The sequence below is a fragment of the Nilaparvata lugens genome, chromosome 2, assembly GCF_014356525.2.
Source record: "Nilaparvata lugens isolate BPH chromosome 2, ASM1435652v1, whole genome shotgun sequence".
Taxonomy (NCBI): Eukaryota; Metazoa; Arthropoda; class Insecta; order Hemiptera; family Delphacidae; genus Nilaparvata; species Nilaparvata lugens.
In genome coordinates this window covers 38614081-38886477 of record NC_052505.1, presented here as the reverse complement: position 1 = coordinate 38886477, position 272397 = coordinate 38614081, and the positions used below count along the sequence as shown (strand labels likewise).

At 34.5% G+C, this 272397-nt stretch overlaps 5 protein-coding genes across 13 annotated transcripts; 4 read left to right on the top strand and 1 right to left on the bottom strand.

Annotated features, from left to right (window-relative positions):
- Positions 1–10953: 10953 nt before the first annotated feature.
- On the top strand, positions 10954–44459 carry LOC120349875. 3 transcript variants are annotated; one of them, XM_039421195.1, is made up of 7 exons: positions 10954–11165; positions 11868–12084; positions 14348–14473; positions 15075–15437; positions 15951–16073; positions 18145–18283; positions 44435–44459. In XM_039421195.1, exons 2-7 carry the CDS (start codon positions 11946–11948, stop codon positions 44442–44444), a joined length of 900 nt encoding a protein of 299 aa, XP_039277129.1. In that variant the 5' UTR covers positions 10954–11165; positions 11868–11945; the 3' UTR covers positions 44445–44459. The 3 variants fall into 3 exon arrangements, with proteins under 3 accessions (XP_039277129.1, XP_039277128.1, XP_039277127.1); XM_039421194.1 differs by lacking the exon at positions 44435–44459 and adding an exon at positions 20103–20498 and having other exon boundaries at positions 15954–16073; XM_039421193.1 differs by lacking the exon at positions 44435–44459 and adding an exon at positions 20103–20498.
- Positions 44460–65943: 21484 nt separating this feature from the next.
- LOC111053919 lies at positions 65944–136231 on the top strand. The gene is made up of 9 exons (XM_039421192.1): positions 65944–66229; positions 112564–112842; positions 121693–121995; positions 122865–123049; positions 123836–124007; positions 126480–126826; positions 130136–130456; positions 132135–132409; positions 134755–136231. The coding sequence occupies exons 2-8, from the start codon at positions 112594–112596 to the stop codon at positions 132391–132393; spliced, it is 1836 nt and encodes a 611-aa protein (XP_039277126.1). The 5' UTR covers positions 65944–66229; positions 112564–112593; the 3' UTR covers positions 132394–132409; positions 134755–136231.
- A 1185-nt stretch (positions 136232–137416) lies between these two features.
- Positions 137417–143853, top strand: LOC111053920 (stromal cell-derived factor 2). The gene is made up of 5 exons (XM_022340860.2): positions 137417–137923; positions 138542–138740; positions 139807–139934; positions 140264–140363; positions 143066–143853. The coding sequence occupies exons 1-5, from the start codon at positions 137845–137847 to the stop codon at positions 143238–143240; spliced, it is 681 nt and encodes a 226-aa protein (XP_022196552.2). The 5' UTR covers positions 137417–137844; the 3' UTR covers positions 143241–143853.
- A 5405-nt stretch (positions 143854–149258) lies between these two features.
- LOC111053921 (E3 ubiquitin-protein ligase RNF123) lies at positions 149259–225147 on the top strand. Of its 2 annotated transcripts, none has more exons than XM_039421190.1 (24): positions 149259–149684; positions 159933–160038; positions 164123–164234; positions 165503–165617; positions 175645–175740; positions 176008–176152; positions 177539–177782; positions 180197–180439; positions 186015–186196; positions 187222–187382; positions 188080–188216; positions 193779–194076; positions 195860–196006; positions 197239–197456; positions 198155–198274; positions 199313–199559; positions 212722–212884; positions 214189–214379; positions 215242–215384; positions 216702–216899; positions 218175–218334; positions 219079–219276; positions 220577–220754; positions 222208–225147. In XM_039421190.1, the coding sequence occupies exons 1-24, from the start codon at positions 149609–149611 to the stop codon at positions 222362–222364; spliced, it is 4035 nt and encodes a 1344-aa protein (XP_039277124.1). In that variant the 5' UTR covers positions 149259–149608; the 3' UTR covers positions 222365–225147. The 2 variants fall into 2 exon arrangements, with proteins under 2 accessions (XP_039277124.1, XP_022196553.1); XM_022340861.2 differs by having other exon boundaries at positions 149278–149684; positions 193782–194076.
- A 903-nt stretch (positions 225148–226050) lies between these two features.
- Positions 226051–272177, bottom strand: LOC111053922. Of its 6 annotated transcripts, none has more exons than XM_039421198.1 (4): positions 272008–272177; positions 249630–249953; positions 246028–246156; positions 226051–228457 (listed from the first exon to the last, which is right to left on the bottom strand). In XM_039421198.1, exons 1-4 carry the CDS (start codon positions 272099–272101, stop codon positions 228267–228269), a joined length of 738 nt encoding a protein of 245 aa, XP_039277132.1. In that variant the 5' UTR covers positions 272102–272177; the 3' UTR covers positions 226051–228266. The 6 variants fall into 6 exon arrangements, with proteins under 6 accessions (XP_039277132.1, XP_022196554.1, XP_022196556.1 ...); XM_022340862.2 differs by having other exon boundaries at positions 249726–249953; positions 272008–272176; XM_022340864.2 differs by having other exon boundaries at positions 249765–249953; positions 272008–272175.
- Between the last annotated feature and the right edge of the window lie 220 nt (positions 272178–272397).

The following is a 272397-nucleotide window of genomic DNA, read 5'->3' as shown; positions in this document are numbered from 1 at the left end:
CATCAAAAATACATTGTTTCGAGAAAATTGAAAATCTGCCAAAATTATTATTTTAAACTGCATTTAAAATTACCGTAAAAGGTCTATATATCGTTAACCGTGCATTGTAGACGATTTTTGCAAGAGACAAAAAGTGCTGGAAATTCTCTTCTAAATCCAAATCAGTCATCAAAAATACATTGTTTTGAGAAAATTCAAAATTTCCCAAAATTATTATATTTAACACCATTTTATATTACCGCAAAAGTTCTATATAATTATAGTTAACCGTGCATTGTAGACGATTTTTGCAAGAGTCAAAAAGTGCTGGAAATACACTTCTACATCCGAATCAGTCATCAAAAATACATTGTTTCGTGGAAATTGAAAATCTACCAAAATTATTCAGTTTTTAACTGCATTTAAAATTACCGTAAAAGGTCTATATATCGTTAACGCTGCGTTGTAGACGATTTTTGCAAGATACAAAAATTGTTCGAAATTCAATTCTGCACCTGAATTATTTCACAGAAAGCCTAAAGCGAGACTTTTCTGGAAATTAAAAAAAATGTACATCAAATTTATTGGCATGAAACATTTTTTTATCTTGATAACGATGGGTTGCAGACGATTTTTGCAATAGATAGAAAGGGGTTAAAATTCGAATTTACAACCGAACTGTTGGTCAGATAGCCTAAATTGAGAGCTGAAAAAATGTTTGATTTTCACTTTCAACATTTCCACTTTTTATTCACGTGAAAAATACGTGAGTTTCTCATTGTGTGTTGTCATGGGTAATATCATCCTGAGAGCTCAGATATTTATATTCTTATTGATATCGATGAAGATTTTATATAATCAATAGAAGTTCATTGACTGTATTAATTTACCATTATGTCTATTTGTTTGTATTTACTTCTAATGATATCCATTTTTACATTTATTGATATCACTAAACGTTCAGTGATATTAATAGATTTTCCTTGACTGTATTTACCATTATTTCTATTGATATTCATGAGCATCTATTGATATCCATGAGCATCTATTGATATCAATAGAGTTTTTCTATCCATTTCTATGGATCTCTTCCACTAGGGTAGCCTGTTCAAATTATGAAAGAATCAATTTCATCATATTCGGCTTTATTGTACCATACTTGAATTTTGAAAGTTTTTTTTTCAATTCTTGTATCACTATAAATCCAAATTAGGTGTTGAGTTGGTTAATTTTGTTACTAATCATATTAATAACTTTATTACTGGAATTATTTGATTAATATCGAATTGAGTAAGTTGAAAATATTATTCTCATTCCATATTTATATTCTGAAAGGCTTCTGGATCAAATAATATAAAGATAGCAAGCAGGATGACAAAACCAACCGGATGAGATAAGCCTTCAGACACTCTCAATTGCGAATTATGATAAAAATACCACATACCCTACTAATTGAATACTCTATTTTTTATTGTCATTCTTCCATAACAATAGATATTATAGATATTATTATAACCCATTCTTGAAGCGCAAATTCAGTTATTAACACACTCTATTGTAAAAGAAAGTTCAAACTTGTCAACAGAAACTCTACTGTAATTGGTCAACAGACCCCTTCTTCACCCCTTTTTCCTCTTCTTTACCAATCCCAATCACATTTCCTATTTTTTATAGTGCATGGGTGACCAGAGTCGGAAGGGTCTTACACCTCAAATCCATAGGGATCAGTTGTTTTATTCCATTAATCATTATGATCATTCTGTTTTTGAATGTAGAATCACTTGCTTTTTCCCCAATGACTGTTGTATTTTGTGTTGTGTAAAAAAAATGTATATTGAAATATGATATTGCAGTAGGCTATTGAATTTATAAAAATTATTTTTTCAATATATGTGGATAAATTATATTATTTATTGTTGGAATATGCCAAGTCTTAAGCTGTACTACAGTTATTCAAAGTAGGCCTATACCTGTTTGAATACAGGTATATTAAGAAACATTTCAAAAATATTATCCAAAGTTCAAAAATGATTTAAATAATAATTTTTCAACAAAAATCAAATGAAATCTTGGTTATTTTGATTTGTTGAATGTCTGGGTGTGTGATTTATTGTATTGATCGTGCTTATACTGACACAGTTAATTGTATAGTACAGTGTATTGCATATAATATTGCTAGAGTTAACAAAACTATGATGTTTTTGCGTGTTACAGCCTACTTAATATTTTGTATTAGGTCTATTTATTATTTTGGAAAATATACAATGCAAAGAATAAATCATCCAAACAAAGCATTACTGGAAGTATTTATCACTAAATCATCAGTTCAAATAACAGTAACCTGATAATTGAATAAACATAATAATCATTTGTTCAATAAGAAAATATAAACAAGAACATAATAATATAGCCTAAGGCAAAACTACTTATAGTACTTTTTCAACCCAATTTTCATATATCTTCAATATACTGAAGTTTTTGAGTAGAAGGAATCAATAAAGAACTGCCTTGAGAATATTAGTGTGGTTTGAATTAGCCGGGTATAGAGTACTACTATATTCTAGCTAATCAATGATATTCTATTATAATAAGGAGTATCATATTCTTGAGGAAATTGCCATAGGCCTACTTTAAGGCTGTTATTAGATGTTTTCTTGTAGTAACAGATTATAGCATTTGACTATGGTGATATAATATTATTTTATTCAACTCTCTTGTCCACAACTGTAATAAACTGAGCTGTTGACATTCAGTACACACTCACAATCACGTTAGAATCAATAACATATAATTATGTGGTTATCTGTGGATTGGAAAAACGAAAATCATTTCAAAGTTTAGATGTAGAAGTAGGATATGACTCGATTTTAATCTCAAACTGGAATCTAAATCAAAAAGATGATTATACTTTATTTAATTTTAGATAGATTGATTTGAAATTCCTGGATTTGGTTGATGATATAAACAGGGATGTTCATGATTTTTTTAGAATTTTTCTTTGTCATCTACCATCTCAACAGCCAAAAAACAAAATTTTAGTACTGGCTCCAAACTACCATGAATTTATAAGAAATGTATTGGTTCAAACTGCCGTATATATCTCTTATACGGTAAACGATTCTAGAGATATATACAGACTTTCAAAGCCACCAAATTCTGGCTTCAAACGGCCGTGGCTCCAAACGGCCGTTTGAACAGATCTATATATATATATATATATATATATATATATATATATATATATATTACAAAAACCATATCCATAGACTTTGGAAGCGGCATGCTATCTTTTCAATCTTTTGAAACATCATTTATTGTCTAAGGTTGGTGAAAGAGGTTGCTGCAAGTTGCCTTCAAGTCAACTCCAGTTCTTAATCAATTGATGAACTCCTCCAAGGACCCCATAGCATATCAGGAATAAAGTGGTGTATACAAACTGAACTGTGCTAAATGTAATGCCTGTTACTTGGGCCAGACTGGTAGATCCTTCAACACAAGAATTGCAGAGCATACCACAGCCTGGAAAACGGGTAATATTAATTCAAATTTTGCAGACCATCCATTAGAGAATGGACACAGTTTTGACCCAAAAAACAATACCGACATACTGCTCTTTTGTCCTAAAAGCAGGCTATTGAATATTTTAGAAACAGTAGAAATTCAAAAAATAGAAAAAGACAGTTCAATAACAAGCCTTAATAATCATATTAACATATTCCCCTGTAATATAAGTAGGTTGGTTCAAGACCATCTAGAATAAACCAAACCAAATCTAAACATGTTGAAAAAAAATTAGTTTATTGAACATTTAAGGAAAAAAATTTAGACTAGGTTGTTAACCCAATTTCAGTAGTTTTCTAGGATTCTTGATAAGTATTTCCAACAGTGATGATGATATTTCACAATTTCTTCATTTTATTACAAATTCCCACTTTGTAATCTTTTTAACTTAGATAACCTATTTTACTGCCTTACACCTATTTATTTTATTATAATTTTTTTCATATGAAATATTCATGTAATTTCAAATAATTTGTTGGAATTAAGAAAATTAGAATTAACAATCAATTACAATGATCAAGTGGCTCTTGCTTTTCTTTTTGTTAGTTTTATAATAAGTAAAAAGTTTTTCATAAAAAGTAGGCCGAAATCATATAATTTCTAATAATTTTGTTAGAATTAAGAATATAAATTAGAATTAAAATTAAAATCATAAATTAAATATAGGAATGATAATTAGTCAGAATGATTAAGTAGCTCTTGCTTTTGTTTTTGTTAAGTTGGAATCTTTCTACTTCCTGTAACTTTACTGTAACTTACAGCTGATGATGTGTGAGCACACACGAAAGCATGCTCCTGTAAAATATTAATTTTCAATTTTTATTCAATTAAAGTGGATTTTTGACAACGTTCCAAGTCTATTCAATTTTCAAATTGGTGAAAGAAGTTTTCTGCATTCCATAACAACAATCTGCAGACTGATGTCTCGGGTATTAGAACCAAAAGGCCTAGCTTTATAGAACTATAAATACTCATTCAGTATTACAATGCCTTGCTTCCATGAAACAAGTCAAATGTTTCCCGTTAGGTACTTCTGGAAAGCCCAGTCAATTTGTCATCAGTGGTGTCCTTAGGTAGAACTACCCTGCTCATAGACTATGTTCACTGAAGCGTAAAACCAAAGTTAACCAAATGCTTCTATTTCTAAAAATTCTAGTGCCAGGTATAAAGTACTGCACTTTGGCGGCAGGAAATATTTAACATGTGTTTTCCATATTGTACCCTTCCTGGAAAAAATAGATTTTTGTTCAGTATTGTTTGCCTCCCCTCTACGAGGATACTTTACCTGTGCGTTTGTGTTGCAAGTTCAATAGTTGACAAAACACAAAACACATCGACATGAAATTGGTCAAGGAAATCGTAATGCTCCGCAATACTACATTATACCATATTGACGATGGATTTTTCTATCAGATGACCTCCAGCGACCAAACACGTATCTATTTAAAATGTAATGTACACGAGTGTGCAAGTCGCGCCTCAATGCCACTTTGTATGGCAAATAGAACTTTTGATAGTTTTCATATCACTATTAATCATAATCATCTTCCCAACCCAACGTTTGTTGGTGTTAAGCCGCGTTTACACCAAATGCTGTCAGCAAATGTTGGCCAGCTTTTGTTGGCAGCATTGCTATCAACAAATGCTGGCAGCAAATGTTGGCGAATTCCCTAGACTGATCAACATGTGTTGACAACATTTTAGCGCTTTGGTGCGTAGTTGCATTCGACATTCGGAGATGTCAACACTCGAGCAACTTGCGGCGGTAGCAGCAGCGTGCGTCATCATAGGTAAAAAGAAAAGACCAAAGAGATATTGGGTAAGGCCTTCCCTTAGGGCCAGATCTGTGTATAGTGGAAGTGACTTACTTTCAGATTTAAATCAGGACGATATTAATCCATTGTCAAGAGAGTTGAGGTGTGACGCCAGCGTTAAAAACTTCCTGACGATAACAAGTAACAACTTTGAAAACCTTCTCACAGCTATTGGACCTAAAATTGCGAGACAAGACACCAATTACAGGCTAGCAATTCCTGCACGAGAAAGACTTGCAGTGACCTTGAGATACTTGGCCAGTGGCCAGACTCTTACTCTAGTCTCAGTTACCTGTTTAAAGTGTCAAAATCTACAATTTCTGGAATAATACCTGAAGTTTGTGCAGCTTTGATTGATGAGTTGAAGGATAATATAAAGGTAAGTGAATACTTGTATATAACCAAGTTTCCCATGATTGCCTTCCTCCATATCCAAAAATCAAATACATATGTGATTGGTTATATTATGCTGTTAGTAGGCTAATAATAGTTGTTTGGGAAATTGGTTGGTTTAAAGAAACCAGTGAATATTTCACTCAAAGTTCAATGACATACATAAATAATACATATCAAATCAAAACAGCTTTATTTCCATAGAAATTTAGTTACTATTTGATGATAAACCGATAGATTGAATAATTTTATCACAATAAGCATCATTGTACTCGTCATGTTGAGGAGCCCACTGAGCAGAATTGGGACTTGCAGTGTTGATTGATGAATGGATTTCATTAGATGTTGATGTATTGTATGACTGAATGTAGGAAGATGCACTGGTTGATCTTGATGGCTCTGGACCCATCGGTAACTGATTAAGTTCCATTTCGAACAAAATGGTATTAATCCTGTGTTTTGTAAGTGCTTGGTCCCGAGAGTTTTCAATTTTTTGTAATTGACACGCAACGTTTTTCCAAAGATATCAAACTCATCTTCAATTCCTGGCTGATCTAACTGGCTAGACACTTTTTTCATTACTTGATAAGCTTCATCCACCATTGAAGCTTTCCTCTTCTTTGTCAATTTTTGAGGAGGATCCATTCCTGTTTTAGGTTTGTTGTCGGCAGTTGTGATTGATGTGTCATTGCCCTCCTCTGCAATGTCCTCCTAAAAATAAAACCACATTAGGTTAGGTTAGGTTACATTACAGTTGACATTACCTTGAGAGAGTAGGTAAAAATCACTAGTTTTAAAACTTTTGCTGAAATAAACGTTTATTTTTTATAAGATTATGGTATATTGGCACTTATATCTCGACTGTATGGATCACTGACCCCTTTAAAATACATTTCATTTTGCAGTTGCCAAATACTAAAGAAGAATGCCTACATCATGCCAAAGAGTACAACTCGCAATGGAATTTTCCGCATTGCATTGGAAGCATGGATGGGAAACATGTGATGCTACAGGCACCCATCAACACATCAAGTGAATATTTCAATTACAAAGGTTATTTCAGCATTGTCCTCCTGGCTGTTGTTGATGCAAATTATTGCTTTACTTACGTCTCTGCTGGTTGCCAAGGACAGTTATCTGATGGTGGAGTGTTTGACAATAGTACCTTAAAACAACACCTTCAAAATAAGACTTTGAATCTTCCCGACCCAAGTTTCCTTCCAGGAAGGGAGTACTTACCGGTACCCTACTTTTTCCTGGCTGACGATGTCTTTCCTTCTAAAATTAACATCATGAAGGCGTTTCCTGGATTGCATGATAAGGCAAGTGTAAAACGTGTCTTCAACTATTGCCACTGCAGGGGCCATAGAGTAGTGGAAAATGTATTTGGAATAATGAGTGTGGTTTTCTGTGTGTTGAGGAAACCAATGTTATTGGAACCAGAGCGGGCAGACACAGTTGTTTTAGCCTGCTGTCACCTGCATAACTTTTTGCGAAGAAGTATGTCATCAGCTTCAATGTATACACCTCCCGGAGCTTTTGATGTCGAGGACCTAGCTACAGGATCATTAGTGCCAGGACAATGGAGAGTTGATGGAATGCCTAGAGAAACTCTACTTCGTTTAAAGAAGATTCCAAAAAAACCTTCCCAGCTGGCCAAACAAATACGTGATGAAATCAGTGTTTACTTTCAAAGTGAAGAGGGTTCAGTGCCATGGCAAAACAACTACTAGGCCTAATATACAAATGTACATAAGGACGTTTGCACATATTATAACGTATAGTTGAATTAACAACAATAACAAAGTAACAATTAAAGTAGTGTTAATTACATTATATATTTTGTAACAAATTTTAGACCGTTGTGTTTATGTTTAACTTTTTTAACCTATAAAAATGACATTAAAATATGTGACAATTTGATAAAATAATCTTAAGTTGTTAACTACTTGCTTGCACTGTTTCATCGGCAGCCTCTTTGTCATCAGTGGCAATCCCAGCTTCTTTAATCTTCCGTGCAGTAGTTTTATCCTTTAAAAACAGCATTGCTTTAAAATAACATCACTTGCTTTTATACTCGTCTGCCCCCAAACCACTCTTCTTTTTCTTAAGTTCTCTTTGAAACTGTGCCAACAATGTTTTCACTTTTGCCTGTACTTCCGAATCACTGGTTTTTATCTCCCGCGAAATGTCATTCCAGGCATAGTTCTTTAGGTTTTTATTTTTATAATCAGGGTCCATTGGATTCCAAAGAACTGGTTGCTCTCGATATAGGTCAATCAATTGTATGACTGTTTCACGCGACCAATCAATTTCACTCTCAATGCTGTCGCTGTTCATATTGAGTTGAGAAACACGGACACCAAACAACACAGACGTACTACCATCAACAGTCGCAACTAGAGTACTGACGCTGTCGGAACGACATGGCGGCCAACCACGTGCGCTAAGGTAAGTGTTGCCAACATTGTTGACGGTCGCTTAGTCCCGTCAACATTGCTGCCAGCATATGTTGGACAACATTCTTTGATCTTTACCTACTGCTGGTGGGTAAATGCTGCCAACACTTTTCGGTGCTGACAGCATTGTTGGCAGCAAATGTTGACGGAATTAAAAGTACGATTTTTGTAAATGTTGTCAGCTTTTGCTGGCAGCAATGTTGTCAGCTCCGGTGTAAACGCGGCTTTACCGTGTTGAGGGAGTGCATATTGCAACGTTGTTCCAGGGAAACAACAGAGCCACGACACATCTTTGATGAAGAGTGTGCCAAGTAAGTACCCACATCATCATTATTTTCAAGTTCAAGTACGTATATGGAGTATTATATGAAATCTAACCGCCTGTAATATACACTTATCATTAACATTCATAATAATCTCTATCAGAAGTTAAGTAATTCTTATTGTCCCAGTGAAATACGTTCCCTTAAAGTCTCTATTCCCTTCATATCTATTCTTCGATGAATATCACAAGGAATCATATTAATAAAAATCTAGTGCTTGATTTGATGTAATTCTTTTGATGTGATGTGAGCTTTCGAGAAATAATTTGTAATTGTTAAAATTAATCTAGTCTGATTAATCACAGTTAAAGTTCTAATTTAAATGAGTAGATATAGTTAACATAACAGCGCAGAGTGACTGGGTGGAAATCAAATAGATGATTAGATATAAGAGCAAAGAAAAATCAAATAAACAGAAGAGCAAGAAAGCATTGAATGCAAGAGGACCCAAGCCTGGCGACGATGCCAACAATATTCTATAATTAGATTATACAGTGCCAGTTGATCATCCACCGAATTATTTCAAGAATCAAGAATGTCACAAACAAAATAATTGAATTGATAGAACTTTTTTCCTCTTTTGATGTGAGGAATCACCCCCTGGCTTATGGACACCTTTTTTCAGAACACTCTGTATATTATAATACAGATTATATTATATTTAATTTTTATTACAGATTAAAATACAAATAGGCTACCGTACTAAAATATTTTATCTATGGATAAGAGTTACAGACCAGCATTTCCTCGATTGAATAACTTGCTTTATTCTTCAACCATCTTTTTATTGCTCTCTTAAAACTATCAAAATCTCCGTACTTCCAGTGATAACCTGTTGAAAATTTTCACTCCTATAATAGCAGTACACTTTTTGTGTTTTGGTAAGCCTAGCACGCCCCAGATCAATCTAAACTACCTGTCCGTGTGTTATGCTCATGAATGCTTCCCCTCAAATTGAAAAGATTAAAGCTTTGCTTTACAAATATTAAACAATTCATAATGTAAATACATGGAAGTGGCAATATACCATTGTCTAAGAATGAAAGGCTTACAGGACTCCCTCATGCCCAGATTAAAGATAGCACGCAAAGCTCTTTTTTGACACAGAAACACCTATTTTGCGCCACTAGAATTTACCCATAGCAATGTACCACTATACCATTTGTATAGCAGTTGTTTTAACGTTGACTAATTTGCTATGGCAATTTTTTTTTTGTTCGAAGTGTAAAATTTTTAAATAGAAGCTACCATAGTGAGGTCCACTTTATAAAGGCAGTGGAGAAAGATAGGAGAACAACAGTAACAATAACAAGAAGGAGAATAACAATAAGGTTGGGCAGACGCTATGAATTGGAGGACTTGGGTGTCATTAATCATCAGGGACAGTGATGGAGGAAGGCTACAAGCGATAAATGGGTAGTGTCATGTTTATACTCGCGATACGATACATTGATGTATCAGTACCTACCACCTCCCATAAAAAGGAACCAATAGTTGAGCAAAGATCGAACAGATTTTAGCTTCGAACAGTTCAAATTCATCTTCATTATAATCTATATATAATATAATTATATTGAAAATTTACGATCACAAAGTTCTATCAATCATGTGCATTTCTAAAAGTGAATGAGTAACACTACTGCAAATATGTAAGTATAAAGTATCTCAGAGATATCAAGAAGATTTAAGATCAACTTCACATCTGAATCAATCTACAAGCAATTAAAAATTTACAATCGGTATAGTTGGTATAGAAAAGCGAAATGTCATAACAGATTCCATCAACAGAGCTCAAAATCTATTTTAAACTTCAGGCGCTTAAATTCCAAAAAAACTAATACTGAAATATTGGAGAAAAATTCCTGAGATTTTTTATCATTTTGATAAATTGATAATACCCAAATTGAATGTTTTTACTATCACCAGTAATAATACCGAATTATTTAACAGTTTGTAAATATTGTTCATTGGATACAATATTCTGATATGAGGTAGGTACTGATTCAATCATCATCAATATCGTATTGCGAGTATACACATACGCTTGTGGCCTGCCTCTGTCACTGTCCCTGATGATTAATGACATCCAAGTCCTCCCATTCTTCTTCTCCTTTATCTTCTTCTTCCTTCTTCTCTATCTTGACCTTCCCATTCGCCTCTGTTATGGATATGTACGAAAATATTGTTCGAATAGATAGGGAAGACAGATGTTTGTCACGAAAAGTGAAAGAGCCTTCTCAACTACTTCACCTTGTATGTATTTAAAATGCTATCAAATACATATTCTTTAAATGCATATTCATTTTTGAGCATAGGCCTATACACTTAAATATACATGTTGCAAATATAAAAACAAATATTGGGTACTTGCACGTAGCATATACTATTAGAACTAACTACCGTTCTACTATTTCTCAAGGTGCATATGCTTTTTTTAGGCTTTTCCAGTTTTCTTTGTGGTGATGGAAAAGAAGAACCTTGAGGCATATAAATCACCTCTGTCATTCATAAAAAACAAAATACCGGAACTCTGTCCCGAGGTGATCATAAGTGACTTCGAGAAGGCACTACAACAGGCATTACGAGAAGCATTTCCTCGAATCAATATTGTAGGCTGTTGGTTCCACTCAGCTAATGTAGGTAGAAAGAAGCAACAAATACAATATATAAATCATTTACTGTATTGAATATTCGGAGAAAATAGAATTTATCCAAATACCAATTCGCTCTGACTTGAGAAATATACGAGAAAGAGCGGAATTTTTGTCAAAATAGCGGGGTGAATGTGCACGTTCTATTGATTCATCAATATTTCTTAAAATAACAAATTTATTTTCCGAAATGAATATAAATGTTCTTCAATGTCAAGATGATCGGGCCAGCAAACATAAAATTTTGGATATGGGAGAAACCTCTTTTCTAAGAGTTAAGTGGAGGTGACAGCGAGAAAGTTGTTCAGAAATAATTGAAATTATTATACCAAGTGTAAAAATTCAAAAGTGACTGTTTGAAGACTCCCAAATCGTTTGAGTTCAAAAATGTAGGTAGCGCGTAGAAATTAACCCGATTTCGATTGATTTTGTAACCTTGACTAATCAAGACTAAAATACATTACTGTATCTATGAACTTAGTTACACTGTACACAACCCTTTGTAATAAAACACGTTTCCGACCTATATGACATTTTCAAAATTTTATTATTTGCCATTTTCAAATAATTGCTATTACTTCGAATATTCACAAACTGACAAAATTTTCGTGTACGGTACGTAGCTTAAATCTTAAATCATCAGATTATCATTATTATTTGTGTACGTTAATTTATTGACCTTTTCAGTCAATTAGGAAGAAAGCGAGGAACCTTGGATTGGCGCGAGTGATGAACACTGAAGCCCATGCCTGAAAAGTGGTGAAGATGGCAATGGCGTTGCCATTATTACCACAATATAACATTATTCAAGGGATACAAGACATAGCTACATATGCAAATGAAAAAGGTTTGTCGGCTACTGTCGCACCATTTCTGCAATACGTGCAGCGGACGTGGGTTGAAGGTAAACTATCTCGTCTATTATATTTTTACTACATTATCCCAGGCCGCACAAATGTGCGACATTGTTCAGATTTTTTAAAATAAATTCCAAACGTAGATTTTCTACATACTGAACGATAGCATGAACAAATTGAATTGCCGATCACTGTAATGTTTTTTTACTTTCCTTGCCCTACTACCATAGGTAAGGAAAGTATTGCTTTCCAAAAAAAATTAAGGTACCCCAATTTCAAGTTTTCTATACGTTTCAAGGTCCCCTGAGTCCAAAAACATGATTTTTGGGTATTGGTCTGTGTGTGTGTATGTGTGTGTGTGTGTATGTGTGTATGTCTGTGAACACGATAACTCCATTCCTAATTAACCGATTGACTTGAAATTTTAAACTTTAGGTCCTTATACCATGAGGACCCGACAATAAGAAATTCAAAAAAATTCAATTCAAGATGGCGGAAAAAATGGCGGATAATTACTAAAAAACCATGTTTTTCACGTTTTTCTCGAAAATGGCTCTAACGATTTTCTTCAAATTTATACCATGGATAGCTATTTATAAGCCCTATCAACTGAAATGAGTCTCATTTCAGGGAAAATTTCAGGAGCTCCGTAATATTATTGAGAAAAATGGAGGATAATGACTAAAAAACCATGTTTTTCACGGTTTTCTCGAAAACGGCTCCAACGATTTTCTTCAAATTCATACCATAGATAGCTATTCATAAGCCCTATCAACTGGCATGAGTCTCATTTCTGGGAAAATTTCAGGAGCTCCGTAATATTCTTGAGAAAAATGGCGGATAATGACTAAAAAACCATGTTTTTCACGGTTTTCTCGAAAACGGCTCTAACGATTTTCTTCAAATTCATACCATGGATAGCTATTCATAAGCCCTATCAACTGACATGAGTCTCATTTCTGGGAAAATTTCAGGAGCTCCGTAATATTCTTGAGAAAAATGACAGTTACTAAAAAACCATGTTTTTCACATTTTTCTCGAAAATGGCTCTAACGATTTTCTTCAAATTTATACCATGGATAGCTATTATAAGCCCTATCAACTGGCATGAGTCTCATTTCTGGGAAAATTTCAGGAGCTCCGTAATATTCTTGAGAAAAATGGCGGATAATTACTAAAAAGCCATGTTTTTCACGGTTTTCTCGAAAACGGCTCTAACGATTTTCTTCAAATTTATACCATGGATAGCTATTTATAAGCCCTATCAACTGAAATGAGTCTCATTTCTGGGAAAATTTCAGGAGCTCCGTAATATTATTGAGAAAAATGGAGGATAATGACTAAAAAACCATGTTTTTCACGGTTTTCTCGAAAACGGCTCCAACGATTTTCTTCAAATTTATACCATAGATAGCTATTCATAAGCCCTATCAACTGGCATGAGTCTCATTTCTGGGAAAATTTCAGGAGCTCCGTAATATTCTTGAGAAAAATGGCGGATAATTACTAAAAAGCCATGTTTTTCACGATTTTCTCAAAAACGGCTCTAACGATTTTTTTCAAATCCATACCCTGTATAGTTATTTATTAGCTCTATCAACTGACATGAGTCTTTTTCCTGGGGTACTAATGGGGATCCACCCAATCCTTGAGAAATGGACTTTGTAACCTCCTTCTCGTGCATGAGGTAGGTAGGAACACGGTTTTCACTTTTTCTTCTTCCATATACCGTGGGTTGGTAGAGCAGTTTATAAAAAGAACACAGTCATAGTCAAGATATTTCATCTGTAGAACAGCTGTTTTGACGAATTTCAAAAAAAAAAACATCGAATTTCACAATATTTACATGAAGGAAAAAGTACTCTGAAAACAATTGTATATACACATATACAGTAGTCTGATCGTAGTTGCAAATATGTTACCGTCAATCGTCATTATGTTATTCCCCTGAATTATTCTCGTTTGATAATGAGGCTTAGGTTTATTTAGCGAACTATATTGGAAATTTTAAGGTAGGGTTATAAAAAGGGCACTTTGTTCCGTGGATGTTTTTTTTTCAAGAGAAATATATGATCAAAATAAGGGGAAAGGTTTTTAAGCGAAAATAGATTCTACCTCTTCTTCTCCTTCTCTTCACTTTATTCTCCTTCTTGTTCTTCTTCTTCCTCCTTTTCTTCTTTTTTTTCTTCTTCTTCTCTTTGTTCTCCCCCTTCTTTAGGCAATGTCTTGGTGTCGTGGTCAGTATGGATCTGAACTACCAATACAATGGTCTAAATAAATTATCAAATTATTTATTTACGTATATTACAGGAGGTGGAGCACAGCATCTGTCAGTTTTTGGTCAAAAAAGGAGGACAAATAATGACCAAGAATCTTTCCACTACCGCATGCTTCAAAAAATAAGGAGGGTGCATCCCAATGTTTGGTGTTTTACCGGTGAGTGAAGTAATACCAACAATATATTTACAGGAAGGAATGAGTGGATTATTGTCCCTTGAATCTAAGAAGATTCAAGTCATCGGGTAAGACCGATGCTCAATATCTTCTCAATATTTAAAAACGATATTTAGCATAATATTCTTTTTCATTTATTCATTTATACAATATTCTTCTTCTTCTATATGCCGGCTCCGCGACGGAGATTGGCGATCATCAATGCAATTTGGATTCTATTGACTGCAGCTCGGAACAGAGATGTTGAGGCAATGTTGAACCACTCTCTCAGGTTACTTATACAATAAGCACATTATAAAAATGACAATCATATTATAATGACAATATAAAAATTCACACCGAAGAAGAAAGAAGTCTCATTTCAAGAAATGTGATTGTACGAACGAGTGGTATCCTTTCAATGGTCGGCGCGTTGTCAGTTTGTCGCTGAGTAAAAAAAAAATTATCGTACTTACTTGTATGTAGATTTAGTGATTTTTTAATTATAAAGATAACGCAATTATGCGACCTTAGTGTGGTGTCTGTGAGGTTAGGGAACGAGTTCATTGTTTGTAATAGAAGTTTTTGATGTTCATGTTTTCAGATGGTTTGAGGAAAATGGAGCATGCGGCTGTGCAAGAGTACGAGACGTACATGAGTGGAGCTGCTCCACCTCAGTCTAGGCCCAGTGCGTACCTAGCACAAGACCGAAGAATTATTTCAGCCTCCAACCAGTTGTTGGCGGGAGACATTGTTGTCTCGGAATTCCTCCATCTTGTGTGTCACACCATTGGCAATGTGTACGATCCACAAAGTGGATTCTTAGGCCTATCTGATGATGAACAAGATGATGATGAGGTTGCTCCACCACCACCTCCTCCAGCAAATCCCTTGATGGCTCCAGTGCTAGTCGAAGGTGACGAGGTTGCCGCGGGTGAGAGGGGCGACCAACAAGATCCTGCGCCAGGTCAGTTCAGATACTATGTATTAGTAGGTTACACATTAGGCCCATAAAACGTAAAATTTCAAGTTTCTTATAACTTCCTTATATCAATGCTTACCTAAATTTTTAAAAAAATTGGAGAAATTGAAGTTCATAATGTACTGCAGTCTTCGTTTAACAATTTTCAACTGTTGAATCTGTCGCTGTTATCTGGGAGTAGGGACAGCAGTGCACTTGCGCTTCTGGTATTATGGGAGGGGGGATTATATTTCACATAATTATTGCCATATATACTATATAACTTTTCTTTTAATCAGCCCTAGAATTGATTTTTGTTGATACTTTTGTTAAGATTCAATGAATCTAAAGTTTATTTATTAGGGTTATAGTAATAACAAAATATGGTATTCTTCCAAATAGGTCTATTTGAACCAATATAATCGTAATAATATGTTTTATCATGCCTTTTTCAAGTTTACTATTTCTCCTAATACTGTAACTCATAAAAAAGTAATGATTCCTGAAATTGACAACCAGCAGCAAGAGGTCGGAGACGTCAACGTGGAAGAGGACGAGGACGAGATGAAGGACGAGGCCGTGGTCGTGGCCGTGTCCGTGGACGTCAACGTGGTGGACACCAACCTCTCGCCGGAAATGAAGGTATGACAGTAAACAATAAGTTGCAGAGCTCAGCTACTCATAGCTTTTTCCATAGCTTTTTTCACCTCGAGAAAATTCATTGAACGAGCGTAGCAAGCTCTTAGTTTTGACCAACGATCTATATATACTAAGTATATATAGTATATATATGTATATATATATATATATATATATATATAGTATATATATATATATAATATATATATATATATAATATATATATATATATATAGTGAAGACGTGTTTCTGATATCTGCGAGAGCAGTTGCTAAATTCCCTCTTTTGCGAATAAATTCACAAAAATTTAAGGCCGTCCGGCTCGCAAAATTGCTGGGTTCAAACCTCAGCTCTAGCTCAGTGGTAGAAACATGAATTTTCCCAATACAATTAATCACCATAGGGTTCAATGACCGGTGATTATTAATTCTTACCGCTGCTTCTATGAAGTTCTTGAAGAATACCAATGAGGAAATCAAAAGAACAGTTGATGACTGATTATCAGTAACCATGTACACAATAAAGAATAATAAAGACCAACTATAGTTTTTCTAGTTGATCCTTAAAACGCTTGTCATGAATACAGGTGTTCACCAATTTATTCTTCTAAAATTCCTTAGAACTTACAACGCCAGTTCTTGAAGCTCTCTGGAACCTTTTATGATATAACTGGAACCTTATTAATATAATTATCAATATACTTTTTCTGGCAGACTAATGTGACTATCATCAAAGGATGATAAGTACTGAATGCTCTTAACAAGATTAATATTAATTGATTCAATAATTTCATATGCTGCTGAATATTTTTTGGTACCAAGACAGCTCAAACTGTATATCACGAGATGAATTAGGATAAAATAAATTTCTATGATTTGTATGCTGACATAAAACACAAAATATATTCCCATAAAACAGTGTATATAAAATTTTTAGTGTATTGATTCAAATAACTATCGATTTATTCTAGATCGATTGATTCATTTAAAAGTGTAAACAAATAATTCTAACCTCAATGTACATGCAAACTTTTATTTTTTATAATCCGCCAATAATAAGTAAGCCGCTTTATAATTTTTAATTCTGCCAATGGATTCTCAGTTGTTGAATCACAGTTATACATGTTTTCTTATCATTTTAGATAATACAATTACTCTTTATCGCTAACAATATTCGATTTAAGTTGATTGATCCTTTGACTAGGTCTAACTTTCTTTTCCATTTTATAATTCTATTAAAATTCACTGGTTTACTCCAAGTATTCTGTGGTGCTAAAATACCACGTGACAATATATATATATACTTAGTATATATAGATCGTTGGTTTTGACACGAGGCTCAACGTGTTGTCCATTTGTATTGAAAAGTTTTCACAATAACTTCTCCAATCATTAAGATTCAGTCTTTCCAAAATTCAATCCAAGCTCATAATTTGTAAGAAGAGATTATAATATATTTATAGTTCATACAGAAATGTTCTATCTAATCACAGTGCATTGAGAGTAATGCAAAAGTTTTTCTCACAAAGGCCCGGTTGCACAAAAGCCAGTTAAAGTTTAATCCTGATTAATCTCACGAGAACCAAATCAGAGAAGACCATTTCAAAAAGACGGCTTCTCTGGTTGGTTCTCCTGGAATTAATCAGGATTAAAATTTAACCGGGTTTTGTGCAACCGGCACTAAGTACTTGATTGAGTGGTTGCTCAGAAGCTTAAAAGCTGAGTCATAATTTTGTCTCTGTCCCACACCCATGCACTCACTCACTCACTTCCATCATCAACAGACGACCGAATTAACATCTGTTTTTCCAATCTGTTAATAATTATCCTTTAAATGTCCTTTAGCGAGTTTTCAAAGGGATGAGACCTAGTACAATCGAACTTTTATATTATAAACCTACAATGTCCCGAGTCTCGTGGAAATCTTTAGAGCCGTTTTCGAGATCTGGTGACATACAAACATAAATATGAACTTATTATCATAAAAATATAGACAGAAATTGCTCGTTTAATAGTATAGGATTTCTTGTAACCTATGGAAAGGGTCAATAAAAATTGAAATCGTATATTTTCAGATCCTGCACAGGCACACAGCTATTGTAATGTGTGTCTCACACACAATAACGATATGATGGTCGCTTTGCCATGTGGACACATCTCCGTATGTTCCATGTGCCTCCCACAGTTGGTGCCACACGTGGATGAAGGAGTAAGGTGCGTGTCGTGTAGGACACCCGTAACAGGTGGATTCCATCGTGTATTCTTTTAACATTGTATTGTAAATATTTTTTCCTACAGTTGAATGGAAAAGAGGCTTTTGTACACTAATTACAGTAAGCAAAATAGGTCATCCCAAACCAGATCTTCTTTCCGCACGTTACGATCTACTGGCGGAAAGAAAAATTAGAACATAGCCGACTTTATTAAGACTACTAGAGGTAGTCGTGGCCGTGGCACTCTAGTTTGTACTAGAATATTCAGGTTATGTATGATAGTAGGAATAAGACCTTTAAACGACACTGTCCATAAAATTGTGTAAGTTGAATCCGTTTTATTTTTGTAGAATCGAAATTGTAATTACATTAGAATAAAATTATCATTCTGATAATGTGATAATAGTTGGTAAAATTAATAGTAGTGTGATAATAGTAGTTAAAATTATCATTCTGATAATGTAATAATAGTTGGTAGATGATGTGAGTAAGTAACTGTGTCTAATTCCTCACATTTATGAGAAGTTATCAGAGTTGCATTTTGTTCACATGTTCTATCATGACTTCAGGAAAATTTGAACCCTTTGCATTCTTATATTCAGTAAAGCTGGATATGGCACCTGTCACTGCAGCTCTGAATATAAAAGACGGGTACCTGCCCACCCTTTCTTGTGCACAGCTGTGTAAAAGAATTAATTTAATCGACTCTACAGCCTGCAAATTTTAGCAGTACTTTACAAAATGTACCAAACTCCTATATTCAGGATACAAATATTTGAATGTTGTGTTCATTCTACGAATGTTCTCTCGTACAAAGCTCACTTTAACTTCATCTCATTCTTTATAATCTTCTATTTCATGCTCTTTGAGCCAATACAATAGAAAAATATCATATTTCATTAAATACCTTATAAATGAGCTCATATCAAATTATTAATAGAATTAAAAACTCAAATTTCAAATTATTGAGAAAAAAACAGAGCACACAATTTTTTAACATAGTAGAATCTTCGAATAATGCTCACGATATGCAAGAATAGAAGCATTCTACATTCGAGTAGCCTACTTAAGCTATTAGCAGTAGATTTGATTTTTATTTGTAAAATATAATACTGTACATAAAATTTTTTGTCTTGGATTGGAAGTTTTCAAGTAAATACTCTATTAAGTTAATTTATTAATTTTCACTTTTCGAAGGGAAAAGTGTAAATTTTAAGTGATAGCTTCCTATAATAGTGTCTGGTTAACCATGTTTCCCCTTACTTTGTACTACATACGGCGAGGTGGAACAATCCTTGGGTCTCCCCGCCCTTCAAAGCCATAAGCTAATAATAATAATAATAAAATTGAAATGTGTACTTATATTTTTTGTGTAATCAATTCCCATGATAATCGATCTTTATTATTCATCATCTTACTTATAATTAATCTTTCTTTTAATATTTCACTAGTATTATTAGGCCAGTAGGCCTACACACATGATTTTTCTTTGGGTACTAATTTATTCTTGACAACTAAAATATCTCTATGATAGATGGCTGTATATTTCCTAATTAGTTAAGAAGAATAAAACTTGTATTTATTATTTCTCAGTTTATCCCTCTATGAAAAACAATCAATATAGTCGATTTGACCACTTGACAAGTAAATCACTGATCGAAACTTTGAAACCTATATTCTGTCTTTTTGAAAAGCTTTCTATTCCATTCAAATTTGGAAAATCAGTGAATACTATAGAGTAAATATTATAATAAGTAAGTAGAATTGATCCCGTCAACCATGTCCTATTGTAGCCTATTTACAACTAATTTTCTTTGCAGATGTGGTTGTGGTTTAAGATTTGCATCTGTGGAGAGAAAAATTATTTTATTTTGTTTAATTATTGAGAGAAAAAAACAATATTGAACAACAAGGTACAATGGATTAATGTTACAAGCCTCCATAAGTGTAGGGGAATGTCAGCTAGCCTTCAACTAGCTTCAAGCTTGCTTAACCCAACTGTCCAGTTGGAAGTGCATTTGGTAGTGCTTATTTTGGGACTGCATTTGGTAAGTGCATTACATAATGATGTTTCATGTTTCAAATTCATGAACCAGTTACATGCATAGATAGATAGATAGATTGAATAGCATTCACTGCCCACCTGAATCAGGGGGATCTGGAACTTGTCAAAAATCTAAATGGTCGAACAAAAAAGACACAGCCCACAGTAACAAATACACAACACACAAGGAAAGAAAACATTATACCATTCATGTGAAGTAATGTTGAATAATATTTATTTATTATTTATTTATTTATTTATTTATACATTAATAGATACAATCATCCTCAACTAAGAATGATTGGGAAAGGAACAACAGGCTTAAAGCCCAAAACTGTTCCTTTCCCAAATTTAGATAGAAATTGTCCAAAAATAGGTTATGTTTACACTACACGTTTTTTGTCCAATTTTGAGTCCAAAATATTTATAAACTAGGAATTTAGAATTTAGGAAAGTTGAAAACCAAATTAAATAATAATACTTCAATTAGTATAATAATATATACCTTTGAGTAAAAAGCACTTTTAGAGAAATCTATCTTTAAAACTTTCGATGAGATCTAAAGTTGCGTTCATTCATACTCTTCATGAAATCAGGTAAAATATTATATAATTGGATGCCAGAGCTTCTGATGCATATTTTTCCATTTTCATCGAAAAAACACACTGGCGTCTGCCGAACGTGACTTTATCACAATGCAGCACCTTGCATTTTCCTTTGATGTCTCTCAATACAATTTGTTGAACTATTCAGTTGGAAAAATAACTAGTAGTTCTGTGAACAGTAGACCTCGCGCAGTTAAAAACCACAGCCTCCATCAGGGTAAATTATGTGCTGTTATGACGTGTCGGCGAAATATCGATGTCTAAGCCACTAATGGCTGTTTGAAATGTATCGTCAATAATCATTGATATTAAGTATAATTATTATAATTAGAATGCTGATAATTTGTTGTAAAAAACTACTATCTGCCATTTATAAAAATACTTGTTCCTATGAAACTTGTCTCTGTGACACTAATATCGTTCAAAAACACTACTTGTCTCTGTGAGAACTTGTCTCTGTGATACGGACCCGAGGCAGCTTAGAAACCATTTTCTTGCAATAGGGACAGCAGAAACGTTTGTCCCATCTACGTTTTGTATCACCCGCTGTGGACGATACGGTTATTTCACCTGTCTCCTGCCACGGGCGTCTGACACATACTCCTCACTGTTTAATTGGAGATGAGGCATTTGCCTTGAAAAATAACCTTATGAAACCTTTCACTCACAGACTAGAAAATCAAGATCAAAGGAAAAGGAATTTCCATTATAGACTGTGCAGAGCACGAGGTGTTGTGGAGAATACTTTTGGTATTCTGGCTCAAAAATGGAGGCTTTACAACAGACCTTTGGAGGTCAAGGTTGAAAAGGCAAAAATTATTGTTATGGCTTCGTGTGTGCTACACAACTTTCTGCGAACAAAGAACTCTGACAAGGAATACTTCAGCCGTTTTGAAGATCACGATGTAGATTTACACGATGTAGTGTACACTACACTCACATAGACGCACTTCAAACGGACAGTAAATGACAAGGCTTAAAAGAGAGTTACTTCTCCTAATCAGACTTCTATTCATAAAAATAGATCAGTTTTTGACAAGATTTCTATATTACATCAAAATGTTCAACACCTACCATCACGATTGGAAATGTTGAAAATAAATTTACAGGAGTTGGAGCCAGAGATACTAGCTATTTCAGAGCATAAAATGTCAAGTGCTGAAACAGAAATACTAAATCTACCAAACTATCTGATAAGTTCACAATTTCCTAGACTTAACAGTACTGGGGGTGGGGTCATGATTCTAGTGCACAATAATTTTTTTCGAAATGTAAACGTGTAAATCTACCTGCTATTCAGTCAATAACGACTGAAAAAGAGTTTGAATGTTGTTTAACTGAGTTTTCACTTGTTAATTTTAATTCTGTCCTGGCTTGCTTATATAGAACACCTCAGCATTGTTATTTAGATCCATTCTTAGAAAAGTTAGAAATACTTCTTGAAATTCTATGTAAAAAATATAAAAAAGTTATCGTTGCAGGCGACATAAATATCAATGTTCTGGAGAAAAATAACACATATAATAAGTTCATGAATGTACTGAAAATGCATAATATGATTTATAAAGTCAATTTCCCTACAAGAATTACTACCACATCTGAAACAGCGATAGATAACTTTATTACCAACATAGCTGATGATAGTTTAAAGATATCGGGTATAATCACTCATATCTCGGACCACGATGCGCAGCTGCTCGAGATCCGAGGTATGAGTGTGATCCGCGATAAGCCAATCAGGAAAATTTTGTCGTAGATTTGATGACTGCGACTTAGAAGTGTTCTATAGAGAGTTAGCTCATTTAAATTGGATGGAGGTTTATCAATCACCAGTGGATGAAAAGTACAATGTCTTTATCTCGACTTTTTCACATTATTTTAATATTAATTTTCCAAAAATCCTGAGAACTATGAAAGAAACTGATAGTAGGAACGGGATGAGTCCAGAGGTCACTAATAAAAAAAGAGAACTATTAGAGTTAGAGAATTTACATAGACAAACAAAAAGAGAAGAGTTAAAGATTCAAATAAAAAATAATAAGCTCTTAAATTTATGATTGTAAAGAATAAACAAAAATACTTTGATGGGAAAATTTCTAATTCTAAAAATAAGAATAAAGTAACTTGGAAAATTATAAATGCTGAGTTGGGTAAGAATAGGAAGAACAACTCAAATCTAAGTGTAATAAGCGATGGTATACACTCTATGAATCCTAGTACTGTGAGCAATATATTTAACGATTTTTTTGTTTCGGCTGTTGATAGGTTTGTTAAACCAGATATTCCCAATGGTTCTAGACCTGTAACTGTACAAAATCCACGTTGTTGTCAATATCCATTGAGGTTTAGATTCGAACCTATTACTGTGTGTCAATTACATAAAATAGTGATGTCATTTGAGAACAAACACTCTTCTGGGTCAGATGATATCTCAATAACAGTAGTGAAACGAGTTTTACGAGCTATAATCAAGCCATTAACACACATTATAAATTCATCCCTTATAGCAGGTCAATTTTCTGATAACTGAAGATAGCTAAAGTTTTTCCAATATTTAAAAAATGTGACATCAAAGATCCAGGTTGCTACAGACCAATAGCGTTGTTATCAGTTTTCTCAAAACTCATTGAACGTGTGGTATATATTCAATTAATGAAATACCTAGAAGCAAACCATTTATTGGATAAAGAACAGCATGGTTTCCGCTCAAAAAAGTCAACAATTACAGCAATGGTGGATTTCATAGATACCATAATTAATACAATAGATAAAGGTGAGAGAATTATTGGCATATTTTTAGATATGACACGTGCATTTGATAGTGTGTCTCATAATGTTCTTTTGCGTGCATTAGAGGAATTGGGAGTACATGATAAGGAGAGGAAGTGGTTCTCATCTTATTTGATTGACAGACAGCAATTTGTTGAAATAGAGCATACTGAGGAGAAAAATAATCATAGTTACAAATACAGTTATCGCTCTAACCTAAGAAGTTTAAAGTATGGTGTCCCTCAAGGGTCCATTTTGGGTCCCTTACTATTCCTATGTTACATCAAGGGTCTGCCTGATGTGGTTCGAGCACATGCCTCTGTGTGTCTATGCAGATGATGCTAACATCATATTTTCAGGAAAATCGATTGAGGATGTAGAACTCTCATCTGCTGTAGGCCTGTCCTCTATTAATGAATACCTGAATAGCCGAAATCTCTTGCTGAACTCGTAAGTCTATTGTAGTCCCCTTTTCAACAAGGAAGAACAGGAGTGAATTGTGCCCAAGCGTTGCTATGAATAACACCCTTTTAGATTGTAAAGATCAAACTAAATTTCTTGGTCTGTCAATAGATAGCAACCTTTCGTGGGATAATCATGTTGCCAATGTTGTGAAAAAATATCCCCAAGTCTATATGCATTGCGTCAAATGTCCAGTTTATGTAGTATACAAATATTAAAATCAATATACCACTCAGTAGTACATGCACATCTATCATAATTATGGTTTCTGCATATATGGTAGTACAAGTAAAAGTAACCTTGATAAAATTCTAAAACAGCAAAAACGAGCAATAAGAATTATGCTGAACCTCAATAGAACTGATTCTGTAAAATTAGCTTTCTCAGACCTGGAAATTTTAACAATATATGGACAATACATATATGATGTTATAGTCTTTTTCAAAAAATTTGGTGACACAAACTTGAGAAATAACACTCACGGTTATAATACAAGGTTTGGTCGTATAACAGAGAGGCACAGATTAGATCTTTTTACGAAAAAAACCATATACAGAGGTAAGAAGTGTTTTGTAAAGTTGCCAAGCAGTCTCCAAATATTAGAAGATCCAACAATGTTTGCAAAGTATCTAAGGGAATATCTGGTAAAATTGTCGCTATATTCGTTTCAAGAGTTTAACATTAATTTTTGACGAAACGTTTTTGTCTATACTAGGCTAGCCTAGTTATTTATATATATTTAATCTATTGACACTGTTCGAATGTATTTCTTACATATGATGAATAAAGACTATTTCTATTCTATTCTATTCTATTTGGTACCACAAACGAGAGGAGGAGCTTTTTCACAATTCAGTGCAGATTTCAAGAGAAGTTCTCGGTATGCAATGACATAGCCACCTCTAATACAGAGGTGTTAGAGGTGGCTATGGCAATGATCGTACGTGAGAGATTTGTAGATTTTTTCAATAGTACCCCTGACTAATTATTGAATATAATTTTTGTTGAAAAAATTCATTCAAACAAATAAATCATAAATACAAATTAAACTATTATACTATGATACAGCTGCTTGGTATTGGTAACTTATTCTATATAGCTTAATAACCCATACCTTACTAACCTGTAGCTCATACGGTACTAACCCAATGTTCATAAAAAATAATTTGTGTAATTAAAAGTAAAATGTTCAACTTGATCTGGAAATGAATTAAATGTTGAGAATTTAATTTATATGTGGATATTATTAATACTGGATCTGTAATTGTTACCACGGTAGATTGTCTGGTAGGCTAAATGTAAGCCTGCTGTATGGAATGTAGCTTTGTATCTGTACCATACGTTTACCAAAACAAACTGTTAACTTTGTATTTATTATTTGTCGCTATTCAATATATCAATAGGGTAGAAAAGATGCTGAAGTGCATCCCGTTTCCCGTATAATAAAAATAAAGTTTGTAACGTTATTTTTTTCAGTATCGTGTTGCACTGCTTGGCTGCAGTCGGTAGAGCAAGATTTGTTGGTACTGGATAATTTATATAAAGCTCGGGAACGTATTATTTCCAAATATTTGATAATCAATGCTGTATATCGCTGCTTCATCCAACTTATTCGGTGAAGAATATAGTTGGTTGGTAATCTTAATAATATTTCAATATTGGTAACTAAATAGATTAAAGCGAGATTGGTCATGCATGGAGATAGGATAATAAATGAAGGGTACACCATTCAAATAATGACACAAATATATTACAAAAAAATATATAAACGAATAAATAAAAATATAGAGCAACAAGTATAAAAATAAATAAAGAACAAATATATATATATATATCGAAAATATCACAGATAGCTCACTTATTGACTTTGCTTTTAGCACGAAATATTACCATGTGCTTCTTAAATCAGCAATCATATGCATTTAAATTATGCAGCTCAGTTATCGACTTGCTGTTGCTTGTCGAATAAAATCTTATATATCTTCTTTCCAAATTAATATAAATAACTAATTATAAATTTTAAATCCCAAAATATATTAATATGTATCTCTCAGGGCTAAAGGTTCAGCCTCTGGTGGAAATTAGATAAATCAATTTATCCAATGAACATGAGCTTCATTTACATCTTTATAATTTACCAATAAAAAGAATGATCGAGTGAGCATATTAATTATAACATCCAAATTTAATAAATATTTTATCTGTGCATATTTAAACATGTCAATCTGATATATCGTTCTTAATAGAAATCCCTTTACGTTTAAAGACTTGCGCAAGTTTGATATTAATTTCAATATTTGAATAACCTTTCGTCGAGCTAGCTTTATGAATCTTGATTTATTCAAAGCACTGAGGGCGCCCTTGATATTCTTTTTAACTATATAACTCACATGTCAAATTTCACAAAGTATGGTGATGATCCGGATTCATTCAATGTCTTAGGCTTTTCTGGTGGGCTGATGTTGTCTTCTCCAATGGAATAATAAAGTAATCTATATGACTCATGACTTAATACGACCTCACTGAGTCTTATGAAATTAATTATTGAATTCAAACTTAAACTTTTCAAATGTACAATTATCAAAAAAGGGATTTGTGCTCTGTAAAATTGGTGGCTGTTCCCGGTGACCTCTGGCAAGCAAGTGGGCTCTCATCTCCCCTATTATTTGCACGATCATACTTCCATAATTCAAATTTGCATATTATTTAAATATCCAACTACTACGCAATTACATAATCAAAATAGTCTGTTTCAATCTGCTAGGTTATTGTATAAATATTACACATTATATTTTCTAATTATTCAAATTGCATCTGTTACATGAACTGAGTAGTGTATAACTTACAAATTCTTATAATTTATATAATAAAGTATTTTTTTTTTTTTGAATTTACTAGCTTTTACCGCCAGTCAGTTACTGTATTTTGATTGGCTTATTCCAAAATTACCATGTATCCATGCACCGAGTAGAATATACTACACTTCCTTAATATTTTTATTTATTTTACATATTTTGTACATGCTCGTTTGATACAATAAATATTTTTGTGTTCTTTAAATTGTTTTTCCTTTCACATTAACATGCCATGTGGTTACCAAATCCTGAGATCACATTTTAAGCGAATGCTATTTGTATACAACTAAATTTGCCACAGGTGTCTGGCTAAATTTCAATTTATATGGCTTGACTGATTATTAAGGCTGCCGACCAGTAAGTATCATAGAGCCTAACCTCAAAAATTCATTATTTTATATAATTAAATAAATAGCAATAATATTCTTCTTTCTATTTGGCTGTTCAAAACTGTAGCCTGGATACCCGTTATTATCTAATCTCTAGTTTGTTGATATCGCACCCGGCGATAACAAAGCAGCTGTATAAGTTATGCTTCAATGTGCTGAGAGCTACTCTGAACGCCCAACTAGCCTATTCAAATCAACTGAAACTTACCTGAAGTGTTGACAGCATTTCCAATATCACTCTATATCTTCTCTTTCTTCCTTATATTTTTATAATCTGTATGTCTCAGATCATATAATATGGGTTGAGTATAAATAATTTTTAACAATTCTTCAATGTTTTTCATTTTCCTTGTGGTCGTAAAATGGCTGATTGTCTGTTGTTTACAAGTACAAGGCAGACCAGGCCCGGCCCCAGGGGTGGGCGGTCTGGGCAGCAGGTTTTGGGGCGGTAAATTTAAAGGAACGGAAAATTTTAAAACACAATAAATAATGAATTCATAATATCGAATGTGAATGGTAAAAGTATATAAGAAGCTTTTCAACCTCAAGCTAATGAAGACTTTTCTAAGATCAACAATGTCCCAGGAACGTCTGAGTGGTCTAGCAAACATAACATAGTTCAGTCCCCAGATCTTGTAGAATTGGTGAAGGAATTTCCCCATGTAAAGGTCAGACGAGTTCTACTTAATTAAATAGGTGTGTTAAACAAACTTATAGAAATTGTAGCTCTGCTAACAGTGCTTAGCAAGTTAAGTAGGCCTAATACTATGTTGCAGTCTACGTCACAGGGGAATTTCGCATGAAGAATTTAGTTCTGAACCTCTCTCATGTATCCAAATAAAATATTAAAAAATCAGAACTACATAACCATAAATTTTAAGTACATCCCCTTTTTCATGTCTATATTGACTGGACTTTACTGTTACCCAATATTTATATTTGTTTAAATGTCAATAAATATTGTTAGATATAATTTTTTAGAGTTTACTGAGATTCTGTGGACGTGATGTGAATGGCGCAATCGCATCACAGCGGAGACACAATAGTAATGCTGGTTACACACTAGGCGGTTTCTGCTCTGGCGAAACTGTCGTCGCCGCCTCGAAAAAGAGTCGAGCTTACACATTCAGTGGCAGAAATACCACCAAACATTGAGTGGCAAAATCACCGCCACGTATGATCAGTAGCCAAAATAATTCTTGTAGTTCTTAATCGCAGATGTGTTGTGACTTCTCTGTTTCATGAGTGTTTAGTAAATTGTATTCTGCACATTTTTTGAAAGTATATTATTAAGTGTTTAACTCAAAATGGAAAGGCAATAACTTTTACCACTTTTGTTGTACCGTCGAAGGAAAAGAAGATGGCAGAGAAATCGCCTTGTGTGGATTCATTGAAATGAACGTTTTTATCAAATCGACAGCGATATACAACATATTACAGTTTTTTCCTTGTCATCCAGAGTTTCAACCCCCCCCCCCTAATCTCCAGACACACTTCCTTCCACGCATTCCTTGTTGCATCTTGATCCTTAAATATGTCGAGGGTTTTGTCCCACAAAACTGGCCTCTGTTCTACAAATGATATTAACAACTCATTGTCTATTAACTTACTCTTTTTCTCACACTTGTTAACCACAAACACATAAAACAATAAATAGATGTTATAAACAACTCACAAACTTTACATCAAGACACAAATTGAAAGGCTGATTTTCAAAGACCTCTGACTTGGAGCAACTGGGAAAGATGACTGATCAGCGGCGACGGTAGACAACCGCCAAATGTGTTAACACCCATTTGGTCACGTATGCCACTGCGTAGACAAGAGCGGCAAAAAAACCGCCAGCCACAGTGGCAGTGGACGGCAGCACAGCTGCAGCCAACGGTAATATAGCCGCACGGCGTTTCTGCCGCCCGGTGTGTAAGCTTCCATTCAAGTCCATAGACTACTGCTTGAACGGCGGCGGCGACGGCGAAATTACTGCCCTGGCAGAAACCGCCCAATGTGTAACCGGCGTTAGGCGATCGCTCAAGGAAGGGGTAGAACCCGGGATTAGCAATTAAAGATGGGATACTTGCGGGGGGGTGCGGCGGTTGCTGATCTCGCCCAAGGCGGCAAAGTCCCTAGGGCCATGCCTGAGGCAGATGAAACTAGTGTAGTTCCAGAACTCGCCACAAAATTCGCAACACAAAAAAGCGCTGCAAATGCTGCATGTAGCAAAAGCTGCGAATTATTCACAAGAAAATATTTCGCAACGCATTGGTTTGTGCCGGCTGGAATGGGGAGGAGTTTAGTGTGGAGGTTGGGGTTCATCAGGGTTCAGCCCTGAGCCCACTCCTCTTCAATCTTGTTATGGACAAGAATTTCACTAAGGAAATTCAGCATCCAGCACCTTGGGACATTCTGTATGCGGATGACATTGTTCTCATAAGAAAGATGCCAGAAGAATTGCAACAGTCTCTTGATTTGTGGCGTGCCAGCCTGGAAGCAGCTGGCCTAAGAATTAGCAGAGAGAAGACGGTCTGTATGCACTGCAGCTTTGGAGACAATGATGCACAGGCGCACATACACTTGCAAGGTACTCCACTCCCAGTAGTTAGTCAATGCAAATATTTAGGCTCCATAATCAGCCATGATGGAAGCATAGATGCTGACATCTCAAGCCGTATAAACACTGGATGGATAAAATGCAGAGAGCTAATGGGGGTACTTTGCGACAAAAGAATGCCTGTGCCCATCAAGGGAAAAGTGTATAAAGCTGTAGTGCGACCATCAATGCTATATGGTAGTGAGTGTTAGCCCCTGAAAAAACAGCAGGAAGAGAAACTCCATTCTGCTGAAATGAAAATGCTGAGATGGGCAGGGGGTGTGACTGGACTGGACCATATTGGAAACACGCATGTTTGGGGCAGTTTCCGGGTGGCACCGGTCTATGAGAAGATAATGGAAGGAAGATTACGCTGATATGGACATGTAAATAGACATTCACCCAATCATATGACAAGGAAAGTACTTGATATGGAGACACAGCCGAGGGGCAGAGGCAGACCCCGTCTCACATGGCTAGGTTTAGTTCATAAAAATATGAAGCAGTTGGACCTGACAAATCAGATGACCCAGGATCGTTCGAACTGACTTAGATCGAGGAGAGCCGACCCCAAATAATGGGAAAAAGGCAAGGAGGAAGAAGAAGCATTGGTTTGTGCCAGCACATACACTGCAATGGTAATAAATTTCTGCACGGCAAGTTCTGCGAATTGAATTCACACTGCAACAAAACTTTCGCATTGGTGTGCGCCTGGTATTAGAGGGGAAAGGAGCAATGAAAAAAGTCTACAAAAACAGGAACATTTATCCTAACATTAGTGTCCTTCCCATAAATTTTCAAGTCAATCTGAAAGCAATTTAAAAAACTATTGACTTTTTCGGATGTTATGTCTTCATACTATCAAAGTACAATAGTTTCTGTGTAACCTACATAGATATGTTAAACACAATCTGGACTACTCATTTCATTGTTGTCGAAAATTGATTATTCAATGATATTTTCGGATTTCTGGAAGCAGGATTGAACATTTTACTTTTAATTACACCAATTATTTTATTATGAATATTGGGTTAGTACCGTATGAGCTATAGGTTAGTAAGGTATGGGTTATTAAGCTATATAGAATAAATTACCAATATACCAAGCAGCTGTATCATAGTATAATAGTTTAATTTGTATTTATAATTTATTTGTTCGAATGAAATTTTCTCAACAAAAATTATATTCGAATTCAGAGCACAACTTGTTGCTCATTGCTAACGATACAGTGATTTTTAGAGGATGTCTGTATGCCATAGACGGGATTTCCAATTTTCCACTATCTGGAATGTTACCACTCAAATTTAAAGCGGCGTCTATAACAGTGGGAAAATGAGCGGGGTTGCATAGCTCTGTTAATAGTTATTTGTATATCTAGAGTGAAAAGTACGACTTTTTCTCCCTGTGGGAAAAAGTTTGAAGCCCAAGGCGAAGCCGAGGGCAGCAATTTTCCTGAGGGAGAAAAAGTATTTTCCTACAGTTATGTTGAAAAGTGGCCATTGCTGCACTGATCACAGAACGCAAAGAATCACTTTTCCGCTCTAGTGCGGGAAAAATTTTTCTGCACTCCAGATTTGCAACATGGCAACGCAAAATACTTAGTAGGTTATATGGAGCAACAGTGCAGCAAAATCAAAATGAAGTTGGTAACAGTGACTGGGCTGCTATAGTGAGCAGAGGTGCAACAAAGCACAACGCGCAAATTATTAATTATATATTATAACCAAGGACAAAATTTTTATTCAATTTGACAATAAATTAAGGTTTTTATCAATAATAAAATTACACAGAAAAACATTTGATGGATTTCAGGCAATTTTACCCATAATTACCCACTTTTCATATTCAATGGTAACTGTAGGAAAAACTTAATGTGAAATACGTGCGCAAAGTTCCTCTGCTGCACTCAAGAAACCATTCCGCCCAAGCCGTAGGCGAGCAAATAGCCGTAGCCATAAACGTTTCTTTTCGGTGCAGCAAACTGTCACTTTGCGCACTAGTTGCACAAATAACTATTTTCGCTCGTGATGTACACAACATTTTTCCTCCATCTACATTTTTCTATACAAACTGCAAATAAAATCATTCTAATAACTTATGTATTGGTGACAATGATTCCTAACAACATAACCTAAATCTAAAACCTAAACACCGGTTGTCTGATTGGCACTGCCGATTGCGCTATCTATCAGCAAAAGTTGAAACAATTATATCAGCTGAGCAGCTACCAAAAATGGCTGACTCCAGATCACGCGGTTCAGATTTGAATTGCAGATCAAAAATATTTGTTGGCTGGTATTTTGAATAGAATAAAATATTTTAAAAATTGTATAAATTTTTATCGTCTACTAATATTAAGAATATAATAATTATCATACAAACATATATTTCATGAGTTAATCAAATTTCTGGTTGTGGTATTGAATTCAGTTTACTCAATGACAGACACCTCTATTATGCTTTCTCATCTGAGCTTAGACCTTCTAACCTATTACAATGTAAGTTTCAAAATAGAAATGCTCCCCATGTTATTTAAATGGAGTCACTTTTACTCCCTAGGGAGTTTTTCTGTTTTTTAGTACCAAGAGCAAAAAAGTGACACTTTAGTATTAGGTTTCAGGGAGTAAAGTAAGTACTTTAGACAGTGGGTGGAGGAAAATTTTTTTTTGTCATACTCAATTTCAGCTGTTTTCCATTCATTAAATCAAGCCGGTAAACAGCTGTTTGCAGAACAAGAAAACATGTGATTTTCATTACAGCATACTATACTGTAAAGAGATCATATGTTCTCTTTACAGTTGAGTACGTGAGGACTCAGAGTCCTAATAACATCTGAGTAATTAATATACTAACTCAAATAATTAAAGAACTCATTTAAGGAGTTTCAAGTTATAAGAACTCATCTCAAATGTTATAATTTAGGCCTTTATTATTTTATTTAGCTCGAAGGGTCTGTCTGTTATGAACTAGGTGCTACAGGCTAGGTCATGTGTATAGAATGCAGTAGCTCGAGCAGCAGCAGGTAGCCTAATAGTTTCTGTTTCTCAGCAATATTATTCTTTCTCAGATATCTATGACAAAAAATATTGTATGTAACTTGTATGGTAACATATTTACCACATTCTTATGATAATTCTACCCTCAACTACGTTTTGGGCAGAAACAATCATACTTATGCAGTACTGTAAATGATCGTTACCGGACTTGTTATGTACAGTACTATTACTTCTGGATTTTTTTACTGCAACCACTAAATTAGTTGAGTCTCTAATCTTTGATCCAGTATAATTCCAATGAATTCTCTCCCTTCTACTGTTGTGGAACTCACTCCCAATTCACATGATCAGGAAATCCTGAGTAGCAAGTCGGTGAGTTTTGCCGTGCTTCCAATTTCTCCTAAATCGGTTGGATAGCTATTTTTCACCTATTAACCTAAGGAAAGTTATTGGCTCCAACGTAATAGATTCTTGATAAACTATGAATGGATCTATCGCCTATGAATGAGAAATCCAGTTTTCAGAGCAAAACAACTTATAATCTTCAGAAGAATTTTGGCAATATACTACACAAATCCACAAAGAACAATACTTTACACACTTGAGCATCTAAAATCATTACGAGCTAAATACTTATCCACTTATGTAGTTGAAAAAACAATGGCTATAGGCTTGTATACACAAGAAATAATTATAGACAAAAATAGAACACTATAAACTGTTCAAAACTCAATTTAAAACATTAAAAATTCACTTAAACAGAAAAATATTCAGAGAGCACAAAATTAGAACACACAGCCAGCCATCATTTTTAGAGAAGAAGGAAGCCTCCTAGCAAAAAGCAAAAGACACCTCAAACCAGTGACGACTTCACGGACATGTCACCAAAAAATTATAAATTACAAGTTTAGAATTCACATTTTACATTTGTTCTCAATAAAAATTTATTTTGAAACTGTTATTTTAAATTTATATATCCTCTCTATTTAAATAATCCATTTATCTGTTAATTCTGTCAACTCAGCCTCGGTGACACCATGGAACATGCAACACAATCATTTACGATAAATTCTCAGTCAAAAAGTTGTCCGTATATCGATTTCTCTGATATTTACTATAAAGTTTTATAGATCTCGAATTGAAGATTCGATTCCAATCTAGAAAAAATGTAATATTACAGTTTCATCGTGATTCATATGCTGTAGCACTTCATCCTTCAGCTCCCGACTTTTTCCTCGAATTTCTTAAATCAGCGATATTTGGGAGTGAGTGTTCTTTCACAAGGTGACTACTCGCTGTTACAGTTGAATTCTTCATTCATTTCTGGAATGAGTTACATTTTTTCAAATGAATAGACAATCGGTCTCTTCTGTACCACCCCTTGCAGTATTTACACTCTATTGTATTCTTTTCTGAAGGACAATATTGTTGTTATGTCTATTTTTTACCAAAATTATCCCTTAATCAATACCTTCATTTTCTTTTATCAACTTTTCAATATAGATGGCATTCGCTTTTTCACGAAGCACATCCATAATTTTCTCCTTCATCGGTCCTCTTAGTCTGCCATCTTTCTCTCATTAATTGCTAGGATAGCTTTCCCTTCATCAGTATCTGCATGATGCCTTTCGATGTGTACTGAATATTCACTGACTAGTTTCTCCCAAAAAAACAATAGTTTTGTTTTTTCCCTGGATGCTTGGCAATATTCTTTGCATTATCAGGGACTTCTGCTGGTGGCTGCAATAACAATTGAAACATCATTGTTTAGTAACAGGAAGCATTGTTATGGGTAAAATCACAATAAAGTTCAAGGGGCTCATGAAAAAACTTCACTACAAAAAAAAAGAGAATAATGAAAAGATAAATGCATATTGTAATGACTCTTAGACTGACTGTAGTAGTGATACATTATGTGTATACAGAGTGTTCCAGTATCATCACAGTGTTCTTTGAACAAACAGAAAATGTCATTGGCAAAATGCCAAGTTTTTCTGTTATCAGCCATTTTATATTTTTCATGATTTTCCATCATATCTCGATAATGGATGAATATTTATTATGAAATTTGGTACACTTAAGTAAACAATAAAATGGCCAATAACAGGAAAACTATTGAGAATTTGGCATTTTTTCAATGAACTTTTCCGTTTGTTACAGCTTGAAGAACACCGTGATGATACTGGAATCAGTTCTTTCTGAAACACCTTGTGCATACATTTATAATGTACTAGCAGGGTACCCGTGCTTCACTACGGGAATTAAAAGATCAGATTATTTTTGTAAAATATATTTATAACCTAAATTCTACCAAAGTCGTTATAATCGTTTTTGAGATCCATCATACAAACAAAAATTGCTTGCTGAATTTCATAACTTAATATAGTCTCGTCACTGTCATAGAATTCTGTATCCGAAAAGGTGCTCTCCCTAGATGAAAATGTTATTATATATAGGACCGTTTCAAGTTTCATTCAAATACATTTTTATAATACTCAGTTATCCAAAAATAATTGTTGTCAGTAAGTGTGATGATTAGTTGCGTTGCTATCACCTCACTTTGAACAACTCATCCAACACTGTTGAAATATACATCCAACTGCGTATTTTGAAAAGCAATCAGATTAGCAATGCCTTATGGTGTCACCCAGTTGCTCTTATGTACTCAACTTGACATCATTTTTATTGAATCATGCAATGTTTTCAAATTAAATTGCTAAAAATTGTATAATCACAGATATTAATTTTCTTTCTTCCTCTCTTTAGTTTTCAACAAATGAAGGAAATTTCTGTTTCAATCACCTGCCACTTGGATGATCAATGGGTCTCAACTTATCTCAAAGATGAGACTCAGCTCAAATTTTTGTATCACGGACCTACTATTTGCTAGGAACATCTTATTATTTGCCCTCTATCATCAATAAATGAAGAAATTAGGCCACAGCTTGGCATGAAAATTATTGAGTCCAATCATTTGAATGATCAATTGATGTGTTGGAAGTGCTCTGTGAAATAGTAGACTAATTGCAGCGAATTTTGTAGAATATTGGGCTGGGCTTAAGAGTCGACCTCGACTTTATCCATTGGCAATTAATATTTCCCCATTGACAGTTATCAAATTAGCAGTGATCATGTTATTTTTGCTTTTGCTTGATGCAATTGAAAATTGAATTCCAAATCAAGTTTATTTGAAATTTGTTAGCTCTGGTATACATGCGTCCCTTTGGAGCAGAACTATCCTAAGTCCAAATTTTCCATTTTTTGACTTATGGATGGAATTGATCATATCTAGGTTTATCTTCATGGTGCAGAAGTATTGTAAGTCCAATGTTTCCCATTCACCTTCTATTTCATCAGTACAGTTATAGCTTAAGTCCACATTAGCATTTTCTATCAGAGCAGAACTATCTTATGTCAAAAAAGATTGTTCTGCACTGAACTTCTATGTGACCTATGTGTGCCTATGTATCTGATGTCCAAGATGGGTTAGTTCTGCACTCAACGAAAGTTGATTTTGGTGGCAATGATATCACATTGGCGGCATTGGCGAACTGCAGAATCTTACTTCCGACTATAAACAATGTTTAAAAGCAGAGCAGAGAAAATAGTGAAATTGTTGGAGCTTGGAAAAGATGGTTAGTAAATATTTCTATAAGTTTACAATGTTGAATTTGAGTGTATTATAATAGTTACCGTAGGCAAATTGCAAAGTGTCTTGGATTATCAGATATCATAATTTTCAAAACATGTGTGATTTTTGAGGTTAGGTTAGAATTGATGCATTTTCTATTGATTTATTTATTAGAGAATACCTAGTTTTTACTCTCAATTTTGAAACATTTTTTTACATTGCATAGTTTACTGTGATTGTACACTTCAGTAAAATTTATTCATGTGTATTCTTGCTTTCAATCTTTTAGGCTAATTGGAAACAAGAATTAAGAGATTAAGAGCCTAGATAAAAATAATATTCACCATAAAAATAAACACTCAAAACTCTCCTGGCTAAACAGGTTGTGTTCTTTAATTAGAATACCAGATATTGGAATGATTTGATCCCCAAGTAACTTGAGTTATACATCTTCTTCCAATAGGAGTTTTACAATTTTTTTGACAAAGTAGGTAGCTCAGCTTTCTTACATTCAATTTGTTATTATCATTGTCATACTAATATTAATTTATTCTTATCAATATGTATTCCTCCTTTGGTTCTAGGAGATTCTGAAACACTTGAAAAAAATTCAGATAAAAATGAAATGATGATGAGTGGTGCCATGCTACCAATTTATCCTAAATAGGTTGAATAGCATTTCTCACTTATTAACCTAAAGGAAGTTATCGGCTCCAAAATGGTAGATTCTTGATAAATTATGAATGGATCTATTGCTTATGAATAAGAAATCCAGTTATCAGAGCAAACCAACTTATAATTTTCATAAGAATTTTGGCAATATACAACACAAATCTACAGAACAATACCTTACAACACTTAAAACATATAGCATCATTATAAGCTGAAATACTTATCCATTTATATAGTTGAAAACAATGGCTATAGGCTTGTAGACACACAAATCAAATTATACAAAATTAGAACACCACAAAACTGCTCAAAACTCAAATTAAAACATTATAAATTTCAATTAAACAGAAAAATATTCAGAGAGCACAAAATTAGAACACCATAGCCAGCCATCATTTTTTAGAGAAGGGCTACCAAGTACAGAGCAAAGCCACACCTCAAACCAGTGACGACGTTATGAACACGTCATCGATATTAAATTCCAAAAAATTATAAATTACAAGTTTAGAATTTACATTTTACATTTGTTCTCAATAAAACTTTATTTCGAAACTGTTATTTTAAATTTATATATCCTCTATATTTATAATGATCTGTTAATTCTGTTAACTCTGTTTTGGTGATACCATGGAATGTGCAACACAATTATTTATGATAAATTCTCAGTTAAAAGTTGTCCGCATATCGATTACTCTGATATTTACTATCAAGTTTTATAGATCTCGAATTGAATATTTGATTTTAATCGAGAAAAAATGTAATATTACAAATACCCCCTCTTGACATAAAAAATTCTACTGTTTGAGAATTTAAAGAAAAAAAATTACATTAAAACAAATGGAAATTGTTGAAATTAAATTCGAGAACAGTAACAATTTTTTCTATAAAAACATTACATGTCATCCTATAATTTTGAAAATTATTATAAAAATTCATCAATAGCATTTGTTATACATTTCCAAACAATATTTCAAAGTATAGAATATCAAAATTACTTTTGATTTAGCTTTATAATTTAAGGAAAATATCTCAACAGAAAGTTTAATATATATAAAGAATAGTTTTTGAAATTGCACATAAATTTAATAGATAGAAAAATTCAATTTTTATTGCATGAAAATTTAGTATGTTGAACAAAAACAATTTTTTTTAATGAATTGATGAATTGTTACATTTAATTCTCACATAAAATTTCAATAAATCAAAAAATGTTCATTTCTTTCACTATTGACGCGGTTGATTTTATCAATGCAAATTTTGGAAAACAGTCCATTAAGGCACTCAGTATGAATTTCAGTTAAGTGTGACTCCAGTGTGATGACATCAGTGTTGGGCTGATCCGAATACTCATAGTGTTGGTCTGATACTTGTAGTCGACTGATGCATACCAAACTCGATACAGGTGACATCTCAGTTAGCATTGCCTCATGCTTGTAGTAGACGGCTGCATACCAAACTCAATACAGGTGACATCTCAGTTAGCATTGCCTCATGCTTGTAGTAGACGGCTGCATACCAAACTCAATACAGAGTCACGTAAATTTTGTATCATATAATTATACAATGTACATCTCAGGCTTGAAATGACAATGTAATTTGTTTTTTGGAAAAGAGATAGACGCTGCATACAGGATTAACTTAGGTGAGGATTAATTTAGGTAAGGTTTGGTTTTTTGATATTTTCAGCTTTCAAGGTTTAGAGTTCTGCATACAGGAATAATTTAGGAGAGGATTTTTTTTTAATCAATTTCTTTCATGATACTGTGACTGTTATTCTGAATTCAATGTTGCGAACGTGAACATGGATGGCAATTACCTCCAGGTAATGTGGTAGTGTTGAAGTTTGAGTTACATGGTCAGCAATAGGCGTTGGCATTGTCATTGGCATATGCATCAACATTGGTGCAGGCATTGGCATCGGCATTGGCTTCGACATTGCCGCAGACATTGGTGTAGACATCAGTGTACATATCGGCGTAGTTATTGGTGTAGATATTGGCGTAGATATTCAATTAATGAGTCACACTAGTTCGAAAATCACCCAAATGTTCTTAACACTCTTCATGGCATTCACTTGTTGTTGATTTCGAGATTCACATGATAATTATTTTGATGTTAATGTCCATGCTGTACCTGTTATTTTAAAATGCTTATAAACTAAAAAGAAAATTTTGATTAGGCTACCAATACAATCTAATACACATGAAAATTATTTCCAAGTATATAATCAATATAAAAAATGAAATTTATTGTTAACATCTTATTATACAGTCAGCAATACATAAATTGTGAAATTTCCTCAAACTCTATAGAGATATCAATTACAAAATTTCAATAAAAAATAAATTCATTTCCATTTATTCATTTCCATTTATTCATTGTTCAAATAACAAAATTTAATCCATTCTTCAAAATAAAGAACATAAACAAATACATGTTACATAAATTTCATAACACTCTGTATCATTATCAAAATTGTAAAAAACATCAGATCATCACAACAAAAATAATTTCAATACATATTTCAATAATTTCAGACAATTGGTCTTCTATTCACAATCATTTCATAATATATCTGCATTTCATTATCATTTATTATAACATTTCAATTATAGCATTTCACATTTATGATTTATCATTCAGGGTTTCAAATTATTTATGTAGACAAATTTATAAATTTTCATTTCAATTTTTTGTTCAAATATTGTATAAAAAGCAAAATATTCAATATTATTAATCATCGTTTACCGGATACTATAGTTTATTTCGACTTTTCAATGTTCTAAACACAAACTACATTTCATGACAAAACTTTACTATCAATCATTAAACAAGAAATCATTCAAAACATCAATAATATTTTGCTTCAAAGGCAATTAATATTCATAAGTAATCATCTGCATCTATGGCAATCAACATAAGTAATCAACACAAAAAATATTATCTCATTACTGCCTCTCTAAGTCATAACCTCTGTTATTCCTTCTTTAGGCAATAATGGGTTTCCATCTCAAAAAACAATCATACCAGCAAAATTCTAATCAACAAACCCCACTAAAAATTCTACATACACTCCAGCATCCATTTCAAACGATAATCAATCATATCAAAATTTATAGAACAAACAGTTTTTTTAAAATTTAGAAAAATACATCAATAACAAAAACGTTATTGAAATTTTTACCTTTAACTCATTTCAATTAATAATATGACAAGACGTTTTTATTTAATGAAAACATTATTCAAGTTAACTTTCATTTATATTGAACATCTCATATATATGGCGACACAATTCATTAATGGGTACTTTCAAATTTTGAAGTTTTATTATCATAACAAAAGAATTTATACATAAGATTAAATTTCAGCATGTTCTAAATTGAACCATTTATTTTTTAAATAACTTCAGAATTTGAAGACTGTATAATAAGTACAAACATTTCAAGATTACAATACAAAGACGATCAAGATGGATAATGGGTAAATAAGTTCCCTAAAAAATACAAATAAGAGAAAAAGAAAATTGGGTAAATAAATTTCCTAAATAATACAAGGAAGAGAAAGATTAATTAGAGCCTATCCTACATGTCAGTACTGAACTTTCATAAGAAAGTATATTCAATAAAAATATACTACTATGGAATTTTGTAGATTCCAAGTATGACTCTAATTTGTTATAACTGTGAGCTATCACTCCCACAAAAACAACTGGTGAAGGAAAAAATATTTTGACTATTGTGACTGGGTGGAGAGTTCCTAGATGTCTGTAAGGCAATGTGATAGCAGACTCTAGTATTGGACCACAAAAACAAAAGTATGCAAAAGTTTTTACAAACATTTGATGTTGCAGTCTTAAGGTTTTTTATATCGCAAACAAGTAGGTCAGATAATCGAGTCCAGCCATATGTGGTTCACGCCCACACCTCTAAAAGAATCACACCTACTTGTCTACCAAAAATCCAAAGTATTGGACAGCAAAAAAAAAAATATAAAATGCAAAATGGGTTAAAAGCCCAGAAGAAAACTAACCTAATTACATATGGCTTATGGCACGATATGCAATGAAAGATGAGAAAATGGGATATAAATTGCTCTGAAAAACCTAGTTACCTAATATGATACCTGACAAGAAATAGACATACCGTAATTAAAATATGTAATACATGATGAAAAAATATACCACAAGCACGCAATTATTTACACTACAATAGATAGATTTTAGAAAAGTTAAGTTTTATCAACAATTTAAAGATTAGGAAAATAAGCTACTATTTTAACTTCCAAAATTATTTCAGAAAAAATACAAATTTAAATGACTATGGACAAGATTGGTTAAGATATGCATCATAGAAGAAATTTACTGAACATTACACAAAGACAGGAAAGAATTGAAATTTGAAACAATTAAGGGCCAAGAAAAATAGGCGACAGGAAAGAAAAAAGACACAATTATGGACTCTTATCATACACTGCATAGCGATTATGCTATTCTGAATCCCGGCATAACACAGGATTCCTAATCATTGTGTGCTTTCTGATGGTATTTCTTCATCATATATTGATTGACTCTCATAATTTTACCTGTACTTATCTCTTCAAGTTTGAAACACCCTTTATTGAGATCATCTCTTACTATGTAAGGTCCATGATATTTAGGACACAGCTTGGCAGAAAACTTCTTCAGCTTGCTCGACAAAATGTAATTTCGAATTACAACTAGATCATCAACCTTGAATTTCTTAGCAATGTTAAAATGAGAAATATAATACTCAGTAAGATTCTTAGATAAGTTTGGCTTATATTTTTACAATCTCAAATCATTTCTAGCAGATGACTGAATGTCGTCTGACCACATTCTAGCAATGAATTTCTCTTTAAATTCTTCAAAGTTATTTACATGAAAACGGATGAAAATCCACCAATCACGATGAGCAAAATTTGAATTAAAATTGTTTTTCAAAATATCTTTAATTTTGATCCAGTTTGTGATTTCATTTCTCTCAAGATACTCGGTCAAGTTTACTAAGAAATGCATTGGATTCTTTTTGTCAATTTGCATTTGGAATTCAAACCTATCGAAATTACTATTGTTACCAGTATGATTACACATCGGTTTTGTTGACATGTTAATTTTATTTATGTTTTTCCTAACCTCAGTTATAGCAGCTGTATTTTCTTGACAATCTATTTTCAAAGAGGATAATACCTTGATTTCCTTGTCTACTTTTTCGTTTAATTCTACAACCTCTTTTTCAACATGCTTAGTACTTTCATTATTTTCTACATTGATAGCATTTTGTGTCATATTTTGTTGCTCAACTATGATCTTATTTTTATTTACTCTTTCATTAACCTCATTGACCCCATCAGAAACTTGAATGATTTTGTTTTGCATTGATTTCCCTACATCTAACATTGATATTGCAAGATCATTAGTTTTCTGCTGTAGATGACCTATTTCTTTGTGATTTTTACTTAATGTATCATTTATCTCTTTAATTTTCAGCTTTGTATTAACCTGCTCTAGTCTTATGCTAGCAAATTCTTGCTTCATATCATCAAACCTAGCACTTTGATCTTGTTTCAAATTATCAATCTTAGCATTTTGCTCATCAAAACTAGCATTTAGCTCATCAAACCTTTGTGTTAAGAACGCTATAAGATTTAGATCATTTTTAGCTCCTACCATACTTGTTTCATTTGATATTTCTACTACTTCCTCATGAATTGTTACATTTGAAACGTTTTCACTTACAGCTACACTATCGTTTGAGTCATTGTTTAAGGTTAGGTCTAAATCTTGAGATTCTTCATCTAAGTTTTGAATGTTTTCACTGAATAAAACTTCATTATTTTTATTGTTCTCCATCTTGCTACTGCGTAAAAAATATTTACTCATTAGAACCTGAACTTTCTCGAACCGATTTTCCACTCAGCAGCATCTCCCATTCACAATCTATCAAGATATCTATCCTACCAATAATTTTTTATAACCAGGGATATATTTTGTAGTTTGAGTCCCACACCATAGGGCGTACCATTTGCCGTGCTACCAATTTATCCTAAATAGGTTGAATAGCATTTTTCACCTATTAACCTAAAGGAAGTTATCGGCTCCAAAATGGTAGATTCTTGATAAATTATGAATGGATCTATTGCTTATGAATAAGAAATCCAGTTATCAGAGCAAACCAACTTATAATTTCCATAAGAATTTTGGCAATATACAACACAAATCTACAGAACAATACCTTACAACACTTAAAACATATAGCATCATTATAAGCTAAAATACTTATCCATTTATATAGTTGAAAACAATGGCTATAGGCTTGTAGACACACAAATCAAATTATACAAAATTAGAACACCACAAAACTGCTCAAAACTCAAATTAAAACATTATAAATTTCAATTAAACAGAAAAATATTCAGAGAGCACAAAATTAGAACACCATAGCCAGCCATCATTTTTTAGAGAAGGGCTACCAAGTACAGAGCAAAGCCACACCTCAAACCAGTGATGACGTTATGAACACGTCATCGATATTAAATTCCAAAAAATTATAAATTACAAGTTTAGAATTTACATTTTACATTTGTTCTCAATAAAACTTTATTTCGAAACTGTTATTTTAAATTTATATATCCTCTATATTTATAATGATCTGTTAATTCTGTTAACTCTGTTTCGGTGATACCATGGAATGTGCAACACAACTATTTATGATAAATTCTCAATTAAAAGTTGTCTGCATATCGATTACTCTGATATTTACTATCAAGTTTTTTATAGATCTCGAATTGAAGATTCGATTTTAATCGAGAAAAAATGTAATATTACAGTGGAAACCGCCAAGAAATTGAAGGTACCGGTATATACATCTTACTTTCATAAATATATCAAGTTTTGAATAGGTACTGTAAAAATTGAAATATATTGTTTGATGTGTGAATAATTCCACCATTTTTTTAGAACTTGTTGTCTTATAAGACCCATCAAACATAGATTTTTCTATTTTAAATACAGTACAGTGTATTATATAAGAAGTATTAAAATACTATCTAATTGAAATTACTTGCTTTTTTAATTTTATTATTACTCTATTACTCGCTTGGATTAAGTTTGTTTTTTCTTCCAGGTATCCATGAATCAAATGGCAATATGAATATTATTACTGCACAGATGCAGATGATAATAGACTCAACGAAATAGTTATGGGTGAACTCTGTCAAGAAATTAGAGGTAAATATTCTATACTAATATACTACTATATATCTTGAATTTCTGTATAGTTTATTTAGTGTGTAATATTACATTTTTCTCACATTGGAATCGAATCTTCAATTCGAGATCTATGGAACTTTATAGTAAATGTCAGAGTTATCAATAGACGGACAAACTTTTTGACGGAGAATTTATTATCGTAAATGTTTGTTGCATTGTTCCATGGTGTCACCGAGGCAGGGTTAACAAATTACTAGATAAATAGTTTATTTAAATAGAATATATATATAAATTTAAAATAACAGTTTCAAAATAAAGTTTTATTGAGAACAGATGTAGAATGTGAATTCTAAACTTGTAAGTTATAATATTTTGGTGACGTGTCTGTAATGTTGGAGGCGTTGGCTTCGTGACTTGCAACTTAGGTTTTTTCCTGTTCAGCCTCTCTAGAAAAATGGCTGGCTACAAGTGTTGTTGTAGAGTTTTGCTCTAAATCATTTTCATTTATTAATGTTTTAAATTGAGTTTTATACAAGTTTATTGTGTACTAGTTTGTTATTGAATAGCTGTTTGTATTTTCAAGCCAATAGCCACTGTGTTTCAACTGTAAACTAGATAAGTATTTTAGTTCGTAATAACTCTGAAATAATTGGGCTTAAGATATATTTTCTTTGTGTATTTGTATAAATTCATCTGAAGATTATAAGTTAATTTGCTCTGAAAACTGGATTTCTCATTCATAGGCAATAGATCCATTCACAGTTTATCAAGAATCTATTTCATTGGAGCCGACAACTATCCTTAGGTTGATAGGTGTTAAATGCTATTCCAACCGTTTAAGGAAAAATTGGTAGCACGGCAAATGTTACCCCTGTGGTGGGACCGAATTACAAAATAAATATGTCCCAAATGGTACACCATGAAATCCCTGGTTATAGAAATTATTAGTAGATAGATATCTTGATAGGTTATGAATGGTTTGTTGCTGAGTGGGAAGTCGGTTCAAGAGAGATCAAGTTTTAATGAATCAGTGCATATTACAAAATGGCAAACATTAAAAATGATCTGAATCTTATAGCATTCTTAACACAAAAGTTTGATGAGCAAAATGCTAAATTTGATAAGCAAAATGCTAAGTTAGACCAAATGTTTAAAAATCAAAATGCTAGGTTTGATGATATGAAGCAAGAATGTACTAGCATTAGACTAGAGCAGGTTAGTATAAACCTTCTATTGAAAAATGCACATGAAACATTGAAAGATAGTCATGAAGATGAAAACAAATTGAAGCATGATAATAGTAGTGTTAAGTTACAAGATCAACTCATTCAAGTTTCTGACAATGTAGGCCCAGTTACTGTTGTTGAAAAAGTCAACCCTAATGAGACAGTAGAATTGAGTAAAGAAGTAAGTAGGGAGTTGTCTTCACTGAAAGTCAACTATCATGAAAGTAATATTGCTACATTGAAGGTTAGGAAAACTATGAACATAGTGAATGATTACATGAGACAGGTTTCTGTGGAGGTTAGGAATAATGTGAACAAAATGAATGTTGCTTTGAGTCAAGTTGATGAGTTCAACTTTCAACTGAAAATTGAAAAGGTGTATGCTATGCATTCTCAAGTGAACATGACGAACTTTTGTAGGCAAAACTGCTTGGTTGAAACTAATGAACCCATGAATAAAATCATGCTATTGAAGAAAACAAAACGCAAAGTCTCCATTGATGTGTTAGTATTCAAAGGTAGTTTCAAGTTGCTTACTTACAAGATGATGACAATGAATCACATGATGAAAGGGTATTCCCCAACACACAATGATTAGGAATCCTGTGTTATGCCGGGATTCAGAATAGCATAATCGCTACACAGTGTATGGTAAGAGTCCATAATTGTGTCTTTTTTCTTTCCTGTAGCCTATTTTTCTTGGCCCTTAATCTTTTCAAATTTCGATTCTTTCCTGTCTTTGTGTAATGTTCAGTAAAATTTCTTCTATGAAGCATATCTTAACCAATCTTGTCCATAGTCATTTAAATTTGTATTTTTCTGAAATAATTTTGGAAGTTAAAATAGTAGCTTATTTTCCTAATCTTTAAATTGTTGATAAAACTTAACTTTTCCAAAATCTATCCATTGTTGTGTAAAGAATTGTGTGTTTGTGATATATTTTTTCATCATGTATCACTCATGTGAAGTGTATCAATTTTGTGTGTTGTTTTAGGGAATTTATTTACCCAGTTTTCTTTTTCTCTTGTTTGTATTTTTTAGGGAACTTATTTACCCATTATTCATCTTGATCATCTTTGTATTATAATCTTGAAATGTTTGTACTTATTATACAGTCTTTAAATTTTAAATTAGTTTAAAAAATAAATGGTTCAATTTAAAACGTTTTGTTATATTATTAATTGAAATAAGTTTTTGTGATTGATATCTTTTTCAAAATTTTAAAATTTGTTTATTCTATAAATTTTGATATGATTGATTATCGTTTGAAATGGATGCTGGAGTGAATGTAGAATTTTTAGTGGGGTTTGTTGATTAGAATTTTGCTGGTATGTGATTGTTTTTTGAGATGGAAACCCATTATTGCCTAAAGAAGGAATAACAGAGGTTATGACTTAGAGAGGCAGTAATGAGATAATATTTTTTGTGTTGATTACTTATGTTGATTGCCATAGATGCAAAAATAATTATTAATAATGTTGATTGCCATAGATGCAAAATGATGATTAATTATGAATATTGTTTGCCTTTGAAGCAAAATATTATTGATGTTTTGAATGGTTTCTTGTTTAATGATTGATAGTAAAGTTTTGTCATGAAATGTAGTTTGTGTTTAGAACATTGAAGAGTCGAAATAAACTATAGTATCCAACAAACGATGATTAACAATATTAAATAATTTGCTTTTTATACAATTTTTGAAAACAAAATTAAAACTAAATAATTTCGAAACCCTGAATGATAAATCATAAATGTGAAATGAACTTGCTATAAATGAAATGTTATACTAAATGATAATGAAATGCAGATATATTATGAAATGATTGTGAATAGAAGACCAATTGTCTGAAATTATTGAAATATGTATTGAAATTAATTTTTGTTGTGATGATCTGATGTTTGTTTTTTACAATTTTGATAATGATACAGGGTGTTATGAAATTCTATTTCTATTTTGAAGAATGGATTAAATGTTGATATTTGAACAGTGAATAGATGAAAATGAATTTTTTTTAATTTATCATTGATATGTCCATATTTCACAATTTATGTATTGCTGACTGTATAATAAGATGTTAACAAATTTCAATTTCATAAATATTTAAAAATAATTTTCATGTGTATTAGATTGTATTGATAGCCTAATCAAGTTTTTCTTCTTAGTTTATAAGCATTTTAAGATAACAGGTACAGCACAGACATTAACATTGAAATAGTTATCATGTGAATCTCGAAATCAGCAACAAGTGAACGCCATGAAGAGTGTTGAGAACATTTGGGTGATTTTCGAACTAGTGTGACATAACTACGCCAATATCTACGCCAAAATCTATGCTGCGGCCTACACTAATAACTACGCCAATATCAACACCAATAACTATGCCTAAATCTACGCTGCAGCCTACACCAATAACTACGCCAATGTCAACACCAATATCAACACCAATAACTACGCCAAAATCTACGCCGATGCCTGCGCCGAAGCCAATATCTGCGCCAATGCTGATGCCAAAATCTGTGCCAATGCTGATGCCTACACTAATACCTACAACAATATCAACACTAAAAACTACGCCAAAATGCCAAAATCTACGCCGATGCCTGTGCTGATATCAATGCCTGCGCCAATGCCAATAGCTACGTCAATGCCTGCGCCAATGCCAAAATCTGCGCAATGCTGCACCAATGCCAATAGCTACGCCAATGCCTGCGCCATTGCTGATGCCAACACCAAAATCAACGCCGATGCCTGTGCTGATGTCAATGCCTGCGCCAATGCCAATAGCTACGCCAATGCCTGCGCCAATGCCAATAGCTACGCCAATGCCAAAATCTGCGCCAATGCTAATGCCAATGCCTGCGCCAATGCCAATGCCTGTGCCAAAGCCAATATCAACGCCGATGCCAAAGCCGACACCAAAGCATACGCCAATAGCAATGCCAATGCTTATTGCTGACCTTGTATCTCAAACTTCAACACTACTGCATTACCTGGAGGTAATTGTCATCCATGTTCACATTCGCAACTTTGAATTCTGAAGAACAGTCACAGTATCATGAAAGAATTGATTCAAAAAATCCTCTCCTAAATTATTCCTGTATGCAGAACTCTAAACCTTGAAAGCTGAAAATATCAAAAAACCAAACCTTACCTAAATTAATCCTCACCTAAATTAATCCAGTATGCAGCGTCTATCTCTTTTCCAAAAAACGAATTACATTGTCATTTCAAGCCTGAAATGTACATTGTATAATTACAAATATGATACAAAATTTATGTGACTCTGTATTGAATTTGGAATGTAGCCGTCTACTACAAGCATGAAGCAATGCTAACTAAGATGTCACCTGTATCGAGTTTGGAATGCAGCCGTCTACTACAAACATGAAGCAATGCTAACTGAGATGTCACCTGTATCGAGTTTGGAATGCAGCCGTCTACTACAAACATGAAGCAATGCTAACTGAGATGTCACCTGTATCGAGTTTGATATGCATCAGTCGACTACAAGTATCAGCCAAACACTACGTGCATCCAGATCAGCCCAACACTTAACGTCATCACATTGGAGTCACACTTAACTGAAAATCATACTGAGTGCCTTAACGGACTGTTTTCCAAAATGTGCATCAATAAAATCAACCGCGTCAATAGTGAAAGAAATGAACATTTTTTGATTTATTGAAATTTTATGTGAAAATTAAATGTAACAATTCATCAATTCATTTAAAAAAAAAAAAAAAAAATAATAATAATAATAAATTTTTCATTCAACATACTAAATTTTTTTATGCAATAAAAATTAAATTTTCTATCTATTAAATTTATGTGCAATTTCAAAAAACTATCTTTACATATTAAACTTTCTGTTGAGATATTTTCCTTTAAATTATAAAACTAAATCAAAAGTAATATTGATATTCTATATTTTGAGATATTGTTTGGAAACATATAACAAATGCTATTGATGAATTTTTATAATAATTTTCAATTATAGGGTGACATGTATTGTTTTTCTAGAAAAAATTGTTACTGTTCTCGAATTTAAATTTCAACAATTTTCATTAGGGTCAATGTAAATTTTTTCTTTAAATTTTCAAACAGTAAAATTTTTTTATGTCAAGAGGGGGGTATTTGTAATATTACATTTTTCTCACATTGGAATCGAATCTTCAATTCGAGATCTATGGAACTTTATAGTAAATGTCAGAGTTATCAATAGACGGACAAACTTTTTGACGGAGAATTTATTATCGTAAATGTTTGTTGCATTGTTCCATGGTGTCACCGAGGCAGGGTTAACAAATTACTAGATAAATAGTTTATTTAAATAGAATATATATATAAATTTAAAATAACAGTTTCAAAATAAAGTTTTATTGAGAACAGATGTAGAATGTGAATTCTAAACTTGTAAGTTATAATATTTTGGTGACGTGTCTGTAATGTTGGAGGCGTTGGCTTCGTGACTTGCAACTTAGGTTTTTTCCTGTTCAGCCTCTCTAGAAAAATGGCTGGCTACAAGTGTTGTTGTGGAGTTTTGCTCTAAATCATTTTCATTTATTAATGTTTTAAATTGAGTTTTATACAAGTTTATTGTGTACTAGTTTGTTATTAATAGCTGTTTGTATTTTCAAGCCAATAGCCACTGTGTTTCAACTGTAAACTAGATAAGTATTTTAGTTCGTAATAACTCTGAAATAATTAGGCTTAAGATATATTTTCTTTGTGTATTTGTATAAATTCATCTGAAGATTATAAGTTAATTTGCTCTGAAAACTGGATTTCTCATTCATAGGCAATAGATCCATTCACAGTTTATCAAGAATCTATTTCATTGGAGCCGACAACTATCCTTAGGTTGATAGGTGTTAAATGCTATTCCAACCGTTTAAGGAAAAATTGGTAGCACGGCAAGTGAATCGTTATTTTCTGATAAGAAACTTATTATTCTAATTTCTTATGTTAATTTTACATTCAAATAATATTTTTCCATTCCGTATGTTAGCAGGAATGTTGTATGTTCATATTGTAATGAAGTTTTCTATGTATTAATTACTGTTTTTTTGTTGATAGAAACTCCTAATTCTATGAGTACATACTCTATTATTTATTGATTACAATATTTAAGTGTTAGCTTATATAATTATATATACTTTTATATATCCTTCAATCATATCCTGTGATGGTATTTCGAATTTTTAAATTGGCCAATCAGTAGTTTCAAAATAATATTTTTTTAACAGATGATATGGAAGGAGTGGAGCCTGTTATTCTTCTTGAAAAAGACCCAATTCTCGTGGATTCAGCCATTGTTGCAGAGGACATACTTAGTGCAAGTAAGTATTAAACTCGTCATTACTATTTTGCATATCATGGCATGCAGTGGATTATGATCAAATAATTTGATTAATGAATTTATTTTATTCACAAATGCTACATTGATGATTTAGACTCCCAAATTACTCAAAGATGCATAGGCAGGATGTGGAGAGGACAACGTTTGCTGTAAACTTACAAGGATATTAAATTTATTCAAGTATGATCAACATACATTTTCTATGTTAATTTCACATTCCTAAGGTCTTCTAATCTATTTGTTTGTTTACTGCCTGGGACGAATCTCTAAAAACAGACCCTAATATAGAGTAAAACAGCTCTCGAACATTACCAATGTAGCCTATTGTTGCCAAGTAATACTCATCAGTCTGTTGAGGACACCAATTTTCTTCATGCTATGGTATTTCGAATTTTAAAGTGGTGGATCAGTGGTTCAAAAAATATATTTTTGTTTACAGATATGGAAGAAGTGGAATCTAATATTCCTCATGAAAGTCTTCACGAAAAGGACCCAGTTCTCGTGAATATTTCAGACATTGTTGCAGAGGACGTACTTAGTGCAAGTAAGTATTAAAACTCCTCATTAGTATCTCAATTATAGTGTGTAGTGGATCACTTTTGATTATAATTTGATGTATAAATACATGTCTATACAAAAATGAGTTAGATTCTCCAATTCCTCTAAGATGCAGATGCAGAAAGTCGAGAGCACAAGGTCTGCTGGAAACTTACAAGCGTTTTAAATTTATTTGAGTATAATTTACATATTGAATGAAAAAGACTAAGAAATTGTCAAAAAACCACTGATTTATTGATAATTAGAAACATTAATTAACATACATTTTGTATGTTAATTTCACATTCCTGAGATCTTTTAAGCTATCTGTTTGTTCACTGTCTTGGACGAATCTGCAAAAACAGACCCTTATTATATATTGTTGCCAATGAGTTCACAAGTTGACACTCATTAGTTGAGGACACCAATGTTATTCATGCAACGGTATTTTTAATTTTAAAGTGGTCAGTCAGTGGTTTGGAAAATATCCTTTTGTTTACAGATATGGGAAGAGTGGAACCTGATATTTCCCATGACAGTCTTCATGAGAAATACCCAACTCTCGAGGATAATCAAGCTATTTTTGCAGAGAACATGAATGATACAAGTTAGTATTGAAACCCATTTGTTGTATATACCATAGTATTTGTAGGAAAACTTGAAAAAAAATCTATCAATCATGATTTACAAGATCATCAGAAGCATAATACTCATCAATTATTTCTACAGTTAATGAATTTCAGTTATGAAATAGAGAGAGAGAGAGAGAGAGAGAGAGAGAGAGAAGTAGTTACATTATTATTAAGATCTCTCTGAACCTGAAAGAAGGTTTTTGAAGTAGTATGAAGTTTCTAAACCTGAAATAAGAATACTGTTACATTGCATTTGAGCACTATGTCATTGAAGATTGCTTTACAGAGAGAATTATCTTGTGAGGTAACCTAATGAAAACCATTAATCGTTTTCAACGAATTTCCTTTATTTATGTTACAGATTTCACTGATCTTGAACAAATAATACAAGCCTCCTGAGTGAAGGGACTTCCACAGACATTGAGAATCAAAACTGTATCAAGGGTAGGAAGAGATTTCGATCAGAATCTACTTGGCAAAGAAATGTAATTAAAATCAAGAGAAATAGAGGAGAAGAATACATCAATTGGAGAGGGAAGACAGTTTCTAAACGAAGTATGAAAGATCCATGCTCTACTTGTAGAAACAAGTGTACCAGCAAGTTCTCAGAGGAAGAGAGATTGCAAATATTCAATTCATTTTGGGCTCTTGGTAATATAAATCGGCAAAGAGATTTTCTAATACACAATATTAGACAAAAACGTACACAGAGGTCAAGAATAAGAGGACAATGTATGACAAAAAGCATGATGCAATGCAAGACATTACAAATTTGAGTGATGAAGAAGGAAGTCTGGAAAACGAATGTAGTTCCTCTCAGAGAGTATGCGCCAATTTCTATTTCTTTGAGCTCCATGGAAAAAGTGAAAAAGTTTTTCAAACTTTTTTTCTAAATACACTATCAATTTCTGTGCAGATGGTAAAAACTGCGTTTTCCAAAATATCAAAAACAATAAATGCGGTGGAAGATGACAAAAGGGGAAAGGTGCAATGTATTTCAAGACTGGCCAATTGTGTTATGCAATCAGTGAAAGAACACATCAATAAATTCCCAAAAGTTGAGAGTCACTACTGCCGTCAAAAATCTTCTCGTGAATACCTATCAGCAGATTTGAATATTGTCAAAATGTATGAATTGTACAAGGAATACTGCAAAGAAAACAATATAAGCTCTGTTGCAAAGTTAGGTTGGCACCAAGTTGAAGATTGAAATGCATTTATCGCGGAAAAATTGATTGGGCACTGCTACTTCAATCAGAGCTATTCCTGGGAATATTATATTACTAGCCGTCAGTATCCATGTATAGATACATATTCAACAAATGTTTTAATTTTAGCTTCCACAAACCGAAGAAGGACACTTGTGATTTGTGTGAGAATTACAAAAATTGTTCCGATGAAGAAAAGACATGCTTGCAAGATACTATTGATTGTCATTTGAGAAACAAAACTCTATCCAGAGAAAAGAAAGAGTTGGCTAAGAAAAGATGTATTGAAGACAAATGCTTCTGTGCTGGAGTTTTCGACCTGCGACAAGTTTTGTTGTGTCCTCAACTGCAAGTGTCGCAAGTTTATTATAGAAGAAAACTTTGCACATACAACTTGACAATGTACGACTTACATGAAAAAACTGGACACTGCTACATGTGGAATGAGTCAAATGGTAATAGAGGCTCAAATGAGATTTGCTCTTGTGTGAAACTTTTCATTGAAACGAAAATCAAAGAAGGAAAAAATGAATCCTGTTTCTTCTCTGATAATTGTGGAGGACAAAATTTAAATAGAAATATGTTCACCATGTACCTACAGTTGGCTATAAAGTACAAAATAAAAATCTCGCATTGCTTTCTTACTAGTGAAGGGTCACACTCAAAATGAAGGTGATAGCATTCATAGTGCCATTGAAAGAGCATCGAGAAATGTACCAATTTATGTGCCTAGTCAATGGTATCTCATGGCTAGAACATCCTGCAGAAAAAATCCGTACAAAGTGACAGAAATGGGAGATTTTTTTGATTTTGCTAAGCTGAGGAGTGAATGTTGCAATAATATGAACGTAGATGAAGATGGCAAAACAGTAAAATGGCAAAAGGTGAGAATGGTCATGGTTAAACATTCATCACCTTCATTTATTTATGTGAAATATGATTACAATCAAGAAGTTCATGATTAGAAGGGATTGTTCTACTTGTAATATATTATATAATTCTACTTACAATTATTCTATAATTACCGTTCATTTAAATCCTTATCTAATATTGCATTTTTATTTTTTTATAATTGTATTTCCAATCTATATAAATAAAAAAGATTACAAATGACAAGTGTACTACAGTATTTAATTTGTTATGAAAATTTTCCCAGTTTGAGCAGATAAGTGTGAAAAAATTTACTTACTTTCCTACATCCTGTTATTATTATTATTATTTCCTATTCTATCTATAGGGTGAAAAAGGTGTTTCACACTAACATTGTATAAAATTTTTGTATTGGTATAAAAAATTTTGTCCTGGAAATGTTTGGTTCAAAATTGCTTTCTTATGCTTATTATTGAGGATTGTTTGAATAATTAAAGTCAAAACATAGTAGCCTACAAAACGAATTAATTAAACATAGTTTTTACATTTACTAAAATCATCTAGAAGCTCGAAAACCTTCCTCATAATTGATGGGCTATGATTGCAGAGTATCAAATTAGAGCAAATTTTGTAGATGATAATAAAATCCATGAACTGTGTATAATTTTCAAAGATATTGTGAAGAAATCAGTGCAGAACTATCACATGTCCGAGTTAGGATACTTCTGCACTGAGTATTCAGTTTTATTCTAAGCAACAACTATTCTATGTGGAGATAAGATAGTTCTGCACTCATAGTTCCAGTACAAAAAAAGGCCAAGTCCAGAAAAATGTCAAATTAATAAAAAAAATGTCAAATAACCACTCAAATTATTAGAAAAGAGTGCAGTTTTTGTTTAAAAACAAATTAATCAAACATAGTTAAATGATTAATTCATTAATAAGAAGGAGAAAACTTTGAACCTTTCTACTGTTGAAGTAAGAATTTGGACTTGTGATAGTTCTGCTCCAAAGGGCATGGATCTCTTGCTTATTCTGGAATTTCTGGCATAGCCTATCACTTAAGCTGGTTTTCTCCAAAGTTATTAACAAAATGTTAACAACTTAATCCTAATAGATTCTATCCCCAACAGCACAATGGGCTTGCTGGGAACTCGTTCCAAGTCCATTTGCCCAAGTCCCGAAGCTTGTTTTAAACTCAGGGACACAAGTCTATAGGCTTGGTTTCGACTTGGTTTAGAGACCGAAGTTGGCACTTGTTTGACTTGTTCCAAGTTTGGCTCCCCAAGCCTAACCCAAGTCCCAACACCAAACCCACCGTTAACTCATGTGCACAAGCCCACTCTAGGCTCACTCTGATAGGTTTGTTTTCGACTTGGTTTAGAGACCGAACACAAACCCACCGTGAACTCATGTGCACAAGCCCACTCTAGGCTCACTCTGATAGACTCACTCTGAACTTGCTATGATCCAAGGTTTTTGGTTTAGCCCTCAACAATTTTCAAATTATAGGCCTATTATCTCTTGTAAAAGAGTGAAACCAAGCATTATTTGTTGGTGACTATAATGAATTTGTCTTTGTTGTTAAATAATTTAATTCAAGAGTTGAACTATAATGTTTATACAAATCAATTGCTATCATGATCAGATGATAATAATAATTTATTCATTAGTATTAATATTAATAAAAAAAATAGTTGAACACTTTAATTAAATTTATTCAACTACAAAGACAAATTCATTAGTCATCAACAAAAATTATGCTTGTATTCACCTTTTCTCACAAGAGATAAGAAATAAAAAATATATATAATTTATAATAAAAACACTTCACTCACATGGGCTACTTTTAACAAATTAATAAAAACAATACAAAAATCTTGTAGTACCCTTTATTTTTTAAAAACTTTAAAATAGGTCAACACTACAAAATTTTTATATTGTTTTTAATAATTTATAATATATAAAATCAAAAGCATTTTTTCTGTTTTTGCCAATAATGATTAAAAAACATCAAAGTGACTTATACTGAATTAATTATGCCTAAAACCCTCTCATACATGTAAAAAGCTCCAGCAGACTAGATTTAAATAAGTTACAGCAGTTCTTGTGTGAAAGACGGACAAGTGTGTTGTACACCGTTACCAACCAACAAATAGAAGGACAGAAATTCAGATAAAGCTTTGATTCAGATTCTTTGACCTATAAAACATGAATATAACCAAAATATTCATTATTCTAAGCAACAAACAGCCAAAACTCTAATTTAATTACCGTATTATATATTAAATACTGTATAGAAGCTGTTTCATATAATTTATTTTCCATTCATATTTCAGCCCACCTTGTTATATGAAAGAATTCATGTTTTCATTATAAATACTGAAAGATAGATTTACAAGATTAAAATAAAGACTAAATATTATCATTTTTGAGTGATAAGCAATATGACCTAATTTATATAGATTACAAATTATCTGTCAGGTTAAGAAAACAAGACGTTCACATTTCAAGATGATTTTATTTATTAACTGACAGGTCGCTCAAATTACAGTTTTGTAGATACAGTTTTCAAAGCACAAAAACGAATATTGAACAAGGACAATCGTTTCCCAACTAGTGAATTGTTGATTGAAAACAAAGTCCTTAGTGACAGACAATTGTATGCTCTAGTCTTACTCATTTATACAAGGAAAAATACAAATTTCACTATCTTAATAGCTCATAATCATGACTGGTATAAGAAACCTAAATTTTCATAATATAGCCTACCTAGAATGAATACCGTACAGCGTTTGGACAGAGATTGGTGGAATATTTAGGTCCAAGAATACACAACAGAATTCCGTAGCAGGCCAAAGAAGAAGGGAACATAAATAAATTTAAGCAAATGATGAGGAATTGGTTGCATGAAATTGGGATATATCGCAGCGAGGAGCTAATATAGTTGGTAGTAGGCCTATATAAGAAAAATACTGTATATCAATGATAATATTAGTAACATTATAGTAGTTGGTATTAACAAGTAATGTTAATACAATACAAGCAAAGGCTTCTCTAGTGATGAATATCCTTCTGATTCTTCATTTTTGTCATTTTCGTTTGGAAACTCGCCCACTTCAGAGCATCTGTAAAAATACGTACAATATATGCATAAGACTATGGAAATTATGAACATTATAAAGTAACATATCAAATGAAAATGTTATACTTCATAACCATGTTTAGAGAAGGCTCAAGGTACAGTGATTATATTAAGAGTGTTAATATATCGATTTGTCGTCATTCCTACTTATCTAAATTGTAATAAATGGATGGATGATTTCATTGGTATGAGAGATTTATTGGTGGAATGCAGCGATCTCGAATTGGTGGTTGTAGGCGATTTTAACGGTAGGGTTGGCAACAGGCAGATTATACCAGAGGAAATCCTATCTGACTCACCTGGTATCCTATGCTGTGATAGGACTTCGAAAGATGCAGTTATAAATGCATGTGGAAAGGAATTGTTGTCGCTGTTTGACGATTTTGGTCTTGTGCTACTGAATGGTCGGACGAGGAAGGATGCTGGCGGCGAAATGACGTATATGGGGGCACAAGGCTCCTCAGTCATAGACTTGTGCGCAGTCTCTCTCAACGTTCTGCCTGTCGTCGCTTCGTTTGAGGTGATTCCTGAAATTTTCTCCGACCATCTACCAACAGTCACAGAAATCTATTTGCCAGGATGTACAAGAACAACTTCAGACAGCTGTCCAATACCGATTCGTAGAAAGTTGCAGTGGAGGCCGGGAAATGAGCGAAAGTATCGCAATGAGCTTAGTTTTAAAGTGAGGAGACGACAGAATTGGATCGACCCGAAGGATGATCTTAGATATTTGCTAGCCTTGATTCATGAATTTGCGCCTACAGATCTATTAAGTACCTACTAAGATAGAGAATAAAGAGCCGTGGTACGAGTCTTTTGCTCTCTTGAAAGCTTTTCGTAAAATCAAGTCTGAGACTATTAGAAGCAGATACTTAGAAACTAATAAAGCTTTTAAACAGTTATGTTTAAGAAAAAAGAAAACGTATTGGTTGGCATTAACGGAGAAGTTTAAAACAGTTAAAGATTCAAGCGAGTTTTGGAAACTGGTGAGATGTTTTGAAAAATGGAGCTTCAGAGTTGGAAATGATATCTCACTGGAGGACTGGGTACATCACTTTGATAAACTATTAAACCCAGTTCTAACTGCAAATAGAATACTGTATGCTGAACCGTACATCTTGGATGAAATTCTGGACATGCCAATTGTTTTGCAGGACCTGAATAAGGTGCTTGCTAAAGCCAAAGAAAATAAAGCGCCTGGTGAGGACAGAATAACAAACGAGTTTTTCAAAAATGCTCCCACAGTCTTTTTGGAGAAATTAACAGACGTTTTCAACCGTTTTTTCGACTCTTCTGACTTCCCTGGTTGCTTCAAGGAATCAATTATCTATCCTATTCACAAAAAAGGAGACAGCAATGAGCCAGCGAACTTTCGAGGAATATCATTCTGCAATGCAGTGTATAAACTGTTTACTGGAACCTTGCTTGACAGGCTGGAGAAATGGATGACACAACACCAAGTCTTACGCGAATTCCAGGCGGGCTTCAGGAAGTCTTATTCCACCATAGACAACATATTCAATATCATGAGTATTGTCAACATCAAACTATGTGGTCGTGGAAATAAAGTATATGCCTTCTTCGTCGACTTCTCAGCTGCTTTCGACAGGATAGACAGGCAGGTGCTGTTTTACAAATTGTCAGTACTAGGAGTATCCTACAAGATGCTAAATGCACTTCGAAATCTGTATGATTCGTCAACAGCTAGAGTTTGGGGGCATCAGGGGCTGTCGGGAAGATTTGAAACACGAACCGGCGTAAAGCAAGGCTGCCTGATGAGTCCCTTGCTGTTTTCTTTATTCGTGAATGATTTGGAGGATTGGCTGGATGGAGGGGTCAATGTTGGGGGTGTCTACATAAAGCTGTTGGCGTATGCGGACGATATAGTTCTCCTGGAATCGGACAGACTCTCTTTGAGAAGGATGATAGCTGACTTGGAGAGATACTGCAACAGTTGGAACCTACAGGTTAATCTCGACAAGTCAAAGATTGTGATCTTCAGGAAAGGAGGAAAAATAAGCAGAAATGAGGTTTGGCTGTACAACAATGAGCCAATTGAAGTGGTGAACAGCTACAAGTATCTTGGAGTGACATTGACGTCCAGATTGTCATTGACAGAACACTTCAGGGAGAGGTCGTCGGCAGCAAAAATCTCATTGAATATTTTCAATGGTCTGTTTTCACAGAAAAACATTCCCTTCAAATCGAAGCTAGGAGTATTTGAAGCAATGGCGCGTTCTACAGTGTGCTATGGCGCTCAAATATGGGGAGGAAAGATGGTTGAGGAAGTTGGAAAGGTTCAACGTCTTTTCCTTAAGAAGGTTTTCAATCTACCTATGTGGGCGCCAAACTACTGCCTCTTACTCGAGACTGCACTGCTCCCACTCTTTGTCTATACATTAAGGCTCCACTTCAAGTATATGAAGAGATGCATGAATCTGCCTGATAACAGGTATCCACATATTCTGCTCAAGGAAACTATGGAGAGGAAAGTGTTTGTGTACAGAGACTGGATGGATATGGAAACGGCTTATGGGGTCTCAGCAACGGAATTCCTTGCAGGTGATGTTGAGGCTCTTGTTATCAGAGTCACTGAGGGACTGAGAGAGGGACTCAGAGGCAGACTTCAGAGAAATCAGTGATACTCCCTGTATCCAGAACTGACGCAATTCACAAACTATGTGTATGAACCAGTGGACTTCACATTGATTAAGTGGTTCATGAAGTCAAGGACCGAGCTCATTCGTCTCAACAAATATTCCCACAGGCAGGATGTAAGGATCTGTTCTCTATGCAACATGAAGGAGGAAGAGGATGTAGTCCACTTCATAGCCAGGTGCCCGGTGCTTGCAGAGTTCAGAAAGCGATACTTCGGAAAGACTTTGCTTGCTGTAGAGGAGCTGAAGACGTACCTGAATGGTGACAACTGGATGCTGATAGGACAATACTGCAGAGATGCTTGGGCGTACAGATATTTCTTGATTCAAGAATTCAATTTTTAATCCATACACACAAGATGTACTATTACCCTCTCTTCCTCTGTAAAATAGTATTTTCCATTTTTATTTTTTGTATATATTGTCTATTTTTAAAATAAATAAATAATATTAAAATTCATATATAAAAAGCTTGCCAACACCTCCTGACGGCACTCAGCCAAGGAGAAAATGCTGACAATAAAAATGTATTAACATTTACTTGATTATTTTCTAAAATGTAATGAAATTTCGTTCAATAAAAGCCTTTATTTATTTATCTATTTATTTATTATTTATTAAGAGTGACTATCTCTATACAGTCACTGTAGTCCAGTCAATATGGACATAAAAAAGGGGGTGTACTTCTAACTTTTGACACAATGATCAGATTTCATTGTAGGTAGCCTACTACACTTCATTCTTCTTGGCTCGTCAAGGCGGTCCAGAATCATGCATCATAAGCTAAATTCGGTTGAAAAATAGAAAATATATACTGAGTGTACTTAAGCCCGCCATATTCCAATACACAAAAAATTGCCAATTTCTATATTCAAAGCTGCATATCTTGTGAAATACTTCTGATCAAATTTCTAAATCTAGTGTAAAATATTTATAGTGTTATATATTTATAGAAATTCATCCATCTAGTGTAATATACTTGTTGGTTATTAGTTTTACTAATATTTCATAATGATGGTAAGTTAAATGATTAATATTGAAGTATTCAATCAATTTTTGAAAAGGATTTTTGAACAGGTCACCTATTATTTAAATTCAATTTCAAAAATTGTGTAACAATAAATTGATTCTAATCACATTCAATACATACCGATTATATTTTGTCCACTATAAGGTCGAGATCCCTTTACCTATGAATTCTTTCTGCAAGTAACTTTCAAATGTAAGTGGAAGTGTTTAGAACTATTGTTTACAGGGAAACAAAGCTCAAGAAAACTGCAACTGAAGGCGGTCACACACCGCTTGTGCGTGCGTGTGAGGGTCTGTCAACGTACTCAGTTTAACAACGCCATTTTTCAGTGGTTTGCAAACCAAAAATTCCTTCACTAGATTTAAAAATCGTATGGATGTGTACATTTTTAAGAAAAAATGAATTTCAACAGAACTCATAAAAACAAATTCATGTTGCGAGATAATTTCCAAAATATTAATCCAAAACGCCAGGAAAAATCATAATAGTTTCCCACTCAATAGATGAATATAAACGTTTTCTCAAGAAATATTAATTTTCCACCTTGCAACTTGAATAGAGAATTAGTAGACCTTCAAAATGAGATATTGACTGGAACGTTTGGATGAATATCAACCGAGTTATATGGAATCCCAATTAACATTACGCTTATGGGGATAGTAATTCGACATTGTCCCCTTCCTGCCGAGCCTTAAGTAGACAATCTTGCAATGGGAGAACCAAGAGCGCGAGTGATGAAGTGACTTTCCTGCGAGTACAAAAATATATAACTCCATATAAAGTGATTATACTCCCTACAAAATCACTTCTAGGGACATGCGCAGCAGAGAAGGCATACAGAGGTAGGGATACAACGGCGGTGATCTTGACGTTCTGAAGCGGCCAGCATTATCCAATTTCTAGTGAGTGTTGAGTATTCAAGCGCTCATGTTAAACTTATGGAGTTTCCTCTCTGAAAGCTTTCAGTCGACTGACTCCAATCGACAAATTGACAACTGCGCTTCTACCTATGACTCTATCCATCACAGTAATTGGCTGATCTCCCTCCATTTCTCTGCACTGCATATTCCTCCAAGTCAGAAGTTATTTTGTACGTAGTATAGGCCTATCGTACTCTGTAATTTTCAAACGTTTGAAACTCTACTGGCTGCTAAGGATAGAGGATAGCGAGAAGGTAGTAGAGTGTTGAAATAATAATACTGTACCATATTCAAATGTGTCAGAACATAGGCCTAGTAGTGATGCAGCGAAGGTAGGGTAGAGTAGAAGCAAGTAGTAGAAACATACAGACATTTGAATACCTACAGCAAATATTTCCAAAACTCTGCTACACTTTTAACTTCACTGCTTCACTATGATTTCTGTATTGACCCTATGAATAGTGAGGTCCACGTTATAGGGACAGTGAAGGAAGATACGAGAACATTTTGCCGATGTTCTGCCTTATCACTGCCTTCTATAGAGGATAGCTGATACGTACCGATATCCGATATATCTGATGTATTATGAGTGTATGTGCGTCTGTGTACACGATATCTCATCTCCCAATTAACGGAATGACTTGAAATTTGGAACGTATGGTCTTTACAATATAAGGATCCGACACGAACAATTTCGATCAAATGCGATTCAAGATGACGGCTAAAATGGCGAAAGTTTCGTCAAAAACAGGGTTTTTCGCGATTTTCTCGAGAACGGCTCCAACGATTTTGATTAAAGTTATACCTGAAATAGTCATCGATAAGTTCTATCAACTGCCACAAGTCCCATATCTGTAAAAATTTCAGGAGCTCCGCCCCATCAATGCAAAGTTTGATTTTAGATTCTCAATTATCAGACTTCAGATACAATTTAAACAAAAAAAAGATTGAGCATGAGAATCTCTACAATTAATGTTCAGTAACATTTTCACCTAAAATTAAAAATAAGCTCGAAATTCGAGAAAATGTGATTATCCAATTGCAAACTGTTGGCAACTGTTGATTCTATTAAATGATTCACTATGAAGAGATAGCAGACCTCGTGTGTCTCCAGCGTTATTGCCCTGTCACCAGCTGGCTCAAATCTTTGAATAGTAGACTTGAGATGCGCGGGAACACTAGCGTCAGTGATCAATTTCCATAACGGCAAGGAAAGTTGTGTGAGTGCGCCACACCAGATTTTTACAGGTCAATTTCGTTGAACAACAAAATTGACTCACTCCTTCATCCTTTTTCAGAAAACATTGAAAGTGCATAAGAAAAAAATCATTTTGTTTTATCATTTATCAGTCAGCTGAAATTATTTGCATGCTATTTCTGCAATTTTTCCATTCATTTAGAGAAGCTGATGCTTTTATTTGACAGTTGTCACACAGACTTTCTGTCAGACGGACAGACTTTATGTACCGTACCGACACATGATTTCAACTGAATAATACACAACATTAATTCATAAGTTCTATATTAACTCGCTTCCGTCTGTCGGAACGTCTGACATCGTTTTACACTTGATTATTCAATGTAGGCCTATAGGTACCGTACTCATTCATTTCATTTTTGTATAATTTATTAGTATCTTTTTCAAATGTTGAGATCTTTGAAACGGTTTGAAATATCGATGTTCGTGTTTCGCCATTGATTTTCCTTTGTAATTCTGTATAGAAATTATGTATCACATGACCACCTTCACATTTGAAAAAATGAAGTTGGATTCAAAATGAGGCTGGATTCGAAATGAAATTGGATCAATATGATGGACGAAAGTTTTTTTTCAATTGGAATAGGATTCCCATGGAACCTACTACTATAATTTCCATAATAATTCTCACCAACTCTGTATAATTACAAGTTGTGGATCTCAGAGATCAATACAACAGTTCATGAGCGAGTTCCTCAACCCTGGGGGTCTCTAGTATATTTTATTAGTCATTAACTATATTTCTACAATATTAAAAAACGACCTGGCAACGTTACAGAGCTAGAAAAGGATAGCGCTATCTGCTTTGTTGGTTGATGAAAAAGGATAGCAACACCAATGCTCATTAAATATTGCCATTGTAACGTGGACATTACTATGATTATGATTTATAATCACAATATCTCAATGATGTGAGCTTGTGATACAGCTGTTTCGTTGCCACGGTTAGGCTTCATCGCAGTCCACAAGTCACAAAGTGTATCTAAATGCAGTGAGACCAATCGTATCAAAGGAGTATCCTGTTCGCAACTGTCGAAGGCTGCAGCCAGAAGTGAGCAGCAGATCAGCAGAAGAGCGAAGGAAGAGCCAAGAGTGGCGTGCAACGGTGCAAGTCAACTGTTCTGTCAGTTTTCGGGTTGGTGTCGCTCTGTTGCTGTAGCCGACGCTGTCGTGCAGTGTAGGTCGCGTTTTTGTTTTCGTTTGTTCGAAAACATAAAAACGGACATTTTAATAATAATTGATTCCGTATTGGAGAACAACAGAGCGCAAAGTCAACGGTTGGCGTGCTGTCTGCTTCTTCTCCAAACAGGAGCAATAACTTCACCTGGATACCTTCTCGAAAGGTGAGTGCTTTCTGTTGTTTCCGAGTCTGATTGCGACGTTGCCGAGTTGAGATCACCTTGTTCTCGCTGCTCGCTCCAGCTCCAAAGTTCAAACTTCTCAATCTCATCCACATTGCAATTACGGGGCAAGATCACATTAATTTGTATTGTGGTGTTCCGCATTTTGAAATTTGGATAATCCAGTCATCCAGAAAAGTAGGCTATTATTGGTTTGCCTTCTGCCCACTAATCCCCAAATTATTGTTATTCAGTCTACTGAATATCTAGAAACCTTGGTAATCTTGAATTTCATTGAAGTCGAATTTTTGCTTTGTGAAAAATTACCAATGAATTCCTAGGTATCATGAGACAAAAATGTATTTTGTATTGAAGGGAAGGCTAAGTTAACTAACTTTATAATACAGTACCTATGATAAGTTTTGCCTACCCAGTTTTTATGTCTAGAACCGCCACTGAACGTCTGACATCGTTTTACACTTGATTATTGAATATTCAATGTAGGCCTATAGGTACCGTACTCATTCATTTCATTTTTGTATAATTTATTAGTACCTTTTTCAAATGTTGAGATCTTTGAAACGGTTTGAAATATCGATGTTCGTGTTTCGTAATTGATTTTCCTTTGTAATTCTGTATAGAAATTATGTATCACATGACCACCTTCACATTTGAAAAAATGAAGTTGGATTCAAAATGAAGCTAGATTCAAAATGAAATTGGATCAATATGATGGACGAAAGTTTTTTTTCAATTGGAATAGGATTCCCATGGAACCTACTACTATAATATCATACTATAATTTCCATAATAATTCTCACCAACTCTGTATAATTACAAGTTGTGGATCTCAGAGATCAATACAACAGTTCATGAGCGAGTTCCTCAACCCTGGGGGTCTCTAGTATATTTTATTAGTCATTAACTATATTTCTACAATATTAAAAAACGACCTGGCAACGTTACAGAGCTAGAAAAGGATAGCGCTATCTGCTTTGTTGGTTGATGAAAAAGGATAGCAACACCAATGCTCATTAAATATTGCCATTGTAACGTGGACATCACTATGATTTATAATCACAATATCTCAATGATGTGAGTTTGTGATACAGCTGTTTCGTTGCCACGGTTTGGCTCATCGCAGTCCACAAGTCACAAAGTGTATCTAAATGCAGTGAGACCAATCGTATCAAAGGAGTATCCTGTTCGCAACTGTCGAAGGCTGCAGCCAGAAGTGAGCAGCAGATCAGCAGAAGAGCGAAGGAAGAGCCAAGAGTGGCGTGCAACGGTGCAAGTCAACTGTTCTGTCAGTTTTCGGGTTGGTGTCGCTCTGTTGCTGTAGCCGACGCTGTCGTGCAGTGTAGGTCGCGTTTTTGTTTTCGTTTGTTCGAAAACATAAAAACGGACATTTTAATAATAATTGATTCCGTATTGGAGAACAACAGAGCGCAAAGTCAACGGTTGGCGTGCTGTCTGCTTCTTCTCCAAACAGGAGCAATAACTTCACCTGGATACCTTCTCGAAAGGTGAGTGCTTTCTGTTGTTTCCGAGTCGGATTGCGACGTTGCCGAGTTGAGATCACCTTGTTCTCGCTGCTCGCTCCAGCTCCAAAGTTCAAACTTCTCAATCTAATCCACATTGCGATTACGGGGCAAGATCACATTAATTTGTATTGTGGTGTTCCGCATTTTGAAATTTGGATAATCCAGTCATCCAGAAAAGTAGGCTATTATTGGTTTGCCTTCTGCCCACTAATCCCCAAATTATTGTTATTCAGTCTACTGAATATCTAGAAACCTTGGTAATCTTGAATTTTATTGAAGTCGAATTTTTGCTTTGTGAAAAATTACCAATGAATTCCTAGGTATCATGAGACAAAAATGTATTTTGTATTGAAGGGAAGGCCTAAGTTAACTAACTTTATAATACAGTACCTAAAATAATTTCAGAATCGCCTAATTCTTGATCGTTTTTCATACCAGAAACTTTTCTTATCTTGTTCTTGTTGCCTTAAAAATAATATATCCCAATCAAGGTAGATTTTAGAACCTCAGTAGGTGAACCTATTGGAAAAACAACTGGTTTGTATAAATTTTAGTAATGAAGGCCCAATCAATATGTTGTCATGGGGGCAGATTTGATAGATAGGGACTATATACACTAGAAATATCGAGAAGATTAGAATGATTCGATTCAGACGGGCTTTGGAGTCGAGTAAATCACATATTTTGCAAGGGGCTACGGAGTTGCTCAGTTGCTGGACAAGCTCTTTCATTGGACATGTGACTAATTTCAAAATTATTTGTTGGCTGTAAAAGTAGCGTAACCTTTAACTTGATTCATCCCTCAAAAAAATATTGAGTTGTGAGCCTGGTAAAGCAAGGATCATCTATGATGATTACTTGGTCATAATTGGAATTAGTTCCAAAAAAATTTGGAGGGGGTAAAGTTGAGATGACTGACGTACTTCTACCCTTTTTCGTGGGGTGTGGGGTCTCCTTTATTTTGGGCGGGATTTGGGTTGCGCTTGGTCACTCCTGGTTGTGATCGAAAAAATAAATCACAGACATCACTGAGGAAAACACAATTTATTTGTTGAAGAATGCTTTCATTTTTTTACAGTTTTGCTTTGATTTTCTTGCTCAACGTTTTATTAGTTCTCAGTTTGCCACTCAAGCAAGAAAACAAAGTTAAAGAAAACATATTCATACACTATGTCGTACTACTATAGCTATGGGTTATAGTGGATTTGTCAGGTAGTTAGGGTTCTATTTCACTGTATCGGCTGGATGCTGGTTCTCAGATTTCATTTCATCATCTCTCATTCATTCATTGAATCATCTCAAATGAAAACGTTTGTGCGGCATTATCATTCATCCCCTCATTATCACCTGGGCTTGAAATACTCGTGAAGAGTTGCATTTGAAAAATAAATAAATAAATGAAGCTTTGGTCGGAAAAATAAAAAGCATAAAGTGCTCGCAGTGTTCTTGAATTAGTATACAAAAAATGTGTACCGTATACACTATAGTTTGCTGACTATTAAAAGAGTACCTATTTGGTTGTAAATAAGGTGCTGTAGTTTTGAAGCAGGAGTACTAGAAGAGTACTGCAGTATAGGTAATATCTGTGTTGATCTTAGTTTGGAGGAGAAGTAAAATAAAGTGTAATGTCACTGTGAATTGTTTTTCAATCAGTATGCACAAGAAGTGTTTATAATGTTGTATCGTAGTTGGTGTTGGTAGAACAATGGTGGAATGTACTATACTGGCAACGCCCATGATAGTCATTGCCAAGACTTTAGACTTGAGACTGAAGCCGTGGGCGCACAAAGAAAGTACGCGCTTGCGCACGCATGCTCTTGACATCCGGTGACGTTGACGGTGAAACCACTGCCACCGTGGTTGTCATTGTCAACGCAACGCACTGGCACTGTCCCTTTCATTATGCATACGGCATACTGCGTACCATCCTCCCAAATAATACACTCATTTGAATAACTTTCTTCCAAAGCGAAAAATTACCAATGAATTCCTAGGTATCATGAGACAAAAATGTATTTTGTATTGAAGGGAAGGCCTAAGTTAACTAACTTTATAATACAGTACCTAAAATAATTTCAGAATCGCCTAATTCTTGATCGTTTTTCATACCAGAAACTTTTCTTATCTTGTTCTTGTTGCCTTAAAAATAATATATCCCAATCAAGGTAGATTTTAGAACCTCAGTAGGTAATGAAGTGAACCTATTGGAAAAACAACTGGTTTGTATAAATTTTAGTAATGAAGGCCCAATCAATATGTTGTCATGGGGGCAGATTTGATAGATAGGGACTATATACACTAGAAATATCGAGAAGATTAGAATGATTCGATTCAGACGGGCTTTGGAGTCGAGTAAATCACATATTTTGCAAGGGGCTACGGAGTTGCTCAGTTGCTGGACAAGCTCTTTCATTGGACATGTGACTAATTTCAAAATTATTTGTTGGCTGTAAAAGTAGCGTAACCTTTAACTTGATTCATCCCTCAAAAAAATTTTGAGCTGTGAGCCTGGTAAAGCAAGGATCATCTATGATGATTACTTGGTCATAATTGGAATTAGTTCCAAAAAAATTTGGAGGGGGTAAAGTTGAGATGACTGACGTACTTCTACCCTTTTTCGTGGGGTGTGGGGTCTCCTTTATTTTGGGCGGGATTTGGGTTGCGCTTGGTCACTCCTGGTTGTGATCGAAAAAATAAATCACAGACGTCACTGAGGAAAACACAATTTATTTGTTGAAGAATGCTTTCATTTTTTTACAGTTTTGCTTTGATTTTCTTGCTCAACGTTTTATTAGTTCTCAGTTTGCCACTCAAGCAAGAAAACAAAGTTAAAGAAAACATATTCATACACTATGTCTTACTACTATAGCTATGGGTTATAGTGGATTTGTCAGGTAGTTGGGGTTCTATTTCACTCTTTTGTATCGGCTGGATGCTGGTTCTCAGATTTCATTTCATCATCTCTCATTCATTCATTGAATCATCTCAAATGAAAACGTTTGTGCGGCATTATCATTCATCCCCTCATCATCACCTGGGCTTGAAATACTCGTGAAGAGTTGCATTTGAAAAATAAATAAATAAATGAAGCTTTGGTCGGAAACATAAAAAGCATAAAGTGCTCGCAGTGTTCTTGAATTAGTATACAAGAAATGTGTACCGTATACACTATAGTTTGCGGACTATTAAAAGAGTACCTAGTTGGTTGTAAATAAGGTGCTGTAGTTTTGAAGCAGGAGTACTAGAAGAGTACTGCAGTATAGGTAATATCTGTGTTGATCTTAGTTTGGAGGAGAAGTAAAATAAAGTGTAATGTCACTGTGAATTGTTTTTCAATCAGTATGCACAAGAAGTGTTTATAATGTTGTATCGTAGTTGGTGTTGGTAGAACAATGGTGGAATGTACTATACTGGCAACGCCCATGATAGTCATTGCCAAGACTTTAGACTTGAGACTGAAGCCGTGGGCGCACAAAGAAAGTACGCGCTTGCGCACGCATGCTCTTGACATCCGGTGACGTTGACGGTGAAACCACTGCCACCGTGGTTGTCATTGTCAACGCAACGCACTGGCACTGTCCCTTTCATTATGCATACGGCATACTGCGTACCATCCTCCCAAATAATACACTCATTTGAATAACTTTCTTCCAAAGCACATTCAACTTGAACTAGCCGATAGTTCCTCTGTCCATATCCATATGGATGACAATAGAGAATAGAAGTAGGATATAATTGAGAGAAAAATGTTGAAGAGAATATGATACTGAGGAAGAATGAGTGAATGATAGAAGAAACTTAAAAGTAGTATAGGCCTACTTAGAGGTAGTGGTACATATAATATTGACAAATAGGGGAACAAGAGAGAATATGATGATAGCTGGAAAATAACATTTTGCTGATTCTTCTGTCCACATGGATGATAATAGAGAAGAGAAGTGAGATACATATAATTGATCGAGCGAAGTGAGGTCTAAGATTCAATTCGACGGTTCCGCATTGATCTTTATGTTTGTATGTATATTTTATGTTTGTTCTGAATTTACGGCGCCATGCGGCAATAGATTTTCATGAACTTTGACAGGTATGCTCCTTTTTGAATTGTGCATCGACGTATTTATAAGGTTTTTTACATGTTTGCATTTTTAGGATAATAAGGAAGGAAAGAAATTTCCTCCATTATCCAATATTAATGTGAAAAAACTATAGAATTATACATGATTGATTAGCAGTTGATTGGATTATTAACTATTACATGCAATGACGCATGCAATTGATAACTCCAAGTAGCATAGTATTTTCTCTCGACATTTCTTTACTTTCAACTCAGGCTGTCCAGTTGACAGTATGTCTTGTAGGAAATTAGCTTTTGGTGATATTTGTTTACAGATATCCATGATTAGTAATGCTGATATGATACTATTGTACATATATGTTTAGTATTGCTGATTCTTCAACCGAATCAGTCATTGGCCGATATCTCCCCGAAACGACACGACAGGTCAGAATTTAATCTGATGGACAGTATAAGAGGAGGTTGTGGTTTATAATTGCGTGAGGACTGAGGAGTGAGATTTAGTCCGATTACAATGAAAAATGAGAAAAGTTGAAGAAAAAGAAGGAAAAATGAAAAGTTGAAAAAAAGCAGCACTTTAGTACATGATGACTGCGGAAGAAAAAAAAATTGGAGAAGATCCAGAGACTTTGAAAAGAACTAAAGTGAGAATGAAGAGTTCAGATGGAAGAAGAATAGACATTTTTCTTGTTCATTCAAGGACGTTTCCCAATCAGTATGGGAGGAGAATAACATAACTCCTGGAAACTGCTTTCAAATGTGAACTTATTCGAATGAAACATCATCAAAAAGAATATCATTCTTAGCCTTACTCATTTCCATGTTGGCTATTTTTGATTTGGTGTATTTTCTCTTGAATAACTCTAAATACTTGATCAAGTATTACTGGTCTGGATAGACTGATTAGACTAATATTCCTTCAATAATTGATTATTTTTAAAACAAAAGATTCATTATTGTTCTGAGCTTGCCTTATCAAAATCAATTCTATCTATAATATGGCTAACCACATTTTCATCTACAGTCGTGGAGTGTAAAGTGAAATTTTCCATCATTGGCCTTAGTTCGGAGCTTCGCCTTTGCTTTCGACGGTGGAAAGTCTTTTGTTGTAGTGATAGCGACCAGCGACAGTGAAACAGTGATTGTGACTCCGAAGACGAAAAACACGACAAAATGACAATGTTGACAGTGTCTACCGCTTGCGCCTGCCACACCAAGCTTCGTTACGTAAAATGATAGAGTTACGCTTTATAAAATCAGTGTCGTTGTTTGGCCGACGCTAATCTCTTGAATATACTTTATATACCTTGAATATACTTTATATACCTATATAGGTGCAGTATATCAATCTCTATAACTATATTATTTGTGTCTCTGCCGACTGAGGCTTATCCATCTACATTGTTAGCCGCATTCAGTTTCTTCCAATATCCAATCTAGCTGCCTTGCTTGTCCAATATCAGTGCGGGATCAATCTTTCCGTTGCACAAGCCCCGTTCACCACGTACTCTTGTAGATTAACACTTACATAAATGTAGGGCAACAATGCAATTGATGTCAGCCCATGTTTGTAGTACAAAATAATGTTTCTGATTACATACATTCAGATAAAATGTTCTCGTAGTATTCTTTCTAATAAAAATATTAGAGTATAGAGGTGGAAGAAATGGTCGAATAGGAGAGCTTAGAATAGACATATAGTCTATACTGTGAAGGCAAATCTTTCAAATCTATCGGTCAATGTTGTATAAGTAACAAAATTAATGCATTTTTGATTTAAGATCTTCTGCTGTAATGTTTGAAGCTTAGGCGATTATCAACAGGATTTAAATAAACATGACGAATATAAGGTCTAGAATGAAAAATAGAGGTGTAGACTTTCGAGCGAATCAATTAGTGTTTTTAGTGAACATAATTAAATATTGTTTTACCTGATTTACAAGAGTCTGTTATCTATACGTATTCTTGCTGTTGTAATTATTAAAAGCATAAAACCAGCAAAAACTTGAGTTACTAGTAATTTACTATGTGATCTAGTACAAGTTATGGAGAATCTTATGAAGGATATAATTTACATCAATTTGAGATTCTGAGGGTCATATACACCAGTAACGCTTAACCACGTTTACTTGTAAATAAGATTGCATTTATAATGTCTTTCATACGGGGTTTGAACGAACACCTGACATTTCTCCGCTTAAACCGAGTATCTGCATAAGAGCCTGGGAGTAGCCTTCACAATGATTCTATAGCCTTCAATCATGGTTATTACTTTTGAAGTTTTCTCAATTCCACTGTAATTGAATTTATGAAGCTTCATGTTGGATTTCTAAAGCGTTTTTAGTGCAGTTAAATTCAACTTATCCATGTCTCTCTCTCTCTCTCTTCTTGAGAGGGTTGAATGTAGGGGCCGGCTGCGCCCTAACTCCGCCCTCCTAGGATAAAAAATAAAGGCAGCGATTCTATTCTATTCTTCCGTTTTCATCCTTTAGCAAGACTAAATGGTTAAGCTAGTGAACATTGTTGTCTAGTTATTAGTAGAAGCTGATCTGTGTTTATATTGTAACAAACAGAAGAGCAAATGACGTGACGTTGATAAGTTTGTGATTCGAATAATATATGACTGATGATAACTTATGCAGAGATCAAGGGCACAGTTAAGGTAGGCGTACAAAGATCGTCATCGGACAGACGGCACGCATAGGACGGACCGTACAATTAGATGTGATGTATTGTTCTCAATTGGAGTGCGCATACCTATCCGCATCGTATAGGTAGGCTATGCGCACTCCAATTGAAAACAATGCATCAAATCTATTCGTCCGATGCGTGCCGTCCGTGCACCTACCTTTAAAGTCTAAGTTTCATGAACATTTTTTATCAATTGAACTTCGAGGAAGTAAGAAGAAGCATGAGGTGGATCATTAGAATTTATCGAGGAGAAACCCCATAAGATTGAGAAAATCAGGATTTGAAAAGGGAAGATCACAAGAATAATAATAATAATAATAATAATAATAATTCGTTTATTTCACTGCATTTTTACAATAATTGGTAATACAAATACATACATTAAACATAATGGTTGAACATTACAATTGGTAATACAAATACATACCTTAAGCATAATAATTGAACATAGATAATAATATTAAGCATGTAACAGAAAAAACCACAGTGCATCCCTCTTTAGGCTAAACCTGCGATGAGGGATGTCTCGCTCTCTAGTTGAGTCAACTTAATTATAATACAATAACAATTTTGAGGTATCAAACAATAAAGTAAATTTTATACAATAATCAGTGTGCTTTTCACAAGATGGGATTACGAATCTTTAACAATAAATTACATTTGAATGAAGACAGCAAAAAAATGTAAATAATATTACACCTCTATTAAACGTTTTTCTTCATAGAAGCGATTAAGTCTATTCTTAAACAAATTGTAACTGGGTGCATCTGATATATCTGATTGCAGTTTATTGAAAAGTCGTGGTCCCTTAGCAAAAGCATGTAAGGAGGCCACTCTACTTCTTGTGAAGGGTTCTTTTAATTTATTAGCAAGATTTCGACGAGTGGAATATACATGTTCATCCATAACTGGAAACTCTGAACGTCTTAAATACACAAACTTCAAAAGATTTATTTCAAATAGGGTATCAACACTAAAAACGCCAAATTCTCTATACAATACTTCGGTTGGATATCTTATGGGTCTCTTTAAACATATTTTTATTATTCTTTTATAAAGAATTATGAGAGGTTGCAAAATTGAACTCCCACAACTTCCCCATGATACAATACCATAGCAGATAATTGACTGTATCAGTGCCAAGAATACCATTCTTAATTGATAGATAGGAAGGACATTCCTTAATTGAACGAATTTATAAATTAATTTTCTAAGTTTTGAACAGATGTATGAAATGTGCGAGCTCCACCGTAAATGTACATCCAATACTACACCTAAATATTTTATTTCATTTTCTTTCTCTAATGTAGGACATCCACAGCTGTTGTATGGACTGGCACAATTTATATTATGTGATACTAGTTTACAGTCAGTATTATCTGGAGGCAATCCAGAGGACGACAATGAAAAGGGAAGAAATCTAGTTTTTTGAATGAATTCAACTTGAGGCAAATCAGGATTTAACATTCAATGAGAAAACATACTAATGGACTAGTCGTATTCGCTACAATTTTTCATTGTTTCATATTCATTAGCTTCGAAACCTTTCCTCGCAAACGTATGGGCACTCACGCATAGACCTTATCAAGCCCTTATATGCATAGACCTTATATGCATGTTTTGAATCACAGTGATCTGATATTGATAACATTTTTTTTACTTTGTGCAGTTCAATGTCAATGACTTGGTTAATTGTCCAGTCAGTGAACTTGTCCCTAGTTGGATAAGAATTGCAAACTCAAGTCCATCAAACACAAACACCGACCCGGCATTAGGTCCGCGCCCAAGCATGCGGGTGCGTGCACTGCACTGACAGGTGAAGAACACTTCCTGCCGGAAGTTTACCGTATGTCACCGTTACGCTACTTGTGCATTGCACCTCCATAGGTTACTTACCGTACTGTAGCACAGCTCTAGAGTCGATGGTCCCCAAAAGTACATTTATACTTACAATTTTGCATGATACTGTACCCAAATGATTGAATATAGGGAAAGCTGTACTTCTCAATTAGTTCTTTCTGAAGCTTACAAAAATAGTAAAATGAGTTGTAGAAGTGAATGAAGTAGAGAGAATACAAATTTCTTTGAAACAGCCAAAGACGTGTCTTACAATCTTTATACTCTGAACCTGAACATGGGGCGCCACGCCACTTCTGTGTTGATCAGGCCTTGGATTTTTTCGAATGAATTTTCTTCAGTGAACTGCGAACTTGTCAAATGCTTTGGTTTAGATTGAAATTGGATTGATTAGTATTACTATGAACTAAACTCTTCAATTTCCAGTCTGGTAAAGGCCTCCAATTCAATGCATTAACACCTCACGAAGAATATGCTTCAGCATACAAAAATAGAATCTATATTGAATCTTGTAGTATTCCCTTTGACGTTTCTGAAAACATTATGAACTTACCATCATGAAAAATATGGTCTGCTTATTGTTCAATTATAGACCTATTGTTACAGGTGGGTTCCAAACCATCGAACAAATGATAACGGATAAGCACACTTGTTTCCTCTAAACAAGAAGCAAGTTCTTTTTCAATCAAACCTGGATAAAACTATTGTACTGTTGTCATTTTGAGCTCCGTCTGCAATAATTTATAATGAATTACTGCAAGCCGTAAAAAGACGTCGATTATTTATTTGCAATGCAGATTTTGTTGAAGATGACGACAGTATTGATTATTGATTGTAGCATCGATTAGTGGTTGAATTTAACCGACGTCTGTTTAGTTCAGCCGATGTCCAATGACAAAGTAACGAGCACATAAACTCAGTTATAATCTGGGTGGGCGTCATTTTTCGACTGAAAAGGCAAAAGCCGATCGCAATTGGTGTACAAGCAGCAAAACGAATCTGGCTGATGTTTACGCTTACTGTGCCAGAGCACGCAATTCCAGTGTCACTCAGGCCCTTTCTCCTACCCTCTGCATCAAAACTTCCTTCTCAAGCCAAACGACAAATACCTTTTCCTGAATCTACCCATTAAACTTCCAGAATAGCTTTCATAATCAAAACACACACTCACCCTAAATGGCACGGAATTCGCGTTCCGTCGTCCATTGCGAGGCTCTGTTTAATTCCATTATCTCTTTTTATCATGATTGCTCAACATTGAACAATATTTTCACCTATTTATGATCAAGACCATTTATTAGACGGATTTAGTGAGGTCAAATTCACTTTACCCGCAGGATCAATTTGAATCACTGAAATTCATTCAATTTGATGAAACAGGTCAGTCTGAATATATATTAATGTTTACTTCTCACCTTATTGTTGATGTGAAAATCATTTTGAACTAATCCTTCTATAGATTTTGTACAGCACGCAATGTGGGCCTTAAATGTAGTCTCTATCATTAACAAGCCTTGTCTTTATCTTCATCTTTAAGCCTTATTTTTATCATTAACAAGCCTTGGTTGTTAATGATAATTATTGTTATTAATCCATTATTTGATTTTTCCATAATTCTCATATAATTTTTATTCGATTTAATGTAATTTTTGTTCACCCTTGATAATAATTAGATCTCTCATATTCCTCATATTTTGACTTGGAAAAATAATTATTTTAATGATACATTGCAATAAACTTTTCTCTATATCCATCTTCTTCATCTATCGACTTTCCTGATCAAATACAGTTGACAATAAGTTGAGAACCATAATCCATAATGATGATTGAATAATATTTAAAGATTTGATAAAGTGATAAAGTATGGAACCTTGTTAGAAGTTGGCAATCTTGTTGAAACTTGTGAATCTTGAAACTCAGGTAACCAATTTTATGAAGCTGCCCAAAAACTATCAAACAGGTATTCTTGAAATGTATTCATCGTCTTATGTTATGCAGAATCAAAAAATGTTATGACATGAGTGATAATTCATCAACATTGCTATAGGTTTAAAATTGTGCAAGAAACTAGATACTCGATCTCCAGACACCAGAATCGAGCATTCTACTCCATCTGTTGCATATTTTTAATTCAAGATGATCGTAAATGTGTGCAAGCTCGCAATTACAAAATATCATCCTTTTTGATGTACTGTATTCGATTCATCTATAGTATAAGAGAGATTTATAATAGGGTTGTGTTTGTTCGTTTGTTCGCATCAAAACATGTCAACTTGTGGATTGCATACCGGGAAAGCGGGAATGATTTAGATCTCCAAATTTTGTACATAGATTCTAAAAATATCAATCTCGTGCATCTCGAAGCAGGACCTCCTATATACTACCGGACCTGAGCCTAGAAAAAAAATTGCCGCCGTATGTGGTGGTCTCATAGAAATTCCTACTGAGAAAAAATCACTAATCAGCTGTTAGAGAGCGTCTTAGTTTGTCGAAATCTCAGTTCCTCTAGTTCCCGTTTAAAATATCAATGCCGGCCACCACAAACGGCGGCCATTTTTTTGTAGGCGCAGGTCCGGTATATAGGAAGTCCTGCTCGAAGCCCAAATTTCAATTAATGTTCAAATTTCATTCATGGGACATGAATACATACCATAAATGTTAAATAGCCTCTAATAGCATCATTAAAATTACCTCTGATATAATAATTTAGAGAGACTATCTCTTCGAAACAGATGGTTGAAATTGGTAACTAAATTAATAACCAGTCCAATTTTGTCAGGTTGACATCAAGTTGAAGGAGGTTTCTAAACAAGATTTGAGTTCTGTAACTTTATTATTTTAGTACCAAGTTGAAGGACTTATCTATACTATAATAAAGGAAAAATTTGACTTATAAACGTACGGAATAGGAAAATTATGTTCGACACATCATCACGTCTAAACTACTGGACTGATTAACTTGAAGTTTTTCATATAGATTCTTATTTTACCAAGGTTATAGCTAGGCCTATTTCAAACACTTCAAGATTCCACTCGGTCAATTTTTCACTTTGTTAAGCTTTAAAATAGACCCTTGCGGAGCATGGGTTACCTGCTAGTCATTCCATATTTGCAAGATTTATTGACAAATTGAAAGTACTCTGATAATAATCCAACTTCAAATAATAAGCTTCCTCCATTTGCATTATCAGTGCAATGTGCAATTGGAAGGTGTTGTTAGGTCTTGAAATACTATGTTGTAGATGTAGGTGATAGAAAATTGTGAAGTCTATCTATATTCTTCTCGTTGATTTTTTGAAATGCTATCCACAAGTATAATGTGCAATTACCCATAAAATCTGCTGCTTTCATATCTGTTTGCAATCGAATTCAAGTTAATTTTATTTCGGGAAACTAAATTAAATGCGAGATGATTCTCAATCATAATTGAATATAGTTTCTAACTATTCGAAAACGCAGCCTTGGGTGTTTCATTACTTACAACCTAACCCTTCACCTTCAAACTACTCTGTCTTTGAACTTGCCAAGCAAAGATTAGTTCGTGATTTTTTAAACAAATTAATTCACATATTTCGGATCTCAGGAAAAACTTCCACATTCTCTTATCTAGATGTCTTTCAGGACTTGATGGCCATGATAATTGTTTTTAGACAATACAATTCCGCAGAATAATCTGAGCCAGCTGAGCATGACAGAAAGACATTTTTATGAAGCATAAATTACCAGTAGTAACTTGCTGCACTGTATTCAACAGGTAAGGGCGACGCGATTAACTGGTACCAGTTTAAAAAGAATTCAGCGTATGAATTGCATGTCGAATGAATTCTCCACAATATTACGAGTGAAAATACTAAACATTTCTTGACATGTAATTTTCGCATAATAGTGTTGTGTGCTAAAGATTTTGTTTTATTGTACTGCCTTTACTAGGCAAAACTTGGAAAAGCACATGCAGTGGAAACTATAAACTGTGACTCAAGAAACATTTGTGTGCATCATAAGATAAAAAAAGAAGAAAGGAAAGGCTACTTTGTAAAGAGTCCTGCAGATGTCTCCGTGCATAATAATATACCTACGCCGTTTGCCTTGTCCTGGAGCTGGAGAGAATTGTATATTGTATGCTAATTGCGTTTGGCTTAAAGGTCACTCCCAGACAAAAATTAATATGTGATGTAATATGTAATTTAGACAACAACTAACAACCAACAATTCGTCGATCAGCGAATCAGCTGTCCTTCCGCCACTTTTATTACTCAAAGACAGTGATATATGAGACATACAAGAGAATTCATTAACATTGACAAAAGTGTATTACCTTTTTCCTTCAACATAGTTAAATTATAATGTACAATAATTGATCATATTGATGAACAAGGTCTTTTCGGAAACCTTTGAAACATAACAAACAGAACAGTGGTAACATTTCACACGTGACGATTTCATTCAAATTACCACTGCAGCCTACTTAGGAACCGGTTCATTCTTTACACTTATATCTTGCACACTCTACTGTTTAGCTTTGCTAACCTATTGATTAATAGTTATATCATCAACAGTAATCATCAACTATTACAACACAGAGTCGTGCTTATGACAATTTTTCCTCTTCTGATCATGAAATGGAGTAGCAAATATTTCTGTAATATGAACCTAGAAATAAAATTTTGAGCTTATACCCATGAGTCTAGCCAATCTATGCTGTTAGGAAATGGTTCGATACATTTACACATTTCACCATTGAGAGAAATGCTTGATACTTAACCAATCATATGCAGAGATAGAGTGAACCATTCATTAAGTAGAGATTTTTTGTCCCATTTCAATCATACGTGTTCATATTAATCATCATAGCAGGACTGTTGATTGAAAAATAGATATGAATTGATTTGAATACAACAGCTCCCAAGACACTTTGCATGAATGATTATTGGAGTTTTTCTTTGGAGTTCAAAATGGGGAAATTTCCCACGGAAAACTGATCCGTCTTGATCCTTATTCTCAATGTAAAGAATACTGTTCTTATTCAACCCATAGATAAACTACTGTGGATTGGTTTATTGCGTTTCGGAAAAGGTTAGCAATTCCCACATACATTAAACATTTTGTTCTGGCCCATCACTTTGCGACTGAGATAAAAGCATCCAATATTACAATCCCATCTCCACTCACCACCCGCCTTCTATTGGTTACTTTTTGATTTTTCGGTCTGAGTTTCCTGATTGTTTGCAGTTATGATGCTGTGAACTATGTGTTTTTCGAAAATAAAGTGAGTCGATTGACTTTCAATTGCAGCCAATATGCATGATTCGTTATGAACAACGAACGGTCGGCGAAAGATTGCAGGGATGGTTGTAGGTATGGCGAGCGAAGGACGGGGTTGTGGGTCGTGGGAAATGAAGGTGCTTTTGAGCGATTACTGTTTACGGTTAGGCCAGACCGACAGACGTTCAGGATCAGGATGGTGGAGGAGTCAGGAGTCAACTCGTTTGCACGCACGCGCATGATCGTCGCACTCGAGAAAAGCCGGTATGTAAATGTGGACTGGGGCTAGTGGTTATTATAGAGGCTAGTATATCTATATAATTGTGGCCATAGTATGGCTCCATCCAGAGGATGGATATAAGCTCCTCTTCCGAGAAGGTGAGCAAGGTCATTGACCTCTGCTTTGCTTGTATTCAGCTGCTGATATGACAGTGGAGCGTCTGTGCAGGCGCTGGTTAGGCACCACTCTAAGCTCTGCTGTATCCATGATTGGTTCCTTTTGCTTTACTACACCATTAATCAAGAATATAGTTTTTTCATAGTCTTCATCATCTCGAATACAACAGTGCTAGTATCCAGTCTACAAAAAGCAAAATTAAAAACACGAGAGACTGGAACTATTCCCTTCAATTTCCGGCTATTTTGTATCATTGGAACCTATTTGTATCATTGACACTATTTTTCTCCTCATAATTCCCATCTCCCACATGATCAGCCAGCTGAATTACTCATGTATCGTAATCAACCCGCTCCTGCATTATTAATGGAAACCAGCTACTCTTGTCACTTTGGATTTTCATGTGCTTTAGGATATTGGACACATCAATTATATTATCAGTTCCAAAACTTGTGGAAGCATTGATTGCTCGCTTGATTCCTCCCTATAATGGGTTAAATTGAAGAGGGGGCTTTTATTACCTCAATTTCGCCCAAATCACTTCCATTGTAAAGTGTAAATAAAAGTAATTATCTATCTATCTATTTATAAAGCTCTCTTATCTTGAAGTCGCTTATCTGAAGCTGGTAAATGTCTGTCTACTGTATAGTAAGATGTTCCTCGAGCAGATCAGTGACTTCCCTACATCTGTTCAACAATGGTGAACATAATAATTGTTTACAGTATTTGAGAGATTTCTTGTACAACAATGATTGGAGTTTTGTAGATTAGACACTTGATGTAAACATGCACGTGCGTGAGACCTTGTGCCGGATGTTGCGTTGCGCATTGCTTGTTGCGCATAGTGATCTCCAGTTCATAATGGCAGTATTCCTTACAGCTAATATTGATGTTTCCCCATTCAACGAATGCTGACAGTGTGGAATGAATATCGCTATTGAAATATAGCAGAGCGTTATAGTGGGATCCACTTCTAACTGTCAGCATTCCTTGGATATGATGCCAATGCTTCCATATTCAGCCAATGCTGAATGTTTCAGTTTGCTCAGTTGCTCAGTTTCAGGTGAATATCACTATAGTAAAGCGTTAAATATAGTTGGCATTCGAATTGTTGCATAGTTGGCAGTAGCAGACTTGAGTGGCGTATTGCGTTGGCGTCGTCGACCTAGAATCCAGAAACGTCGGCCAAGGCCAGGAGGCGTCGCCTCTTTAAACAGTTGGCGTTTCCAGCTCAGCTCCAGCGTCTTGGCTGACTGCTGACTGCTGAAATGCGCTCACCTTAGGCCTCGCCGAGTGCAACATCGCAAATTCTGTCGATTGCTGTTCAAGCGAAAGTTCAGCTGCGCCTACGGCCGTTCTCACTGCAAACTTCGAAGTCAATTTATAGATCCTGGTTGTTATTTGCTGCACTGTTTGTGCCACCGTTGGAGTAATTATGACAGACAGTAGCACTTTTAATCGGGATTTAGATCCAATTTAGCATTGTCATTAGATTATTTGCGGTTTGGAATTTGTTGGGTGTTGTGGTATGAGGAGTTCTTAAAAAGTTTGGCGAGCCGACTTGGCAGCGAATTCCATACGTGCATAAAAATTGTCTGTCACCCTATAATTATTCCAGAAAGCTAAAGGGAATAAATGGTAATTAAATATTCCATGGAAATCTGCCTTGTAGGGCCATCCCTAGTATGAGAAATATTATAAAAATGTCCAAATTCGCTCTATTCTCTATATAAGTAATGATTTGATGATTTATGTACAGTAGTATTACAAAATATAGTGGTGGATCTCATTTTTGAATAAGATCAGAACAGTATTAAAAAAAAAATCAATCCATAGTAGTGATTGACACTGTCATGACAGAATAAAAACTCCACTATTTGAATATTCCTATGATTTACACCTCGTAAAGTCTACGATAAAAATACTACATATTCTATACCCACTGTGCTTCATTTCTGATAGACTAAGATTAATTAGTATTTTTCTATTGGTTTGAACATATATTGCTTCTCTCACGAATTATAGAAGCTGTATAATGCCTCTCCAGAGAATGATTAGTTCATGTACTGTGTCAGTAATGTTAAGATTCGATTATTAAAAAATATATATATATATATTATGATAAATCACCTCCCCTGATAGTAGAATCCGATTATAATATTAAGGTTCTCTAGGGTCACGCATTGCTCGGATACATGCGTATTAAGCTACTATTCACCTGTTGAGGGGCATAATCGTCCTTTCCAAGGAGATAATAGCCTTTAAACTATTCGGACAAATACCGTCATGAAAGTCAGCGGGGTCAAAACTATTAGAAGCACTCACACACCGGCTTTCAGCATCTCTAAAAAAGGAGAGATAATATTTTCAGATAATAAGGATTAGAACTTGATGGCCATCTACAGCCGTGTATGGTCGTGCTCACCACTGAAGTTGGAGATAAACATTATTCGAAGATCAATGTTAAGGTCTGTGGTCTGCTTCCGGAATTCGATAAGCCAGGAATGTTTATGAATATTTCAAGACCCTTGGAATTTTCGAGTTCAGATTGAATCATTGTTACATCAGTTGATTCGTCCTAGAAAATAATGAATAATAATCCCTCACGAGTGTTCATTGGCCCTGAGCATCTGGAAATAATCTTCGAAATTGGTGTTTTATAATAATAATAATGGAGATTGTATGATTGCATTCATTGGAAGATACTGAATTGACTGCACTGGAAATCGAAAATGATGCTTCATTTCGGAAATGAAGCATCGGAAATCAACATTCATGAAAACAAACATTTCAAGAATAACCAAGATGTATGGAAAGTAATGGAAATTAATGATTGAAGTTGTTTGATGTTGATCGCTGTTTATATTGAAATTCGCATCTCGCATTGCCTCTTGAATTTGGCAGCGTTTTGTAATGAGTGTGCTTGTTTTCTAATATTTGAAACAGTATTTTCATGCTGAATGGTGTTTTGGAGGCGACTGCTTTACAATGAGCCAGTCAGCTTATGCATCATCATTCCTGAATGTGATCATTCATTCATTGATCCAATCAATATCTATACTCAGATAAATGAGACCTGTTATTTAAAGTTTATCGATAACTTTTTCTACTAGCTAACATTAAATGTAAACTAGCTAGCTTTTATTGAATGTAACTAGCTCCCTACAAGCTTATATAAAATGTTATCAGGATTAGATCCAAACCACGCATTCACGTGATTTTTATTTGCGATAATTACGTGTTGGTATTCATGTAGTCTCATCAGATATGGTCAAATCTTCCGAGTGACCTCGGAATAATAATAAATATTATTGACACTGGTTAACTTTTAAAGTGAAAGTGAAATCTTAACCTTATTCTTTTTTGAAACTTTTATTTGTAAAAATTTGGGAAAAGACAGTTTTGGGCTATGCCTGTTGTCTTCTCCTAATCATATTATAATTATGATCTGTAATTGCCAATGAAATAAATAAATAAATGAATAAATAATATACAATATTTTTGATCCTCATGCAATCATGATTTTTGACATCAATTTCAATGGATTTGACTCAAATCACCACTCTTCATCTTTCTGTAGCCTGGAATTTATGAAGAAATATAAAAATTGTAAATAACTGATGGTTTCTTGTGATTTGGAACATCATATTGATGATGTATGAATATTATTGTGTCTTATATTGTATCGAGAAGGCTGTGGCCTTTCGGTTCGTGTGAAGACGTTGCCGTAGAAAAGTGATAATTCGGTAGTGGCACTGGCACAGTGCAGAGTGGAGCCAGAGTCGCCAAGGCCGATCGCGGTTGAGGATATTTGACCGCAGGCTGGCCATTATTGCCATCAACCCTGTTATCGTACTCTTCTAGCGAAACGAATCTCTCAAAGAGTGAACCTTCCGACCATGACGGTGTGGATAATTGACGCGCAATCTTATTCCTTATTATTATTTGTTTCAGTCAGTTTTTCTTCTTTTTGTATGACTTTTTTAAAGACTAGACCTTGTGTGTTTGAATTCAAATAGTAGACTCAATTCTAAGGTTTCATGGCTACTCTATTCTCTCTTATCCAGACACCGTGACTTCATTTACAATGAGGAATTTCATTTGAAAATTCTAGATGGGTGAAAAGTCATTAGGGTACTAGCTCTTTTAAGTTTTTTTATAGTCACCGTAAAGATTCACTTAAGGAAAATAAAATAATAATATTCGTATGGATTTTATTGGTGGGGTGTTCCTGACGGAAGTTTCACCACACCTCACCTGGATATATCACTTGAGCCGTCAATGGGTCTTACGACTGTCGTACTTCAGCTGGGACGGACATTTCAACGTGTCCATCCGATAACACGGGAGTGACCTGTGAAAAATATAATGGAGACAATCAAGACAAACATATGAATACTATCTTATTATATTACTATCGATGTAATATTATTATTGAAAGATGCAGATGATCGTATTTGCAAAAGCTCAATAAATTCATGCTGAAGTTCACTCTTCAATAAATTTAAGGAGATCAGGAGTAAAATATGTAGGATTAATACGAAACTTCTGTACTTCAATACATATCCAGTTATGCTTCATAATCATAAAACAAAATATTTGTGTATGAATAAAAATATAGGGATGAATTACACAGGTTTGTTCAACCAAATTGATAAAAAGCTAATATTCATCTGTTGATCCTTGCTTATAAAGGCAGTCTGAATGAATGAAGATTAATTTACCGTCTTTTGAGAGTGATGTTTAGAGCTTTTTCAGTGATATATCATTGATATAAATCAATATCGACTCCAATCAGACACTATGCTGAAGAGAGTGCAATGTGATATAATAATATAATCCTTATTGTGTTGTGTCGTCTGTCAAAACTTTTTCCATTCTGTATCAGACACACTGATTGAAATTTATTATGTAATCAGCATCAACCACACCCAATCAAGGCTTAATAATTCTCATTCAAAGACTTCGATTCGATACCGTTTTTAAATTGTCTAGAACTGCACATATGTAGATGAAGTAAGTTTGGAAAAGAAACATTTCCAATGTCGATAGTCCACAAACTTCTATTATTAATATTATCAAACAAACGTCACAAAATTCTTTACTCACCATACAATAAACTCCTTATAATGAACTCCTTATACAGTATAGAAGGAGTACTCCCTTTGTGCAGTATACAGTATACAGTAATACAGTATAATCCTATTAATCACTACAGTATATTTATTAATCACTATGGTATCAAACATAAGCTTATATTGAAGTTGAAAGTAAAATTAACCAGTAGAACCTCACGTTTGAATAATCCAGCCCTATATTAAAACATTTGTATAATTCAAATCACAGCCAACTGCTGAATCATCGACAACTCATTTCAGGTAAATACATGAATAGTTTCTCCTTAAGACAACGGATAAACCTTTGGCTGAGATCCAGATGACTGTTGCACGTCATTAGTTTCCGTTTGCCTGCAAAGTCGCAGTTATCCAAAGAGGAAGTAAGGAGTATTGGAATTCGAGTGTGATTTATTAGCGATTCCAGATAACTGTGGCTACTTCTGAGCAGGAAGAAACCGCCGAAAATCTTGAACTCTACTGGCTTACTTTGCTACTTATATGACTGAGCTTTATCTTGAGGCGCCCTGGTGAGATCATCATAATTCATAGTGACTGGTCATGAAAGATTTATGACGGGGTGATCTGTTTGTAATCAGCTGAGGTTGTGAAACGATATGCTAGTGTAAAGCACGTGTAGACGATTTTCCGTGTGCGACAATTGCCCAACCGAACGGGGAAGTAGATGCTCAAGATAAAGAAAAGCCAATTGAGCTCGGCCTGTGAAGGCTATTTGACTGAAGATTACTGTACCGTCCTTGTGAGAGTGAATCTGTGAGTTGTTGATCAATAGTCTGTTGTTTCTCCGCATCCAAACAATGACCGAGCTCATTTCATGATCCTCGTAGTCTTGCCCCGACTTGCCCCCTTCTTGCTCCTCCAGCCCCCCCCCCCACATTATTGCCAGCATCATTAGGCTTGCCCACGCTGAGGCCATTGTGCAACAGTAGTTTCTTGGTCGTGGACAAAATGCTTCATTGTCTTGCATTTTTTGCACACACACTGTGTACTGTATAGATGTACGCCGGAGACGTTTTCAAATTGCACTCTTCCCCATTGAGCAATGCTTAATTTCAATTTGCTCTAGAGCAATTGGTGAGTGAGAGTGATTATTCAAACACGAATCAACGCAACAAGAGATTCCAGACCCTGTGAATTCATAAATTCATTTACCCTTTGAAGAACTCAAAGGCTTGAAGCCAGCATATTCTTGATGAATTAGTTGCGCAAGGACTAGGATATATTGACTGAACAGTACTGTTTTGAATCAAACACATTTCAACTACTTATTACAGAATTAAGTTCATTTCAATGAGTAGTCAAGCAATTCAATTCAACCTGAACTATTTATCTTGACTTCCACAGCTTTCAATATCACTGCTGACTATATCAGCGGCATTTCCAGCGAGCAGTTTTCCAGAACTCTCAAGTTTTACAGATCCTCTTTCCGACTTTCAAATTAGCATAAAATTTAAATATCCTAATCCTCCGCCATTATTCAAATAGATCTTACAAAAAATGCCAAAATATTGCTTAGATTGATGATTAATAATTTCTTTGCATTCGAGCCACATTGATAACATAGATTACACAAATTTTTACACAAAATCTAGTACATTTATATAAATATATATAAATATTTTTGATTGGCCTACAGTTGCCGCCTATTAACTGCCGTTTTACTATTGGTGCATGCAAATTTTATTCGGTATTCATGCGCCTGGTAACTCTTATTTCCTGAATACATTAAATTATTTTTATTTGTTTTTTATTTATGCTCTTTGCATGCTAGTTAATATTCTATACATTAATATTAATTCCATGCTACCTAATAATTAGCCACGTGGACGGGTGTTTTTTCACATTGCACACCATCTGATTGCAATAAAGCTCTGCCAAGGGGTTTTGGTCAGATTCTACGTTCTTCGGTTTGATCGATCTCTAGGTCACCGATCCGTGAATACATGTACATAACCTCAATCTTTAAATATTTTATATAATAATCTATTTATGAGCAATAAACTTCCTTCAAATCATTTTTAGTTCTTGTACCATTTAGCCAGAACAAGCTGATGCTATCTAATCTTGTATTATATCTGCTTGGCGATATTAGCCAATTACTTTATTTTTAGACCTATTACTATTTCTGTTAGGGCTTTTCATCTACCCAGATTTAATATTTACACGCGCCCCTGGGTTTGAATTCAAAATATTTGAGAATCACAATGTTTTTAATGAAAACCACCCTTCAATACATTGATATACACTATACTTTATTTATAAATTATACTCTCCTACTTCTATCACAGATCGCAGACATATTTGCTGCATCTCCTTTATACCTTTATCAAATACAATAACAAATTCTCCTCCTCAACACACATAAAAATATCATAAATATAAACTTCTAAACGCACTCCTCCTGACACATTTACAACACAGTAATTTTTAAATTCGCCGCTTGCAGGGCCGCCAACTTAACTACACACATTTCATAATTCTCATAAATGATTCCTTTTAGACAATAATTTCGATTCATAAACTTCTGGGCTTATATCTTATAGTATTTCTTAGGTCTTAATATAAATAATTTTCTATACATCAGGTACAATACTTTTCTTTTGCTAATGGCTTTTTGGTTTTTTGGTAGCTTGTATTCACTTTAACTCTTTTCAGGTAACAAACGTGGCATAATTAAAAGTAATAAATATAAAACATATAAATAAATATCGACATTATAAATATAATAACTAACAATAATAAATAACTCTTTGGTACAGTACTTCTTTTTATAAACATATGTTCAACAGACATTACATTCGTTTGATTTGGGTGGCTTTGGCCAGCTGGTCACTGGTTCTACAGAATTTGCTGTCGAGTTTCATAACTATTAACCTAACTGCTCAATTTTTTCTCTTAAAAAGGTAATTAACAAATTTTAATTTTATTATCCCCGCTTGTGTCCTTTTTTATCTGATGTATATAATTTAATTACATATTTAAAAATTGTTCTTTTCCTTATTGCAGGCTTCTAACGGTTGGAAGGAATTAAAACATTGGATTGTTGCCACGCGGTCCTATACCAAGATTAAATTTATTAAGGAAGGTCAGTAATCGGTTTGATAATAATGTTTTCCTTGATTTCTTATCATATTTATTTCAAATTTTGATGATATTTCATGTAGAATTGTTGTGATTTACTTGCATTCTGTTTGTAGTTGTTGCTGTAGGCCGTTCGGTTATCTGCTGTCTGGTTGTTTGTTGAGGCTGTCCTAATTGATAATTATTTTCATCATAAATTTGAAGCCCTTGTATCTGGTATATCCTTTTAATCCATTCTTTTTCCAATCATCTTGTAATCTTAATGCATCCTGCTTTTCATGCTCATTTAATATTCTTGATTTCAGTTTGTCATAAATCGTTATGCCCGCAACAATAAACATTTTTATAATATTAAATTTCCAACCATCAATAATAGATTCATTTAACAACAACAATACAATATTTTTCGTTCTATCCACAACACAGTCGTTTATTAATATCACAGCCATCATAACAAATATTAAACACCATAACAAAACATTTCATCTTTTCAATAGTATAATATCTCATCATATCATATCCAGGTACTTCCATTTTATTAATATAATTTTTTAATTCTTCTAATCTTGTTAGCCACTTTCCATTCTTCATTAGTCTCAATAAGTAGTCCACTCCATTATTTTCCCGGCATGAATCCATAGTTGCTTTGTTACCAGTTCCATTTTTGTTCCATTTCTTTGGCCCATTTTTCCGGTCACATCGCTGATTTGCCCTCTTGAAGCGAATGTGCCGCGGATGCATGCCGTCGGTCCGCTCCTGTCCTCCTCGGTGTCGGTCCGGTGTTCTCCTTTGCCTCTTGAAGCGTGCATGCGGCCGGTATGCGCGCGCGCGGTTCCTCCGTTTCTTTCGCTTCTTCCGCCTCCGGGCCTTGCGATGCATGCTCTTTCGGTCATGTAGTCCATCCTCCTCGTCCTGATGCCGGTCGGGTGTCCTCGGGCGCCTCCGTCTCCGGGCCTTGCGATGGTCGCTCCTCTTATCCGGTAGTCCGTCCTCCCTGGTGTCATCCTCTTGGTCCTCTATCCTGGGTTCCTTGGGGTGCCTTGGTGGGGTCGAATGATGCACGGGTGCGGTGGCGGTCTCTTGATGCGCGAGTGTGACTTTCAAAGCGGGTAGTATGGTGGCGGTCTCTTGATGGGCGGGCTGCTCTACCTGCGGTGATGGATCGTCGGCGGGGAATATAAGGCTCAAGAGGGGTTGATGTTTTCGGGTTGTTTTAATTGCATGTTGGGCGACGGTTTTTGGTGGTGATTTATCTTGTATTAACATCTGTTTTTCTAATATTTTCGGTTCTTCTAATAATGTTTTCGGTAAATCATTTCTAAAGGTGGTGTATGATGTTGAAATTTCTTGATTTTCGTTGTTTGTTTCATTGGAGCTTGTAGGTGTTATATCGGGGGTATCATATAGTCCTGGTTTATTAGCTGTAGCTTTCTGTGTATCTGGTGGCGGGTTGTTGGGTGTTGGGTTCTGTGTTTTTTGGTGATTTGATCTGGACGCTTGCTCTAATGTGTAGTTTGTACTTATTTGATGAGGTGGCGGTTTGTAATTTTTGTCGTAATTATTCTGAGTGTTATCATTATTTGTGTTAAATCGATCACGGCCATAATAATACTTTCTTTCATAGTTTTGCTGTGGATAATGGTTTGTTTGACGATTCTGAAAACTTCTATTATTCCAGCTGTTATTTTGATTATGATTATAGCGGCGTTTAGATTGAGGGGTAGATCGTGAGCAATCATATGGTACTGATTCATAATTTTGGCTGTTATACTGATTACTTTTTGAGTTATGCTGATTCTGTGTGTATCTCTGGTCTGAACGGTGGTTTGATATTGCCATTGCAGACTGTATGCCATATAAATGATTTATCAGCTGCTTACAATCAGTAATGGGTTGTGTGGCGAGTGCCATTCTAACTTGATACGGTAGCTTCTTTAAAATAATACTTGCTAATGCCGATTCATTAATGGGCTCGCTCAATTGAGAATTTTTAAACTGTAGGGCAGTGACGAAAGTGGTACATGCACCGTCTAAGTTAGGGTTGAAATCGCATGATATAATGTCCGCTAGCACGTCCAACTGTTTACTTCTGCTCCAATACTGTTCCAGGAAGACAGCGACAAACTCATCCAATGATGTAAATTCATGGGCTCTACTCCGAAAGAAAATCAGGGGTTCGCCAATCAATAAATTAGTCAAACGAAGACGCCAAAAATTCCAAGAGGTAGGTGCAAGAGTTTGTACTAATTTTATCTGATCAATGAATGGTTGAGGTTGCAAATGGCGATCAGTATTATCAAATTTTCCTAGTCCTTGTAATATACTATGTACGTTGAGGTTGTCTGTTTGAATCCCTTGAGGTCGTTGTTGAATATGATTTTCTAATGCTGTTATTTTTTCCTGTGTTATCTGCCATTGACTATTATGTGTAATTTTATTTGCGTTTATTTCTTGATTTAATTGAGTCAGAGTGGATTTTTGAATTAGTAGAGTTCCGTTTAAAGCTTTACAGGTTTCTGTGTTTTGATTTATATCAGAATTTGGGTGAGCTATTTCATGAATTTGCGAAGTGTTTTGTGCTGGTAGGTTATCTATTCTTTCGTTTAACTCACAAGTGACAGTATCTATTTTTGCTGTTAAATCGGTTGTAATTAGTTCTTGATTTTCAGCGGTAGATGCTGATATTGTGTCCGCAGTTTGCTTACCCGTTCTTACCGATGTATCCTTCAATGATTCCCGCATTTCCTTCATTTCCGCCTTCAAGTCCTTCATTGCCCTGGTCATTGTTTTTTCTAAACTATTAGAAAATGACTTGATCATCCCCTCTACTATAACCCTTCTTATTGCTTCTTGGGAGACATTTAACGGTTTATTACTGTTCACAGGATTCTTGGCGGTGATTGAAGAGATCTGGGCGTTGGACTCCATCGCGCCCCCCTCAGCGTCGATCTCCGCTACTATCGCCGTCTGCAGTGTGTCTGCTACCTTACTTTGCGTGGACGAAAAGAGACTCATATTTTAAAAATGGATTAAGTGTCAAGTGTTTGTTAAAAAAGTGAAAGTTTTGGCCAACAAGGCATTAATAAGGACACAAATGAGGATAGGCCTATGGACATTACAAGCCAGGTAACCTATTTATTACTTAAGCTCTTAAAATATAATAATACTATTCATTGATTTCTGACTAGCAGTTTAGGCCTATAAAATATAATAGCTCTCTCTATAAAATATATTTTCTTTTTTACAATAACAATAATAAAAAATTTTCTTTAAAACATATAATTTCTCTTTATTTAAAGCTATTGATTCCCCAAAAAGTAATACAAATTTTACTTCACCAGTTTTCCTCAATACTCGTATAAGTTATCTATAATTTTCAATATGGTTATTGACCTAATTTCAAATAATTATTCAATGAGCTTGGCTCTCATCATCAGCCCCACGTTTGGGCGCCATGTCTTTCTGTCACGTTATTCTTTATATAAAAATAACGATTAGCCTCCTGCTTGGCATCAGTCGGTAAAGCATGAGATTTAATATAATTAGGTCGTGGTTTTCTAATAGTATTCAGTCTTAAAAAATCTTGATAGGCCTAGATATGGGCTTCTCCAATAAACTCTTGTAATTCAATAAATAATAAATATATATAAAAATGATACTTATACTATAGAGATGAGGAATATAAAATAAATTGCACACCATGAAAATTTCACACATATATTACACAAATAATGCAAAGATCAATCGAGGCAAAAATATATATAGAGCGATAAAAAATATAATATAAAAAATAGAACAATATTTGAAATCAATAAAAATATCACAGGCTAAACTTTATATTCTAGATTTGTGGCACGAATCATTACCATGTGCCTTTATCTTGAAATCGTATGCATTCTTTTGCATGTAGCTGTGACATGTACTTGCTAATACTTGTCGGCTTGGATAATTCAATCAAAAATATGTGCTTTAAGATCAGCTTGATAAATTAGCCACTAATAATCCAAATATATATATATATTAAAATCTCTAGTATTTAGTAGATTTCTTTGTATCGAATATATATTTTTATCTCAGGGTGCAAGATTCGGCACCTGACGGAAATAGGTAGAGCCGTTCATCTAGTGAATTAGAACTATGATAAATTATCGCAAATTGTATTGCAAAAAATTAAATATTGTATGCATACGTTTGATAGCCTAGATTTCGTACTTCTTTGATTAAATAGAAATTTCTAAAATATTGATCTATATTTTTCTTTCAATTAAATACCTTTAATACTAATTTTTTACTTGCGCAAGTATTACTCTTATTAATTTCTTAATTTATAATAACCCTTTCGGCGAGCTAGCTTTAATCATCAGATTATTTCGAAGCACTAGGGCGCCCATCACTAAATTCAAATTTAATCACTCACGTGTCGAAAACCTTCTTGTAAGCCGCCGATGTCGATCCAACTCCATGCGGTCCGGGAATATGGTAGCCGGAATCGTCTCCTCCAAGGGGTTATAAATTTAATTAAAAAATGAAAAATGACTTCTGCTTCACAATAGCATCACGAAGTCTTTTAAGAAATTAAATAATTTACTTTAACTTTAAATTTTTACAAAATTATTAATAAGGTACTTCGCTCTAAAATATTTGGGGTCCTCTTATGGTGGCATTTGGCTGGCGAGTGCTGGTTCTTCCTTCTCAAGTTTTACAGATCCTCTTTCCGACTTTCAAATTAGCATAAAATTTAAATATCCTAATCCTCCGCCATTAAATTCAAATAGATCTTACAAAAAATGCCAAAATATTGCTTAGATTATATGATTAATAATTTCTTTGCATTCGAGCCACATTGATAACATAGATTACACAAATTTTTACACAAAATCTAGTACATTTATATAAATATATATAAATATTTTTGAATTGGCCTACAGTTGCCGCCTATTAACTGCCGTTTTACTATTGGTGCATGCAAATTTTATTCGGTATTCATGCGCCTGGTAACTCTTATTTCCTGAATACATTAAATTATTTTTGTTTGGTTTTTTATTTATGCTCTTTGCATGCTAGTTAATATTCTATACATTAATATTAATTCCATGCTACCTAATAATTAGCCACGTGGACGGGTGTTTTTTCATGTTGCACACCATCTGATTGCAATAAAGCTCTGCCAAGGGGTTTTGGTCAGATTCTACGTTCTTCGGTTTGATCGATCTCTAGGTCACCGATCCGTGAATACATGTACATAACCTCAATCTTTAAATATTTTATATAATAATCTATTTATGAGCAATAAACTTCCTTCAAATCATTTTTAGGTTCTTGTACCATTTAGCCAGAACAAGCTGATGCTATCTAATCTTGTTTATTATCTGCTTGGCGACATTAGCCAATTACTCCATTTTTAGACCTATTACTATTTCTGTTAGGGCTTTTCATCTACCCAGATTTAAATATGTTACATTTAATACATATCCAGTTATGCTTCATAATCATAAAACAAAATATTTGTGTATGAATAAAAATATAGGGATGAATTACACAGGTTTGTTCAACCAAATTGATAAAAAGCTAATATTCATCTGTTGATCCTTGCTTATAAAGGCAGTCTGAATGAATGAAGATTAATTTACCGTCTTTTGAGAGTGATGTTTAGAGCTTTTTCAGTGATATATCATTGATATAAATCAATATCGACTCCAATCAGACACTATGCTGAAGAGAGTGCAATGTGATATAATAATATAATCCTTATTGTGTTGTGTCGTCTGTCAAAACTTTTTCCATTCTGTATCAGACACACTGATTGAAATTTATTATGTAATCAGCATCAACCACACCCAATCAAGGCTTAATAATTCTCATTCAAAGACTTCGATTCGATACCGTTTTTAAATTGTCTAGAACTGCACATATGTAGATGAAGTAAGTTTGGAAAAGAAACATTTCCAATGTCGATAGTCTACAAACTTCTATTATTAATATTATCAACCAAACGTCACAAAATTCTTTACTCCCCATACAATAAATTCCTTATAATGAACTCCTTATACAGTATAGAAGGAGTACTCCCTTTGTGCAGTATACAGTATACAGTAATACAGTAGAATCCTTGTATACTCCCTATATTCCCTGTTAAATAAACTCCTCGTTTATTAATCACTATGGTATCAAACATAAGCTTATATTGAAGTTGAAAGTAAAATTAACCAGTAGAACCTCCCTCACGTTTGAATAATCCAGCCCTATATTAAAACATTTGTATAATTCAAATCACAGCCAACTGCTGAATCATCGACAACTCATTTCAGGTAAATACATGAATAGTTTCTCCTTAAGACAACGGATAAACTTTGGCTGAGATCCAGATGACTGTTGCACGTCATTAGTTTCCGTTTGCCTGCAAAGTCGCAGTTATCCAAAGAGGAAGTAAGGAGTATTGGAATTCGAGTGTGATTTATTAGCGATTCTAGATAACTGTGGCTACTTCTGAGCAGGAAGAAACCGCCGAAAATCTTGAACTCTACTGGCTTACTTTGCTACTTATATGACTGAGCTTTATCTTGAGGCGCCCTGGTGAGATCATCATAATTCATAGTGACTGGTCATGAAAGATTTATGACGGGGTGATCTGTTTGTAATCAGCTGAGGTTGTGAAACAATATGCTAGTGTAAAGCACGTGTAGACGATTTTCCGTGTGCGACAATTGCCCAACCGAACGGGGAAGTAGATGCTCAAGATAAAGAAAAGCCAATTGAGCTCGGCCTGTGAAGGCTATTTGACTGAAGATTACTGTACCGTCCTTGTGAGAGTGAATCTGTGAGTTGTTGATCAATAGTCTGTTGTTTCTCCGCATCCAAACAATGACCGAGCTCATTTCATGATCCTCGTAGTCTTGCCCCGACTTGCCCCCTTCTTGCTGCTCCACCCCCCCCCCACATTATTGCCAGCATCATTAGGCTTGCCCACGCTGAGGCCATTGTGCAACAGTAGAGTTTCTTGGTCGTGGACAAAATGCTTCATTGTCTTGCATTTTTTGCACACACACTGTGTACTGTATAGATGTACGCCGGAGACGTTTTCAAATTGCACTCTTCCCCATTGAGCAATGCTTAATTTCAATTTGCTCTAGAGCAATTTGATGAGTGAGAGTGATTATTCAAACACGAATCAACGCAACAAGAGATTCCAGACCCTGTGAATTCATAAATTCATTTACCCTTTGAAGAACTCAAAGGCTTGAAGCCAGCATATTCTTAATGTATTAGTTGCGCAAGGACTAGGATATATTGACTGAACAGTATTGTTTTGAATCAAACACATTTCAACTACTTATTACAGAATTAAGTTCATTTCAATGAGTAGTCAAGCAATTCAATTCAACCTGAACTATTTATCTTGACTTCCACAGCTTTCAATATCACTGCTGACTATATCAGCGGCATTTCCAGCGAGCAGTTTTCCAGAACTCGCAAGTTTTCAGTAGTTCTATTTAGTGATTATTTCATACTTTTTTTTCGCAATGGATTTCAACATTAGGCCTATTATGGAAATTGGTGATCATGGGCAATATTCTAGAAAGGTTTTCTAAAAGGAGATAATTATGCCAAGAATAAGATGTTTTTCTACTTTTGTACCATAAGACAAACTGTACCAGAATAATATGATGATCCAGCAAATCTAACCTTGCATCTCCAACGATAGTTTGGTCCTATGGCCACGAGAGAAAGAGGCACTGATCGAATAATTGGATTGACTATTGAAAGTAGGTCGATGACTCTTCTTCCTTCACCCTCTAAACTCTAAACGATTCCAGTCTTCTGCATAAATTCAACGAAAATTACAAGCGAGTGTGTGCTTGTGTGTGTAGGTGGGAGGTGATAGCACAGCTGCACTCCAAAACCAGTTTCGATTCGACCTCTTTCATTTCCTCTACTTCTTCCTAATCCGGTGCTCTGCTGACTTGATATCAACTTCTCTTGTTCATCGGCTTTTCTACCGATCATCTGAACTCTCAGAGAAAATTAAAATAAAATTATTTTCATTTTCAAACTAGTAAATTTCTCAATAGTGAGTTTGTTGGTGATTCCCCAACTGGTGATTAATACATTTTATAAAAATAAAACTTTTTCATTCGACCTCAGGATCAAGGCTGGTAGTGATGATATTCATCGTCACGAATAATCTTTTCCTATTACTCATAATATCTGAGAAGCTAGATGATTCCAACTTTTTTACGCATGAGTAGTATGAGTATTCGGTGTATTAATTTCCATACTATTTTGTTGATCGATTTGTCAATTATTCATTGAGATGAGTCATTAAAAGATATGTTGTAGTTGTTGGATTAATTTTTTATAACTGAAAATTATGATTATTCTTGCTATTAATATTATCGTATTATTTCATGCATCAATTTATCATTTGCCTATTCAGATGAGTCAATAAAATTAAAGTAGGCCCAAGTTGACTTCACTGATACATTCCAATGAAACGATGTATTGTGGTTTTATTGATTTGTGATTTTAATGATCATTGATCAAGAATATTTTTACGAATACCTCACTTATCATAGAAGTTGTTTTATAGTAGAAGTCTTTCTGACGCTGACTCTCAGTAGTTTCAATTACTTCTTAATAAGTAACTACGGTCACAACATTATTCAGCAGACCTCCGGATGTAAAAAATCCTACTAATATTTTACATCCAGTACCTGACCGACAAAAAATAACATTCTATTTCACTTATTTTCTCAAAGGTAAAAGGCGTTTATCTATCATGAGAATCACACAATCACTGTCCAATACCAGGCAAGGAAATTTGTTAATAATAAAGAAATTTTGTTCAAACAAGTATTAGATTTTGTTGCATACAAGGTGGGTGAAAAGTCCGAGAACGGCTTAATATCTCATACACAAGGGTTATTTGACTCAAATTGACAATTCTACTTTACTATGACTTCAAAAATCTGGTCCGCCATCTTGGATCCGCCATATTGAATAATACTTTTCACTATTCATTTTTTCTTGAAATTTTGTATCGAAACCATGTATCGCATGACAACCTTCTCATTTAAAAAAATGAAGTTGCATTCAATATGGCGGATCTAAGATGGCGGACCAGATTTTTGAAGTATTTTATCCGCACTATCAAAAGTACTTGAAAGACTTGTGAATGCACAAGTTACTGAGTTCCTTGAGCAGAAAAAGAAGCTTCATAACTTTCAGTCTGGTTTTCGTAAATCTCATTCAACAGAAACTGCTCTTCTACGTGTCACTTATGATATTAGGTTTGCAATGGATCAAAGAAAATGTGCAATATTGACTCTTATTGACTTTTCTAAAGCATTTGATACTGTTGATCACAAAGTTCTTCTGAAAAATTAGCTATTCTAGGTTTTTGTCATCAATCTATAGTTTGGTTTAATTCATATCTCACAGATAGGAAACAATGTGTCTCTCTTGGAGAGGAGAACAGGTCGAATTGGTTGAATGTTTCACATGGTGTTCCTCAAGGTTCAATTTTAGGCCCTTTTCTTTTTACTCTGTATGCAAATGACCTCCCCTCTTCTATAAAATTTTCCAGTTTCCATACATATGCAGATGACCTACAAATTTATGCAAGTTGTCCCATCACTAAACTAAATGAAACCGTGCAAAAAGTGGATCAAGACATAAGTTCGATAGTGGAATGGACAAGACGAAACGGCCTCAGACTCAACCCAACAAAACACAACCCATAATTATTGGTTACTCACAATACTCACAAAACAGTAATTTAGTAAACAATATCGAATTCAACTCGATACATAAAATAACGGTTGATGGTAATGTGATTCCCCACTGCAACTCAGTTAAAAACCTGGGCATCATTATGGATAAAACCTCGACTGGTCAGAACAAGTCAATAAAACCTGTAAAAAGGTTTTCTCAGCAATGCATTCACTTGAAAAATTACAAGATGCCCTTCCTAGAAGTATACGATTACTACTGGTCCAATCTCTTATTTTTCCACATTTCATGTACTTTAACTCCGTCCTCAATGACATGCAAATTACACTCAATGATAAAATGCAGCGCTGCCAAAATTATTGTCTACGTTTTGTTTACTCTCTTGAACGCCATGAACATATCACCCCAGCACACATTGCTAGTTCTACCCTGAAGCTTTCCGATCAGAGACGTTTCAGAATAATCAAACTTGTTAGAGATACTTTGAAATATGGCAATCCCAACTAATTCAAAAATGAATTCAAATTTGTTTCCGATGGTAGGAGGATAGACGCCTCCCATACTAGAACTGGTGCAAATACTCTCAGGATACCTAATCATCGAACCACTATCTATTTCAAATCGTTCCTTGTCAGTGAATGGAATAAACTTCCCAACTCTATTAGATACATTGAGAACCGAGCGGGCTTCATACTGTTTTTTGAAAAGTATCTTATAGAGAAAATGACTGAGTCTGTCCAACCCTAGAGTACTGCATGACAAATATTTTAATCTCCCTTCCTTTCCATTCTTCATTCCATTCATTCATCCATTTTCCACATCCTATCTCCATTCCACATAATACATATTCATCTTCCCATCTCCAGATTCTCTATTCTTCAGTATTGTATATTGTCTATATTACTCAATCAATTTCTAAAATTTTAATTTAAATCCCACTCTATAACGTTTGTTCCATTTATCTAATTTTAATTATCAATGCAATATTGTATTCACTATTACTTACTCTAATTTCATTCATTCATTCATCCCTTAATTCTAAGATTCAAATCAACTAGTTTTCAACTTATTAAGTAGAGTTTCTTATTTGAACATTACTTGTTATGGGAGTTATAATTCCCAACAGCTCTAATTCATCACAACCCGGTCGTGTGTTAATGGGAAGGATATTTTATGTCCTTCTCAGAGAATCGACAACTATTTGTTGAAACACCGCCGATTTATGAAGTTACATCACATTATTATATTATCGTTATTTTATTCTCATTGATCAATTATTTGTAATTTGTAAATTTTTTTGAATAACTAGCATTATCGCCATCTAATGTAAATTAGTGTATAAGCCAGTAATTATTGTAACATACATAAATAAAGAAATCTAATCTAATTATATAGAATTGGAGTATTTCATTATTCCATTCATGAAGCAGAGAACACTTTTCACAAGGAGGAGAGCAGAGTCACGACGTCATGATAAAATGACGTCATGGATACTTATATCGATATTCAAGTTGCTTAGAATCGATAGTTTGTTGATTAACATCCATACCACAGTATACATATTATATTCTGTGACTATACTTGATCATTGTTGATTGGCAGTTGCATGTTGCAAGAGTTGGTTTTGTTTATGTTATGGTGCTGAAAGTGGATTAATAATAATGCGTTATGTAAATTGTAAATTAATTTTAAACGACGTTGTTGTTAAATTGAGAGACCATGCATGAAGTGGCAACTGGTTCGAAATATTCATTTATTTATTTATTCACATACAAATACAATCCAGGTAGAAACAACAGACATTCGTCAAAACTGCTCTAAACCTCTATTAGGAATTCACAGTCTAGAGGTTATGTAAAAATTATATTTTTCTCGTGAGATTAATCACGATTAAAATGTAACCGGCTGTTGTGCAACCGGGCCTTAAGTAGTGAGTTACTTTAAAAGAACAAAGATTAAAAGCTTCAAATCTTGTTTTTTTAAATGATATGTCAGTCTTGTACAAGACTAAAAGATCGCTACGGTAGTGACTTTACTATTAAAGATAAGTTACTTTAAATGATCATATGATTTTAAGCTCTTTAATATTAATATCAGAAATTCATAACAGTCGCTCTGCCAACTAGGCTACTAAACCACGGAGTACATACATTCTGTATTCTGTCTCTGTGACTAAACTATCGATTCCAATCTAAGCTATGGATATGGATATCGATATATGTATCCATGACGTCATACTTATCATGACGGCGAGACTCTGCTCTCCTCCTTGTGAAAAAGTGCTCACCTCATGAAGCTATCGTGCTGTGTGACGTCAACACGGAACTTATTCGCTAGTCCAATCAGATGAGAGTTGAAATTTGCTACTACGACGGCGCATTAATTTGAAATGACTGTGGGTATTTTTTCATTATCTCATTATTTGTTGGAGTTTGGTTTTGAAACGTCAAAATATGTAAATATGTAAACGGTGCATTAATTTGTGCGTAAATTTCAACAGTCGACGACGACAAGCATTGTTGACATTCATATTGTCCAAATTTCAAGTATGCAAAAACAGCTTATCAAATAACTCTCCATTATTTGTATTCATTATTAAATAATTGAACATTTGTAATAATATCAACATATTGCCATTCAAAAGTATGAAAAAATTATAAGCTCAACCCTATTCAAACATAATCTTTTAGGTTATGTAGACAAATTGAAATCTACCCAATCTGAGATTCTCTCCCTTTCGTGGTCGACGACGGGCATTTACGCACAAACGAAAACCCAGCTTTATACGGAAAAATATGCCGTGACTGCGTGACACTACTTATGTAACTCAAATGTATGAATGTATGTTGATACGGCGATTGAGTTTGTTGAGTATGCTGGAATACTGTTGCTTCTGCCGCTCTGCCCTGGCCCAGATCTGCTCTATCAGACCCACCCATTTATTTTAATCGATGGTATTCCCTAATCGCTTAGCATAAACTGGATATGTATAAAAGCTAAAATACTCGTTGATGTTTGGATTGTGCAGTCGTGTTTGTCCATTCTGCTCCATGCAATACGATTACAATGGTTATGATTTCTCATTTTTGCTACAGATTCTGAATACGAGTGCTATATAGAGAAATTCTATTGGTTCTATATGGAGTGAATGCAATTTTCGCCCATAATAACCTCAGTCAGACCATGTTCTTCAGCCCAATATGCCATCTTGATAAGGTAGGTATTCTGTACACCGCTGACGAATTACTGTACATTACATATATGAGAAGTTCAAAGCAGAGAGCTTCTATTGTTGTCAATGCTCCAGGTCGTAATGGGATTTCTTTGTGGTTCGATGACTTCTGAAGTAGCCACATCTATTTCTTCCACCTCACGTCTTGTACAATTGACCAACGGCTTTTAAACTGTCGGTCATAGACTCCAGTGAAAAAATGAATCCTTCCAATTTTTCAGGAGCCAGATAAATGGAGATGGCCTCTACTCTATGTAAATGTCAGGTTATCTGTTGTAGCGACGATAATTCGAATGATTTCGTTTGTATTGTAGTGTTTCGGGATCATTCACGTTTGGACATTGAACTTTTAACTTTTAGGTGAGTCATTTAACTTGAAAGTGAGTTACCGAGCCAGACATAAAAATACTTTACTAACGTTCAGAGCTCACTTTGTTAACATCTTCACCCTTTTTGTAATTTTAAACTCGACTAACTTCTTTAGTTTGGAATTTTGTTGAATTTGGAGAAAGTTCTCTCAACAAATGACTTCTTGTGTTGAATAAATTTGTCAAAAAACTTGTCATCGCAAGTTATCCATGATTTTCATTGCTAACACAAGAAAATTCTCAGGTTGATTTACATTTAAACCGGTATCATATCCTTTTGAATGTCTAAATTTTCCTTCCAGTTTTTCTTTGCAAGTTCTATAATCTTTCAAGAACATCATCTATTTATCATTATTATTAATAATGATGTCTTCCAGTTAGTTAAAGCTCTGGCGTTTCTGTTTGTCAAAAAAGAAGAATCATGCTTTCATAAATTTATCCGCTCAATTGACGTATAGAAGGAAATGAGAAAAATCTCCTTTGTTCAAGTTTATTGAGTAATATTGATGACAACCTATTAGGATTAGTCACTTCTGCTAGCTATCTGAACCGGAAAAACCTCTTCTTGTGATTTAGTAATAAAACAAATTAACAATTATCTCATTTTTCTTGATAGACTTAAGTAGGTCAAACTGATTTCCAGTTTCTACTTTCCATAATATATAAGTAGAATGTCATTAATTTTGCTATTGTTATTATGTTATCGAAGTATTCTGAATCCAAACCCCTAGGTCTAGATCATCAACAATCTTTCTCAAATATTTCTTCTCTTTTTTAATCTTTTTCTCAGGACCCCCTATTCATCCTATCGTTTTATCTTTGAGTTTTATTTTATGAGAAACATACTATTTCCATTCCCGAACAAACTACTTCAAAAAGTAGGATATGTGTTAACTAATAACACTTATACAGAACATTATTCTGTATAAATGTATTGTAATATTGTATATATATGTAATGTAATAATGTTATGTCATTTCTCTTGTAATAGTTTTATTGATGTTTATTGACCTCTTGTTATATTTATTGCCGTTTCCTATTGCATTGTATATTGCCTTAATGGAATAAAAGTATTCTTATTCTTGTATTCGAAGAATCATTCACAATAAATTCCTTGAAAGTTCTCGATTTTCAATTGTTATAAGATCCTTGATTTCTGAGTTTGTCTTGAAAAAACAATGCTTGTAGTTTATGAAATTTTATTTATACTACAATTGAATAATATCTATTTCATAGTATTTCGCCATCATGCATAGAAAATTGAGGTTTTTCAATGCATTCATTTTCTTTCTCATTTCAATTCATTGCATAAAATTGAATGATGTAGCCTACACTTACATTATATAATTAATAATTTGCAATATTCCACTACAAATTTGTTAACTCATCTAGAACTCAACTGAAAGATCCGAATTTCTCGTGATAACCGCTTGTAAAGCTAGCAACTTGTGGCTGAGCAACATCCAACATGTCAAAACTGTGGCACAATTGCTGGTATGAGCTGTTGGAGCCTGCAGCCGGGGGCGAAAGGGTTGTGAGACAAATTGAAGGAGCGTAGATAATTTATTGTGAGGCCAGTGTGACGAAACTACAGACTACAGCATTCAGTCTGCCAGCTGCTCCAATAGAAGGCGAGCGAACACACCCGTATTGTCTGCAACACAACTCAACTCAGTCGCTTTTCTTTCTTGCTTTATCTCGGGAATATCATTATGTACAGTACATTTACTGTCTCACTCATGCACATACTCCAGCAACCAAGGCCCACTCCCACTACCAGTCAACTATAAAATCGGTTGCTCTAGCCGTGGACAGGAGTTTGACTGCTGCCTGTCCTCCTGCTGTCAGACCAATGCTATGGCAACATTTTTGTAATCGATGTTGTGGGACATGAGACAACATCGGTGCCAGCCTAAAATCTCATTGTTAGCTCGTGCTTGCAGAGGGTGGATAGAGGATTGAAAGCTACTGACGCACAAAATTAGGTACTAGACAGACTGGAAAGATTACTGTTTACTAACTTTGACTGGAGCTAACAGAAAAAAATAGTATTATGACAAGAGAGCTATTTGTTCGAGAAAAATATTTTGGTAAAATCCTCTTAATATACATTAACCCAAAATTATTTAGTCGAATTATACATTTGGCTGCAGTGGCGTATATAGAATTTTTTTTGGGGGGGGGGCAAGGTTAATGTTAGGTTAAGTGATTTTAAGTAACCCCATGATACTTAATATCAGTTTTGCTGCTCATATTCAGAGGGTAATTTGCGCTGAACGCCCTTCTACTTTACTGTCAGGCCATCAAAAAATCAGTTTACTGTACATTTTTCTGTAATTTATGTACTGATTTTTCTTCATATTCATTATTTCGTCCCCTGAGCCCTCCTTTATATACGCCCCTGATTCGGCTGAACATCGTTGTATATACACCAAAACCAAAATTATTGTTCCAAATTTATTCTTGAAGGGTACCGCAGAGATTCAGAAAGGAAAGAGAACTTGGAGATGGAAAATGTGATCCTTATAGCTTCTGATTTTTTTGTATCAGAGTTGAACTGTCCATAGTGCATTGAAACGGAAAATTCCGAGATGTACTAAAAATACATTACATTCATGAAGGAATCTCCTAACAATGAATTCTATAAATATTCTGGCAGCTCTTATCATAATCACTTGGATTCAATTATTTCCCGGGGTGCCCAAGTGCAGCTTTGGAGTTGCAAAAATTAGTTCAATTGCAATGTAGACGATTTATAATGTCCACCCGTCTAGTAGATAGAATATTTAGTTTTTCTTGTCAATGAAATTCCACGACATCACGACATTCCGACGCGATGTTATCACCAATGATTTCATTACTCGATCACACTAACATTTTCTAAGCTCCGGAATGGGATTATGAATACAATTTCATTTGTGAAGTTTAATTGATTTGAATAAGAATGTAGGGGTTTTATTCGAGATGAGAAGATCCCAAATAGATTATACCACGAAGATTAATGAAACTGTTCTATTAAGTAGAATGAATTATTGAGAAGTTTGATAGCTGATTCACTAAGCAAAAACGTTGCCAGGCTCATCACAGCAAGGGCATTTCCGTTCGAGAATATAAATATGTTGCTGGAATAATGCGTCCCTTCTTGGAAGTGAGTATGGGGAAAAAACTTTTACCGGTCGTTTATATGCTGAGCGATTTCTTACAACATGTTAACATGTGAAACCTATCTTCAACTCTCGCTCCAACTTTTATGCCACTCAGCCTACATGTTACTAGTCGGTAGACGGATGTAGTAATATTAGATATTGTAGTAATATTGATGTAATATTCAACAAAAAGCTGCATTATCCACATAAGATGAAAGAGATAAATTATCAGAAAAAGTTCTATTATCAAGCCAGTAACGATCTCTTCCAGTCTTAAAATTTTCAAAATAGCTATTCTCAGAAATCGTAGGTAGTTTTCTATTATAGAAATATCTGTGGAAACTTTTCTTATCATGAGTAAAATCTTCCACTAGGTATATCTACTGTATCGAAATTCTACACAAGTTATCTTTTATTATTCTACTATAAAATTGGAATAGTTAAACCTTGTAACTCAAATTTGATGATTCATATGAAAATGGTACCTCAGGTGTTTCGTGGTTTTCAATAGATAATTATGCAATTCGTGATTTACATTTCGCTCGGAATGTGATCAACAACAATTCAAAAACTCAACTTTATATTTTTCAATGTTATATTACAGCTGTTCCTCCTACCTCCTTCAGTATACTTGTACATACCTCCTGTCAAATTTCCACTTCCTTCGAAGCCAGTGTTAGCTTGTGGTACTCTGGTTGCATTGCTCTTTATAACCACCTTCATGTCGACGTCACAAATTATGACAAATAATTATTGGTGTAATGCGAAGGCATTGGTGGTGGGGGGCTGTCAGTGAGCAGAGGTCATGGATTCAAAGCTGTAGCACTCGTAAAGCGGCTCGAGAACGTGGTTTCAATGTGAGCCAGGTAGTTATTATTTTTGAGTGCATGGTCGATCGACGAGCAGATTTGATCGGTTGCTGCTGCAGCAAGCATTCGAAACTGCTGCACAATAGACGACGAGACGTAAGCCATAAACGCCAAACCACGTGACGACGCTATTAAAGCGTGGAGCAGCGCTTGACCGTAGATGAGGAGAGCATAGAGAGGCTGTCCTCAGCACCGTCTGCACTCCGGAGATGCGTCTCCCTTGAGATGCGAGGCCGTAGACTAGAGGTAGAGGACATTCACCCCGGTCTAGTCTAGTCTTCAGCTTCGGGCTTCGGGCGGCCAGTCCTCTCCTGCCCTCCAACTCCCTTTTATCCTTGTAGGCGAACCCTTTCCTCCCGCCGTTCCAGATTCCACACATGATTCGAATTCAATGCACCCTGACTCATACCTTTGCTCAGCTAATTTGCTGCTATCTAAACTATTTGAATTGCATTGGTTACTTTCGGTGTCTCTTATCTGTAGGCTTTCATTTTCCTACTCTTTTTCCTTCATCGAACTACTTTCTATTTTTTCGATGAATATGATGTCCAAATGGGCTCTAGGCTTGTGCGTGGGTGATGAGAGTTACATGGACCCACATTACTTGTGGTCTCCGTTCTGTCTCATGAGTGTACAAAATGATATCTTGAAAATTATTTTTAACAATATTAGGCTAATAACAATTATGAAATATCTTTTTCAGTCCACTTTCACTATATTTTTTCTGTTCTCTCATTTAACTCGATCTATAATATTGATATAAATTAGTAATAACTTATTATCTTGCTGATTACAATAATATTATTGGCTTGTGTAGTCGTTTTAATTTATGTGTGCAAATCATAGTCTCCAAAATTAGTTTATGATTGTGAAATGAAAATAATAAATGATTACCATTTCTTGGTATAGTAAATAAACAATCAAATAAAATTATGAATATCCATAGTCTATAACACTTGTTGAATGAAAGATTGTATGTAAAAATCATGATCGATTCAACTTGAAGATGCCACAATCACTCACAGTACGTTTATTTTCATTGAAAATACTCAAAAAACGTTTTCCTTGTTGTGAAGGGAGTGTATTCCTTCTTGTGAATCAGCATATAACTGCGGGAGAATATATGCAATAAATTGAGCCATATGATTGGTAGTTGACTCAAATACAATGGATGAAAGTGAGCCATTGGATGAGACATGATACGCCCATCCATAGTGGGTGGTATTATCTTTCAAAAAAGTTGAATAATATGTAACTTCGAGAGAAAACAAATAATTTTGTTTTTATCTTGACCAATTATCAAACTTAGAATCTTAGAACATCGACTAAGATAATAATTATAATAACAATTATTCTTCTGTTAGAATTATCCAGTCGAGTTATCATTTTATGAAAAGTATGTTGAGCTATCTTTATAGTTTGTCCTGGAAAACTGGTCTATGGACAGATAATGAAACAGTGGCACAGCGGAAGACCTGATAACCGTTGTCGAATGCATTAGTCTCACTTTTTTATCATTTTCCGATTTATCGGCAGTTTTCTGCAAAAAAACTACAAAATCTGTTCCGTCCTTCACGGAATTTGTACTTGTCAGATTCCAAGCCAACACTCTCTGCTCTCTCACACTCACTTGCACTAGTAGAGTGTTATTTTCATTACCTTTTAGAATTTTCTCTTAATATTCCACTTGAAACTTGTTTCTAACACATTAAGATAATGACGATATTTTCTACTATCAAGTATTTGATAGTAGCACATTTTTGTGCTTCAGAGGTCAAGATTTTGTCAGTATCTGAACAACAGCTGTAGTTGAATCCTTCAGACAGACAACAGACAGACAAAAGTTTCTTTATTTCAAAAAAATAATAATCTAACAAAATAAAACATGCTGTGCTCATTCATTGTAATACAAAAAAAAAAACTTAATAACCATTGTGTTACAACATCATCCTAGTACCTAAATTACCGTATATAAGTAAAAATAAAATTTATATAAAGTAAAGTGTCTAAAATAAAATGAAAGTATTGATTAAAATTTCAAATTTAAGTCTATAAATCTTAATGTGGCTTAGGTTTCAAGGAAAACGATGAGAAACATATATTTAAGGAAATGAGCACAATGAATAATATGGAAATGGTCTGCATAGGCTAGATGCCTGTGCGCAGACCACAGTTACTAAAACATGTTCCAAACTCTTTAATTCCCCAGTTCCATTCACAATAATGTGAATCAATGTACCATCTAATTCTAAATAACTGATTCCTGAATGAATCACTCTATCAAGCTGAGAATCGCAATAATGAAATTGAGGACTATTAAAAATATCGTATTTTATAACGATTATAAAATATCACCGTATTCCTGCTTGAAGCGTGTGAGAAATTTGGAAGTTTCCTTCCAGAAAAGGTAGTTTTTGTAAGTGGTTTTTCATTAAGTTTATAGCCCAAATTACAATGAGAAATATTTGAAAATCAATCTTCTTCAGGTTTACAACACTCTTGAAGTTTAATAAATCAGTACTTGTAACACTTTGTATTTTGCTGTAAGGTATTTCTCCATAATCAAAACTAATTACATTACCATTTCATTTTTATCCTCATTGAAACAACCATGCTTCAAATATAAATTATTAAATATAAATTATTTAATCAAGCATTCGATTTACCAACTCCCACCAAAACAGTTTTATTCTCAAATTTGCTGTAACTTAGGTTCTTTTCTTCAATTTACACTCACTTTCTGTTACAAGATCCATTCAAGTCGAATCCGTCTTTTCTGATTGTAATTTGTATCCTAAAAAAGTACTTTTTAGTTACCTTGGAACTCATCTTTCAGTATCCTATAATTATTAGGCCTAACTAGCATCAATTATATCGTCATTATTGGATCCGGGTGGTGTGAGCTACGTAGGTCACGATCTCATGTTTTCACGATTTTCATCTGCTATCAAGTAATGTAGTGTCTTCGAATTGATCTATATCACATTGATAAATCTATTGCAAAGGTTTGATTCATTTCGTACTCTCTACTATGTTGAAATTTTCTCTTTGGTAATGGTTTCATCGTCTCATCGGTTTGTGTTCATGAATACCATGTATTTTTTTCTTGATACATGATGATATATTTTTTTTTTGTTTAATTTTCAATTGATTGTCAATGAATTTATCAGTACCTTATTATAGAGGAAGCATCATATTGAGAGACGAGCTCCAAGATAGCATGATGATTCAAGAAATGGGTACAAAAACCCATTTATCTATATATATAAAAGCGAAATGGCACTCACTCACTGACTGACTGACTGATTCACTCACTCACTCACTCACTCACTCACTCATTCACTCACTCGCAGAACTAAAAATCTACCGGACCAAAAACGTTCAAATTTGGTAGGTATGTTCAGTTGGCCCTTTAGAGGCGCACTAAGAAATCTTTTGGCAATATTTTAACTCTAAGGGTTGTTTTTAAGGGTTTAAAGTTCGTCTTTTAGCATGTATATTCTTCTTCTCCCAATCTCTTATTATAATTGAAATTTCCATATCATATGTTACTATAGAACTATAATCTAGATAGAGTACCTCTTCGAAACAGTTGTTAACTGGCAACTAAATTAATAATTTTGTCAGGTTGGCACCAAGTGAAGATTTAAATGCATTTATCGCGGAAAAATTGATTGGCACTGCTACTTCAATCCTGGGAATATTATATTACTAGCCGTCAGGCTCGCTTCGCTCGCCATATCCGTTTAGCCAGACGTTTAGTCTGGACCCCCGACTGGATTGTCTTAACATATGATAAAAATGCTCAAATGAAAAATGCAGGCGAGCGAAGCGAACCTGCTGATTTCATTCCTGGACGATCCAGTCGAGGGTCCAGGGGGCGGAGACCCCTGGCTAGACGGATATGGCGAGCGAAGCGAGCCTGACGGCTAGTCAAATATAAGTGAAGTAGTATTCGTGTTATTTGTAACCCTTTCATGGTTATGGTAGACATTGATGTTATGATTTGAATATACCACACATTATTACTGCAGTACCGGAAGGTAAACTCCATGTTCTGTCATGTCCATGTTCAGTCACAGTACAGCACCATAACTTCGCCTCTCCAATTGATTTGAACCAAAATTCAATGTTGTAGCCCATCGAAATATTCCTATAAGTACACATAGATATTTTTCGAAAATACCTTTTCGTCAGTATTCTGTCAATTTTGATGGATTATCGTGAAGTTGATGATTAAATCCATTCTTTGAATGTTAAAAAATAGAATAAATGTTCAAATACTCTATGAATAATTGGCCCATAATGTTTGAACATCTAATGTTTGGAAAGGATCTCTCAATAATCAATTAATGAAGATTTCTTATTGTTTTGTTTGCTGCGTGTTGCGTGTGACATCAGCTGAGTTGTGCTGGAGCGCTTGATTTAGTCGCTTCACTCCGAAATGCGTGTCAATCTTCGATTGATCTATAAAATCGACGCGAGTTCCGCCTTCAGGCTTCCGCGATCGCGTCACTTTCTGCCTGCGACGACCAGGAAGTGGAAAAGCTCTCCCTGGTTCATTAATGAGAAAACTTCCTTATCTAGATGACAAAGACATCGTTGACAAAGAAACAATGTATCATCAGAAGGTGGACTCTGTTTCGGGTACAATGTACAAGCTCATGAATAAAAAAATCCGTTTATGAAATTGTTATGGAATGGAAAACGTGTATAAATGGTTCACATAATTCTATTTCTTATAGATAAGAATTCTAATTCTTATAGAAATGGTTCACATAATTCTATAAGAAAAAATTATCATACAGAGGAAATCTTTTGTGATACTCCGATGATTGAACTCGAAATTCAAAACTCATATTACAAAACTATTTCGGAAGCAATTTGAACCTGTATTTTGATTCCTTCTTCTATAATAAATTTAATTGAATGTCCTTAATTTGTCATCAACTAACTTAATCCAGAAACCGAAAGTTGTAATCTATTTTGAAAAATGTTGTGGCATAGCTGATTTGGCAATCCTTACCTTAAAGCGAATGAAAATCGATTAAGCTATTGCAAGCAAGCAAGGAAGATTGCAGGCAATATTGTAGGTAGACCAAGTTTCCATGTTTGAGAATATAAACAATAATAATTTTTCGAATTCTTAGTTTCATTACACAAGTGTTCTTATTTTATGGAAAATAACAAATTCAAATTTTCACTCGCAAGGTTTTTAGTGCAATTTCTACGATGAAATTGATTAAAAAATAGTGAAAAATGAGTCACAAAAATCGAATACATTTTATCTATTCACGTGATAAATTTTCTTGAAATTTTCCACATTGGACGAAAGCTGTTATCCTATAATTATATTCAAGCTGTTATCATATTAGCTGTTAACTGCTAAAGCTGTTATCATATTATATTCTCAATAATGTACCAGTACCTCATTCACTTTCATAACCAGCCCATCACGAACGAACAACTCATCACCACAACCTCCTCTATTACCATGTTACAATGAATAGAGGTGAGAACGATTTGTTTTATTTTGTGTCGGTCATGAGTATGATGAGTATGTATGAATAGGAGGGGGCTGTTAACGGTGATGGGATCGCCCTTCTCAACAGCAACCATCGAGAGGGGGGTGCAATGGCCAAGTGCCGGTCAATGCCCGCCCCCCCTCTGGCTGCCGATGCACCTCCACAATGGCCCAAGCCATTGCCTGTCTCAAGTCCTCTTATTTCAATAGACTCGACAGCCGAGTATGTGCATCTCAACAATAAAACGTCATCACATGCATGGAATGTGGCCGAAGCCAGCAATTCTAGCCTATAGCACTCTCATGAAGGGTCATATTACCAGCGAGTACACTACATTGTGAATAAAAGTCAAGAAATTATAGGCACTGTCATGGGCGGATTTGAGTTGTGGTTTTTGAGCAGTGGAGGATTTAGTGGTGGGTCTGCAAAGTACTAAAACGTATGATACACACAAAAAGCACTACACAAGAGAAAAATCACCTACATAAACAGATTCTTGGAAATGGATAAGAAGAATGCACATAAATTTCTAACGAGAGATTTGTTCACGATGTTTTTGGATGAGAGAGCTTCGACATTAATTACAGTATTTTCATAGACCAACAGGCAAAATTACAGGATAGAATAAGAATTGTTACCATAGTAGGATAGAATTACTGGATACGATATTCATCTCAATAAACAAAGACTTATTTCATAAATTGTGTAAAATTTCATTCCAGGATTGAGAAAATAGGCATTGGTATTGTGTATCAAGCTTTTGGAAATTTTTTACTGGTGTCATTTTGCAACGTTTTTCGATTTGGATATTATCAAGTTTTCAAATCAAATTAATTTTCAAGAAAAACGTTTTTATCATATTTACTTTTTGAGATATACTTTCTCTTCGTTACTCTTTCTTGCAATTACATGATTTTAAATTGAGGCATCCATGAATTGAATGTTTCAGATGTGACATGAGTTGCATGAGGCTGCTTGAATGGTGACAGACGCACAGATAGTGGCGGCTGCGGCGCGCTGGAGCGACGACACGCTGGACGCCAAGGAGCTGGCGCAGAGTGGCACTGCGCATGCGCGCCTGCAGCTGCCCGCCCTGGTGAAGGTGGCCAAGGGACAGTACTCTGCCCTCGGTCTTCCCTCCCTCTCCTGTCCCGGCTTGGCGCAGCTGGCGTTGGTCGTCAGCGCCGGACGACAACGCACACTGCTTGCGCAGGCTGTTAAGCTCAAGGTTAGTTAAATAAACTTTATCTTTATTAGATAATTACAGAGTGTTTCAATCATTCTTTTATGCCATAAGTACGAGGGTCATTTTTTTCAACCTCCGATTGACCATAAAAAAGACAAATTTATAAAAAAGAATAAATAACTCACTGAAAGTTACTTACACCGATGATTATTCTTCAACATGATTGCCGTGGAGGTTGAGGCATTTGTCATAGCAGTGGAACCAAAACCCTCTTCATAAAATGCTGCAGCCAGATGAGTTTAGGTGAGCTTTCACGTTGTTTTGGTGCTCTTCGTTAGTTTGGAAGCTCTGCCCTCAAAGTCATGTCTTGAGTTTGGCTGAAAAGTAGGTAGCTAAGTTACTATATAGTGGTCAATTCAGGTTCGTATGGTGAGTGATCGAAATTATATCACATTTGATTTGCTGGAGTCCGGAATTTCAACTGACGTCTTTGATTTCCAACATCATTCACGCCTAATACCATCACTCATGAAGTTTCCTTCATGAACTTGGATAGTTCTATGTTGGATTTATGCTGAACTATTGCCTATTGCTTGCAAAAACAAATAATGCTACGCAACTTACAATCGGCGGCAGACTCAAGTGAGGCGGCCATGTTTCAGGGTCTATAACTTGACAATTGACGATCTGGCCACACCGATCACAGGTCATTTGGTGAGGATGTTCAGCCCTGAAAAAAATCACCCCCCAACTGCTTACTTGTGTCTTATGATATGAAGTCGGACGTTAAAAAAATTACTCTCATACTTTGATGTCGTCAGGTGCATATGAAAAAATATTACAAAACTATAATACATTTATTGAATGAACTTCTATTAAAAAATCTTAAAGAAAACAATAATTAAAAGTAACTACATAGGTATGACAGATACTGTATTACACATCACAGAAATAACAATGAATCACACATACTGATAGAGTAGCCTGAGACAAATCAAATAACCTTTATCCACTTGATTTTACAATTTTATGAAACAAACATAAATAAAAATATTAAGTGCACTCCTAATTAGGCTTGGCCTGCTTAGAGGAATGGCTCGTCTTTTACTAGTTAACAAAAACAAAAAAAAACATGATATTTTATAAAAAATACAATTCAGCTGCTTCCAGATAGGTACTAATTTAGTGCTATTCACATGAATCCTATAACCTTATGCTATTAAGTGAAACACGCAGTATTATACTTCTTCCAACAAAACAGGAATAAATTGTCAATAACAATGCTCAATCAATAGAACAAGAATAGAGTTGTAGATATTTCAGCGAAAAACAAAACAAGATAGATCATAAAGACAATAAACATGAAATATAAACAAAAGAAAGATAATTCACAAAGACAATAAAATAGTCTCAACCTTCTACAGAATATAGCTAAAGAGACTCTCTTGAAATGTTAAAAGGCAAATACAATATCATTGTTGAAAAATGCTGGTCCACTTAAAATAGTTATTTGTACATCTAGAGTGAAAGGTAGTACTGTTTTTCCTCCCTGAGGGAAAAGTTTGAAACCAGAGGCGAAGCCGAGGGCAACAATTTTCCTGAGGGAGAAAATAGTATTTCTCCACTAGACAGCATTTAACTTTTTCTTAAAATAGATTCAAGAATATATCTAGTATTTGGGTATATTTGATATCATAATTAGACTGCCAGAATTCTGTTTTCTTCAAACAATAACCTACATGAAAATCCAGATTATCTCCTGCACATATTCTCAACACCCTCCGTTTGCGCACGAAAAACTGGTGCTTAGTGGCTTGATTACTCCCCATAGCAATGTATGCTTAGGACATCAGTGATTCATAGTACCCATGGTAGGCCAAAATCATCGTTCCCCTAATCAGCAATCTGCTGAGCCTCGACATTGCATGAACTGCTTAATTACAAATTCCAATGCCTGGAATCTGAATCGCGAATTCAATAAAATTTGACTGGCTTACATTGCTGACCTTCAACTCATAAGCATTACACAATCTAGAGATTTCAGTAACCTGATTGTGAAGCATAATTGTTTTAATCATTATTAAGACTCCATAATTTGATCAAAGCAAGCTCATTCATGATGAACTAGAGTTGTTCCCCTTTTCTTGATGATCATAATCGTAATTCACATTGCTTAGGCTTTATTGCGAATCTCCTCCACTTGTTGAATAAGGAGAGTTAAGAGTGTAAGAGAAGGCTCACTGCACCCTAAATTTGCCATCCTAGGCATATTCAATCCAATTCAGTGATGACATTGAAATATATGCAGTTTGATTTGAATTCATAGCAAAAATATACCAGTAAACACACATGCTACGCACTGTGCTCAATCCCAGGAAAAAAGAAGGAAAACTATTGGCGAAGTACGGTATAATCTTATTAACGGCATTGCTAGTCCCGGCGAGGCTAAGTGATTACAGCCCACGCTTATTATAAAGTGAGATTCACTTCAAACGTTCAGCATTGGCTGAATAGGAAGCATTGATGTTAATGTTAAGGTTTAAAGTGAATCTCACTATATTGGTAATCTGTCATGTTGCCACTCTCGACGCTGAAGGCTTGTGATCTGTGCGGACATGCAGTGGAGATGCAGATCAAGACCACCCACGGCATTCACAGTTTCCTTCATCAGTTGGCACCAACTAATAGGAATTAATGTAGTGCATGTATGTGCATAACATAAATCTTCCACAGTCTTTCTTATGGATCGTGTAGGTTATTAAAGGTATCTAAAAATATACTTCTGATTAGAGCTGAAATGAAACTGTCTGTAGTGCCAAGAAATGGAAAGGTCATCCCAAGTGATTGAATTCAGTAGTTTCCTCGAGACAAAGCATGTTGGGATTGAACCAAATTGATTGTTTTGATAGATGTTATTTGAAGGATAGAGGCCATTGATGAAGTAGTGTTCATGATAGTTAACCATATTAGACCAGTTGGGTTTTTCAAAAAAAAAATTCAATTCAAACGCTTGCTTCATTAAATGATATATTGACACACAATTTGTAGCGTTGATTGAGTCAACAATGTAGCATTCATTCTATTCATTTATTTGCATGTCACATTGACTGGGAAAAATACTGCTGGTTCAACACGAAACCTGAATTATGACTAAATATTGTAATATCGCAAAATACGGCTTTTTAGAAATCCAACACAGCAGGTTCCGAGTCTTAATGTAGGTTAGATTCATTTAGACTTATTTTCAATTATTATTATTTATTTATTTGAATTTATTCATGTAAGATTACTAAAAGAGAAACAAATTTCCAATTTACATTAGCTCACAGTAACTAACTATTCAAAAACAAATTTAATTATTTGAAATTCAATATAACCACACTGTAAAAGAGAAACCAATTTCCAATTCACATTAGCTTACAGTAGCCAACTATTCAAAAACAAATTAAATTATTTGAAATTCGATATAACCACACTGTAGAATAGAAAATGAAACATATTGTTGGGTAGAAGAGGGTCGAGACTCCAGCTCATGCCTCCTTCTGTGCCAATGTGATTCAAGAACTCTTCAAAAATATAAAATATGATAATGAATTCATACTTGAATTAATTTAACTTTTTCCTTGAAACAACATATAGCCTAAGTAACCGCTCACTTCTTAAAATACTTATTTTATGTCTCCCCTTGGTGTTCTCCATTATTTACTTCTCTTTTTTTCAATTCGTTTATTTCCACTTGGCATACAATACATGAACATATTTATATTTGATATTCAACAAAATAAGAATCACATTTTTACAAAAACAGTAGAAAGAACATATTGATTGAGTGGAATTCCCCCAGTAAAACTATGCGTCTGAGATTGGGGGACAGTTCCTGCAAGCAGTATTATTCAATAAGTAGTTATAATTATGGTATTATATTTACTATAAATTACAATATGTGTAATTAAAATTACACAACTAAGATTCAGATAACAGTAGGTGAATTATAAGTGATAACATAATATAGTGTTGGGTGTAGCTTGATATCTAGAGTGGGAGAGCAAGAGGACCCAAAAACCGGAGGTAATTTATTGTTTTATAAACCTCTATTATGTTTTGAAACTCTAAATACTTGAACGTAAGGTATGAGTGTATAAATGAATTTAGCATTTCGAAATATTAATGTATAAAGTTATTCCCCAATGCATTTACTCTTCCTAGGTGTAAGGTGAGTGAATTAGCCTCTCAGCTCCAATCCAGCCTATGCTGAAGAGCCATTTCATCAACGAGCTTTTAAAAATCACATTGCTGCTGCTCTCGGCCTCCCTCACATTATCTGGAACATTCCTGTATAAAATCTGAGCTACATAGTATGGTGATTTGAGTTCAGTTCCGTGTATCAATCTAGGTATATAATATCCATGGTTGTTCCTATGTCGTGTTTGATAATTATGTTCGATATTGGTGAATAGATCTGCTTTATGTTTCCTAATATAACTGAGTAATGTTTTGATGTATAGTTGTCTGATGTTGAGCACAGGGAAGTCCGAGAACAGCAGCGCTGTGGGGTATCTTGATTCCTTTTTCAAAATTGTTTTTAAAATTGTTCTCTTGGTGACAGCAAGAGGTTCAAGACCTGCAGATGACACTCCCCCCCAAACAATAATGCCATACTCCAATACTGACTGCATAGGCATGATAGATCCTCCTGCACAGTCTGATATTCAGCACATGGCTCAATTGGGAAAACCCATACAACAATCTTCTCAGTCTCTGTTTTAAACACTGAATATGAGGAACCCAACTCAGACGATAATCAAACATGACCCCAAGATACTTATACTGGTCCACTCTATTAATAGATCCACAAGTGCAGGTTGATGATCCTATATTTCTACAGGAGTGCATCTTGATTTGCCTTGAGCCTGGGTCTGGTTGATTCCTGGTCACAAAGGGCATATATTTGTTTTTGCTCAAGTTTACTGATAGACTATTTTGGTCAAACCAATTTTTAATTTTTGATAGGTCAGAACAGGCATTCTCATAGGCTTCTTCCCACTCTCTACCTGCTGAAATAACAATTGTATCATCAGCAAATAGGAGTACTTTGCTTCTTGTGTTCAGTTGGGAAATGTTGTTAATGTAAATCAGGAACAATATTGGGCCCAGGGTGCTGCCCTGAATGACAACGTATTCAACACTATCCCTCTCACTAAATTCCCCTCCAATCTGCACAAATTGTAAACGCTTGTCAAAGTAACTAATGAACCAATGGAGTGCAGAGTTTTTAATTCCCACAGCTTCAAGTTTTTTCAATAGCTTTCCCCTATCGACCGAATCAAATGCTTTAGCCAAGTCAAGGAAAGAAATAATTACTCTATTTTTCGATTTTATTGATTCTATTACGTATCTAGTTACCTCAAAAAGGGCATCATTAGTATTTTTGGATTTTTGAAAGCCATATTGGTTCTTTGCTAGAATATCATTACTTGTCAAGTATTCCATCAATTGTACTTTGACACACTTCTCAATAATTTTTGAAACAGAGGCTAAAAGGGAAATCGGTCTGTAATTTGTGAGTTCGTTTTTGGGGCCGGATTTGTGGATTGGTTCTTGTTCGTCATACGAAACTGCAGGAAGGAGCAGCGCTCCTGGAGTATATGACACGTCAAATTCTTCTAATCTAATATTTCTAATATAATTCATACACACAAATAACAGTCAAAATAACTCATACCTTCTTACAAATTACACATAACATAGGCATACATGAAGCATAATTCATCACTCAAGGAAGTCAAATGGTTTGTATGGACATAATTTAATAAGAAATATTCTCTATGTGTTGTTTTGAATCCCTTCAAGTCTCAAATACTAATGTGTGAGTCGTAAGTGCATAGAATATTTTCATTCCCATAAAAAATGGGCCACTCTCCAGCAGGCGAAGTCTATGAGGTGGGTATAAAAATCCTCTAAGCCTTGTATTATGGGGATGATTCACCTGGTTCTCTTCTTTTCCTGAAAACGAAGCTTGCTACATCAAATAATATATAAATGCTTGAGTCTTCAGCAACTCCTTTTCTCTGAAGTAAGGCATGCAAGACCGCCTTGTATTAATTTTATAGAATACTAGCCGTCAGGCTCGCTTCGCTCGCCATATCCGTCTCGCCAGGGGGCTCCGCCCCCTGGACCCCCGACTGGATCGTCCAAGAATGAGATCAGCAGGCTCGTTTCGCTCGCCTGGAAGATCCAGTCGGGGGTCCAGACTAAACGTCTGGCTAAACTGATATGGCGAGCGAAGCGAGCCTGACGGCTACTAATATAATATTCCCAGGAATAGCTCTGATTAAAGTAGCAGTGCCCAATCAATTTTTCCGCGATAAATGCATTTCAATCTTCAACTTGGTGCCAACCTAACAAAGTCAACTCAACTTAATGCCAACCTGACAAAATTATTAATTTACCAGTTAACAACTGTTTCGAAGAGGTACTCTCTCTAGATTATAGTTCTATATTAACATATGATATGGACATTTTTCAATTATAATTAAGAGAATAAGAAGAATATACATGCTAAAAGACGAACTTTAAACCCTTAAAAACCACCTTTAGAGTTAAAATATTGCAAAAAGATTTCTTAGTGCGCCTCTAAAGGGCCAACCGAACATACCTACCAAATTTGAACGTTTTTGGTCCAGTAGATTTTTAGTTCTGCGAGTGAGTGAGTGAGTGATATATATATATATATAAGTATATATATATATATATATAAGAAGATCACCACAGCTTTTTTCTGAATGATGAATAATTCTCCTTTATTCCCAATAGTCATTATTGTGTGTGAAATAAAATTACTAACAATATAAGTGATATTGAGCTATTATAGTATTTTTATTATTTGTGACACGTGGAAGCAGAAAATGACACGTCATGATTAAAAATGATTCTTGAAGTAGGCCTATAATACATAAAAATTAAAAATCAAAGCACCCTTCTCAATATAATATGTATATATATATTTTTTTTCACATGTTTCGGTTCAATAACCATTTTCAAGTAAAAATAAAAACAGAGCCTTATTCATTTGGAAATGGGTTTTTGAAGCCGAAACATGTTATGAAAAATAAAAATATTGACAAGGGTAATTTGATTTTTAATTTTTATATAAATACAAGCAGTCCATAACAAGAAAGTAAACATTGAAGATATTGAAGTTCTGTGTAAATATATTTATTTATTTATTGATGTTTTTTTCAGTTATCGTAAATTATATGATAGTTTGACACCTTGTGAGACAGGACTCCCACAATAGATGACTCCCATATTGAACTGTATTTTTATCATAAGTGAAATTAATATGCGTTGAACTGTTCTTTTTACTTTCCTTGCCCTATTACCATAGGTAAGGAAAGTATTGCTGTCCGAAAAAATAAAGGTACCCCAATTTCTAAATTTCTATAAGTTTCAAGGTCCCCTGAGTCCAAAAAAGTGGTTTTTGGGTATTGGTCTATCTAGTGTGTATATTCGTGTATGTGCGTCTGTGTACACGATATCTCATCTCCCACTTAACGGAATGACTTGTAATTTGGAACGTAAGGTCCTTACAATATAAGGATCTGACACGAAAAATTTCGATCAAATGCGATTCAAGATGGCGGCTAAAATGACGAAAATGTTGTCAAAAATAGGGTTTTTCGTGATTTTCTCGAAAACGGCTCCAACGATTTTGATTAAAGCTATACCTAGAATAGTCATACACGATATCTCATCTCCCAATTAACGGAATGACTTGAAATTTGGAACGTAAGGTCCAACGATTTTGATCAAATTCATAACTGAAATAGTCATCGATAAGCTCTATCAACTGCCACATGTCCCATATCTGTAAAAATTTCAGGAGCTCCGCCCCATTTATGCAAAGTTTTGATTTTAGATTCACTATTATCAGGCTTCAGATACAATTTGAACAAAAACTTTCGAGTGGAAAAGATTTAGCATGAGAATCTCTACAATTGATGTCTAGTAACATTTTCACCTAGAATTAAAAATAAGCTCGAATTTCGAGAAATAATGATTATCCAATTGCAAACTGTTGGCAACTGTTGATTCTATTAAATGATACACTATGAAGAGATAGCAGACCTCGTGTGTCTCCAGCGTTATTGCCCTGTCACCAGCTGGCTCAAATCTTTGAATAGTAGATTTGAGATGTGCGGGAACACTAGCGTCAGGTGATCAATTTTCATAACGGCAAGGAAAGTTGTGTGAGTGCGCCACACCAGATTTTTTATACGAGTGAAACCATAGCCACCTCTAAGACAAGGCCCTGGCCTACGATATTGCAACGTCGCAGTGTAGGCCTAATTTGATACATAATTGGTGAAAAAGATCAGCTGAAATTTTTTAAAATCTTTTTCATCAATCATGTATCAGATTCTAGGCCTACACTGCGACGTTGCAATATCTTAGGCCAGGGGCTGTATTAGAGGTGGCTATGGTTTCACCATAATCATTTTTAATTCAAAAATAATGTAAATTAATGAGAATGAAAATAATTACGATTTTTGAATTTGAATTTACAATAACATCATCACAATGATAGGGAGAGGTTAAATAAGGTAACCTTGCTATTCAGTTCCTTGCTAACCTTGTTGTGCTATTCCTCTCCCAAATTTAGATATGGTCAGGCTAGTCCGAAATAGGTTAGGTGTTATAGGTCTTCACTTCACAAAAAATTCAGACCTAAAATATTTTCTCAAAGCAGATTTTCAAAATTAGATGCTTCAAAACCAAATATAGAAGAAATACTACACAATATTATCACTGAAATAGGAAAAAATAACGTAAACTGCTGAAAAAAAAATTAAAGAAGGACCGAAAATACATTGAACTAAATATTTTTGACAGGAGGGAAGACGAGTGTCGTCAGCGGGGGCCCGAGTGCTGATCCCCGAGTCGTACGGCGGCTACTTCGAGCTACTGAGCGAGGAAGGCCGAGCGGCCCGCTGTCTGGAGAGTGTTGCCGAACTGGCGAGGAGACGACCCGCCCACGGCTGCTTATTGCGCCAGCCGCTGCGAGCGTTAGCTGTCACTTCGCTCGCCAACCACCGCCAGCTCACGCCCAACGCCACCATCGTTCCTGCGCCCGGCTTGGAGGCTGCCTCGCCGCGGACGCTCGCCGCCGGAGAGACGCTGTATCCCTGCGATGAGGTACCAGATACAAAGATTAGATCATAATATTGTCTATTCTGTACGATGATACATAAATAAATAAATGTCTATTTCCAAAAAAAAACTAAAACTTATACATCAATATTAGTACAAAAAATATTAGATAGTTTAGAATTACATACATTGGTTATAGTTTCAGAAATTTCTTATAATGTGCCTTCTACAGGTTCAGTGTTTTCTGTGTGGAATTTGACATACTTATGGCGTACCATGTTCTAAATTAGGTTTTGTTTGTTTGTTTTTTTGTGTGCGGACGCTATTTGTATACACATACCGGTGTATATACAGACTTGGGAAATGAAGTATGGATGATTTGCATGGAGCACTTACACACTTAATTTCAAACGAAACTCTCTTTGTATTCTAGTTTGTACCTTTAATGTTGCTATTCCGATTATCAGATAGGAGAACATTGTAATAAAATTGATTATGGAGGCCACAAGTACCTTATCTTTTCAAATGATGAGAGAGTGCTGGCTGGCGTGGTGGGGAATTAGGTATGGGAATTTCTCTCTCAGGCTGGCCTGAGATGGCTCTCTCTTGGCCGAGCCGAGCGGATTTGTGCAGTCGGCTTGACGCCCAAATCGAGCGTTTTCGGCAAAGCGGATTCTGCCTTCTTTCAGTTTAGTTCGATCTTCCCACGTAGTGAGCTCTCACTACAAGGCTAGAAAACCTACTGAGTGGATCGGCTTCAGTTCGAACGCAGGCAGATTCCGCTCGGCCGATCCGCCTCCGGCCGATTCCGCTCAGCTCCGCCCGGCCGGGCCCAGCTTTGTTGTGAAATGGGCCCTACCCTAAAGCATAGACTACTTACTCACTTTGTAAGCTGTATTGCTTTGCAATCGCAGGTGCAACCAGAGGGCGCCAAGGGCCGCTACCTGCGCTGCACTGACTCGAAGGGCGAAACCGTACTGCTGGGCCTCGAGCAGCGCGGCCGCTTCAGCGTGTTGGCGCGCGAGGACAGCGTCAGTGGCGTGCATACGGCGCGCAACCTGCTCAGCAAGCGGCTGCCGCTCACCGTCCGCCTTGTCAGGTAGGCCTACCTACACTAAATCTAGTGCACTAAATCTAAATATCTTGTATCCTAGGTACTTTGGTATAAACGGTCTCACGAGAGTTTCTTCTTTTAGAGTAACTGTGGTTCCTGTCGTTGGAAATCGACTTTATTGTATGTGACTTAAGTACACAAATTTTGGTAGATAGTGTGTAACTTACTATACATAGTCATTTTTCCAATCGATATACAGAGTTGGTGAAAAGTATGGAAACAGCTCAATATTTCTGTTACAAGGATAATTTGACAATATGTTTCATTGGGGATCCTATTTGTATAAAAAACGCCTTTTCTGTTGCTTAAAAATTCTGGTTCGCTTAAAGAGAAGGTGGTCATGTGATCCTATGTCCATCCTCGGTGAATTTAGAATCTTAATGAACAATTTCAAGTTAATCAGCTCTGTAGTTCAGACATGATGATCCGTCATTGGTGTATTTCCTATCCTGTACATGTTTGCGACGATTCTTTTCTTTATTATTGATATAGATGTAGATTATAACCCCCTTCCAGAACTTGAGCTCAGGCTTTCCTGGATGGGGCCTCTTCATCATCATGTTTGATTATTTTATTTATTGTATTGTATTTTATTTGTATGTACATTTTTGAATACGAAAATTGTTTTCATTTGGCGACATCAGCTAAACCTTGGTATGAGTGCCGGTGATGCACTTATTGTGTTCATAAGTTGTAATTTGAGAATATTCAAGTGCGTGTTCTGATATGCTGTGTTGAATTCCAATTAATTAATTTGAATTTGACTGTTAGTGGCTCGCCGCCGCTGCAGCACAAGAGCGACGCACGCAGCCCGGCTGCTGAGCTGCGCCTGCTGAGCGCATTCGACGGGCAAATGCTGTTTGCGCTGCCACTCAACACAAAGGACAGCGCCACCTCTTCATCGCTCATCGCACTCCCCGTCGCCGCGCCGCTCAAGCTGCTCGTATGTCCACCATCTCACTACATACATAGATTATTATATACATATATGAATAAATATATTATTATATATATATCCCATATGACAAGGTGACCAGATGACACTATGAATCCGCTTCTCACATGATCGGGGGATCTCGAACTTGTCAAAGAAATCCAAATGACCCAAATAGTAATTTGTCCGAAGGCTGGCCACTAACGGTAAAACATGCATGCACATACACACTCAATTTACAATGTTGCGTCATCACAGCTGTCATCAGCGAGAGGTTCCTAATCTATATAAATAAAAATCTGGTGTGGTGCACTCACACAACTTTCCTTGCCGTTATGAAAATTGATCACCTGACGCTAGTGTTCCCGCGCATCTCACGTCTACTATTCAAAGATTTGAGCCAGCTGGAGACAGGTCAATAACGCTGGAGACACACGAGGTCTGCTATCTCTTCATAGTGAATCATTTAATAGAATCAACAGTTGCCAACAGTTTGCAATTGGATAATCACATTTTCTCGAATTTCAAGCTTATTTTTAATTTTAGGTGAAAATGTTACAAAACATTAATATTGTAGAGATTCTCTTGCTCAATCTTTTCCACTCAAATTTTTTTGTTTAAATTGTATCTGAAGCCTGATAATAATTGAGAATCTAAAATCGAACTTTGCATAAATGGGGCGGAGCTCCTGAAATTTTTACATATATGGGACATGTGGCAGTTGATAGAGCTTATCGATGACTATTTCAGTTATGAATTTGATCAAAATCGTTGAACCTTACGTTCCAAATTTCAAGTCATTCCGTTAATTGGGAGATGAGATATCGTGTACACAGACGCACATACACTCATACACACACACATACAGACCAATATCCAAAAACCACTTTTTTGGACTCAGGGGACCTTGAAACGTATAGAAATTTAGAAATTGGGGTAACTTCATTTTTTCGGAAAGCAATACTTTCCTTACCTATGGTAATAGGGCAAGGAAAGTAAAAATCGAGCCTCAAATTTTGACGTTCAATAACTTTTTATGTGTACACCGAATTTGATGATTTTTTTTAGTTGTGTTCGTTATGTTCAGGACCAGGTTTATGGCCTATCAAATTTATAATTCGACTTCAGGACTTTTTCCTACGGTCTTTCAAATTTTACATGTAATCCTTATGGGTGAAGATTTGTGAGCTGGCCACACACAGAGATAAAAATCAGTTGTTATAATCATTCCGTCATCCAACAGCCGTCCATAAATTGTAGACAAGAGTGTGTGCTGCTCCATAATCGCCTATGTATTTTATTCTAACCCCCCGACTAAAAAAAAGACTGTTCTGTGTGTAACCAACCAGCAGTGTGGCCTCAGGTTAAAGACATTGCTTTGCTTCGAATAATTGTGCTGTCTTCGGTCTTTAGAATTAATTGTTTTTTAGTAAATCATTTATTTTGGAGTTGGATAATTATCTATATATAAATGAAATCCAACAAAATCCCCCGAAGCCAGTTTCTTATTCAAATATCAGTTACTCATTCAGTAACATTTATATTAGTTACAGTTATTACATATTTTAGTTATTAGTCACATATTATATTCAGTTACTCATTCAGACTTATTATTAATCGATCTTTTTTAATACTCCACCGAGAATGGTGATAGTCCTATTTTCAATCCTTCAAGATCTCAGTAAGTCAAGTTTTTATTTGGACCCTTGCGGAGCACGAGTTACCTGCAAGTTTTTAATAAAAGTTGGTATTTGAAGTAATTACTAAAAAGAGTAATCAATTCTGTACCATTGATTTCTATCGAAACCCTCGATTCTCCAATTATAATTCAGACATCAGGGTTCATCGTCACTCACCAATTATTTGAAAAGTTTGTGAAGCAATTAATTTCCCACCTATTTTCCAAGGTCACGCATTAGATTTTTCATAAGAGTTTTAAAATCCCTGCATGTTTTGAGTAAATGAAAGGAGTGAAGGGGGGAGCACATGTGATTTATGCAAAAAGATAGCAAAGCTTAAACTACACGTCGATTAATGATATGTGTGATCAATTAATTTGTCAGTTATGATTTTATTGTACACGCACATGGAAGAGTATGCTGAACTGATTATTTGGTCAATAAAAAATAATAGGATGGTCTGGATTTGAGGATTGTTAGTATGGGTTATGGATTTTGAGGTGTGCATCCAGCTAAAGTTTGTCATGAGATGCATCAACTATTTGGCGGTACGAAGTTCGCCGGGCCAGCTAGTATAAAATAAACATCCAATAGCAATTAATAGACAGGACTCACCACTAACAATAATATCAAACCGAAAATGTATTATATGAGCGTATTATTTCTTTGCATTGGTCAATTTTTACCTGGATAGTTTATATTGTCTTTGAATAAATGAATTTTGACGTTTTTGGTATCATTTTCACGGTAAGCCTTGATAAACGGTAATAATGACCAAAACCATTGTTCTTGTAATTTTCAGCGAGCCCGCAACGATGAACAGCTGCGTGGCATGCGCGAGTTCCAGCGGCTGGCGGAGCGCGCCACGCGCCTCGCGCAGGAGGTGCGCGACCGGGCACACGTACTCGACGGCAAGCTCAGTGAGCCCAAGCAGCGACGCAACGTGGCAGCACCGCATGACGTCATCGGTGCTGACGAGCCCAAGCAGCGGCGCAACGTGGCAGCACCGCATGACGTCATCAGTGTTGACGAGAACCGAGTGCCCTGCCCCATTGATGACTATGACGAGATCGACCAGATCTACGACTACGTGCGCGGATTCGCCCCTCTGCCCAAGAGTGTGCGCGCTAATTACTGTGATCCCTCCAGGTAACTAACTAGTCAATGTTTATTCATGCAGAATTAAGAATGGGAATACTTTTATTTTCCAGACTATTGTCAGAGGGATAATAATGTGCAATAATTGAGCACTACACTATTGGATACCAATCTAAGTAATTGCTAACTATAATCATAATTCAAATTCAATTTATTTGACATTTTATAAAATAATGCAAATATTTTTTCTACAGTGCATCGTTAAGCTATGAATATAAAACAATATTAAACAAAGATTACGATCATGGAATGGAAAGTGTACTTAATTCATAGTTAATAAGTGGAAAATGCAAATTTATTGATTTATTGGTAATAAATTTCAACCAAATTTACCAAGTCAATTTAACCAACATAAATTCACTGTCCATAATACACCATAATAATTATTATAACTTATTAACTATTTTGGTGATGGCTACTCGTATTTATTAGAAAACTAAAAAATCAAAGTAACCTTTTTAGAAACTATATTTTATTATTCACTTGAAAATGGTATTAATATGTCGAAACATATCGTGAGTAATAAAATAAAGTTTTAAAAAAGAATTTCATTTTTCAATTTTTACATGAATACGAGTAGACTTCACCAAAATATTTAATAAGTTACATGGAGTACTTTGGTTTTACAAACTTACTATACGTCCAAATACTTGAATTGCTTATAGTATCAAGTTCATTGAATTGAACATTAAAGAATGAACATTCTACATCAATTAATCAAATGAAAAAAGGGTTCTAAAAATAATTGGGAATAGAAACACAAAGAGTTTTATAGATAGAGTTTAATATTCTAGAGTTTTTAATAGGTAGTGCTTATTGAATGTAATTTCGTTTTTGATTTACAGTAGTTTAATTTAGTTTGGTTATCTGAATTCAAAATTTTATTTTTGTAAGTTTTTGCACTGAAAATTGGACAAGTGAAAGATACCATAGAAAAAAGAAAGCATAAACGCTATTGTTTCTCTATGAAGATACATAGCCTAACCTAAATTTTTGACTGTCATCTCTTTAATTTGAAAGAAACAACAACACAAGGATTGCCTTAGTATTTCATAAATACATGAAGTGGAGGACTGGGTATTCAAAAAGTATGTACTTTGAGTTTAAAACTCTGATGATCTCGAATATCCCCAGTGTGTGTGTTCTAATGTGTATCTTCAAAGCAGTAATCCGTGTTGTTTCATAGCTGCAGTCGGCACAGCTGTAGAGCTTGGTCTCTTTGCCAGCCACAGTTGGCTCAGTGCAATGTTTCAATTCACATATTGATTACATAGCTAACAGAGCCAATCAACAGATGGGTTTCATTTTGAGAACATGCTCGCCCTTCACTGATGTGGTACCTCTGCTACTCTTATAAAAATCAATTGTGAGGAGTCTATTAGAGTATGCATGCGAAGTATGGAATCCTTATCATAATGAACAGATTCACCTTCTAGAACGCTTGCAAAACAAATTTTTGAGATGTATGTATTATAAAAAGCACAGGGTTCCTTGGAGTGATCCGTGGTCTAGTGGATAGAGTGCTTGCATAGCAGCATAGAGATCCCGGGTTCGAACCCCTCTCATTACCAAAAGTTTTTTAACCAGATCACTCCCGTGTTATCGGATGGGCACGTTAAACTGTCGGTCCCGGCTGAAGTATGACAGTCGTAAGGCCCATTGACGGCTTAAATTATATATTCAGGCGGTGGAACATTCCCGAAAGGGAACTCCCCACCAACAAAAGCCATACGAATTTATTTTATTTTTTAGCACAGGGTTTTCTGTCCCTTCGATTACCCAACCAACTTCCTCAGAAGTATGTTCAATATTAAATCACTGAAAGTAAGACGTGATGTTAAATTACTTGTTTTTCTGTACAATCTGTTAAATAATAAAATTGATTCTTCCTACCTGCTTTCTAAAATTAACATATATATAAATACCATTGCTCGACATGTTCTGGTTCTCCCCTTCCAAATTCCGAAGGATTTCATATGATTTAGTCTTGTAGTATGTGGTCCATCATTTCGTGATTTGCGCTTGCATTTCTTTTATTCAATTATCCTCATAAAGGATTGTGGTAGTACATTACACAGACACTTTTCTTCCTCTTGTCTATATACCAGTAATGATTATAGTTTACTGAGGTATGTGTGCATTTTTTCTTATTGAATTCAGTTAATGTATTTTTATAATTCTATATACGACTGTATATTTCTCCTATTTTTCGTCTCATTTCATTCTCATAATTTTATAATTACCTATTTTTATAATTTATTTCTCATATTTTCTATCTTCTTTTTATTGAAAATTGTATTATGTTGGAAATTATTGTATAGTGTGGAGGAGGCAAAATGGGTTTTTTACCTGTTGTCTCCATGAATAAATAAATAAATACTATCAGTGCTAATATATTTACAATTGGTTTTTTATCTTCGGAATTCTTGTATCATTTTTGTATTCTGTTTTTCTCTATCGTTTTCTTGTCGTACAATGTCTTCTCAATTTATATTTGATAAATACATTTGAGCTTCAGAGCTCAAGCTTTTCTGGAAGGGCCTCTTGTAGTTCACTTTTTGACTATTGTACGAAAACATTATTACTCTATAATAATAAATATTATTTCGAATACCAGTATCCAATTAAAGCTACATAAATATAAGTAAGGACTTTTGCTACTGCAAAAATTGAACAAAGAACTAAATAGCAGTAGGAAATTTGAAGAATTAATAAAATGTTTATGTTGTAATTGTATTGGATGAAGTTATTTTTATCTTCATTACATTGAGGAATAGGTACCATTTGTAGAGTCAACCAGTGATGTTTTGCCCATAACTACCATTCAAATTCCCACCTTTACAAAATACCTGACTTTCACAGCTATTCAGACACAATTTCTTGAAAACGTTCCACGAAAAGAACCCAATCGTTGAAGGTGCCTTAGCTTATTAAACATTAAGTTATTATCACCTTATATACAGTTGTTACATTGGAATAATAAGTGCCGGTTTTACAAAAGCCTGTTAAATCTTAACAGTAGTTATTTTCACGAGAACCAATCTGAGAAGCCTTATTTCCAAAATAGTCTTCAATAACAAGTTCTCGTGAAATTAATACCGGCTTGAAATATATAAAGTTAAATAAATATTTAACCGGCGTTTGTGCAACTGGACTTAAGAGTCATAGTTTGAAGAAATTGAAAAATGAAATAAGATGTGCTTATATTGTAATTGTATTGGATGAAGTTATTTTTATCTTCATTACATTCAGGTAGACACCATTTGTTATATAATGATTGTGACGGGTTCTGTTGAGCAGAAGTGCGGACTGTTCGGAGCGGCGCAGTAAAGAGGCGCCGGACCCGCCGCCAATCGACACGATACCGGGCAAAGGCGGCAGTCACGGGGCGGCAGTCGCAGCCGCCGCCTCCAAGGCCGAGAAGCGGACTCGCAAACAGCATCATACGCCAGCAACCACCGGCCGCCAGATACCGCCTCCAGCCACCCCTGTCGCCACCCCCGCACCCACCTCCCTCTACGTCAAGAACGGCGGCAGTTCACAACGCGCGCGCATTCTCAGACAAAAGAGCTCCTCGCCGTTGAAAGAGACTAAGCTCGGATCTCCTCTATTCAACATACGGTAATTGACAAATTGTGTGTTTGTTTTTAAAATTTAAAATTTCAACTTCTTTAGTTATCTTGAAGAGCCCATATTATCAATTCACTTCCGTAGAGTTGTGTCTAAGCAAGATGACTATGTCATCATCTTGTTGAGGGAGGGTCGAAAAAGTGGAAAAATCCTACCTGGTGTTCCAGTAGCTTATTGCTGAACTGATTGTTTAGTGCAAAGTTTATCGCTGTTGGTTTATTTCTTACATCGACTCATAGTTTCAGAGTGTGGTATAATAATGGTTAAAATCTTTGCAATTCAAATTAAAATTATATTATCAATGAACTTGCAATTCAATCAATCAATAATTTTATTCAAATCAATATTTGAACCGAATATTTATTATAGACTACCTAAATTCTAATAGTTTTATAATTTCGTTACCAGCTCCATTTTGTTTATGTGTTGAATGAGGTTTCTTGTTTTTTTGTCATTGTACTACCTATTGGATTTTTGTTACTTTTAATTTCTTTATTTATATAATTTAATTTCCTGTATGAACTCACAGCCAGCGCACAAGTTTACTTTGATGGCTGTGCCAAGTATGTGTAAAAATGTATTTCATCTCATTATTTATATTGTACATTGGCAAATAAATATTCTTATTCTTATTCTTATATAAAAAAAAACAATACAATAAAATACAAATTTCTAATACAAAAACAAAAACAGGTTTCTTAGTGAATTGTTCATATTTAGCCTGGCCATATTTGTAATGTAAACACTTTTAAAATGAATCAAGTAAGTTACAATACAAGTAAGTTACAATACATTCTGGTTCATACACGAATCTACAATAAATTACAGTACAACAGCCAATTATGCAACAAATTTCACATATGAAAACTTATTAATTACAATGAAGATTGAATGCAACATTAGAATATTGATAATATAGTATTGTAATATAACTACATAAATCAGCGGTGTTTCAACAATGAATAAATGATAATTTCAATGAATAAATATACACCCCACTATATATTATATGTGTTGGGGTATAAGTAATTAGTTGCTTATTGCGTGTAATAATTACTATTTACAAACTTCATTCACTGATCACTTCAATCATTTGGATATGTTCCGTATCATATCTAGAAAAATTACTAATTAAATTCATATTTATACTATTATACTGTATAATAATCAATCATTCATGCTTGAAAGTTTACACTGAAGGTGTCATTTTCAGTGATTGGTGAGTAGAAAGATTTAAACTGTTGTTCAAAAAGATTTAGACTTGCACTTCCTATAAAATTTACACTAGACAGAGAAACGACAGAGAACACACATAATTCGCACCTTCAGTATGAATTATCACCTTACTTTGCAGAAATTACATAACACTTCTATGTCTAGTGTAAATTTTATGAAATTAGAAAGTTTTGCTTCAAGGTACCGTTCTCCTCTTCAAATAAAATTAAATTATTGAAAACTGTTCTTGATAAACTCGTCAGACTCTTCATCGAAAGACACTTCTTGATAATCCTCAAACCTCGTAATAATGGTTATGAAAATACTGTATATTGAACAATGAAACGTTTGAAAGAGTACCATCTCATTTCAGTTGATACAAAGATTTTCCATATTTTGTATTTAGCAGGAAAATAGTGGTTCGATAGTGAAAAAAATGTGTGTTTTTCTACAGGTACAAGTCATTAAGCAACCTTCAACAACAACAGCAGGCGGCAGCGATGCAGGCGCATGCGCAGATGGTGCACGGACAAATGGAGACTGACATAGGTGGCGGGGGAGGGGGTACCCTGGACTCGAGCCACTCTGGCGGCGAGAAGCTGGTGCCTGAGAAGAGGTTCCGGCGCCTCAGTCGGCCACGCTCGCTCACCAACCTCGTCTGGGGACATACGCATGCGCATGAACGCAAGCGAATCGGCACACTCTACCTTTAACTAAGGATAGGCCTAGGTTGGTCAAGTTCTACTCCTCAATATCAATTCATTCCACAATAAACCATTGGAATGATGAAATCACAAATTTGTGAGACAATGAAAAACTGGTGAGGTGTACTGTAGATAAGGAGAAAACACCTCACCGTCAATGGTTTCCCAAGCAGATACCTAGTGGATGAAAATATGTTTTTCTTTTCTCAGGCGTTCAGGGTGATGCACACATGAACACTAAGCTTGTGAGCGATGAGACGGATGATGATGATGAAGATAGATGATTGTAAGAAACGTGTGTAGAACATGGATAAAAGTGGGGGAGAGGAAATAGTTATATAAATGAAATGATAAACGAGTAATGATAGAGATACTCGGATGGAGATAGGATCGTGAGATAGGTACCGTCTCTACCGTATTATTTTTATTCATTTATAGTTTGCGTTGAAATCTCACTTCTTAACATATCAATAATGAAGAAATAGTTCCTATCATCACTTCTATCTTAAGTTAGCAGATATCACATTTTAATCAACAATCCTTTTTGTCGGAACTTTGAGACTTCAAATTGTTTCATGTACCCCTCAGTAAATAACACCAAAAGTCACTATCCTTGAAGTAGGTGTGTTTACTACCTTGGAACTAAAAACTTGAAATGTGACTTATATAAAGCTGCATACAGACATGCGCCACGAACACGCGCCGTCCATGTTTCATCAGCTGATGCTATGCTCAATATACATGTATCTGTACAGATAAAGTAAGATACAGATAGAATAATTATAGCACAAGCTAATAAAAGTGGAAGGCGCGTTGCGCATAAGTCTGTACGCAGCTCAATACTCTCAAAACGAATAGTTCTTTTCCTTAGAGAGAGTCCATCATCTACCATGCTGCACACAGGCAGCCAGTGTAACAGAATTAATATTAATTCAATACAATTCTGAGTACGAGTCACCACTGATTCTGTACATCGTATCAAAACGTCCAATGAGATTTCTCTACACACTGCTTGAATCTCATTCCAAAGAATGTCTAGGTTACGTGGTTTACGTTTGTACACCTCATCTTTTACTGTGCCCCACAAGAAGAAATCCAGTGGTGTAAGGTCTGGAGAGCGTGCTGGAAACTCGATTGGCCCCCTGCGTCCTATCCACTGGCCTGGCAAATTTTGATCCAGGTAAGCTCGTACGTCCCTGTGATAGTTCGGCGAAAAAAAACCATCTTGTTGAAAATAAAAATCATCATTACCGTATAATGCACGAATGGCAGGAAATATGGAATCAGCAAGCATTGTTAGGTAATTAATACCAGTTACAGTGCCTTCAAATCGAAAAGGTCCAATGAGTCCCCTTGAAGACAAACCGCACCACACATTTACACCAGGCAAATTTACAGCTTTTTCAATTGTAATGTGAGGATTTTCTTCACCCCAGTAAACACAATTGTGCCTATTGACAGTTCCATTAAGTTTGAATTGGGCTTCATCCGACCAAATGATGCTACCCATAAATCCTGGTTCACGTATCACCATCTCCTGAATCCATTCACAAAATTGCAACCTTCGATCTGGATCGTCGTCATTTAGCTGTTGCACCAGCCTTGGAATGTAAACACAATACTTGCCTCTCTTCAGAATGCGTAGCACGCTGCTAGCACTTACATCACTTTCACGTGCCCCTTGCCTTGAAGATTTGTTAGGAGACCGTTGAAACAGTTCCAAGACTGCCGTTGATGACTCATCACTTGTAGCTGTTCGAGGCCGACCTGAATGACCTTTATGCACATCACACACTGTTCCATGAACTTCGAATTTGTCTCGTATGCGTGTAATTGTTAATCTTGAAGGTGGTTCTGTATCATACTCCCTTCTCCACTGTCTTTGAACTTCATTTACATTCTCAAACTTCCAGTACCACTTAATAACATGCTTACGTTCTTCAAAACTCAAACGTACGTCCGCCATGTTGATATTACAAATTCCAACTAACAATATAACATAGAGGGACGATTATGCTGCCACCTGGCGAAGAAATATAACATTAGCCTTGTAGAGCGGTAAAACTACGATTGTTTAAAGTGTGTATACATTTTTTTGAAGCACCCGGTATTATATATATATAATTGTGTGCGTCACATTAGATTGTCTTCAGTGTTAATCCTGACAACTCTTTCAAATCATGTTGTCTAATTTACTTGAATCTTATAATCTTGTGCAATTCAATTTATGTATTGTTCGCGATAGTTTGTCACAATAAACTCCGAAATCTTGTGAACGTTTTTGGAATGTAACTATTTAATTTTGTTTGTTATGGTTATTTTTGTGAATAGATGTTATTACTAATATGGAAGTGTTGTGTTTGTTGGCAGGGCTCGATGTAGTGTTGCTCGGTAGTCGTGCCACAGTCCACCCTGACCTGGCCACTTCCAGTTACCACTGCTCCTTTGCCGATCGGCATTTTCCATCCACGTCTTAAATCATTCAATATCTTTGGTCCAAACAACAGCGCAAAAACATATCATTTCAAGCAATAATTACTAAATGAAAACCCTTTTCTTACTAAACGTTTATATTATCAACAATTCAAACCAATCATGCACAATTCAAATCAATACTTAGAATAAAATTTCACAAATCTCAATTTGATAAAGAAATGCTATTTTTATATTGGAATTAGCTGATCATGATCTACTTAAAATCATTGTAACGTGTGTTCTTGTCTTGATTGACCAATAATATTTGTTATCAAGAAAAATCTCAGGGTATACTCTTGTGCGTCTTGCTTGAAGTTGAGTTCTGGAATTGTGTGGCTTCACTCACAATTGAATGCTTAGCTACTCATATTGAAGAGGGAAGTAGTAATTATTTTTGGAAGGTTGTGCCTAATAATGTAGCTGAGTATAGCCTAAGTTATACTAATTAACAATTTAGGAAACATTGAAATCAAGAAAATAATATTATTATTTATTTATTTTTATTACTTGATTTCTCATTTATATTTCAATAGAAACTATTAATTGTTCAGATGATAAAATGGAACAAATATACATTTTGTCTGTTGTCTCTTCATTGTAGTTATTGTAAACGTTAGTGAGTAATGTTAGTGAATACCTTCAGTTTTCTTTTTAAGGAAGGACCACACTAACTATTCTTTTAAAAGAAAAGAATTTTCAAGCGTCAAAAACTATTTTGTTTTTAAATTTTTGAACTAAATATTTATATAAAACGCTCTTTCAAAAGACTAATGTTGGGTGCGTTTGTTTCATTGGCAAAATGACAAACAAAATAAATTCAATACAAAAAGGACCTTAGGAAAATTATTGTTTAGTATAATTCAAATCCATTTGATATCTTCTGTGTTGAAGCTTTCTTCTCTTGTTCAATATGAATCGACACATTCATTCGATTGGCGTACAAGTATGAGATGGAAAATATCAATAATTAGTCTACAAATAATAAACTATTTTATATAATAAGTTAGTATCTCTTCTGAATAATATGTTTTTCGATGATCGACTCTGTAGTGCATAATTCTATTTATGTTCATTAATTAGGGTTTCTTTGATATTTGAGTTTATTTCTGAAAATTTAATTGAACTTGAATAAAGTGTAGAACGGTCTGCGTCTATCAAACTCAGATGAAATTCTCAATGCTCAATGAGAATATTATTGTGATTGTAATTGTCATTTGAGCTAGAAAGATTTGTAATAATAGAAAGCCATAATTTAAGTAGTGATTTTTTTGATTCGCCATATTATATAGAATTTAATAATATATTCATTGTAATCATTTTGTCAATGTAGCAATATATGAATATTGAAGAATTACATGTACCTATTCGATACGATTGTGTTTTGTTTTATTTCTAAACAATTTTTCCCATGATTAGAATAAATTGAATTCCACGATTTCATCAATACTGTATCCTAGGTCCTGCAAATAAAATTTTCTTCTGTACTGCTGCCAGCAAAAGAAATTTTGAGTGTTGGCCGTGAGTCGCAGAATACCAATCTCATATAATTAATTTTAAGTAATATTCTTTTCTCAAGATTCTGGAACTTATCATTTTATAGCAACGTAGAAAGTGAAATTTCCAAATCTTACAAAGAACTCGTCACAACTTAACTCTTCCATGTCCTCAGCTGAAACTGAATACCAATAAACCTCTCGTGATTGATCCACTTGCAGTAACTATATAACCAGTATTTAATTATATAGGTATATAGGTACTGTAGATCCACTGTATAAGAAGCTTGGACAACATAATTATTGAATAAACGGAAGAGCTCTTTTAAAAACTGTTAATTTGAGTCGTAATTTAGAAAATATCATCAAGCTTTCTCAGATCTTTAACTGAACCTCTTGCATTTCTGTGTTATTTTTATTCCAATGAATTATTCATTTGAATATTTTTATGATGAATAAAATGATTATTATCATACATTTATAATCAACCATACCTGTACTCTGATGATATATATAATGCTTTTCATTTTCAAGCCTTTGCCATGTTGCTTCCTTGATAAATCGTCAAAAGGTAAGAAAGTAAAGTATCCGCTTTGTTGAATGATAGACAAGAATAGCAATACCATTGCTAATAAACCACTGCCATTATAATGTGAACCTCACTACCTCACCTATATAGTTACCGGTAGCCTACCTTGGATTGATTGGATATTGGAGAAGCTCCAGGTATAAAAGTGAAAAAAATGTATTTACTTTTGAAGTATGGTGGTATAACCACCTATCATCATAGATAAATGGTGTTTCATAAAATTATTGAAGTTATAAATAATATAAAAGCGTAAGGTAGCCTACTCAGTAGGGGCACAAAAATATTGAAGTTCAAGGAAATGTTGAGACATAAAAAGACACAAGTACAAAATTCATTACAAGTTAGTATTCCACAGACTTACAAGACATCAATAATATTGTGTTTGATAATTATAGCTCAATACAATTTACATTATTTTGCATAACAAAATATTACGTTTGAAAAGTCCTGCCTGTTATTAAAGTTACAAGTGTCGCTATTGCTATTGGTGGAAAATTGCCGGTAGCGGATAACAGGTTCAGTAACGACTCAGTTCTCACAAGTTCTTCCTCTTCTGTGTAGTGAATAAGCAAAAGATAAGGTAGATGACTCATCCCAAATTTCAAACATCAAAATTAAGAAAGTTTCAATCATGTTAGTTTATAGGAGAGTCAAACGTTATAATATTAGTTCTATTCTGAGTTTTGAACCTTTTTTCTAATTTCAAACAATGGTAGGTACTGTATTTTTTCTCCTCACCTGGAGCTGCTACTAATAGCGTAACAGTGATTTGTAACTGTTTACAGTAATCAGTGACATCTCGTGATGCGAGATTCCGATCCGAGCCGACTGACAAGTGACAACACAAATTTATTATAGCCTTGTTTACCAAATTTTGTATAAACGTTTTCTCCAGCCTGAAAAATGGCTAAATTTTCTAGTCTTGACTACATAATCTTTATATCCGTATCTATTTTTACAATACAACATCATTCAGTTCAAGGTAATTTCTTAAATATTATACACTCAACTTTTTGTTGACATTTTTAGGTTATGTACCACTACAAAAATTTTGTTTTGCATTTTTACAATACATTTACATATTGTAAACCTTATTATGACTATTTTGTTTTTGTAGATATAAAAATTTAAAAACTAGTTATTCTAATTTGATGTAAGTAAATTAAGTTCTTGGATTCACGTAGAAATGAACAGCATTGTAATTAGATTTCTATAACATGCAATTATGAGTTTTCATGTACTATTTAGGCTATTATATTACTTTTTTATTTTTTGCTTTCGATTTACGTTTCTATGATTCATCCCCTGTCTGCGTGTCAGATATTCATTGGATGTTACTATAAGTTATTGAATGGAATAAGTTTATGTTACGGTAATTCTTTTATATCTTATTGATTTTATTTATTGCTAATTTCAATGATCTTCTGCAGCAAACTTCAAAACTTGAGTCCTCAACTGCAGTAGCTTGGTTCGAGACACTGATCTTCTGTTATTGTAATAAATTTACATGCCCTATTGTTGCGCAACATAGTATAGGCCTAATAGAAAAAAATACTGTTGAATCATTATCCACCTATGATAGTATAACGTTTTTGTTTAGCTGGCGTGTCAGATCGAACTGTGACGTGTGGTTCCCTAATAAAGCTGATGAACGGTCATCAGGGGGTCAGACTGCACTCACATGATGTGAAATATGGCACAGGGAGCGGTCAGCAGTCGGTCACTGGCTCCCAGGATGTCGATGATCTCAACTCCCATTGGATCGTCAAAGCTGAAACTGGTGCTTTCTGTCATAGAGGGTAAGTAATTATTTTCTTAGTGCATTTTATTTTATACAGCTTTTTAACGTAAATCAACTTGTCATTCGATTTTGATTTAGTTAAAGATAGATTTATGATTTATCATAAAATGATAGATAGGCATTGATACTTACTTGATACTTGAGATTCTCCCACTGGAAGCACATCAGCGCCATGGTCGTCAATATATTAAATATATATACAAATTTTGTATCCCTCATATTGCTTTATGTCGTCGATGGAGTGAGGTCCTTTTTCTCAAAGACCATACTAGGTTTCATCTATAGTTTTCATTCATGTTATTTCGGTATACATATCTGATCGTATTTTTTATTGTTGATTCTTGTTATTATTATATATCTTGCATCTTGAATTTTAAGATATACATTTTATTAAGAGAATATATTTTTTCATGATTCAATAATACATTTTACTTTTGAGATGAATATTTTGGTAGTTGAAAAATATTTTCCTACAAAGTCTGCCAACGGTTTGGCTGGCTTTAAAACGCAAACCTCACTGAAGCTTCAGATACCGTACCGTAAGTGCCTGGCTCCGTTTTCAGATGACTATTGCTCACATGATTTGAGATTCATGCACCTGCTCTTCTCATTGGACGGTTGACCACTTCAACAGCCGACTCCGGCGACTCCCCTTAATATCATTCATGAGTTTGAAAACTTTGATCCAGGATGCTAATTGTATTTTTTGATCAGATCATAAGTTCTGTTGATTAGCCTATATGCAAAGTATAAATTACTCAATAGTACTCTCCTTAACATTAAATCTAACATTATGTAATTAAGTGTTCCATAAGTGTTATTGTAATGATTGACTAATTAATTACTGAATGATTATAATTTACTCTCATTAATTTCGAGTCAATGAAAGAACCTTATTTGTTAACCTAGTCAAAAAATTGGAAGAAGAATTGGGGTACATAATTAAACAGAAAAAACTATGAGAAATGGAAATATTCACTATTGATGCTAACAGCTTTTGTAATCATATGTAGCCTATATTATGTGATTCTTGTCAATAATGTTCTTTTTCTTTTCTTTTTCAGAAACCCAATAAAATGCGGTAGTACAATACGCCTCCAGCATTTAGCCACGTCGAAAAATCTTCACTCACACCATTTCCATGCTCCTTTGACGAGACAGTATCAAGAAATCTCTGCTTATGGCAATTCAGGCGAGTTTTTCTTGTTATATTTGACTGATTGGAACATTATATAGTTAGATGTTTTCGTTAAGCAATCGTTAATATTCTAAAACAAATTTCTCTATAATCTGTCAGCATTCTCACCAATAGTAATAAATGCTTTACATTTAAACAATGCTGACAGTTTGTAGTGATTGTTGCAATAGTTGTAGAGAACCCAAAATAGAAGTTTTGTGATTATGAGTTGATGACTATCATATTATTTATTATTATATATTTATATATCATTTATTTTCTTAAATAATACCTTCCAATTAATAATTTCTCTACTAATATATTATTTATCATTTTTTTGACAGGTGAAGGAGATACGGGTGATCATTGGATAGTGATGTGCGAGCGCGACAATTACTGGCAGAGGGACCACGATGTCATGTTCAAGCATGTTGATACCGGAGTGTAAGCCAATTTTCATTTTAAATAAAAAATAATAACTTTACCCAATACAAAGTAGATCTGTAGATCATCATCAACTCTAGTTTGCTGCTTACTCATCCTAGTCTTGAAAAACTAAACTCAAGTCCTTGGGTTTTTTATTGACATTGAATTTAATACTGGAAAAAATAGAGATTTAACATCAAGCTACCCTTTTTATACTTAATAAAATAATATATTTTTAGTAATAATTGTTTTATGTAACTTAATAAAAATATATAAAGGACATCTTAGTGATGCTATTGTAACCGCCCCAGATGGGGTAGAAGAGAGATCTCTAAATACTAAAGGGCGAGTCATGGGACTAGTTAAAACACAAACTTTTGCTTTCTATTCAACTTGTAAATTTTATTGACGGAACTATACAATTTTGATAACAGAGAATCTGTAACATTTCATTGCACATTCTAAAATTATGAAAACTGTATAAGATTTTGCTAACTGGCTACGAATATCAACTGTTCAGGAAGGTAGCGTGGACTTGGCTCATTTTACTATTACATTATAATTGGGGACTCGGTCAATATGGGTTATAAACATGAGCTAGAAAATACGATGGCACTATCTTTCAAACTATTAATCCCATCACGACTGAAACTTTGCACTACACTACGATTTTGATTTGTTTTTACTGGCATTCCTAATAAACAATTAAATATACATTTACAATTCAAAATAATTAAAAAACTCCACGTCATCGGACGAATCAAACATTCTGCAAAGTTTTTACACTTATGTTTCACCACATGTAACACGATCAATTTGGGCCTTTGAGGCCCGAGGCTACCTCTAAATTTTGATTTGATTCCAACCGATTCGCGGCTTGTTTGGAACTGATTTCTTTTCAAAGCCTTTCAGTATTTCATTTACTACAAATTCAATCGCCATCACTGTGGAATGCTTTGGTCTAAACCCATATTGATGGCAATACAATAAACCCTTACATGTAAAATACTCATAAAGCTGAATCAATACACACATTTCAATGATTTTGCTTACAATAGGAACTATGGCAATGGGTCTATAGCACTCTGGTTTTCTGTGGTCCCCCTTTTTAAAAACAGGGATTATCTTTGTCAATTTCAGAGCGTCTGGGAAAACCCCAGTTACAAAAATCAGGTTTATTAAATGAGTAAGAGGAAGCAGTATTGCATCAATAATGTGCTTGATAACATAATTAGATAGATCATACACATTTTATCATACATATTACCATAGGTAAGGAAAGTATTGCTTTCCGAAAAAAATTAAAGTACCCCAATTTCCAAATTTCTATACGTTTCAAGGTCCCCTGAGTCCAAAAAGTGGTTTTTGGGTATTGGTCTGTATGTGTGTGTGTGTGTGTGTGTGTGTGTGTGTGTGTGTGTGTGTGTGTGTATGTGACGCGTGCGCGTCTGTGTACACGATATCTCATCTCCCAATTAACGGAATGACTTGAAATTTGGAACTTAAGGTCATTACTCTATAAGGATCCGACACGAACTATCTCGATAAAATAAATGCAATTCAAGATGGCGCCTAAAATGGCGAAAATGTTGTTAAAAACAGGGTTTTTCGCGATTTTCTCAAAAACGGCTCCAACGATTTTTATCAAATTTATACCTAAAAAAGTTATTGATAAGCTCTATCAACAGCCACAAATCCCATATCTGTAAAAATTTCAGAAGCTCTGCCCCATCTATGCAAAGTTTAATTTTATATTCTCAATTATCAGGCTTCAGATACAATTTAAACGAAAAAATTCAAGTGGAGAAGATTGAGCATGAAAATCAACAATTAATGTTCAGTAATTTTTGATTTTTTAAAAATTAAAAAATTATACAGTAATAATAATAAAAATTGTTCAGTAATTTTTACCTAAAATTGAAAATAAGCTCAAAGTTCGAGAAAATAAGATTATTCAATTATAAACTGTTGGCAACTGTTAATTCTATTAAATGATTCACTATGAAGAGATAGCAGACTTCGTGTGTCTGCAGCGTTATTGTCCTGTCACCAGCTGGCTTCGATCCTTGAATAGTAGACTTGAGATGCGCGTGAACACTATCGTCAGTTGATCAATTTTCATAATGTCAAGGAAAGCTGCGTGAGTGCGTCACACCAGACTTTTTCTTATAGGCTTTCAATGTTATTTTTTATATCCTGAGAAAGGACGAAGGAGTCGGTAAATTGTGTTGTATAACGAACTTTATCTGTAAAAAGGGTCGAAGAGTATGTGTTCAATATTTGAAGCTGTTTGATCAAGTCTTTCAAAAGTTATTATCGAACATACACACGGACGGACTTTGGCCTTGAGTCAAAAGTACGAGCTTGCTAGCGCTCGTTCAAATATACAGATTATACATTGTATAATATTGTATATATATCATTTTTTTATCTGTGAAATAACATCAGAGTACCCTTTTTTGAAAAGTTTTTAATATAAAATAACATTAAAAACACAAATTAAAACTATATTATTATTTATTATTAAAACTATATTATATTACTGTTATTTTATATTGTAAACTTTTCAAAAAAGGGTACCATGATGTTATTTTATAAATAAAAAAATAAGTAGCCTTGAATACATACATTACAACACATACATTTTAAGATGTATATATTTAATCTATTACAAAAGTATGATTTATTTATTAGGATTTGATGGTTTGTGTTTGTTGCAGGTACTTGGCGGTAACGGGTCAAACATATGGTAGGCCGATTATTGGACAAAATGAGATAGTTGGAGTGGAGTCCCCTCACGGTAGAGAAACGCAATGGGCGGCCAAGGAAGGCGTGTACTTCCATACCAGCGACTTCGATCCAAAGAAGCACTTGCATGCACACACCGAGCTGTGAGAATTACCGAGACTCTACATTGTTTCATGTCAGATGAATGTGATACATAGTTTTGTAAGGAACGCCGTCGTATGGATTGCTCAGTGTTTCGGAATTGAAGATGATGTTTACTTTAAACATTTCTTGAAACATTCAGATATGGAACTTTATTCGAAAATGCCGGCATTGTTATTCTTTAAACTCATATGTAAGAAGCCGCATCTACTGAAAAGCAGGTTCTTCAAAATGTTTTGAACACGTATCTCTGTGTTGTTTAGGATGTGGAATTTTGACATTGAGGTCATTTGCAATAAATATCACTGAGTGGCTGATAATCATAGTGTTTCAATGAAATAATGTATGCTCTAATGTTTTACAGCACATTGCATTATTGTATTGCATTATCTAGGTTTTCATTATATACCTTTATCGTAACTTTTCCTGTGTTTATTAAATGACCATCCCACATTTAGTTTACATTGACCTCTAAGCTAATAGACTATTATAAATAGTTTACTTTCAGTGAAATAACTAGTGAAGAATTCAAAGCAAAATTCCAATCATATAAGTCGTTTAAGATTGGTATTAAAACTGGAGATAAGAGCAAAATCATTAAATCTGAGTTTTGGCCCAATGGTGTTCCGGTTAGTGAATTTCTGTTCTATAAAAGAACCCATTCCAACTCAGTTTTTTTTAGGCAGGAAGAGAAAGTGATCTGTGGCTATCTTAGCTACCCACTCTATCTTAGGCTACTCCAAATATTCAAATACACTGACAATTAAAACCAAAGATGAGCTGAAAATCTGGTTTTTGAATTTACAATGTCTAGTTAGCATCATTGAACCTCTGTTTAGAAGAGGTTATCTCAGACTTGCTATGCATTTGTGAGAATTGGTTGAAATTTGATGAAGTTGAGTATTACCAAAATATTGGAAATTTGACTATGGTGAGTGTCTACTATAGAAACTCATTGTTTTCTGGTGGTACCGCAGGTTGGAAGCTAAACCAATTGACCTATACATTTTTCGTACTGACTATTATTGAATCGTTAGAAGTCTTATATCAACAGAGCTCAGAGTTGTCTTGTTGCCGATATAAGCTGTTTTTAGTTTCCTTGCCCTATTACCATAGGTAAGAAATGTATTGCTTTCCGAAAAAAATTAAGGTACTCCAATTTTTAAATTTCTATACGTTTCAAGGTCCCCTGAGTCCAAAAAAGTGGTTGTTGGGTATTGGTCTCTCTAGTGTGTGTGTGTGTGTGTATGTGTATATATGTCTGTGTACACGATATCTTATATCCCAATTAACGGAATAACTTGAAATTTGGAACTTGAGGTCCTTACAATATAAGGATCCGACACGAACAATTTCGATCAAATGCGATTCAAGATGGCGGCTAAAATAGAGAAAATGTTGTCAAAAACTGGGTTTTTCGTGATTTTCTCAAAAACGGCTCCAACGATTTTGATTAAATTTATACCTAAAATAGTCATTGATAAGCTCCATAAACTGTCACAAGTCCCATATCTGTAAAAATTTCGGGAGCTCCGCCCCATCTATGCAAAGTTTGATTTTAGATTCCCAATTATCAGGCTTCAGATACAATAAAAAAATATCAGGCTTCAGATACAATACAAAAAATTTTGTGTGGAAAAGATTGAGCATGAAAATCTTTACAATTAATGTTCAGTAAAATTTTCACCTAAAATTGAAAATAAGATCAAAATTCGAGAAAATGTGAATATCCAATTGCAAACTGTTGGCATCTGTTGATTCTATTAAATGATTCAATATGAAGAGATAGCAGACCTCGTATCTCTCCAGCGTTATTTTCCTGTCACCAGCTGGCTAAGATCTTTGTTTATAAGTAGACTTGAGATGCGAGTGAACACTAGCGTCAGGTGATCAATTTTCATAACGGCAAGGAAAGTTGTGTGAGTGCGCCACAACAGATTTTTTTATATAAGTTGGAGAAATGTCGTAGCTTTATTAGCCAGTTCCAGTGATGTATAATAATGTGTTGAGATTATAATATCCACCTAGAAGAATATAGTGTCAATCGCTTTTAGCATTTTTTTGAAATCCTTAGGGATTTTTATTGGCAGTCGAGCTACAACACAGAGAGATGCCTGTCTTGATACAATTGCTACTACCTTGGACTCATGAGACTACAGCACAGATGTGGTGGATACTGTTGTAACCATCCATTATGCTCTTGTTTTCTGGCCTGTGTAAAATCAGTGAAGGATGTCCCAGATTGGCTGACAAAATAGAATTTTACTCATAGGAAAATTGATGATCCAACATTCCAATTTTTGCTGGAGCATTGCAAAGACTCAATTTGATTTATCCAGGCAGCAATGAACCTGAGGTGACATTTGGTCAGTTTTTCAACAAATTTATCCGTTTTTATGCTTTTTTCCCATCAAGATCGAGACCTCTATGTATTGAGGGAAGAACATTACGGTTTGCTGATCGACACTACTTCAGTTGTTCAGGATAAAAATTCTCAATTGGCTATTCGATATCAGGTCAGCCCAAGTAGCTGGATTAGAGTGACATTCTGTGTGTGAACGAGGCCTAGACACAAAATGTTCCATTCACCTAGAAGAGTTGTCCACCTTCCTTTGGTGAGCCCAAAGTTAAGCTTCTTGGATTCATGGTAGATTCCTCTCTGTCATGGAATCATCATATTTTTATGGTTTGTGATCGACTCTCCAATGTCACCTACCTAATGCAAAAGTTAAGAAACATTGTTGACCGAGCGAAGTGAGAGCTAAGATTCAAGTCGACGGTTTTACATTTCTCTTTATGTTAAAATGTTCATATGTTGCGCATTTATGGCGAAACGCAGCAATAGATTTTCATGAAATTTGACAGGTATGTTCCTTTTTAAATTACGCGTCGACTTATATACAAGGTTTTTGGAAATTTTGAATTTCAAGGATAATATAAAAGGAAAAGGAGCCTCCTTTATACGCCAATATTAGAGTAAAAATCAGACTATAGAATTATTCATCATAAATCAGCTGTCGAGTGGATTATAAATAGCATGCCATGACGCATGCAATTCAATACCTGAATGTAACTTGGTAAAAATCAGCTGCTGTGTGGACTATTAATTGCCTCATTGAATATAGTTTTTATGCACTATTAAATGAACTATTGATTACATGCAATAACGCATGCAATTAATAACTAAAATAACATAGTATTGTCTCTGGACCTTTCTCTGGTAGAAAGATTTACCAAGTACGACCAATTCGGTTGCGGGAAATATTAACGATAAAAAAGTTTAAACGAAGTTTGAAATTATTTCTAAAGGAGGAATGCTTTTATAGTCTGAAGGACTATTTTGATTACTGTAATAGAGTCAAAGACAAATAGTAATTATATACTAGATATAAATATAATGAAAAATTAATGGTGTCTCGCTTTTGCTAGCACTTTGACTTGTCTGACGCCGTTGAGGCCAACCAGACGTAATATATATATATATATATATATCTATCAGGCTATCTATCTATCTATCTATCTCTGATTTGAACTCGGGCTGTCCTGTTGCCTGTATGTCTTGAAGGAGATTAGCTTTTGATGTTTACATTTTTGATACACCAACCCCAACAGCCATTAGCCGTTTTCTCACCGATATCTCGCCGACACGACATACAGACAGGATTTACTCTGATGGACAGTATAAGAGGAGGCTGTGGTTTATAACTGCGTGAGGTCTACTGTTCACAGAACTACTATGGTTACTGCATAATAATGCCCTCTTCCATAGTCATATCAATTATGGAATAATTGTAATGTACTTAGGCGTCATGCAAGCAGTTGATTATTCTTTAAAAAAAGTTGTGCGCATTATGATATCTTATCCACCCCCGGGAACATTGCCTGCCGCTTTTTCACAAGATTGGGGATGCTTACTGTCTTCAGCCAATACTTATTCAGCACCCTGATGCTTTTGAAGGATCGGATTCATACACTGCAAGCTAGAAGCCAATTTCATGATCACAAAACCAGGAGGCAAGATGACATCTATGTACCATACTCAAGACTGACCAAATCACACCGCTACCCCATCCGCACACAGAAAATATTCAATAGACTTTCTTAATATATTCGTTAATTAGAAGAAATCATTCAAAAAAGTGATGCAAGATGAACTGCTTAGCCACCCTCACTACTCATCGGGTGAGGAGGAGATCACAAGTTTCGTCCAACTACTTGACATGCCATCTTTAATAAGCGTAATCTGTGTGGACTTGGGTGTTTTCAACTTTTCTTTGACGAAATCCATTCAGTGCAAGCTGGCCATGAATTAATAAACAATTGAATATTGATTATTTTGTATGACAGCGCTTAAGAGAACCATATGCAGTCTGCCTATGAATCAAGTGAAAGAAGGGCAAGCAAGATCTAGAATTGCTTGTCTAGACGTAGAGAAAATACGAGTATAAGAGGCATATTGACTATTTACGGGCGTCTTAGGCGTGCTGAATTTTTCAGTTCGCTAACAGGATGTCTTTTATGTGGTAACTAGGCTAAATGAGCGAAATTCACTCTCCCCTCAAGAAACTATGCATAATGAAGACGCGCTTATAGTTGGGGTCGTAAAAAAAGCGCTTTTAATATTGTTGAAAGCTCCTTCCATTTGGGTTCTAAGAAACAACCAGTTTCGGATGCTTGAAAATGAACTTGAAAATGGAGTAAGCATCTAAAACTGGTTGTTTATTATTCTGTTATTATTGTAAACGGAAGGGAGTTTCTCCTCTTCTGTAATATTTGCTATAGTAAACTTCTATTTGAATCCTAGATTGGTTGGCAGCTTTTAGTGGATTCATTCATTCAAATGCAGATCCACCTCCTATTCTAGCAACTATATTAACTACAAGCCATGAACTTCAATGAAAAAATGCTTTTAAAATTCAACCCAAGTTTATTGAACTCTAAAACAAACGAATTAATTAAAGTCATGTCATATCTTAAACAACGTTTATTTAGGACACAATTGTAAATTAAATTCTTAATTTCTACTCTTGAGAACTTGTCAACTTACTGCAACTAAATTCGGGCCTCGGTCATTCTATGTAACTAAATTTTGAGTTACAATAGTTCCCGAGATATTCCCTCTTGAAGGTGTGTAATTGTTAAAATAACAGGTCTTTATTCAATGTTTTGCTCTTTCAGGGCTTAAAACTCTCCAACAATGCATTGTAAAAATGATTACTCATCGTAGGTTTGTACAGCATTAAATTCACTTTGAAATAATGTATTATTTCACTATTCCAAGTTCTCCTTTCATTGTTATAGCAGCTTCAATGTAGGGGGTAGAATTTTCATAAAAACAAACAAATAAATCTGGCATTTCAACTTAAATCTTCAACCTGTTATCTCCATTATTAATTCCCTAATTCTAACCGCACTTCGTGTATAGCTATATAAATTTTTAATTTTCTCTGTGCTAAAATTTGACAATAGTAGGTACCATTATTGGTCTTCGACATTGGCTACATTTTGAATATATTTGTAAGTACGGTACCTATATTGCCTCCTTGCGTCTGCATACATAAGTGTGACACTGTTTCGTCTTCTCGCAAATTACAGATTGGACACAATTTAGTGCAGTCTATCAAAATACCTTTATTGTTAACAAAAAATAAATACATCGAAAGTGTGGAAGCTAAACGTAATTGAGTTACACATCTGACCCAGGTACTATACAGACTGTTTGAACCAGAAGTTGCTCGCCTAGAGTTAAGTCAGGGTTCAACGTTCTATATGCCGGGCATGAGACCGATTCTAATAATGACAATTATTATTAGATCAAATTCAATGGGATTAATTGAGTGACAGCTGTGTACAGTCAGTGGCAAAATGGAGAGACTTGGCAACGTTTTTCTCTCATCTTTCTTCTCTGCTATTATAACGTGGACCTCACTATTATAAAATAATATCGATAATTGATCGCGAATGCGCATGTGCATAAATTCCTAGAGTGAGAAAGTTTAGCAGACGAATTGCCAAGAACTACTCACCATCAGCTGATTATTTCATCTGTCTGGCTACTGTTTGTTGGTTTTGGTTGGTCTCTCTCTACTTGTCTTTTAATGATGTTAACTCTTGTTTAAATTGATAAAATTTAAAGAGTAAAATAATTTATAAACTTTACTAGTTAAGATTTGAATGATGTACTTGTTCAACATTTTACCTACATAGTCTTTTAAACCCGGCTCAGTGACAGACAAGAGTTTTCTAAAATCCTTTCATTCTCCTTGGTTAAAATAGTCTGCTTATGTCAAATTTAAAATATTTTGATTTCTGAAATAGGCCTACCTGTATTTAAGAAATTTTGTTTTTATAAGTTATTTTAGGGTTATGATATAATGGAAAATGCTGAGAGCGTTAAAGATCAAGAAAGAAGAGCTTTTGATGTTGCATTTGAAACCGATTTTATAAAAAGTAAGTATATTCTACCTACTGCCAAATTAATTTTCTACAGCTAAAATGTTTCAAAATAAACCTTTGGAACATCAACTAGTTTGTACTTAGAACTATTATGCTTTATTGCTCTAGTATAATTAGTATGAACAGTTGATTGTTTACTTTGAAGTTGAATAGGCCACTTGAAGTCTTTGTCAACTACTGAGGTCTCCAAAAAGGCAGTGTCAAAAAAAACTTCTGTCACATACAACTAGTAGTTCTGTGAACAGTAGACCTCACTCAGTATTCTTATCCACAAGTACCTGATGTTAACAAACTCAGTTCACGTTTGAATTTGTATTCCATATTATGATATAATTCATCCAGTTCCGTGATAATCTTTCTATCTAATGAAAATTAATTTTTTACAATAAAAAATATTATAATTTCTCCAGAATTACTTAGTTTATCACCTATCAAATTAGTTTTTTCGAATGTGAGAATATTGATACTGCCGATTGGCACGCATAAAAATACCATGACGGCAAAACAAAATATTGAAACCAAAGACCTTAAAGCTGCGATTAGACCAAAGTTATTAACAAAATGTTAATAACTCAATCCTTATAGATTATATTAGATTGAACAGAACTTATCATACACATGGTGAACATGTGTGTTTGTTAACTTCCGTTCAATCTGATAGATTCTATAAGGATTAAGTTATTAACAAAATGTTGGTGTAAACCCAGCATAAAAATGCATACCTCTATAAGGTCTTTGATTGAAACTAAAGACCTTATACAAATACAGTAATCGACTGGCTTCTCCACACATCTGTGTAATCACTTGTCAGCTGATTTATGATGAATAATTGTATTGTCTGATTTTTACTCTAATATTGGCGTATGAAGGAGGCTCCTTTTTCCTTTTATATTATCCTTGGTTGCAAAATTTTGAAAAACCTTGTATATACGTCGACGCGCAATTTAAAAAGGAACATACCTGTCAAATTTCATGAAAATCAATTACCGCGTTTTGCCGTAAATGCGCAACATATAAACATTCAAACATTAAGAGAAATGCCAAACCATCGACTTGAATCTTAGACCTCACTTCGCTCGGTCAATGATGAAAACTGCATGGCTATTCATGTTGTGGAGGTGCTGGATCTGCGAAAAAAGGACTCCTCCCTCAATTTCCCCAATGAGTAGAGTGGTCTTTCAATGAGTTTGTTCTTTACAATTGCATAGAACCTGCAGTTTGGTTTGCCTTGTATCTCATTGGGAATACTGTTGAAGAATTTTACAGACCGTTCTCTCACCAGTTCAATTGTGGTGCTTCTGGATAACAATGTGGTGTCATCTGCAAAGAGTACTGCACCCTGCCTGCTTCTTAAGTCGTTTAGTATTTAATTAATATAAATAGGTCCATAAAAGGGATCACTAAAGTGAAGCCCACTGGGACACGTCAAAAAAGTAAAAGAAAAACAACTGTCCTTAGGCAGAAATCAAATAAGAAAATAGGCACTCACCACACTGCTCTCCAACACAAAGAACTCACGTAGTGAGTACAGAGGGTGATCCGTCAGCAGGCTCCTCAGAGCCCCCCGAAACCGCACAGCAGGCAGATCCCTGGCCAACAGAAGCAGCCTGTTATAGAGGCTGATAGACATATGAGCCTGACCAGTCCGAGCTCTGCTCAGCATCTGGTAGGGTAAATCCAGCCTGAGTCTACCCCTAGTCCCATACGGGTGGAAGCATGTGTTCTGCAAAGGGTATGAAGAACATAGAGGAAGAAGACGGTGAGGATCCTCTCTTTGATAAAGAGCGGGTGACAGTGGGCTAATCTACCAGCCCCACAAATAATCCTCAGGGCCCTCTTCTGGAGACTAAGGACTCGGGCGACATCTGTGGCTCCACCCCAGAGGGGGAGGCCATATAAAATCACGCTTTGAAAAAATCCAAAATAGCTCATTTTAAAATAATGAGATGGCACACTGTATTTAAGACCTCTCAGCAGGAAAACCACTCTGCTTTACCTGGCGCAGACTGTCTCAATGTGCTCGCCCCATGAAAGCTTTCTGTCAAGGGTAAACCCTAACAGTTTGTCGGGGGCAAAATTGTACTCATTCCCATTTCTGAGACTGAACACAATAAACTGTGTTTTGTCTTCATTGAGGAGGAAGCGATTGGCAGAGAACCAGTCCGACGCAAACGCCCCAGTCTCCACCATAGCTGCCCTCAGCCCTCCCATCTCGCGACCAGCATTGAAGAAGGTGGTGTCGTCCGCATAACAGACAACACACCTGCCATCCACCTGAGCTATGTCTTTAACTGAAATCAAAAACAAGAGAGGCCCCAGGACAGAGCCCTGAGACACTCCACAGTCAACACAATCCCTGATCTCAGAGAGAAGTCCATTAGCCAGCACCGCCTGTCTGCAACCCCCCAGTAGGTCTGAATCAGTTTGGGAGGAGACGGTCCCACACCATATTTTGGAAAGCAGGAAATCTACTGCATCAGTGGTGGATCTATTTTTCCTGAAACCAAACTGGGTGGTCGCAAACAGAACGCACTGGTCACAATAAGCAAGGAGTTGCTCAGCAATAAGGATTTCAAAAATCAACAGGCAGGATGGAGATAGGCCTATAATTAGTAGGATCATGCCTATCACCCTTCTTAAAGACAGGCACCGTCTTAGAAATTTCAAGTTTAGAAGGAAATACAGACTGCTGGGAACACAGATTGATACAAGCAGTCAGGGGAGCAACAATAAGAGCTAATACACCCTTAATAGTAGCACTGGTCATACCATAAATGTCTCTACTAACCGAGTTGCTCAAATAGTTCACAACTCGAGTGACATCATCACAAGTAATATGGCGCCAGGTCAAAAGCCGAAGAGCAGGGGGCCGAACCGAAGCCGAGAGCAGATCCGCCGCCACCACAGGGGAAGCTCGGATCCCCGCGCAAAGAAGAGAAGTAATGAGAAAAAAATGAAGGGAGAAATGGGGGGAAGGAAGAAAACAGAAGAATAGGTACTGAAAATAAAGGTAAGCGAGTCCACTGAAAAATGAAAAAACCAATGAAAAAACAATGCTGGAGCGGGTCATATATCTAAATGGAAGAAGAAATTACTGTATGTCCAGTTTTTTATATCCAGTTTAATTTTTCCGCTGATCTTATTGTCCATGAGAAAGTGATTTGGAATGAGGTTTATTATTTTAGTACCTATGTAAATTAATTGCCTCCTTATACATTCAATATTAGTGTTATAGGTTACATATTTGTTAGCAGTGGCCCTTAGATTATAATAATTAAGAGTAGAGTTTATTGTGAGAGGAAAATCTGATCTATATTTATCAAGTACTTAATTACGGTTTTTATGTATAATTTACGTATAGTCATGACCTCAAATCACTAAAACCATATCCGTTGGATAGAGCCTGGATTTGCTTAATATAGTTTTAATTATCAGTTTTTGTGCTACAAATAATTCAGCAATATGACAGTTGAAACAGCCTCCCCAAACAACTATGCCATACTGCAGAATTGACTCGACTAGAGCATGATACATCATTTTCAGGTGGCTCTTATTAAGAATTCTGTTAACTTGGTAAAATTTAAAAGATAAATATCTAATTTTTCTACATATGTATTTGATATGAACATCCCATTTAAGGTTTTCATCAATTATAATTTCCAAATACTTAGTATTATTGACTTTTTAATGGTGGGACAATCACAATTACCCAAGTTTAAATTGCACTGAGAATGGAGTCTCAAATCTTGATTCTCGTTAGGCTGTCCTACTCTATTTGCAGAGAAAGTTATGTAAGTACAGTACCTTGAGGAAGACCATAAGAAGTTAAGTTAGTTACATTAGATTGATCATTTATGGTTAGGGACTGGGTTCTATTACTCAGATAGCTTTTGAACAATTTAAGCGAGACTCCTCTGAAACCATAGGACTTCAGTTTATTGAACAAAGTATTATGAGGTATTGTATCAAAAGCTTTGCGTGTATCCAGGAAGACCGCAATAGTTTTTTATGGAGTTTATTTTATCAGATAAAGTATTGATGAATTTTATTAGAGCGTCAGATGTACTTTTACCATTTTGGAAACCGAATTGGTTCTTGTTGATTATATTGTTAAGATTCAGAAAATAAAAAACTCTTGACTTTATTAGTTTCTCCATTATTTTAGCAAGGCTGCTGATAAGGCTAATCGGTCTATAATTACAGGGATTAGTCGGGTCACCTTGTTTGAATAGAGGTTTTATTTTGGCTGATTTGAGGTGCTCGGGAAAATATCCCTCCTCAAAGCATCTATTAAAAATGAAAGCGAGAGGTTGAGATATAAAATTGGCTATTTTCTTCAGCGTAATATTACCTAGACCATCAATACCAGGACTGCAGTTGTTCTTTAGATTTTTAATAATTGCCTCATCTTCAACTGGGCACGTTGGTCTCATAAAAAACGTGTTATCGATCTGTATTGCAGGAAATCGATCACCAGTATTATCAGGAATATTGATAGTTTGAGCTTGTAATTTACCCACATTTGTGAAATAATTGTTGAGGGAGTGAGCATCAAGTTCAGTACTCTTTTCCTTGATACTGGCCTCACCTATAACTTCGTTTATGCACTTCCGCAACTTCATGCTGTTGTTATTACAATTTTCAATTTTCCCTTTATAGTAGACTTCCTTTGCATGATTTATGATCTTATTCAAACCATTACGATAAGCCTTATATTCATTCTTTAAGATATGTTATTAGGATCTCTTCTGAGTCTAGAATGCATTTTGTCCCGCGTGATTATTGATCTTATGATGCCTTCAGATATCCAGGGTTTCAGGGGACGAAGTCTGTTAGGTATCACTTTTACCTTCTTGCATTGATTGATGAGACTGGTCAAACGATCGACAAATTTATCCATGATAGTGCCAATGCTTCCATTCACGGTATAGACTTCTTCCCAATCTTCATTCCTTATGCGTTCCAATAGTGCATGATAGTTGGTTCTAGTTAATGTGTTTATCAATACGTTTCTATTATCCTTATTGATAGGAACCTTCACCAAGTTCAGTACAACCGCGTAGTGGTCAGTTATGGTTGTCCTAAATATAGCTCCTTTAATGGACATAGAATGGTTGCCTGAATTTTTATAAAAAAATGTGGTCAATGCAAGAATTTGTTGTGGTTGTTACTCTGGTATCACCAGTTATGTAAGACTTATAGCCATTACTATTGAAAATATGCAGATAATCTTGAACAGGAACACTAGTTGAATGTGTATTTATATTCATGTCTCCCGCCACACATACATTTATTCCATTAAGAACTTTACTGATTTCATTACTCAGACTATTAAGAAAATTATCAATATTTTGATAACTTGGTGATCTATAAACCCCAATCACCTTCACAATAAAATCATCAATTCTTAAGTCAGCACTAACTACATTGGCATCAGTAATATCGAGTGAAACTTCATTGAATCTTATGCAATCTTTTATGTACATGCATAATCCTTCACATTTATTCTGTTTAAGGTACTTATTTATTGCCGTATATCCAGGAATGTTGAAAATGAACGGCATATCTGCAGTCAACCAGGTCTCAGTTAATATTATAATGTGAATATCAGTTTTCAATTCATTGAGGCAGCAAATAAACTGATCGAAATTAGCATTCAAACTACGTATATTCATAGACATAATATTGAAACACTCAGCATCTTTATTTCTGTCCTCGTGAAAGTGATACTTCAAATAATCGTCGATTACATCTGTTTCATTTTCTGTTTCTAAAATATTAAGAACTTCTTCAGTGTCACTCATAACTTATATAGTAGCTACTATAATAGTAGCACTGGTCATACCATAAATGTCTCTACTAACCGAGTTGCTCAAATAGTTCACAACTCGAGTGACATCATCACAAGTAATATGGCGCCAGGTCAAAAGCCGAAGAGCAGGGGGCCGAACCGAAGCCGAGAGCAGATCCGCCGCCACCACAGGGGAAGCTCGGATCCCCTCGCAGATCCCGCGAATTGAGCTGAACGCGTCGTGAAGATCATCCGCAGATACCGGAACAGCACCAGGAGCTGGCACACCTGCAGCTGCCCTGATGATACCCCAGGCAGCTTTGCACCTATTGGGTGCCCGGTCAATCAGCTCAGAGTTGTAGCGCATCCTGGCCGCACGAACAGCCCGCTGGTATGATCTCCTAAGTCCCATGTAGGTCCGTTTAGAGGACAGAAGTCGATCAGCCCGAAACCGCTCATACACCATAAGAACCAGGTCTCTCAGGTCAAGAAGGTTGTCCGTAATTCACAGTGCACCACGTTTACCAGGCCTTCCAGAGAGGAAACGTTTTAGTGGAAAGCAGTTGTTGAAGCCAGTCAGGAGTCTATCAAAAAACGCCGTGAAATTGAGCTGTGCATCAGGATGATCCTTCAGAAAGCTTCAGTCAATCAGGGTCAGATAACGCAGAAAACGCTCGCGTCCACCCTGTGTGATGGGTTGCACCCAAGTGAATCGATCACCCTGCAGGTATAGAGGCAGGGTTGGTGGAATTTGGCACTTCCACATTGCACTGAGGAGAGGATTTACAATTGAACAACTAATATTATTGCCAATATTCAGACTTGTAATCACATTATCGAGGCGAGCATCTAGTCTCGTGGGCTGCCAGTTAGCCACATAGAGGTCCAGAGATCTAAGTAGGTTAATGAACTCCCTTGTCCTGTGGTCAGCCTTCAACACGTCAATGTTGAAGTCACCGCCATCAATTATGTTAAAACCTGGATTTAAGTTAGCTAACTGAATGACAAGTCCCTCAAGTGAGTTGAAAAATTTTTGAAGGCAACCAGCTGGTGACCGATAGACTGTAACAATATACAACTTCGCATGCAACAGGGATACACATGCGAATTCATGCTCTTTTTCAACACAGTGCATAGAAATGTCAATGCATGCAAAGTGGGCAATCACAGATGTGTCTATATAAATAGCAACACCACCACACTGGAACTCACTTCGACAGAAGTAGGCAATTTTAAAAAGTTTTAGATCATCCAAGCACATCCAATGCTCAGATAGACACAGCAATTTAAATCTCATGTTTGAGCTAAGATGAAACAATTCCAGTTCATTCACTTTATTTTCAATGCATTGCACATTATAAAAAATCATGTCAAAAAGCAGTTTATCACAAGGAAAATCAAGCATGGAAACAATCGTCAGAATCAATTAGTCTTTCAGGTGAGGAGCCAGTTTTGGACTGCCTAAAAAAACATTAGATGATGGCTTTTTTCCTGTTTGCAGGGATGTATTTTTTAACTAAGGTCCCCTCCGTCCAAAATTCAGCAGACAGCACACGATCAAAGAACTTATCGGCTACAGCCAACTTGAAAGAGGAATAGGAATCATACCTGGAATTCAATTTTTGGCAGTCAAATTCCGAGCTGGCTATGCCAGACTGATTCAGATACGTGGTAACTTCAGACACCGTCACTTCAGGCTGCAGCCTAGATACAAAGATTGATCTACGCTTATCAACCGTTCTCAGAGGCAAAACACCACTCTCAACAGTCACAGTGGAAGAACTTTTTACTGAGCCAATAATATGTTTCGACTTCTTACCTACAGCAGCACTATAGTTCATATGCGACACACGTGAAGTATCAGATTTCTTCTGGTTGGACACAGAAGTACTTTGTTTCTCACTAGAAGAAGATTTTGTTTCAAACGTTTCGACAAGTTTGTTAACACTAACAGTAGGAAGTTTATCAGCTACAATTGTTTTAACCTGTAACTGCTTGTTAGGTTGTTGCGTCACAACAGGCAGCCCATTGCAATTGGGATTTGTCACGTTTTGAAATTTTTCTAGTAATTCCAATCTTTTGCACATCTTTGAATAATTTGCATTTACCTGTTTTAATTGTTCACAATAACCGTCCAATACAATATTATCAGACTTAACACAAGTAGACTTCGAATTTTCAATCGTCTCCCTAACCTTCAAATTGCACAAGTCACAGTACCACGAAACTTTTCTACTTGAGTCTTCAATCTTTTTGAATTCACTCGTTGTTATTTTCACATATTTAATATGAAACCACTTCATACAATAACCCTCGCAATTTATAGATTTTTCGTTATTTGAGAACAATTCAAGGCAAGAGCCACAAACAGACTCGTTAACACTATCCACTGCCATCACAATCCCTCCCCCCATAAGCAAAATGAACAGCAGGGGGCCTAGGACTAATCCTTGTTGTCCTCCATGCTCCACAGTTTTCAATTTTGAAGTGGCACCACTCAGTTGGACCACTTGCTCTCTGCTTTCAAGGTAAGGCGCCACTGTCCCCAGGACTGTGCCACCTAGACCATATCTCTCAAGTTTTCCTATCAGTTTTTTGTGAGGAACGCAGTTGAAGGCTTAACTGAGGTCACACAGTGTAAGGGCAAGGGAATCACCAGCCCCAAAAGCACTCCGGATACTGTCCGCCAATGTGAGCAGAGCGCTTGTTGGTGGATCGACCATTCCTGAAACCGTGTTGTGAAGAGGACAGCAGGTTGTTTCCTTCGAAGAAGTTGGTCAACTGCATCTTCATCTCCGTCTCGATCACCTTCAAGAAGACTGGAACGATGAAGATCGGTCTGAAGTTTGCAGGATTACTAGACTCCCCTTTCTTGTGTATTGGCAACGTCCTAGCTGTCTTGAGACTGACTGGAAACCTTCCAGCCTTTAAACAGTTGTTCATGTCAGCAGCCATTGGTTCTGCTATTTGTTCAGCAGTTGCCTTTAGCACAAGGGTAGAAAGCCCATGGACATCCTGTGACCTGGAGTTCTTCAGCTTAGAAATGATGTTCCTGACCCGGGCAGCATCCACTGGTTTCCATGACTCCAACTGCTGCTGCACCTGACCAACATTGGTTACAGGATTTGAGCCACAGTCTGGCAAGTCCACCAGTATGTCATCAACCACACTGACAAAGTTGTTGTTGAACTGATCAGGGCTGAGTGGTGACTCCATTGGTGTTTTCTTTGGACGATGACTGTTTATAATATCCCAGGCTGCTTTACAGTTGTTTTCAGCTGACTTGATGATACCTGATATGTATTTAGTCTTTTCCAGGTTGACATAAGCTCTGTAGCATCTCCTTACTTTCTGGTATTGATTGGCTGCAACAGTCATTTTGTGCTTATGGTGGAGCAGTACCACCAGGTTCTTCTCTCTAGCCAAGTTTTCATTGAACCATGGTCTATTTCCTGTAACAGGTTGGGTTTCCCTTCGCTGGTTGCATGAAACTTTCCTCATTTTCCTAGGGAATACAGAGTTGAAAACCAAAAAAACAACCAGTCTCGGATGCTTACCGGTCTTCCATTTTTAAGTTTTCAAAATAAACTCATTATAGTTCATTTCAAAAACTTGAAAATGGAGTAAGCATCTAAAACTGGATGTTTTTTATTTTGTTATTATTGTAAACAGAAGGGAGTTTCTCCTCATCTTTAATATTTGCTATGGTAAACTTCTATTTGAATCCTTGATTGGTTGGGAGCTTTTAGTGGTTTCGTTCATTGAAATGCTTAGATTCTCTTCATTATTTAATTGCCACCTATTCTAGCAACTATAGTAACTACGAGCCTGGAACTTCAATGAAAATAAACATTTAAACGTTTCAAAATAAACATTTGGATCATTAACTAGCCTGTACTTAGACCTATTATACTTTATTGCTCTAGTATAATTAGTATGAACAGTTTATTGTTTACTTTGAAGTTACATCAATTGCACTTTTATAATAAATTAAAATTCGCTCATATTTTTCCAATTCTTTTAAGATTACAGCGGAGCGACTAGAATTCTAAATTTCAGACATCTCTGAAATTTTGTGAATCTTTATCTTCGGTACGGTATGATACTATTATACGGTATGATAGTACCTATCTATAAGAGTGGAGCTACACAAAAGTGTATGAGGTTTAAACTAACTGATATGTATTAAAAAAATGGGGTATCAAAAAAAGGTCAGCAGTAGTTTAACATGCGACTAAGTTGCAATTTCTTTAAAAACTGGCAATTTTTTCTCTTTTTTACACCCATTTCAATTTAACATAACGATTGGTTATCTTTGTCTGCATCAAGATTGGTGTTTCAAGTCTTAATCGATGGTTCATCAGCTTATAGATTGTTGTTCTGATGTACTCTATTATTTTACTGTGTGTGTAAATTTTTATTTAATTTTAACTTAATCATGATTTTTTCAGGAGTGGATGTTGAAAATATAATTGAATCTGTATTTGGTCCAGAGATTTCTCAAGAAGTGTTTTCTCTACATGGAGTTTTTGAGAAAAATTTCAAGACATCCAGTGTGTAAGTTGAAAGTTGTGTAATAGCAAGTGTTGAAGCAGTATTGCTTCCCCAATTATACAGTATTATGCAATCAAGTAAACTGTTTATAAAAGATCTCCAGTAGAGCTAATGAAAATGAATAAATCATTATCGTATTGTAGCCTACAATACTCAATTTGAACAAAGAATTCAAATACCGTTTTAACATTATTTGTGCACTACGTTATTAGTAACTCATGCAGTGTGATTAAATACCAGTAAAGTAAGTAGTAGCCTAGCCCTAGCTATATATTTATTCAGAAAAAATATGTTAAAGAATGTTTTATTTCAAATACGATTTAAAAAATAATTGAAATATTTTTTTTGTGGGCTAAATCAATCAGCATTCCAAAAAATTGGAAGAACGTTTGAAGAACTCGTTCATGAACTGTTTCTGTATTTATTGTAATATTTGAAACCCGCAACTTTCAATTATACAGAGTTGGTAAAAGTTGTGAAAACAGCTTAATATTTTTTTACAAGAATTATTAGGTTTCATTGAGGATCCTATTTGAGATGAAAAAGTACTCTTCAAAAATTTCTCTGTCTCTTCAATATTTTTTCTCTCATATGAATCCAAATTCATTTTTTAAATGAGAAGGTGGTCATTTGATACATGATTTCAAGACAGAGTTCCAAGAGAAATGAATGTCGGGAACCGCATATTGATTTCTCAAACCGTTTCAGTTTGTTGATGTGAAAGTTGTAAATTATGTCGTATATTAACCAGCTGAAATCATGTGTCAGTGCATGGAGGACTTTCTGTGTGGTAGCTCCCAAATAGCCTCAACTGATAATATACATGAATGAATGGGAAAACTGTAGTTTTTGCATGCAATGAATACTCCAGCTGACTAAATGATAAATCACAAGTGTTTCTTCTTATGCACTTTCAATGTTATTTGTTGTATCCTGAAAAAGTACGAAGGAGTCTGAATATTTTATTGTACAACAAACTTGATTTTTAAAATCATGTTACGTGATGGTGAAGTCATGGACGTGATAACAGTAATCTCCTTTATAAAAGATTAATAGTTATTTGTATATCTAGATGAAAAAGTACTGTTTTTTCTCCCTGAAGGGAAAAGTTTGAAGCCCGAGGCGAAGCCGAGGGCAACAATTTTCCTGAGGGAGAAAAAACATTTTTCACTCGTGATATACACAACATTTTTCCTCCACCTACATCTTTATAAAAACTGCAAATAAAATAATTTTTAAAAACGTACGTGACCCAACAATGTATTACAACATAATCTAAAAAGTAAACAGCTGGGCAGGCATTTAATCACAGTTCTCCGCCGACAGCGCTATCAGCTGTTGGCAAAAGTTGTAACAACAATGGCCGCCACAACTACAACTATGATGAAGTTCCCGTTTCAAATTTGATTAGTTAATGAGGAATATGCGTTGGCTGTTATTTTTAATAACATGGAATAAAAAAAATTTTTACATTTTTTTAGTACAGTGATATGAAGTTTGTGATAATTTTAGCATACAAAAATAAATTTCATATATTGATCAAATGTCTGGTTGAGGTATTGAATTTAGTTGGTTTAATGACTACTCTATATCCTTCCTCATCTGAGCTTAGACCTCCTAACCTATTTCAAATATACGTTTTTAAAATAGAGATGCTTCCCATGTTATTTAAATGGAGTTACTTTTACGCTCTAGGAAGTTTTCCTGTTTTTTCCGCCCGAGAGCGAAAAAGTGACACTTTAGTATCATGTTCCAGGGAGTAAAGTAAGCACTTTAGACAGGAGGTGGAAGAAAAAGTAAATTTGATGTCCAATGTTTCTTTAAGCCGGGTGCACAAATTGTAGAGACAGTGCAGTTGTAGAGACAGCTAGGGAACTAACCAAAGATTTTGATGAAAATGACTATCTAATTGTACTGGGTGGCTCATATGATATTAACGAGCCTAACTTGATTCATCTTCCTCAAATAATAGAAAAAATAGAGGAAACTCAGTCAAAAAATGAATGTAATAATAAGTAATATTCCCAATAGGTTTGATTGGCCAGAACTTAATGAACCAATTAATGTGACGAACAAATCAATTCATAATACAATTAACAGCATCCAGGTTATTCATTATAGGTTATCCAGGTTATCAATATTTTGTAGAACAGCTCATAGAAAAGGTTGTATGTATATTCACTAGCAGTGCTATCTTATGAGCTGGTTTTTTTTTCAGAGATTTTCTGTTGAAATGGATTTAGAAGTAATTGGATTGTAGTTGAAAATTAATCATAGATTTGTAGCAGCGGCGTTGGGTATCTATAGGTCACCAAATGGAGACTGGCACAATTTTTGTGAGCTGTTCAATTCACTTTTAGAAATTACAACCATTTGTTTCATGAATGTTATTGTAGTAGGAGATTTTAATATCGATTTTACCAGACAAGATGAAATGACAGAGGATATTAGAGATATTATCAATATGAATAATTTAGAAGTTAAGGCCCACAAGAGTAACGTGAACTTCACAGACAATAATTGATAATATCTCTACAAATATAGATGGTTGTGATGTCAGATTAGGTAGCTCAGATCTATTGGATCATAACTATCAAATTCTAGATGTAAAGTTGCAGGGTAAAAATCCAATTAAAATAAATAAAGTTCTGAAAGAAATTCAGCAATGTGAACTGGGAAATCCAAATTCTTTGAAGCAGAAACTGCTTCAAGAAAACTGTAGTTGTGTTTATAACAGTTTTAACCTAAATTACAAATATACTGAAGCTATTCTCACTCAGAGAAATATCGTTAGGGAAGCTTATGAATTTGAATTAGTTAGGGATGTTCCAAGTGGAAACAATTACAAATTTATAAAGAAAATCTACACAAAAGATGTGAAGAAAGCTGAATATAAGAAAACAGCTGAAATAGTAACAACTAGTACCAATTTCAACTGTGCATTATGGGAGGTAATCAATAAAAATAAGAGAGCAGCTCAAAAATATATATTTACTAGTGTCACAAGAATAATTGATAAACATGGAAACTATATAGATAATAGTGTAGACATTTGTAAATTTTTCAATGAATATTATCAACAGGTTGCAAATGTTTCATCTTTCTTATCAACCCCGATACAAAATTCTTAGTATAATGTATAATTGGACTGTAAATTTCTGTGATCTTTATAAAAGTCCATAACCTCATTTGGACTGTTTTAATCAAAACTAGGGAGAGAAACAGTTTTGGGTTTATCCTGTTGATTCTCTCTCAATCATTACTTTGATATTGTGATTGTGGAATATAAAATAATAAAAATAATCTCCCAAAGACGCTTAATACTAATAAGTCAACTGCCAGAAAACCTGACAGAAGGGAAGATTTCACCAATTTTCAAGAAAGGTGATTCTGAAAGAGTAGAAAATTATAGGCCCATTAGCATTTTAAATGTAATAAGTAAAATTTTTAAGAGAGTAGTTTTAAATAGGTTACTGTTGTTGCACCTGGAGGAAATTGATTTTATATGTGATGAACAGCATGGGTTCCAGAAAGGAAAATCAACAATAACTGTAATAGTATCCCTGGTTGAAATACTAATTAGATATTATAGATTCAGGTGATAAGGCTGCTGCAATATTTATCGATTTTATTGTTTTTAATAATTTTAGTTAATAGAGTATTTTATAGTGTACAAGAGTTCCTTTCATACCAAGACTAGGTTTGATTTACTTAATGTTAAATTAAGTAAACTTGTGTTGATTATGTACTATGTAAAATTATTGACCTGACTTGTCTTATACTCCATAACTGAAGTCCTAAAGACGCTTTCTATAAAAAAAAAATGGATGTAGAATATATCTTCGAAATTTGAAGCTGATTGATTGATCAAGTCTCTCAAAAGTTATTGTCGAACATACACACAGACGGACAACGACATTGGCCTTGAGTCAAAAGTAAGAACTCGCTAACGCTAGTCAATTAGTATATAGCCCATTATAATAAAATAATAATCTACATACTATAGTATACCTATATCATAGGTATGTTATTTCTAACATCTAGTAATAAATTCCTGTAATTGTTTTTGTTTTTCAATTCTCTCCAGGTTAGAATGTGTTCAATCTTGTGTGCGAAGAAATCTAGAGCAAATAGAAGAGGAAATAAGAGACCTAGAGCCAATAATAGACACCAGAAGAGGCCGACTCGGATCAAAAGAGGTCAATTTCAACTTTATTTGTTTGTTGATAATGAAAGTAATTGAAGTAATTAGTGTTGATTATGTATTATGTGAAATTATTGACCTGACTTGTCTTATACTCCATAACTGGAGTCCTAAGGACGTAATCTTTTTTTAAATATGACAACAATAATTATTACAGATATTCAGGAAATGATGTATCTACAACTTCAGTTTTTATAAATATGAAGTAAACTTAAATGATACACAAAAAAGATTTCTACTCACAGAATAGTGAATTGAGGAAAATATTAGATAGGTACCGATCAAAATGAAATGAAGCACATTGAAAACATGAAAAAGTCAAGCAAGAAGAAAACGCAAAATGCACTACTGATATGAGAATGCAACAAGCTGAGTGAATAAAGCACATTCATAAATTAATAGTTATTTGTATATATAGAGTGAAAAGTACTGTTTTTCCCCCCCGAGGGAAAAGTTTGAAGCCCGAGGCGAAGCCGAGGGCAACAATTTTCCTGAGGGAGAAAAAAAATTTTTCACTCGTGATATACACAACATTTTTCCTCCACCTACATCTTTATAAAAACTGCAAATAAAATAATTTTTGAAAACGTACGTGATTAAACAATGTATTACAACATAATCTAAAAAGTAAACAGCTGGGCAGGCTTGTAATCACAGTTCTCCGCCGACAGCGCTATCCGCTATCAGCTGTTGGCAAAAGTTGTAACAACAATGGCCGCCACAACTACAACTATGATGAAGTTCCCGTTTCAAATTTGATTAGTTAATGAGGAATACTCGTTGGCTGGCATTTTGAATAACATGGAATAAAAGAAAATTTATAATTTTTTTTAGTACAGTGATATGAAGTTTGTAATAATTTTAGCATACAAAAATAAATTTCATATATTGATCAAATGTCTGGTTGAGGTATTGAATTTAGGTGATTTAATGACTACTCTATATCCTTCCTCATCTCAGCTTAGACCTTCTTACCTATTTCAAATATACCTTTTTCAAATAGAGATGCTTCCCATGTTATTTAAATGGAGTTACTTTTATGCTCTAGGGAGTTTTCCTCCAGAGAGCGAAAAAGTGACACTTTAATATCATGTTCCAGGGAGTAAAGTTATCACTTTAAACAGGAGGTGGAGGAAAATAAATTTGATACCCATACGAAAGTAGGACTGCAATTCGTATTTGCTTGTTCCATTCGTTCATTTTTTTGTAAATTTTAACAATTATTAAATATCACTTGAAATGAGTTATTCTGTTTGTCAACAGGTTAGATTTGATGTTAACTCTCATGTGGGCCTGTTCGTTGTTGGTACTGATCGTTTAAGTATCAATTCTCAGAGTAATTTCAGCACCTTAAGAGCGAATGTCTGCTTCTATGAAGGTTCGTATTGTATACCTACATCATTTTCATATACAGTATTTCCATGAGTATTTATTTATTTCACTTTGAACAATAATAAATTATGAAAATCAGAAGAGGCTTCAAAACTTTTGAATGGTTTGAAAACATTTTTGTCAATGTATCAATATTTTTATATTTATAGCCCCATCCAACCACATATTACAATAATTTTATATATCGTGATAGAGCTCCGTTCGCTATGTCCGCTAGCTTGGAACTATCTACTAAATACAATGTTACCTTCCACTACAACTATGCTACATCAACAATAATGAATTGAAGAGTGCTGACTATATAGGTAATTAGTTATATAACTCCTCCATCCCTAAAAAGAACTTCGGGGGTAGGGTTGTTAAAATGTTTACACTGGGTGAATCTTTTCTACTTGAATAATGATACAATATAACAATTGACATTAGAGTAAAAATTAAATACAAAACAACTGTCCAAAAACTTATATGTTTGTAGTGAAAATACTTTCTTCCCTTATGGGGGTGTACTTGTTAACAGCAATCGGATTAAAATTAAGATGTTCTAAATTTTTCAAATGAATTTGGGAATCTGGAATTTGATTATCTTGAAGTTCTAATTGGATGTTTTCCAGAAATTTTGGATGTCCTCTCGTTTGGGAAGAGTGTTTTCCTCGATAGTAAATTTTTCCTTCAGCTGTATTGATGAAATAAATTCCTTGAAGTGTTGTCACAGTAGTTTCGGTTTTCGTTTCGATGTGGAAGGTCACCAATTTTGGTAAGACTGCCAAATATTGTTGTATTTCGGGAATCCATTTGATGAGGTTCTCTTCAATTTGGACGGCGGTGAATTTACAGTTGTCAGTGGAACCAGTAGATATGATAGCTGCTTCACATTGCAGTTGTTGATGGGAGATGGCTTCGGATGAGCACAGATAGCATTTGTTATCTCCTATCAATCTACGTTCTTTATACAATCCTTCAATTTTCAAAGTATTTGAACTATCAGAAGATTTCAATAGGTATTTGTTTTGTGGAAGTAATGTTACAAAATTTGATTCTACTTTACTTGGATTGGTAATAATTCAAAAAGATCAAAAATTACTTTTTCCACAAACGGAATTTCGAGAAAATAAATGATTTCGTTTTTAATTAGCTTACAATCTACATTAATCAATTCTTCTATTTCTAACATCTTATTATAATTTATTTCCAATGGGAATTTCTTATCATAGAATTTTGAAAGTTTTACAAGTTCATTGAATAATTCTTGAGTAGACATTATTCTAGGGTGCAGAACGCCTACTTTACAAAATGCAATAGAATTTTCAATGTCATGAACTACGTCTAATAAAATATTATAAGCTATGAGAAGTTGATTCAAAATATCTTTATTTTTTTCTAATTCTACTAATTCTACGAAATCGTTTAAATCATTATTAATTATCAAAAATTTCTCTTTCAATTCATTGAAGTTTTGGTTCACAAGTTTAATTGTTTCATTGAAATCTACAATAATGTTTTGACTGATTGAATAATGGTTTGAAATTTGATTGGCTAAATTATCTTGATTATTATACAGTTCGAGAATCAACTTATCGTATTTTTGTTCGTCATATGAGTCCAAATTACCAGTGATAAATTTTAAAACAGATCCAAGACTATTTATTAAACCTCTTTTATTGCGTTTGACGTTTTCATTGTAAAACAAAATTATTTCCAATTTTTCTTCAATAACAGACTTTGTATGGTTGATAAATTTCAAATATTTAATTGCATCTCTCACTTTGCTACTGTTTTCTGTAACGGAATCGGTTTTTGAACTTATACTAATATTTTTCCAAAAATAATGAGAGACCTTATCATAGTAATTATTTAAATTTTCAATTTCTGAATACATTGATTTCAAATCATAATTATGTAAAAAAACGTGCGAGTTATGTACAAGTTTGGCTTTGCCAAGGTTAATTGGTACAATTCCAGAATTGATAGTAACATTCTTAATGTCTATTGCTGTTCCTGATCTTGCTGCGTACAGGATGAAGAGGGATCTGGAAAAGGATTGTCATTGTCAATAGTCAGTTGAGTCACTGTCTTAGGTTTTTCAATGTCATTAGTATTGATAATTTTTCTAGGTCTTTTAATTTTAGATAAATGAATTCTCTCTCTAGTGTTATGATGTCGGGGATTCATTTTGGTAGCTTTAAGTTCTCGATTCACTGATAGGAGAGTTCCTTTGTTGAATTTATTTTTAGTTTTACTTTGTTTTTGCACATTCCTCACATAAACTTCTTTTGGAATTTCTGGTAGTTCTTCTCGATCTTTGTTCCTTTCGTTGATGAGTTCCTTTCTACTTCGGTTTATTTCCTGTATATGGTCGAATAGTCGTTTAGTTTTTTCTTTGTGATTTTTAACATATTCGTTAATAAATCTGTTCTGAATGTCAATTTCGAGAATGGGATTAGATTTTATGTGTCCGTATAAAACTTCCAAAGGTGTCAGTTTTGTTACCGAGTGAATGCTATTTTTATAAGCAATTACGGCGTACTTTACTTCACTTTCAATTGTTTCTGTTTTGAACTCGTCGCGATTATTAAATATTCTGATGTGCTCAATTATTGTAGAATGAAAACGTTCAGCTAAGCCATTTGAAGGCGGATGTTGAGTACTTATCCAGTGCATTTTGATTTTGTGCAATTCTGTCAATTCCTTTACTAAGCCATTATTGAATTCACATCCATTGTCGGCCACTATAGTTTGAGGGATACCATGGTGGGAAAAGAAACTAAGCAGTTTGTCTTCTACCTCAACATTGTTACAACTTTTTATTGGATAGCATTGTGCGTATCTTGAAAAACTATCAATGATCGTGAGAAATTTATTTTTCTCAAATGTTATACTGTCCACGTGAATGATTTGAAGCGGCCATGTAGCTGTCGGTGTCAAGCTCATTTCTAAATCAAGTGGATTTCGTTCGTACTTTGTTTTGAGACATTTCTCACATTTGTTAATGAAATTTTTAATATAATTTTTCATGTTGGGCCAATAGTATTTTCTTCTTATCTTATCGTACGTTTCTTGTATACCTCTGTGATTCGTTTTTCCAATATGATAATTATTAATAGTTTCTATTCTGTCATCTTCATGTGTTACATCAAGTACTTTAACTTTACATCGTACAAGTATGAGTTTTAAAAATTTAAAAGCAAAATCACTAAAGCAAATCTTTCGTAGAACTCATTTTCAAAATACAAGCTATATCTAACATTAGGCACTAAATATTCTTTCACGAAGTCAATCACATTTTTATCGAAATTATTCTCAGATATCTCTACTATCATTCTTGTTTTACTATCAAATATTTTATGAATAGTGACTTTCTTTGGGTTATTCCTCACAAGCTTCAATATGACTTGGTTTTTAGCATAGTTAACTGGGTCATCTGAAACTGGTATTTCTACTGATGTGTTACTTTCATAATTAGAATGTTGCGTATGAGAATTATTTTCTATGAACTCATCTTCAGCTGGACCTATGAAATCTGGTTCATCATTTTCGAATCCTTGAAAAGGGGTTTCGTTTTCGAATCCTCTAAATGAGGTTTCATTATTATCTGTACCGGTTTCATTTTCTAATCTTTGAAATAACGTTTCGTTATCGTCCATCATAGATTGTGCATCCTCTTTAGGTATGATATTCACTATATTTTCAATTGCTTCATTTATAAATAATCGCATCAATATCACTGAATAATCTGGGTGAGTTTATGTTGTGTGTGTTATTATTATTCTACTGAATTCGGGAAAGGGCATCTGCGTTTTGATTTGTTGTTCCTTTTTTATAACATATGTCATGATCAAATTCTTCTAATTTCAGTCTCCATCTTAATAATTTTGAATTCGGTTCTTTCATAGAAAATAACCATTGTAGGGGTTTGTGGTCAGTGAATATTTTGAATTTTCTACCATAGAGAAAGGGGCGGAAGTACTTGGTAGCCCAAACTATCGCTAAAAGTTATTTTTCTACAACTGCACGTAAAGAAAGAATTTACATACTCAATTCTCCTCGTAAAACAGCTTATTTCTGAGGAGAATCTACTTTTTCGCTTGCTAACCATCTGCGCATGCGCAGTAAATTCTCTTTACGCTCGCTAATCAGCTGATGATAAGCAGCTCGCCAAAAGACAAACCACTCTCGGTCAGATCTTAACCTAAAAAGTCGGTAATTGTACCGATTATACAGCCATTATGGATATCAGTGTAGACGATTTATTATAAACTCTGCCAGATATAAGTGATTTAACAGGTTTGTGCAGTTGTAGAAAAAAATGTGTATGTAATTCGCGCGTAATACTTCTTTATCGCTCTTGCAAAATTATCATGCTCCGCTTCGCGTCGCGTGATAACTGTTTTGCGCGAGCGATAAAGTCGCGCATTATGCTCTTAATACATAAATAGCTATTTTCCTACAGTTACTTTGGAAAGTGACCATTCCTGCACTGATTACAGAACACAAAGAATCACTTTTCCGCTCTAGTGCACAAAGTATTACTTTGCGTACTCTTAATACTTTGTGTATTATCTTGCAGCCATCCCAATCACCTGTTGACATTGTTGGCGTGTATTTTGAATGAGAATTTGTTCTATCTATATTTTTTCTGATTTTCAAATGAGTAAAAACTAGAACTCATTAAATTATACATTTTGAATATTATTAATTATTCATTATTTCGAATAATAGTTTTTTCATTCATAAATTGATTGGTTGAAACATTATTTAGAAATTATTAAGATTTACTCAAAATTATTAAAATTTTCAAATTAATTGGATTAATTTAATTTTCAATTTGAATAAATTATCGATTATTAATTTTCAATTGGATTATAAAGTTTTAAATAAATTAAAGTTGTTATTAATAACAAAATTATACAGACAAACATTTGATGGATTTCAGCCATAATTTTACCCATAATCAACGACTTCTCATATTCAATGGTAACTGTAGGAAAAATTTAATGTGAAATACGTGAGCAAAGTTCCTCTGCTGCACTCAAGAAACCATTCCGCCCTCGCCTAGGGCTCGTGCATAAAAGTTTCTTTCGGTGCAGCAAACTGTCACTTTGCGCACTAGTTGCACATATAACTATTTCAATAGTTGAATAGTTCATTTCAGTTTCGTTGAGGGTTCTACTTGCATATGCACAAGGCAAATCGGCACCGTCTTTGTTCTGACTAAGAACTGCCCCAATAGCTAAATTGCTAGCATCTGTTGTAAGGTTGAATTGTTTTTCAAAATCAGGATACTGAAGGATTGGTTCGTTAGTAAGGTTATTCTTACAAGTTTCAAAACATTTAATGTACTCTGGGTCTTGTATATCTATTTTAGCATTTCTTTTCAAATATTTAGTTAGAGGTTTTGTTAAATGAGCAAAATTGTTAATGAATTTTCGATAGTATCCTAAAAGTCCAAGAAATCCTTTTATCTCTTTCGTTGTTTTAGGGATAGGATATATTTTTATCGCTTCGACTTTGTCAGGATTTGGTTTAACTCCGTTTGGTGTCACTAAGTGTCCGAGAAAACTAACTTCTTTACGCAAAAATTCTGTTTTATCAACTTGTACTTTGAAGTTGGATTGTCTTAACCTTTCAAATACTTGTCTTAGTCGATCAATGTGTTCTTCTAAACTAGTTGGATACATAATAATGTCATCTAAATATACTAAACATAATTCATTTTGGAGTCCTCTTAGTATGCTATTCATAGCTTTTTGGAAAGTGGGTGGACCGTTTTTGAGACCGAAGGGCATTCGTAAAAATTTGTAATGACCCGTGTCTGTAGAGAATGCAGTTTTTTCAATACTGCTAGGATCCATTTCTATCTGATGGAAGCCAGAGAATAAGTCTAGTGTGGTGAAGTACTGTGCTCTTCCTAATTTGTCTAGATTATCCGTTATATTAGGAAGTGGGAATTTATCGTCTACAGTCTTAGCATTCAAACCGCGATAGTCAATTAGAACTCGAAATTTCTTTTTACCAGAAGCATCTTGTTTCTTTGGAATGACCCATATTGGTGAATTCCAAGGTGAATTGGAGGGTTGAATTATTTTTTGTTCCAGCATTTCATCAATCTGTCGATTTACTTCAGTTCTATAGATTTCAGGGTAGCGATTACTTCTTGTATAGACTGGGATTTCGTCGGTGATTCTTATGATATGCTTTATTTCATTTGTGAAAGTCAAAGGATTTCCATGAATGTGAAATATATCTGAGTAATCTTTAATCACCTGTAAAATAGCTTGCTCTTCTTCGGCATTCATATGATTGGTTCTAATTTTTGATAGATCGATTTTGTTAGTTTTGTGATGGAGTAGATTCGAATTATTACATGCATTATGATTACGTAACTCACTTGGAATACAATTATAGTTTTCGAGCGATTTGACTGACATTGGTTTGTGGATGATAAATTTCTCGTCTGACGTAGTGGGGTTCAAAATAGAACAATAGGCTTTGTTTTCTTTCAATTTCACTTGACACTCAGGAAATTCAAGACCGGAAAAGTTTTTTATGATACTATAGCTTCACCTTCATTCATATTTTCAATTGGAATTTCTATAATGGCTTGAGCTCTAGCTTTTATCAGAAATGATTTTACTTGAGTCATTTTTGATTTTTGGTAGGGTTCGTTGATTCTACTTTTGAATCATTTTCTTCAGCGTTAAAATAATAAATAGGCAGTTCCATTCCATTGAAATCAATACTGTCATTGATAAAATCCAAATTTATTTTAAGCCTTTTCATATTGTCAAGTCCGAGAAGAAGGTCAAAATTTTCATGAAAATCAAAAAGATAGAACGTGTGTTTCGATTTTCCTAATAAAGAAATCTTTGTACTGTATTTCTCTTGTGAAATACCATGCGCTGTTGCTACTCCAAAAGGGTCTTCTATCAAGTTTTCTTTGTAACATTCCATACCTATGAAGTTCTTCACGAATGACCTAGTGCTTCCTGTGTCGATTAGAACTCTAAATCTTGTTTTAGGGTCAATGAAGTAGGGAAGTTCATTTTTTTCATCTTGTAAGTTCATAATTGAAAATTTCTTTCGAGGCTCGTATCCTCTAAAAACACTCTGATTCAGTTTGTTCGGCTGCCTGGAAATATGTTTCATTTTCGTTTTCAACTGAGAGCTGTTTGAATTCGTCTGATAATAATTCCTTCTGAGGGTTTTCTCCGAAATTATTATCAAACTCATCATATTGCATTTCGTCATTTGGTCGACCTGTCATTTGAAACAGTCTTGGTCTTTTTTGAGGACGATTGTTGATTGAGGAAATGCTCATTGGCGTTGGTTGATACGATTTTTGGGGTCTTGGTTGGTTGTAGTTTGGATTTTTAGCTCTTGGCTGATTTGTGTTGAAATATTGTGGTTTGGGTTGACTGTTTTGAAAATGTTGTTGAGGTCTGTTCATGTGTTGATTTTGGAAGTGTTTATTTTTGTTTTGAAAGAACTGACCTTTCTGATTTTGAGTGTGATAGAACTGTTGTCTCTGAGGATAGTTTTGCATTTGATAGCTGGGATTACTTTTGTGTTGGATTTGAGTGTTAGGCTTTTTCAAATTAGAGTGGTCTTGAAAGAAACCGAATTTGAACTGGAAGTCGTTAGATAGCATGTTAAGAGCACTGTCCAACGAACTGGGATTTTTGGTTCTCATGAGAGACCCGAGAGGCTCTCTTAATCCTCTTAGCAATACTCTAAGTGCTAATCCATTTACATACTGACACATGACTTCTGATATTTTGGGTTGTTTGTTTCGGAAATATGAAATCTGTAAATTCAGAAGTTTTTGGATTCGTTCATAGAATGAAAAGGGTGACTATTGATCAAAACTTTTCTTACATCAGGCCATGCATAAGTGTTAGAACTAGTAACAATATCAAGATCTGGGCTTTTGATACGGGCAAGAATAGTAGAATACAAGTATTCGTTTTGGAAATCATCTGGGTTGGCAGTTACATAAAATTTTGCCACAAATTGAAATAAAACGATTTAGCATAGTAGGCTCTCCTGAATAATCAGGGATCATGTCCAAGAATTCTTTCTTAAGGGTAGGTACAGTTTGGGGATTGGTTGCTTTATCATTGTTGGGATTCATGGCTCTTAGTTATAGATAAAATTACAAGAAAAAGAAATACCAAAATAATAAGTAAAATTAATATTGTCCAAGTTTGTGATAAAATGATAAAACAAAAATGTTTTGTTACTCACAATACTATAATCGAGTTCATCTTGTCATAGTCCAGGGTTCTGTTGCACGTGTAGGATATTCTCCAGAGGTGGAAGTCCTTAGAAGTTAAAGTCTGTAGTAGTCCATAGAAGTTGAAGTCCGTGGTAGTCCTTAGAAGTTGAAGTCCGTTGTAGTCCTTAGAAGTTGAAGTCCGTGGTAGTCCTTATATTGAAAGTCTGTTGCTTTTTCTTGATTCAATTCTTGATTCACTTTGTAGATGAAATACGGTATTGTTAACACTTTACTATACTGTTCACTAATTTTATTATTTTTCACACTTGTCCCGATATTAGGTGACTGAGTAGAAATATAATTTTGCAAATAACACTCACAAATTTAATAATATAATAGTTCACCAACTTATTCAATTTGATACGAAGTTATTTTGATGATTGTTCACTTATTTAAGTCCCGATGTTAGGTGACTGATGCAACTTTTTTGTAAGTTCATGAACACTTCATTAACAGTTAAAACCGAAAAACCAAATTCTCATTTTTGAAGTGTCCTACCGACTGTGCCAGTTAGGATTGGGATTAATCAAATAGTCTTTTTAAAAAATGAATTTATTTGTTAACCACATATTACAATAACTTTATATCTTGCGATAGAGCTCTGTTCGCTATGTCCACTAGCTTGGAACTAACTACTAAATACAATGTTACCTTCCACTACAACCAGTAGACATAAAAAAGGGGGTGTGCTTGCAATTTATATAGTAGTTCTGATTTTTCAATATATTATTTGGGTACATAAGAGAAGTTCAGAACCAATTTCTTCATGCAAAATTTCCTTGTGCTAGATACAGGGTGGTCCAAAAACCTCATATATAAGGCTCATTTTCCAGTTTTCAGATATTTCTGCCAAATCTCGTAATCGGACAGAAAAATGTGCTCTCACCTTTTTTTTAGATCATAAAGTTCTGAATAAAATGAGTTCATTCAGAACTCTCTATCTCCAATGAGTACTGAGTTATGGAGTATTGGAGTGTGTAGAGGGAGACAATTTCAACATCCTCACTTGATTTGGAAATTTTATCAGAAGTATTTCACAAGACATGCAGCTTTGAATTTATAAATTGGACATTTTTTCTATATTGGAATATGGGCTTAAGTACACTCAACAATAAATTTTTCATTTTTCGACCGAATTTGACTTATGATGCATGATTCTGGACCGCCTTGACAAGCCGAGAAGAATGAAGTGTAGTAAGATGAAATCTGAGCATTGTGTCGAAAGTTATAAGTGTTTGAAATTTTGAACCTTGAGGTGTCTTTAAGCGCGCCTCTCCACTAGGAAATACTGGAATGAAGTGCATCTAGCGGGTGATTCTCATAGAACATGATCTCATGAACTTATGTCATTGTGCGAAATATCAATGTAAGGACAATGTAGTTGGTGATGATGGTTGAAGCTGAAAATTAGGTGTTTTTCACAATACAAGGAGAATTGTTGTCAGGTGTACCTGGAAATTTACTCCGCTTATTTTTTTATAATTTACTTGCGCTTAGATAGAGCGCTCTCCCTGATCTCAGATTGTAGAGAAATAATTATTTCTATTTCTATTTCTATGCGAATGAATTCATTTTTCCCTATTTTGATTATATGAATAGATTTTTATTTCTACAGAAATAAATTTTATTATTGAAGAGAATACTATCCTATTTCTATTATTGAGGAGAAAAAAGATTTTTGTAATTTTTCTGTTTTTCCAAATAAAGGGTTGGAATCAATAATTTATTTGACTGTTTGCAGGAAAATGGCATTACGAAGTTCAATTGGGTTCGAAAGGTATAATGCAGATTGGCTGGGCGTTGGGCAATTGCAAGTTCTCTCAAGAAATTGGCGTGGGTGAGTTAATAAAAATCTTGAATTTATTAAATAAATTACAAATTTTGTAATTGAACATCAGGTTACATAAAACTAAAATTTATTGGGATTCAACCAAGTTATATGAATATCGATTAGAAACAGGTTCTCGTCCATCAAGCTCAAAATCTCATCATTTATTCACGACTTCCTCTTTTCCTCATAATTTGATAAGAAAGTTATGTTGAAAAATATCAACATATTTTCCTTAAGAACCAGTTGCACAGCCTCAATCAATGCATGTTACAGGTGATACAATCAACTCGTATTCATTTGATGGACATAGAGTTCGTAGATGGAATGTGTCCACCTACTCTTATGGTGAGTCCTGGGTGAGTGGAGATGTCATCGGATCGACCATTGATCTAGAAACTGGATCAATAGAATTTTACAGGTAAATTGAACTTATTTCCATGCTCAGTCATTCATTCAAGGATAACGGATAATGATGTAATGTTGGGGTAATTGAATAGCCGTTAATTAGCTCAATATAAGAAAAGTATCTGAACTTGGAATTACAAACCATAAATAAGAACTAGTAGTTCTGTGAACAGTAGACCTCGCGCAGTTAAAAACTACAGCCTCCATCAGAGTGAATTATATCCTGTCCTGACGTGTTGGCGAGATATCGGTGTGTGAAGAATTAATGGCTGTTTCAAATGTTGTATCGACAATAATTTTTAATATTAATTAAAATTATCATAATTTGAATGCTAATAATTAATTTGATGTAAACAACTATGCTACTACAGAATCATCAAAAGCTTACTGAGTTGAAAGCAGAGAAAAGTCGGGGGGAAATACTATGCTATTTCAAGTTATCAATTGCATGCCTCACTGCATACAAATTGATAGTCCACACAACAGCTGTTTTTTCACTAAGTTACATTGAGATATTGAATTGCATGCATCATCGCATGCAATTTATAATCCACTCGACAGCTGATGTACGATGAATAATTCTATAGTCTGATTTTTACTCTAATATTGGCGTATGAAGGAGGCTCCTTTTCCTTTTATATTATCCTTGAAATGCAAAATTTTCAAAAACCTTGTGTAACGTCGACGCGCAATTTGAAAAGGAACATACCTGTCAAATTTCATGAAAATCTATTACCGCGTTTCGCTGTAAATGCGGAACATATAAACATAAAGAGAAATGCAAAAACCGTCGACTTGAATCTTAGACCTCACTTCGCTCGGTCAATAAGGATGTATTTTCTTTTAAGGCAAAACAATGCTATTGGAGTTGTCACAGGTAACAATTGAATTATTCAAAACACAAATGCAGGATGTCAACACTTGAATACCATTATTACAAATTTGTACAATTTTCTCATCATGAAATAGTGCAGTGAATAAAAATTTATAGCTAAAGAACACTCGCAATTGGGTATCACAAGTAATCTTCAATATTACTGAAGATAATTATTGATAAGTGAATATAGTGGGTTTTTCAGAATAAAACTCTCTAAATTTTGTTAAAATAGTGTCTATAACTGAGTCAGGTGGGTATATTAAAAAGTTTTATGGTCACATGACTAGATTCATTTGAAATTCAACTTGGTCCTAATGACTAATTCCAAGACTACTATTAAATTTTATGATTGAAGCCAGAAATTGAACAGTGGACCTTACAATCATTTCATGAAGTTTCATAGAAACAAAGTAAGCTATGTATTATAGATACCAATCTACTTGAAAAAGTAATACTTGTGATTTGTCTATTTGTTTATTCAGACAATAATAATTCTCATATTTAGGATGAATTGTTTTTCAGAAATGGTCATTCAATGGGTGAGGCCTTTAAAAATATTCAGATGGGTCCTGGATATGCTTACTTTCCTGCTGTTAGCTTAGCCTTTGGTGAGAATTTAGTTGCTAATTTCGGATCGACGCCATTCAAGTACCAAGTGGCTGGATACCACTCGCCAGAAAGAGCACCATCGATTTCTGTGGCTAAAGCTGATCTCCTTTTAAAATGGTTCAAAAATCTTCTTGTCTACTCAGATCCAAGATATCAGGTATGTACTATAATGCTAAATATATTAGGAAACTATCTATATAAAATAGCTATTTATGTATTAAGAGCGTAATGCGCGACTTTATCGCTCGCTCAAAACAGTTATCATGCGACGCAAAGCGGAGCATGATAATTTTGCAAGAGCGATAAAGAAGCATTAAGCGCGAATTAAATAAAAAAATTCTACAACTGCACAAACCTGTTAAATTACTTATATCTGGCGGAGTTAATAATAATTCGTCTTCACTGATATCCATCATGGCTGCAGAGTGCAGAACCGGTACAATTACCGACTTTTTAGGTTAAGATCTGACCTAATTTTGGCGAGGTGCTTATTATCAGCTGATTAGCGAGCGTAAAGAAACTCTTCTGCGCATGCGAAAATGATTGTCGAGGGTAAAGAAAATATACTGCGCATGTGCAGATTGTTAGCGATTGAAAAAGTAGATTCTCCTCAGAAATAATCTATTTTACGAGGAGAATTGAGTATGTATATTTTTTACGCGCAGTTGTAGAAAAAAAATATTTTATATTTTTGACAAAGAATTCATACAACTGCTTTCACTAATTCCATAATCTCTTGACCAATTTAATAATTATCTACTCTAAATTTATCTACTTCTCACTGACTTCAGTAGTAGCAAGTTTATGTTTTCCAATGCAACTTAATTGTTTTTTTTTTTGACATCAGATCTAAATAATTGGTAAAATCGGATTTAGGTGGATCTCTTAGGTGAAAAATGTCTTGGATAGTTCAAATATCGTGATAGGATATACATTCATCTTTATAATGTATATCTTAAAATTGATTTTTACCATTTTTTAATTATATTTTTGGATATATTTTACCATTTAAATGGCTATTTTATTATTCGTCCATTTTAATTTTTAATATGAAAAATGTAATATTAATGAAATATATAAAGTACAAGTTTCAATATACTAGTGACCCCCTAGGTTGGAGAAGTCGCCTATGAACTGTTGTATTGTAATTTTTGTAACCCGCAACTTCTAATTATATAGAGTTGGTGGTTATTATTAAAACAGCTAAATATTTCTTTTACGAGAATAATTTGACAGTAGGGGTTTTCATTGGGAATCTTGAAATGAAAAATTACTCTTCAAAAATTACTTTGTTGCTTCAAAATCTTTGACCCTAATATAAAATCCAAATTCATTTTTTTAAATGAGAAAGAAGGTGGTCATGATTGTGATACTTGATTTCGTTACAGAGTTCCAAGAGAAAATGAATGGCAAAAGCGCACATTGATATCTTAACCCTATCAGTTTGTTGATGTAAAAGTTGTAAATTATGTTGTTTATATTGTTGCGGATTTCTACACTAATAGAACACTTGAGGCGATTTATACTGATTAGATTTATTACTTACAACACTATAACACACGGAGGTAAACTAGAAACTACTATAAACTGATAACTACCTAATAAATTACACAGAATAATTACAAGCTTACGTTAACTGATATAACTGTTTAAGAATAACTGTCACCAAGAATAATAATTGTTTAAACAACTACAAAAGTCTCTTGTCACTTTATCACTGATCTGTTACGATTATTATCACTTATCAGTAGTCTGTCACGATGAGAAGAAACGAACGATACGACTGTAGGCTGTCAACTCAACTACCCACTGCAACTCGCGCCATTTATATAGGCTACGCAACAGAACTTTCGAGAGGGTTCTAGAGGTGTCGAATACGCCCGACCAATCACAATGCATGGAGCTTGCCAGAGACTTGTAGATCACGCTTGCCATTGGTCGATGGTTCTCCTCACCAAAACTGGAACAACTAGAACGAGAACGATCCAGAAGCCCCCTCTGCCTACTCTGTGTTGTTTACAGAAATCCCTCGCCTCCTGCCATCCTTCTAGGCCTCATCCTTGACACTATCCAGCTGAAATAATGTGTCAGCGCATGAAGACTGTCTGTGTGACAGCTTCCAAATAGCCTCAGCTGATGTTATGAATGAATGAAAAAACTTTAGTAATTGCATGCAATAAATTAATTATTTAGCTGACGAAATGATAAATTACAACACATTTTTTTCTTACGCACTTTCAATGTTATTTTTATATCCTGAAAAAGGATGAAGGATTGAGTCAATTTTGTTGTCCAACGAACTTGGCCTGTAAAAAGGTTTGAAGAATACGTGTTCAAAATTTGATGCTTATTGATCAACTCTTTCTAAAGTTATTGTAGAAAATACAAACACTGACAATGACTTTGGCCTTCAGTAAGTTGAAAGTGAGAACTCGCAAACGCTCGTTCAAAAATATTTCTAGTATAGAAGTTGAATCTATTAGTGGCAGGTTTTTCTGGTATGGCAGGGAATTGTAAGTTTCATGAAACACGAAGCAGGGAGTTAATCCAATTATGATTTGAATTCTACAGCCGAAAGATGCAACTGAGCCTTCATCCGTGTCCTCGGAAGGCATCACGATGATCTTTGGCCACTTGCTGATGCAGCACCTTGCTCCACTACTGAGCATGCCTTTTGTGGTAGAGGCCAGTTTGATGCCCTTCCTCATGGACCTCGGCAGGAAAGCAGTCACTCCCGGCAAGAAAGCGCCCTCTAGAACTGTCACAGCTGTCTGGCTCAACATGTTCCTCGATATGTTTTGGCTGTTCCTTGATGTGAGTACGCTTTGTTCAATATTAAACGTGTTTTCAACTTTGAAATCAGTCGATGAAGAGCATCAATATTGAATATCTCATACTGTATATATTTATATTAACAATTTCATCGAGGGAGAGCGCCTTTCCAAGTACAAAATTCAATGACATTGACGAGACTATGTTTATTCATTATTCCAGTTATATTCAGCAAGCCATTTTTGTTTGTATGATGGATCTAAAAAATTATTATAACGATTTTGGTAGAATTAAGATTTAGTCCAGACAATGAATGCTCAAAAAAGGGTATAGAGGGAAATGTTTGGAAGACAATTTTTGACCCCTCAGTTCTGTTAAGGTTAGTAAGAAGGTAAACATATCAAAAGTCCCCACCCCTACCCCCTGTGCTAAGTGGGTGGGGGTGGTTCAAAGGTACCATTTTTGGTTTCTCGCATATAACTCGGAAAATATGTATCATTCTGACATAACTGTTATATAGAAAATTAAAGCTTACATAATTTCCTACAATATTTGTCTCAAACCTTTTTCTATATCTTTTGTATTTTTTGAGATATCTGCTCTTGAAGGTGTGACATTTAAAAAAAAAAACACGTTTGCCTCAAATAAATGTTTTTTAATTTTTGCTCTTACAATTTTTCAAAAATTGATGGGAAAAATTCATGCTGATTATGAGCTTATAGAGCATTGAATTCTCTTAAATTTGGTGTATAATTTCACACTTTTACGAATTTCCCTGCACCTGTTGCAGCAGCTTTAGTGTTGAGTGTGAAATCTCCAGTTTTTCAATAATAGACCAATTGACAAAGGAATTTGGAGGGAATGTTTTAAATACAATTTTCGACTTTGTAGCTTTGTTGAGACTAGTTGAGAGGAGAACATATCAAAAGTCCCCATTCCTAACTCATGTGCTAAGGGGATGAGGGTGGTTTAAGAGTTGCATTTTTCAGCGTTTTGCTCCCACGTTCCTATCTTGAGAACAAGCATTTAACCGACATAGCTAACACTTCAAAAATGAAGCTTGATAAATCCTCTACACTTCTTGTTCAGTGGAACTGTGTGATATTCACATCAGTTACCGATATATTCGCTCTTAAAAGTTTGGAATTATTGAAATAACAGGTTTTTATCCAATGTTTTGCTTTTTCAGGGCTTATAACTCTCCAACAATGCATTATAAAAACTTATGCTTATCGTAGGTTTGTATAGCATTGAATTCTCTTTGACATCATGTATTATTTCACTATTACAAGTTTTCCTCTCATTGTTATAGCAGCTTCAATGTAGGGGGTAAAATTTTCATTGCTGCAACAATTGATCGTTTGACAATGACATTTGAAGGGGGTGTCTGTGACACAATTTTTGACTTTGCAGCTTAATTTAGATTAGTTAGTAAGTGAACATAGCAAAAGTGCGCATCTTTATCCCCTCTGTGGAAGGTGTGGAACCGCTGATTTGACACTTGTTGCAGCAATGAAAATTTCACCCCCTACATTGAAGTTGCTATAACAATGAAAGGAAAACTTGGAATAATACATAATTTCAAAGACGATTCGATTCTCTACAAACCTATGATAAACATCAAGTTTTATTATGCATTATTGGAGAGTTATAAGCCCTGAATGAGCAAAAAACTGTATAAAAACCTGTTACTTTAACAATTACACACCTTCAAGAGCGAATATCTCGGGAACTGTTGGGAATATATCAGAATTCCACAACAAAAAGTGAAGAGAATCTATCAAGCTTCATTTTTGAATAGTTAGTTATGTCGGTTAAACGCATTATTCTCAAGATATGAGATTGGGAGCAAAACGATGTAAAAAGCAACTTTTAAACCACCCTCATCCCCTTAGCACATGAGTTAGGAATAGGGACTTTTGATATGTACTCCTCCTAACTAGTCTCAACAAAGCTGCAAAGTCAAAAATTTTGTTTAAAACATTCCCTCCAAATTCCTTTGTCAATTGGTCTATTGTTGCAAAACTTGACACTCAACACTAAAGTTGCTGCAAAAGGAGTAGAGAAATTCGTAAAAGTGTGAAATTATACATCAAATTGAAGAGAATTTGATGCTCTAAATGCTCATGATCGGCATAGATTTTTCCCGTCGATTTTTAAAAAGTTATAAGAGCAAAAATAAAAAAAATTGGTGGCAAATGTGTTTTTTTTTCAAAAATGTCACACCTTCAAGAGCGGATATCTCGAAAACTGAAGGAGATATGAAAAATTTTGTCGAATGAATATTGTAGGAAATTATGTAAGCTTTAATTTGTTATATTACAGTCAAGTCCTAGGATGCATAGTTTTCGATTTTTAAGCGAGAAACCCAAAAAATGGTACCTTCAAACCACCCCCACCCCTTACCACAGGGGGAAGGGGTGGGGACTATTGATATGTTTACCTCCTTACTACTCTAAACAGAACTACTTTGTCAAAAAGTGTCTTCCCAACTTTTCCCTCTATAACCTTTCCTTGACTGGACTAATTATAAATATTTCACAAAAATAATCTTATCTTTTAATTCCCGTAACGAAGCACGGGTGCCCTGCTAGTATCTTATACTAGTCCAGTCACTAAATACATTGGTGCTTGCAACTTATATTGTAGTTTTGATTTTTTAATATATCATTTAGATAGATGAGAGAAGTCCAGAACCAATTTCTTCATGCAAAATTTCCTTGTGCTAGATACAGAGTGGCCCAAAAACTAGTCTTTTCGGTTCATTTTTCAGTTTTCACCTATTTCTGTCAAATCTCGTAATCGGACGGAAAAATTCGCACTCGCCTTTTTTCAGATTATAAAATTACGGAGTTCCTGCAATTTTCCCAGGAATGAGACTCATGTCAGTTGATAGGGCTTATAAATAGCTATCCAGGGTATAAATTTAAGAAAGTCGTTAAAGCCGTTTTCGAGAAAACTGTGAAAAACATGGTTTTTTAGTAATTATCGGCAATTTTTTCCGCCATCGTGAATTGAATTTTATTTAACTTCTTATTGTCGGATCCTAATAATATAAGGACCTTAAGTTTGAAATGTCAAGTCAATTGTTTAATCAAGAATGGAGTTATCATGTTCACAGACATACACACATACACACACACACACACACACACACACACACACACACACACACACACACACACACACACACACACACACCACACACACACACACACACACCACACGCACACACACACCGAATTCCCCTAAATTACACACAGACCAACACCCAAAAATAATGTTTTTGGACTCAGCGGACCTAGAAACGTATAGAAAACTTGGAATTAGGGTACCTTAATTTTTTTTGGAAAGCAATACTCTCCTTACCTATGGTAATAGGGCAAGGAAAGTAAAAATCATCGAATTTCACAATTTACACAAAGGAAAATGTACTCTGAAAACAATTATATACAATAGTATGATCGTAGTTTCAAATATAAGCCGGCAATCGTCATTGTGATATTCCCCTAAATTATTCTCGTCTTAGAATGAGGCTTACAGTTCAATGAGTAAGGAAAGTTGTGTAAGTGTACCACACCAGATTCTCTCAGATTATAAAAATCTGAATAAAATCATCTGATCATTCGGAACTCTCTATCTCCAATGAGTACTGAGTAATGATTTTTCAAAAATAAGTAAAATTTAAAGCAAAAATCAATTCTGATGAATTTTAGTTTTTGATGAACAATATCTTTCGATTGTTACCATTTAGATGTGTAATTCAAAATACTCTGGGCGTATTTCTGTGCTCTACAATCTGAGATCAGGTAGAGCGCTCTATCTCATATAGATTTCAAAGTACATCTGAAAACAATGCTCCTTGCATTGTGAAAAACACCTAATTTTCAGCTTCAACAATCATCACCAACCACATTGCCTTCACATTGATATTTCGCACAATGATATGAGTTCATGGGATTATGTTCTATGAGAATCACGCGTTAGATTTCCTTCATTTCAGCTTTCAATTTACTCATTTTTGGAAAATCATTACTCAGTACTCATTGGAGATAGAGAGTTTCGAATGATCTCATTTTATTCAGAATTTTATAATCTAAAAAAAAGCGTGAGCAAATTTTTCTCTCCGATTACTGGATTTGGCAGAAATAGCTGAAAACTAGAAAATGAACCGAAAAAACGAGGTTTCTGGGCCACCCTGCATCTAGCACAAGAAAATGTTGCATGAATAATAATTATAATTCTAAACAGTTTGGTGTGTTATCCAAAAATCAACAGACCGACGTATGCTGACAGACAAACTTTGAGAAAAAAATCATACGTATGCATGCAGACGTGAGCAGGCATTAGCAGACATATTCAGATAGACGGATGTATGTCTGTGTTGCAATATTTTAACACCTGGAGAGGAATTTTTTCGACCGAAATATCTCAGTTATCTACATAATAAAAGGTCAATCTCCATATCATTTGTTGGAGTTCAAATATTATTTAGCTGATCATTTTGGCATCGCTGCTGACGTATGATTCTCCAGCTTCGAAAGTGACGAGGAAATGTCTCTTTGATCACAGCTACTTAGTTGTAAAATGCACTGTAGGTATGTAAAAATGTTATCGCAGTCTACCATAAGATGATGGTTGAAAATGACCAAGATGTGAGGTGTAGAGTATAAAAGAGCTATAATACAAATAGTGGAATTGCTTCGCTCATGGGAAATATGTTGCAAATGAAAATTTCCTCTTATATTGGATCGCATTTCCAATTCAAATTACTTGAAATTTTTCTCTCTCTGATTTAATCATGAACTTCAATCAAAATTATTCATAGTGGAGTTACATTTTTCAATTCCAAAACTGGAGATTCTTAACTGTTCTATCAAATGTGAAATTATTGATGAACTTTGAAGTAATATTAATGAAGAAGATATAAATAAATATGCATATTGTATTTTTTAATTTATTGACGATAGAATTGGACAAGTTTTATTTAATACAATTTCAAATTTGTGTGTTATTTGGTATTCTGTTTCTTTCTCGTATTATATTCTGTACCGGATTTATGATTGAACATTGGTGAATCCCAATGGCTGTGTTATCCCATACCTGACATAATTTAGTGCACTTCTGTTCTAATTATAAAAGTATACTATTTTATAAAAGTATACTATTTACTCGATTGATGAAGTGGACATTACATCTTTTATATTTGCCTCATACTAAGATCAACAACAAACGTAACGTTTCACCGTACATTTTCGACTGTATAGCAACGAATCCTGAACGTTTGTGACAGTTGCTTCGACATAGCATCAATTGTTTTCGTTGCTGCTTGAAATAATCTTCAATAATTGTGTTTGAAACAACAATACTTTCTATGTGATTAAACTTGAATTTTAAAAACACTTTTGGAGTGAAGGAATTCCTACAGTCTGATGATGACCAACAACAGGTCAAAACGATCGTCACTACCAATGTAAGTGCATTTTCACTCCAAAAGTGTTTTTAAGATTCAAGTTTAATTTAAATAGTGAAAAAGTATGGATATATAACAGAGTTCTAAGTGATATTGACTCTTTCCTATCTTATTGGATGCTAATCAAATTCACTTTGATTGCAGGCATGGGATCAAAAGCAATGCTTGGAATCAGTTGCCAGCTATTTGCTCTCTAGATTCCGATCAGTCTCTTTCTCTGTTGAGTACACTCTTCAAAAGGAAACTCTACATATTCTTACACTCCTCTGTCGTCATTCAAAAACAAGAGTCTTTCTTATACAAAATGTTCTCTTCGATAAAGTAAAGTAAGTTTGTAATTGATCTTTATAATGTTCACTTCTCACTTCAATTATAATTTGTATCCGTGGGTTTCTAAAATTGCTTAAATTATTTTTGAGTTTGATAGACAATAGAATTTGAGGTTTGTTGTGAGAATCTGAAACGATGCTTTGAAATCATGCACTGCATCATATTTTTATAATTAATTCCCATAATGCCGGCCAGATAGCCGAGTTGACTAAGGCGTTGCATCCTTCAGTCTGCTAGTGCTACCTGGTCGCGGGTTCGAATCCCATCGAATAGGCATTGACGTTTGAAATGGACATAACCTATGTGTAAAAATGGACAATTTGAAACTAAATTAGGAAATTGAAGAAGTTTCGGGCGAAAACCTGTTTTTTATTTTCCGATCGTTGTATTGTTTTTGCCAACCTAATCTCCATGATTCACCCTTGCACTTCCCATTACCCTCGCACAAGCAAAAAGCTCATGTGAGCATCATCCGCAATAAAAAATAATGAGTTATATATAATCAAGAGAAGATTAAAAAATGATTATTTTGTATTGCATGTTGAATTACGTTTTAAACATTTTCACTTTTCACACACACGTTCTATAAAACTATTCAGCTCATATCAGCTCTTATTCATTGTTTAGCCTAGTTCAGTCGATTTGCAAAGTTTTATTATTTCCATTCTATCGTTTCCTAAGAAAATGGCCAAATTAATAACATTTGTAGAACTAACATTAATTTTGTGAAATCTCCCTTATTAAAACAAATTAAATATGTTTCAACTCAATCAAACTAGAAAGATAGTTGTGGAGACCATGGTTTAATATAATTCCAAGTACAGCTGTAAGTTAGATGGGTTGGTATTCATACAAAACCTTAGTCTTCCAACTAAATTCCTCTAATTCAAAAACATCTTCAATTCGCTCCAAGAAACAAAGTAATAAGAATATTTGTGAAATTTCAAGTACAATATAAGCATATGGATGATGGTTGGTAAAACATTATAAATTAAACACAAATATTTCCTGAATTTTACAGATTCGCCAATCTTTCGCACATGAAACCACTTGATGCGAAAGGTCTTTGCGAAGCAGTACCTTGTCCTTATTGGAAAGGCATTGAGGAAGAGATAGTGGATGGAGAGGGAAAGCTCAAGAGATACCTGGATGACTGCGAAAAATTGAAGGCTGGCATTATCGGCAAGTTTTTTATTATTGTAACGTAAATTTGAATATAAACGTTTTTAATTGCAATGATGGACAACAGTTTCTAGAATATTTATTGAGAAATAGTTCTAGCTTACTTGGAATTTTCTCCATCAATAAATTGATATCACATGAGATTAAACTGATGCATCAATGTATTATAAGTATTTGATTGACTTCCACTTTACTAAATTACTGAATCTTCATCCAAAGCTTGGTTTAATCAATATATTTTTTTAAATTTCAAAATACAGGTATTTATTTATTTATACACTTATATCCACTGTTAGCCACTGTTTTAGCCACTGTTATTACTTGATCTCATGTAACACATCGTTTCTTAGGATACTTCAAGATGAGCTAACCAATGTGAATATATTACTGAGATCATTATAAGGGATGATTAGTGCCAGATAAATTGAAAGTATATTCAGCCTCTCCTATTCATCGTTTGAAAAATTTCTTACTTTGTTCATGTAGGCCTACTGTCTGGTGATATTCCAAATTCGAATTCAGTGTGATGATTCAGTTGATATTTTATAATTGTATGGACCATATTGACTTCAGTACCACTAATACACTACTACTTTTTAATTTGATGTAATCTTTTATCAATTTCTGTATAGTTTTCAGAAATATCCCATTCATTCAACAGTTGATAAAATTGTTCTTATACTTGTTTCTCTTGCAGCCGTTGAAAATATGCAGAAAGAGTTGTTAATAGCGTTGATGGACAACTGTGATGGAACTCGGGAGCAGCCTTCCTCTCGTAGATTGTTCCTTCGCAAATATCGTCAATACCTTCATGACACCATGCTATTTAGTAAAGTAAGTAGCCTGCAGAAGTAGTTTATATCATTCAAATTTTTCAGAAAATTATGCTCACGCTTATAGTCATTTAGCCCATGGTATTTAGCTGTGGGGCAATCGTTCAACAGCTTTCATATGTTTTATTAGACATCAAAAGAAAGCCATTAGAATTACAGTGGAGCACCGATTATCCGGACATCGGTTATCCGGACGTCCGCTGGGTGATATCATAGCCACCTCTAAGACAAGGCCCTGGTCTACGATATTGCAACGTCGCAGTGTAGGCCTAGAATCTAATACATGATTGGTGGAAAAGATCAGCTGGCATTTCTTTGAATTTTTTTCACCAATCATGTATTGGATTCTAGGCCTACACTGCGACGTTGCAATATCGTAGACCAGGGCCTTGTCTTAGAGGTGGCTATGGTGATATAGAAAGTTGAAATTTTAGAAGTTGAAAAGAAGTTGATAAATTTTATAGATTAATTTATAGATTATATTATATTCAATTAATTTATATATTTAAAAATATTTTATACATTCTTTTAAATATATTCAGACAACAGTGAATTAGAAGTTTCCAATCACTATTTCTCTTTACTAAATGTATTGAGTTATGTTGGCTCAAATGTACCAATTTTCATGTTCAATGTTTACCTTAACCTTTTAGCTTTAGCCAACTTGAAAATGTGACCGGTGTGGTCACGAAACCATGGTCGTGTACTAAATAAATCAGTGTAGAATTTGAGAACATATTTGTGTTTTTATTCAATTATGGAACGGTTCTACAATATTGACAATGACTCAGTCGAATTTTTAAGTTGAAATCCACTAAAACCTAAACTATTATTTATAAGAAGCGGCTAATTGGTCCACTGCAATCAAGGTGCAGTACAATATTTCAATAAATAAGATATTTGAGTTTCTGTGCGTTATCGGATTACACAACATAGTGTGAAGAATGCTCACATTTAGAAAATAATTGATATCAATAATTTAATCATAGTAATTTTCTTTGCCCTTGAGGTATTCAAAATTGATCTGTGAGACTATACTCTCTGTTGTCAAATTTGAATACCTCAAGGTCAAATCAGACTCAGTTTGATCAAGTCGATGGTTTTGTATTTCTCTTTATGTTTGTATGTTTATATTTATGTTCCGCATTTACAGCGAAACACAGCAATAGATTTTCATGAAATTTGATAGGTATGTATGTTCCTTTTTGAATTTTGCGTCGACTTATACATACGGTTTTTTGAAATTCTGCATTTTAAGGATAATACAAAAGGAAAAGGAGTCTCATTCCAACGCCAATATTACCATAAAAATCTGACTTTAGAATTATTCATCATAAATCAGCTGTCGAGTGGATTATTGACTGCATGCAATGACTTAATCGTTGTGAATATTTAATGAAGTGCGATATTATTTTATTTTGTTTTTCTTTCCGATTGTGAAGCTATATGTAACTACACCGACACGTCAGGGAAGGATATAATTCACTCTGATGGACAGTATTAGAGGAGGCTGTGGTTTTTACTGCGCGAGGTTTACTGTTAACAGAACTACTAGTTATGCATAAGATAAGCAGAATTGCATTTGTATCATAATACATTATTAACCAAGAAGAGCATCAAAATAATCAGACAGTTGACCTTGAATGTTTAAAACATAAGCATTGTTCATAACAGCCAAATTAGAAGTAGCCAGTGTGGTTTTGTTCTTTGAAGTAGCAATATCAGGGCACCGAGCTTCGCTCGTTATTTTTATTTATTGATAAACAGAACACAATTCTTTAAAATGATCGTCTTTATATTTTACAGCTGGCTGTACGTCAGCTTATGAATTTCGGGGATGAGATGTTTTGATTTCCCACAGACGCACTCGCTCACTCACTTCTTCATTATCCACAAACGACGAAAGTCTCATCTGTTTTTCCAGGGATGAATTATCCTTTTAATGTCGTTCAGCGAGTTTTCCCAAGGATGAGACCTAGTGGAATCGAATTTTTTTACCATAAACCTACTACGTTTCAAATTTCGTGATAATCGTTTGAGCCGTTTTCGAGATCCGTTGGACATAAATAAACATAAATAACCAAATATAAAAATCTGGTGTGGCGCACTCATACAACTTTCCTTGACGTTATGAAAATTTATCACCTGACGCTAGTGTTCACGCGCCTCTCAAGTCTACTATTCTAAGATCCAAGCCAGCTGGTGACAGGACAATAACGCTGGAGACACACGAAGTCTGCTATCTCTTCATAGTGGATGATTTAATAGAATCAACAGTTGCCAACAGTTTGCAATTGAAATAATAACATTTTCTCGAATTTCGAGCTTATTTTAAATTTTAGGTGATAATGTTACTGAAAATTAATTGTAGAGATTTTCATGCTCAATCTTTTCCACTTGGATTTTTTTGTTTAAATTGTATCGGAAGCCTGATAATTGTGAATCTAAAATTAAACTTTGCATAAATGGGGCGGAGCTCCTGGAATTTTTACAGATATGGGACTTGTGGCAGTTGAAAGAGCTTTCAAATGACTATTTTAGGTATAAATTTGATCAAAATCGTTGGAGCCGTTTTCGATAAAATCGTGAAAAACCCTGTTTTTGACAACATTTTTGCCATTTTATCCGCCATCTTGAATTGCATTAGATCGAAATTGTTCGTGTCGGATCCTTATTTTGTAAGGACCTTAAGTTCCAAATCTCAAGTCATTCCGTTAATTGGGAGATGAGATATCGTGTACACAGACGCACATACACTCATATATATATACACACACACACACACACACCACACACACACACACACACACACACAAACACACACACCCAAAAACCACTTTTTTGGACTCAGGTGACCTTGAAACTATAGAAATTTAAAACTTGGGGTACCTTAATTTTTTTCGGAAAGCAATACTTTCCTTAGCTATGGTAATAGGGCAAGGAAAGTAAAAATATATACAGATACAGAAATTGCTCCAAATTGTGTCCAAAACTATACTTATTATTCTCATTTCCAAAGTGAAGGATTTTCTACATGTGAGCCTATTCTTTACAATAGTGTCTATTTTAACTAGAACGTGAATGAAAGATACGTGTATACAAGTCATTATATTTCACTTACTGCTGAGTACTCTCGTAGGGCAGAACGTAAATGTTTAATAATTACCGTATTTATATACTTGGAAGCTAGGGTAAAATAAAGTTAAAATCAATTATCCGGATTATCTGTTATCCGGACATTGGCATGCATTAATTAGTCCGGATAATCGGTGCTATACTGTATTTGTCATGCACCACCTCTAGTAACATGAAAAAAATGTCTATTGAATTATTCAATGAACTTATCTAGATGTAAGAATTGAATTGAATTGAATCGCTGCCTTTATTAAAAACCTAGGAGGGCGAAGTTAGGGCGCAGCCGGCCCTTTCTTACACTTAACCCTCCATACAATTCTAAATTACAACTAAAACAACATCATAAACAATGAACTAAAGTAAAAGAAAACAATAACTTAGAAAACAAATTAACAAGAAAAAAAATATATATAAATATAATAATAATTATATTCATTTTTTATTATATTATAATTATTTATAATCATATATAACTATAATAAAAATAAAAAAAAAGAGAAAACTTGAACTCCTTTCGAATTTAAGTACGTAAAGGGGTTATGCAAATGGAAGAAGAGAAAAGTGAATACAGTTGAGAATTTTCAGTCCAAATCCATAGATTATTCCGGTAGGAGAAAGGGAAGAAGGGAAAAGAAAGAAAAGAAAAAGGAAAAGAGAAAGAAGGAAGAAAGAGAGGAACCACACACACACACACACACACACACACACACACACACACACACACACACACACACACACATACAGACTTGAATTACGGGTTAGGGAGCATTCCAATTCCAGCCGAGTCCACCACCTCTGATCCACCGCAAGACAGCCGCGCCGAACCGGCGATGTCCCTCAACTAGCTTCAGCTCAGCAGGCAAAGAATTCCATAAACTACAGGCTGTCACAAGGAACGACTTATTGAACATAACAGTCCTATGTGTTGGGACAGCCAGCAGATGGGATCCATGCCGCGTTCCTCCACGGCCAAAATCACCCAAGTAACGGTACTCCACTGCCAGATACTTAGGCGTTTTGGTTTTCAATATCTTATGCAGGAAGCACAAAGCATGATGTTATCTACTCTCACGCAGCTTCATGAGTTCAAGTCTGTTAAAGTATTCGGTCACATGGTCGTCACGTCTCAGGTTGAAGATAAAGCAAACACAATAATTATGTGCACGCTGCATCCTCTGCAAAAGTTGAACTGTCATGTCAAGAGTCACAATGTCACAGTAGTTGAAGATTGGGAAAATCAGAGTCTTGACCAGCATAACCTTTGTTGGAGAGGGAATGAAGTCAGAGATCCTCTTCAATGTCATGATCCCCCCAATGACCCTGTTACAAGTCTGAGTCACGTGGCTGGTCTAGTCAAGAGTCCTTGTCATTGTCAGTCCCAAATTTTTCACGTCAGAACTGTATTCCAATTGTATGTTATTCAATGTTATGTATGGTCCGTTAGATATGTCAATTGTGTTTAAAAGTCTTGAGTAACCTATCACTATAGATTTCGATTTTGTCTCGTTAATTTTCAGTCCATTATTCTCAGTCCACTGTACCAAACGAGTCAAGTCAGCATTGACCTCATCAACTGTGACGCCAAAGTCATTTTTCTTGCAGTGTCGGTATATTTGTAAATCGTCTGCATACAGGTGATGTCTGGACGTAAGTAGAGTGCTTGTCACGTCATTAATGTAAATGCTGAACAGTAGAGGACCCAATACCGAACCCTGAGGAACTCCTCTGTTCACTTCACGCCACCGTGAAGAGGCATCCCCGACTCTCACACACTGACACCGACCCCGAAGATAGGACCTCACCCATGCCACAGTGGAGTTGGAAAAACCTAATTTTCTGAGTTTGTAGAGTAGAGTAGGATGGAAAATACTGTCGAATGCCTTGCTAAAATCTATTAGGACTAGAACTGTTAGCTCTCTATTATCCATGGCCCTACGGATGTCGTCAGTTACTCTCAGGAGTGCAGAGGTGGTGCTATGACCGCTGCGACTGTTCAAATAACACAAAAAAGATTCAGGTTACTTATAAAGAGATTCCTCTATTCTGCTGATCAAATTTAGGATAGTAATAGTGTTTTTGCAGCAGACGCTTCCGGTGGTGGCGACTTTCTATTATCCAGTTTAGATTTCTGCGTCTGTCTGGTTTTGGTGTTTGTTTCAACATTCTATGTTTCATGACAATGAATAATTTGTTCCATTTTCACAAAAAAACACTGAACGGGAAAGTAAAACTAAGGATACCTTGTACTCTTTCTCTGCCAAATTTAGGTTACATTTATTTATTTCATTTATTGACAATCATATAAAAAATCATTGAAATCATTATATTATGATTGTATGAATAGTATGATTTGGAGAAGACAACAGGTACAACCCAAAACTTAGTAATTGAAAATGATTGACTGATTGATGTGTGCGTTGCGTTGCAGCAGACGCTTCCGGTGGTGGCGACGCCTCTGCCGATCGTGCTGTGCTGCTTCCACCGACTGGTGACGGCGGCGCAATCGCTGCTCGAGAGAGAGCTTCCGGCGGACGCGGCTGAGTTCAGCATTCCGGTGCGCTCCTTCCTCGACCGCTCCCTCAACCACTTCAACATCGAGCGGTTCGGCGGCGTCATGTCGCATCTGCGCAAGGTTCACGCGCAGGAAATCGCGCAAGAGTTGGGCGATGATCATCCCATCAACGCCGCTGATCGCCACGATGACGTGCATATGTGTACTTCCATAGGTGAGCGCCAATAGTCATTTGTCATTTTTTATAAAATTATATATTTTTTCATTAAATTTGAATAAATAATATTTATTAAATGAAAATTCAATTTATGAAATAATTCAATAATATTTGTATAATATACAAATTAAAAAAAAAAAACAAAAAAAACAATTACCGTACTCGATTATAGAAAATCCGTGTGTAAGGGGAGTTCTGCGCTATTACATAACTCAATGTATTTTCAATTTGACGACGTTCAACTGTATGTATGTCTGTGTAATAGTATGATGTGTTGAATAAAATCAAATTTCACCCTCACACACACCCACACAAGATGAATACAAATAAACAAATGAACACATGCAAAACAACAACACCAACAACAATCACAATGCATCAAATAAAATAATTGTGTTCAAAAATGGGGGGTGAGGATTGAAGAGTTTTCCAACTATGGTTATCCATGTACTAGGAAAACCTTCAATCCTCGAGAGGGTGAAAAAGGTATCAGGAAAAGTAAATTTAGGTAGGTGATAGGATGGGACGGACAAACCATAGGACCAGGATATGAATGAATAAAATATCTATCTACCTACCTAAAATTATTTAGTCACCAGCTATGACTATGACTGTTTGAAGCTATAATATTCATTCGATATGAACGCTTCCTCTGCAAAACGTCTGTATATTCTGTTGCATATCTCAATTAGACAGTTTCGTTTATAGAAAATTGAGGTCTCCATTCTCATGGCATAATCGTCAGTTGTAAGTTGAAGTAGAGGTTCAGTTTACCTGTTTAACCAAACCTCCAACTGATGACAAAACGGGAGTTCGAATCCTCAGTTGTAGATTTAGTAAAAGGTTCAGATATATTTATACTATAACTGACGACAAAACTTGAGATTAAATCCTCAGTTGTGGTTTGAAATAGAGGTTCAGCTTTAAATCAACCTATAAATGACGACAAAACTTGAGACTTAGTGCTTTTGGTATAATTCTCAGTTAAAGGTTGAGTTGAAGATTAAGTTTCATTACAATTTGCAACTGACAATGATGCCACTAGCATTTAAACATAGCATTGTAAATAAAACTGAGTCAAAAATAGCTCGCTGAGGAAAAATAATAATTCAGTCACGTTTTGTAGCAAATCAATGTTAATATTTTTCAATACAAAATCAGTGAGGATTGAGAGTTAAAAAGCAATGGTGTGAACAATAATCGTACAGCTTACAGATTCCTCATAGTACAAATGTTATTAGACAGCTATCTTTCATTTTGAGTTTTCACAAAATAAGCTTTGGAATTGTTTCTTTGTTCTTGATTCAAAAATGCGTAATGTCTGCCCGACCTATGTAATATTATAATGAAATACAATATTTGTATATCTCTTATTGTATATTGTATGGTAGATCCTTGTATATGTTCTGACAAGATCAGTGCCCACGCCCTGTTCTTGCAAAACCTCTGGTGTCTCTCCGGGCTTATTATGTTATGTCGTTAAGTTTTTAGTTTAATTTACATTTCTAGAAGCTGGTTTGAAATTGATGAAATGATTATCTTCTAATATTCCAAATAATCTAATAGTTCAATATTTGAAGTAGTTTCGTTTTGAATTAGAATCGTTGTACGATTCCTAGATGAAATATATTCATTGATACATGTTACATTTAGCTCTTTTATTCGGGAACAGCTTATTAATGTATTTTAGAGACTGTCATATTGAATCAATTAGAATAATTATGAGAAAAAATTGAAATTAGCCTAGTAACTTATTCTTGTTTGTTATTTTTTATTACAGTTCCTCGTATACCACCGGCACAGTACCAGGCTGCTCCTTCGGGAACTGTAACGGTTACCACGTTGGTGAATCCTCAGACTACCATCGCCACCACCATGACTGATATAGACGGTGGAAGTGCAATACAGGATACCATGCCCAATAACAGTCAGTATTTTAAATTCCGCATCATGTGAAAAATTATTTGGTTGAAAATTCCATCTATGAATACATTTATTCAATGATGAACATTGCAATGAATAAAAATACTTTTTCAAACCCTCTGATGGGCTAGAATGGTCTGAAGTATTATTTAATGTCGAGATAACTTCTCGATGTCTCAAAAATTACAGTACGAATATTCTATGAAAATTAGATGGATTTCATCTTGAAGCATCCGGTATTCCAATAATAATGTTGAAACTGAGGTGAGAAACTGGGTCCTTTTTCTTCTACATCTACTTGAAAAATGATCCTTTATTTGAAAATATAGACACTCTATGTCTATTCCACATCTACATAATAGATTCGGCCTAACAGTTTAAGGATTGGTTCGTAATTTATAGGTAGAACGTCTGACTAGTTGTTTATGCCATAGTCGTTTTTCGTTATGCCAGAATAGTCGTTTTCTCATGGGATAGGGCACGCTGTGTCGGATTTGAGTGTTATTTCGATTCAAGTGTTTCCATTAGTTGAAAATATGCGGCGCAAGAGTCTCACCGCTCCAACAAATACATTTTTAAATGATCCTTTATTTGAAAATATAGACACTCTATGTCTATTCCACATCTACATAATAGATTCGGCCTAACAGTTTAAGGATTGGTTCGTAATTTATAGGTAGAACGTCTGACTAGTTGTTTATGCCATAGTCGTTTTTCGTTATGCCAGAATAGTCGTTTTCTCATGGGATAGGGCACGCTGTGTCGGATTTGAGTGTTATTTCGATTCAAGTGTTTCCATTAGTTGAAAATATGCGGCGCAAGAGTCTCACCGCTCCAACAAATACATTTTTTAAGCTCTACTTCAATAAATACTCACAGTGTCGCTTAATAGCCCATCAACGATTCAAAATTCTGTCTTCACCTGTTTTAATAGCGACAAACTTCCTATTCCTGTATGCTTATTCCATGACATTACTAATCTACTTTTACCAGTTTATGAGGTAATTGAACTCTTTCTGTTTGAAAACAGATGATTCTTGAGCAGCAAATGACGTATTTTGGTCAATTTATTATCCCCTTACGATTCATTTTATAAAGATCTACATCCACTCATAATCCTTACTCATTCATGAAAAGTACTGTTGATGGTTCGTCAATAAATAAAATTCCATTCTTCGTTTTTTATTTTTTGAATGCTCTCATGTAGTTAATGTTGTCTTTGAATTTTGTTTGTAGCCGGTTACATGTTACCACTTCTGGCGCGTATGATTCAAAACCAGTTAGCAGGCGGACCCCTGCCGTTGATATTGCGGGGTCATGCACTGATCCCGTCCTGTTCGACGATGGAGAAGGCGACCCCCGCTGGGGCCATCGACCCCCAAGCATCACTCATCGAACTGGTCGATGGTCTCGTGCTTTTCTATCATCTATGTGCACACAAACAACTGATAAAGGTCAGTCTGAATCTAGCTTTATATTTTTTTAGAAGAGTCGTTTGATTTCGGAGTCATGGTTGCATTGGTTATTTTTATTTATATTTATACATTGATAGATACAATATCATTCTAAAACTATCAACGATTGGGAAAGGAACAACAGGCTTAAAGCGTATGTTACAAAATAATGTAAGCAATGTAATTTTTCTTATTTTGCAATATTATTTCGGCAAATAAAATATTATTATTGTTAAGTTACCATAAGTAAGTTGTAAATAAATTCAATTAAGCTACAATTATAATTTTTGTAATGTAAATGATGAATACTATAGACATAGACTTTGCGACCTTGAAATTATGGATGCTTATTCAATTGAGAATATGGGAACTTTAATCTTCATTTTCGTGAATTTCTTTTCAAATTTCGTCAGAATCTTTGCCGGTCGGTTGTTCTAGTGGTAAGGAGCGTTACAAACCGCGGTCTGCTAGCACCGCTTGGTTTGTTCGTGGGTTCGAATCCCGCCGATGGCATAGATATGATAATATGATGAATGCTTGAGAATGTGTGGCAGTTTTGCCAAAATTGTGGATATTTATTCAATTCAAAATAAGCGAATTCATTTGAATTACTGATTTATTATAATAATTCAATAAAAGCCAATAGAGATCTCATTTTTAAGAATATAATAAATATATAATTGATTTACCATTTTCAGGTTAGCTCCTTGAGAGATAACATGGAGGAAATTGAAAACTCTCTGGAAGAAATGAAAGTGAATCTGAATAAGCTTTCGCCTTTTTCTACTGCTCAACCTGCAACGAGGAAGTCAATTGAGGTTGGTTAAAGATGTATTCTCCTATAATCTTTGTAATGAAAAGAGTTGCTCGAATCTTGTAATTGATTACATTAGAATACATAATTGAGTTTATAATTATCAGTAAGATTGATAATGATGATTGAATAAGAGTTGTTGATATCTACAATTCTGATGATGAATATAGTAAAAAACAAATTATCATTTAAGATCATTTATATACTATATTCATCACTAAAATTGTAGATTATCATGGTTTTGTAAACAGAGTTTTAGTTTGGGTTCGTGTTCATCTCATAATAAGATCAGATTCTCTTTTAATTTAACATTTTATAGTAGGTAGTTTAGAGAATGCACTTGAAACTATCAATAGTAGTAACTGTGGTATTAAAAAATAGCAGTAGATATGATTTACAAAATTCATATGGGTTTGAAATTCACTTACCACGTGGCTCATTCATGTTTATAGCCATCCCTCTTATATCAGATATAGATTATTAACGAAAATCGAAAGTGGGAGTGTTTGGAACACAAATTTGTCTTGCGTTCAGTTAGAAGATAAACTATCTTGGTTTACGTGATCCTTCTTTGGCCTAGGTCAAAGCTTTTCCCACTAGTTAATTATGACGTTTTCTCAATTGGCCAATTCATCAAAATCAGAAATAAGAGTTGAGTGTAGAACCATACTAGAGAAAAGATAGCATAAGAAGATATCCATTCCATGTGTACAGGTCGTTTGTGTTCCAAATTTCAAGACGATGTTTGTTATCTCAAGCCGATTACTGCCGATTATTGTCGGGTGAGAGTGTTAGAACGGCACAGTATGAAAGATTACCAGTGTCACTTATCTCCAAGAAAAATAACTACACTTGAACTATCAGCTTGAGTTAACATAAACGTCTTATACCATGTGATATCTTCTGATGTTTTTTTTTATATGGTAAAACTAATTGAAGTTATAATCATTTCAAAACAAAATATCCTTTTTGGGAACTCTATATAATATAATAATGTAACGGGCCCTTAATCTATGAAAATGACAATTATATTGTGTTGCAGGTGTTGGAAGAGAAGCTGACAGAAATGAGCCGCCACATGGCGTGGGTGAGAGCGGCGATCTTCTCGCCGGAAAAGCAGGCCGAACTGGCGTGGCTACTGCGCATCGTGATACGCACCCTTCAGGGCGCCTCCAGCAAGGGAAAGCTGCTCTCGTTTGTGCCCGAGTTCTACCTCGACACTCTCATTGAGCTAACCACCGCGCTGCGATCGCTATTTTGTCCCACTGTGCCCATCGACAATATTCCAGGTATCGAAAAATTATTATTTCAAATCAATTCAACAACATTTCAGATATCTGGATACTCAGCAGAACATTTGGAATGCACGGCAAAACCCGAACAGAATATTAAATATTCGTTCATTTCCAAAGTGACGTCCACTAAACCAAATTTCTAGAAAATCACAAAAAACACTGAAACAGATTATCTAAGGATAATTATAATGTTTTTTACTAGTTATACTTTCTTCACATGATATAAATACATCAATTAGTAGTAAAATACCTCAATTTCTATGAATTTCCCAAAAATCATGGAAAATAGGATGGATAAGAGTCATTTTGGAATTATAAAATTGGATAACGGACATTTTGGAACTGGAGAGATGGGACATGAGTCACTTTGTAACTAGTATAGGTTACGTTGAGCAATAACTATAGGTACCTAATAACTTGTGTGTGAATGGAAGGTAACGCTTCAAAAAATATACAGTGTAATGAAATAGTTTGCATGTATTATTCAAGATATTATAAAAGAAAATAATTAAAAAAGTAAACACTAGAAAAGCAAAAAATAGCAAACAAACAAAATGGGATTTAAATAGCAAAGTCATCGTCTTTCATAAAACCACCCTCATTTTCATCCTCAGGATTTTCTTGCCTATTATTTTGATCATTGAGAATGTCTCTGTAAAAATGTAGATTATCAACTCCTCTCCATTCTTCCCCAAAGTGTAAATGTAGGAGCTTTTCCACATCCTGTTTCTTCTTTTCCTTGAAAGGCACTCCCGTGTGGATGACTTCTGGATTTGCATGATCAAGATTCACATTAAGTTTTAAAACCTTTTTTGGTACACCACAATCAACATAATACCCAGGTTCCCCTTGAACAAGCACTGAAGCCCTTGGTGATGTACTGCGAGTGATTATAAATCTTTTTGCAGCAGTAAAACGGAAATGCCACTGTTGAGGTTTCTTGATGAACTCCTGAGCTATAGATTTCCAGTCATACATTTCAAAATCAAAACCAATCTTCAAAACATTGCCATGTTTCTCGAAAATATTCTAATATTCCTGGTTTGATGATAGTATCCAGTCGTTTTATATATTTTTCAATGCGGCCAAATACCCGGTCAGGTGGAATAAATGAATGACCAGGAATTGGGAAATGGATCACAATACTCTGAATGTTTGGAGGAGCAAGTTTTTGAAGCCATGGTAATCATTGTTCTATTTTTATTTTGCCCCCCACACCCATCAGTAAAAAACGGACACTTCTGCAGTTTTCAAAATTTGTTTGAGTGAGTCTATGAAAGACAGCAGAAGCTATTTGTGATGAACCTTTTGCACTGTCTACTTCGGCCCAAGTGTAAATAAAAACTTTATTGATCTTCATTTGAAATTCCCTGACACACAGTAAAGTTATATAGGTACAGTTGCCGACTATAATACGTTGCCTGGTCAGGAATTTTTGGGAGAGTCTGATTTTTCTGACAATCAGAAGAGAATGTTATCACATCATTTTCTTCAGCTTTCAATAACTCAAAAAAAGCATTGGCTTTTTTTCTATGAAGGTTATACTATTTTTAATACTGCTATCGGTTTTCAAGCTTTCTTTCAATTGGTTTTCAAGCAATACCTTTTGACTTGGATTTCAAAATTAGTAAAAAGAGCGTCAATGAGTGGATTAAGAGGGAATATTTCTTTACCTTAAATATAGCAATTTAATTTAGATTATTTTATTTTCATTTTATAGTCTTTTCTCTGCACAATATTTGTTTGATTTTTTATGATTCTGCGGTTATAAAATTTTGTAATTATTAGTTAAATTTAACTTTAACTTTCTGCATTATTTCGAAATATCATGTTTTTCTTTTACTGTTTTGCAACTCTCACCAGCGGGCAAAGATTTTCTTTTTGCTGGTGATGCCTAGATTTTATATTTCATTTTAATTTTATTCAAGTATATGTAATTATGCTTATTTATTTATATTTTTAATTATATGTCATATTATAAAGATTTTGTAATTTGTTTTGAATATTCTAATTGGCAATAAATGAAATTGAATGCATTTTGAAAAAGCATCAGTTGCAGGAGACCCAAATCCTAAATTATATTCGGTGCATAAAGTATTTCTAAAAAACTCATATTTCACTTCATATTGTGGATTCACCTTATTAAACTCTTTGTGCAAACTAGAAATTGTTAAACTACTAGGGAGATATTGGGGCAGAGACTGAGTTGAGCGACAGTAGTGTGATTCTTGGGCTACAAGTCTTTCAATGAACTCTTGTATCATCTTCCTATTATTATCAAGTTTTTGTGATCGATAATCCCCCCCACGAGACTCTTTGGCTAAAACACCACTCTCAAAATGTTTTTTGCAAATACGCTGAACTCTTTTTGGATCGATGCCCACTACATCACAAAATGCCGACTTAGATACCTGCTTAACTTCCTTCTTTCCAGCTTTGATTGCTGGAATATAGTATTTGTTCCAGTTCGAAGTAATCTGTTTCCTCTCTTCACGTGCTCTTGAGCGTTTTGGGGTTTCACTTTTTGTATACTGTAATATTAAATTGTCCTGTTCAATTTTTCCATGTGACTGATAAAAGTTCTGATGAAACTTACGGACATCTTGCATTGATAAAGTCGTTGCACTTGAAAACACCGTCTTTGTGTTTACACCTTGGTAATTTGGGCAAACCTTTTGATGAATATATTTTTTTCTTTGATATATTTTTTGCCCAATTTTCAGGGTTTCGAGTTTGTTTTCTTCCTTTTCCTTTGGGAACTGGAGTCACTAACCCACAAATTCGCACTTCAGCTTCTCCACGTTCATTTTTACACTCAACTACAAACTCATAACATTCAATACTGGCACGTTACAATTCAAAACATTTCTATCCAGCTGTTTATCAATGCTGCCACTACACAATCCACTGTCATATGACTAGCTACGATTTAATTTATTTTTAAAAAAGCTATTTTTGAGGTACCTGCACTGGACTCTTGGCTTGGACAAGAGACAGTATTGAATGCAAAGATGGCGTTTCATTCAAAAACTATATGGGACAAGAGTCATTTTGTAAGAATAAGGTATGAGCGGCCATCTTGATAATTCCTCTGTGGACAAGAGACACTTCGGAACAAACTCGGATTGAAGTATATTTATTTTTTTTGAAGGGACGGATTCAAGTATCCAAAGGTTTAAAGAACCCCAAACGTCAACCAAAGCTTATTGTGTTCCCAAGTAGTATGTTAGTTAGGCAAACCAATAACTGTGTCCTTTACAAGAACCAGGAGTTCCCTATACTAACATTCCATTCATCACCCGGTTGCTTGTTGCAATCCAGTGTGATATGCTTGGCAGTCACTTCAGACTGATTAGTCCTCGTGACCTACGTGAGTTCCACTCCTGGCCTACTTTGAAGGTCCTACCGCTGAGGAAGGGGTGGACAAGTTGCCTCTAGGGCGCCCGGCCACCCTTGACTCAGCCTCTTGACCCACATTTGTACCTGGAGTTTCACCCATCTCTGGTCTCTTGGGTTTATCTTTTTGTCCCTCCGAAACTTCGCAGGGTCAGAAGCCTCACCTCTCCCAAGAAGTTTTGCCTAAATGGCCGTCCTTCTTTGAGCAGTGGTGAGGTTTGGTCACTCCACCCAAAACTCGTGACCTACGTGAGTCCACTCCTGTTCTTTATGTAGGTCCTTTTGCTGAGAGAGGGGACGCCAAACTGCCTCTAGGGCACCCGGCGCCCGGCCACCCTCGACTCAGCCTATTGACCCACATTTGTGCATGGAGTTTAACCCATCTCTGGTCTCTTGGGTTTTTGTTTTTGCCCCTCCAAAACTCTGCAGGGTCAGAAGCCTCACTTCTCCCAAGAAGTTTTGCCTAAATGGCCGTCCTTCTTTGAGCAGTGGTGAGGTTTGGTCACTCCACCCAAAACTCGTGACCTACGTGAGTCCACTCCAGGTCTTTATGTAGGTCCTTTCGCTGAGAGAAGGGACGCCAAACTGCCTCGACTTAGCCTCTTGGACCTACATTTGTGCCTGGAGATTCACCCATCTCTAGGATTGGCATACAGAAATCGAATCCCCAAATTGATTTACCATTGAACAATATAAATGACCATTTCGTTTCACATTCCAACCAACGCGACGAAGTTGTCATTGGTAATCATATCAATGATCTTGAAGAGCAGGTTACAAACTTAGATATACCACTTATTTTTCCACTTATTTCAGATATACCACTGATCAATTTCATTTCCACCCAATCTCTGAAGAAGACACTTTCAAAGCAATTCAACGTATTCATAGTAATGCTATGAGTGTAGACAAAATTCCTATTAAATTTATCAAGAAGATGTTATTTGCTGCTTTACCAACCATTACATACATTTTCAACAAGTCACTTGAAGAAGGCAATTCCCTGAAAACTGGAAGTTTGCTCTGGTTCACCCTCTAAATAGAGTTGCATCACCCAATGAAGTTGAGGATTTCAGACCAATCAGTATTCTACCTGCATTGTCCAAAGTGCTAGAAAGACTTATTCATGCTCAAGTTGTAAAATTTCTAGACAACAATAGAAAGTTTCATAACTTTCAATCAGGCTTTAGAAAATTCCATTGTCCATTCAACTGAGACAGCTCTCCTTCGTGTCACTGATGATATAAGGTCAGCTATGGACCAAAGAAAATGCATCATCCTCACCCTATTTTATTTTTCTAAAGCATTTGATACTGTTGATCATAAAGTTCTTTTGAATAAGTTAGCTATTCTTGGTTTTAGTCACAACTCCCTAGTTTGGTTCAAATCCTATCTTTTAGGTAGGAAACAATGTGTTTCTGTTGGTGAATACAAGTCAAATTGGAAAAATGTTATGCATGGAGTACCACAAGATTCAATTTTAGGCCCTCTCCTATTCACTTTGTATGCTAATGACCTTTCTTCCATTATCAAGTTCTCCAGCTTCCATACTTATGCAGATGACCTTCAAATTTATTTAAGCTGTCCCTTAACAAAAATAGATAAAACAGTTGGAATTATGAATCTAGATATCAATTCGATATTTGAATGGACAAAGAAAAATGGCCTCAAGCTTGATCCCATCAAAACACAACCCATTATAATTGGATATTCTCGTCTTATAAACAATATTGACCTTGAATCGATTCACAAAATAAGTGTTGATGGTAATGACATTCCTTACTGTAGCTCAGTGAAAAATCTAGGAATTATTATGTATAATACTCTTGACTGGTCAGAACAAGTGAACAAAACATGTAAAAAGGTATTTTCAGCGATGCATTCATTGAAGAAAATGCACGACATCCTCCCTATATACATTAAATTGTTATTGGTTCAATCTCTTATCTTCCCACATTTAACGTATTGTAATTCTGTTCTCAACGATATGCAACTCACTCTGAATGATAAACTACAGCGTTGCCAAAATTATTGTCTACGTTTTGTCTACTCTCTTCAACGTCATGAACATATCACCCCTGCCCACATTGTCAGTTCAACATTGAAGCTTCCCGATCAAAGACGTTTTCGAATAGTCAAGCTTGTTAGAGATATCTTGAAATACGGAAATCCGAACTATTTCAAAGATGATATCAAATTTGCTTCTGAAGGTAGGAGGATAGATGCTTCACATACTAGAACCGGAGAAAGTACTTTAAGGATACCCAACCATCGAACCACTATTTTCACAAAATCATTTTTAGTCAGTGCCTGTCGTGCATGGAATGCACTTCCTGTTTCTATCAGGTCCATCGAGAGCCGAGCGAGCTTCATCCTGACTTTAAAAAAACATATTTTGGAACAAATAACTGAAACTGTCCAGCCCTAATACGATCACATGACAACCATCCCTCACCCATCCCACCAATACAAACCTCTAAACCTGTTATAGAATAAATTGTATACATAGGTATATTATAAAAACTCATGTTATTTTAATTATTCACTGCATACTGCTGTATATTACTAAAAGTTGACTACTTTCAGCCTACTCCTTTTTATTAATCAATGATTTGATCTTATCTACATATATAATTTTGTTACTTTATTAATTTTCTTTTTTTCTTTCTCTTGAATATTCATATTAATTAAAACTTTTACAATATTTCCATTTATAAATAAATCCTTAGTTGAATTAATGAAATTAACGTTTTGGTTGAGAGCTAGTGGGAAGGATATTTTGAATATTCTTTCCGAAGAATGGACATTGATATGTCCAAAGCTCCGCCAATTTATGTAGAAGCATAACAATATTATCTTTAGTTATTACAAATTGCTTTTTCGTATCATATACAGTTCAATAATTATTTTCTTAGTCTATATTATGTAAATTATCTATAATTTTGCTGTATTGTAAGCTATTTTATATAAGTGTATAAGCCAGTATATATTGTAATCTACATAAATAAAGTACTCAATCAATCAATCTGTGAACGGAGGGGGTTTGTTTCTTCTTTTCTATAATATTTGCTAAAGTTTACTGCTATCAAATCATCTACCAGTATTTGAATCCTTGATTGGTTGGGAGCTCTTAGTGGATTCGTTCATTCAAATGCACAGATTGTCATCATTGTAACCTATTCTAGCAACTATAGTAACTACGAGCCAGGAACTCCAATGAAAAATACTTTTTAAATTCAACCTCAGGTTGAACTCATTAACGAATCAATAGAAATCATGTTAAATTTTCCAACAAAGCAACTTAGTAACTGATTCAGAAAAAGAAGGTAATTCAATTTCAATCTATTTTGGGAACCTGCTAATGTGCTGCAACTAAATTCGGGCCTCGGTCATTCTATGTACTAAATTCCAAGCTAAATAAAAACAATAGTTTGGCACTCACCATTTCAAAAATATTCAAACTTTACTTTTGAGAACACTTAATCCAAAACTCAATAAACTCAGAAGTACCGTAATGAAACTCACTATACTCTACTTAAATTCATGCACACAACTAACCTTCTAATTTTACACCTACTGATTCTATCAATTTTATATTACTATACAAACTACAACAAAAGTACTGATAATGAAAAACTTTTCAATTTGTCCCTCTGGATGGGCAACAGACCCATTCAGAGGACCGATGCTGGCGCACCGTTACATGATTTTTCGTTTGTGTCTCAATACCAACTGTGGCCCTTTCACTGAGAATTTATTATTCCCCCTCCCAATTCTCAATACAGTGGCTTTTTCGACATGAAATTGAAACTGTACTTGAAAAATGCACGAAAATTGCTTTAATTTCGACAACTAAGCAACAAGCTAGCAAATTCAATAAACATGGTCAAATATTCTCACACTAAAATCTGAAAGTACGAATCAAAGTTCATTCCAGTTCAATAACCTTAAAAATAATATAATATACACAAAAACAACTACAATACTACCCTCTCAATATCACACTATTACAAATCAATCAGTCTCTTGGGTTATTCTTTGTGCCCCACCGAAACTGCCCTGATGGGGCAGTTGCCTTGAGGTTCATTTTAGTCGCCTCCTAAGACAAGCATGGATACTGTGGGTAAATTCTGGTTTTCAACACATTCTTGAGTACGATGATCGACTCAAAGCTCTCCCAACCCACATATGGCTAATAGAGTCGCACTAAGAATGGGCTTGAAAAAATTTCCAAAGATATGCCTAAAATCAGCATTTTTCCAGTGTTTTTCTGCGTTTTGTCAACTTCTTCAAGAACCAATTGGCATAAAAAATTGTCAAATATGGTGAACAGGATCAGATGTGGTATGAGAAGGGTTTTATATAACGCTCAAGTTCCGCCCAAGATCAGTGGTTTTGAACGTTTCTCCTGCGTTACCTAGGCCTTCTCAAGAACTTATTGACAGGTCATGTTCGAATTTGGTACAATTTGATACAGAAGCTCAGCAAGGATCAAGAAATTTTGTCTTGAGAGGACTTCAGAAGATTCGCTCAATATAGGCGGTTCTCCTAGCGTTCCTTAGCGGTTTTTCACATTTTTAAAGAACAAATTGAGAGAAAATGTTCAAATTTGGTACAGAAGTTCAGCTAGGTTCTAGTAATTTTGTCTTGAGAGGACTTCAAAATTACGCCAAAGATACGCCCAATATAGGCGCTTTTACAGCGTTTTCCAAGCGTTCCCCAGTGGTTTTTAGAGGGTTTATTTTCTCAGGTTCTTCCTTTCGTATCAATCCAATTCTCTACATTTCTCTAGCAAACTCATACTTGAGAAGGCTAGTTATGAATGTTTGTTAAGTTCTCCAAATTAATTCCGATAAAAATATTTGTATATTTTTGAAACCCTGCGCTACATAAATCAAAGAAAACTAACTGTTGATTGAATCGAGCCTGAAAGTCTCTTTTGATTCTTGCTGATCCTATTTTTGGATTATTCAGCCGGGGTCCAGGGGGCGGAGCACTACCTCCGTAAACAAAGCCGTAGTGCGTTCGTGTGACGTCAGCACAGGTAGGGCTCCTAAACCAATAGAAACTCTAGCTGATATAGATCAGCTGAAATCAACGAATTTTTATTGGTGTAGGAGCCCTACCTGTGCTGACGTCACACGAATGCACTACGGCTTTGTTTACGGAGGTAGTGGGCGGAGCCCCTGGCTAGACGGATAAGGCTAGCGGATAATTATAAGCTTGTATAATATAAACTATTTTATAAATAACAACATCATGGTTGAATAGAAATCCAAATTTTCCATCTGTAGACTACATTATAATTATACACTGATCAAAGAGTTAATTTCATTGACTTTACTAATGATTAGATAGATTTTGTTTTGCAGATAAATCTATTTGTTCTTTATTATTCTAAGTTACTTTGTATTTTTCCTGTTATAAATTTCTATTTCATTGAACTCACCATCACTCTACACTCTCTATTCGATCCGACTATTCTCATCGAAAATATTCCAACTACGTTTCAAAAGTTCTTTTGAATAAGTTAGCTATTCTTGGTTTTAGTCACAACTCCCTAGTTTGGTTCAAATCCTATCTTTTAGGTAGGAAACAATGTGTTTCTGTTGGTGAATACAAGTCAAATTGGAAAAATGTTATGCATGGAGTACCACAAGATTCAATTTTAGGCCCTCTCCTATTCACTTTGTATGCTAATGACCTTTCTTCCATTATCAAGTTCTCCAGCTTCCATACTTATGCAGATGACCTTCAAATTTATTTAAGCTGTCCCTTAACAAAAATAGATAAAACAGTTGGAATTATGAATCTAGATATCAATTCGATATTTGAATGGACAAAGAAAAATGGCCTCAAGCTTGATCCCATCAAAACACAACCCATTATAATTGGATATTCTCGTCTTATAAACAATATTGACCTTGAATCGATTCACAAAATAAGTGTTGATGGTAATGACATTCCTTACTGTAGCTCAGTGAAAAATCTAGGAATTATTATGTATAATACTCTTGACTGGTCAGAACAAGTGAACAAAACATGTAAAAAGGTATTTTCAGCGATGCATTCATTGAAGAAAATGCACGACATCCTCCCTATATACATTAAATTGTTATTGGTTCAATCTCTTATCTTCCCACATTTAACGTATTGTAATTCTGTTCTCAACGATATGCAACTCACTCTGAATGATAAACTACAGCGTTGCCAAAATTATTGTCTACGTTTCATCTACTCTCTTCAACGTCATGAACACCCCTGCCCACATTGCCAGTTCAACATTGAAGCTTCCCGATCAAAGACGTTTTCGAATAGTCAAGCTTGTTAGAGATATCTTGAAATACGGAAATCCGAACTATTTCAAAGATGATATCAAATTTGCTTCTGAAGGTAGGAGGATAGATGCTTCACATACTAGAACCGGAGAAAGTACTTTAAGGATACCCAACCATCGAACCACTATTTTCACAAAATCATTTTTAGTCAGTGCCTGTCGTGCATGGAATGCACTTCCTGTTTCTATCAGGTCCATCGAGAGCCGAGCGAGCTTCATCCTGACTTTAAAAAAACATATTTTGAACAAATAACTGAAACTGTCCAGCCCTAGAACGATCACATGACAACCATCCCTCACCCATCCCACCAATACAAACCTCTAAACCTGTTATAGAATAAATTGTATATATAGGTATATTATAAAAACTCATGTTATTTTAATTATTCACTGCATACTGCTGTATATTACTAAAAGTTGATTACCCTGATCTACTTTCAGCCTACTCCTTTTTATTAATCAATGATTTGATCTTATCTACATATATAATTTTGTTACTTTATTAATTTTCTTTTTTTCTTTCTCTTGAATATTCATATTAATTAAAACTTTTACAATATTTCCATTTATAAATAAATCCTTAGTTGAATTAATGAAATTAACGTTTTGGTTGAGAGCTAGTGGGAAGGATATTTTGAATATTCTTTCCGAAGAATGGACATTGATATGTCCAAAGCTCCGCCAATTTATGTAGAAGCATAACAATATTATCTTTAGTTATTACAAATTGCTTTTTCGTATCATATACAGTTCAATAATTATTTTCTTAGTCTATATTATGTAAATTATCTATAATTTTGCTGTATTGTAAGCTATTTTATATAAGTGTATAAGCCAGTATATATTGTAATCTACATAAATAAAGTACTCAATCAATCAATCTGTGAACGGAGGGGGTTTGTTTCTTCTTTTCTATAATATTTGCTAAAGTTTACTGCTATCAAATCATCTACCAGTATTTGAATCCTTGATTGGTTGGGAGCTCTTAGTGGATTCGTTCATTCAAATGCACAGATTGTCATCATTGTAACCTATTCTAGCAACTATAGTAACTACGAGCCAGGAACTCCAATGAAAAATACTTTTTAAATTCAACCTCAGGTTGAACTCATTAACGAATCAATAGAAATCATGTTAAATTTTCCAACAAAGCAACTTAGTAACTGATTCAGAAAAAGAAGGTAATTCAATTTCAATCTATTTTGGGAACCTGCTAATGTGCTGCAACTAAATTCGGGCCTCGGTCATTCTATGTACTAAATTCCAAGCTAAATAAAAACAATAGTTTGGCACTCACCATTTCAAAAATATTCAAACTTTACTTTTGAGAACACTTAATCCAAAACTCAATAAACTCAGAAGTACCGTAATGAAACTCACTATACTCTACTTAAATTCATGCACACAACTAACCTTCTAATTTTACACCTACTGATTCTATCAATTTTATATTACTATACAAACTACAACAAAAGTACTGATAATGAAAAACTTTTCAATTTGTCCCTCTGGATGGGCAACAGACCCATTCAGAGGACCGATGCTGGCGCACCGTTACATGATTTTTCGTTTGTGTCTCAATACCAACTGTGGCCCTTTCACTGAGAATTTATTATTCCCCCTCCCAATTCTCAATACAGTGGCTTTTTCGACATGAAATTGAAACTGTACTTGAAAAATGCACGAAAATTGCTTTAATTTCGACAACTAAGCAACAAGTTAGCAAATTCAATAAACATGGTCAAATATTCTCACACTAAAATCTGAAAGTACGAATCAAAGTTCATTCCAGTTCAATAACCTTAAAAATAATATAATATACACAAAAACAACTACAATACTACCCTCTCAATATCACACTATTACAAATCAATCAGTCTCTTGGGTTATTCTTTTTGCCCCACCGAAACTGCCCTGATGGGGCAGTTGCCTTGAGGTTCATTTTAGTCGCCTCCTAAGACAAGCATGGATACTGTGGGTAAATTCTGGTTTTCAACACATTCTTGAGTACGATGATCGACTCAAAGCTCTCCCAACCCACATATGGCTAATAGAGTCGCACTAAGAATGGGCTTGAAAAAATTTCCAAAGATATGCCTAAAATCAGCATTTTTCCAGTGTTTTTCTGCGTTTTGTCAACTTCTTCAAGAACCAATTGGCATAAAAAATTGTCAAATATGGTGAACAGGATCAGATGTGGTATGAGAAGGGTTTTATATAACGCTCAAGTTCCGCCCAAGATCAGTGGTTTTGAACGTTTCTCCTGCGTTACCTAGGCCTTCTCAAGAACTTATTGACAGGTCATGTTCGAATTTGGTACAATTTGATACAGAAGCTCAGCAAGGATCAAGAAATTTTGTCTTGAGAGGACTTCAGAAGATTCGCTCAATATAGGCGGTTCTCCTAGCGTTCCTTAGCGGTTTTTCACATTTTTAAAGAACAAATTGAGAGAAAATGTTCAAATTTGGTACAGAAGTTCAGCTAGGTTCTAGTAATTTTGTCTTGAGAGGACTTCAAAATTACGCCAAAGATACGCCCAATATAGGCGCTTTTACAGCGTTTTCCAAGCGTTCCCCAGTGGTTTTTAGAGGGTTTATTTTCTCAGGTTCTTCCTTTCGTATCAATCCAATTCTCTACATTTCTCTAGCAAACTCATACTTGAGAAGGCTAGTTATGAATGTTTGTTAAGTTCTCCAAATTAATTCCGATAAAAATATTTGTATATTTTTGAAACCCTGCGCTACATAAATCAAAGAAAACTAACTGTTGATTGAATCGAGCCTGAAAGTCTCTTTTGATTCTTGCTGATCCTATTTTTGGATTATTCAGCCGGGGTCCAGGGGGCGGAGCACTACCTCCGTAAACAAAGCCGTAGTGCGTTCGTGTGACGTCAGCACAGGTAGGGCTCCTAAACCAATAGAAACTCTAGCTGATATAGATCAGCTGAAATCAACGAATTTTTATTGGTGTAGGAGCCCTACCTGTGCTGACGTCACACGAATGAACTACGGCTTTGTTTACGGAGGTAGTGGGCGGAGCCCCTGGCTAGACGGATAAGGCTAGCGGATAATTATAAGCTTGTATAATATAAACTATTTTATAAATAACAACATCATGGTTGAATAGAAATCCAAATTTTCCATCTGTAGACTACATTATAATTATACACTGATCAAAGAGTTAATTTCATTGACTTTACTAATGATTAGATAGATTTTGTTTTGCAGATAAATCTATTTGTTCTTTATTATTCTAAGTTACTTTGTATTTTTCCTGTTATAAATTTCTATTTCATTGAACTCACCATCACTCTACACTCTCTATTCGATCCGACTATTCTCATCGAAAATATTCCAACTACGTTTCAAAAGTACTTTTTGATATCATTATCTTATCTTGTATAACTGTAAATTAATTTTTCAGATTGGCAATCGATCCTGATGGATGTTGGTGAATTTGTTTGTACCCATTTTGCTGATCCAAGGATTGTTCATGCCAGCTGCAAAGATACTCTAGTCCAATCATTAGCCGCTTTCGTCTGCTGTTCAAGCACACTCAAGTGCCTAGAAATGCTACCGTTGGAGAGGTAAATATTGACACTTCTCTTAAAATGTCATCAAAGTTCATCATTTGTTACCAAATTTTAATGGTCTTCAAAAATAGCACAATTTATTTTCCTTTTTACTTCAAGGGTTAGACATTTGCCTGTTTCGACTTGGAGTTATAACAAAGTAATATTTTGAATTGAAATAAATTTTCTATAAAAGCAAAAGTTATCACAAAACTTCCTCTAATGAATTAACAGTGAACAAATTAATCGCTTAGGAACTTTGATTAGATTATATAATATATTTTGAAAATGCTACATTATAATATTCATGTCTATTACTCTTGATATCAATATTACAATATTCAACTTCTAATTCCCTGTCATCTTCTTTTCAGTCTTGTAACCTGCAAATTAGATGAAAGCATCATGCTTATCAATAAATAAATAGATAAATTTCCAACCATTTCACCTTTTTACCTTTTCATTCCTGATTCAAGTTATCATGGATTAAAATTTTTTATCAAGCTTCTGGAATTTTTAAGCCTTTTGGAAAATCAAGGTGTGAACTAGAACCTTGGTTGAAGCAAGATTATTTTCAGAGTATTGTCTTTCAGCTAGGACATGTTTGAAGCTCATGAACATGGAAGTTAGTCCAACTATTTAAGTTAATCCAAAAAAATGTAGCATTAGTAGCTCCGAACACAGATTATGAGTATTTAACTTTTAATACTCATAAAAATAAACATTTATGATAGAAAATTATGCTCATGTATTAATAAATTGAAATGTACGTCTCATAATATATATTATATACAATATATTATATATTAATTTACAATAAATTGATGTTTTGAGCAGAATTGAGCAATTCTATGTTTTTTATTTGCTGTCATACGACAACACCCATAGTCATACTTTAATTGATATAATATTTTGTTTTATAGTATAGTTATATAGTTTTATTATATAGTTTTATATAGTTTCTATTTTGTTTTTGTCGTATAGTTGTATGCACTTGCTTACTTATAGGATATTTAGATATAAATTTGCTTAGAAACTATTTTTCCGTAATGTATAAGTTGAGAACCTTCAAATCTTCAATCCTTTCTTGTAATTAATGTTTTGGGAGCCGTTAACCCTTCAATCTTCTTTTGGTGATGAATGAGTTGAGTACCTTCAATTCTTTCTCGTGCTGAATGTGTTGAGAATCTTCATCTCTTTGATCTTTAATCGTAATAGATGTTTCGGGAACGTCCACCAAAGTTTACTCATCTGCGACTGATGCTGTGTGTGATGCCCGATGTTTTAGTAAACCATGAAATGTGGCGAATGTTTTACAGCCGCAGTGCGATGATCTGTGGCCTGCTGCGGCCGTACGAGAACCGGGCGTGGGCGCAGAGCAATTGGGTGCTGGTGCGCTTCTGGCAGGGCAACGGATTCGCCTTCCGCTACAACAAGTCGCCGCATCTCACCACCAAGTTCGGCCCCAGAGACATCAGGCTCGACGGCAGCCTCGTAGTCCAACCAATAGGTATGCCATACCATCCTCTCCATCCATAGCATCTTCAAACAGTGAGTATAACCATAGAGAAAAGATAGCATAAGAAGATATTCCATGGTATAGGGAGTTTATGTTCCAAAATTCTCTGTTTACTCAAGTCGATAGTCCTAGTAGTTGTGACGCTGGTAGTCTCTCATACTGTGCCATTCTTACATTCTCACCCCAACAAAACAGTAGGTAATAATAGACAGTAGTAATAATATTAGACAGTAGTCGACTGTAATCGGATTGAGTTAACAAAGATTCGGCTTGAGTTTTGAAAATAAACCTCCTACAGCTTCTTCTTATGCTATCTTTCCTCTGTGGTACAACACAATTTCAAATTGACTTTCAATCAATTCGGACCTAGAGTCAATCAGTATTGCGGGTGTCTTCACATTAGTCCGATAAATTTGTAAGGCTGCTAGTTAAATCTTAAAACGAGTATGAGATTCAAAATTGTACTCATTTTTTATGTATCAATTTTCAAATTAATTTTGTATATTACTCTACTTGAGAATGTGTATTGGTCTTTTGAATTGGATTGGATCACATTTAATCGCTTGATCAGTCCAACTATCATATTATGTCTCCATTTTGGAAGAAATATTGGAAAAATTATGACAAATTGTCATTTCATGGCAAATAAATGTGATTTTACACAACTCCAAATTGATTAATTTCATAATTTGGTTGCATAATTTATAGTATTATACTAGATCAATTATAGCAAATTTGAATTTTTCACTTTAGTTGTTCTGATCTTGGATTGATCCGTCATGTTTATCAATAACATTTTGAAAAAAAAAATAATATTCGTAGATTGAAATTGTTGAAATGGATGTTGTTACAGCTGACCCATGTCCATCAGTGGTATTCCAACAGCAAATCAGTGACTCACTAATCAATGATGAGAAGCTGGCGACCGCATTCATCAACTCAATTCTCAATCAACTCAATTGGGCGTTTTCTGAGTTCATTGGAATGTTGCAAGAGGTAAGCATGGTTGTTGGTAAGCATGTCATTTCCACGTTACTTGTACTAAAATGATCTCTGTAAAAAAACATTTCCACTTGAAATTTTCGAAACAAAGAATGTTATGTTGCAGCTATAATCATGCACTGGAATTATAATTAACAGATATCATAATGTGTGAATAGAATGCAGATTTCACGAATATTTTTTTAAACTGAATTCAACTTTTGTGAGCGTAAAGATTTGTCCATTTGAACTGAAATTCAACACTCAGAACAATACCATGAGCATGGAAATTTCAAGAAATTAATAGGTGTAGAAGATGGAAAAATGATTGTAGAATTAGGGCTAAGCCATACGAAGTGTTTTTTCAGGGTTTTCAGACGAGTCGGCAGGGTGAGAAGTTCTCTGAATTGGCTGATTATCAGCTGATTTCCGAACGCCATCCCAACTAATCTAAAACGCCTGAAAAACGTTCGTTTGGCTTGCCACTTGATTGATGCAGATTAATGGATGTAAATTAATGAATGTAATTTACACCTTCAATGACTTCAGTTAACAACTACAACAAAACTTTGTTTAGGGACCTAAGGGGCTTCAAGTTTGGCTTTCTTTTGCAATGTTTTAAAAAAAATGTCTTGGAAATAGAGTCAAGTATTTGGTTTGAAGTCGATAGAAGAGTATTCTAATGAAATTCAAGTGACAAAAATAAATACATAAATACCACTGTAATCTACCCATCACGAGCCGCGCTTTGGATTGCATGCTATCTAATTCAATCCAAATCTCATTTCATGTATATCACTTCTATAGTGCGGTCCACGTTATAATGTCAGTATTTGATCAACATTGGTGTTGCTATCCTTGTCTACCATTTGACAAAGCAGATACCGCTATCCTTTTCTAGCTCCACAACGCAAACAGATCGTTATTCAACAATGTAGAAATATATTTATAATCTGGCAAGACAGAGAATCAGCAACGCTGTTCTCCTGTCCTTTTCTACTGCCATTATAACGTGGACCTCACTATACCTATCTTTGTGTTACTGTGCATGTAGTGAAGAGGACATCAGGTTGTCTGCCGCCTGCTGACTAGTGAAAAAAAGACTGTCATAATAATATTACTCTATTCCCTTCAAGCCGCTGCTATTTCAATTTTTTCTCGCGGTTAAATCATTTATACAAAGTCGTCGGCACTGTAAACTGGCCTTATTTCATTTTAAATCGCTTTAGTTATAATACTTACTAGTAAAGTATACTAGTTACTTTAGTAATAAGTACTTATTCGATAAATGACTGCTCACTTGATTTGAGTGAAACTTTCATCTCTTAACAGATTCAAAACTTGACATCGAGGCCAGAAAGGCCAGATCGAGTGTTGATTGAGTCGCGCCAGCTGAAGATCTGTGCAACCTGCTTTGACCTGACCTTATCGCTGCTGCGGGTTCTCGAGATGATGGCCAGCATCGCCAGGCCGCTCTTCACCAACACATCCAGGGAGAGCTCGGAAACGCTCCTCGAGAGAATGTGTCAGGTTTGTTCAACTTGAATAGCTAATTCATAGATAAACACCGAGTAGGGCTTTACTATTCTCAGGAAATTTTAGTTTTAACTTATATTATTATAAAATCTAGAATATTTAAATTTATAAATTGTACAAGAAACCAGAGGGGAAGGATGGGCAGCTTAAAATATATGAGCATGAATTCGAGCAAGTACAGGAATTCAAATATCTTGGGTTAACAATCTCAAGTAAAAAATTGGATATTGTAGAGATACAAAATAGTTGTACTCAGCAAACGGGCACGTACTCAGGAGAGAAGAAGAGAAGAGTCCAATCTGAGAAGAGTTTTAGCACCCGAACCCTCCAGGAAGAAGACTCCGTGAGAGACCCACTCAGAGATGGTGGCAACAGGTTAAGACTGATATGGAGAGGCTTGGAGCGAGAGAAAAAGATGCTGAGGAGCGAACTACGTAGAGACAGTTTGTTGGTGCGGCCAAATATCAACTTAGATATAGATGGTCCTGGGAGTAAATAGGAGTAAGTAAGTAAGAATATTTTGATACCAGTCGAAACACTGATGAAGATTTCTGTAGAATTTTCTAATGAAACATGGATTGTTGAACGAGACTTGAATCTTTTGTTACAGATAAATGCCTGCATAGTACTATGATCTTCACTCACTTCTCAATTGAAACAAAAATCCAGCTCGCATAGTACTTTACTATTGTAGACCTTGAAGACCTACTAGGTGAACAGACAAGAATTTTACTGTGATATTCAATCACTTGTCAATTGAATAAAAAATCCCGTTTGCATAGTATTCAGCTATTGTAGACCCACTATACATGGATTCTACTGTGATCTTGGACTTACTTGTCTAATGAAACAAAATACAGTTTGCATAGTACTAAACTATTGTAGACCTACAAAGTGAACCGGCATGAATTTTACTGTGATATTCATTCACTTGTCAGTTGAAAAAAAATCAAGTTTGAACCGATGATTCACATTGAATCACTTGTGAATGTCTTTAGATTGTTAAAGAGCATTTGACATAAAAACATTACTGCACTGAAAGTTGCTTTATTGATTGGATAAACAATTACAATAACGGAATGAAAAAACAGGCGCTAGCCCAAAACATCTTCTGTTCCTAAATTTTGTCCAATAAAATGTTCAAAGTAGGGTTAAGATCACACCATAAAAATTTTCACTTCAAAAATAAATAACTAGAATACGCTATTTTTCGTAAAAAATCAATTAAAAAGACTTTCATATACTATTGAAACTATTTATTTGTTACAGCTACTATGCCAAGTACTGAATAGAATTAGCTCGATTACGGGATGCTTTCAGTACGTTGTCGACATGGAAATTGCCGAATTGGAGTCTGTCGATCACTTTCCCATTCTGACAGCAGTTATCGGCATTCTTCTAGCTTTGCTACAGGACGAACTGGGGCCAGGTATAGTGAGATTCACTTGAAATTGTCAGCATTTATGTATCTAGCTATTCATTTGAGCAACCATAGCTGAATGCAAAATTTATTCAACTATTTGTCTTCCATAATACATAAAAGATGAAAGAATGAATTTTGAGGAATCATCTGTTTATTACTGTCTCTACAGAATTGCACCCTGAAAACAAAATAGGCAAAACTTAACAGATAAAAATACATTTTCAACAGATTGATTATAAAACTAGAAACTCAAATTTTAAGATGAGGTTTTTTAACCTCTCACAAGAATATGGATTTTTCCCGTCATTTCGTTCTTGGTTGAAATTCTGACTAACCATGAGAAAAGATCTCTAAAAAATGCATACTTCTTGAGACATAGGTTATCTCCTGGATATGCGCGATTGTTTAAAAGACAAACAACTCGAAAATTTTGTAACAAAAATATTCTTATATTCGTGATCAGAACCCAGTTAAAAATAGCCTTCATATAAAATCGAAATTAATAAAATAAGTTTCAATTAATATTAACTGTAAATTAAATTTATGTTTTACATAAAAACAAAGGTAACGACTGATCGGTAAAATTGATAAATCACATCAACGAAATTTATAAATCAATTAATCGATAGAAATAAAGAAAAAACTGCTACGATAAGTGATGTAAATTCGCATAAATTTGAACTTTCTGAGAAGTTTAGTGCAACATTTCTTCAGTTTATTCTTTTATATGATTTTAATTGAAATTTTCAGGTGATTACGATGAAGAAAGCTCGCTTCTGGACAGCAGTCAGCGACTGGGCACAGTTTCGAGAGCACTGCTATCAGAGCCCAGCTTCCAGATGTCATCGCTGCAGTTTGTGCTGGGGCAGCAGCTGCCCAGTTCATCCACATCCAAATTAAAATCGTCTTTGTCATCTTCTCGTCCCAAAACCTTCTCTTTCGCCTCCTGTGAGTGATGCCTACCACTCAAATCAATCAATCAATCTCTTATTGTCAAAAAACATAATAATTTTACAAACAACGTAAATTACAATAGCCTATTCAACTGATTACGCGACAGTTAAAATAATACAATATATATTAGCAAACACTAAGACGCATAACAACATTAACAAAATATCTCAGTAAACTTTGGACTTATACACAAAACTCTCCCACAGAATACTGGCACTTTTCCAGTAGCAAATCCCTCGAGTGAGTCTTGAATCGTGGAACATTCATCGTTCCTTATATCCTTATACACCTTCAACAAGGGTAATTAGAATACAGAATATTCGAATTATCTTGCTTTCACTTTATTGTAAATGTGTGAATTAGATGTTCTATAACTGTGTCCCTGGTATGGGACTGATGGCTTTTTCTTTGTCATTATTCCTGAACTGCCATTATTTTTCGAAGAAGTAACGCCTATTTGCACTGATCATTTATTTGAATTATACAGAAATATGATGATTTCCCTATTAATCACAAGTAATTTTCATCGTCATTCTCTTCCATAATAGCAAAAGGTTAAGCGTTGTCAGCTCAAATAATGAATAAAACAATTATTGTCAACTACCATTTCTAATTTTCCATACATACATTGCATAATATACATAAGCTAATGTAATATACTTTATAAACATTAATAAAGTCCAACATGAAAGTCTAACTAAATTAATCTTTGGTTGTTCTTTTTTGTAACTTTCACAAGAATACATTCTCAACTACGCGTTCTTGAGATCCTATTATGTTTTGCCTGTTTTGAAAACTCAAATATCCAATCATATAAATGATTATATGGATTTATACTCTACTGTTAGATGTCTAAATCATATCTGCATCCTGTTACAATAGAATAGAATGGAATTTGTATTTGCATTAGGATCAATATAAATAAATTGCTTCAATAATAAATTATTTTAATTCAAAGGTCCAAGTTTATTCATCTAATTACCTAATAATAGTTCCTAAATATCTACGAGGTATAACCATTGATAGAGTAATGATACTGTTCAATTCTGTTTAATACTGATACTTACGTATCAGTTGTCTGTGATATTGCTTGGATAGTAAGGCTAGAATATATATATATATATATATATATATAATATATATATATATAATATATATATATATATATATATATATGTCAAAGGCGATTCTTTGTAACATAGTTTTATATTCCAGTTTAAATTGAGAATTTCAAAATCTCCTTTCATATGACAAAATTATTTATATTTATAAATGTATTTTCATTCTATTGTAGATCCCAATGATATCACGTACATGGAATTGGAACAAGTAAGAGAGATGATTGCTCACTTGACATGGTGTCAGAACAAACTTTCTTTAGCCAAAGAGGAGGATGAAGATACTCTCTGCTCCATCTGCTATGCTTATCCAACTACTGCTACCTTTCATCCTTGCGAACATGTATCTTGCAGGTATTTCGATATATATATGACAATAACAATAATATTCATGTTTTTTTTAATGAAACAAAGAATTTAGGAACTTATAAATAAGAACTTATAAGAATTTAAGAATCTATAAACATTGGGTCATATGAATAAAAACAGAGCATATGCTCATGAGCATGAGCATAAGGTTTTGCTCATGAGGTAGAAGCATAAGCATTTCCTCATTATTATAATATGAATAAGCTTTACCTTATACGTTACCTTATGCTCCTGAACTCTAGAGCAAATGCTCACTTATTTTAAAGATTTTTCATCAGCTGATTCGCCTTTGTGGCCTTACTTTGTTTTTATAGCTCACGTAAGCGCTAAATATGCAAGTATAGACACCGCTTATATTTGGCCGTCTGCTCTGTTATCTCTATCCATGAATTGAGTTTTAGGTTAGTTGAGTTCTGAATTTTGAAATAATAGCGTGGAAAAATGTCATATCTATAATAATCTTCAACATAATCTTATAATCTCAATTGCCTTATTATAATCGTCTACACACTCATCTTCTTAAATGCCTATTTCCTATTCCGTGATGGCTATCTTTATATCGGAAGTTATATTTTGTATCTATTCCTTTGTAGGAATAATGGTGATATTATATCATGGTTGAATCTAAAAAGAGTTTTATAGTTCTCAACTATTGGTTGTGATCGTACCTGGTATCCTGGTATAGTTTCCTCTTACTCACACAAATTAGTTGAGCCATTTTACTACGAGCAAAAGGCGAAAACCTGCTCCAGACTAGACTCACCTTTTTTTAAGCATTTGCTTCAAAAGTTAAGCAAATGTTCTAGTTTATTCATACAATTTTGAGCAAATGCTCAAACTATTTTCTTATGAGCATGAGCAAAAGTTTTGCTCACGTTTATTCATAGAAAATGAAGCATATGCTCCATATTTTAGAAGTATAAGCAAATGCTTAACTTTATTCATATGACCCATTGTATCTTAATATTCTCATTGTAGAGAGTTGTAATAAAACCTGGTTTACACTTTAGTCATGCACATCACTTGAAGAAATTTTAATTGCATTTTATTAGTCTTAACTCAGCCTTAATCGATGATACAGTTTCCAATCTTTTATCTATGAAATGAGAAATTCAGTGACAAAATTTATTTGTATTACTAAATTGCAATTTTTTAAATTTTTTGTTGTATTTTCTTGCAGCTTAGATGCTTTCATATGATTGCATTTTGAATATATTTGAATATTAATACTACCTTATATTGTATTATTTGCAATTAAATGAATAACTCAGAATAGTATAATCTCAGTAGTTGCAGATCATTTATCCTTTGTAGAATATTTGAGGTAATCAGAGCGAATGACGGATGAATTAATGTGCAAGTATCTATATTTTTGAATGTCAATAATTATACGTGAATTATTTTTCTTCTCTAACTATTGATTCATCTTCTATTACAGACTCTGCATCAAACATCATCTAATGAACAACAAAGATTGCTTTTTCTGCAAAACGATCATCAAAAAAGTTACAATGGCTGATGGAACTGTACTATTCAATTCTGAGGAACCCTGTGACACTGCTGGATGTCCGTCTGATCTGACTGATGAGAGCTAAGGCTATTACAGCTGAAAACTCTCAAAAGATTCGTCAAGAAAAAAGCTAAGATACCAAAAGTTGACAGTCTAGTGTCCTGTTTAGTGAGAAATTGTAAAAATCTAGTTGTAAGATATCAACTACAGCAATATTAATCGGCTTTTCAAGGAATATTTATTTTTTTATTGAAATCGACAAAAATTTGCTACATGGAATAGATTAAATTGTTATGTTGAACATACAATGCTCAATTATATCTGATTTTATATATTGTTGATCCTTATATTTTTATTATATAACTTCGGTTGCACAGACGTTAATCATTGTTGAACGTTGGTTAGGATTATAACTTGTAATCAGTGATCAATCTCTGATAATCGGCGATCAATCTGTAATCATAGTCGAGCAACTGACTGATGTTATTATTTCGTTGTATTGATTACTACTATCAGGATTGGTATGGCGTGCTTATCAGTCTTCATTACACAAAAATAGTATGTAGGCCTATCTCTCGAATAAAATTGGAAGGTAAACTCATACTAAAACATTCTCATAACTCTGATCAAGTTCTATTATTCATTCTGATACTCGATGACTGTGACTGGTAGCCTACTCTCTTGAAGAATATGCATGTTTATTTATTTATTTATTCATTCAGTCATTTATTCATCTATTTCCACAATCACAAGATCAAATTAGTGATTGGGAGAGAATCAACAGGATAAACCCAAAACTTTTTCTCTCCCTAATTTTGATCAAAATAGTTCAAAAGAGGTTATGTACACACTTCTTATAATGATCACAGAAATTAATAATTGTCCAAATATACATTATACTAAAAAAATTATGTGGGTTAATCAGATGGTGAAACGATGAATTGTTACACTTGAAATGCATTAATAAATAAGAAAATAGACTATTAAAGAACTTGATAAATTTTAAGTCAAAAATCACAAAAACATTCACTAGCGAATGATATAGGTTATCATTCTTTTTGTCATTGTGCTAATGGGAGCTGCTTTATTTATTCTTGGTTCCGTTTAATGGCCGGGACACACATATCCGCACCGAGCCCGCGCCGCGGCACGACCGTGTGACGGACATATTACGGCGAGTGAGAAAACAAATGTTTTCAAACGTGTAGGGACACATACTACCGCACCGCATCAGCACCGTCACCGTGTTTGTTGCCCGAGCCGTGCCCGCGCCGTCACCGACTAGTTCAGTCTACTTTTTGTAGGAGACGGTGCGGGCTCGTTTAACATAGAGAGTGAAAAACTTATTGAAGAGTTAGAGAATTTTCCAGTTTTTTACGATCAAAGTGATGAGAAATATGGTTGAACGGAAAATAAGTTAAACCAAAAGTAAAAGTATAACCAAATAATAAGTCAAGCCAAAGATATGATAGACATTATATGATAAATTATGAAATAAACAACAAAAAGTAAAAAAAAGGAACCCGTGACAGTGTCTTAAATTTTTAATTTAAAACTAATTACGTTTAGATACATATAAGGCAGAAGATAACAATTTTATTGCTGGTATATATATTTCCGATTTATGACTGATTGTGGTATTGTTATGCACCGAAATATATACCAGTACTATGATTCTCATCGTCTACAGGTAATTAGTTTAAAAATGAAAAATATAAATTTAAATCGGATGTAACAAGCTTTAATAGTGTTATATTATTAACAATAGTTTAACACATTCAGAAATCAGACCACAGAAGCACTACAGAACTGTCTCAGTGTCTCACTGCTGCTGCTCGGCTGTCGCACGGATATGTGTGTTCTACCACCATCACCGTGTCGCGGGCATAGCTCTGCCGTACCTCGGCACGGGCTCGGTGCGGTTATATGTGTCCCGACCTTTAACCTTAGTATCGGTCTCCTCATATTAAAAGTGAAATTTTCTATTAGAATTCAAAAATGCTGGTATGAACAAAGCTTCAGATTGGAGGTTTTGAGCTCTGTAAATGATGAGGTAGAGGGGTGCACTTTGAATAGTTGCCTGATCATCTTCCTTGGCGCAGCTTTGTGATTATACGATCTAATAATTTATCTGAAATTATTATGATACAATACTTTTTCTATAAAAGTAATAGAAAACAAAACGATTTCTTATTGAGTTGATATGCATTAAATATGCTTGAATGATTTGGAAAATAGATCAGGCTTTTTAAAAAATCTTGTGTTGAATTTCTTGATCCATCACAAACTGCTGTAAGTTTCATCAAGTTTTAACGCTGAATGTCGACTTGCAGACTAAAGTAATTATTGTGAAAAATATGAAATATTTTTACTTACTGACTGGAGCATGCTTTTGAATCACATGGGATTCATTGTCAAAAGTTGCACAGAAGCCTCTTAAAATCAATCTTGATTAAATGCCATGAGAACCAATCAGAGAATGCATTCTTAAAAAGGAGGTTTCTATGATTGGTTCTCGTGGAATTGGATCAAGGTTGAAATTCAACAGGCTATCGTGCAACCGAGTCATTTTAATTTTTAAAAACGTTGATTTATCCTTTTGTATTCTCCTATTCCATTACTATCAATGAACTCGACTAAATTTTTCTCAATAGAGAAAATTCTTATGAAAAATTTTCTGTACTTAAATCTAGTTCAATACTGTTAGTAAAATACTATTGTCGATTCAATTTACTGCATTCAGATTTGGTTTTACGGTATTTTATACTCGATCTTATTGGTTTGAATTTGAACGACAATATTATTATTAATCTACTGATTAGTATAAACGTGATTCGGCTGTTGTGCTACTCTCATTCTAGCTTATTGCCTGAAATATAATGTAGCTAATATATTCTTTGCTATTCGCCATTATATCATCTACTACAATACACTTATATTCCACTTTGAAGAAATATTTCATTCATGTTATCACAAAAATTTCATAATGTTATTATTATAAGTTTTTGAATTGGAAATTGAAAATTCAATTTTCATACTTTGTATTTTTTCATTTCCTTCAGCGAATAAGATGCTTCAACGAAGTAATGTAAATTATTTTTTTCTTAACTGCAGACTTTTTATTTGATTTACTTCTCGATACCATCAAATTACAGGTTGATTTGCTATTAAACTTGAATTTCCCATATTATGTGAAGTTGATTTGATTTTAATGTTTTGGTTGATTGAATTGGTGAGTTTACTCATCTTATAGGCACGCACTTTTTTTAAGGCTCTACATTGTTTTTGACAGCTTAAATGTGTTGGGCTGAAATTGTGATACTAATAATATTATTGAATTTTAATATTAAGTTATTAAGACTAATAAAAGCGCTTGATAAATTAAACTTGTTTGTCTTGTTTTTTGGTTACCTCCTTCGAAAAGTGTAGCTGTGAACTAGTTCATGATAAGGCTGTTGGCATGTCTTAGGTTTAGATAATTTACTTCTATTATTCATTTCTACATAAGGAAAGCAACTATTCACGGATAATTTAATCAGTTTATTATTATTGAAACTATATTAGCTAACATCTACGATGATCAAAACTTACTAATGTAATGAATGAATCATCGATAGTAAATTCATAAATCTTTCAAGAATTTGTAATAAATTTTGACAGTGGTAATCTTCCTAAAACTTGCATTACTTGTAAGTTAATTTATTAATTATCTTATATGAAGTTCTCTATATTAAATCAATGTGGAAATGGTTTAAGACTGAAGAAATTGAGCTTTTACCATAATGCATTTTTATATTATCTTTTACAGAATATCATAGTTTTTACAAAATAAATACAATACAGTACTCTATAACGTTCCCATTCAGTTGTTTCAATTAATAGGTAATTAAGATTACAACTTGATTTCTTGCTCGAAATAATAATTATTGCTAATACAATAAATTACAGTCCCCTACTATGAAAAACTATTTTGGATCCGCTTTGTCGAAGACGTCAGGTAATCTTTTCCACCAGCGAAGAATGCGGGAATGGGACTGTATTAACATTTTTCTTCTCCCTCTTAAATATTTTATTACAGTAATTACTCTTTATTAACTGTGCAACTTGAAACTATCAACATGGCTGCATTTTTATTGTGAGCATATCAGTTGATTGATACAAGAAACATTCTTTATTATAACATTGAAACCAAAACTTGAAATTATTCAAGAAAATATTGGGATATTGGAAGTTATTTCCACAGTAATTTGACTGTCCACAACGTTAGAGTTTAAAAAAAACTATTAGCTTCTCAACAAGTATTACGGTAATTTACTATTTTCAGAGACTTCAACGTCTGAATGCATATTTTCAAGCAATGGGGAAGACATTATATTTTAAGTACTTAGTATTCAAATAATATAATAGAGTACAATATGACTAGATTAGGAAGAAAGCTTTCAATCTTATAATATATTTAAATCTAAGCATCAATATAATCTTCTACAAATAGAGAAGGTTCATGAGATCAAAACAAAAACAAATAAGCCTAAATGAATTAATAGATTTTTATGAAAATTTGATATTGCCAATATCAAGGCAGAATGAGAGAATACATTTTCCAGATTCCAATAAAAACAAACTATTTATTTACCTCATTTTTATATATTCTAGAGAATGGAGTAGAATGAATACAATAAAAAAATTATTTATGAAATTTATGTGAAAATCATATACTTACAAAACATTATTAGTGAGAATAATTTTATGATTTTTTTAAAATATTAATTCATTCCAGTAATGTAATAAAGCTCACGGGTATTGATTGTTTAATGCTACTTCGATTCTTCAATATTCTATAACAAGTACTTCTCAACAAAGTAACTTTTCTCTTAAACGAATTGGTTCAACAATTTCTGCTCTCCAAGACAGAAAGAAACATGTTCCATCACACTCAATTTGAACTTAGACTTATTTTCAATAAACATTAATTGAATAGTTGTATATGCAACATAATCACTAATACTGGAGTATCATTGAAAATAATATAATAATATATCTAAGGTATTATTATAATTTATTCAACAATTATTAGAATGCCACCATTTTCAAAATTATCAGTCATTAATGATATGACCCAGTCAGGCCAAAGAATGAATCGATATTAGCTCAAACAATCATTTCATACACTCATATCAATTTGATTTTTTTCTATTTGATGTCCAACTATTCAAAATAGTTGGAATTTCAAGATTTCTCAGAATAGACTTGGAAAATCGGTGAATGATGTATTCTTTTTCCCCCAAAAACTGATCATTTTCAATAATCTTCTTCCAAGAAATATTCTTACAATTGATGACCATAATCATCAATAATTGAAGATAATCATTAATCAAAAATAGTCGAAAATATATTACCGTGATAAACTTAAGGAGTTAATTATCAAAAATCAATTCAAGAAAAACAAATCAAGACATCTTTTATGAGTAAAACCATTTCGAGGTTTCTATTGAGCTTCACTTTTAATGAAGAGAACTGAATATCATTGTTTTTCTGATTAAATATATAGGCTAATCTCGACAAATAATAATTATAAAATTATTTTGCATCAAGTTATTAATGAATTTCAACAAATTAAGGATGAATTAAGCAAAACATATTTCATTAATCAAAACAAGAAGGAACCATTCTCAGGTTTCAATGAAAAAAGAATCACTTTGTCTATGATTCACTTAGGATGGGAAATAACATCTTTACAAAAAATATTCTTAAAGGCATGATAACATTTTAACTTTTACTTAATTTTAAAAAATCAGGGCATCCATCAAGAAGGAACCATTCTCAATTTCGATGAAGAGCAGTAGATCAATGACTTGATAAGGGTGGAATCATACAAGAAGATCTCAATAGAATATTAACATTATGAACAGCAAGATCTGATGTGTTATTGTAAGTTGGCCGCCGCACCGGCGGAAAGTGGAAAGTGGCTGCTTTCTGGGAGAGAGGGCCTAACGCCTCCGCCGTCCCAGTCCGGTCCAGAGCAGCGACGGGTCATAGCGGTTGGTGCCGCGTAGTGAGACGGGCTCGGGCGACTCGACGAAGTTGCGGATCTTGTAAGACGGCCGATGATTGCGCAGGGCGTGCAGATAAGCGGCAGTCGCCGACGGCCTGAAGTGTCGCTCCTTCTCCACGGCGCTCGCTGCACAAAACAAAATTGAAAATGAATTATTCATCGGGCCGGAACAAAATTCGCGCTACTCGTTTCACGCGTGTTTTATCACCAGCCGCCCACTCGCGTCTTCTGCCTTCAACTTCACTTGCAAATTTCATTTCTATTCTTTTTCTCACCTGCTCCGGCATGCATCACCTGCACCACGCAGTAACTTACGTCAAGCTGGCAATTTAATAATTTCTGATTCATCCTACATATACGTCTGGGTACATCTATTTACTTTATGGATACAGATAATCTTATATAATTACTCTTATCTGATTCAACCCTCATACACATCTCATTAACCTTCATCCAGATTGATACTGATATTTTCATGATTTGCTCTGAGGTAAGGCAATTTAATAATTTCTTATTCATTTTACAGATTCGTCTATGCTCATCCATCTACTTCCCACGTGCTCACATTTCTGTAGCCTAATTTCCTTATCTGATTCAACATTCATACACACATTCCATGATCCTATTTTTCAGATTGCATGATACTTTTGTTTTAATAATTCCCTTTTCCCATTTTATCCACAAACTTCCTGAAAACTGATAAATTGTATGTACTGTATACATTGTACCACAGAAATGTTGTATTCTGTGATTGTACTCATAGATCTTTGATAGAGAATTTGAGATTTCAACCATCTAATATTTTTTATTGATTGATCGATCAGTTGATTTTTTGAATCATTGATTAAAACGAGTCTGTCAGTTCCAAACTCATTAACTCTAAATTTGCAAATTCGTTTTTATCATGCTACAGAGAAAAATATAAAAGTCAAAAAATCTTTCCCCCGATTAGAAGTAACATGACATCTTCCCCTAGATGGAACTGTACAGTAGAACCTAGCAACTAGGTATACATTAGGTATCTATTTAAACATTACTTTGCGGTTATCTCAAGGAACCCAGAAAAATCGTTGTATCAGGGGATTTCGGAATGTTCTTATATGCTCTGAGTTCAAGCAGGGCATTCAAATAATTCAATAATATTGTAAATTTTAATAATTCAGTTGTGACGAATGACGCTTTGTATGTGGTTCCAATACAGCTCTTCAATTTCCTATTTGCTCTATTTTACGAGCACCTTTCAATTCTCCTGAGGTTAGCGTGACATTTAATCTCTACAAACTCTGCTGAGTCTCATCGGACAGGTGCCTACTTGGGATAAGCTATAAGCTTATTATCATTTGTAATGGATTCAGCCTATAATTGGAATTTCTTCAAATTGAGAAACATTAACTCCTCGAATTTGTAGCTGTTTTACTTTTGAAAAATGTGTAGTGGTTCTCTCTAAATTTGAAGCTGTTCAGTTGGTTTTTATGGAAGTCAGTCCGATACGAGTCATGTAGATGTAGTCATGAGAATGCAAGCAGAGAAGCAAGAATTGCTTAAACAAGAATTACAATAATTTATCCTATTCCATGGATTCTGTTTCAAATGGGCTAGGACTAATCGCACATTGCATAATATGTCATGAGAATCTGAAAATAGAAGCTTGGAGAAAATGTTTATGCTACTGCCTCTAGTTTTTCCATTAGCTAGTTGCAAATTTTGAATGTGGTCATCGCCAATCCAGATTATTCTAGAGATATAGTATCTACACTATAGATTTGCAATGATTTAGTACAAAAAAAAACCGATCTGTATCTTGTGAAATATATGCACTGTATTTATAATATAATATCAATATAAGTGAAATATATACATAATAATGCACTAAAAACTTGATGTTCAATGAAAAAAGAAGGAAAATAGCAATTGTTGACGGAAAAAGTGCCGACAAGTTTTCTTTGAACTGAAGCGTTTTCTGAGAAAGGGCGAGACAGAATTTCACGGCTGGTTAAAACAATAATGAGATTCATGATGTAATTATTGGCGAATACGGTAATCAAATGAGGAAGTCTCTGATTCACGTGATTGAAAGAGTTTGTCTCAATCGAGAGACAATATTTCAACATTTTTCAACCACCAATCATTACTGATTAGAACATAGTAGACGTCTGGCCTTGATTGATTGAAACATTATTGCATTCGAAATCATGTGATAGCGGCAATTCTAATTAAAAAGTGATATAATATTGACAGGTTTGCTTGTTACATCATAACGGTTAGCTGATCGAACAGTAATCATTGTAACATCATACGACTATAGTCATAGGCTATAATTAATGCGTACTCAGACCATATTTCTACAGGAGTTTCACACTGATCTTTCAGTGAAAAAAAAAATATCACGCGAGTGACAAAATCCAGCTCTTCTTTAATGATTGTTTAACGATTTATGATCTCGAAAATACATTTTAAACTTATGACACTGTATTTAGGTAATGGAACATTCTATTCAAGCAAAACAATACTCTTATAATCTTCACAGTTTCTATGATAAAGCTATCTGAAGAAAGATTGCACAAATAAATAAGTGAGCATATTATTTTATTTTCCACTCATTTGATCGTCTTAATAGATAAGATTGCTGATGATTGAAAGAATAGATTGGATGAATTGCTGAAATTATTTCAACAGTCAAGTGCGATGTTATAAAGTGATTGTTTCACAAATCAAAGATAATGAAATTTTCCATGGGCTGAAGAAAAGAATTCAGATAGCTGATAGTGTAACTTTCTTTGTGCTGAAACTGGAACAAGGAAGTCATTTATGTTTTGTTTTAGGAGCTGTCGGTGTAGTGAAGACATTTGCTCTGAAACGATAATAAATGGCGCTGCTTTGTTGCTGGCAGCATCAATGTCAGAGCTCGATCAGCCATCATCAATAATATTGCAGCAGTTTTAAAGTGGGTCGCCAACGATCAGATTCGCGTCAGCCCGTCAATCCTAGTTGGTAATTGGATAGCACACACGTTGCTCTCAATAAGGCACTTTCAGGAAGGTGAAAATGAAAGTAAAAAGGATCCTAGCCAAATAGGCACCATGATCGCATGTGATTGGAGGAAGGGATGATGATAATTAAGAAATGAGTAGACAAGCAGCTAATGCTCCTAATAATACAATAATACTCTTGTAATACATATATATGCGTATCCTGTGTTTCAAATCATCGTGACGTGATTTTGATGCTCATTACTTTCAGCTGGTGGAGCTGTCCTCAGGCAGTTGCCAACTCCCTTTCAACGAGAGTAACGAGAGCAAGCCACTTTGCTATCTTGTGGTATTGTTATACAGAGTGAGTCATATGTATGGGAACCCTTCAATAAGTTGGAGACTGTTGTAGATATAATACTTTAAATTCTAGGATAAGTTATTGGCCAAATACTCCACCTTTTGACGTACAACTGAATTTCAACCCCTCTTAAGGGGGTGACTTAGGAGTTGTATCTCGAATATTTTGAATGTAAACACCTATTTTGTGGTACATAATTTAAAAGCCTTTTTAAAACAAGAAAGATGGCATCAATAAAACTGTTCTATGATACTTGTATCCAAAATTGCGGCTGACTGAAGTTTCAATTTTTACTGGAAACTTCAATCAGCCGCAATTTTTGATACAAGTATCGTAGAACATTTTTATTGATGTCATCTTTCTTGCTTCCTTGTTTTCAAAAGGCCTTTAAAATGATGTCCTTCACAATGAGTGTTTACATTAAAACTATTTGAGTTACAACCCCTCATTTCTTTAAAAACTAAAACTTCAATCACCCGCCATTTTGCATACAGATATCATAGAACAGTTTTATTAATGTCATATTTCATGTTTTAAAAAGGCCTTTAAAATGATGTACCACACAATGGGTTACTTTTAAAATATTCGAGTTGCAACCCCTAAGTCATCCCCTTATGAGGGGTTGAAATTCAGTTGTACGTCAAAAGGTGGAGTATTTGACCAATAACTTATCCTGAAAGTTAAGTATTATATCTACAACAGTCCCCAACTTATTGAAGGGTTCCCGTACATATGACTCACTCTGTATTGTGTGCTCCACTTGAATTCCGTCAACTGCTGATGATGAGATTGCTCCAACTGGAGGATACTTTCACGCAGTTAGAACATCGATAACATAAGAAACTAAGGAAACATCGATACATATCGATGGATTGATAATCTGATGGAATATAGAAATCTATAGAATATTTGTAAGATTTCTGATTGAAAGAAGGAAAGGTGCGATTCTTCGTCGGACTCCTTCCTTCATCAATTTATCCAACATAGATTGAGAGTTTTCCCCCTATTTCCCATTTTCTAGGATATTTCATAATAACTATCAGTAATAACACTCTCTTATTAGAAAATGGCATTCTTGAGGCTACAACCGTCTTATTACAGTATTTATAGAATAGAATAATTAAATAATGGGCTATCCTCATAATCTCGTACATCTTTGTGTGTTGAATTCTAGGAAAAAAAGAATTTTGGTTGAACCATACAATGTTGAAAAATTAAACTTCAATCAGTTCTAGTCCACTACAATATCATTTCAAGTTTTCTTATCAAATAGTTGAAGCAGAACACATGTTACTACAATCCTCAACGATGGTTTCATCAAGTCTCTATAATAGTCCACATCCAAGCAAAGATTTTTTCATTGCTTGGTAACAGAAATTGGGCGTCTGTCGCTTCAACAACTTTGATAAAAGTGTCTAGAAATACCATGATGCGTTCATTGTCTCTACACGTGGTGGATCTAGATGCATACTAAAGGTCAGAAGCTCCTCTAATTCAAATTCTTCCTGTTTTGTTCATGATTGGAAATAGAACGTGGCGAATCAAACATTCCTTTGTATTCTATTAACATTTTGTTTCAACTATGACGGGAAAATGAATCGCTCTTGATAATTTTCCTTATTATTCAACTCATTCAATACCTCTATAAGATTTTTTTAAGATCTAGTGTTTTTATGTAGTACTTTTCAGTCTCTGATTGAATTTTATCAAATAATGTACTTTGTTCATTTTTCAATTTCACTTTTAGAGTAGAATACCAATATAAGTGAGAAAAACCGATTTTGGTTTGTATTGATTCTGATTACGTTCTTCCTTGAATCTCAGATTTCTGTGAATACTTCAATCTTCTAGATAGAATGATGAAAACAGGAGTAGTTCAAGGATCTTGATCAAATTTTGTATGAGAGACTACTTTATATCTAGTGATATATTCTAATCATATTTCAAAAATTCTAATCATAATTCATAGTTCAAAAATTTAAAAACTGCTTTGACTTCTTTATAAGAACAAATTCTTTATCAGATTGAATTCAGAATGATTTTCATTGAAATGTATCATAACTTACTTCTTGAACAATAACTCAGCTCAAATATATATTGCTTCCACTATATTGTGACAAATGAACTGGCGTATCATTTTCCCCTCGCCGATGAAGTTAGGCTTGGGAACAGTAAGTTATGAGATTTCCATCCTCTTGAAAGTATTGAGAATGGAGCCAGTATGAGAAATAGTTGAAGTAGAGGAAGTCAGAATACTGAGAATACGCTTTCCTGTTGACATATCTGGCTCAAGATGATGAGATCTGTTCTATCTTTCATATTCAATATTTCCTTGTGAATTTCCTCTGTATATACCCTACCCTAAGTACCGTACGCGAATTTCTCCTTACACAAAGCAAGACTGATATTGAAATTCATAGTTCAATGAGTCTTGAATCTCTGTCACATCCCACGACGTTTCGTAAATGAGAATATTATGTACAGACACACCAAGACATAGACACACTACAAACGCCTTCATAATTACAAGTTTTCCCCAAGAAACCTTCAATAAAACTCACAAGCGAAAACGCTCCTTAATCCTAGAGAATCTCCATGATTCGACCCGGTTCTACAAAGAATTTAGCACATATCGGTATTACACACAGATATATATCTATATATCTCAGTTCCAATTTATTATTGATTAATTCAAAATATGCAAAAATAGATAAAATCACTAACCAATTAATGATATTTAAGAAAGCAAACCACATTGATTCAACATCGTGGTCACAATCAAATTTATCAATATATGAACTTTACAATTTTTTTGTGCTGTTATCCCTAACATATCTTATTTTATTAACCCCTTTCACGTGGTTCTGTTTGCGGTCATACAGAGATAAAGGACAGATAAATCTTGCTCGTAGACCTGCTAATAGGGTCATACGTGCACAGCCCACAGAATCACGTAACACCCTAAATTGAGGTTCAAATTTACACATATAAGTGTAGTTAAATACTAAGGATTTAAAATTTTAGTTGTCACCCTAACAAAAATTTATTATGAATGAGGATTGAATTCACCTTAATGTCTTTAAAATTTCCCTAATCTTGATTCACCTAAAAAATAAAATTCAAAGATCTGGAAGGTCTTATCGTCCCATTTTTACTTTCCTTGCCCTACTACCATAGGTAAGGAAAGTATTGCTTTCCAAAAAAAATTAAGGTACCCCAATTTTAAGTTTTCTATACGTTTCAAGGTCCCCTGAGTCCAAAAACATGATTTTTGGGTATTGGTCTGTGTGTGTGTATGTGTGTATGTGTGTGTGTGTATGTGTGTGTGTGTGTGTATGTCTGTGAACATGATAACTCCATTCCTAATTAACCGATCGACTTGAAATTTTAAACTTAAGGCCCCTATACCATGAGGACCCGACAATAAGAAATTCAATAAAATTCAATTCAAGATGGCGGAAAAAATGGCGGATAATTACTAAAAAACCATGTTTTTCACGTTTTTCTCGAAAATGGCTCTAACGATTTTCTTCAAATTTATATCATGGATAGCTATTTATAAGCCCTATCAACTAGCATAAGTCTCATTTCTGGGAAAATTTCAGGAGCTCCGTAATATTCTTGAGAAAAATGGTGGAAAATGACTAAAAAACCATGTTTTTCACGGTTTTCTCGAAAACGGCTCCAACGATTTTCTTCAAATTTATATCATGGATAGCTATTTTCAAGCCCTATCAACTGGCATAAGTTTCATTTCTGGGAAAATTTCAGGAGCTCCGTAATATTCTTGAGAAAAATGGTGGAAAATGACTAAAAAACCATGTTTTTCACGATTTTTTCAAAATAAGTTGACCGATTTTTTTCAAATTCATACTCTGTATAGTTATTTATCAGCTCTATTAACTGGCATGAGTCTCATTTTTGGGAAAATTCCATGAGCTCCGTGATATTCTTGAGAAAAATGGCGGATAATGACCAAAAACCAGGTTTTTCACGGTTTTCTCGAAAACGGCTCTAACGATTTTCTTCAAATTCAAGCCATGCTATTCATAAGTCCTATCAAATGACATGAGTTTTTTCCTTGGAAAATTGCAGGAGCTCCGTAATATTCTTGAGAAAAATGGCGGATAATTACTAAAAAACCATGTTTTTCACGATTTTTTCAAAATAAGTTGACCGATTTTTTTCAAATTCATACTCTGTATAGTTATTTATCAGCTCTATTAACTGGCATGAGTCTCCTTTCTGGGAAACTAATGGGGGGTCCACCCCATCCTTGAGAAATGGACTTTGTAACCTCCTTCTCGTGCATGAGGTAGGTAGGTAGAGCAGTTCATAAAAAGAACACATAGTCGAGATATTTCATCTGTAGAACAGCTGTTTTGACGACTTTAAAATAATGACGACTAAAAAAATCATTGAATTTCACAATTTACACAAAGGAAAAAGTACTCTGAAAACAATTATATATACACATATACAAAAGTCTGATCGTAGTTTCGAATATGAGCAAGGAAAGTTGTGTGAGTGTACCACACCAGATTTTTAATTTTAGCTTTTTAGCTAGAAAAATAAATTCCATACAATTGAATGAAAGGAATTCACAACTTCTTCATAACATGGTGTACTCACTTATATTACCCAGGATTTTACAGAGAATGAGATTTGGAATCGGAAGATCAGATCAACAAGATTTGGATATATCATTTAACATATCTAAATAGAATAATCTATTCATTCTTGATTATGGGCTTGAGTAGGCTACACTCAACAATAAATTTTCCATTTTTCGACCGAATTTGAATCATGATGCATGATTTTGAACCGCCTTGACGAGCTGAGAAGAATGAAGTGTAGTAAGATAAAATCTGAGAATTGTGTCAAAAGTTATAAGTGTTTGAAATTTTGATCCTTGAGGTGTCATTATGCGCGCCTCACCACTAGGAAATACTGGATTTAAGTGCATCTAACGAGTGATTCTCATAGAACATAATCTCATGAACTTGAAAACACTTCACTTGAATGGGCTACTTTTATAAATTGATAGAACAATATTGAAACTTGAAGTACCCTTTATTATTTAAAATATTACAACGACTAGTTTCATTACAAAATTACCTATGGTCGAAACAAGTCGTTGTAATATTTTGAATAATAAAGGGTACTTCAAGTTTCAATATTGTTTTATTAGTCTCATGAACTTATATCATCGAGCGAAATATCAATGTGAGGGCAATGTAGTTGGGTGATGATGGTTGAAACTGGAAATTGGGTGTTTTCACAATACAAGGAGCATTTTTGTCAGGTGTACCTGGAAATCTATATGAGATAGAGCGCTCCACCTGATCTCAGATTGTGGAGCACAAAAATACGCCCAGAGAGATTTTGAATTATACATTTGGATGGTAACAATCGGAAGATATTGTTGATCAAAAACTAAATTTCATCAAAATTGATTTTCTCTTCAAATTTTACTAATTTTTGAAAAATCATAACTCAGTACTCATTGAGGATAGAGAATTCCAAATGATGCAATTTTATCCATAATTTTATAAGATAAAAAAGGCGATAGCAAATTTTTCTTTCCGATTACTGGATTTCAGAAACAGCTGAAAACTGGAAAATGAACCGAAAATATGAGGTTTCTGGGCCATTCTGTATCTAGCACAAGGAAATTTTGCATGAAGAAATTGGTTCTGGACTTCTCTCATGTATCCAAATAATATTTTTTTAAATCAGAAGTACAATATAAATTGCAAGCCCCAATGTAGTGATTGGACTAAATGTTGAGATCATTAAAACGTTTTGAGTTATCGATGTACGGGTTTCGCCATTAATTTTCCTTTGAAATTCTGTATCGAAATCATGTATCATATGACCACTTTCCCATTTGAAAAAATGAACTTGGATTTAAAATGAAGCTGGGTTCGAAATGAAGTTGGATCCATGTATGACGGATCCAAGATGGCGGACAAAAGTTTTTTTTTTCAATTGGAATAGGATTCTCATGGAACCTACCACTGTAATATCATACTTGTAAAATATATATTTATAGCTGTTTCCATAATAATTCTCACCAGCTCTGTATGATTACAAGTTGCGGATCTCAGAGATCAATACAACAGTTTATGAGCGAGTTCTTCAACCCAGGGGGTCTCTAGTTATATATGCATGAATAACTTAATCCTAAATTAGGTGGATCATGATTGAAAATTTGTTTTTATAGGCCTATACACTGAATTAATGTGATTCAGTGTGCAACAGGTAATCTACAGCTAAATCAGGAGTACCGTACTGCAATGATGTCAGGAACCAGATAGGCAACCTGCAATGTCCATCACGGTTGAAAACTTCCAGTCGTACAAACTCAACTTACTATAGATCGCAGAACTCGCACCTGAACTTGAGCTTTAGTGGCAATTTGCCATCACTCTTGAAAGACCTGACCAAAGGCTATTCAACTGAAATAGGTTCGATGTGAAACACAAATCTGAGTTTCCGGTGTTTATGCGGAGTGTAGGCTGCTCGCAACCCTAGCTTTCGTTTAAAGCTATTAGGACGAGAGGTTGAACGTCTGAGCTGCTCTTGGAATGCTGCAGTCATTAATAGAAGGGACCCGGAATTCGTCGCTCTGATGATTTCATGGATGATATCATAGTAGCTGCGAATTTCCTCTACGTAAGCACAGGTAAAATACCTTATCTTGACGTTGATTTTGAATGTTTCATTTTACAAGCCGCTCTATGGGGTTTCTTTATAAATTTCTCCTTCAATGTTTTAGAGTTTACAAATGTTTGAATTTATACAGGGTGTTTCAGAAGTAGTGTCGAGAATTTTAGGGTATTGTACCTGGATGCTAGGAGACTACAAATGTCATATTTGATGTGTCCAAAACTCAGCGGTTATCCTTATAGCTGCCATTTTGTTTTTTTCACTTAAAAATTTTTATCTCAAGAACGAAATGTTGTATTGATCTGAAATTTGGCATGAATATTTATGCTATAAAGACTCAACTATAAAAAATAAAAAAAAAATTTTTTCGTTGAAATTTTTCAAAATGGCGGCCATTTTAATTTTTTGATGGCGAATATCTCGAAAACCGTCCATTTTACAGAAAATTTACAAGAGACAAAAAAGTTAGCAAATTTTTTCACAATTCCAATGATACCTAATTTATTAAGATTGGTCGAAGAATAACAAAGAAAATAATTTTTTTCGTACTGCATGCATGACCACTTTTCACCATTTAAAGATCAATATTAATTTTTTAATTCCAGATGTATTTAAGATAAAGCTTTGAAACTCGGTATGGCTCCATATGGGCAAACAGATGATTTTACAATGGTTTTCAGATGATAATGTTTGTCTTGTAAAAGTATTGTTGTTTCATTAAAAGTAAAGAACCAGATGTAGTGCTTCCTATTTCTTAGTCTCACGTTTCCTAGGTCTTATTTCTATCTTAAATTTCCAGTTTCAATATTTTCTTACGTTGCTTCTACACAAATATTTAATTATTGTAATGGAATTTAGTTCGCTGGAGTACACCGATATTCACTTCATGTATGGAGCAGCTCTTGGCAATGCGACCGAAGCAAGAAGAATGTATGCAGCTGCATTTCCAAACCGCAGTCTCCCTTCCGACAAGGTGTTCACAAGAACTCACAATCGGCTGAGAGAAGTTGGTTCATTTGAACGGAACAGGGTAATTGCTGGTAGGCCTCGAGCAGTTCGAAATGTTGCTTTTGAAGAGGAAGTATTGCAGAAATTCGATTTCAATCCTAGAACGAGTACGAGAGCAGTTGCAAAGCAAATCAATTCAAGTGCTTCTTCTGTGTGGCGTGTACTAAACAAGGAAAGACTTCACCCCTTCCGCTTTCAAAAAGTTCACTCATTGGTTGAACGCGACTATGAGCCAAGAGTAAACTGTGCCCGTTGGTTTCTTCAGCAAGACATTATCCAACCAAATTTTCTAGAAAATGTGTTATTTACCGATGAGTCCAGCTTTACAAGAGAAGGAATCTTCAACTCTCGCAACAGTCACGTCTGGGCCTTAGACAATCCTCATGAGGTCAAAGTGCGTGGTTATCAGCATAGATTTTCGCTGAATGTTTGGGCGGGTTTCTTAGGTAATCGCGTGATTGGACCATACATTCTTCCTAATCGTCTGAATTCTCCCACGTACATTACTTTTTTAAGAGACATACTACCAGAACTTTTGGAAGATGTGCCTCTTGCAAACAGATATAATATTTGGTTTCAACATGATGGTGCCCCTGCTCATTTCGGAAATGTTGTTACGGACTTTCTGAACATGACCTATCGTCAGCGGTGGATTGGGCGGGGTGGACCAGTACCGTGGCCCGCACGTTCACCTGACCTCAACCTTTAGATTTTTTTTTCTGGGGCCATATGAAAGACCTTGTTTACAGCACGCCAGTAGAAAACGAAGAAGACCTTGTGGCAAGAGTGGTTGCTGCAGCAGGTGCCATTCAAGATGATGAAAATGCTTTTATAGCAGTTCGACGGTCCATGATTGAAAGGTGCAGACTGTGTAATCAAGTTGAAGGACGGCATTTTGAGCAATTGCTGCATTAGTATCAGTGAACCGATTTGAGTGAAATTAATATTTTTCAATGTAAAATAAAATTTGGAGGAAAGTTATTCTTGTATATTTCTGTAATAAGAACGGTTTTCATGAAATTATAAAAAAAATTAATATTGATCTTTAAATGGTGAAAAGTGGTCATGCATGCAGTACGAAAAAAATTAATTTCTCTGTTATTCTTCGACCAATCTAATAAATTAGGTATCATTGGAATCGTGAAAAAATTTGCTAACTTTTTTGTCTCTTGTAAATTTTCTGTAAAATGGACGGTTTTCGAGATATTCGCCATCAAAAATTTAAAATGGCCGCCATTTTGAAAAATTTCAACGAAAAATTTTTTTTTTATTTTTTATAGTTGAGTCTTTATAGCATAAATATTCATGCCGAATTTCAGATCAATACAACATTTCGTTCTTGAGATAAAAATTTTTAAGTGAAAAAACAAAATGGCAGCTATAAGGATAACCGCTGAGTTTTGGACACTTCAAATATGACATTTGTAGTCTCCTAGCATCCAGGTACAATACCCTAAAATTCTCGACACTACTTCTGAAACACCCTGTATAATGGTTTGTTTCGAGTCAGCTAAGATCGTTGATTTTCCAACAACTCCACTTATACTATAGACTTCAAAACATTATTCTACCAACAATTGATTTTGTCATACTGTAATATAGTTTGATCTTAAATAATACAGTAAGATCATAGTTTCAGACTACCGTACTATATTCAACCTGGTCCAATAATACAGCTAGTATAGAATTCAATCCCGTGTTCTATGAATTTACAACTTAGTGCATAGTCATTATTCAGTAGCGATTATGCAGTTCATCTTTTATCCAGAAATAATTAATTAATAACCACAAAAAACCATAATGTGACAGTTGTATTAGTGACCAGGCAAGGCCTACAAATCCTAATAAATTCAAACCAGTCTTGACCTTTGTCTCACTACTATCAGCTATGGCATTCAATTATTAGAATCTGCCTTATCATACGGCTATAATACTATGTATCATTCATGTGAATTGTTGAAGATTGTGTATGGTTTTCATAGAATAAAAAGATCTAATTATTTTTAGATTGAGAAAGTTTTTCTATACTTTATTTTGATAGCAGAATGACATTGAATTGACTATCTTGGAAAAATGCGAAAATATTTGAAACCAGTTGATTGCAAGTTCATGTTGATAAGAAGTGGAGGAACTATTTACTAATCTTATTGAATACAAGTTATATAATTTACTCTGGGGATTTGTTAACGTTACTTTTACTCACTTTACGTCACAACGTTACGGTTACTTTCACCAGCCACATTTTCAAACTCTAAGAAATGTGGATCTTTCATGGATCAGATAGGTATTCAAGATAATTACTTTTCATTATAGTTGGAAGAATACTCCACTCGCATTCAGAATCATCACAAACGTATTTTTTCTCAGAAATTAAACTTTCTTAGCGAATAAGACAAGAAAATCACAATATAGGTCCAATATTATGAAAATAAAATTTTCGAAAATGATGCTCTTTTAGTATCATTGTGGATCGAACGCTAGCACCCCATTGTGAGTTTTTGTCATTATTAATTGAGTATTCTGATATTTATTTAAGCGGTCATATCATGTTACATCGTGATACAATGTAGCCACCAACTAGTATAGTTTTCTGACATATTGATAACACATTTGAATTGTTCAATCAAAAAATCAATACAACAAAGACTTAATGGTTTAAAGGTTTCTTAAAAATTCAACCCAAGCTCATTATTACAGTATGATCAATCAATTTCCTTCCTATCTATTATAGGATAATGAATTTGTTAATTGCTTTAGGATGATATTAATTTAATTTCTATCCTATTTATTATACTTTTTGGGAATCAATAGAACCTGGTGGCCGAATCTAATATAAGCCTTTGAAGGGAAATTGAAATGGAGTGCACAATTTTGACCAATCGAGAGTGTGCGATTGTTAGATTGTTGTAGGCGACGAGAAGCTATTGACATTTCGTCCGCTCTGTATGGTGAGCGCTCGGTTCTCAATGAGAGAGGCAGAAGGGAGGCAGGAGGGAGGCATAGAGGCCATAGTTGTGTGACTGGCACACAAGTAAGTTCCTCTTCATACTGACAGGATTGGTTGAATGGGGAGCATTGATGCTATCAATAGGGTATTTGCTGACAGTTCTAGGTGAATTACACAATAGAAGAATGTGCCCGCAACAGGTGTTTCGGCCACGAGTCACGTGACGTCATAGTCTGTTCGACATGGTCACTCACTCAAATCTGTCCAGCTTTGTCGTTTATTTTTCCGATTGTCGAGTGCCGACATTTTTCAGCAGCATTGTTTTTTGCGTGTGGCTTGGAATAATCGAGCGTTGGAATGAGAAAAAACACACCACTCAGCAGACGACATCAAGCAGAACAGATTTGTTCTGTCGAATTCGAAATGAATAGCCGCCCTCATCCAAAGAGCAGATCTATTGTGTTTTATCGGATTGGGGATTGATGAAAAGTGGGAACCGTACTTGTGTAGCGTACTTGTGAGAAGGTGGTGACAGTACATTAGTGTATCCGCCCACTATCAACCTATGTCTGGGATATAAACTTTTTCATTGACCATACGCCATAGTATATTTCTTGTTTTTTATTTTGTTTTAATCGTTATGTGGAAAAATCGCAATGTGCACCCACTTTTTCTAGAAACTCTTTTAATTTAATCGCCTCTCTTTCATTGTCATTAGCAGCTACAAGATTTAGTTCGATAGAGGGCGAGGATTTGAATTGTTCGAAACTACCTCTTCTGCTCGCTATATGCGTGAGCACTGGATAATCTGTAAATCCTAATCGATCCTAATCCTCATTCTTTTACTTTCCTAATCCTGAATCGACTGATTTTGAAACTCAACTCCTACTACTCCTCTTCTAGAATTCTTTACGTACATAAAAATTAAACATAAATTCTTCTCAACATTGAACATGAAAAGTAACGTGAAGTTGAGAATTATTTTACCAATGGCAATAAAATATTATGAACTCATATTATAACTTTTGCCTGCAGAATAATCAAAATATTGTGAATGGTTGAATTATGTCAAAATATTCAGGTTCCTACTAAATATACTGTATAGTTTAGCTCAGGTTTCTATCAGACTGTTTTAATGAATTTCTAAATTTCTAAAATCCTAACTGTGTAGTATTGAAGTATTCATTTTTTTCTATCGAAAATTTTCTGTGAATATTTATGATTTTTTATCACTGTTATAAGAACCTCTAAAGGTTTGGATTGAGAATATGCAAAATTGATAATACTGTACTACAATATTCCGATCATTGATTTAATTTTCATGAATTGTAGATCTTTTATTATTCTAAATCCTCCTACTTGCTCAATTATCCATCCGCTCTTATTTAGTTTTCCATTGTCTTGAATCATTGACTCTCTATCGGCTGATCTCTCATTTTCCATCCTGTCTCTCACTCATATTATAACATTAAATTGTTATTTTTTGTTTTGTTTCCCTATTATCTCTGTACAGTATCTTTAAGATTGTATTTGCATTTTTTGCTGACGACGTAGTTAGGTGGTAGAATGGACATTACTGTCCAAACCTCACCACGTCATGGAATGGAAAAGTCATTCTATTGTATTCTCTCTAGTTCTATTCCATACTTCACGAATTCTGATCAGAGTGATCATCCTACAACAAAAAAATAGTTTTGACACCTTCTCTCTCTTTCTCTCTAAAAATTTAAATATTTATACATTTCATCAAATACATTAACATAACTTGAATCTGAATTGTATTTGAAAATAATCAAGCTCAATCAATTGAATAAAAAATGAATTTACGCCTATTAAAATTATTAACTTAAGGCTTAAACCTAAGGAATATTTTCGAATTTAAAGGTTAATAGTTGAATTAACTTTAATCCTCTCAGTTTGAAGGGTTGAAGGGTGTGTGGCAGGAAGGACCTAGAGCCCTTAATCCACCCTTAATAAAGGAGAATTATTCAATTTAATACAATTATTATTCTCTCTCTACCTTCAATTAGCGAAGGAAGAAGATAACTTGAGTTATAAGTTAATGTTTCAGAGTATATAGTTTGCAAATCCTGCACTCGAAATAATTATTAGTCTTCATAATTTGCTGTTGATAAGATATAGGATGGGCACATGTCAACCTCATTCCTATAATGGGATATGCATGTTGCGATAAGAGATTACGTACTTCTGTTATACACCAAATGGAATTATACATTTTAATTACAGATATCTGGTTCTCGCGTGTTTCATAAAATTAAGCCATGAGAGTTATTTTGAGAGATGATTTTTAGAATTGGGTTGGGCAGATGAATCCAAGTTATTCTCCAATCAGCTTCAAACAATGCTCACTGCATTGGTATTCTCGCCGGAGAACCATTGATACAGCATGAAATTTTGGAATTCTTAATTTTTATAATATTAAAAGATCTGCTTTGATATAGTTTTCTACTTCTTAAATCGATTGAGGCTGAACTTGTGTTTCCTCTTTCCCCTCAGATATTTTCAAACAGATAACTCTCTAGAACTTGGAAGGATACACATTTTCGAATATGAAAGAGTAGAACTTTCATTACTCAGGAGATTCTAATCGGAAAGCTGTTCCTTGCCTATTCAAATAAAGTGTCCCATGATGAGTCAAATCCATGACAATAGCGAACAGTTGATGGCAGTTGAACCTCATCATTGTGGAATTACAAGGGAGGCGAATTCAGTTAACCTTCTCACAAGTGATATGTGGTTGTTGGTGGGGGAAGGAGCGGGGCACAGAAGTTTGGCTTCAAGCTTCAACTAATGATTACATTAGTCACCGCTGCTTGCAATATCCGGTGACGTCTGTTTACATCTGGGATTCACCAAGTTTACAAACTCATAAGTCAACTCACGCAAGATCCTCGGACGGTTATTCGGATCGAGACTTTGGCGATTATTTCAGCTACTAAGGTGGTGAGTCTCAGAAGCATCGACATGGAGATTATCTGCAGTCGCTTCATATCTCTTCGCTAGTTGGGAAAACACGAGGAATTCTGAAATACTGGTGGTCATATCAAATACTGAACACCCAAAAATCTAATCTGAGAGCATTTTAATGGCAAGCAGTTACTCCGTAGTAGCACATTTATCTGATCAAGCTTCGCCGACTACTCCTGTTGAGGTGAGGAACCGATTCTTCTGAATATATTTTATGAGCTCAAAAATCACTTCCCGGTGGTTCGGAGCCCACCTATAGATTTAGGATTCCATGACATTGTCACCCACCTCCAGCTAAAAGATTCTTACTTTGATGTACTGTCACTTGTTTCTACTGATCTCTTAGATCACAAACAAAAACAACTCATCAACATCATAAAAAGAAGTAAAATTTATTCATTTATAATTTATGAGAAGCACTGATCGGGAGAGAAAAAATAAGGATACTCTTTATACTATTTCTCTCCCAAATTTAGATAACATTTGAAAAGTCCAAAATAGGGTTATGATTTCACTTTTCTAAAATTTAGTCCATTTCACTCAAAAACAACGAAAACTACCGAATTTTTCAATTTAAACGGTTGAAAACAAAAAAAAAATATTACTCTCAAATCAACATTTTATCGCTAATCAATATTAGGTGGTTATGGAAAAGCATTTAAAAAGTCTCAATACATTTTTCAATATCGAGTTGAAAATTTCCAGTGTAGGATTAATATTACATAGCAATTCATCTAAAAAATCTGTTTACCTTGTGGTGCAGTGACAGTGACTTGCTTGCCGAGTAGCAGGGAATCCTTGTCATCAGGCGGTATCGTCTCCAGGGCATCCAAGTTCGTCTTCAGATTGTCAAAAAACTGTTGCATGTCACTCAGAACTCCTGAATAAGCAGAGAAATACATCGCTATAGCAAATAACCATCGGGAAAGTCAGAAAGATTGGAGCTAGAAAATTTAAAAGTTGAGAAGAAAACGCGAATACATGAACTTCATTGAACAAACACATGTACGAGATCTGTGATCTGTATAGATGGAAGATATAGAGTGAGATGCTTCTACATTCTTCATTCAATTACACAATTAATTTTTGAACCATCATAGAATTTGGGATAAATTTACAATAAACGGGAGTATACTCATGTACATAAATTGATGATAATTTTATTATTGACAGTAATATTGTTACACTCTATTATGCAACAAAATATTATGATAGTTACCTATTTGGGAATGATGAGTTTGATACTAATAATAGAGAAAATAGTTTAGTTCTATGCTAATTGAATTTATAAACTTGAATCAAATAATATTTGCTGAATCTATGGCGTGCGTGCAGTTTATCTTAGGAAATCATGAGCTGGAGTTTTCACGGGACTCATATTCTTATTCGAATCAATGAGAGATCCATGTTCATGGACTCACATTTATAATGTGATAAATGAACGGGATGAAATATACGCATTTCATTCCCAGTTGTGGAGGTAAGTAGAGTGACCCAATAATAATACAGAATACTATAGTATCTATTGAAGCTTGAATTTTCCCATAGTTATAGAATACTTGAATTTTTATTACATTCAGTATCTCTGTTACACAGTGCAAGGAAAGGCTTCCAGTCTACGCTTGACTTCTACTCCAAAAGAATTTTATAATCAAGCTTTCTTCTACCAATTCTTGAAAAAATATGTAATTTTCCAAAATATGTTGAATCCAATCTAAGCTATCTAATAAAAGTACTATCCGGACTGATCAAGAGATTTCTCATTATAAACTTCCGTTATTATTACTACCTGGATCTTGGAAATTTTCTAATTTTAGAACTTTTTCTATTACTCAATTTTCGATCTCACTTGTGAACACAAAAAGTATCTATAATCATGCAAACTATTCTGATCTATTCTGTCTTATAGAATGGGTTTAGATCTATGAAGTTTTTACAATTCTCTTCATCGACATTGTCTGGAAACGTTTTCCAACGGTCATTTTGTTTAAACACCTTGCAGAACTATTCAATAACTATTCTGAGAATGGATGTTTAATAGCATGATACCCCTCAATCACGAACATAGATATCAAACAATTTTATCAAATGTTTAAATTATGAATTATAAAATACACTAATCCAGTCCATTACCTGACAATATGAATTATGTTGACCAAAAATAGTTTTGGATGTATGACGGTGTTTATATTTTTGACGAACTGATTTGAAGTGATGTATTGGGATCATACATACCAATTTATTGAGACACTTGAACAATTGTATTGGGTCACTTATAAGAAGTGTAGTGAGATTGGGATTAGATAAAGTCTAGTCAAGTATCAAATAAGCGAAAGCACTTGAAAATAGTGACACATTCGTAAAAGCTGAAGAAAGCTGATGAAGATCTATGATTGATGTAACTGATCACGGATGTAAGCTATAAGTGAATGAGATACGGTATATTGACAAACTTGTAGTATAGTTAAATATTTGAGTCTGGTTCTGTAGGAGCTCTCGATTCTCAACTAATACACCGTGCCAGGAAATCATAGTCAATTGATTGCGAATTGCGTTATAACGCGATTGCGTTAGCGATCGTTCAAGAATCATTTATTGTCGTCCCGCTCAAGAGCATTGACAAAGTCACATAACAAGTGAAAGTACAAAATACGTACAATGTATCAATAAAATTAATGCATTCACACACTGTAGGCTACATAACACATTCAGTCACTTATCAGTAAGTTCAGATAATTAAAAGTCTATAAGTTTATATGATAAGAAAAGGGAACATTTAATTCATTTATTGTATAAAATACTATAATCATACTACAATATTATGACATTGGAGGAAAAACTAGGCTGAGCCTGTACTATTTTTCTCCAAAAATTTTGATAAAATGTTAATGTTGTCCAAAAGATAAGGTTATGTTTAACAGTTTCAAAATGTTACATCAGTACATTGTACTGATGATACGTTGTACTGTATCACCAAAAAGGATTGAAAAATGATTATAACCGTTTAAGCTATATAAGCTATAAGCTGTATAAGCTATATAGCTGTATAATATAAGCTATACAGTTGAAAATAATCAGCTTTTATGGACAGATCGAAGAAAGCTCTGACTACAACTACTATAAAATAGTAGTCGGAGTTAAAGTATGGGCTTTACGGAACGAATTTTTTCCCAATCATGAGAAACTTTGAGTTCCATATCATAACAGAATACCCATGGACAGGGATCTAATTAGAATTTACATTTTCCATGTTCAACCCTGCTCAAATTTGAGCTGAGAAATTACAGGTCTCCCTCTCCTACAATCATAGAAATTGAAAAGCGCGAACATCTAATTTATTTGCAACTGTAGTGCAACTAGGGTGCATGGATAACTGTAATGCAGACAGACATCATGCATGAGGTTGAGTGGGAAATTGAGGAGTGGAAATGAGCTGACACTGGTGAACACTGCAACCAATCACCCCTGCGGCCGCCAACTCACTTAATATAAAGGCTAGCAGTCTAATTTTTGCCTTGAAGAGGCCTAAACAGTGATGCTTCGGACCTGTCAAAAAAAAATCAGAATATGTAGCCAATCCCGTCACTGGCTATTCAAGGCATACTTGCGGGGCTTACAAATCTGGATAGCCTAGCAAAAATTGAAATTATTCAATTGATCAAATGCAACTATTATTATAATAATTATGATTATAATCATTCAATTGACCAATCAACCTGAATGCATCATTCATTTAGAACTGAGCCTATTTAAAAAACTTCGTTCTCCTTTGCAGAAGGCAAAATAACAAAAGTTCCAGTTCTACTGCAATCTAATCAAACAAATCACCAGAAATCACCAGTTGATCAATGTCAGTTGATTTAACGGTGTTTAGTCAATCTCAGTTGCTTTCATCAAATGAGCACTTGAGTAAAATTTTTGGACTGGACACTCATCGTCCATATTCATGGATCTGGTCACATGACCTTCAACTAGATTCGGGATTTGAAAGATTTTGAAAATAACTTTGAAAGATTGGAAAATCTACATTGAAAAATCCAAATAATTGGAATCGACGAATTCCCTTGGGAATAAACAGACAAAGAGGTACTCATGAAATTTTCAGAGATGGCACTCGTTGATCACTGGTCAGTTTTCCCTCAGGCCTTACGTTTCTGAAGTTACACGTTCACACTCAAGGATTAGGAAATAGGTTATCGATATATAGGAGGTGAGGTTTGGAAAGTAGGTTGTCAACATGCAGGAAGTTGAGGTTCAAGAAGTAGGTGATAACATGCGGAAGAGTGCTGGAATTGAGCGCGATTGAAGAGACAAGGGAGGTAGAAAAGCAAGGCAGGTGGACAGAAGACGCACCTACGCCGTGAAAGGGCGTGAAGCTGTGCTGTTTGGGTGTTGAGGAGGCGCGCGTGTTACGGTGCGTGTGCGTGCGGCCGCCGCAGGGGTACGCACCTACGCTAACATAGGGTGTGAAGCGGGGCTGACGCTTACCCAGCCCCAGCCAGCCGGCGTCCTCGGCCTCCTCGACGCGACGCTGACGCTCGCTGACGCCACCGGCGCGCTTGCTCAGCTGACGCCCGTGCCTGTCAAGGTCGTTGGTGCCGGTCTCAAGGTCACGGCCCCACGTCCACGCCCAGTCGTCATCGTCGTCCTCGTACTCGTAGTTCACTGACCTGCCGTCTGTAACACACATTTCCACAACTTAATATCAAAAGCTGAATCCAATAATTCATTCACAGCACTAAAGATGCTACTGTTAAACCTAATGTTAGATGTTGATTTGTATGAATAGTATCTGATTCAGAAGCTCTTTCATAAGTAGAGATAAAACTCTAGTGAGCCAGATCACAAGTGAATCAAGCCATGTGACTATAGTTGAGAATTATTGTGTATCACCCAGTAACAACTGATTCCATTTATAGAGGTAGAATTTGAAACTAAGTCTCCATTATTTTCGACCAATAAGGGAAAAGAAGTTGGAACTAAGAAGCAATGATCAATCAGAAGAGAGAAATGGGTGCTCTAAGGAGAAAATAAGTAATCATTTGATTGTGGATCACCAAATTTGAAGAATATTATACTGAGAAAAATCCTATCTCGGAGAGATCAATTCATAGCAGTATCAAAAACTGGTGGAAGAACATTGACTATGAAGCTCAATGATATCGATTTCGATAAATGAGAAAATTTCTAATTTAAGAGTTTGAATAGCCTGACTGCCTGCGGGATAGAAAGGTTATCAGCTTTCGATTTAGTGAAGCTGAAGAGTATAAATAAAAATGAGCGATAGGAAATATGTTGTCTACAATTAACGTCTTAAAACCATTTGTAATATCTAGGACAAGTGTGATTGAGATAGGTACTCTGATATGAAAAGAGTTGAATTAGGAAGAATCTACCATAACACGATAAATTCGAATCATCACAACAGTCACAAAGATGAATATGCACAACATCCTTTGAAGTTCAATTGAATTCAATTGTTGGCACTAGGCATTCGATGTGTGAGAAAATGCCTAAAATGATTGCATGGGTAATTAAGATGACGCTAATCACCGGCTTAACGGAGCCGGGTTTGTCTGCCTCTGGGTCTGTGACCGAAGCAGACAGAGTTCTGCCATATCTGAGTCCCTTTGTTTAAAGCCAACAGTGTCACAGAATGTCTACCGTGTGGGATGAGTTCTGTTGAGGGATGGCAACTATTGATCACAAAGCTCTCCGGGGATGAAATCATTTTGTAATCAACGCATCAAGACGCAAATCCTTACCATTCGAATCTCAAAGTAAGATTACACTGCATATTTCAAATACTGGCAAGGCTTTGCGACTCAAAGCTGTCATTTTTCGAATGGTCTCGCTCTGCTAGTGCTCGCAAATAGTTAATCACTCCTACCTTGCTTCTCTTCAATTTGTGCTTTTGTTCCCTATTTTTTCTAAACAGCAACAAAAGTAGCTCTCGTCGGTAACAATCGATTCATCAACAATTGTTACAATTGGTGAACCCAGGTGGATGATGAATAAAAGATGCAGCAACTACAGTCTGAGAGGTTCAGTGGTAATAATTCTCTAATTCTGCGTTCAATTTGTATTGAAGTAAGTACTCTCAAAGTCTGGACTCGGAACAGGAAGGAAAGACGTAAAGAGAGCCGATGCGTAGGCAATCTAAAATAAAAATTTCCGCTGGAGCGAATTTCCTGGTTGGAAGAACAATTCTTGAAATTTCACATGATGGGAAATTGAATGCAATGAGTCTCATTTCAGGTATTTTTTTCAATTCTATTTAAACCGAATCTGGAACATGGATTCATATGCAAGAATAAAATTTAGATGTCGCTATTTCATGCTGCTAGGAGACTGGCTGTAAAATGTTATTACTTTAGATCATATTGTGCTATACTCGCAAAGTTGGTAGACAGTCTACTAACGTTGCTATACTCGTATATAGATTGAAATTAATGACAAATGTTTATTTCTCATCTGTGAATAACCGATTTACTCTGTAAAAGATTGATCTCCTGTTAAAAATACAAGATGTGTTTTTCCTACATAGCTGAGGTGGCTGGATGGACCTACATGGTTCATGAAAATAATAAAGATTGAGCATCCTTATTATTCTAGTAGCAGAGCTGACGTAAGTTAAATATGTTTTGTGAGATGAAAATATGAGATTCGTGAAAATTTATTGTGGTTACCTCCTATTTCACAAAACTGTTACTCCAATTTTCCATTCCCCATCAATTCAATTAATCATCACGAGATAGATGGATTCTAAAAATAGTTTGTGATAATAATTTGAGAAACATAGAATACAATCACTGTAATTCTAAAGCTGGTCGAATAGAGTATCTAATTGCATTTCGACACACTTGTAAAATAGAAAACCTTGTTAGTGTGATACCAACACACCTATTCAATCCATTCTATCTAAAAAATATCAACTTTTCTGGCGATTTCTATTTCACATGGAAAAACCATTAACGTATTGAAAACTTATTTTTCTGTTCGTGGAAGCTCCAGGATATTGCTCCGATACTAATATATAGCTGATAATACCAAAATATCACATATATGAATTTCTATATCCATACGAATATCATTTTGTAGTGTTATGCAGAGACAAGATATTTTCATGAAACTTGTATGAAGATATAAAATATCATATAGATATGAATTTCTACATTTTGTTATCCATACGAATATCATTTTTTGTGATGTTATGCAGAGACAAGAAATTTTGTTCAAAAACAGAGATTCATTTATTTATTTATTACATTTCCAACGGTATACACCAATTTCAAAAGAATACAATAGTAACAAGATCAACAAAAATAACAAGACAAATATAAATATAAATATGAGATACATAACATAAAGTCAAATAAGTAACTTAGCAATTCAGAAGTATTTGTTGGGATGATAGATCACTAAAGAATCATAGACGTAACTTCAATTATTATAATGCAATTATTCGCTTCGATATGCTTTTTTGAGTTTGACTTAAGTTCTCTTCACTTGTTCTGGTTTTCTTGTTCAATACAATATAGTAACTCTCCTCTAATATAGAACTCTCATTTCATGCGTATTTTCATTTGTGAAAAGTAAAACTGCTATTATAAACTAATGATGTACATGAGAGAAGAAGATGAGCACGAGATGAATACAATGATAAGTAACCGAAATATATACAATTTATGATTTTCCATTACAGTTCATGCTCAAATATTCATATTGTGGGAGATGAATGAGAAGCAGAGAACACGTTTTAATAACCGGAGGTTATATAATATGTGATGGTGTACTTGTCGGCTTTTGAAAATTCATTTAGCACATCAATATGAGAAAAGAAGAGCACTTTTGATGAAAGTGGAAAATATTTTCAGCCACCGACGTTTTCGGAGCGGAGAACCACACCACACGTTTCCTGTTACTGTTAATTACCGTGGAAAGCGGAAGATATAATGCTGCGAATACCAATAAATTCCAACGATATAATCGTATATTGTAGGATACGAATCAGATTGGAAATGCGCCTATCAAAATTATTCGTGTGTTGAAAATTACCAACATTAGAAAGCTTGATATATTCATTATCACACATATCATATTATCATAAACTTCGTGAAACATACTTGAAAAATAAATTATTTATTGAAAATTTGCTCTCGTCTAGATTTCTATATTCTAAAACTTCCGAGACACATAGACACCTACGTATACGCTTTTACGCTCATCTATCTGGCTCTGTGAAAATGCAAGCCAAAAAACCAACACTTTCGTATGATCAATACATTCATGAACTATTGGTGATCTAAATTAATATTGATATGTATTTGTAATAATAAATAGCATTCAAATGTTTATAAAGCATTCATATCATATAAATATGAATTTCTACATTTGTTATCTATGCGAATATCATTTTTTTGTGGTGTTATGCAGAAACAAAAACGTTTCATGAAACTTGTATAATAGAGATTCATTCGTTGGAGTGATAGATCACTAAAGAGTCATAGACGTTACTTCAATTGGTCTTATTATTTCAATCATTCGCTCCGATATGATAATTTGAGTTCTTCATTTCAATTTGTGTTCGAAATCAATCACACACCTTAACAGTGATGATATGACGCGCCCCCCACCAGAAAAAAGCAAAACAGCATAAATCAGTTTGCAGCATGTGAGTCTGCATGAGCCCTGCTGTGGTGGTGCTCCTAAACAGATCTTGTGGGGATTACAAAAAGAGGTCGAAAATGTTTTTTTATCACCAAAATTCTTTTAGATGCCACACCAAGGATTTGAATGTTGCGCAGTCTCCGTCTCTCATGTTTCTCAAATAAGTTATTCAATTTTCTGAATATTGAACAGTAGAATTTCCATATTGCTGAATTGATTGGATTGGTATGATTGAATTATAACAATAACATAGTTGACTATTACTTTTTTTGCACATGAGCTACAGGCTTGTGCGAGGGTAATGCAGCGAATAATAACAGTTTGTGTATAGGTTTATAATAAATTGATGAACCTATAGTTTTAGGTGGGTATCCGAACCACCGGGAAGCAATTCTACAACTCATGAATCATATTCAGAGGAGTTGTCTCAAGCGGTTTACCTTCCAACGGCAGTAGCAGGCGCATGATTCTATGTATTTGAAATAATTGAATTTTGAATTTCCATAAAGCTTAGAAAACTACTAGTCTATAAATAGAGATATTCTATTGTTCGAGAAAAAACATTCTCTGATTTGAAGAACACATTCTTCTTAGTTTCTTTCAGGCTACTATGAATTGAGTTTCAATACTTATCCAATACATTTAATCTAAGATGATTATGATACCATTATACTATTACAATAAAAAATAATATTTTTATCATTGAAGTGTTAATGTGCTTTGAAGGAATAAAAACATTCTTATTCTAATTCTTATAATATCAGTAATCTAAATGAATGTCCACGTTGAAAGTTGTAGATCGAAAGTTGTAAGCTATGAGTGAATTCAGTTTGTTGTATGATTTGAGAGATAAAACAAAATTGGAAACACGTGGACTAGCAGGTCTCACGTGCCTCAGCGGGGGGCTATCAGACACACATCGCTCATCGCTCTGTGGATTGACATCCTAAGTTGACAATATATTATCATAGCACTGAAATAATATCTGATGGACGCACGTTGAATAGCGTAATAGGCAGCTATTTCCTGTGATTGAGTTGCAGGTTGGGTTGGATTGTGGGTAGGGTTAATGCTTGGTGGCTGACTGGAAAATTGTGCCATTTAAATGAGAGAATTTCTTCTAGTATGTCTTGATACTTCCGTATCAGTTGGTGGTTCTATATCATTGTACAGATATATCTAGATAGAATGATCTTCATTTTAGAATGTCTATTTTTGTTTTGCAAGGACTGGGAGGAATTCTAAAAGAATACTGATAGTAATAATAACAAACTGATATTTCTCCTTCTAACTGAATATTCTCAAAATTCAAGAGTCAATTTCAATATTCATAGTCCATGTCACAAATTTAAATACCTATGGAATTAATAATATCAAGTCCAAGTAATCCAGTGAATTATTGATTAAGAATAATGCGATTGAGAATAATATTACTTTTTCTTAATCAATTTTCTCAAGTTACTCAAGTTTCATACAATAACTAATAACTCAATAATGCATTGAAAGGGAATAATGATCAATTAAATCAAATATTGCAAGAGATTTCAGGAAATAGAGTAAAATTGATTAATGTTCAATTTCCTTGACTCAATGTTGATATGACGTTAAGTGTTCTTACTCATTCATGTACCTCATTCATAGTATACAATATCAATGTTGAAAATCACTAAAAAAAATTATTCATATGCACGTTTTAATTACGATCCGTTGTTTAGAAATATCTGATTAAAGATCAAGGGTTGAGAGAGTAATCTACAAAGCTAATTTGAAGTAACAATACAATCATATATCACAATATTGAGAGAAGATATTAGCGCAAATGTGAATACAAATGACTTCTCAAGAATGATAAGTATGTGGAAGGATTGTTTGATCACTTGATTCTCATTCATTCAACCATATACCTTTTTGAAAATATCTCAAGTGCTTTTGAATGGCAGAATAATCTCCAGATCTGGCTTTAATTAGCGTTTCAATCACAAACTACAATATTAAAATGAGAGATTTGCACAATTATTGTTGTTGAAAGTGATAGAGTTTTCAAGGAAAAAAGTAATCAGTGTGTGGGGAGAAGAATCATATTCCTAGAGGTAGAAATTAATTAGCTTCATAAAAATGGTTGAGGTTTACTAGACAGGAATAATCTTTTCCTTGATTAACTCAGCAACGAGGAATCTTGAACAACATAAATATGAAAAAAAATATTAGTCACAAACGTGGGCGACTGGAAATTCCTGTACTTTTCCTCCATGATTGCTTTTGTGAGTTTGTTTGGCATTTCAATAACTCCATTCTTTTCTTAGAAAACTTTTACCCATTACGTTTAATATTTTTTACAATTCAGCAAACTTCTCTAGTCGGAGTGCTTTTCTGCGATATCCCAGTGGTCAGTATTCATCCATATGGGTATATTGTGACAGACAAGAGTTTATTTCACGACGATATCAGAATATTTGCGGGACTCGATGTGCAGTCGTGCATACGAATATATTATTGTGTAGCTCGAGCAGTTGAAAAATGGTCGTCTTGTTTGAGTGTTAGGCGCTGCATCGTAATCGTCATACCTCTTTCCACTTTTGCATTGACCATGAAACGTTTTATTCCGCTAACAAAACGACAATACTGGGGAATTGTGATAGAAAGATCACTATAGTGCTATTGAAATTCATCCAGTTTGTTTCTGCCTCCAGAAAAATTTATTGATAACCAGGAATTATTCCTCCTCTTTCATAATCCACCAACTTCTCTCTTACGAGCTGATTTCGTATTTACAAAAATATCAATAGTAATGGAATAAACATAATATTGAAATCTTGATTCGGAATTCGTGAATTAGGCTAATCAAAATAAGGCCAATCTGAAACTGGACTTATTGGTTGATTCAATCATTAGTTACTGTAGTAATCAATGGCAGGTATCGTTCTATGGAAAGCAGCAAGGACCAAAATCAATCAATTGAGCCGAATTAGAGAGGAAAGGTACCTTTGTAGATGACCCACGTAATGCATACGTCTTTCACAGAACTCATTGTTGGTCTGCAATGAGCTGTAACTCCAACACCTCCACTTTGACCTTCATTCAAGGACGGTCATTAGGATGAAGCAGGACACGCATGCCTACCATGATACCACATAGGTACAGTGTGACCATGAATCATGAATAGTTGAATCATAGCTCTTGGACCTGAACTAAAGTTCACTGATTGATTACGAAATTATTCAACAACGATGTTCGATTGATGAAAATGTTATCCAATGTTTCCTGAATAAATTGATAACATCGTGATCAATGGGAATCTCATTAAGATTGAACAAACAATCTGAGAATCAAATTGTTGACAAAACAACAAAATGAACTGGGAAGTACTGTACTCGAAATTCCCAATTAACATTTGAATCACTACTAATTTGCAGAAGATAAATTGGAATGTGGAAGTGAATCACTGTCGGAAACGTGGAAAGCTATGCTATCCAGCATTTGATTAAATCCATATGGAAATAAACATGGCCAAGGAAAGCTCTTAATTTATCTACTGATTTTAGATTGAAACTCATTGTTAGCATAGAATGAGAATAACATGGAAAGAAAAAGCTAAAAATCATCAAGAATGAGAAAATGGGCTCAACCCCCTATTCCACCCCATCCATCCGTTGAGAACAACGATAACTTGAAATCCTTATCAACTGGATTCTCTCAATAAGATCTTTATCATAATTTACAAAAAAAATTGAAAGTTTTTCAAAGTCCATCTATGGGTATCACAAAAATAACTATAGAAAGATAATGAATCACAATAAAAATGACAAAGTGAAAGGGATGATAGAAAAATATTGTATTACAAATGTGATATAAGACGGTAAACCACATGAATCATTTTTGAAAAGCTAATAATCTTATTATAGACTTTTATGGTTTACAGGAGAATTCTTATTCATTCGGCTGTTGAATCTTTCAAAACAACCCTGAAAGAAAGGACTTTTCCATGACATTCTTTTCAAGTATTAGAGAATAATTGAATGGTGACTACTATCAAAGAGTCAAAACTTCTATACTCCAATAGTATTCTATTATATTATTATTTGAAAACTACTGGTACTCTCTCAAGCTATGCACAAGCACAAGCAGCCTGCTATTTTGAAGGACTACTGTGCCAAAGACATAGTGGCGTAGCACTTAGGAGGGAGCCTCCTTTCAACAACCGGAATCGGAACAGACCGACAAGGTCGCGCGGTTTCAGCTTACATTAGAGACAAACTTCGTTTACAGAACAGGGGTGGTAATTGGCCTCCCGGCTTCATTTGTCATTGACATTGTTAAGTAAAGTTACAGACCGCCTCTATTGGTATGGGTTCTGTTAGCAATAACAATTTGCACTACACCCGCTTGATTATTGGGAAGTCTTATATAATTATAAATATTCCTTGAGAAAGGAGCCAGTTCATTAACTTGAGTGAGCAAGGTAGATGCAGTTTCGATTTGCAATAAATTGTTAAAATCAGACCTTAAAAAACAATAACCATCAACTTGCATCAACTTGTTCATCTTAGATGAACTAAACTAGATGTAGGACAACAAATAATCTTCAAAAATGAGAATGTTAATGACTTTACTCATAAAACTAATATTGATATCACGCCAATTCTTTTCAATAGATAATCAACTCACTTTTAGTTGAAAGTGGACATCAATAAATTGAATACCTTATTTGAAAGATTCCTCATGAATGTTCAACCATATGGACATGTACGCTATATGTTTATTCTATCTCTATGTAGTTTTTAATGTTACAATGCAAGACCTGTAAAATATCAATGATACTTAGGAAGATCTGAGAAGCAATTCAACCAGTTGACTCAATAACATGAAAAAACATTATTTTATCTGCTTTACAGTATTGAAAAACCATCTCAAAATGTGTGCCATTTCCTTTCTCTAGTGAAACTCGATAAGTTCATCCATCTGCGTGTTTTGAGGAAAGTTTGTTCTTGATTAGATAATTCCAATTCGTTACAGTTGTGTTGTGATACGTTCCCATAATGAAAACACAAATTTAAATTTGTGTTTTCACAATTCCAATTCCATTTTCAAAGCTTATAATTAAACTAAACGAAATATTTCATAACGCTATTTTCAAATATTGAATATTCTTCGTAACAAAATTAAAATCAACACTGATATTAAACTTGTTCCATACCTTCACAGAATTGTCGTGGTAGTAAGAACAGGGCGATCTCCTCCTGTTTGAAACGTGAACCAAATCGTCTAAATCACAAAGAAGACGTTACGAAATATGATAGTCTGGAGGTGGAGTGGGATATTATTATACGTTTCGTTCTACTTGTTCTCAAGTCTGTTCACCTAGATAGAGATAATTAACCTTGAAACCCCTCTTCAGTTTGAATATCATATTATATTAATCAATTTCACACGCTTCTCATCTTCAAGATGAGTAATAGCCAGCTCATGAACCCGAATTATCTATGTTTTCAAACCTACTATGATCTTCTTAGCAAGGTAATAATTATGATTGTGTTACATTTTAGAATTGATACTACGAAAAATTATATTGATATTCTACGGAAGGTTTATTCAAGAGAATTCCTGAGCAGCTTCTTTTCAGTTGAAAGTGATACATTGCATAAGGAAAACACTATTTCAGTCCGAAGTGCACATTTTCCTGTTATGAATCTGTCAAAAAAAAAAAAAAAAACGCTTGGATTTGGCGTGTGTTCTATTTTCTGTACACTTCATTATTGTCGAAAATTGTGAGTTATTCAGTTATCAGATGGAATTAGAAATGTACACAGTATTGTATCAAATGATAATTGATTAAGTTTCTTCTTTCAATAATATGAGTGCCTCCTGCATCCAAATAACTATTTCCTTTCTGAATAATTACTTATTCATAATAATTATTTATTTCTTTGAATTGAAGCTGTCAATGTCGATGAGCACTATTAAGATATCACTATCTTGTTATATTGAGGATCGATTCAGTAATCAATCTCTATTTTCATAAGTAAATGATAAATTCATCCGAGTTAAGAAATATAGAGAGCGGAATCTATTGTAACTATGAGTGATAATTAAGATGTCTCACTCTAATGAGAGTTGTTAGAAGGGCTGTAGAAGCATTTAAATTATTGTTGGAGAAAGAAAAAGGATCCAAATGTATACACTACACAATGACTGTATTCTGAATACAAAAATGTGATGTAATTGGAGCTATGATTGAAGAGAATCTTGATATTTTTTCCAACTGCAGAACAAGGAAATACGGCGTCGAAATTTTTGGGGAAACTCTTTGAGTCAATTTTTCATGTCAAGGCGACTATAAAATTCTTCTTCAGAACGGTAATCAAATTATATTGTTCCTTAGTATCCAAATGATAAAGTATTATGAAAAACGATATCGCAAGAGCTCATAGAGTTCATAGAGCTTAGGCTCACGGAGTTCAATGTTTTGTAGAATTGTCTGTTAGGAAGTGATAGAAAAAGTAGGCAATGATAAAGTAACCATTGAGCAAACTTTTTGCTACCAAGATGACTGGGATGACAGAAATCAATATAGGTATGAGATAACAGAAGAGTTGCGACGATTCAAAGAAAAGGGCAGACAATTCAAAACTCTATCACTGGATTTCTCCGCTTGATCCAGTTGCAGCCAGACTTGAAGCAGCTTTGTCGCTTCACTGCAAAATATCCTGATTTGCATTCTTTATTGGTTTTGAGTAGTCTATTTGCAAAAAATGTCACCATGATAACAATGAGAGTCATCTATATTGACGTCCTTCTATTGATTCTCTCCTACTATGAGTTATTTTTTTCTCATCCATTCAAACTCCTTTTCCTCATTCACACATTCACATTTACTCAATGTGATCATAGTTTCTATGTCAATACAAATTTTTGAATGAGAATATGTTGAAAAAAGTCAGAAGCAGGAAGAGAAAAATAATGAGAAGAAGAGCTTTATCGAGGAAGTATACCAAGATGGAATATTGAGAAGAATCACGAAATAAACTAGACAGTCGAGATGAAATGAGAGAACTTTTGAATATTGATTATTATTGGTTATATTGACATTGGCTTACTACTATCAAAATTCGGACAGGGAACAGTTTTGGGTAGGCCTGTTGAACCTTCTCTAATTATGTATTTGTTTTATGCATTGGTTAATGTAAATGAATAGATAATATATGAATAAATTATTGTGAACCTATGAAATCAACTAACCATATTCACGCTTATTTAGTTATGGTGTAATATTGTGAACAAATACGTGAAAAGCTGGCGGAAAATCTGGTTTTTGATGAAATACACTTCTTGGGAATAGCACATAGCAATAAAATGCTGAATCTATTATGGTTATTGTGTGGAATTGTAGGATTTTTCCAATCGTTTTGATTTTGAATGATTTTTACATATATTTTAGTGTGTCTATAAGTAGTTTTTACGGTCTCAGGTCTTGCCATCTTCACCGTCAATAATAAAATAGTGTATTCTGTAAAGCAGTGCAAGTTTTCGTTCTACTGGAGCTATAATGTATTTTATCTAAATTTATTGTAGTATTGCAACTTGTAGTGATGTATAGTAGTTATATTCTACATGATTCATATTTTTATTATATTCTGAATTCCAATAGCATCTAGATTTTATTTTAATATTCTAACTTCTTTGTATCCTTCAATATTTATAATGAATCATTGTAATTATTGTGTTATGGAAGCAATTTTTGGGATAAATCCTCTTTGCATCCATGTATTCATAAATAAATGAATAATGCTTCAAGTATGATTATAATAACTTTTTAAATTTATCTTATCAGATTAATAAATGGCTTCTATATTCTGATTTCAAACGATCTATGAAGTACACAATCACATCAATGTTGAAGGAATACGGTAAAACTGTAATTTATCTGAAAGAATTTTATAGAAAAGTATAAGTAGAGGATGAGGATTCACGTATATTTCATCTGGAAATACTATTAAGATGTAAGATATATATCTGCTCTTGTCTCTTCTTTTTAATTGATGTCAAATGCAGGAGCCAACTACAATAGTACTCTACGCATCTCTGTTCATTGCTCCTGAAAACAATAATACGGCACTGCTTAAGGAGGGCAGAATTATGACTCAATGCACTTATTCGTATCAGGAGAACTGATTCAGAAAAAATTTAAGCTTCAATTATTATCTAGCTTCCAGAATAGAAAGGAGCAGATTCTAAATTATTCGGATTATTGGCTCATAAAAAGCGTTAGATAATAGCCTCTGTTTATTTTCTACACACATCACATTCTCTGCAACCCTAGGTTAAAGTTCATACTCAATTCACTTTCTTAATGTGCATTCACACTCTACAGATGTGTAAATATTTAATGAACTATTGTAGTCATAAAACATCCTCATAATTGATTGACAATCTTTGGAATATTTCATCATAATTATTCCTTATCATAAATAAACAGCTCCTTCATAAATCACTTGATGTAAATAATTATAACAGTAATATGTCATGTGGATCGTTCAAATGTGAAAAATATAATATTTTATTGCTATGATAAGCACACTCAACTTGAGAAATTCAAGTACAAATCAAATTATTCATATTTGTTTATTTGAACGGGTGGGAGATTCAATAGCGATAAAACCTGCCATCAATTAATATTTTATTATTCATTATTATTATTATACACCATTATTAATACCGTATTCTTTGATCAAAATAATCAAAGAATGAATATCGTTATCAAATGTAGCTTAAATGGGCAATAATAACAAGATTAGATTCTTAACACTCAGCACAATTGGAGATAATCATTTGTTGAATAATGACGAAGTTGAATTAGTTTGAACTTGATCTTCTAGAAGCTTGTAAGGATTTTTTTTCACAATGTTATATTTTCACTGTAACACTACTGATAGAGAACTTTTCCACAAAAAATATGCTAAGCACTTTCTCGAGTGATTGGAGAGTATTATAATGAATAGACGTTGAACAGTTTTGGTGGTTTCCAAACATCCATCAAGTAACCCAAAATAACTCATATAACTCTTGATACAAGTTTACGTAAGAAGGATATAACAAAAATACTTTGGAACCTCATACTTAATACACTTACTTTCTTTTCTATTTTGAGGGACACGGGACTGATATCTTATTGAACAGGGGTATTGTACTGCTATGTATTCAGACTAAACAGTCTCTGTTATACGTCTGTATGTAAATGAATATGTAATTAATTCCACATCACATTTACATATTACAGATGTATGTTTAGTTCCTGTGATTCATGACAAACAAAGAACTCACTTTGATTATACAATAATAATAAAGCTCCTACATCGCCGAGATGCAAATGCTCACAGAGCTCATTATGAGTCTAAATAAGTCTGTCTGAAAATCTTTTTCCATCAAAGCAAAGATATAACAGTTTTTCCACTCAAAAGCGACTTTTCATTACTACCAATACTAATTTCCTGGTAAAATTTCCTCGTTGCTTCCCTGGATGCTGCTTGATGTATTCGACAGACATCCAGGCTTTTATATTCCAGACCTCTCCATGTACTGAATATGTGAAATTCGTATCATCCGCGAGTAATGCATAAATCCAAGCTATCCTCACCTTAGGATCAGATTATTATTTCTGCTCATTTCATCCAGTCTTGGAATAAGACAGTGTTGTATGACAAAATTGATAAGGAATTCATCGGAATTCTACTCTCATTTCAGAGACTCGCCATTCCCATTTCAGGCTGTATTATTGTTTGGAGAGAGAAACGGGAGTGAAAGAGAGGAAGCGATGTCGAATCTTCATCATCCTTTCCTTTTTCTCATCATCCGCTTAATCTTGTTTCGGAAAATCAGTTCTCTATGAACATCATAGATAGACAAAAGACCGAATATGGAGAATGGGTAAAGAGAGTAAGGAATTGGAGAGAAGTAGAAAAGAAGAAAATGTAGAAGAAGAAAGGAAGGAAGAACAAGAAGGAGAGGGAAAAATGATATAGTTCAGCTGTAATACCCAATTATAGATGACTTATTCTGGAAGGTACTCAGCAGAATTCTCAAGATATCGTGATTTCAGTATCAACTTGAAATAATATTGAAAGTAGACTATGGTTATTATTTAAACGTGAGAGCAAAATGGATTTCGAATTTGAGAGAAGATTTTAATCTTAAACTATTTTTTTCTCAATATAGGATTTGGTTCATGTGTTTCGCATTATCCGATAATAATTCGGAGCTGAAATTAACAACTTCAATTTTTTTCAAAGCAAACAAGGTTTTTACTTTTTGTGTTCAGTTTACTTCAACTCATATCACATAATAAGGAACTTTACATTGGTTCACTTCCTATGAAGCTTAGAGGCTATGCAAATAATTTTATTGATTGTATAAAACTGATAGATTAGCCAAGAGAGGAAAGCAAAGCATACTGTGTTAATGAATCTAAATGGTTCCGAGAATGATTGCATTCATGATTCATGACATTCTACAAATTACGTAAATCTTGTGATTACGACTTCCAACAAAGATGAATAATCAAAAGTAGGAAGTAGGTGGTTGTTTTTGGAAAAAATCAATGCAGTTATTAAATTTCGCAAATAACATCTGACGAGACGGAATTTCAATTATTTGTATTGAATGTTAATTCGTTTTGTTAAGATAATAACACTTGTTGACCTACAGACCTTTACACACAAAACAATAATTCAACCACATTGGAGGCTTTACGGTCGATTTATTGAATACAATTCCTTTGAAATCAATTGAGTGGAACATTCATTCATAAAAAGTCCGCCTGGGTTTGATTTTTGACTGATTAGAATACAAAACTTTTTATAGGACAGATGAATGAATAATAAATCTATATCTATAACTGTCCAGATAGATTATTTTTGATCAATTTTACTTTAATATGGCTATTTCTTTTGATTTTAGAATCTTCAAGTCTGAACATTATGAATGCTTCTATGAATATCTTGAGGTCGTATATGATTCAAATCATGTAGGTATCACATCTTAAATCAGACAAAACAAATACAATGATATATAATAAGACTTCATAGTATCTTCTACGAGTAATTTTAGTTTTGTCTACTTTTATTTTCATCTTGTTTCAAAAATGAATAGGCTTATCAGTGAAAAACTGGGGAAACACCATTTTTTGAGAAAATAGAGTATATCCAACCCACCTATCCGGTGAATTGTGATTAACCAGAATTTACAAGTTGAGGTAAAAATGAAAAAGCAGCCAACTATTTCAGCTTTAACTAACTTTATTGTTTAATGAATTTTGAATCCAACATTTTTCCTCGCTTGGATGATTCTAAATTATAAATCTATAATTTCAATAAACACAAATTACTTCCTTTGTATTATGTTATCAGGTGAGCTGCTCTTCTGCAATTGTAGGCTACTGTTTGAAGATCATTGTGATTTTCGGAGAGCTTATCTAGATAAAGATGAAGAAACTGTTTATGGGAAGAAGGATGTTCCCTGATTCTTTTGCGAGATGGGTAGCTTGTCTCAATTCGTTTTCAATTTCCTCCGATCATCCCGCCAGATAGCAAAAACGCGACGATGAAACGGAATCAAAAGGAAATGAAGAAACAGCTCCTTGACAGTCAATCTCTTCGGCGCTAAAAACGAATAACAATAGGAAAAACGTGCTTTCATTCATAACTTATCGAGCATTGCTGCTATCATCACCATCATCATCATCATCATCTTCCATGAAAACATTTGCAAGGGGGAAGTTTTCCTGCATTTAATATTAAGCTAATTTCTGAGAATAAATACGGTACTGCAATCCAATTCCTATGACGTCATGCTTTTTGCTTGCAACAGGTATGCCATTCATGAATCATCAAAAACGAACGAGGTTGAGAATTTCTACAGTAGTTCTCCTCATCAGGGTTTTTAGATTCCTCAGAATGGGAAATTGTCTTCCAACTCCAAGGTTACATGGAATATATCATAGTTCATAAGGAATTCGATTTATCTTATCGATTTCTGTAGATTTATCTTATCGATTTCTATGGATTTATCTTATCGATTTATATTTTTGGTTTCTAAGAGAATCGGAATGAGAATTCAAATTATTAGAATTTCGCGTATGAATGAAGATGTATTAGATGGTTCGTCTGTTTTTCCTCTCTCAATATCATTTTAGTAAGTGATGTTCTAAAAATTAATAAACTTACTGAATAATGATTGTTCTTGTACAAGATGAATATACCCATTTGGAATACCAAATCCCAATCTGGATTCAATTGTTTTATTAAAAAAAAAATGAAAAGTGTATGTCGTTACTTGGGTGCTCCTCAAATAATCATTTGAAATAGAAACAGCTAAATTCGATACAATATGATAAAATCACTGTAATTAATATGCTTAATCAACGGCCATAAAACTGTATAATTAATGTATTTCATAGATTTCTTCTCATAACATTGATAGGAGTTATTTGAAGAATTATCTCAGGCAGGAACAAAACAGACTAAGAATTAAATAGAAATAGTCCAATGTACAAGTCAATAGCTTGTCTAAATTCTCATCCTGAGTTCTAGAGTTGAACTCAGGTAATATCAGATGATGCTAACTTCCTCTACAGAGCTAATTCCAGATTGAAAATATAAATTCGAGTGTAAATCTCGATCAAGTTTGGAATTAATTTCCTTCAAACCAACTTGGTGAAACTTCCTCGCTTTTCATTATACCTATTACGTACAAACTGTTGGTTTATCTCATCCCCGTTCTTGTGGTATGTGCCCATAAGAGGAGCCTCCAATATTATTGATTCATTTTCAATTTTATGATTTGTTTTTAATACTGACGAATTTCAATCACAAATCGAATTGTTTCATAAGAAAATGACTGTTAGGAAACGAAATTGGACTATTTCATATCGATTTATGTGGATTAACGGGGTCTCAACTCAGAAACGCCATCACAAGTGTTTCTCTTCGTATAAGTTTGTAAAACAAAAAATAAATTAGTAAAACTCACTACTTGACTTCACCTGCTTCTTTATGACGCAGCAGTAATAAGATGAGGAAGCACCGCAAAAGAGAGACCATTTTCATTCAGGTGCAGACACTATACACTAATAACACACACAACAAAATAATACAAGCAGCTCAGCTCACGCTGCAATGTTGTCACTAGAGCCTCGGTTATGCAATTAATCACTGGCACTCAGCTGAGCGATGAAAAAGTAAACCATCGAACTACGCAGTGAACTCTGCGATCAAGAATTCAGAACGTGTAAGTTGGTTTGGCGAAAAATTAGTAGACAAACACACTTGCCGAATGCTATAATGTGTTGATCGGGTCACTGATGTTGAACTTTGACCATCAAAAGGAGTTCCTACAAATTTTAAGCTTGTTAACGCTGTGTTAGGAACTATTTTATCGAATGTGGAAACTTTGGATCCCATGATACTATCTGCAGTACTCGATTGGACCCGTACCCGATACCAAATATGAGAGTATTTTGAAGTGACATTGCTGTTTTCTCATTCATATAATAATAATTACTCAATTAGATTACAGTAATAATTAATCATTCTCACTGCATGCATGAACTCACACCTTGTTTTCATAAGAGAAAGCTTGTCATTCTGAGATTTTTGTATTCCCCAGATTACAAAGATAGAAAGTTGTGGGATAATATGGGAATTCCAATAAGACACGAAGCAAGAAGATGGCCATGTAACCTTATTTCATAAGAGAAAGCGTGTCATTCTGAGATTTTTGTATCCCCCACATAGGGAATACTCTTTCAACTTCAACTAACTGATATGGTTCGATAAAATAATGTAGGGGCCTAACACTATAACACTATCCTTCGACTCAAAAGCACTACATGAGATGAAAATCCCTTTTTTTATGGATTCAGGGTCGTTTTTACCAGAAAATCTAACTGAATTTAATAGCCGGTTCAACCAACAAAAGAACAGAATCAACAAAAAACTGTCAAAATCGAATTTCATCACACCCGTTTAAGATCACGTGAACAGTCGAACCTACTTTTAAGATTACTCAAATTAGCAAATTAGAGACAGATTGTTGTTTTTAGTGAAACCTGATCATTAAAAAAATGTTTATTACAGTGTCTGAGAAAGCGAATTCTAGCAAATATTAATGAACAATACGACTAAATAGATATAAATTCTGATATGTGTATTTTCAGCTTAAGAAAAAAATTAATGGTTTATGTAACATCCTTAATATTAAAGCACAACAGTTTTATTAGTTTCAAGAATATCGGTCAATTAATGTATTATTCACATTATTCATATTTCACATTGTTTGCTACAACTGCTTTTTTACTGTAGCTTAATATATTCTTAACTTTGCAAAAGAGTATTTACTGATAAAAAATCTATTATTAGTTTATTAATAAGAAAAAACTGTGTACAGCAGCAGAAAGTAGGCTGTAGTAGAATAGTATTAGTATTTCATCATTTCTCATACGATAAGGTTCGATCATGTCTTGTTCATCACACCATTTCTTATCATCAGCTTATAAACTGGAGCTATTGTTCATGTTTTTTCAAACTAGACATTCGAGTTCCTGTGATCATATACTGTCTGTAGGAGAGTCCAAACACATCAGCTTTTCTCTATTGGAAATATATCAGCTATAAACAACTCATTATAATCGCCCTCATGCATCCGTTGTTTCTCCAATATTATTAAAACAAATATTGATAATTCCTTGATTATCCATACAGGCATTAGATGGAAACGGTAAACTATTTTAGGAAAACATATAGTTTCTACAAAATTAGAGGCTCCAGATGATTAGATTTGATCGTGCTTAAATGTTCAGCAGTAGGATGAACAAAATTATTAATGTCACTGTCATATTTACTTCAATGCCTACATGTATGGCCAGAGCAAACAATGTATGATCTGAAATTGCGTTATGAAAGCACACGATAAAAGCTCAATTTATTCACGTCACTGAATCAAATTTTAGAAATTTATCCTACATACAACGATAATAGATTGGAATAGCAAAATGACCATAATTTCACACGGCTTTACTATAATGTTATTGATTGAATATTTAGCATTCATGATTCACTGATAATAATGCAGAAATTTGATATTTAAAACTTTAGTATGCTCTTGGTTTGAAACATCATAGTAATATGCGTAGATTATGTACAGTATGTCGTGTCTACAGGTGCGGAGTTCCCTAATATTTTGCAGTTTGTAATAATTAAAATAATAATAATAATAATATAATAATAATAATATAATAATAATAATATCGAGTGACCTGGCTGGCTCAGGTCTGGTGTCAGAGTTTTCAGGTCGCAGCTGATCAATTTCAGGGCCTCTGACATGACCTAACGACTGCTTTTTAGGCAGCCGGGACCGCTGGCTTAACGTGTCCATCCGAAACACGGGAGTGGCCCGAGATAAATATCTTGCCCGGGCCGGGATTTGAACCCGGGCCTCTGAATCATAAAGCCAGCATCTGATCCACTCGACTACGGCCACTCTATTAAAATGTGTCATGTATTATTCTATCATATCCATAAGATTCTGGTATTACTTTGAGAAAACATTTCTTTATGAGGGGATGTGAAGAAGGGAGATGAGTGAAAGGATGAGAGAATAAAAAGTTCAATCAATGTAATCACACCCTCTCTTTTGAGGGGGGAAGCAAATGCCTTTGTTTGTTTGCACAATGTGAATGCTGCTCGGATTTGATCTTTCTTCAGAGTTTTGCAAATTTGATTTTAATCGTCTGCAACTGGACGCGTAGCGTAAAAAGCTCTTATAAATCTCACAAGCGATTCTGCTACAAAAGACTTATGGAATAAATGTGTGCAAAAATGTATGGATGCTTCTGTGTAAATTCGATATTTTTCTCGAATCGTAGCCTACTTCCATGTCTGAAAAGAGTTTACGCCATACAGATACTACTGGCAAATCGTTCATATACAAAATTGATTAAAGTTTAGAAATAAATTCATAAAAGTATGATATTATGTTAATAAAACGTGCATGAATTTCATTGAATAATTTTGGAAAAATTCCACATTCGAGGTTAGAGTGCTATAGTAATTATTTCAAAAATCGATTGTTCTTTGTTGAAGAGTCCTGACGGACTATCGTACTATCTCGTATCTTTTACTAAGTACTTTCTCTTATATATTTTTCTTTTTTATAGAGAAATCCTAGACAGCCAGGATTCAAGGAATATCGAATGACTAATTGGTCAGTAGCTAAAGCAAATATTGGTCAGTAGCTAAATAACTGTGCACTTGATATCAGCCGGGAGTTTCTCTCTGAGTTTAGATCAACTCAACTGTCACTCGACTTATTGACTTCTCTATCAATTAGAAAGAGTGATATATATAAGGCCTCTGTTTACTTTTTTAACGTCCATTTAATAAACGACTTGAGTGGGCACTCGGACACGAGTTATTGCCAACTTGTTCCGATGTCTGTTACAGGAATGACGTCAAAATGGGTCATGTCCAATCCACCTTATATTCCACCTAAGCAGTAATTAGAGAAATGGAAGTTGGTTGAGAATACAGTAACTATACTACCCAAGTGTAATGTAGTTGCTGTAGTTGAGAGGATTCATTCGAAGAAGTGTGCTTTTATTTTGAAGAATTCTCAATCCCAATTAAGTATTAATGAACGACAAAAATTAAGTTTTTTTCCCAGATCGACAAAAATTGATATCACTGTTAAGCCCAAAAAATGTGATTATTGTAAGTGGCTCAGTCTCATAGACTGATGATGTATGTTGGAATAATAATCTTAATCTACAAATGAATAACAGGTAATTTGCGGTGGTGATTTATCTTGCATAGGTTCCTGTTTGCAGATCGAATCCATGTATCCGAGAACCCTAATTTTTGTTAATATTTCAAGCTCTTGATTTTTAAGACAGTTTCTCTTTTTTCAGTGAACCAGAAAATTACTCATCCACTCCAAAAAATTGATATACGATAATTGGTATATTTATAATAGCGTATAATAATAAAATTGATATACAAAAAAATAGTAGGATGGTTTCTTAATCTTTAAGAACATTTTGGAAGAAAAATGAAAACTCGATTGAGGCGATTAGAGTAAACCATGAAAGTTATAGGAAAAATTTATTTGTATCTCTTTCAAATTATTTATCTGACATGTGATTCTGAAGACTTCCACAAATTTTAGTCTAGATATTATGATAAGACTGCACCTACAGTATCGCTGGATGACATTCATATCCTGACATGATGAAATTTCCATACCTTCAGCATAAGACTTCTCAGTCCCACTTTTTTACCTCTTAAATATCAATCAACTGGCAGGATATCCTGAAGAACTATTGAACTGATATTGATGTGGAACCCACATCATTGAGATTACTTTTATTTCAATAAACCTTCAAAACTCATTTCAGTTTCTGATAGAGGATCAGTTAACTTACCGCCCTTACAAGGTAGCAGCTGTCTAATTGAAATAATAGACTGGTGTTGCTTTGTTGATCCTCTCAATTAATGGATGGATACATTAAGATGTGCACGAAATTCATCTCTAGAATAATAACATCCTAATTAATTTCATCATACTCAAATATTCTATCAGTCTCTTATTTATTTATTTATTTATTCATTTTCTTTACATACAAAGGCTCACAGAGATCCATAAAGAGCCTTATTTACACAATTAAATGAAACAACAATTTAACTTATATACATTCTGAAACCGCTCTTACCGCCCCTACAAGTTAGGAGTTCTCCTATTGCACTAATAGACTAGAGTTCATATTGTTAAACCTGTCAATAATTAAATTGAAATCATCACTAAATTCATTATTTGATCTACATCTCAATTGATTTCAACCCACTAGAATAATATACAATCAATCGCCTCAATTTAGAACCGCCCTCACAAGGTAGCAGCTTTCCTATTGGACTATTACCAATTGGTCATATTGTGGAAAATCGATTGATTGAACACTTGTTGAGAGTTGCACTGAAAATAGTTGCGAGTTATGAAGAGTAATTGTTTGGGCACTGACCTGCCCGACAAGGAAGAGCGACCAAGAGAGCGAGCAAGAGAAAGCAGTTGATCCCGCGGAAGTGCATCTGAAATTGCAGCAGGCCGTTGGTCATAGTGACGCGTCAGTCCACTTTTCAGCACAGCGTCTGTCGTCAACTGGTGCGACGTCGGAAACAATCTAGAGGAGCGTCGCCGAAAACACGCCACTTTGTAAGGACGCGCGATACCCCCTCCCACTCCCCCGCTCCATTCCCGCGCACGCGCATACACGCTACCGCGCGCCTAAAACATAATTACCGGTGCAATGATAAATATTCGCGGATAATAGATTCGGACCTCCTCCCCCTCTCAACTCTCAACATACGACACATGTGGGTGTTCTCCTCCTTTGTCAGATGGTGCCCATCGA

Coding starts and splice junctions, on each gene's coding strand:
- LOC111053921 (XM_039421190.1), top strand. CDS start 149,609: ATGGAAAATGCTGAGAGCGTTAAAGATCAAGAAAGAAGAGCTTTTGAT. Junction 198,275..199,312: donor CAACGAGGAAGTCAATTGAG/GTTGGTTAAAGA, acceptor ATTGTGTTGCAG/GTGTTGGAAGAGAAGCTGAC. Junction 212,885..214,188: donor GAAATGCTACCGTTGGAGAG/GTAAATATTGAC, acceptor AATGTTTTACAG/CCGCAGTGCGATGATCTGTG.
- LOC111053919 (XM_039421192.1), top strand. CDS start 112,594: ATGGTGACAGACGCACAGATAGTGGCGGCTGCGGCGCGCTGGAGCGAC. Junction 121,996..122,864: donor CGCTGTATCCCTGCGATGAG/GTACCAGATACA, acceptor TTGCAATCGCAG/GTGCAACCAGAGGGCGCCAA. Junction 126,827..130,135: donor AATTACTGTGATCCCTCCAG/GTAACTAACTAG, acceptor TCTGTTGAGCAG/AAGTGCGGACTGTTCGGAGC.
- LOC120349875 (XM_039421193.1), top strand. CDS start 11,946: ATGGCAATGGCGTTGCCATTATTACCACAATATAACATTATTCAAGGG. Junction 15,438..15,950: donor CCAACAAGATCCTGCGCCAG/GTCAGTTCAGAT, acceptor ATTGACAACCAG/CAGCAAGAGGTCGGAGACGT. Junction 18,284..20,102: donor CACGTGGATGAAGGAGTAAG/GTGCGTGTCGTG, acceptor TTTTCTTTGCAG/ATGTGGTTGTGGTTTAAGAT.
- LOC111053920 (XM_022340860.2), top strand. CDS start 137,845: ATGGCTAAATTTTCTAGTCTTGACTACATAATCTTTATATCCGTATCT. Junction 138,741..139,806: donor GGTGCTTTCTGTCATAGAGG/GTAAGTAATTAT, acceptor TTTCTTTTTCAG/AAACCCAATAAAATGCGGTA. Junction 140,364..143,065: donor AAGCATGTTGATACCGGAGT/GTAAGCCAATTT, acceptor TGTTTGTTGCAG/GTACTTGGCGGTAACGGGTC.
- LOC111053922 (XM_039421198.1), bottom strand. CDS start 272,101: ATGACCAACGGCCTGCTGCAATTTCAGATGCACTTCCGCGGGATCAAC. Junction 249,954..272,007: donor CGCTCTTCCTTGTCGGGCAG/GTCAGTGCCCAA, acceptor TGTGTGTTACAG/ACGGCAGGTCAGTGAACTAC. Junction 228,458..246,027: donor CACTGTCACTGCACCACAAG/GTAAACAGATTT, acceptor TGTTTTGTGCAG/CGAGCGCCGTGGAGAAGGAG.